The sequence below is a fragment of the Neolamprologus brichardi genome, chromosome 3, assembly GCF_056152115.1.
Source record: "Neolamprologus brichardi isolate AB-2024 chromosome 3, ASM5615211v1, whole genome shotgun sequence".
Classification (NCBI taxonomy): domain Eukaryota; kingdom Metazoa; phylum Chordata; class Actinopteri; order Cichliformes; family Cichlidae; genus Neolamprologus; species Neolamprologus brichardi.
Window position 1 is genome coordinate 44,064,580 of NC_142106.1, and position 260,484 is coordinate 44,325,063.

Here is a 260,484-nt window from a genome sequence, read left to right on the forward strand (position 1 = left end):
AGTGTCACCCAAAAAATACTACTCAAGGTCATAATGCTCAAAGACTTTATTTGACCATTTTTGCATCTACCATGTATGCCTGATAGAAGCTGGACATAACAGCATTTCCAACAAAGTTGCTGGCGAGCCCAAACTAATAGGCAAATAGCGCACATACAGTGAACTTGTGTCGATTGGTGTGGCCAAAGTTTTTTCAAGTATGTAGGCCAGTACCACAGAATACTTATAATAGACCTCAGTCTTTATATGCAGAATAACTTTATGAAACACAACTCTGTGAATGACAAAAAACAAACAAAAAACCAACAAACCCAAAAACAAACTCTGAGGACACACCTGATCAAGCTCCTGAGCTGATGTGCCAGTTCTGGTTTAGGAGGTTGAGCAGATCATCTGATAATTGAAAGGCTGGTTTTTCGATCCTTAACCCGAAGTTGCTCTCCGATGAATCCTTCAGAGTGTGAATGTTAGAGAGAAAGTACTTATTTAGAAAAAGCATTGAGGGCAGGGAAAGTGCGGTAGTTTAAATACAGCATGTTGTACACAGTGCTTTGAGCACTCAGGTAGAGTATACCAACGTCTTTGTACTCAGCTACATCACTCAACAAAGTCAGCAGGACCACATCATCCACAAAGCATAGATATCATCCTGACGCCACCAAACCTGATACCTTCTAGGCCCTGGCTGTGTCCAGAAATCCTGTCTGTGAAGGTTTTGCAAGAAATAACAGTTGGACACTGACACCCAACGGGTCTAACAGCACCAAAACATGCTCCCGAACCAACTTTCCAACTGATTTGGTTGAATTCCTTCTCCAAGGCCACAAAGTAGGCCGACTGGACAAACTACCACACACCCTCAAGTATCCTTGAGAGATTAGCAAGCTGATCCATTGTTCCATAAATACAAAATTTCAAGGCAATTCATCAAATATATTAATATTTTATTTTATTTTTTTATTTTTGTCTTTGTTCAGGTTAACTGCACACGTCTGGGAATGTGCATTAGTTCAGTATGGTCAGTTTGGTAAGAAACACTATGGGTCAATAATTATGTCTTATTGGAAGAACGAACAAATGCTATCAGAAATGCTACGCGTGGAGCGTTTGAGTGCTGTGCTTGAGCTGGAGGAAATTGAGCTCCAGCCTGAATTACAGAAAATGGAAACTAAGAAGAACAGACAGCGTCTTGTTAGCCACGGCATTAAAAGTGAGTATCTGCCTGTTGTAAGTTGAGAAAAGTGAGTTCTGGGTAAATTTACATGATGTTTAATGTACTTTACTAGAGCGTTTAATGAGCTAGCTGTCTAGCCTGTCTTCCATACTGGTGTCTGTACACAACCTTACAGTGCAATTTAGGCCCATTAACTAAAGTCTGGGTGTAAACACTCTCGTTTCATTCTGCGTGATATGACCCCATGACTATGTGATGTTGTGTTTGTGTGCCGATAACATGACGGCAGAGATAGGAGGTCCTGACTGAATCAGGCTATGTGTCACAGCATCTGTATGTCCTCATCACAGCGGAGAACGCAGCACTGACAGCCTTGCTTAGTTCGATTCTTTAAGGCAACATCACTTTAGATGTTGTGGAGTGGAGGTGGCTTGGTCTGAACTGGTGTAACATATGAGAGGTGATAGATGGGAGATAGGGGAGGAGGCGACGGTGAATCTCAGACGTGGAAGGAGAGATCTGAATGACAGAGAGGGAGGAGAAAAGGGAGGGAAAAAGAGGAGCAATAGGGAGGGTTTAGGGAAATAGATTTGAGAAAGCGTGAGGGAGGGAGTGTCTGTGTGTGTGTGTGTGTGTGTGTGTGTGTGTGTGTGTGTGTGTGTGTGTGTGAGAGAGCGAGAGACAGACAGAGCGAGAGGAGGGAGGGAGTGAGCATGTGAAGCACGCTGCCAGCACACGCTCGGTGAATGCACTGTGAACGGGAACATGCCGGAAAGCGAGTCACACATGCACACTCACATTTACACGACATGCTGGTCGTCTGTGTCACACACCCTCGCACCCGTACACCTTCACAGTATATACACATGCACACACACCCATCTCCCACATTCACTCCCTTGCACGTGTGCAATCGGGCTGAGAGAAGACTTTCACACAGACTTTCCTCTCACACGGACTGTGCAGGTGGACTCGGCAGAACCACACCACACTGCTGTCACCCACCAGTAGACACTTTTGCACGCGCACCGGCAACACAGCACCCACCGTAAGGCAGAGCTACCTGCTTGCACACACCCCCCTTCCTCTGTCACTCCCTTCTCCTCATCACCTCTCCCTCCCACCGTCTCTCTCTGTCTCCCTCTATTCATTCATCTCTCTTCCCCCCCGCTGTGAAGTGGCATGAGTTTCTGAAGGACACAGCGCTCCGCTCTGCTGTGGTGTAGTGCGCTGCTGTTAGAGTTGGAGAGCCCGATCCGACAGGAGGGATAGATAGACTCACTGCACTCCCTCCCTCTCTCTCTTTCCCTCCCTCTCTCTCTCTCTCTCCCCCTCTGTGTCGCTGTCTGTCTCTCTGTCCCCGCGCTCTCTCGTTCATGAATGTCACCTCTATCTCTGGGAAATGCTGGATTTGTCAAGTCTCCGTCTTTTTCCCTGTCTTCTCTCAGGGCGCGGGTGAACGCGACGGGGATGCCAGGGGAGCCTGAAAGATGCCGAGGAAACAAGCCGCGCTCCGTTCAGCAGAAGCCGCATCCCTTCATCAGCTTGCAGAGCTGATACCTCAGGTCGGACAGTCACTACTTCTTCCTCTACTTCTCTTGCTCTGACTGTGTTTGAGGTGGAGAATTTTTACAGGTGAAGGCAAAGAAAGGACGGGAGTCACAGGCTGTCCCAACAGTGATACTCCTGTCATTTTGGAGAGTTAATGTGTGGACCCCTTTTTTTGTCTCAGTGAACAGCATCAGGCTTCTTATTTTTGGGACTGAGCAGGTGAAGAGGACTAAATTTCATCGTTTTTTTAATGGTTCTGGTTTTATAATGCGACGAGTCCCGTTTTGAGACAAACTTCATTTGTGCTTGGAGTACTCTTAGACTGGGACAGAGGTGTCAGAGGGATAGCGGCTACACTGCACTGGAATTTGGGTGGATAACAACATGACTCGTCCTGGCAGAGGTAGAGTGACGTGTGAAAGCTTTACTTGAATCGGTCTCCCAACCACAACGCACAAATCCCAGAAGGACATATAAAGGCAAACGACCACTCATCCAAACCTCCGTGAGCAGTGGTTGTCAGACTTGGGAGGGCTTTTAAAGGATCCACCCTTCTCTTTCCTCCACCTCCAACTCTTCCTCCCTTCCTCTCCTTCTTTTTCTGCTCCCTCCCAGTTGATTCGTCCTAGGAAGCCCCCTCCTCCGCTCTGCACCCCTCCCTCAGCGGTGCTCCGTCGCCCTGGGTGAGTGGGCAGGGGGGTGGCCCACGGTACCCCCCGACACCTGGGTGCCACCGAGCCGCCAGAGGCTGGTGAGGGGGCAGCTGGGTCAGCACTGGGAAGATGGCCGCTCTTGCCAGTTCCCTCATCCGCCAGCGCAGGGAGGTCAAGGACCCCCAGGCAAACCGGCAGATCGCCAGCAAGCGAAAGCCCTGCCCGAAGAGCAACAAGTCACTTTGCCAGAAGCAAATCCTCATATTAATATCAAAAGTTCGATTATGTGGCAGTCGAGGGAGAAAAATGGAGAAAAGACCAGGTGAGTTTGTAAAGGCCTTCCTCATCCAAATCCCCTTTTGCAGTTTGGCACTTCCCCTCTGTAACTCCCACCCAATCCCCTCTTTTTCTTTGCTCTGTTTGCTGGATAACTGAATTTTAGTTGACTTGCCAGACGACAGATTAATCCTCAGCTGTAAAGCCTGTAATTTCAGAGTTCAGGACTTAATCTGAATCTGGGAAACATTCCAGCCCATCTTCCTGGTAGCTGTACCCGACATGTCCTGTGTTTATTGTAACAGGGCTCGTACAGGAAATGGACAGAGTAAATTCCAGCTAATACACTCAGCTCTGTAACACTCACCACAGGCATCAGCCAACCTGTGCTGTGACTTTAGTGATGACTTTGTCGGGGTGCATGTGGACACATTCACACTCATACACAGACACAGACACGCACACACACTCTGGTAATCTGCAAGCCTACAGTAAATGTGGCCCATGCATGCAGCGATTTACTGGGAAGTAAAAATGTCAAGAGGTCTCTCATTTGTAATTCTGACAGCCATTACTCTCCCTGTGCTTCCTTCAAAACAGGTTAAACACACTTTGGACTAACATGTCTTGTTAGCAATTTTGTTGCTGTTGTTTTTTTCACACTGAACTAAACGAAACAGTAGATTTGTTTGATTAGGGTGACCTTGCTGCACAAGTTGCTGACATAAACCTTTGGGGTCTGTTAGAAAATACTTTTCTAAATTTAGATAAAGAGAGGCAGGACTGGGTCGTGAAACACAAGTGGAGTGGACTTGATCACTGGCAGTGTTGCCAACTCCTCAATAAGGAAAATCGCTATTGGTTGTCCTAAAAGTCACTAGAAGTCGCTAAATGACGTCATCGCCTAATTTGCATAATTGGTCATGCTAATGTAATTATAACCTACGTTGTTGGAGACAGAAATGACATCGTGGAAGAGACATAAAGTGAGTAAAAAAATGCCCTACATCCATTTAGAATTTATTTAGAACTACAAATTAAATTTCTTTTAGCAATTATTGTTTTTTTAATGTCACAATTCCAACCCTGCTCCTTTATCCGGGCTTGGATCGGCAAAAGTGACCCGAAATAGGCACTCTGGTGGAGTTACTTTGTGTGTGTGTGTTTATAAGTATGTTAAACCTTGTGATCAACAAAACAACATTACAGCAAAACAAGAACTGACTGTGTTACAGTCATTCTGCTGTCATTACTATGTTTCACATTATTAATAAAACTTTAGACAATCTGAACAGTTGTGTGTGTGACTGGACGGGACAGTCGACCGACCAGTTCGGACGTTGCCTTTTCCCGTCTACTTGCCCTCCGCTGTCCTTTATTGCTACTCTGTGCAAAGTATGCATGTTCCTGTGCACCTGTGTGATATTTATTAGCGGTATGCCGAGTTCATTGTGATAATTACGTAGGGAAACCTCTGGCGTGTGAAGCAGCATCTGCCATAGAGGCAGCTGCTCTCTATATTATAATTATGGTTGTAAAATATGTCGGACAGGCCGTGGCATTGCCAGCTCCTCGGGAAAAGGCCACGTGCGCTACCGTTCCCATTGTTTAAAGCCATTTACATCCTGCTGGCTTCACTGCTTCTCACACTCCTGTGGATTTATTATCGTAATCACGGGCACGTATGGAGGCTGTGGTTTGAGACACATTACCAGCTTCTCCATTTCAAGTTATGATCTACAGAAGCCTGTGATGAGCACCGTGTGTGACAAGATATCTTCATCATGTGTGCATGTGTCATGGACCCCCCCCTGTGTGTCTGTGTGTATGCTAGCTGGTGAGTGCGAGTTTGAATCCTCATCGTGTGTGAGTTTCTCCCTCCCTCTCAGAGATTTTCCCGAGGCTACAGTTGACCCCTGGCCAGGAATAAACAACTAGAATATTCTCGAGCTGTGGCCTCTACCTCCTCCTCTTCTTCCTCCTCCTGGCATCACTTCAGACCAGCTCGCTTACAGCTTACCTTCACTTTGCTTCCAACTGCCTTCCATTGTTTCCATGGGCTTCATTTGCCTCCTTTTGGCTTATTCTGCATGCTGTGGCTTACAGTCTGTTGAATAGTCATGTATTTTCATTGGTCGCTGTTATCTGACATGAGCTTCCTCTGGCTCTGGTTACCTTTTATTGGATTCTGTTAACTCTGAGACTGTTAAATTAAAATTCAGCCCAGATTTAACTACAGACATATTACAACACGAGAGCTTTCACAGTAAAAAAAAGAAGCTAAACACACGAACTTATTATGAATAAGGTGCACATGTGCAAGTATCCCCAAGGCAGGTAGAGAAACACTGATGAACCCCAGAGCACCATGAACTCACTCAAGTCCACAACTCACCAGAAAGCAGCAGTGAATCTTTAACTCTGAGCCAACGTTGTAACATCAGACCACTTGCAATGTGATCTGTGCTTTCTTTCCTTGTTTTTTCCATTGTTCATTAAAAATCTGTCTCTGTCATCCTTACTTGTTTCCATCTGAAGTAACTGGACCGTTTTAGTTCCAGGAAGTCTAAAATGTTTGATGGGTCTTGTTGTGTGTTTAAAAATAAAGCCAATAATACTAGTCTGCTGGTTATTGAAGAGATTGCAGGGTTAAAGTGCTTCTACATTGACTTTACCTTTAAGAACCTGGAAGTTAATCTATCTTTGCTTCCTACTCTATAGCGAATGTTACACAGCTCGAGTTATTGTTGAATGTTCTGATACAACCTATTGGAGAAAAATGTGGAAAAGTTGGTAGTTTTGATACGACTTATGATGTGCTGCAGGTCTTTTCCAGGGAACCCCAAAGGAGATTACACAGCTTGGTGCAAATTTAGGTGGGGATTCAATCCTTTGACGAAGCACACAAAATGCCATATTCTACAAGTAAGCAGAAAGCATCAGTGAAATGATTTATTCAGCCTACCAGGGCTCATTTAATTATGTAATCTTGTAGTGCCATTTTGAATACATTAACCGATGGAGAACTTCAAATCTAGAGAGTTGTGTGGCATGAGTCAGCACAGATGAGCTGCTGTGTGCCAGTTTAACAATCTGCCCACCGTATTTACAGACCAGTGTGTCAGGGACTCTCCACAGACACCTCAAACGTGCAACTCAGTCTTCCCGTATGCCTGTAAGCGTGCGTGTTTACGCTATCGTGTGTCAACCGCTCTCTGCTAGTACGTCACTACATTGTGACTGGATACTTCAGGTTCCCTTTGTTGAAGACCATTTGAGGCTATTGCAGGAGAGGAGGAGGTGTACTCTGAAACAATTGTGTGTGCGTGCGCACGTATGTGTCCTCAAACATTCGCTTTGTACCTGCGCTGTAGTGACGGCCGGAGTGACGTGTGCTTGTGTGTCCTGGCCTGACCCACATACCTCTCCCCCTTACCTTCCCTCTTCTACTGTCATCCCACGTCTCTCCCCGCTATCTCACTCCTGCACCTCCACACACACACACACACACACACACACACCCTCTAACCCTCACCTAAACCATACTAATGATGCCCCAGCACTACAGCCCACTCAGCTTATAACAAGGTCATCTTGCCCCGCACAAACACACACACTTACACATACACAAACCACCCTGAGCAGAGACACAATTTCAAGTACAAACACGCAAACCCACACACACATACAGGGACAAACACAAACAAATGATGAGATTTTATGATAATTTAGGTGGAGTGTGTAGGAGAGAGATAATTTCACCCCGGCTTTGTGCTTGTGTGTGTATGCAGGGTTGATATGATCTAATGAGGATGTTAAGCCGCCTATTGGATATCAAAGCGAAACCAGTATAGCTTGTCTTGTCCTCTGACTGCCGGCTGGAGCTGCTGTGGAAACCCTCCTCTCTTCTGTTAACAGGATAGAATAACACTCGGAGTTGTTTCTGCAGCACGGGGGCCAAGTGTTCATCCAGCAACGGCAAATTGGTGTGTGTGTGTGCAGCAGAGGGAGAAAATGTGCATGCATTTGTATCAGAGACAAAAGACGAATGACAGTGTGACAGTAGTGAGCATGCACACTTCAGCCTGACTCTGTGTGTGTGTGTGAGTGTGTCCGAGGCTCATTGTTGTGTCGTGATACATCAGGGCACATCAGCTCCTCTCATTAACACACACTGATTTATCAATAACGTGCGGCAGCGTTTGGAGAGCACACATTGAACCGGGGCGATTTACTGCCTCGTAGACCGGACACTCTGGACAGGCCACACGAGGGAGGACTATATTTCTTTCTCTGCCTCTCTGTTTGTCTCTCTCTTTATCAGCATTCTCCCTCTCTCCTCCTGCTGGTTAATCCATCAGCTTTCTCTTTCTCTCTCTATCTCACCTCTCTTTTTTTCTCTCTTTTCTCCCATAGCTTTGATCACCCCGATCTTCCTCCACACACACACACACACACACACACACACACACACACACACACACACACTTATCTTTTCAAGGACATCTTGCTTTCTTATAACTGTCCGTCTCTCAGTGTCTTCCTGTGTCTAATCATCTTTTCTTTGGTCCTTTCTTTGTCAATTATTCACTGGACACCAGAGAGACTCTTGTTATTGTGAATCCATGTGATGTAACATGTGGTTCAGTTGTTAACTGATCACCAGTGGGTGTGATGCACACCCAATACCAGCTTTATCTTCTAAAATTATACCGGTGTACTAATTTTCAGCCTGACATCATGACATCACTCATTGGTGCGCCGCCACAAGGTTGCATTTACCAGTATCAGAAAACAAACTTATTATCCACAAAGACCAAAAATGTTGTTTTTACAAGGTTGTAAACTGGATTTTAATTGCAATTTTATTGGGCATTTAAGCGTGAGGGTCGCAGCCTCAAGTGGCCACAACAAGAATAACAGTTTTTGACTTATTCCTGCATTGCTGATGTTTGTTAGGTGCGTTTGCAGTCTGCGTTATTACAGATAAAGTAACTGGAAAGACAACATGTCTATTTAATTAACCCTTTAATGCACCAATTATGACAACAACAACCAGGATTTCATGCATGAAAGGGTTAAATAACAATAATTACAATGAAACACGTCATACATCTATAGTAACATTAAGCGACCAGTGGGTGGCAGGATATGGTGTGACACATCATTGCCCAATGTAATGGTTCATGTGCAAGTGCACCATCAACAGCCTTTGGATAGCTGTCCACTGTAGTGACAACTTTGTGTGAAAGGGTTAAAACCACAGTCCTTACCCAACATTAGAAAATGGCCCATGTTTATTAAAATGCAACTATAGACAGCAGTTTAAAAGATAACACTTCAATTATTGTAGCTCTTTCAAGGGTCCCAAAAACACACTCTGATATCACTTGAATCAATTGCATGTTAAAGAAAAAATGGATGCATGGATTTAATAGAGACATTGTTACCAGAAAAACCACTGATTCAGCTTGTGGTGCGAGTTCACAGGAGCCATCGTAAAGCACTTTTTGTGTACCACATTTTTATTTTCAGTTTCTCTGTTACTGACAGTTAGTTAGAGATAACCAGCCTTCAATCTGCTGTCAGCCAAACTACTACTACCACATGCTTCAGGCAGTGCATTAGCAGCTGATTGCATCCATTGTTTTATAACCGGTTCTGCCCTCCGTCTTTGCCAGTGCAGCAGATGTTGTGTATGAAATGGGGCCCAGAATAAATGATTCAGAGATGCTAACATTTGCCCTGTGTGATGATCAATGTGGGCTTTCAGTCCAGCCCCTCCCAAACAATTGATTTATGGAGACAACCGGCGTTTGTTTTTGCTGCAGAGTTTTTTTGGATCGGCATCAATCATCATTATCAAACAAAATCGAATATTTCTGGTGGAAGTGCCCGTATCTGTGTGTGTGTGTGTTGTATTTTATCTGGCATCTGTCTGAACTGTGGGTGAGCGCTGATTGGGATGCATTTGGTTTATGAAGTCTAGTAGTTCCTACCCTAGTAGGAATGAAGCGAGCTGCTTATATGGCATTTTGTTGGCACGACACGGCACAGCGAGGCACTGAGCGCGACAAAGTGTAATTAGAGCAGGGCAACGAGAGCCACGATGAGTTTCAGATCTGGAGACGTTGCTCTTCAAATGACCTCCAGTTGAGATCGTATCACACACAACTGAACTCAGTGTTTATGTGTGCATGGGAGTTCATCAATCCCAATACTCAACATCCTGCTTTGGCGTCAGACACTGTGATTTACCATCTTGAGAGCCCGAGTAACAAATAACCGGCGAGCGTCAAGCCAGCGCTACCACCATCACCACCAACCCAACATCGCCTTTCTCAATGTCACAAACCCCTACAGGAAGACTGTCCCTTTAATCAATGCTTGTAGTTTAACCCATTATATTAACATGCTGAGGGCAGCGAAGCCATCATTTGCATTTGATATGCAATCAATTTGCCGCATGGTCTCCGTGCGGAGCCGGGCGAAACGTGCGTCACATGGCGATGACAGTTTAGGGGTACAGGGAACACAGACAGACGTACGACTGCAGCAACAATCAAGCGGCACGAGACCCTTCTGTCTAACATGATGACTCACAGCAGTGCAGGGAGATCCACAACAAAGCACACAACACACACGCACGTACATGTCGTGGTCACGCGTTCGGAGTCTGATCTCTCTCTCAGCTCCACCACACAGTGTCCCTGACCGAAGTGAGGCTCTCCAAAAGAAAACTCATGAAATCAGATGCCATTTTTTATCTCCCCTTCTTACTGTGTGTGTGTGTGTTTGTGTGTATAAACCTCTCATTCTAACACATACCCACCACATCAAAAGTGCTGTCGAGTGATGTGCAAAGATAAACTGGCCTTATGGGAAAAGTCTCTGTGTGCATGCTTTTCTGCTTGCGTCTGTATCTGATTACGTGTTAATTTACTCTGATCACAGGGACGGTGGCACCCAAGGGTGGTGTAGGATTTACTGACAGGTGCTTTGGCCCGCGGCAGATCAGCACACAGCACACACGAGCAACCCTTTTCTTTATAGCTTCTTTATATAATTATTTTAAAATGTTGCTAACATGGGGTTAGACTTGTTATGTTTTCTTCTATAACTGGTTTTAAGAAATAGATCTCCAGGCTTTCGGTAGTTCTTTTAGAGTTTTTCTTTGGACAGTTCTTTTCACTTATATCAGCCCAGTCCTTGCACATGACCATTTTCAGAGGAATAACTAAAAGGACGAACCAGTGTTGTGTTGCACATAACTGACAACTTAACAAATAATTTTAAATTCTTTTTTTGGGCACTTTGTTACTAATAACCTGTCATAAAAATATAATTGTTAAATATAATAATTATAATGTTCGATTTTTCTTTAATTGAATCAACAACAAAAAAATACCACTACCAACAAGATGATTCTTAAAGAGCTCTTAGCAGATTAGCAAAACATGCTAATCTGCTAGTAGTTTAGCATGTTTTGCTAATCGGCTAATGTCCCTACAAAATTTGAGAAACTGGTTAAGTGAAGGACAAAAGAAGAAGTGGCAGGCCTAAGAACTATCTGCAGCACATGAACAGCATAGAAAGTCATGTCCTTAAGAAATAGGACAAAACATCCAGCAAAGACCTGACACGGGGCCTGAATAGCTTCATTTATTAGCATGACAATCCCAAACACGCTGCCAGTTAAAGCATACCTGAAGAGGAAAACATACCATTGATCACTGAGAGCCTGGACATCAACATTAATAAAGCAGTGTGGGATTATCTTGACAAAGAATGAAAGAAAAGAAGAGCTTTGAATACCCATTAAGAAGCCTGGAGAACTATCATTGAACACCACTTAAAAAAAATTACAAGAAAAAACCTGTCTAGAAGAGTTCAAGCTGTGTTGTTCAGGTTTTTTTTTTTTTTTTTTACCTTTTTATTATAGGTTAGCATGTTTTTCAACAAATCCCTGCACCTACCTCCCGTTTTCCTAGAAAAATATAAAGAACTGCTGTGTGGTTCAAGACTTTTGCAATCTACTGTATACCAACCAAAATGTGATCTAGTTTTCAGTCCATAAACTTCAGCTTGCACAAGTCATTCAAAGTAAATTTATAACAGAAAACCTGCCCAATGAGCTGGGTTTGGACTTTAACAGCCAGGGGCTTCTAAGACTGCTATGAATGATATTAACCTAAATTACAAGATCCAGAGCTTCTGGCATATGATCCATCCAAAGAACTCAGTGTGGCAAGTGGACTACTGCTGCTTTCATTCCAATTTTAACTAAATTCCTCATGGAAGTGTAATACTAAATCAAGTGTCCCTTTTATTGATGTCTGAGCAGGAGCGGCTATATGGCAGCGTACTGTATGATAAACAGGGCTGCTTCCAATATATTTGTATTTTGCAGTGAAGAGAAACGTATTCAGTCACAAACACAGGGAGACACAAGCACACACAGGACCAAATCCCAGGACCCCCACAGATATTTACCACTTGTCCTGTACTGTATTTACAGTGCTGTTTCCAAGTCACTGCACGAATAATGCTGCATTACGCCTCTTACGAGTGTCTATAGAGACGCAGCAGAGGCAAATGTCTTCCTTATATAATCATAATTGATTGTGTTATTGTACAGACATTGAACAGGTACAGCTTTTCAGACAACTCTCCAACGGATACGCACACAATGTGTGCACAGTAACACAAACACTACTGTACTTGTTTTGGAAAGAAATGTGGCAAATTGCATAGACAGACTTGCAGTTTACATTTGCAGTATACACACACACACACACACACACACACACACACACATACACACAGGTGATAAAAGAGCTGCAGTCTACAGTGTATCACCCTCTTTAGGCAGGTCTGTAATTTTAATACTGTGTAAATCTTAAACTGGAACCTACAGCACACACGTTTCTTATGTAAAGGATTTTCTGTTAATTTCTTTTATATGTCACACACATAATTCATATGTATATGCATGTGTGTGTGTGTGTGTGTGTGAGGCATCTTGCTGATTGCGGCATCCTGTCTACCTGTGTGTTGTTCCCCAGCGGTACACAAGCACAGGTGCATAACGTGCCCTTCACTTTAATGTGCCATCAATCTGGAAAGCTGGAGGCAAGCCAAAGTGCAACCTTCCCAAGCCACTGCACACATCACGTATGGACACACGCAGCCATACGTGTGTGTGCGGTTAATGTATGGTGGAAATGCTTGCCTTCACATGAGAGTTTGCATAGAATCGAGAGGAGAGTTTCTTCTAATCCCAGGGCTTTCCCTGTGCCATTAAATTATCCATCATGCAATTAAGATGTCATTCATCAGAGATGGCCAGAGACAGATCGAGAGCGATAGAAGGCCCTCTTCACCATTTATTAAGTCTGCACTGAGCATTAAAATCTTATAAGTCAAATGAAAAATTTAAATTTGTAGATCTTTGTGCTGATCAGCCTGCTTTGTTATTGTCCTTAAACCAAGCAGAAATATCACAAAAATGTCATCTCTCAATTTTAAGCAAAGATTAATTGGCGTTATAATCTATAACCAAAATTTTTAAGGTGTAAATTGGACATGAATGCTACACTATATGGTTGAATTTTTGTGTGTATAAGCTGCAATAATTAGCAAAACTATGTTTTAAGCATCTAAATGGTGGTCACCGAATGGTGCACCGAAGCAAAGTGATTATATCATAATTATTATTATAAGTCACAGTTCTTGAGATTTGTTCTGAAGTGGTGTAATTGAAATCAAACTGAAACTGGTGCTTTTCTAATTAGCATACGAGATGCTTGCAGCTACAATAACATCAAATGTTTGTTTGGAAAAACCCGTTTTGAAAATGTGAAATGCAAAAATCCAAATGCATGTATGCAATGTACGTTTATATGTAGTCTAATAATTTGCCTCAGCTGCTTTAGCCTACTTCCTTTCCACAAAAGAAAAGGAAATACTTGGCTTATCCTTTACATCTTACAGGGCAAAGCTAGCACAGTGGGCTACTTCTATTTCCTATTTCTCTTACTTCATCATGCAGCACATCTTCGAGCGCACAAGCTCTCTACAGGAGTGCAGGTGTGTTGCTTGAGTGGAACAGCTCGGTTATTAGCTCTTAAGTTGCATACTTAACATTAAGACAAATGCATCAGTGGCAGCTGTTGTCGCGGGCCACCTAACGAGTATTAGCGGTGTGGAAACTATTGGCGTTGCAACTGCTGTGTTTACACAGTCACAGAAAGCTGGCAGCTAACAAATTAGCAAACAACAACTCTGCTAGCTAGCAAGACAGCGGCTGGTCTAGCTGTACACTAACTGCACCTTATCCGGTCTTTAAGTCTGACGTCATTAGCCTTGTCTGGGCTCAAACTCCGCTGCAGGTCCATAAGTCAAACAATCACTGCGGCATCACTGAGAGTTGAAAACTGTCCAAATTCTTTCATCTGTGATAAAATGATCAGTGGGTCTGCTTTACCAGGTGTAACAATTACGTTTAACATCCAGGCATCCATGAAAACGGAATTTATGACATTTAACGGAGTTAGAAATTAGCAGGAAGTTAGCTTGCTACCTTCCATCTAAATACAATATAGCATGTCCTGACTGAGGGATTTTGGAAACAAATTAAAACGCACAGCTCTGTTATCACTTCCAACATAAATGAAGACAGCAGTGATGTTTGTAGGGTTACTGAAGTTTGGCTAGCTGGTATATAACAATGTGCTACGCGACCGCTAGCGACACAGCTATGTTAGCATAATATAAACACGCTAACTTTTTCCCACTTGATAGTTATGTGAGTGTTCTCGGTGGTCAGAGACAAATGTAATCTCATGGCAGGATGCTGTAAACAGACCAAACTTCAGCCAGGAGAACAACTGAGAGAATCCATCCACAATACGAGGTTAGTTATTCATATAGTGCTGCATGAGCTGTAGTTACATCGTAAGGTTTTAAAAACTGAGCTTTAAAATGATTAGCAGTAATAAAAGTTTTTAGGGGCTTTTTGAGATTAAATAGAAGAAAATACAAAACATTAAACATGTTAACAACACAAAAGCCATATTAAATGCAGACTACTTTGGGCCCGGAAGCAGGATTCGTCACGTCATCACTTAAAGACCGGATACTGACAGACGATGTGCTTTGCCTTCATAGCTAGGGGTTCCATGCCTTTTACCGTCTCAGTAAACTACGACCCATAGTGGTCAAGCAATACCAACTTAATTCTACTAATCTGAGTTTGACATACTTGCCTTGCAGCACTGCGTGGATGATCTTTCCCCAACCTCTCTCTTCCACCGCGCTTTCCACAGCCATAGCCGCAACCCTGTGGTTGTTAGTTCAAATTCATTGGTCGATGTTTAGCGTCATGTCGTTATATGTCCCAACATCCAATGGCATGTCACATTGTTTTCATGACCGTGCCCTCACCCCAGGTGCAGAGGCCTATTTCTGTTCAGGAATGTTGCAGTTCCTACTTCTACATTTATTTTTTTAAATATATAATTAGCACAGCGTGACCGTGCAATGTTTAATGTTTTTTTTTTTAGTTTTTATTCCTATTAATTATATTTTCACTTATTACCTCTGAATTATTGAAACAGACCTAGATGACATAAAATTTTCAGCAAAATTATCATTCAAATACTCCTTTAATTATTAATTGTTCTCATTAATTTTAGATCATTTTATATATTTTTCCATAGTATTACATTTGAATTTAACAGTTCACAGTTAACAATGTAACTATGCATATGTATAAAAAATATATTTAAAAAACAAGAAAATTATGTTTTATTACATTTACAGTGATTTTATGTTATTTTACATTTGACATCACAGTAAAATCACAGTCTATTTATGTAAATTTAATGATATTCTAGAAAAACAGTAAAAAAAACTGTGAAATACACAGTAAAATAGAGAAGGTCTCTCCTTCCCTTCCCCCCCAACCAGTCACTAAAGATGCCTGCCCCTTCCTGAAGCTGGTTCTGCTGTTACTTCCTGTTAAAAGGGAGTTTGCCTTTCCCACTGTCACCAAGTGCTTGCTGTTAGGGGGTTGTTTGATTGTTGGGGTTTTCTCTGTATTATTGTAGGGTCTTTACCTTGCAATATAAGCTTGATCAGTTGACTATTGTTGTGATCTGGTGCTATTTAAATAAAACTGAGTTGAATAAGCAGAAGAAAATGGATGGATTGACTTGATGTTTTATTCTGTATGACCAAAAGCAAGTGACTGGGCCCATAACTCATCAGCAAAGTATTTACTGAGGTCAGGGCCCTTTTTCCGCATTAGACTTCTATAGGACCTATTCGATAGGAAGTGTTTGTGCAGTCACATTTCAAGTCAGGTTTGACTTATTTAGGAGTTACTTAAAGAATCAGAAAGGTTTTACGCAGTCTGCTTTAGTCTGATTCCATCATTGATATGGTTAAAATGTTTATCTGTTCTAAATTTGTATACAGATATAGAAATGAAAATTATACCCAGCTCAATGAGCTGCTACTGATATGTGTGGTTATGTGTTTATGAAAGGCAGCCAGAGTACCTAGCTGTTTTTAATCCTTAAGTAGAAAGACACAGTCTTACAGGAAGTCTATTAAAATGGTTTTTACACATATAAGTAAACACAGTTTTAATTTCAATATTTTTAAACCATTTGAGTTTCATTAGACATGCTGAAGTGGTAAATGATGGGAGTGTCGGGTGCTGACATTCAGTAAGGTCACAATGCAGATTTAGACTCATGACGTTTTCTTCCATAATGACTCAGATCTCTAGAACATCAATCACGTCTTTAATAACTAATAAGTTAACCCATGTTTTCACGAAGGCATAGGTGGTGAAGCATTGAATACTTACATAACTTATAACTTATTTAACCCCTTTTTCATCACAAATTTATGTCCGTCTTCTCTTAAATGTTACCTCATCATTTCAACACACCTTATTGCAGATCTGCAATCAGTTGTAGGTTCATCGCGCATTCATACAGGCTGAGGTATTTCACATATGTAGGCTTGTATGTTTATGACTGACTAACAATCCCCTCTTTGAGGTGCCTAATGCAGAGCTGAGGAAATTCCAGTGATGTGTACCAACTAGGGATGCACCGATACCACTTTTTTTGGAAACGAGTACGAGTACGAGTACTTGCATTTCAGTACTCGCCGATACCGATACCGAGTACTTAATAAAAACATGATTTAAATTTGCAGGTAACAGCTTTAGTCCTATAATTTAACAAAAAACAAACAAACAAGGGACTAGTTTGGAATTAAGAACATTTATTTAAAATGAAAAGCATGTTGTATGCAACATATTACAGAATAAATAATTATAAAAAAACAAAATTTAATTTTAAATATGTTTGTCTGTTTCTCTGTTTAGAAGTCTCACTAGCACAGTCACAGCTGGGATGACATCAGAGGCTAGTGCCTCGTAGCTGCTCACTTTTTTAGTTAGTTCCTCAAAGGGGGCGAGGATGGCAACAGTCGTCCTGTTCTATACGTGCTGTTCCAGCGCATCTGTACGTCCTGCTGCAATCTCTTTATTGGCTGGTTGAGCTGTCCCTGAATGTCCTCGAGGCGGGAGTAGGCTAAGGCGGAATGTTTAAAATGCCCAACTATTTTCCGTCCCACTGCTATAGCATCAGCTATGCTCCTCTGTGCTAATAAGCGTGGGTAAATAAGTGTGGGTAAACTCTTTGTACTCGTTGTTGTGTTGGGATTTTAGGTGCTTGATTAAATTGCTTGTGTTAAATGCGCTACCTTTACTCTGCGAATTTCGCTGAGCACAATTTGTAGTCCGCCTTTGTTTTCACGTCTTCGTTCACTTTGAAATAGTTCCACACGGCTGATATGTCTCGCCTCGCCTTCTCCCCGCTCTGAGCTGCAGCCGGGGCCTGGGGGTGGGCACTCGGCGCCTGTGATTAACCCCTTACATGCCGCTCAAACATAGACAGGTCTCAGACCGTGGTATTGGTCCTCGGTATCGGGGGACTTTTAACGAGTACGAGTACTTTAGAAAATGTGGTATCGAGGCCGATACCCGATACCGGTATCGGTGCATCCCTAGTACCAACTCTACCCATTCACATAAGGCTATGCCAGCGTCTTATGTGCTTTCTCTTGAGTGCAAGGACGTTTCTTGGTTGATTCTAATTGAAAAAACAAAACTGAAAAAAGACCTTGTGATTAGGTTTGGAAGACCACTCAAACGAACAAGTCTCAAAAAAGTGCTCCAGCTTACTACACATAAGTTCTTGTACAACTATAATTCAAGTGAAAATGAACTTTATTTGACTTTTGTTTATTTTATTTGTATAGCTCTCTGCCACTACACCTTTCAGATGCCGGTAGGCGCTGTTGTTACTTTGCTGTGTTCGGCTAAGTTTTGTACTTCTTCTAAAAAATGCAGAGAGCGTAGCTGAGCGGTGTAACGTGTGTCTGACAGGTTTTCTTTGTGATACCTGGTTCAACAAAACCTACGATCTCAAACAAAGATAATGGCTATCATGGCAGAAAAAAAACTTTTTCGTTAAGCTACGATTTCTGCTTCCGGCTCAGTGCACAGAGCCTTACACATGTCTGACACTAGGACTGACACTTGACTCTTCTTTCACACAAAACAAACCTATCAGGAAGAAACCAGAGATAAAAGTTATTCTTGCATTATCTAAATCCCTGAATTCATGTAAATCCCTTTGTGCTTACAGTTTGTGCTTCTTTAATGCGACTGCGAGGGGCCATCTGGGTGTATCAGCCTCACAGGTTTCATGTATAATGTGTTCTGTGATCTTTTAGTGTCACTTTGGTGCTTTTTATAAAAGATTTTTTTCCATGACTCTGAACATAACCTGGTCCACAGCTTGTTATATGTTCAGCATAAGTTACCACGGCAATTCTAGTGCCAGAGTTAGATGCCCCTCCCACTGTCATGGAGGAGATCTTGGCCTAATCTGGCAGATGATTGGCTGACAGATGTAAGGAAGCTCACAGGGGCGTACAAAACTACAGAACGTTTCTCAGATGTTCTCTGGTCGCTCCTTCCTTTCACCTTACGTCAACCTTCTTTAATCTTTATGTTAGTTCATGTTTAATAAATTCTATTTTCTTAGAGTAGTTCTCTTGTGTCGGCTCCCTCTCTGTCATTTACCTCGAGCCATTTCCTGACAAATGGTGGTTCTCGTCATCTTGGGTGCAAGAGATCCGAGGCGGGAATGCTGGATGATTCTCCTGTTTGACACAAATTTGCATGAGGACATAGACAAGTGAGAAGAAGTGATTGACACAAGACAATTTCTTAAATAAAAATAAATAACCATAAACATAGAATGTGGGTTAATCCCCAGCGGTACAGTTTCATAATAGCTTGGAAAAATGTATTCTCCAGGGTCACATGCTTGCTTGTATGTGATTTGTTAGCACAGCTCCTTTTTCCAGTTGGAGAAATGATTGACCAGTTTGCTATGGAGCCAGAATTTTAAACAGGGGAAGCTACCCATCTGTATTCATTAGAAACTGCAACAGGGTAATGACCACAAAGATTGCATGTAGCAGATGGACAAAGCTGTCTGCCGGTTTATTGCATGCACCGGCAACACAGAGAAAACAATTTAATTTCAGAATATGTGTAAATAACATGAACAGCTGAAATCAGCAAACATGAACACAATGTTGGGCTGAATGAAGGAAGGGAAACACCCGACTGCACACAGGGCTGTCTCACAGAAAGCCGTGTCTCTGTCCATATATGCTACCATAAAATAAGTGTGATCCGTGCGAATTACGCTATCAGTACAGCTTCCTCAGAGTTCCTGGCAGACGCATCGACACAAACATTTGCTGTTTTTTTAAGTGTGAAATGAGGAAGCTGCTGATTTTACTATAAAACTGTGCAAATGCTGTTTTTTAAAAAACAGGAATGTGGGCTATGAAGTGAAGCATCCGCTCCCTCCTCTTGCTCTCTCTTAGACTAAAATTAAGATGGGAGATGGTGTGATTAGAGCAGACGAGGACAGACTGAAGTTTGACCTCTAGCTGAGGATATGGAGAGAGTGGATGAGGAGGAGGAGGAGGAAGGAGAGATAAAGAGAGATGTAAGTGGGATCTTACAGGTCAGAGGTCCAGCGGAGAGAGAAACGATGATAGCTGTGTTTTTAATGTGATCAGAATTCAGATGGAGGGATTTTTCTTGTGCTGTGCTTTTCTGAGTATTGCTTCGTTGAGCATGAATTGGACAGAAAGGTCTATTTTAGTTGCTGCTTGTCATGTCTGGGTGCAGTAGGTGCGATTATTCTTACAAAGGTGGAGGCTGATGGAGGGTATTGACTTTTTGTCAGCTCTCGTTGAACTAGAGACTTTTTGGAGGGCTTTAACTTTGAAGAGCTGCGAAATGAAGACATTTCTGTTTGGACCTGGAGATAAAATAAAAAAAACACCCTGACAAAGAGGGAGTGTTTGTTCACGCCAAATCTACTTGAACCTTTGAGCACACACACACACACAGGTCCTTTTTCATATACTGCTGCTTAACCTACACACTGTGCTGGCTGCTCTGCCATCAGTGGTAGAAGTAGAAAAAGAAAGTCTTAATCCAAGAAATTCAGCTTCATATGCACCATTACTCATTCCTGTGTTAATGGGCTAATAACTAAAAGCTTTAAGTTAAGACAGAATGATCCAAATCAAGGAACCTCTACAGGTTTAGTAAGCTAGTTAACACAATTTGAGAGCGGGAACATTTGGTTTTCCGGGCTGTGACGCCTGTGCGTTAGCCCCAGAAATGACAAGATCTCAGCTACAAGCTCATACAAACCATTTCTACGACCAACAAACGCAGCTAAAACAGCAAACTATTAAGAGCGCAGGTAGGCACATTTTGCGAAATGATGCAAACACAAAGCTCCAAACACCCATTCACTCGACAGCATGTAGCGCAAATGAACTGGACCAGCCACAAAGACCAAAGTCACGCTTCACGTTTGAAAAACAGTAGCATGAATTGAGCCTTCACTCCAAAAATTTGCGGTTATGTGTCATTCCCCGAATAACTCCATTTCCCACAATGACTCAGAGCTGTTTCTCATCAAAACAAAAGTTTTTGCCCAGTTTGCATCAGTTTTCTGCCCAGTTACAGAGATTTAATTGGATGACAGCGAGTGTCGTGCATTTTGCGTCACATGGAATTCTTGCCTTGCAATCGGTGATTTATGGGATTGATATAAACGCAGGGATCTTACTGTAATTCTATTGGCTCATTTAATCAAGATCATGATTGGCTCAATCATGCTAAGAGAAGCCAAAGTTACTGCCCCTCAGAATTTAAAGTCCCGGAAATTATTTTCACTGTGCAAATTACATTCATGCAAGCCACATTACGAACATGTGTGGGCAATTCTTTACAAATTCAAAAACAAGTATGTTTCAAGCAGGTAAATAGAGTAAAATAATTTCTGCTGTTCAATACCTACAACATTTCAGCTCTCACAGACTGGGCCAAATGTGCCAAACTGGGCGTTAAGGCGTCTGGGGAGGGAACTCAAAACTGGATTATAGATGGCAGACAGTTGGTGTCGTAAACCACCGCCTCTGTTCAAAGATAGTCGCTCACAGTGGACGTAAATGGCTTCTTTCACTCCTCTTTCAAACCATCTGTCTTCTCTGTCCAAAATGTGAACATTGGCATCCTCGAAAGAGTGACCTTTGACCTTCAGATGCAGATGGACAGCTGAGTCTTGTCCTGTGGAGGTGGCTCTTCTATGTTGTGCCATGCGCTTGTGAAGTGGCTGTTTGGTCTCTCCGATGTAGAGGTCTGAGCATTCCTCGCTACACTGTACAGCATACACCACATTGTTAAGTCTGTGTTTTGGCGTTTTGTCTTTCGGGTGAACCAGTTTTTGTCTGAGCGTGTTGCTGGGTCTGAAATGCACCGGGATGTCATCCTTGGAGAAAACTCTCCTGAGTTTTTCTGATACACCGGCTACATAGGGGATGACAATGTTGTTGCGTCTGTCCTTCTTATCCTCCCTCGCTGGTGTCTGATCTTCTTTTCTGTGCCTCTTTGCTGACTTTAAGAACGCCCAATTAGGATAACTGCACGTTTTGAGTGCTTCCTTTACATGTGTGTGTTCCTTCTTTTTTCCTTCAGGCTTAGAGGGAACATGTTCTGCCCGGTGGTGTAGGGTCCTAATTACTCCAAGTTTAAACTCCACTGGGTTTAAATCTGGGACTCTCCGCCATTTGACCTTAGAACTGACGAAGCTTCTCGGATGAGAGGTGAAACGTCTTCAAGCAACTTAAAGACGTCCAGACGCCTTTCTTTGCAAGCTCCTTTGACCAGCTACCTTTACAAAGTACCATCTTCTGTAATATTTACACCTGTGATGAAGTCTCACAAGCATTAGCTTTATTGTGATACCAAGATTGTTTATACAGAGTTTGTAATTGCGGACAAGTTGAGCAGGAACTTAAGAAAAAAAAAACACTTGGGGTTTAAGAGGTTTAAAGAAAAGGGGGGAAAATTTTTCAGGAGCTAAGGAGATAAGAAGGGTATAGGAGGAAAGGAGGCAGGGGGCAAAAGCCATATATCTTGGAAAGCCAGAGAGATACAAAGATAGGGAAGAGGAAGTAAGAACTAAAAGCACTCTAAAACAGCAAGGAGGAGATAGTGAGATAAGGATAAAGAAGGATAGAGATAGGCAGGTGGAAGCAAGGAGGGAGGTAAGAAGAGGAGGGGATGGAGGGATAGGAGGAGGATAAAGGATGGAGAGGAGGAGAGAAGAAGGGAGGGAAATTGTGAAGGTGTAAGAAGGAGGAAAAGGTTCGAAAACTGTGGATTGAGAGAAGAAGGCAAGGCTGGGATTAGTGGTGGTGGTTAAAGGTAAACAAATTAGGCTGGAGTCAGTACATGACTCTCTGAGGAACTTTTTATCAGATAGATTATCTGAAAAATACCCGTGTGTGTGTGTGTTTGTGTGTATTAATGAAGGTTTCAGCAGTGAGCAGGAGAGACCTACATGGATAAGAAACAGAACATGTGAGAAAGACTGGATGTAAATATGAACGTGCCGTGTGTGTGCGAGCGCTGTCGTGTAGCTGAGATTAGAGTCCGGGGGCAGGGCCCTTGCTTTAGGAGAAGATAAACAGACATAATTAAGAGGCCATCCATAAATTTGCTAATAAGCACTCCACGTAACAGACAGACGGAGTGAGCGAGGATCATGTGTCATCGTGCGTGTGTGTAACGCAGGGAGGGAGGGAGCCGTGCTCACTTTGCGAGCGTCTTTCATATTTCCTATCAGGCGTATCTGCTGGCTTAGATAACTTATCATTATGAGATATATCCTGCCTGTGACACATACACACTGTCGTCTCCACTCCATTTGCATAAAGAGGGCTTTTAGCGATGCCCTTGTACCCTCAATGACAGTATCTCTGCATTAGTCAGTGTTCACACACAGATATCCTCACGCAGAAGCATTGCGTATTAATTGCTTAACATTCTGCCGCATTTCAGTGAAAGGATGCTAACGAGCGAAGCGTAACGTTTACCATGAAACGCAGAATTATTCAGCGGGACAACAGCTTCACAGACGGCCTCTCAGTGAGGTCCAGAAAGCCCAAAGAAGCTGAGGGCAGATAAAGAAAGTGGATATTTGGTAATGAGCCTTTTTAAGTTTTTTTTTAGCAAAGAAATAACATCAGTGGACATTTGGTGCTTTGCACTGAAAATGAAAGTCAACAGAAGTGTGACCGATTTATGTGGATGATAAAGAACAACCGTCGGTGGCATTTGTGGAACTTTAGATTTCAGTTTAGAGCGACAGGTTTAATAAAATGCATACAGACAGAAGAGTCAAAGGAGCTGCAAAGAAAAGCGTCTGGACTTCTTTAAGTTGCTTGAAGACGTTTCACCTCTCATCCGAGAAGCTTCTTCAGTTCTAAGGTCAAATGGTGGAGAGTCCCAGATTTAAACCTAGTGGGAGTATCCCCCCACAGAGGGACAAAAGGGCCCCCTGATGATCCTCTAATCGCCTGAGCCAAGGTGTGAAACTGGGTGTGGGTCCCAATCAGCCAGGGTTTCGGGTGAGTTCATTGTGAAACCTGGCCCTCTACATTGCAACTTAAAGAAGTCCAGACGCTTTACTTTGCAAGCTCCTTTGACTACGATGACCTGGATGACTGAGAACCTTCACAGACATACGGACAGAAGAGTTTCTCTGAATTCTGAATGAGAGTTACGTACCATTATTCAGCAGGATATACTGGATTTAATTCACACTAGCTGAATCCTCTTCCTTCTTCTTCATGTCGAGGTAAAGTGAGCTCTCGAGCATCAGCGGCAAATATTCTAACCCCCTCCCACACACTCACCCCGTGGAGCGTGTTTTGCCATGTGTGACTTTCAGCAGAAGTCTAACTGTTAAGATTAATGTCAGTCAGGGAGCTGGGGAGTGCTTGTGTCGGAGAAGTAAACAACATGTTGAAGTGCATGTGTGTGCACGGATCACGGTTTACATTTGATCGTGTGTGAAGTTCAGGTTGCGTGCGGGGAACCACACTGGGAAACACTGACTGGGCTGCAAAAAACGAAAACAGGAGGAGCGTCGATTCTTCCTCCGCAGAGATCCGATCTGATACCGAGCTTGTGGCACGTGCACCGCTGAGCTGGAACTCTCAATGCATTTCATTCTTTTAGTTCTTTTAGTTTGAAAATCCAAAAAAATGTCTGTCTATTAAAAGCCTCAGCCTGACATGCGAGTCAAAACCCTGCTGTGGAAATTCAGCTAATGCTCACATTACTGTATATTTTATTCTGTGAATGCAATTTCCAAAAGATTGGCATTCAATTTAAGAATGTGCACACGTTATACTTACACACTTGGACACTTGGGCAACTGCTTTATTGAAGCCTGAAGTTGCAGCGCTCAGACTGTAATGTGTAATGTCAGCATGATGTACAGCCTAGAGGTTGTCCACTGACAGTGATTTTGTGGACTTCCATGTGTGTCTGAATTTATCAAATCAAACTGGCTGTAATATTGTAATCAGTCCAAAAGGAAAAGCACTACTGAGAGCTCCTGTCCAGTGTCTGGTAGAGCTGAATGATTAAACATAAGCTGATAATGCTAAATGCAGCTTGGCAAAGTCCCAGCCCTAAACGTCCCTTATGAATCCAATATATTACGTACATTCATCTATTCATTTGTCACAGTTGTTTTTATAGGGTGTAACAGCGGCTATAGGAAAAACAAAATTAGCTGATTTGTGCGGTGCCCAGCAAATAAAGATTTCTGTCTACTTGCTGTGTAGTAATAAAGCTTTATGGTGACTGAGCAGTATTTATTCAATACAGACGGTGGGATAAGAACGTAGTTAAAGGAAAATTTAAGTTTATATATGTCAATTATTATAAAACTGCACTTAACAAAGGTGTTTGCTGACGCTGCCAAACTCTGTCACTGCCCTTAACCTGCCAGGCAACCAGACTGTTTTTGCATACATGAATGTGCAGTGTTACTCACAAATTTCACAATATATTTGTATTTGTTTCTCCGAAGACATATCCACCTTTCCGTATATATTTTTTTAAATCCACATTTTTTTTTTATAAAGATTCGTCTTCATTAGAAATGTATGAAAATACATAATGACAATATTTATTAATAAGATAGAGTGAATTTTAAAAATGTTGCCAACATTATAATACACTGACAATTTAAGTCAACTAAATTAAGTTTTTCTACTTTACACAGCAAAATGGGAATATATTTTTATTTGATGATAAAAAATATAATTGTCTACATACTAACTAGTAAAAGCAAAAGATTAGAAAGAGTAGAACACCAGGGTAAAGATAATAACTTGATAAAGGGGAAAAATGAATGTGATATCAATAATATAATATTCTATCAATAATTTTTAAAATACTGTTTTTAATAGTGTTGAACAAGCTATTCATTAGCTCACTGCTAACTAATGATTAGCTAAATGTCAATTTAAAACATGACGTCTGCGCAGTAAGATTTTGTTGCAAAGTTTTATTTTACATAATGGTTACACAGTTTATTTACAACGAAATCTGAATAGCACATTGATAGCTTTGGTCAGGGGTGGGCAACTCCAGGCATCAAGGGCCGGTGTCCTGCAGGTTTTAGAGATCACCCTGGGTCAGCACACCTGAATCAAATGATTAGTTCATTTTGAGGTATGTTGAGGAGGTAATTTAGCCATTTAAGTCAGCTGTGTTGAGGCCAAGAGTTCCCCCCCATCCCTGGTTTAGGTAAAGCTCAGATCGACACTGATAGTTTTGGTAACCTCTTTACACAACTGGTTTCTCATCACGCCCATATTACTGGTGAATTTAGCTAACATGTCTGACATTAAATGGCTGCTATTTTAGCCAGTTTACATTAATGTTCTGGTTGTAGTAATATAACCGTTTTACTTAAGGAACATAATTATTAACGTGGGGCTGGATGGCACTAAGGCGTTAGCAAGCTAACCGCGCTAACGTGTTGATGCTGTGCAGCCCCACGCACGGGGCGATTCACACTAACTTGTAGGGATGCACCGATACCGATACTGGTATCGGGTATCGGGACCGATACTGTAAAATGTGGTATCGGTTAACTCGTAAAAGTTAACCGATACCACGAACCGATACTAACTTATTTCATTAATCAGAGGGTGGCATGTCATTTTTGTTGTAGTTTTTTAGATTGGCCACTAGGGGGACATCCCGCGCTAAACAGGCACAGGGTTAGACGAGTGAGACTGGCGGCTCCAGATAAAAAAAAGAGAAACTGGAGGCTGCTGTAGCTAGGCTAAACAAAATGTCAGCAGTGTGGACCGGAACAGCCAACTTTAACTCAGGTTTTGGAAAAGCGATGAAAAATGTCAAGAGAAAATCCACGGGCAGTTAAAATAACAGAGGCTCTGACTCATTTTATCGCTCTGGATGACCAGCCAATGCCGGTCGTGGAAAACATAGGATTGCACCGTCTTCTCAGCATACTCGAGCTGCGATATGAAATTCCCAACCGCCCACACATCAGGGAGATAATGGTGCCAAAACTTTCTAAAGAGGTAAAGACAAGCAGTGTGTGCGATGTCAGTCCTTGGTTTAACGGCACAGTGGACTGATGATCCACGGGCAGATGAGGAGTTCGTTCGTCAATGCCAAATACTTTCGTTATTTTGTTTGTTTGTTTATAATATGGACACTCTGCAATAATTTAAAAGTTTATTTTATTCTCAAACCTAATTTGTATTTATTTTATTCCAAACAGAAGTGTTTATTTATTATTCTGAAAGCTCGAGACAGTGCCAGTAGTTCAGTGATAATTTGTTAAATTACAATGTGGAGACTAATTTAAGAGAAGTGCTTATTTTTCACTTGAAATTTTTTTGTGGTCATTTTTATTAAGATATTATTTATTATCGGCAGAAAATAAAATAAAACCTGTCTTCCAATTCATTGCATTTGTGTGTGTGTGGTAGAAGTATCGGTTTTTGTACTCGGTATCGGCAAGTACTCAGATCCAAGTATCGGTATCGTATCGGTTTGAAAAAACTGGTATCGTTGCATCCCTACTAACGGAGATTTGCCGCGTTAATGCGGTTATGGCGTTAACGTCATTTTAATGAGATTAACGCTGACGCCACGAGTTTAAATTATTATTAGTATTAGCACTAATATGTGTTGGGTAAGTTACTTTAAAAAAGTAATTAATTACTAATTACTAATTAATCAACGTTGTATTTAAAATACTTATCTAATTACTGTGTCTGAAAAGTAACTTAATTACTCAATAAGTAATTTAACTAAATACTTCTCAAAATCCCTATAAACCTTGAGTGGACAAACAATAGAAATTAAACTCTTTAAATAATAAATACATTTTTTAAAGACAGAGACTCTACAGTACGCAGCGGTAGCATCTCTTCCACAATGTAGCCTGCAATCATTTTTTAAGCTCACCTTCAGACGCTTTCTGTGCTGCTGAAGTAAAATCAAGTTTTGCATGCTTAGCAGGAGTTGCCGCGGTGTTATCCATGGATGATGAACAAGAATCACTCAGAAGTGTTCGTCTATGCTCTGTGTCAGGCGCTTCAGTAGATTACTCGTGCTATTAACAACAGCCGATAGTTTTTTCTCCCCAGGACATAGCTTACATATTACTGTAATATTCTTGTCTGCTTGTTTCAGAAAAGTGAAGAGACGGGAATATGTCCATTTCATAAAACAGCCACTCGCTTCAGCCGAGTCCAACATCTTTAGAATACGACTGTGCAGCAAACTGGCGCGAAATGACGTGCAGCTGCACTACAACGATGTTAAAGCGGCACAGTTTACTTTTACCTTTAGAAGATAAATTAATGAAATTAAATAATGATATTCAGCGAGTTTAATTATTTTACAATGTAACGCAAGTACATTGTAAGTAACTGTAATTAAAATACCTAAAAATGAACAGTAATCAGTTACTCTACTTTTTCAGTGGAAAAGTAATTTAATTACAGTAGTAACGTGTTACACCCAACACTGGCACTAATAACAGTACTACTCATGTTAGATTCTTGTTTTTTGCTAATAACTGTAAAACCAACATGGCACATCTTTAAAATAACAAACAAAAAAACTTTCTACACCTCAGCATCTTTTACTGACAATGCAAAAAGTGTCTCAAATCACAGTTTACTAAAACTGCTTTGTAAACAAGAGAGTGGTTTCAGATGAAACATGCTTTCATATATCCATGGATTGACAGTGTTTGCCGTGATGTTTGACTTCACTGCAAAGCTTGTGTTCCTCCTTAAGCGAAAGCATTTTGCTCTCCTCCCCCATTTCCACCTTTCCCAGCCTCTCCGCTCTCAGTCCTCCTGGCTTTTGGCTTAAATGTAATTACAAAACTCTACTCCCACACCTGCAGCAATTAGACCGACAAAATGGCTGAGGATCTGCTGCCTCCCACTCCCCACGCCTTACCAACAATTAAACTACAGAGACAGAGAGAGGAAAAGCAACACGGGAAAGCTGATCATGTTATTGAAAACCTGCCTCTCGCCTCTTTACTTCTCCATAAGCCATCATTTATGCACAAATTATTCCTGTTTTTCTGTGCTGTTGCATGACAGTAATGATCGGGCTAATGATAGCAAATATGGCTTTACATGTTGTGCCACTGTACAAACTTGCTGCCGAATCCTTTGCATTTTCATCCTTTAAAAAGATATTATATTTCATTGTCAATAGTTATAATGGCCTTTTGTATTCCTGATCCTGCAGTCCTCACATACTCTGCGAATAATGTATGAATTTGACACACTTAAAAACAGATTGTCATAATTGTCATTCTGTTATTATCAGTTCTATACAGTGGCCCTGAAACACAACAAAAATAGAAAGAAATACTGTAAAAGCTTGTAAAGAAAACACAATCAGTGCACTTTCTGGTGAGACAACAATGTGACGGACCAACTGCAGAAATGACAAGCTAACAGTAAAGCTAAAAGCCAGCATGTATCTGCATTTTATATGAATAAAGCGAATAAAAAACACATTACTTTAAGCTTTTTTTTACCTCACAACATCGATGAATCCTCCACTTCTTTTAAATTCTCGGTTTATTCAGCTGTTTTTTGTCTATTCACGTTGTGTTTTATTCAACATCCAATGTGGTTCTTGTGTTTCTGCAGCATTTTATTACTGTCTGGTGTTTTCTTATGTCATAGAAAATTTGACCTCACAGGGCCACCATAGTTCTAACGTTTTTTTTTTTAAAGATACTTTCTCAGAGGCAGAATAAGTGCCTCTCTGCACTTATTATGCATAAGCAATTATCATGCATAAGCTCTGTTACTACAATAGCTGTAAATGGTAAATGGACTGATTCTTATATAGCGCTTTTCTACTCTCTCGGAGCACTCAAAGCGCTCTATACAACATGCCAGATTCACCCAATCACACACATTCTCACAAGCACTTTATCTATACTTAGTGCTATCTAATTACATTCACACACATTCATACTCCGATGGACGCATCGGAGAGCAACTTGGGGTTAGTATCTTGCCCAAGGATACTTGACATGCAGACTGGAGGAGCCAAGGATCGAACCACCAACCTTCCGATCAGTAGGTGACCTGCTCTACCTCCTGAGCTACAGCCACCCTGTAAGGGTGCTAAATTCCTAATATTTAGTCCAGCCAATGCACCTTTATTACTTCATGCATGTAGTGCTGATTTTAAATTTCTTTTGTCAAAACTAGTTGAAAGTAATGAAAACATTTTGGCAATAAGGCTTTAAAAATATCATAAAAGGTAGAATGTGCAGTGTCCATCGACTGTGTACATTAAAACCAACTTTTAATACTGTATAAGGTCGTGCTTCTGATTCTTGTCAAATGTGCGCGCTGGCCTGTGTCCAACTGCCTCAGCCAACGGTCTCAGACATTATTTAGAGCACCGCTGATGGTGACTCAGGTTGATCGTCAGACTTCAACATAGACGCAATGAAGTGTGAGCAAGCTTGAGTGGGTTTTCTGTTTTCCTCGTGCGTGTGGGATATTTAATTTCATATTCACATGTGTCAGAAGACAAGTGTTATTTTCAGCACAATATGAAAAGTGGACAGAATTTAATTTAGACTCTGGCTTAATCTTGTAGTGCACCTGAACGCCTCATTAACTCACCCGCAGAAATACAGTCTGCGTGAGTACTCGGTTACTGCTGGATAACGCAGCGGGCTCCCCTAAAGCCAATATAAGCTGCGAGCTCTGAGGTGTATCACATGGATCTGTGGCCCCGTGGGCAGCCCTGCTCTGCTGCAGCCTCGTAGAGACACACGATTGCATGAAACGAATCACTAGCGGTGAGCCAGACAGACTGATCTACCAGCAAAAAGGAGGAAGAGATGTACTGAGGGACAACTGGGAGAAGATAAGCGACAGATGAACGGGCAAACAGATGTAGGAGGACATAACCGGCTGGACATGATGGGGTTGCCCGGTTGGGTTTTAAAGGGGAGGCCTGCCTCCTTACGCACAGAGGGAATTATCCACGTCCAGTCCAATAAAGTATGGTGTATAATTACAGTGCAGTTTAGTAGCTGGAAGGAAATTGAATCCTTCAGACGAGAGCAGCGAGGGAAAGAGAGGGAGGTAGATAAGCAGGTGAACAAAGGGGAAAAGTCTAAAGAGAGGAAGCCTACTGTAGCTTCACTTTTTCTATTATCTTGGAGGAGCAAATTAGACTCCGAGGCACCGGAGCTACTGTACAAACTGTGCCTGTGTGCTCTCTCTAGTTTCCTGTGATTAGCTGTGGCCACTTTAAAAAAATAAGAAAGCTGCTGCGCTGTGAGGATATCCCCATCTAGCTGCTTTCATTTTAGCTGACAAATGAACAGCAGCCTGTGACAATTTCCCCTGCTCCACCACCCCGAGGTGTCACTCCAGGACACTTTGGGTGGCTGTTTGTTGTTGAGTCATCGCTGTTTGGCGTCACCAATCAAAGCGCGGTTGTACTGGATGGGAAACAGCTGCTTTGATGAGATCGGGAAATAATTAGGAGTAACATTTAGTGAACTGCGTGGCATTTCGGTTGATTGCAGAACTGCCAACGAGAACATAGTGGAACGAGCGTACGTGTGCATGTGCTTTGGTATGAGGGCACGAATGAATTGAGGACAGACCAGAGGAGAGAGTCTCTGCAAATCAGTTTAATTAAAGAGTACCGATGCATGAGATTAGATTGGGAGCCTATGGTGTAAAAGATATGATTACACAGTGAGAGAGACACAGAATGGGAGATGGAGGGAGAGAGAGAAAGGACAGAGTTAAAGAGAGAGAGAGTGATGGTGAGAGGTTCGGGAGCAAACACACAGCGGCACACTCCTGTGGTAGTTGTCGCCTGTGGTGATGCACAGCATGCCGGTCCCACGGTGCTCCTTAGGTTACCACAGCACCCGGGGTGTTTCCTGTCTTGACGATTTGGTACCTCCCGAGTCAGGAGGGGTGTGCGTGTGTGTGGCTGAAACTTCTCTGGCTGTGCGAACTGTCTGTCGCTGAGAGCCTAATTAGTAGTGTCGTTCAGAATCTGGTGACAAGATTCAGCACAAGTGCTGCAGGATGCACACTCACCCACACACACATGCAATGTCCTTGTTCGTGAGAGAAGTGAATCCCACGTGCACTTTCTTGGATGAAATCCTCAGACCTAAGGCGACTCTTTTAATGTCATTAAATAGAAAGCTTTAGTCAGAAGTCATGTTTCAGCTACAGTTTTCTACAGTCTTTGTTACAAATTGTTACAGTTACTGATGATTGCATAACCTGAAATTCAGGTCTGAGTAATACACTGGTGAGGTGTATGACCACTGACATGTGGAGTGAGTAACATAGTAGAGTAAAATTATGCCTTCATCACGGCACCTGTTGGTGGGTGGGATATGTTGGGGAGGAAGTGAACATTTTGTGTTTAGAGTTGATGTTTTAGAAGCAGGAAAAATGGGCAAGTGGAAGGATTTGAGGGCCAAAGTGTGATGGCTAGATGACTGGGTCAGAGCATGTCCAAAACACCAGTGACAGGGTCATGAGTGGCCACGTGTCAATGAGTTTCAAGTTTCAAGTTTTATTGTCATGTACAGATAAACAGTGTAGCCACACATATATCCGATGAAATTCTTTGGCTCGTGCTCCTTAGCTTTACATGAGCATATAGAGAGTGTGCAGTTATATTAAGAAGAAAATAACAGTAGTAACAGTAGTAGTAATACAAATTGGCACGTAATGTGGTCCGGTCCAACAGACGAGCTACTGTAGCTTAAATTGCTGCAAAAGATAAGGCTGGCTTTAATGGAAAGGTGTCAGAATACACATTGCATTGCAGTTTGCTGCCTATGGAGCTGCCTATCTTCAGTCTGGTCAGGGTGCTGATGCTGACCCCTATCCACTACCGGATGTGCCAACAATGGGCACATCTGTATCAGAACTGGACCATGGCAGCATGATGTGGATGACTGGGTAAAGTGTGCATCACTTACCTGGGGAATACCTGGCATCAGAATGCACTATGGGGATACGGCAAGCCAGCAGAGGTAGTGTGATGCTTTGGGGAATGTTCTGCTGGGAAACCTTGGTTCCATTGGTCTGATATGTTGACTTGGTCTCCAAATTAAATTAAATTAAATAAACTTATATAGCATTGATCATATAACACTGATCATATTCACAACAAAGGTTCCCTCAAGGTGCTTTGTATTATAAAGTAAAGATGCTACAATAAAACAGAGAAAATAGAAAAAATCTGCAACTTTCATATGATCCCTAATGAGCAAGCACTTGGAAACAGTGGGAAGGAAAAACTCTCTTCTGAACAGGAAGAAACCTCCAATAAAAAAGGCTCAGGGAACAGCAGCCATCTGCCTGGGGGTTTTCTGAAACAAATACATGTGTTTCTGTTGACAGTAAAACTGTTAAAACCTAGCATCTGCTTTCTTGCTACTCTTCTATGACATACATTAGCAGCTAGTTTTTCTGTTTTCTTATTATTATTGATCTTTTTACCCACTTTAGATCACGGTGCAGTGCCTTTAAAAAAGTATAACTGACAACTGAATTAGTTGACCTAATATAACAATGACTATGGATAATAAAGCATACCCTGCACTAGGCCAAGTCAGTTTGGACCTAGGCCATTAGCTGTGAACTAGCCAATTCCAGCACCAACAGTATCAAGTAAACTCATAAAGCCTCTAAAAACAGACATGATAATTTAAATAATTTGTAGAATACATTTCACATTACTATTGACATTGACCACATGATCTCTGCCACACATTACACTCAAAAATATTCATAAACACGAAGCTAGCAGTAGCTAGCTTTGTGCTAGCAGTAGCTAGCTTCATGTTTATGAGCTTTCTGTCTCGCTAGCTACTGATAGTGAAGTGGGAAATGAACTTTTTCTACATACAAGTGACAGTATCTCCACATTGTTAGTTGAATAGCTTTGCCAGGCTACAGCACCACCTGGTTGACATCACATCACAAGTCATCATTATCACATTTATTTACTTATTTATAAAAGGCGCTGACCATAACTCCTAGTTAGCTGACAGCACCTGTTGAATTGTAATATTTGTGTTCTTGAAATTTAAAAATAGTTAACTGCATGTATGTCATATGTTAAGAAAAATGTTGTTATGCATTTATTACTTTTAAATTTGACAAGTGTAGGATGCAGCGTCTCCACGAAAGACAAGATTTTATTGGCATTTAATGGCCGATATCAGCCTGATTTAGCACCACTGTTGTTCTGCTTGCAGTTAGAAATATCACAGCCAGCATGACAGATGGCTGTGAAGGATTACGGGTATAACCTGAGGGAAAAAAAGGTATTATAGTGGTATTATGGTTACATGAGTGCCGATGGCCTCATTTGGGGCCTGATAAAGGGATAAGCAAGACAGGGGGAGGAAAAGTGAGGCTGCTACACTGTGAGGCAAAGTTTGTTTCCCTTTTATGACTCCAGTCTCTTGTTAAAAGGGGTTTTTCTAGCTTGTAGGAGTAGAGAGAGAGAAAGTGAGAGGGAGTGTATGAGGGGCTGATTAGCATTGTGCCCCATGTTCCACTGCTGCGGCTTGGAGAGAGAGAGGGAGAGAGCATGAGGAAGACTGAAAGAGAGAGAAGTGCTGGCTCAGCACCGTACCAAAGGAAGAAGGAGAAGACGAGAGGAGGAGAAGGAGAGGAGAAAGGAGATGAGAGGTGTTAGTTCCATGTGTTTAAAGATGACTGAGAGGGGAAAACAGTGTGGGGCAAAAAGGAGAAGCAATTAACTGAGATAAGGTGCTCCCTCTCTCTCATTCTCCGTGCACTTCGTGGTTCTGGGCTGTCCCAGATGGAAGCTGACAGACGTGGAGACTAACCCTTGTTCGAGCCAAAGGAGAACAAAGGCAACAAAGGCCGTCTATTTCAAAACTTGAAGACGCAATTATCACAGCGAGATTGTTGCCACGATCGACATGGACAAAACAGCCAGTCACAATGCAGCGCAGCCACACCGTCTGCTAATAAGGTTAACTTCACAGGCATGTGCAGAACGATTGTGTGAGCTGGAGGCATGTCTGCAAGATTGCAGACCGCAGTTGTTAGCTTGCGCTAAAATTCATTCTGCACGTTACAGCGTTTGCGATGTAACTACCGTACAACTGGAACACCTTTACCAGACATGCTCATCATAACAGAATCACCGCAAACACATGCAAGATCTACTCTGAGCTGAAACCTCATTTAGCAGCACGTCAGACTGATATCCAATATAGTTCAGTTTATGAAATCTATATTGCCTGTATGATTCTGAGTAGTAGAAGTGAGTCCGCTCTTAGCATGTTGGGCTTTCTCTTGTTGTGAATTGTCTTCCAGATGTTGGCAAATAATCTGCAAAGAAATACAAATGTGATGATATATTTTAGTGTACTGGATTATTCTGTCTACAGATAGAGTGCTAAACCATAGGTGGTTAATGGTGATAATTAACAAATGCATAATAGGATAATAATAGAATGCAATATGTTATGTTACTGACTGTAGGCACACTTTTGTTTTACTTCAGATTCGGTTTTTCTCATTGACACTCACACTGTCTGTCACTTAATTTCCTTTCTTCTGGTTTTTAAATGCTGCCTCTCGCAATACATCGTGCCATCTATACTGTGTGTAAGACACTCTTTATCATTATATTAACAAGATGTGATGACAAAAAAGCACAAATGTCATATTTATATGTCATGTTCCTTTCGATTATGTGACTCATTATGTTTGAGATTACATGATGATGATCACTGTGCTCTAAAAAGCTTGTTCAAAAATGCTCATACTCTAGTTTTTCCTTCCCCTCAAACTAGACATCGGAGAGCCTTCAGCTCAAACGCTTTCGTGATTTGTCTTTGAGTTTATTTCATTTATTAGGGTTTGCTTGTTTCATCTTACTTTTTTATTCTTCAAAAAAATAATTAGTTTAAGCATAGTTTTATTGTTAGCTACAGTATTAATGTTGTTGTATTTTTATTATTTCATTCATTTCATTTCATTCATTCATAGCAACTTGAAATGCTCCCAAAAATAGCACTACAACATGTAAAAATATAAAGATAAGCTCTGGCGGACTTGGTTCTATGGTAGGTCTTAAAGGGTTAATATAATTGTATTTTTATTATTTCATTGTGGATTTATTAGCTTAAAAATCTAATGAGCTAATTGATGATGCAGTAACATTTTTTTAGGACAGTGGATTCATGATTATGGCTCAGTGGTTGTGGCCCCATGCCCCCCTTTAGACTCACCCCTGCTTTTCACAGAGCTGCGCTTTCTAACAATGAACAGCGACAAAGTTTGGTTTGCTTCATGTTGGCCTTTGTCGAACAGGTGGTTTGATTCAGCATTCCCACAAACTTTTTCCTAGAAAAAGTTTTAATGGGGATAAAACTAACAAGTGCTACAAGTTTCTTTCACTTACTGTTAGGCTCACGGTCTCAGTAAAGGCTCCACCTCTTTAGTCTTCGTCGGACTCTGCCCCCATGTTAAACTACGTAGAAAGTGACCGCTGAGTGTTACAGAGTCGAGGATTAAATGAAGCAATGAAACAAAAAAAATTGCATCCATACTTTTTTTTAAAATCGAGTTATTTGATGCATCGCTGGAACCCTAAGCTATAATAATCGTGTAGAGAGCCACATAATCACACCAGGTGATATTTCACCAAGTTCTCGTTACCACACAGGTTTGTACTGTAATAACTCAATCCCACATCTCCCTGACATTGTTATTAGTGGATTTATTCTCAATCTGCTACTTAAAATATTCCCCAACAAATCATTATGTCCTTCTGTTTGAATAATATTTGCATAATCCTGCACAGCCGGTCTTTTTTTATGTTTCAAGCCTTAAAATATGAGTAAAATAGCCACACATCTATGAAAGGATCATTTTAGTTTCTCTGACTGCAGTCCTTTGACATCTATTCTTCACCTTTTTTTAGTGATAGTGTCGTGATCTTCTGAAACATTGTGTAAGCTGGTCTTTACATTGAGACACTGCAGTTAATTTCTCCCTGATTTCCTGCTTTCGAGGACCAGCACATACCGAGCTGTCAAGTCTCTCATAACAATGTGAGCGCAAATTGATTTGTCCTCTTTCTCTCAGCGTCTCTGGATGAGATCCAAGTGAAGGACTGAGCAAAGAGTCCTTCTGGGTTGTTTAAATTCGTCAAGTCATCGTCGATTCACCCTTTCCCGCAGCCCATTATCCGTCTGCTCCTACGCACTCACACCGCTGCTACCTGAGGATGAAAAACCCACCTGAGTCTGTGTGTGTGCATGCGCGTGTGTCGGAAGGCAGGAAATGGTCATTAACTAATGCACGGTGGGGAAGCGTGTCCACCGTTGCTGGCCTAGCTGAGGCCGGAGGTCGCTTACGCAAAAGCACACCAATCCCTTGCAGGGCTTACTCTGTCTCATCCATCTCTGTCAGAGTCTCAGCCAAGAACACACACACAGACACAGCCACACACACGCACACACCAATGCACAGAGACACATATGTAGGTTATCCTCAAGTCCATGTGTGAACACGCGGGCTCGCATGTCAGACATCCGCACAAACACAAGCGAGTAAACATACATGGCCTGCGATCTCACACACACAGTGAGCGCACAGAAACAGATGGAGCATCCGCAAAGCATCTGGCATCACTTCCACGTGCGATATCGTTGCGCTCTCATGGGAAACGATTGTGAAGCAGAATGACAGCAGCAAGTGTCATGACCCATTTCTATTTATTTCTTAGTGTAACGGGATCTTCAGCTGTACACATTCATGAACCCAAAGATACTTGATGAACGTTCATGACGCACCATGAAGATATTGAGCTGGCTCTCAGGAACACGGAGGCCTGCGCTTACTCTGGAGCATGATAGCAATGCAGAGATCTTCGCTTAATGCCTTTATTAGCGTCATTTAAAGCTTTTTTGCTGTTTACTCTGACTTTTGTTGGGGACATATAGCAAAGAAGTGCACAAAACAAATGCAAAGAGTCCAAGGTGCTCTCATATTACGTGAACTCATCCTTGACCTTTTCTTTGTGCGTCTACTAAGGTGCCCTAGTTTATCAGCACAAAGACAGGCGACATTAAAGGAGCAAAGTACAAATTCAATTTCTATAGATTTCAGTGCTTCAGCTAAAACTACCATGACCTGGTCTCACAGCAGAAAACACAAGTATTATTAACATGTGTGCACAGAAATACTTCCGAATTCTGCCTTATTGTGCCAAAACATGTAAGATGGTAAAGTAAGAAGATATTGTGTAACAGCAAAGATGGTGGCATTTTTAAACCGTTTTTATCACACATTACTGGTGATTCTACAATTGTTTTTTTTAATAAACCGACTAACAAGGGTTGTCTTTTTTTTCCCAGATTTACAAAGTTTGACTTACAGCTACAAACTCAAATTATATGTCAGCATCAACATAATTTGCAGCTGTAGTGTACTGGCGTAGCTCAGGAGGTAGCTCAGAGAATTACTGATCGGATGGTTGGTGGTTCGATCCCTGGCATCAATTTAGGGTTAATATCCTTGGGCAAGATATTAAGCACTTAAAAGCATAGAAGATGTTGTATGAAGTGCTTTGAGTGCTCCAGGAGACTAGAGTCCAATCAGTCCATTTACCAAAACAAAGAATTTGATTGGCTGGGGCACAGTTTTGTTAACCAACCAACACAGGATGGGAAAGCACAATAGTATTAGCAAACTCTTAATATCACATGTGACATGAAGAGATGCAAATGAAAAGTGAAAGTAGGCCAAATAAAACCTTTTATTGCTGATGATTGATTAAAATGTGTGCTTTGCTTGGCATGAACCTTTCCTGTTTCTGAAGTTGGACATGCAAACATAATTCATATCAAATCAGATAATTTAGGGATGACCCCACGCTTGCCTTCGTTGTTGGGCTTCTGATGTTTCTCTGCATTTGTTAGTGTGTTATTTCCATCAGGTTTGGTATTGATGTGACTGTAAGATAAATTTCGGTATGATGTGGGAATTAATTTTTCATTGCTGTGAACAGATGATGCAGATTAATCTCACAGTGTCTACAACAAAGATTTATACAAACAAGGAAAAGATTTTGTAATGCAGAAATGCACCAATATAACTGTCATCCTCTTCCAGGCGCTCTTCGGACTCGAAGCGCCCCAGCTTTACAGTTTCATCTGTGGGAGTTATAAACTTCAGAAATTTGGCCAATTTGTGTCTTTAGGGCTGCTTCTCGCACATTTTCATGTGTGATATTTATTTCATCCGCTTGCGCGTTACTCTGAGTTATCGCATAATGTGGTTTAAGTGTCATCCAGAGAGCTCCTATAGACAGGAAATTGGCTCGGATTTGCCTCTAATGGGTCCAAAGGGAATATTCCTATTTATCTCCGTGTAGGTCAGCACTTACCAGGAAAGAGCAGAAATATAGCGTGGTGTTAAAAGGCTGAGAGATGTAAGGTGTTGTTAAAGGGAGTGAGGAGGAAGGAAGCAATAAAGTGAGGAGGACAGAAACACGTTGGGAAGGTTTTCCAGAGAAGAAATAGAGAGATGCTGGCGATGAAGAGAGAAAAAGTGTGTGGGTGGAAAGTTTGGTTCCCGGCCATTGACTCTTTTCAGTGTTACAACACCAGGGCCACTGGTGATTGATCTCTCCACTCGCCTCCCACCCTGCTCTCTCCCTCTGTGATGGCCCTCTGCTCCTTTTTCTCTTGCTGATTCACTTCTCTCGCTTTCATCCCCTCCTTCTGCAGATGTTTTCACATAGTTTATCTCTATCCGTCGCCCTCTTTTTCTCCCTTGCTGTTTACCCTGATTCCTCATCCTTCACTGTCCTTCCTTCCTCCTCTGTTGTTCCACTTTGTATCATTAATTCTATTGTTCTCTCATTACTTGTCCCTCCTCTCCTCTTCTTCCTTTTCATGTTGTACTTCCTCGTGGTGCTCTTCCCTTCCTTTCTTTCTCCTCCTCATCGTTTTCCCCCCATTGATTCTTCTTGTGCTTTCAAACTGCTCTGCCTTCTCATTTTCCTTCTCATTTTCCTTCCCAAGTCCATTGCGCACGTTTGCAGTGTTTCTCCACAATAGTCCGCCCATCAGTCATTGTCACCCTCTTCTCTCGCTCCTTTCCCACTTCTCTCCTTCCTAACTGCTTAATGTTCTCCCCCTTGTTTCCTTCCTTGTCCATTGCCTCCTTTTCTTCCTCGCCCTTGTCTTTTTGTCCTTTCTCCTTCCCCCTCAGGTGATATTGGGTCCTGGCCTGGGTGGGCACAGTCTTCCTCCTGATCGTTACTCTAATTAACATCAGTAAAGAAAGGTCCTGGGATACTGAAAACCTCTGCACTGGCTGACTCACATTGCTCTCTATCTCTGTCTTGTCTTCGATCAGGCCTCTAGCACAGGCATTTACAATAAAGACATAGTATTGGGAGACTGACTCATTTTAATCTTGCAGTTTTTATTTGATTTTATTCAAGAAATGCTGGTATACCTATAAATAGCAAAAGTCCTCAGTGTTGTGCAAGTTTCTGTAGCTCTAGTTTGGTTCATTAGTAGGTCTGGAGAAGAAAAAATGATGTTTTTCAGGAAATCCTCCAACACAACCAATCATCCAACATCTAAACTCAGCCATTCAGTAAAATCCTCAATTTTACAATATTTAAGGACAGCAACAATTTTCTTAATCCTTTAAAGCCGGTCAGAGCGGGCACGCTCCGTTTTGCGCAACTACTTTTAAATCCCGGTAGCACTGCAACCACGTGAGCTAGCACTAGGGATGGGTATCGAAAACCGGTTCTTGTTGAGAACCGGTTCCCACTGTTTCAATTCCTTGGAATCGTTTGCCATTTTTGCAAACGATTCCCTTATCGATTCCAGTCGCCCCAAATGACGTCACCACGTTGCGGAGCGTCATTTACCTGGCAGGAAACATGGCGGCTCAAACGCTAAAAAGTTTGGTTATACTTTACGAGAACGGATGACAACAGGGCAACTTGCAATACTTGCAAAGTAGATATTTCATTTAAGGAAGGAAACACTACGAATATGCAAAAGCATTTGCTCACAAAACACGCGATAACCTTAAATGAATGTCGTGTTTTTAATTCCGCTCCGGACTCGTGAATCTCAACCCAGCAGCAGCGGTAACGTTTGCACGTCCTCTCCCGTTAATACGGCAGGTAAATAATCAACTAACAGTGCATATTATGTTAGTGCGATCTGCCTTATTACAAAACCTGCCATTACTGTGCATTTAGGTGACCATGATGAGAGAGACAGACAGAGTCTGGCTCAGATGCTGGCAGTTCTTGCTGCAGTCTACCGGTAGCGTCTCCTTTCAGGCCAGGATAGACGAATGTCACCGAGCAGTGACTAAGTTTGTGGTAAAAGGCTTGCACCCATTTGCCACAGCAGATGCCCCCGATTTTCGGTAAGTGAATGTGTTTAATTGTAGGCAGGGACATTATTGGATATTCTTGTGTAATTGCTACAGAAGAATATTTATTTTATTATTTTACATTCACAACTTTTTTTTCCTGGGGACCCTGTGACACCCCATTGAAGAGCCGTAGGTTGGATCTGTTAAGATCTCACTGTTGGGTTTGTAAGGCCATGTTACTCCTAAATTTCTATCTTGTTCAAAGAGAAGATATAAAACAAAGATCTAAGCTAATTGACCTTAGTGTTCTCCTTTTTTTAAAAAAAAATAATCGATAAGAGAATCGATAAAGAATCGAATCGTTAAACAGAATCGAAAATGGAATCGGAATCGTGAAAATCTTATCAATACCCATCCCTAGCTAGCACAATAATTTTTTTGCATATGAAACCTGAGGAGTTGTACTTACATCTTATGCCATCAGCTTGCCCTATGTCCCGGTTTCCTTCCACATATAGCTTTGCAAAAACTGCATAAAAAGCACTTGCAGCAACAAAAACATAGTATTCCAGAAACACGCTTTGCCGATCCGATCAGCTGTTTGTAACACTTCCTACATTGGAATAGACGTCAGTGCGAACTATCGCATGTCCGCCATGACCTGCCCAAAACTGGAAGTGACGTCATTTTCGCGGAAATTTAGTTTTTTACCATCTGGGCCTCATGAGCCTATACTGGTGTTTTTAAAAGTTATCTTTGACTTTACGACTTTCTGTGTTGTTTCTGGGATGCTTAGGACTCATATTGCACTGCTGGAAATAGTTTATTTTGATGCATATGCTGCTTTTTTGCAAATTTGCATTATAATATTTATTTTCGTTTTTTCTGCAGTATATAGAAATTGGTGTATTTCAAAAATAAAACTATGAAGACACTTAAAATAAATTTCCTGTGGTAGGAAACTATTTTGTGCAACTTTTTTGTATTTACAGTTTTGAGGGATAAGCCTCTTAAATTTCTCTAACTAGAAATATATGTAAAAAAAACAAAAACAATTTTCAAATTTTTTGTAGTTTATTGCACTTTTTTGCAATTTATGTAATTACTATGCACTTAATGCATACATATTATTAAAATTTAGGCTGTAATGGTTGTATTGTTGTATAGCAACTTGAAATGCTCCCAAAAATGGCTCCACAGCATGTAAAAATATAATATAAGCTCTGGCGGACTTGGTTCTATGGTAGGTCTTAAAGGGTTAAAAGAGACCAGTTATGCTCATCTGAGGCTATTATTTGTTATTCTTGGACTCTAGAGCAGCTTGGCCTGGTTAATAGTTCAAACAATCCGGATTTATCTTGGACTACAGTTTGTATAAGATGATCATTCCGACATCATCTTATGTTGGAAACAGGCTGTTAGCTCTTTCTCTTTGCAGGATTTTCCAAATCAATGTTGTGTGCTTGAAATGAACATATTAGGGATATCTTCTGTCATGGAGCACCAAGAGTAGAAAAAAACCTGTCTAATGTTGAGTGTTTGCAGCAGTCATATGTCTGAGCTTTTGGGTCACATAGGTTACGTGCCCATTATGAACACCAACCCAGAACAGAACAGGATATTAGGATGTGTTAAAAGCCCATACACTACTCCACCACCAGCATTATTTCTATCTACTTAGCATTAGGCACAATTCCAGCTGTTGAACTGGACAGCACATTGCTCCTGGTGTCCATGCTGGGATACAAGCACCAAATTAGTTAAATTAAATATTGAAAACCAGAGTCAACAACGAAGGAACCAATCACAAAATACCTTAAATGACCTGCAACTGCCTACTTAAAACCCAAGCTGTTGGGGCTCATTTACACCTCATGAATATGGGACAGAACAGAAATAGCAGTGGCACTAAAACTCGATTTTCACACTTTAGCTTTAGAACCTGTAAACAGGACCTTGAGATCAGGTAATAAAACCGGAACCACCGTTTTAGTAGTTGGAGTGCTTTAATGTCCACTGCCAAGTTTTCACTTACTAATTAGAAACGATTTAGGTGCAGAACTTTTGAGCTTCTTGACTTTTGATTCGTGGGGTTATTGCCTGCTTTGCACACATGCTAATTAGCATTACCTAGCGTTTACTATCTATAGCTATATTTATTCATTCACATTTGTCGGTGGCACATTTTCATAATTTTGCCTCTGCATTGCACAGCAGTGGATTTAAGATGAATCAGTGGGACATGCAGCTGTTTGTCTTTAATCCAAAAGGGATTAAAAAACATGTTATATCTACAGCCAACATATTTTACTCATTTTTGGAGGAGGCCATCTACTGAGGATTTCTCAGTAGCAGATAATGGCCATTTAATCAACATTTTGAGTTTCAGATTCACCAAACATTGATCGCAGAATTGATCAGTCAGGATTTCTAAGACACTGACAATTGACACATGAATTTTACCCAGTGGAAGAGGCTTCCTGGCAATATAATCAATGGTGATTTCAAATGTCTACGCATGTAAAGCAATGTGATGTAGCAGTTTAGTTTGAATTCAGTTTCATTTTCTTTACAAAGCTCCAAATCATAAGAACAGTCACCTTAAAGTGCTTTATATTGTAAAGTGAAGACTCTACAATAATACAGAGAACGCACCAGCAATCAGACAACCTGTTAATGGCTCCAAAGGGACCCAGCAAGTACTTGATGACAGTGGGAAGGAAAAACTCAGTGTTAACAGGAAGACAGCTCCGGCAGAATCAGGCTTAGGGATGGGAACTGCTGGGACTGGTTAGGGGTAAGGGGAGACAAAAGACATAATAACAATTAAATGTAAAGTATCATATAAACACTTACTAAGACTTACTTTTAATGTTGTATGTTTCAGTGCTGGGTATTTGGTAGCTCTATTTCTCTTTTCACTTCCATAACATAACCTCTAAGTTCAGACGGTTTTCCTCTCTGCACCCACCTGGGCCCCCAACTTCTCTTTAACTTTTATGTTTGCCTTTCTTGTACTCCCCACATCTTTGTGCATATTTTGCAAACACACTTTGCGACAGTGCCCTCCCCCTTCCTCCTCCTTCATCTTTGCTCTTTTCTTGATTTATGCCCATCGTCTTTGTCCCACTCTTTCTCCTTTTCATCCCATTTTCTATCTTGTTCTTTATCCCCTTTCCTTATCTTCCTCTCCATATACTCTGCCTCACTCATTTTCTGAGACAGCTGCTTTTGTTTCTGTCTCGTCTCTCTCTCTCTCTCTCTCTGACTTAATCATTAGGCCATTCATTTAAGCTTTAAATCATTAAGCTTTAGAGTGCAGACTGAAAAAGTTCACCCATTGCTTTTCTAATTAATCCACAATGTCTCGCTCGCTCTGCCCTATAAATGTGTGTATTGTGTCGCTCTCTGTTCAAGTAGTTTCTAGTTCCTGGTCACCGTTTTTCTTGTTGTGTGCATTGGATCAATTTGTGCTTGTCCAGGTGTGGTTGCTTTGTCAATGTAGTGAATCATTTTTGTAATTACTGTAGAACACAGCCAGCATTCATAACCATTATATTCATATTGGAAAAATCCTGGAGGGCACAATTTATTCGCTGTCCCAGTGTTCAGTGTAACATATTTTCTCAAAATGATTCTTGCATACCAATAATTTGTTCAAAAGTACAAAAGCAAACGACTTTTTCTAAGGGTATAGAGATATTTTAGTTCATAGTAAATATTGCAACATCTAAAATGTTCTGTCCAGTGTGTCATTTGTGTTTTTAGAATCTAATATGACCCCAGAAGCAGCAGTTATTTCTCTAGTTCTTAAAAGCACACATTTTATAGGAATCAATAGGACATATAGGAAAACAATTTACATATGATGTAATTAAACCATTTCACAGAATTGCATGCTATCATGTTTTGCTCATTATGTTTTGATTTGGCAAATAAGTAGATACAAGCCACCACAGGCCACCACTCATGCTCAGCCACAATACCAACGGCTCATCTGATGTTAACGCCAGCTCACGTCAGCTGCTTGCTCAACCGACACCTACCAATACCTTCTATGCATCAGAATGTTAAATCTCATATAGGATGCACTGTTTAAGCTGCTGTAGATTGCATAAAGTTGGATCTGCAAGCTGCTTTGCAACCCACCGATATCAAGTGCATCTTTTCATGCTGTGACTGCCTGATGCCTGTTCTGTGCTGTCTTGCTGATGCTCTCCCTGCATTACATTTTCCACAGATAGGGTTAACAGACTTCTTTTGGCTGTACTGGTCCTGAGCAATGTTGGTCAAGTTACTTCAAAATAGTAATTAGTTACTAATTACTGATTACTTCTCCAGGAAAGTAATCCCGGTACTTTGCTGATGACTTATTTTCAAAAGTAATGAGCCTCTTTAGTACTTAGTTACATGATACACAACCTGAATATGTAATAAAGCAACAGACCTTTCAGCTCAATTCTATTTATTCTGCATAATCCATCATATAAAATTGAATCAAATGAAAAAGTGTTAGCACGCAGAGTGCACAGCGGACATTAATGTTTTTGTCACTTTTTACAGAATCAAACTCAAAGTAATGCCAGTACTTCCAAGCTTTCAACGCTGCATGCTCGTACTCTCTCCCGCTCTCCATATTATCCACTGTTGATCTACATGTTGTTGCCTCGGACATCAGACGCTTGTACGTCATGAGACACTCCCACAAACAAAATCATGGTTTAGTAACGCAGTGTGCCCTTCTCCCCCGTCCCTCTTCTCAGCTGTTTTTCTTTCCCTCTTTCTTTCTCCCCTTCTTTCCCCCAGTCAAGTCTGTCCCGTATTCAGCAAGTGAAAATAAAATAAACAATAAAAGGTGAATCAAATAGACCATTACGGCAAGGCTGGGATGGTCAATTTGGTAAAGTAAATCCGTTGGGCATCTTCCTTCGCAGACAATAATTCTGATGGCAAAAGAGCCAAACGGGACAGGCAAAAAAAAAAAAAAAAAAAAGTAACGCAGTGTGCTTACTTTAATTTTTTTGCAACAGTAATCCCTTACTTTACTTGTTACTTGAAAAAAGTAATCAGATTACAGTAACGCAGTACTTTTAACGCGTTACTGCCCATCTCAGGTTCTGAATAAAATGTGATTTATAGGACACAGTTTTGCAGATTGTCTGTGAGGAGAGTAGTGTGATCTTTCTGAAGCCAGCGTGAGGAGTAGGAAAACTAGGATATACACGAGGGTACGCATGGGTCTAAACTGGTCATCCACCTCTGCTCGTGTCAGAAGAGAAAACACGTTCTTACACCGTTTATAAATAGCGTGAAGTATTCCCCATAGCTTTTAGCATATTCTTCTAAAGCAGCTTCTCATGCTGTGTTTGCTCAATTTGACTGTTGACTTTTCTTGTGTCCGAAATGTAATGAGAAGACTATCTCACACACGAAAAAGTAAAATTCAAGGCTTAATTGTAGCTTCACTCTCACTCCAAAAAGTCCACGCATTACAGTTTCACATGCTAACCGTCTATCTTCATATCACGGCTTCCAAAAGACACACACTTAAGGTATAATAAGAGAACTGGCTCAATAATGAGCTAATAATGATGATAGCGGCCAGCTTTTCGAGCCAGCTGACATTCTGTTCTCCTCAGCTCTTTCTGCTGCTGTTTGTGTGGGGGCATTGATCTCTCCTCTGCAATACAGAGTCTGACACATCAGAATCAGATTTTCACACACACGTTAATTTAATCTTGCCTTCCCGAGCAGTTACTTTCCCTGCAGATTTACTGGGTACCCACTTCTTCTCCACTTCTCAGCTAGCCGCTGTGCTTTCTTGGTTTTCTTTTCTTTTTTTTCTTCTTCCTTTTAAAAGGTGTTATTTTTGTAATTTTAATTACGACCAACAGCATGTCTTAAGTGCGGGCCTGGTAAACTTTAAGCAGGATCGCACTTCATCGGTTTTGTCAGTATTGATTTTCCTAAAAGCTGAAGTTGGACCGCAGTGGGAGAGAGAGAGGAAGAGAGAGAGATTGAAGGGGAAAGAGGGAGAAACAGTTTGCTTTGAAGGCATCCCGCCCCTTTCTCGCTCTCCATCCTATGAGGGATGAGGCGTCTGGCGGTTTGGAGATGATTGATGCTCCTTGTAAATATGGCCATTACCATATAGGCTCTCCCCACCTCTATCCCCATTATTCACTGTCAGCTGGGGCCACCGTGAACCCCCTAATTTTATGCAATTTAGCAGCACTCTTAATGTGAATAGGAAAACACGGGAACTCGTGTGGTACTTTCTCATCCCGAGTCTGAATGTTTTTCAGCTTTCTGGAGGACCATTAAAAAAAATAAATAAAATAGGCTTTTATTGTGATTTGAAAAATCATACTCCACTTGTTCCTATTTCAATACAGGATGTGTTATTGCTTTTGCGGCTGCTGCCGAGCGTTTACCAATGGCTGCAATAAATGCTGGGAGATGAAATACTAGCAGTTGTAAAATCCATATGTCCATGGATTAATAGCATCAGGCTTTCAGGCTAGTGGTGAGGAAGACAATATTAGAGTCAGTGGGGAGTTACAAGCTTATTATCTGAGGAGAAGCCGAAGAGTGTTTCGGGGACCAGTGTGCAGAAGCATGACGTGTTAAGTAGCGGTGACCAAGGACTGAATTACAGTACCCACAGAGCTGTACATGATGGAAGAGGGATAGGAGGAAGTGATCCTTGCACACTGGATGGGATAAACAGAGAAACTGATTTATGGCATGAAAGAACCGAACAAACCAAGTTTGCTGATGAAGATGTGAGATGCAGGGCCGTGGCTGCAAAAGGAGTTTGGTTCACTTGTCTTGGCGAGAAATTACAGGGGTGAAATGGAACTAGATAAGATATTATGTGTGTGTCTCTTACTCCTTTACAAAGGTGCACTTAAAACAAAGGATGTGTGAGACATTGTTTTCTCCTAATGCATGATTACGGAGGCAGGAAGTCTCTCCACAAACAACTCATTTTTGTGTCTTGGCCTCGCTGTCCTATTTACAAAAACCCTGGGAAAGCCCCTGGTACTCTTGCCACTGCATGACACAATGGCAAGAGCAAGCGTGGACGGTAAAGACGACACTCTTTCACATGAACAGCATGCAGCTGTAAATTACTGTTGCACTGCTGCTCGGCCTCGAGGAGTAATTACCTGTTTTTTGTTTCCACCTGTCACGCGGCACAAAGAACAATCTGTCAGCCAGCTCACTGAGTTACAGTAGGTGCTTCAGAGGCAATGCGACTTTACAGTTGCACTTGGAGGCTATGGATAGAAACAGCCCCTACTTTTAATGCAGTTCATTTCCCCCACTAAACTTTTAGTCGCATCTTAATAAAAAGATGCAACTAAGTTAAAAATATAAAGCTTTAAATGATTGGTAGTAAGTGGAAAAGATTCCCACACTTTCTGTCAGGATTTCTAGTATTAGGTCGTGTCCAAATTCATGGGCTGCATCCTCCTGAGGCCGCATTTGTAGACCGATTACGTCACAGCGACGCGCCGAAGGCTGTCCAAATTCGTAGACTCCTCCGAATGCAGCCGACAAATGCGTCCTCCTTTTCCCCGAATTTGAAGGATGGGTCGGGTGTGTCCTTTGTGGCCTACCATATCCCAGAATTCATAGCGCGGCCCAGCCAAACTCCAGTTTTCAACAATGGGGGCCGCTACTAAGTTTTAAAATTACTCATACTAATCTTTCTGGGCTACAAAATAAACTTTTAACATATTTTCAGTGGGTGTGTAAACTTCAAATATCTGCTCGTTTTATCAAGATATTGCATATTTGCAAAAGTGCTTCGACGTTTTCGGAGACGTCTGCTACCCACCAGCTCGATAGCTCGCTGAGAGCTTTAGGGTCACTGAAGCCGCCGAGAACGGCACAACTCCTGACCCATCATTTTCAGATCACTGCAGAGTTTCGCTACTCAGGTTAAACGTAATATATTAGTCACTTAGACAACCTAAAAATGTTATTGTTGGGCTTTTTTCAGTGTTTTATTTGTTCGTGAGTAAATCGGTTTGGCTGAGATTAAAGTTATTAGATTAGATAAAATAAAACTTTATTAATCCCCCGGGTGGGTTCCTCCGTGGTTTTTACACAGCTGACTAAACGTCAAACAGAAAACTGATTAAACAGAAGTGTGAGACGGTCGAGAATTTACGCCAGTGTCCTGTTATATTTTAGATAGCAAGGAGCAGACGGCTGAGTTTATTAAACTCCACCGAGACAGCGGTGACGTTAATAAGAAGGCTAGACCGTCCAATTTCACAGCCATTTACTTCCGGCCTACCCGACCTTCTGAGGACCCGGCCCACGTAGACCGCGAAGGCCGGGTCCTCAGGAGGATGCAGCCCATGAATTTGGACACGACCTTAGTGTTCGACTAGAACTGCTACTTTTCTGTTGCTCGTACATACCACCGCTTGTCCAGGTTTAGCTTGACAGGTGAAAAAATGACTCCAGGTTATTTGTGCAAGCAACTAATTATGAACCTTTAAGTTTTATTCACTTAACAATAAAACTTAAAAGTTCATAATTTGTGCAAGACAGAAAAGATACAAAGGCATGTTATTAACAAAAGACAGGGATAATTAAATATTTTCTTCCATTCAGTTCATCTAATAGAATGAAGGTTTTATATTTCGAGCAGGGTAAATGAATCCACTGTTACATGACATAATGCAATGCAACAACGCATATCAACAAACTTCATCCTTAAATTAAAGCCTTGTGCAACATTAAGACGTAGGTTCGTCATAGATGGTTTTTGAGTGTGTCTTTTTGAATGTGATGTATAAAGCTGCGGATTTTCTCCTAGGGAAGGTTTTTCTTTTAATTGTTCCAAGAGTTAATGAACTACAATGGCCATATTTCATAAGTGATGTTGCACATCTGTGCTCCCTGGAGTTTGACTGTGCCGCTGCTGACAGAGACGGAACAGAGAACGCGTAAGAAGACGACTCAACAAACAGATGGAAGTATAATCATCAGCTCTCGCCGCAGTGCCATCAGCTTCAAGAGCTTTGGCAGTCTTTAGTGTGCCTAAAGGAAAAGAAAAGAGTTACAGTGGAAGGATAAATGAAACATCAGTATCTTTAGTGTTTCCCAGTGAACTTACTACCTGTGGGGAACACATGAAACACATTATGGTCCAATCATAGATATCTTTCTTGCTCTTTCTTCTTCACCATGTCTGCCTCGCTACATCTAACTCCTCTTCCTGCCTGCTCCTCTTCCTCTGAGTGACAGTTTGTCATTCAGCACTCTCTGCTGCCGATTAAGTGCTGTTCCCCCTCTTCTCACTGCTTCACTATTTAAAAACAGCAAAAGTAAGGATTTCCCTGCAGGCTAGGCATGCAGTTTTTTGGGATGAGGTGAGTGAAGATAGAGAAAAGCAAAGATGCAGGAAAAAAAGGAGCGCTCAAAGAAGAGAGAAGAAAAAGAGGGAAATTTAGAAAGAAATCTTTGAATTGACCTGTGTAGATGGGACTCTTATGCTGTGAGAACACTTAAGATGGGAAAGACAGTCAAGGAGAGAAAAATATTTCTACTGTGTGTGTCTGGTGTGTGTGTGATGACTGAAAGACAGACACGATCCTTGGCAGACCATCTCTGCTTCTTCAGCCAAGTCCATTCTGTTGGAGCTGTCAAAAACACACACACACACACACAAACTTTAAGAATTGCAGTGTGTAATGGCCGTGAAAATAACACTAGCTACTGCCCAGTTGTCATCTGACTCGAGGCGTCGGGCAGCTGGAGGGTTCAGGGTGACTTTGATGGTTGAAATTCTTAATAAGTGAAATTAATCCCGCTCTTTATTAAGGTCACTCCATAATTGGCGTTGAATGTCTGTGGGATTACGAGCACAAATCCTCGTCTGTATAAACACACGCACAGCCACATGCTCTCGCGCTGCAGGATATGATTCGCAAACTCTGTTATCTGTCCCGGGGATACGTTCTGATGGGACAGTGTGACTGCTGTCCGCACAAGCGCGAATTTGTTTTAGCTGTAAGAGGCTTTTCCACACTGCCAACAATAGAACTCCAAGGGAAACTCAGCAGAGTTGTCATTAAAACAAAAACAAAAACAAGTAGATGTCAGTAGGAGCTTTAAAAATGTCTCCTTCAGTTAAACCCAAGCTTGATTCAGTCTTTGCCCTCAACTCACCAGGAACCCAGTCCTGGACAAGTGGTACCACTTACCGTATGCAGGATTTGCCAAAGTGTTTGCTTGCAGTCCTACAAAACCTAAGTAGTAGCTTAACGGGGATGTTAATCTTAGGTTGAAGGCTGATTGGTTAAAAAGCTGGCCTGAACGGGAAAGGAACTGACATTGGAGTTCACCACAAAGAGGCAAAAGGGTGAAAAGACAACAATGGCTGCTGTGGATGACTTTCATTGATTTGAACACACTTCGCTCTTTATAGGTTATGACTTTTCTCTGTAACTGGAGGAAGGACAAACAATGGCTCACGCAAGAAGAGCCCACACACCACTTGTTTTCATATTTCTGTGACCTGCGTGAAACATCTGCAATCAGCTGTGTATAGGCTCTGTGAAGATGTCCTGGGGGAGAAAAAAATTCTAAAAGATAGTCTGCATTACAAAGGAAATGAATAAAGGGACTAGAAGATGCTATAAAGTGTGTGTTTTTAGAGCTTTGCAGATGACTAAAAGCATTTTCACACCTGACTGGTTTGTTTGGACAGGTGAGATAGCTACCAATTGGAACCTGGTGAGAAACAACTGGACTGAGACTATATTTCCAAATGTCTTTTTGTTTACTGTGGCGCAGTCTCAAAGCAAAAAGAAAACCACGATGTTATGTGATAGCAGATGTGTGATTTTAGCACGAGTGGAAAGCACAGGAAGAGCAGCGTGATCCGCTGTGAGTCATGAGGGTCCTGATGAGGCATCGAGGATGAAGGATTACATCAAGGAAGCTGCATTACTTAATAACTTTGTTTATAAAACATCAGTGGGAATATGATTCATATCTTTATATCTTTCCTTTGGTCTGGGTTAAATGAAGCACACTGCACCAATGAGGACATGAAAGTTGTGATGCAAGCTTGTTTTTTTTGTCCTAGCTTGATGGGAGCTCTGCTACGAGACAGGAAATGAGGGAGAAAGTTGAGGACTGACATGAAAATGTTCTCATAAACAGACAAAAAGAAACATTTTTAATAACAAAACTAAACTCTTTATAATCACAGCCCCAGGGTTATTCACTTTTCTCTTTTGACGTCAGAGGATTATTTCAGAGAACTGAAGTTACATCTTTATTAGCTGACTTGTCTGTCTCATTTACTGTGCTCATTTCTATGTTTTCTTGTTGTGGGCCTTTGTGCAGGTCCTCAGTTCACTCATTGTCTGAAACAACTTTATGTGATCTTCTCTGCTGGCTGAACTGTAGGTTGTGGGGCTGCGGTCGAAATGACCACATTAGAGACAACCACCCCATCTCGCTGATGTCACACAGATCCAAAAGTAGAAAAAACTTTCTGAAGCATGAGCTTTTGAATCATTGAGAGCACTTGTACATAGACTGACCTCATTATTTGAAACTATCTTTAATATGAGCATGCAGCGCTATAGCAGTATATTTATGACAGAAACTAGGTCCCCTTTAATAACTTTACAGCCACTTGCTGATTAATCAGCTGCTTGGCTATCAGCTGAGTGTAATCTTTAAATTCCCTCAGGCATGCAGTGCAGCCATTATAAGCGCGTGATACATTCCTCCTTCGACTCTTAACTCGATCCAAGACGAAGTGTTTCAAGAACTAAATGTGTGATTGCATAAACTGTGTCTTCGGTATCAGGGTGAATCTTTGAACTGCAAACAAATGCAGCTTCAGTGACTTCAATTTAATTTTAAAGACAAAATGCAAACCCTAATTTCTAAATATTATAAAAAATGTTTTCTGCAGCATCACTCTGGATCTGTTTCTAAGTGTGTGTGTGTGTGTGTTTGTGTGTATTTAAACTCTCGGTTTAACTAACATCCTGCCCGAGGTATGACTCATGGCAATTTCTCCTCATTTTAGCTCAAGCGATGCTCTACGTGTGTGTGAATACAGTATCTCTGCTCTGCACATGCATCAGCAGTCTCCTTGTGTCCAAGCAGCACTTCCTATGTTTCGAAACACAGCATCATCACCAAATCGCCACACGGAGGCAGAGTGACGCAAAAGGTCAGCGTCAGCCTCCCACCTCGTGCCCGTTTGTCGCCGGGCTCTGCCCTTCCCTGTAACAGATGTGTTAAGCAGCACATGGCCTGGTGTGTGGGCTGAAGCTTAATTTGGGATTAACACTCAGGATATTACAGATTACCTCGCTCTGCGTTTGACCTTCTGTGTTTAGTCAGCCAGCGTTGGATGGATGAGCTCTTATCTTTTAGTAGTTACAGCGACTCAATCTCGCCGCTGAGGCCGGAGCCTCTAATGAAAAGCTCACAAACACGTTGTGTCACGCTGTCAGCATGAAAGCAAGGATTACACATCACAAGTCTTTTGACTAATTCACAGATATAGTGGGGCTTGAACATTTAAGAAGTAATCAGCTTCGATTCATAGATTTCCTGAAAGATGTTCGAGTCACAAAGCAAACAAATAATTTCAGTCGCACACTGCATCGGTTTTGATCGCAGATGTGCTACAAGTGTCAAAATGCTCCAAGCGTTAGAGGATGTATCTAAGTCAGTTGTGTCAATATGATGCTTTCCTGTTTTTTTTTAGGAATCCATTAGTGTTGGACCAAAAAGATTGTGCCTCTTTTCTTCATTCAGCTCTTACTTCAAAACGCTTTAGTGCTCTGTAACTGTAAACAGTAGTTATGACAGGCTGAAATATCTACTGAAATATAAAAAACAGCGAGGTTTGTTTGTGTTACATCATTGTTTCCCATGTGCTTAAACACACACACACACACACACACACACACACACACACACACCCCTGCTGTCAACTGAGGACCAACTGCCAGCTGCCCCCATACTTCTCTGTCCTCATCTATATTTGATGCACCTCATTAAAAGTTGATTGTGGAAACACTTCAGCATTCCCGACATTCCTTTTGATCCACTATTTAGTCTCCCTCAGCACTTCGGACCGAAAAAGTGCCCTCAGTCATGCGTGAGTCAGTTAAAGGCAGGAAACAGAGCACTTGAGGAGAGCTGAAGACACGCCAACTTATCTGTAGTGCGACAGCTGGTCCAATACAGCTCATAGTTGAGAGTAGGCTAAACAAATGTAGGGAGATTGTTCCTTGCCGACTGTCAGTCATGTTGCAAAAAACAGTGAATTTAAATTTCCAAAGCAATAAACGTTAAAAAAAAAACCCAGATGTGGAATTTTTGGATAGATCTAGTAACTTGTCTAATCCTACCCTGCACTTTGGGAGATCAGCACCAGCCACTGCTAGCAAACAGTGCTTTCCGATATCAAACTAAAACAAATACCTTTGAGAGTTAAAGTAAATTTAACGGTAAGGTAAGTAAAGTGCACACATATCCACCGATTAATCAACAGACCAACAGCATACCAGGTGACATTTAACTTAATATGTGGGTCTGTGGGGATTAACTTGCTAGGAAGCAGTTTTGAGTGGCCACCCAAGGAGCTACAGCTTCTAGTCTACAACAAGATTAGTGTTTCGGGCTGATATACCACAAAGGCTTTAGCTCAGTGAAATTTACTACACGTCTAAAACAAAATTTTGACAAAAATACTAATAAAAAATTAATAATCCTGCTCTCATAGATATGTTTTCCTTTAGTATTCCTCAAACAGCTGACCTTGAAGTTCTAACACTTTTCTACGCGTGTTAGAAGTGGTCACCTTTTGAAGTGACGTGCTGCTGCGAGGCCTCTCGTGCACGAATGCAAAAACGCACACGGAATAAAGCATCTTGAACAGCTTGCCTCCCTCGCTTGAAAGATGCACGTTTTTACCCAACGCCGAGGTCCCATCAATCGTGTTGAAGGCCACAGTCACACACGCATATACGAGTACACACACTTCACTGTTTGACTGTGTCGCTGGGTAAATATTAAGACCTGCCTCTTAGGTAGCCGTGTGCATTAATATATGTCACCTGATGAGAGTGTATGTGTGTTCTCGGACGTTAACGTGTTTAACATTGTGTTTGCTCTGCAGAGCCTCAGCTGAAGGGCATTGTCACGCGGCTCTACTGCAGACACGGCTTCTACCTCCAGATGCTGCCGGATGGCACCATGGAAGGCACAAAGGACGAAAGCAGCTCCTTCTGTAAGTAAAGGAGGACAGACTCTTAGATATTGCTGCTGTACAAGGGTTCTATTTCATGCCTGAGTCAGTACATGCACCTCTAGGAGTTTCCCCTGCTTCCATGTCAAAGTGTGTTTAAAAGGGATCTTCCTGGTAAGACAGATTAACATCCTGAGAGCACACAGAGGCACGACAACCCTGCCATGCTTTCTGGTTTGATTTGCACCAGGATCGATCAGGCTGAAAATGCATGCACACTTGGCGAGGTGGACTAGGGGAACGGCAGCCAAATGGGATTCATTCTCATTGCATAATATATCACAGAAGATCTCTGGCACTGATTAAGCTCTTCAAAGACATGCTTTTAATTGTTTTGCTCACAATCATTCTGACCTTCAGGTTGTAAGCCTTATGTGCCTATGAATAACTCATCTGTGAGTATACACACTGCACTGTAAGTGTGCATGTTGTGCTCTCAGTTTCAGGCACAACACCCTGAATTATGTAGGTATATGTGAGAGTGCAAGTTTCCAACAAAGTTCAATGAAACATTAAAGGGTCTTTAACCTGCTGGGTCCATGTGCTGTTGGAAGAATCCGTAGCCGCTAATATTCTGGTGTATTTATCACTAGTAAGTAGATGTCATGTGATGTCTCCTAAATGTTCTATCCAGGCAGTTCAATCACCACACAGACTTGATGTCACAGTGGTCACAGCTGTTCATGGGAACAACGTGTCAATGCTGCCGCCATATCGCTCAAGGGGAGACAGGCTTTGTAATGCATGCACATCTGCAGAGGCTGACGTCTTTACACAATTAAAAATCCTCATTAATCGCTTACTTTTCAAGTAGCGTTTTTGTTTCTTTTTAGCAACAACTCTTATTCCATTGGAAGTCATTTTTATTTCCTATCCGGTCGTTAAGTCTGACGTCACTAGCCGTGTCTGGGCCTAAACTCCGCTGCAGGTCCATATATCAAACGATCACTATGGCATTACTGAGAGTTGAAAAACTGTCTAAAGTCTTTCATCTTTAATATCAGCGTTCTGCTGTACCAGGTGTAACAATTGAGTTTAACATCCAGGCATCCATGAAAACGGAATTTATGACATTTAACGGAGTTAGAAGTTAGCAGGAAGTTAGCTCGCTAGCTTCTATCTAAATACAATATAGCATGTCCTGACTGCAGGGTTTTGGAAATAAATTAAAACGTACAGCTCTGTTATCACTTTCAACATAAATGAAGACAGCAGTGACGTTTGTAGGGTTACTGAAGTTTGGCTAGCTGGTATATAATGATGTGCTACGTGACCGCTAGCGACACAGCTATGTTAGCATAATATAAACAAGCTAACTTTGCACCTATTAAAAACTTGCCAAATCTTCTCTGCCAATGCCAAACAGCTTATTCTGCTACTCCCTCTTCTTTGGTGTCGTTCTGTTGATTGGATGGATAAACGATGAAGAAACAAGACATTCTGACAATTTAACAATTTATTCCTTTCCTGTCGCATGTGGAAGAACCATGCAAAGCCACAACGGCCTGGTAGTGCTACCATAGTTAGTCGAAAAACATCCCCTCCAAAAACATAATTTTACATTATCTGAGGTAGTGCCGTGCTTCTGGTGAAGTTAGCCATTGTTTGTTTCTGTCTATCTGCTGGTCTGACTTTTCTCAGCTTCAATCATGGTTTTTAAGAGAAACTTAACACCCTTTAAGGCACAAATACTGTAACTGAATTATCCTGTTAAATTAACACGCTCGATCTATGGAAAGGATATTTCCTACCTAACTCTAATGTTATAGTTTTATTGTTAGCCATAGCTGCTAACCGCTACCCGATGATAACTTAATAGATGGCTAATGTGGCTACTGGATAGCTGCTAACAGTAAAAAGTCTAACATTAATGTCTTTGCTGGCTGGGTTAATGATTATGATAACTGTTTAATGCTTCAGTGTTGTTGAAATGGGAGATTCTCTGACCTCTCGAAATTCCTCATGAAACAACGTTCAGTGTTGTGAACACTGACTATTGTTCATGTGTTCAGCTGCTAGCGATTCAATTTCTAACTATAGTATTTCAAAACTACTTAATGGTATCAAATAACCACTCTGAAGATTTTATTGAAGACCTACAGTTCTTAACAGTCACACAAAAACCTGCTGTTCTTCTTTGGTTGCTGAGTTTGTGCTTGTGCACACACACCTAACCCTGCGAGGGGCATCGCCTAGAACATTAATGACTCAAAACAACATATCCCATGATTCCCTAGAGTCTCTGGATGGACTCCAACCTTTCCAAAGAGATCAATATTATATTACAGGAAATCCCTGATGTGGCAACACAGCAGCTTTTTCTGTCAAAACACCAGTTTGGGTGGGAAATATGAGCTTAGCACAATTTTGGATTTACACTCTACACAGGGAGGGGAGAAAATCACACCTTGACACTCAGCTGTGGTTCCCCTGTACAAGATTATATTTCAGCATTCTATTAAGACGTCAGAATACTTGTGACAGCAGGATTGTTACTGGGTTGGAATAACCTGGATCTAACCTTGAGGTGTTCGTTGTGAGGTTTTCCCCTGGCATTTGTCCTGGAGACTAGCTTATGTAACTTGGCAGGATGATATTTGCTGATGGGAAACATAGCAGCGCATAAAGTGTTTATTTAGTGAAATAAACAATGAGTGAACTATTTCAAGACAACTCTCCAGAAGACTGATTCTCCAGATTCTCACATAACAATCCCCGGGACTGTTATCCCTGAAAGCTGGTTTGGCACCGAGGTTATGAATCCTCTTGCCCAAGGAGCTTGGTTAAACACCTCCATAAAGTGATTAGATCTGCACTCACCTCTCCCTCTTATGTAACTGCACACCTACGCTGAGGCAAATGTCGGCTGAACATTCTGTCTGAAGTGATCACATAATACCGCTGGGCACATGTGAAGGCGAACAGGGCTCATGCCCAGACAGATGTAAAGACGAGCATTGTGTAACAGCACCCCTAGCGTGTAGTGGCGATAAACTTCAGTCGGCGGAGGTCAGACCGCAACTTGTTTGCAGGGGTTAATTTTATAACAACACTAATTCCATCAATGCCAGTATCTGGTGCATGGCTTCCCTGAGCTGTTACATTTTCAAAGGTGGCATATGATGAACTCCGCAAAACCCAAACTGTGCACTTACAGATTATTTATTAATTCAATCAAACAAGTCTTCTAGAGATTGACATCAGTGAAATAGAGTATCAATCAGAGACACAATCATCCACCTGGCTGCACAGAACATTGAATGAGCAGAAATTGCTGCGTGAGCATCAACTCTTATAAACTGTATGAGTGAGTGTGTGTGCATGAGAATGTGTGGAAATTCAGACCATAAAATGCAATGTGACCGACAAACAGACACCTTTTGCTTTAACTCAGTTTCACTTGCATCTAGAATTTGCCTGTTTTTTTTTTGTTTTTTTTTTGGGGGGGGACTCAGAGCCCCCTCAATATTGTAAAGAAGCAAATATTGCACATTAAGTAACACTATATAAATTAAAAAAAAACACAGAGGTAGAATAACTAGAGATTACTAAAAATACCTTAGCAGCTTTAGTGCAGAGCTAATGGTATATACATGTACAGTGTGTATAATGATTAGGGATGGGTATCGTTTAGGTTTTATCCGATACCGGTGCCAAACTGGTACTTTTGAAACGGTGCCGGTGCTTAAACGGTGCTCAAACCGGTGCTTTAAGAATGGAGAACACAAAATTGGTCCAAAAACCTCTCTTGTTCAGCTGTTTTTTTGTAAAAAGATAACAATGTTAGCCTTTTCTGCAGCTATGGGGCATATATGGCATCATTCTTGGCTGGAAGCAGTGCTTAAACAATGGAAAAAACACAGACTTTGTCCAAAAACCTCTCATGTTTAGCTGTTTTCCTCTTTTTCTTTGGGCATTTTAGCCTTTTTGGCCAGGGTGAAGGGAGTATCTGCCATCAAACAAGAAGACAACCGCATGTAGCTATGATGATGTTTCCTAGTTCACCTTACATGCGTTAATGTAATAACGTGGTTAGCCTACTCAACGTAAATTACACATGAACAACATTAAGCTACTCACGCAGAGAAGAACGGCTGCTGCTGCCATCATCATCCGTCATCATTTCTGCTACACTGGCAGGGCTAGGGGCCAGGACTCTCCTCTTCGGGTTTTTGGGGGATGTTGCTCCGGGTCCGATAACAGGCACCGCAGTAGATGCGCAGTAGATGTGCTCGGTGTGAGGTCTTGCAGCAAGCTATCATGGCACCGGATACCGGTACCCATCCCTAATAATGATTGCGTAAAATATCTGCAAACTTTTGTATGTGAACAATCGTGTTCAAACTGTCCGTTATTTCAACAATTCAGAAGCCTGAAGGCATGTGGTTAGAAACTGTCACTGAATCTGCTGCTGTAGGTCTGGATGCTTCTGCACTGCCTGCCCAGTGGCAGGTGTGTGAATAGTGTGTGGCTGGGATCAAAGATGATCTGCTGAGCCTTCCTCCTACAGTGCTGTCTGTAGAAGTCCTGGATGGCTGGCAGTTCAGACCTGGTGATACATTGGGCTGATCTGACCATCCAATGCAGAGTCACGATACAGAGAGAATACTCTTGATGTCGCGTTGATAGAATCTCCTCAAACCTCCTCAGCAGCCGCAGAAGGAAGAGTTATTGTCTCACTGCTTTTGTGACCAGCTCAGATCCTCACTGACGTTGAGCCCTGGAAACGTATTCTCTCTTCCTGTGGAGAGAGTAACCCAGCAGTATAACCTGCTTGGTTACACACTGAGCCCAAAAGCCATTCGATTCTACCAACTCTGTTCTGTCTGTCCATTGTTACTTTCTCTCTTGGTGCTGCTAAGAATGAATTAGCTGTGACACTGGGACTTTCTGTGTGCTTGGCCTTCTCAGATCCTGTTCTCACTCCCGAGGTATCAAATGCTATAGATGGTAGAAGCTGTCAGAATCACAGAGATACACAGAAGACATCCTTTAGTGTCAGTCCCATGAACCACTGGCTGTGGCAAGAGTAAGATAAATCTCAGCGTCCCGACTTGACACATACATTTTAAAAACAGCTGATATTTTTTTTGTTTAGGAAAATTCCCAGTAGCTAACTTAAAACTAGGAAAGCATATGAGGAACTAACTTTCAGAATAAAACATGAAGTAAACACAAAGGACAATCCCCCCGTAGCAGGAGGAGGAAGAGGACGGGAACAGGTCTTATTCCCAGTCTTTTTACTTTACATCTATCAACAGATACCCCTTATCCCAAACTCTACACAGGTTACAGGTGATCTATCTTAAGAAGTAAATGTATTTGGACTTTGGAAATAGACGAATCACTGCCTAACATTTAAAGAAAAGAAAATACTTATTGATCAAAAACAAACCTTAACCCAGGTTTAGGGGCAAGATTAGGGTGAATTGTTGGATGTTAAAGTATTTGTAATTTTGTAATTTTCTTATATCTGAAACAGATCAACCTTTATATGTAACAATAGCCACCTTCTACCACTCATCAGCCTCAGTTTCAGCAGTGATTATGCACCCCACTGAAGTATAACACAAAAGTGTGTAACCCCCAAAAAGGCCAAATCAGCAGCAAATGGGATAAATAATTAAGGGAGGAACAGGGAAGTTCATATCTGAGGCGCTGGCCCATGCAGCCAGCTGTGATACTCGTGGGCTGATCTCCAGGATGAACCTTTCGCCTGTGGCCTGCTGCAGTGAACGACCTCCAAGGGGCAGGAGGGAGCCCGGCCCATTGGCTCCCTCTTGTCACCGCTCTACCTGGGATACCAGGCTTTACAGCAGCTACCTTAACCTCCTGTTTCTCCTGGACCCAAATGTGTCAGGAAGGCAGGACACTGAAAGGAAAGCCAAATGGAGGGAAAGAAAAAGCTGGGAAGCGGTACAGAAGCCCTGAGGGGATGTAATAGAACAAAAAGTGACAAGAGTAGCTTTCGTATGGCCTTGGAATACTTTTATCACTTTTTTAAAGCAAGCGGCTTCAGGGATTTCTTAACTAGGTGACAGAGGAAGCTGTCACCAAAGCACACTATATTTTTGCAAGTGAGAGATTGGTGGAAACAAAGAATAAGAGGATCACAGAGGAGTGGAGAACGGGAAGACGGGCCAGAGCAAACTGAGCCAGTGAGACAAGATGGGCTGGCAGAGGAAGAGAGCGAGACGGAAGGAGGGGGGAGACGTGAGGATGACGGAGAAAAAGGCAGAGGGACAGGAGGGAGTGATGGGGAGCACGAGGAGCAGCTGGCATACAGCTGATGGCTCCTCAATCACTGTGTCTCCCCCCTTTGGTGGGAGGTCAGAGGAGCTGCCCCCCTCTGCTCCTCCTCTCCTCTCTCCTTGCCTGTTCTTGGCTCTTCCAGGCGGTTATATAATAAAGCTGGGAGAGGAAAGAGGGGAGGGAAGAGGAGCAAGTTTAAGATTTACTTATCCTTTCAATGGAAATGAAGTTGCTGTACTGTGTGTTGCTCTGACGTGTTTTAGCCACTTTAATAAAAATCAATTACGCTTCATAGTTGGTTGAACATTTGTTTACGTGCAACGCAGATTCTTGGGTTTTTAAACTTTCCGTTCATTTGAAAAGTTCCTGGAGACTCTGAATTTAGTCAAGGTGACCATTAAAAAGTTTAATTATTTCTGTAATGATTAGAATTTAAGTTGTAAAGATATGGGAAATAATTCTACATCTAGTAGGGCTGCCACAATTAGTCGAGTAGTCACGATTATGCCGACAATTTTGTCGACGACTTAATTAATAGCCCTGTTACCGTCGTTTGAAGCTCTGTAAGATCCTGAAAGATGCAGGAATAAGTAGTAGGATTTAAGAGTGTAATAACGGACTGAAACAGAAGATGGCAGCAATGCATCTACAAGGATGCCAGCTGCCGTTAAACGCCAAAGAAGAAGAAACATTCCCGGTATCATAGCTATCCCAGAATTCATAGCGCGACTCAGCCAGTTCCAGTTTCAAACAATGGCGGCAGCTGCTTATTTTTAATTTGACTCTTTCTGGGTCTCTTAAGTTATTTTCAGGTGAGAATGCAGCTGTGTAAACTTCAAATATCTGCCTGATTTATCAAAACATCACATATTTGTAAAAGTGCTCTGACATTTTTGGAGAAGTCTGTTACCCACCAGCCCGATAGCTGACCGGGAAGTCAAGGTTCACCAGAGCCGGCGAGAACACTGAACCCCATCGTTTTCAGACCCCTCCGCAGTCTTTCGCTACTCAGTTTAAACATGATATATGAGTCACTTAGATAACTTAAAAATTTTATTGTTTGGCTTTTTTCAGTGTTTTATTTGTTCCTGACCAGAGATGGGCAGTAACGCGTAACACGTTACTGTAATCTGATTACTTTTTTAAAGTAACGAGTAAAGTAAGGGATTACTATTGCAAAAACGGTAATTAGATTACCGTTACTTTCCCGTAGGAACGCTGCGTTACTGCGTTACTAAAACCGTGATTTTTTTGCGACAATGTCTCATGACAGTGACGTAAGCGAGTGCGACGTTCGTGACAACAGCTGTGTGCAGATCAACAATGGATAATATATCGAGTGCAGGAGAGAGTATGAGCGTGCAGCGTTTAAAGCGTGGAAGTACTGACCTTACTTTGAGTTTGAGTCCATAAAAAGTGACAAAAACATTAGCGTCTGTTGTGCGTGGGAAGAAAACTTCTTTTTACAGCTGAAAAAAAACCCCCTAAACAAGCACCGAGTGCGCAACGACGTAATGGGAAACTCACAGAGAAACTCGCGGATTCTTCCACTGACCGCTGCGGCACACCTGCACCAGGGTAAACCTCCGCCTACCTCACTCCTGCTTTACAGGTGAAAATAGAGCAACAGGACCGCTAGTCTTTGACTTTATTTATTTTCTGCTGTGTTTTACTTGCATCTATTTGAAAGAGTGAGTGTAAACACAAAAAATATTTTATTTTATGTGCTGGAATGTGCAGAAAATAGGTTTAAATGTTAAACTAATTTCTTCAAGTCAGAGAATGTTGCAAATAATTTAATTTTTGCTTTATGCATAAAGTTAAAAGATTAAAACTAATAAAATAAGTTTTAAAAAGAGACTTTTTCCATTTGATTACAGTTTGTATGATGGATTATGCAGAAAAAGGAGAATTGGGCTGAAAGATCTATCGCTTTATCACCTATTCAGGTTGTAAATCGTGTTTTTAAAAAGTAACTAAGTAACTAAGTAATTAATTACTTTTGAAAATAGGTAATCAGTAAAGTAACTAGATTACTTTTTGGGGGAAGTAATCAGTAATTAGTTACTGATTACTTTTTTAAGTAACTTGACCAACACTGTTCCTGACCAACTGAAAGTACCACCAAAGGAGCAAAGAATGCTGGTAACCGACATTCGTCTGTGCTGGAAATGTCAATTTGTTCAAAGATGCTAAGGACTAAATCCAAATCAAGGGGTGATGAGCAAATCGCTTTCTACGTAAACAGTGTTTAAGTTATTGATAAAATTATAACTTGAATAATGTGCCTCTTCAGGAATGTGCTTTTGAGTGGTTTGACTGTCCTGCTGCCAAAAAACTGTGGCTACATTTAAGTTACATTGTGTTTTCTATAAATGGCCTCGGTCCATTTCGAAAGTGTGTCAAAAGGTCACATGTACCTGATGTCAGTACTGGTAGAACATTTGAGACAGGTGACAGAGCAAAGGAAGATTTAAAATACCTTAGAAGAAAGAAGGGAGAGAATAAAGTCTGTGGATAGGTCATGAGGGATTGATCTTGATTTCCTTCGGGGGACGAAGAAAGCAAAAATCCCAGAAGGAGACAGATTGATGGACACAGAGAAAATGGAAGAAAAATGGACACAAGAGAAAGATAGATGAAAGCTATTGACTCTCAGCATGTACATCGGGAAGCCATGAGGAGGAACTTGATTCCCAGGCTTTTATCCACTGTAATTACCATCTCCCACAGTTGGAAGGAAATTTTACTTATCTCGCTCTGCACTCTGGAACAAGTCTGTTCTTTTTTTCTGTAACTTTCCCCCAGTGCTCGATAACGCTCCTGCGCAGAGGGCAGGGAGGCAAAAAGCTTGAAAGGCAGATGAGGGAAGCTCAGCTCTGTGTGAGAGCTGAAGCATCCAAGGAGGAAAAGATGTGAATATTGAAAGCCAAAGCTCCATCTGACAGATGAGGAGAAAGGTGGAAAGAGTAGCAGAGCGGGCTCACAAGGATGAGAAGAAGAGCATGAAGAATACCAAACAAGAAGAAGTGAGGATACGAGGCAGAGAGAAGAAGAGAGAGCGATGAAGAGCCAGACAGATGAGGCTGCAGGGTAAAATAGGACAAAGATGAATGGGAGAGCATTGGTTTCACAGGATGGGGAGAATGACAAGAGGCAACAGGGGGACTGAAAGGGAACAAATAAGGAAGAAAAATGGAGAGATGTGTAAAAAAAAACAATAAGATAAGAAAAAAGGATGTTAATTCATGACAAAGAGGGCTGGAAAGACAAAAAACACCAGGGAAAGAGAGGAGAGAGATGGATGGAAGTGAAAGGAAGACAGATAAAGGCACAGAGAAATCAGTTATGGAGAGGAAGGCCTAGAGGGAAGAGGTGGAAGTTAAATAACAGGACTGTGAAAGTAGTTGTCTTGTCATCAGAGCCATCGACCACTGGGGAAATCAGGCGTGAAGCTCAGCTGCAACTCATTTAATCTGCTCTTGAGCCATTAAAGCTCATTTCTTTCCAACACAAATGACAACGTGCGAAGAGAGGCTATTTCATTTGTTGCCAATGCAAATCCACTTTTCTGTAGCTTTATTAGTTCAAGTGTCACGTTAATGATCCCAGTGAAGTGGGCTGTCGGGAAAAGACTTCATTTCATATTCTTGCGACTATGTTGGGATTTTGATTATTTAATTAAAATGTTATTAAACAATGTTGTAAATTAAATAAGATCATGAATATCATCCAGTAGCTTTGAGTGCAGCTTAACTTTTGATCATTCCAGATAATAAGGAATTATTCACGAATACGTAAACACAAAACCTGCCTGGTAATGTTCTGTTTGGATAGAAGAACGTAAATTCAGCTGCGTGGTTATCTGCACTACCTTTTGATGTATCATCTAAATCAGCAGCGGTCCCCAACCTTTTTTGCGCCACGGACCGGTTTATGCCCGACAATATTTTCATGGACCGGCCTTTAAGGTGTCGCGGATAAATACAACAAAATAAAACTAGTACCGGTACAGAAAAAAAGAAAATTTATTCACAACACACGTGAAAAGACCAAGGAAAACCGAGTAAACGATAAAAACGATAACAAAATAACGCTGAAAACCGATAAAAACCCTGAAAACTATACATTTCACACCTGAGCCTCAACTCTTGCGGCCCGGTACAAAACGACTCACGGACCGGTACCGGTCTGAGGCCCGGGGGTTGGGGACCGCTGCGTTAGAGTTCACAGCTTGACGTTAACTCTGAGCAAAAATACACGTTATTTAAAGTCATGCTAACATATCCAGTTGTAATGTGGTAGGTTACCACTGCTAGATATCGTTACCTTTAAAACTTGTTACATTAAAGGATTACGGTCAATAATAAAATTAAAATGAATTTTCTGGTTTAAATCCACGTCAGTAGGTACGGAGGAATTCAGCGTCTAGAGCCACCGCCACTGTAAAACACAGTGGAGGCTGTGTCATGGTTGCATCTCAGCCAGTGGTGTTGGAGATCTTGTTAAAACTGACAGAATTATAAACACAGAAAAGCACTGAAATTCTTGGTCAGCAATGTTTTACCATCTGACGAGCTTCTAATTGTCAGCGGCCTGGACCTCAACTTTATCAGAGGACTGGGGATGATCTTAAGAGAGAGAAAAAAAGACAGACTTTAGGGATGATTCATCCCTAAAATAAGAGCCTTTGGGAACTGATTCGATTGTGTAACCAACCAAGAACTCCAGACTTGTCATGTAACCATTGGCTTCATCTTTCAGCTGAGGAGGTTACTACTTGGATTAAATGGTAAATGGCCTGTATTTGTATAGCACTTTACACAACCAGTCATCCACCCATTCACACACTGGTGATGGTAAGCTACATTGTAGCCACAGCCACCCTGGGGTGCACTGACAGAGGCGAGGCTGCCGGACACTGGTGCCACCGGGCCCTCTGATCACCACCAGTAGGCAACGGGTGAAGTGTCTTGCCCAAGGACACAACGACTGAGACTGTCCAAGCCGGGGCTCGAACCGGCAACCTTCCGATTACAAGACGAACTGCCAACTCTTGAGCCACGATCGCCCCATCATGGGTTCTTTTTTTGTCGAGTTTGCATGTTGCCCCTGTGCTCAGTGTGGGTTCTTAGCTGTCAATGTAAACACGAGTGGTTATGTAGCTCTGTGCTGTACCTCTCGGTTTTAACAACATAGAACCTGGATTAATATTCCAGGCTATATTCCGGTTCTCACTTGTTGTGAGTGGGGAGAACCTTCAGCTCCTCTGTGACTCCTCCTCACGACCACACTGGTATTCCACCGTGCTCGTCCTTTTGCTTGTCCTTTAATAAACACACTCTTCACCAGCCTTACAAGGCCCGTTTGAACGGCTGCTGTCTTATCATACATGAAGCGAGCAGTATTCATACAACCCGTAACATTACTTTGAGATAGGGAGTTAAAAATATGAGGTCCATGCGTCCATGTGCAAGAACGTTTCTCTCACACTCCACAGTTAGCAGTAGTGCACACCTGCGACTACCAAACACTAAACTAGTTTCCCCAAGGAGACACCACACAGTTGCGACTAGTACAATAGGTAGCGCAGCAAATGGACAAAAGCTATAGGCAGGCAGCAGTGTGTCTCTGTGATCCTCTTGCTCTACAGTGGTAACACTGTAAAGAAAATAAGCTGCAATAATCTAAAATCAGAGTAAAATTGAGTATTTTGTTTAGAAAATATTGTGTAGCCAAGATAATTGGGTTAATTGAGTTACTTATCTGCTCTTATCTCTTATAGCACTGGTAAACTGACCATTTTGCTAAGGGTAGAATGATTCTACTTAAAACCTCCTTCAGTTTAAAATGCCTGCCCTCTGGAAAATCTAGCACCATATGCAAATGCTATTCATGTGAAAACTTCTAACTGCTGAACTTTAGATGTCACCTACATCACCGAAAAGTTGCATCTGAGCGCACGTACACCAATCCGAATCGTATACTGAGCCGTGACTGGCTTCTCAACCAGTGGTGATGTCACAAAATCAATATCTATAGACACAGAGAAGGTCAAACATCTATGTATGGCACATTTGTAAGCAGCAGGGAACTTTAAATAACTGCAAATAGTAAAGACAGATGTGAGGTGAAAAGGGGAATGTTAGAAAGCAACAGATGGGTGAAAATATTGAGAATTACTTACTGCTGAAGACAAATCATTTAATCTAGTTTTATCTTGCATGCTAACAGCAAGTTAACTTATATGTTTGCTTGAATGAGCCAATAGGATTTTAGCCTAGTTATGGAACAGTCTGGGCGACTTACAGTGTTTGAGATGCATGAATGATTTGAGCTCACATTGTGTGTCATCACTGACGAAAACTTATACTGTATCTGTAATTCCCTCGATTTACTCAGTGACCATCGACATAACTCATAACTGAAGGGTATGAGTGGAACATGTGCAGGAACATTATGATCTTAATAGTGTAGGAAACTCAAATGCAAGAACATAACTCGTTCACAGTAGCTCAGCTTCTCTGTAAGCCCTGTTACCGTTTATGCATTCTTTAGTCTGTTCAACATAAGTAAGAAATAGTTTAGACGTAACCTTGGAATGAGTCAGTTTTAGATGCATCAACATCTCGTGACAGTGCTCTTATCCAACCAGCTTCACTGAGACTGGAAACTAAATAAAGCGCAGCTGTCCATAAGTTAAACTCTGTGTGACTTCTCACAGATGACTGTAATCCTCTTCTCATTCCTGTAGAGACCAACTGTGCTGCACAATGCAACACTGCAGAGCAGCAGCGCAGAGTGCAGGCCTGCAGAGGCCCTCCTTACAGCTTAACTCTGTGTCCTGCTCCTGCTTCCCAGTGCCGAGCCGCCCCTCCCTTTCCTCTTCCCATCTCTACTTTCTCCTTGTTTATTTATTGTGTAGATGATCTCAAGCCTCAAATTGACTGTGGGATTGATTTGGCAACGGCCTCCCCTTCATTTCCCTTCCCCTCTTCTTCTTTCCCCTCCCCCAAAAGACTTTTGATTAATCTAGCAGTGCCCTCTGTTCTGCTAGAAGCGACTCAAATGTAACGACGGAGAGAAAGGGGGATGAAATGGGATGCCTCCGCTATCCATGCAAACAGTTATGTTATACATGCGATGAGCAAAGCTCTTTTTGATGGAGGATAAGAGGGAAATAAAGAATCTGAAGTGTGAAAGAAGGAAAAATAAAAGAGTGAGAGAAGGAATGAAGCAAAAGCTAAAGCCTGATTGTTCTGACCTTCTACTGGTGTTCTCCAAATACAGCTTATAATGATATCAGGGACATGCACACACAAATGTCTTTGTTATTTTGTTGAGGGCAGAATATTATTTTTAATGGCTACTATCAATTTTGAGCCTGTCTTATTCCCAGGATGTCGAAGTATTAAAAGAATCAGCAAAAACAAGGCAAAGTACAAAGCAGCCGCTGGACTGCTACCAAAGGATATCTTGTGTTTCATAGAGACAGCTTTTGAAGTAACAGGAAGTAATATCTGACTTTTTATATCCATAATTCTGGGAGTGAGCAGAAATTGCAATCTCATATATTGATTTTATCACTTATAAAATATTATAAATACTTTTGTCTTTTAAATTTTTTCCCACCTGACTAGCATTAAAACATAGATCATGAATGTTACTCAAAGAACACTTAGTAATTATATACACGATAAATTGCTAGAGAAAGATACAAGCTTCATGCTAACAGCATCTTTGTTCCTGTTCTGCATGTAGAACAAAAATATTATCAGCAGTGTGAACTGACACTTCTATCACACTTTTGCTGCTTAGCTACATGACGATAACTTCCCCAAATCCAACAAAACAGGCTAACGTTAGCCAAAAACTCTTATGCTGTAGCTGTTGACATGGACTGATGGCTTTTATATTGTCACAGCTATAACCCTTCAAAATATCCTGTATTTTTATAGAACATCTAGTTATTTCTGTAGGTTGTGTGCTAGCTACAAATGCTAACTATAAACATTTTGTATCTTTATGTTTTTAAAATGTAAAATTGTCATGCAGGGACTACAGCTCATTTCTGTCTTTATTATCTTGGACAGTGTATTCCACCTGCATGTGCTGTGGTTGTTTTCTTCCTGTGTGTATAGATAACATGCAGTTATCGCCACAACAGTGCACCTAGCAATGTTAGGAAGTGAGAAGCAGGAGTAGGAGGGTGACAAGAAGGTGGGAGGCAATGTGTGTGCATGTGCCGAGCTCTATTTGTCATCCAAGCCTTGCTCATTGGTGACACCTTGTTCATTTGCGAAACCAACTCTTTGAAATGCAGGAATCGATTGAGCAAATAGAAGCAACGTGCTGAAGATGGAGAAAGGAAAAAGAGAGAGAGAGAAAAAGAGTAGGGTGGGCTGTCTTTATATTCAGTGCAGGTGGCAAAACGTTACAGTGACTGTTCTGTGGAAAGTTGGAATATAATCTAAGTTTTTAAGTTTTCCTCAACAAAAAGTTAAAAAGCATAAATGCTGCTCGAAAAAGTAGGAATGTGTTTTGTTTTCCAAGTTGCCTTACTAGAAAGAAAATCTTAACTCTTAAGAGGTCAGAGCTTAATCTTCATCAGAAATAATACTGACAAGTTGTTAGTTTTTAATCACGGCCAGCATTGACTTTCTGACACCATCTGATAACTTAACTTCCATCCATTATGTTGGCAGAACTTTTGATTTGAAATTGATTTGTCTATTAGTGGCTAATGGCTTCATGAATCTAAAACATGCTCCTTAGACTTCATTTTTCATCCGTGTAAGAAGTCTGTCACTTTGACAACTGGGCTCTGACTTTATAATGCACTCTTGCAATTTGCCAAAAGGAGACGAAATCACTCACACACACTGCATCCCAATTATGCTTTGGTTTTTATATTCTTGACCAGAGTTTAAACGAAAAGCTTAGCAGTGTTGTCTGCTTTGGCCTTTAGGACTAATGGCAGTATGGGAATTTTGCCAAAGTCAAAATCAACTTGATAGTAACAGACATTGTGTAAAGAAACGAGTAGTTGCTGGTAACTATGTGATGGTGGAATTCTTCACAAGACAACAGCAAGTAGAAGCTGATACTCTAAAACACAAAATATGAGCACCTCTCCTTAGCGTAACAACTAGAAAAGTGAGACACAAAACGCTGGTAGGTGCATGAGTCCAGTCTCTAAAACCCAGTTATTAAAATGTTCTGTACTATTTCTCCAATCTTTATACAAAGTCTGAGGTTGTGTTTGTTGTGTGCAGCAGGCAGAACTCGACTCAAAATTCAGCTTTATTGCTGGACTCCAGAAGAACAAACAAAAACTGGGATACACATGAACTAAACAGACAGGCAAGCAGGCAGAACAACAGCAGGGAATGAGGGAGAATGCGACACTGGACAGATGGAAACAGGGGACTTAAATACAAGAGGAATGACGAGGGAACAGGAAACACATGGGAAACACAGCTGAGGCAAATTAGACACAACAAGACAGCAGAAGCAAAACTAAACACACCGAACATGGAACGCAAGACTGTCAGAATAAAACAGGAAACACTAAGACGTAGACTAACTCACAACATGACATTTTTTGCTGAGAGGAAAGAACAGTCAGGGAAGATGGATTAAGGAGGCAACGGGAGGAGATAACGAAGGGGACGCAGGAACAGTTAACGGAGACAACGAGAGAGCAATGATTCGCGACAGCACGAGAGAGCGAGTGGAGAGGCATGATATGACGGAAACACGGGATAAACATGACAGGCAGGGAAGGCATGGAATTAAACATAAGGAGGAGAACATGGAAACAGAAAAAGGAAAGAAGACACAAGGACACTCACATAAACAGACACACACACAGAGTTCACAATTAGCATAATTTCTGACAGGTTTCAAAGGGAGCCTTCAGAAGTTGTTGCTTCCAGACAGTAATACCAGCCTAAACACTCTTACGGCCAAATGGGCTTTAACTGAGTGAGCAGTAATTGATGCAGACAGGAGATGTTAATATGTATACAACCTGTATCCTTTTGGTAGATTATACCAACACAACCTTTGGTTTCCTGTCGGTGGGTGATGGTAATATTACTAGCTGTTCTATTAAAATGTCATTTTTACTGTAGCGTAATTTCTTTTTCTAGCAAAACTCAGAAATGAAGCAGAGTAGTCGTATCTGACATTGTTGACTAAAAAATATTGTTGAATTTCAATAACCGAAAGACATTGCTGACATTTCTATCCACACTCAAACAAAACACATTACTGTGACATGACTTCAGACTGTCAAGGAAGAGAGACAGCTCTTTGTAAGCCATACCACCCTTGAAGGTGTTGGGTTGAAAATTGTCTCATTGTTGACCCGCATAGAAAAGAACAGAAAAAAGATGCAAAGCTGAATGTAAAAATTCAGTATATAGGCTTTTACCATTTGGTGAGCATTTGGTAACTTATGGTTATATATATATATATATATATATATATATATATATATATATATATATATATATATATATATATATATATATATATGAATGCCATCAGGTCACTACTGACCTATCCAGAGTTAGTTATTTTAGAAACCTGATAAATCAGACATATTAGAAAGTAGAAGTTGCTACATTTTGAATGAAGTCTCATATAGTTTATCTACAGAAGCATTTGGGTGTAACGTTCTCCTATCCTAGATGGGTCACCACTTATCTGGTAGATTTTACGAGCTTAAGTGTTTTTCATAGTTATATTGTTTTGTTTGATCTTTCAAAACTCATGTGTATTTTTTTTTGGCTCATTCCTGGCTCAATCCATGTGCTTCAGGGGCTTTAATCTCAGTAGCATTTGGTCATCATGACACTGTGACCACAGAGCAGCTGGCAGCCACAGGCTGCTTTGTCAGTACCGTTCAGCTTACCATGCCACATCATATAAGAAACTTTTTTAGACACTCAGATACGATCTGCATTCATACACAGAAAAGCTTGTGCATCTACAGGAACAAAAATAAGAAAGAAACAGTGACTGTTGTTCTGGTGTCCAGGCTGAAGTTAGCTCATATGCAGAGCTATGCACGTAGGAGATCCAAGGTTTCACAGGAGGACATTCAGCAAACTGCATTACAAAGTGCTGTTTAGTGTGTCGGGACGCAGAAAATGAATTCACTTTCTAATGCACACTATTCTTAAAACTCTCTGCTGAGCTACCTTCTCTCTCTCCATCTCGCTGTGGCATGAATCTAGATTTTAGGGAGAATCCAAAGGCCTGCCCCGCGACCACCACCACACTTAACCTCTTCACTAAAAGGCTATAAATGTCAAACTATGGAAAATTCTTTATCCCCTTAATGAGTTTTCAGGGGATTGCATTCCTCTCATTTTCACATCTCACATTCAAGCTATATACAGCCTTTAAAATGTGTGGCACACCTTGGGATGCAAGATTACAGAGCTTTGATTAAAACAAGCTAATGCTGATTTTTCTAATAAAATGTTCAGGGTTCACGCACACGTTCTCTGTGAAAATATCATTATGACTGTCAGAAATCTCATTCATTAAAAAAACAATTCACAGCTGCATGTTTTCCTTTTCTGAATTTACTTCATTGTAACTGCCACGTTCAATAATAGATTTGTGTATTGCAAATGAAAGTATTCCTATGGCATGTAGGGCAATGTTCTGTTTTTCTGATGTACACCTGGTGTATTCAAGAACAGATAAAAGAAAGCAAAGGAATTTGCCAGGTCTCTGTCCTAAACGAGGCACTCAAATGTATCTCGATATCAAGCATTAAACGTATCGCACTCTTACTCTCACCCCAAGAAAGGTAAACACAAAATTTCCCCTAAATCTCTGTCTCCAAATCCTTTCCGCCCTCTCTCTTTGTCTTTTTCACAAACTTGCTTTTCTCACCTGACAGATAAACTGTACAACAGGGAGTGTGAAACACACTCAAAAAAATAACTCTTTGAATGAACATAAAAAAATCATGGAAAGAATTTCCACGTAATTAAATTGCTTTATTTTAGCATTATGCAATTCTGTTATTCCAACTTAGTGTACTTGAGTTGGACTAACTTGATTAATTAATGATGAATCAACTGTTTTATTACAGTTGTGTCCAACTTATTTTAATTGATTTGATCCAACTCATGCAAATTACGTTAGTGCAACAAAACATGCTTATTCGTAATAGAAATCCATTTATTAATCCATTTATTTTAAGTTCATTTAAAGAGTTATTCTTTTGGAGTGTTCAACAAAGTCTAGAGTCTGGTTAACATAAAATGTTGATGGATTTATCATAACTTGCACTCCATCCATCCTCTTATCTTTACCAGGGTTGTAGTGAGGCTGGGACCTATCCCAGATGTGATAGGGTGGGAGTCAGAATACTGGACAGGTCACCAGTCTATCACAGAGAGACAGACAACCATTTGGCCTCATGTTCACAGATATTTTAGAAAACCCAATTAACTTAACCCTAATTACTGCGGCAGGAAACCAGAGTACCCAGAGAGAACCCACTGCAAACTTGGCCAGATTGCAGATTTGAACCCAAGACCTTCTTGCTGCAAGGCAACAGTGCTAACCACTGTGCCACCGAGCTGTCAATCTAGACTTCAAAAAAATAGGGAAACTATGATTACAAGGCTTTATATAGAATTTTAAAAACCACAATAAATAGCTGAGGCATATACGTAATGTATGTATGGTTGTCTGTCTCTTCTAACCCCAGTGATCTTCCTGTGGTTTGAACTCTTGTGTGATCTTGTGAATTTTGTGAATCCAGGCAACTAACCACTCTTACTAGATTGTATCATGTCATCTCAACAAGAATAAATTAAGTTGCTGGATTTCATGCAGATCCTACATGATTTAATTACGTTCACCACAGAAACATGAAATGATTTTGTTCACATTACAAGTTTGAATTTTGTAAATTTAACAACCACCCAATTTCATTTTTTTGAGTGCAGGAGACAGCTGGAAAGTGATTGTCTTTTTATGCCATGAGAAAGCACTGTGAGCGTTTAAGAGACAGAATGATTGCTCTAACATCACTCCTCCCTCTCTGTGTCTTGCAGTGCAGTTCAACTTGATTCCTGTGGGGCTCAGGATAGTGGCCATCCAGAGCACCAAGACAGGGCTCTACGTTGCCATGAACAGCGAGGGCTACCTCTACACTTCGGTATGGATAGCGAACACACTTTACGGTTATTTCATGTTTGTTTGCTCCGATAGAGCTAATGCAGATATTTCCCCAAAGTTTACAGGCTTATCAAGGTCATCTGTAATTGCACTCAATCGCTTTTCTTAAATTACTGAGTGACTAGTGACAGCTTAGGCCTCAGTCACACAGGAGTACAGAGTGGTTGGAGACAACTTTAGGGAAAAATCTCCATTACCAGTTTGCGAGTGGTTGCTGGCAGTCACTGGGTAAAATTGGTCTTCCAGCAACCACTTGCCAACTAGTTGGGGAATACATATTTTCTCTAGCGTCTGCAGATTGCCAGATGTGAATGTGTTGACTACTCTTTAAGGCATAATTAACACAGTTCTGCTGATCTATGTGCCAGTTACCATTATAGTGGACTGATGGCAGTGTATTACTTCAGTGAAAAATGAATCTCCCTCCATACACGCAACTTTTCTAAATAACCAGCTTTGCTCACAGTCAGCGAGGCAGAGGTGGAGACATCTGAATCTGCGCAGCGCTTGTAAAGATCTGTACATTAAACAGTTTCCTGCTCTCGGTCACAGCAGCACTTGTACGCCACCGTTTTTTGAAAAAGCACAAACGGCGCTCGCGCTGAGGTTTCGTATTGATGTGAAGATAGAAGCAGCAGAGCCGCAGATTTAGAATAACAGGTGATCAGAGTGCACTCTCTCAGGATGCAGAGAAAAGCTTTTCTTTTTTTTCCAGCTGTTTTTTTCGTCCTCTTGGCAAAATGGCAAAGTGTGTGAGATCTTGTTTGAAGTGCATCGGTGCGCTCACTTCAAAGTCCATCCAACGCTGCCTGCGCACATACTGCCAGAAATGAGGAGGGGAGGTAAAGGGTTTCTGTCAGGAGCAACAATGCAAAAACAAGCCTGGAAAGAGCGTACATACATAAATCATCCCCCTGTGCTGCCACACATACAGTACGTGAACAGCAGTTTGTCCTTAATTCTAGCAGCTTCTCACTTTGTCAACCACGAGCTGCGCTGAGCATAAGACACTTCTTACTTTACAGTCATCCTGGCCTAGAAATTACATAATATTAAGTAAAGTTAGTTAATAGGTTTGTTACCTCATGTTTGCATGTATAGATAAGTTGAATGTAGCCTCATTGATACTATCTATTGATCGCTGGACTCATTTTGAAGCTTCAACATTAGCATGTTGTCTTTTTGGTGTCAGGAGTGACAATATGTGGATGAGAACTTGTCCACAACCACAAGCAAACTTGGTAAGTGAGCCATGTCCACAGACAGTATGGGTGCAATGCACAGATGGATGCCTGCTAATTAGTAACAGACCAATAAATACTAGAAGAAAAAAAAAATAGGACCAAAAAATTATTGGATGAGCTGTAACATGCAGCAGGCGATATTCATTGCCAGATATCTCTTGTCAAACACCACAAGTATGGTGAAGAGGTCCAGTTCACTTACTTTAACTTAACAATAGTTTATTTTAGGTTTAGCACTTTAATATTTAAAAAAAACAACTACAAACATATTATATCGTTGGCTGAAACTGGACATTTTAATATGGAAATTGAATGCTTTGGAGACTACCTCAAGTGTTAGTTAGAGGAAATGGAGAGGAACTGGCACATTAGCATTTACTTAAAGCTAAACCAAGCTAGCTGTTTTGCTAGGTGACTTTGCAAGCTAATGCTACATTAATATCATTATTCATAACCAAACCTGCTGAAAAGATGCAATTATAAGTAACTGTAAGTTACTTATAATTATAAGTAACTGTAATAACATTTGTTTACAGACTACTTATAATCAGGTGGTTTGATCACTTGTAGTCAGTTGTCAAACAGACTTTGGTTGCTAGCAGTGTGGGGGACACATGAGGGGTTTGTCTAAATGAATCGGTTAATCTGATAATTGACTTCATTATTTCTTTATTAATTTAGTTTTATTATTATTTTTAGAATTTACCTGAATTAACCTGTTTGATAAACAATAACCAGCAAATGGAACAAAAAAAATAAAAGACTGGATATCAGCAGGCTAACTGAAAAATATACCTGCAAAGGAATATACCTTCCCCCCTAATGAGACCCAGAAAATGGTCCTTGCATGACTTTTCCAGGGCTTGGAACCATTCCTCGATCATAAAAAACCTCGAATACACACACACACACCTTCAAACACACAGATTCAGAGGTTATACTTACCCAAGCATCCTCCTGACAAAAAGAAAGGTGACCCATTTTCACTAAGGGAAATAACCACAGGGAAAGAGAGTGTTGAAAAAAAATGTTCAAGAAAATCCCTCTGAGATGGGAACAGACGGAGGACAAAGGAGTGTTGGAGGATTTTTAATTTTTTTGCTCTCCCTCACCTTAACTAGCTGCTCTGCTATTGTTCTGCACAAGTGAGCCCCAAAGACAGAGATGGGGAAGAAGACCCAAGGCAGGTTTTGTGCTCACCGGCCTCGGGGTCTGGAGAGAGGGAGAGTGGAGTCTTGACATCCTGTTATGCAACCATTAGTGTTTTAGGAGCCTGAATAATTTCTTGAAAGATAGGGGAATTTTAGAAAGTGGTCTCAGAGAGAGAGAGTTTAATATGAACATCTAGTGGAAACTGCTGTGCGACGTGGGAGAAGGAGAAATACTCAGATGTTGTTTAATTTATCTGCATCCTTTAAAGTTTCATTATTTTTGGAGGTAATGCCTGTTGGTGGTTGGTTTGTTTTACATTTGCCTTGGAGCTGAAGTTGGAGTTATCTGATAACTGGGTATGAAACAGTTATCAGATAACTCCAACTCGGTTAGAAGACAATAAGTTCAATGAAAAATGAGCTAATTTTATTTTAACTGGCTGTGTCTAATAGTTAATGAATAGTTAAGAAAAGGCAATATAGAAAACACAATGTAATAAGTTGATAGTAAGTAGTATAGAAGCTCTGCTTAACATAAGGCAACTGACAGCCATACAGCAATTAGACAGTAACTCTGCTATCAGTTTGCAATCACATGCTATCAGTCAGTGATAAATGTGAGATCTGTTGCTATCAGCTGCAAGCGTTGACATCTACATACACAGAAATTCACGTTAACTACTTACATTTGGAGTCCAGCCAGATCAGATCCATACAATGTTTTTAATACGTGTATTTAACCCCAAACCACAATATGCACATGTGAACCTCAACAAAGCAGTTTCTGTGCCTAACCCAACCCACTTGCTTTGGTTCCTGTATCTTATCAAACACAGAGACACGGATTAATATAAACTGAAAGGAAAACCTACAAACTGAAAACTGTAGCTAAAAACACATTAACTGAATATAAAAACAAAAAAGTTCAGAAACGACTGAGTGAGAACACGGCTGCTACATCCATCTTTTATGTACAGTTTGTGGTTACAACACCATCTGCTGTGAATTCTGCTTACACCAACTTGTATCGTCCAGAGTGAGTTTCTGGCTAAAAGCAAAAAGGATCAGGTGATGGAAGCACTACATTAATGTGAAGAATTAGTTGAAAAATAGCAACTGCACAACTAGGCAACCAAGAGGCTTTACAGAAGTGTATACAATATATTTATACTTTGGTTATATTAGTGTTGACTGAAGTATTCTCCAGCAGGATTGTAACCAAGGGGTGTAAAGTTGTTCCCGTCCTTCTCCCTTTTGTAAAATAAGAAAAGCTCACATACACGACATCACTGCAGTGGCTACTCAGCATTAATCTTTCATTGGCCTCTGTGGTAGATGTCATGTGCTCTGTAAATAATTCCAACAGTTGTTTGAAAGTCATGAAAATGAAGCATGTTCTGGGTATTTCAGAGAAATGAGAAAAGTAGTTTTCTGTTTTCTGCCTCGGTCTTCCCCCAGAACTGTAATTTATCTTTATTCATCAGTTGCATCCTTCCCATTTGTTGCTCCTTTGTTGTAATTTTCCTCAGTATTCTCCATCTGATCTGTTCTCATTTTTTAACTCAGCACTCCTCTGCTGCCGCAGCTCATTTTCCCCACGAGGATCACCGGGATTTAATATAATCACCTAATCTAATTTAATGATGACACCATTTAAATACTTCAAATATTTGTGATGACCTCAGTTTATCTTGCAAGCTGTTTAAACAGCCTCAAACAAAGATTTTGTTTAAGTCAGTGTACTTAATCATATATTTTGCATTTAATTTGTTGTTTAATCTTGCACGCCAAAAGAGAAAGGAGCCAGTGACAGAAAGGAAACAAGTAGATACAAAACGACTTAAGCTAATTTTTCTCCTTTCCACAAACAGAAAGGTCAAAGCTTCAGAGCTCTCCTTCTCTGCTCTGTAACGCAACATGGCTTGGAACCAGGATCCAGTATTAGAACCACACTTTTTTTGAAGTAGAACAAGTTGCAGCAGTCGACCGAGTTTGTTGATTTCTACGAATAACTCGTTAAGGAGCAGCATCATAAATGAACTAACCAATCAAGCGGACAGTAAATGAAAAGCTGAAGGTGTGGCGTGTGCTAGTGGAGCGCATGGCTTTGCCTTCTTGCTGTCTGATGGCAAAGTGTTGAAAATGTTCTGACTCTAGCAGACACTTAAACCAGTATTTCTCAGGTGGCTAAAATCTGTTTTGCTGCTGTTCATAGCAGCACATGGCTTCACTTTCTAAATCGCTCAATTTTCTGTCTGCTTGGGGGGAAGTTGCCTACAGACATCTATTACTGCTAACGCACTCACTGTGGAACAGACAGCACTTCAAAGAAAGCCAACTGAGTGAAGTATCCCAGCTGAGTGGACAGTTTATCCTGTGAAACGGGTATTATTTTAAAAATCAAAAAGAAATATGACTCATTTCATGGAAATCAGTCAGGGCCTCCCACCTGAGCCCCTCCAAATCTGCTTTGTTTTGTACAATAGCTGTAGAACATCTAATGAAGCCATGCAGAGTGCCAGATATCCCAGTTACAGGCCCTGAAAGTGCACAGGGGTGCACTGAAATGTGGCGCTTTTAAGTTACTTTCAGTTAAGTGGCCAGTTAAGTTCAGTTAAGTTTACTTCCTAAGCACAGGAGCTAGCCAGCAATGACTCAAATACCAATATTTGCCATTAGAAAACAGTAAACGTCTATATACAGTACATGAGGTTGATTGCTTTAGATGGCACTGTGCTGTGACACACACACACTCACACTAACACATGCACACACACACGCATCATGAATAATACATATTTTTCATTATACAATGAGCACCCAATTCCACAGCTTGTTTTGTTTAAACAGTATAGACATTCTCTGACAACCAGACACAGCATTAATGAAAGAAGCTTCAAAGGAAAAATAAATAGAAATGATTGAAGAAGTATTTCTCTCTCTTGAGTGTTGACTTACCTGCCTCAGCAAGAATAGGCGGCCTTGAGAGATATTTAAAGATCGCCAAACAACTTTGCCTCGCTTCTTGTAGCAGTTAGCGAGGCAGAAAAGGCTGGGACGTGTGCACGCTGCTGCAAAGTAATCTGTTGTAAAGAAAAATAACACGCTTGTAATACCTTAAAGCATAGGTCAGGAAGATGTTGTGCACGAGATAAACAAGGCAGTGTGGGAGCGACAGGCTAAATGATGGAGCGAATGTCCTTTTGTCCCTACATGAGCCTCTTGTTTCGGGAGGATAAAGTGAGATGATAATAGAGGTGAGAAGGAGAGAAGAGGAGTGAGTCACTGCAAAGTATTGGATTTTTTTTTGTGTGCATTTACATAAAAATATGCAGAAAGGAAATGGGCTTTTGTTTAAAAATGAGATCCTGACTTAGAAATAAGCTTAGAGATTGAATTGAAAGATGAATTAAAAGTTGATACAGGTGTAACATTTTCAGGATTTTCTTCCATGCTCGGTGGTTTTCATGAAAATCAGTATTCGAGGCGAGGGCCCCTTAAACTCCTTGAGAATAGAGCGGCCGGTGGGGCAGTTTGATTGACTGGAATGGCTGAATCTTAGCACCAGTAATAACAAACTGGGCTGACTGTTGAAAGGAAGGAAGACGAAAAAGATCGGAAGATGCTGGGGAGAGAGAAAGGGAGAAGGATGGCCTGACAGGCCCAGACTTGGACCGAACATAACGTCCCCTCTGGGAGCAACGACCACGGCCATGCTCATCTTTCTTCCCCCACCCTCCTCCTTCCTTAACCCCACCCCCCCATCTCACTTGTATAGCTTTTACTTGCCTGTCAGTCTGTCTTACTCTCCGTCTGAACATTTGTGTCTGTTGCCGTCTCTTGTGGTTTGTCCTTTTCCTGTTCCCTCCTTGCTTTTTGTCACTAGCATATCACTGTCTTGATGTGTCCCTTATCTGCAGTCCTTGCTGTGTCCTCTTTGTCCTCGTCTCTTCCTTTGTCCCATTCCACCTCATCCTGAAACCTTTCCTTTCTGCTGTCAACCCTCCCTTCTTATACTTTTATCCCCTCCAAAAAATGCTTTTTATGCTTTGCTGCAGACAAATGAGATGTATTTGTATTTATTCTAGCATACAAATGTTGATGTTGAAAATCACGCAAACATTAGATACCATCTACACACAAATGCAGCATCTTCACTCTTACAGTCACTAGACTGATACTACTGTGTAGGTTTAATTGTTGATTAATTGAATGTGCCAGAACACTGTTCCTGATAGCCCCTGCCCACTTTAACCCACGGCCCTATGAAACCTACGTTGATGCTTTATCTCAGTGATAGCTAAAGCTTGACTCCGTGATCATAACATGCACAAACAGAAACTTCGTTCCTTGAAGAGACAGATAGTCCAGCTGTATGAGGAAAGATGCCAGATGGTCTGTGTGTATCCATCTGTCTTTACACATCCCCAGCAATACACAATTCCTCTTTATCATCCTCCTGTCGCCTTCACCTCTGCAGTACCTTTATTCATCTGGCCACCATACATCTTTCTTTATTTCCCCATCTAGCACTTCTCTTACAGTCTCGTCTGACTGCCTACAAATTTTAAATCATGCATACTGAGAAAGCACTTAAGAGCAAATGAGCATGTTGCAGTTATCTGCCCTTCATCCATTCTGATACCAAGTAGTTAGCAAAGAAATGTTTGTTTTAAGTTATTAATATTAATTCTGGGACAGAGAGCAGGCCTGTGCAGGTTTGTGGAGTTCTGTGCAGTGGCTGGGCACTGCTCTTGGAGAACTGGGGCATGTGGTTCAGCTCAGCAGAGGTTAATGGCGAGGGGAAACTCCTTGTCATGGTTCTATTGTCTGAGGCGGCTGGGACCCGCTTACCTGTGGGCACCTCCTGAAAATTGCTTTCTGATAAAAATAGTGCTCAGCCGTGGACCTGGCCCACTTTATTAGTCGTATGCTCTGGAAAAGCCTCCGGGGTAGAGAGATGGCAGCGGAGAGGGATGGAGGAGTGATGTGTGAAAGGGGTGCGGGTGGTGTTTTGAGATGCAGTCACACACACAAAGCAACAAAATGAACCTGTACACCACACACCCACACTCACATTCCCTTGTGCAATTTAGCCACCCTCCACATCCCCACAAACACACATGTGCAACCAGGTATAAACAATCTGACAGAGGCAGGCAGACATAATTGGGCCGAACTCCGATACCCGGGACCGGCTCTGGCCAAGCTTTCCGCAGTTAACAGGGGAAAGTTGGACAAAGTAAAACTTTGCTCGGATGACATTGCGAATATACACCCTGAGGATAAACGAGCAGAGCCCCACTTCTGTCTTCTTTCACATGCGAAACATATTGTACTATCTGAATAAGCTGTTATTGCAGGATCACGATTACACATAAGTAAGTTAAAGGCATATTCCAGTTTCCCTTTTATCCTCTTTAGCGCACAACAGCATTGAAAACACAGAGGTTTTGAATTTCACATTTCACAGCTTAAATTTAAGCTTTAATTACTGTAGAAGAACTATATAAAAACACTTGTAGTTAAGGTTTGGGCTAATATAATGACCTTCTAAAGTAAAAAGACTATATTGAGAACCTCTGCTAGCATAGTCTAGGTGATAAAGGATAATCGATGGAAGCAGCTGCATAGACCATAAAACAGTAGGTGTTTAGCTAAGCTGTGGATCCACACTGACCTTCTTCTTGCTCAGACCTTGTAAAAGCAACATCTCGGGATTTCCTTCTTTCCTCCCGCTAATTGTTACAAATGCTAAAGGACTTAATCACATGGTATTAGTCTGAGGTTATTCTTGGTACCTTTAAAATAATACAAATACAGAAAACAAAGAATGCAGCATACAAACTGTTTGTATGTTGTCAACTGTGTTTGTATGTGAAAGTTTGTGGATTGCTGGGAGAAAGGAGTCATAGCAGCGAAAATGTTTGTCCTCTTAGCAGTCAAGCTAAGCTAAGCTAAGCTAAGCTAACTGCCTGACATGCTGAAGATTTGCATTAGTTAGACTAGTTAACCTGCTAGCCTGCTAACTAGCCACTTCTACATATGTTTTTTACACTATGAGTTGACTGTCCCTAGCTTTTTAGTTGGCTGCACTGTTATTATCACCAATTATTTTTGAGAGTAGTTACAGAAATACAGTTTATTTCTCTCATGTTGTTGTTTCTTTGTTCATTCGTTTGTGTTCTCTGCACTGTTTGTGACCTCCTCTAAGCTCTCCACTGGGAACTTCTTTTGAGATGCATTGAGGTACAGGTCACTAAATTGCCTTTAGTCACAAGACCAACCCAGGAGAGGAGGTAACGAGACGTGAATTAGAAAAAGGAGAGAGGGGTGGTGAGGAATGCCTGCAGGTAGGCATGTGGAAGAAATGAGAAAGGGATGGCACAGGAAAACAGTAAAGGAAGATTTCATATCCGCTTTATAATGCTGCAGCTACAGCCAGAGCAGGCACAATGGCCTTGCTATGATTTGACAAGAGTTACGGCCGTCCCAGTGAGCTGAGAGGGTAAATCCAAGTTCTGCATTCTGATCAGTACCAGCAACTAGTAAACACGCGCACACACAAAGGGGCTAACATGCACACAAGCAGACAGCTATATTTGTAGACACATTTTATACAGTAATTTATAGGATACCAAACATAATTTAGAAAAGGTTCAAGTAGCAAAGCCTTTTACTGTAAATTAATTCCTGTAAGAGGGCTTTCCTTTATAAATCTCATGCTGTGGCATTTTGCTGTCATGTCTCACAAAACCAGTTAATTGGGATGGATGGTCTTTGGTGATATAGAAAGTTACCACATCCATCATTGCATTGTGTTCTATAAGAGCAAGCAGCTCCTTTCCCTGTAGAGACTGGCTACGAGGCAGCGTGTGTGCGTGTGTGTGTGCGTGTGGGTGTGTGTGTGTTTTCCCCAAGATATTTAGTTCACTTTGTTTTCCTGCAGAGATGTTGTGAAGACTTCTGTGCGGGGATAACAACACCAATAACTTCTGTGTAGCTCATGAATGAAAATCACTTTGATTTTTTGAAGAAGCGTGGAAAGATTAGGTTTAATTCATATTATCAATTTAGCAGTTAAATATTGTAGTTTCTATTTGTGACCCACATATTTATCCAGGAAACATCAATAAAATATTTTGTTATTTTGTTTGTTTGTTCCACCACCTTTATAAAGTTACATTTGTATTCGTGTGAGTGTGAAATTCATTGTCTTTTACCTCTGCTTTGTTCCTACCAATAGCTGTGGGAAATGTTTGGTTAACCAGCTGCTCTATACTCTGTTTATGAGCTCTGATACATTCATCTGTATTGTATGAAATTAAGGCTACGTCCACACGTACCCGGGTATTTTTGAAAACGCAGATTTTTCTATGCGTTTGCACCTTTCGTCCACACGTAAACGGCGTTTTCGGTCACTGAAAACTGAGATTTTTAAAAACTCTGGCCAGGGTGGATAATTTTGAAAACTCAGTTTTTGCATTTACGTGTGGATGAGAAAAACGGAGAAAACGCAGCGTCTAAGGTGTGCGCCTTTTTTGACGTCACACTGTGCGCCTCGTTATTGTTTCGGTGAAATGAATTTCTACAATACTGTTACTGTTAATTGTACTCTCTGCAGTGTTTAAATGCTTACATATACACACACAGTTACTGTCCCTCCACACATACGACTCGGTTCTGCTTCTATGCCCCAGCTTTGTTTACTTTTTCCAACCGAGGCTTCTAGACTTCTGATTGTCCAACATTTCTACACGGTTAGGAATATATCGCCACCTGTTGTGTTGGCATGTTCCTAGCAGCGTTTTCCTTCATTTCTGCCTTTACGTGTGGACAGGATTATTTTTTAAAACGAAAACAGAAAATCTCCGTTTTCAAAAATACCCGTGTACGTGTGGACGTAGCATTAGTCTTTTAGGTGTGGCCGTGCTGGTTTTCAGGAGCAGGAAGTTACCATATTTAGACGAGAGGTTAAAGTTAGCAGCTAATGCAAAAACAGAAAAACAGAAAATCTCAGTTTTCAAAAATACCCGTGTACGTGTGGACGTAGCCTAAAACAGTGAGCAGAAAGAGACTACAACATACTCATTCTGAACAGCATTTAGTGTATACAAGTCAGACATCAGGTTAAAGTTAGGCAGCAAAAAACACCCAGGATCAGGCTAAGATACCCCCCGCTTATTTCTGGCAAGAGATTCGGCATCTTCTTGCTTGTGGCACCGTGTCCTGACAATTATAACTAAACATCTTCAATTTTTTTTTTGTCAAGAGAAAGATTATTTTGTCATAGCAAAACTTCCATGTTATCATATGTTTATTTGACCTCTAACAAATACGCTGGCTTTTGTTCAGCTATTTTTCTTTATTTCCCTGCCCGTGTTGCACATTCACATTTTTAAACTTGCAGAGCGTTATTGCCATTTTCATGAGTGTTGCAGGGCTTGAATGCATTAAAGACTTTCATTTCCAAACAGGGCTTTCTATTGTATTAGTCATGCACTGTTACATCAAAATATCAAGCCAGGAATGTTTGACTTGAATAAAGTAGCTACAGTCTTTCATCCATCCATCCATCCATCCATCCATCCTCTAGACACGGGGAGACTCCACATAAAAAGAACCCCATCAGATGGTGGAGTCAAACTGCAACGTAAAATTAGTGTGCAATGTTAAAGGTGCTATTGCACTTGTCGTGAGAATTACCTATTAAAGATTGAAAGCAAGTTACATCTCATTGTTTTTGGCATTCCAATCTGCAACTGTCCATTGACCACTGCAGGCATTTTTAGGGAAAAAAAAAACAAAACAAAAACTGAAAAAATTATAACAACCCACCACCACACACACATACATACACACACACACACAAACCCACTACAGGCTGAGAGGACAGACAGTTAGCAATGACCTGTTAAATACCTTTGTATTTCTCCCAGGTTGCAGCAAAGAAACCCTACGTATCTCCAACAGCTGTTTAGCAATATACACCTGTCTCCAAGAAAAGACCAAATGTCTGTGAAGGGAGGCTGGGGGTGATTAATGAATGAACACAGAGCTTTCATATGAGTACTTTATGCCACAAAACTGCATAGCTAGACTTAGGAAGTATGACACTTTAGGCTAAACGAGATATTTCACAGAATTAGCCGTGTTGTAGAAAATCATCTCAGAAAAGCTTTCTGTCAGTCTGTGCATCAGTGGAAACAGTGTCTCATATACCATGCTGTATATACCTGGTTCTAAATAGCTTCAAAGCTGCAGCTAGGGGAAAAATGTAAGCTAGCTGTCTTCAGATCTTGTTGGTAAAGTACTGCTAAACCTCATTAGGATGCCCAATATGTATGTAGCATGTAAAATCATCCTCAGCCCATACTAATACATGTCTGTGTGCCCTGTCACGCACAAACTGATGCTCCTGACAGGTGGCAAACTGGCAATTAGTCAGTTCTCTCAACAAAGTCTGCTTAGAGTATGACCTGAGAGCTGCCTGCCCACACACACAAACTCACATACACACACTCCCAGCTCCTGTCTTCTGACCTTCCTCACCCACCCATCGAATCAGAAAATGCTTATGTCTTTTTCTTTGAGTCAGCACTCTTTTTTTTCCTTTCCACCTTTCTCTCTTTCTTTCTCTCTTTCCCTTGGTCTTTTGCATTTTGACCCCCACCCCACAGCCCAAACTAAATCTCATCTGGCAGCTAAAATGTGCAGACACGTGACAAAGAAGGAATGGGGTGAAATGTGAAGCAAGGCAGGAATGATACTGAGATAAAGAGAGGATAACAGGGTGGTCGGGGGGTAGAAGCCTAATATGAAAGGAGAGATGAAAACAATATAAAAGGCAGTGTACAGGTAAAGACGGGTTATCTTTGGTTGCCTTTGGAAAATCCCCAAATGCACAGCGAGGGTCTGGCACTCAAGGTGAGAAGCAGAGGACATCCCTCCCTCCGTATCCCTCTGCTTCTTCCCCCTCCTACACCGCCTGCGCCCTCTCCAGCTGTTCTCATCACATTCGGCTTTTTTGTGTGTGCGGGGTTTTTTCTGCTTATTACGAGTCTGCTTTCTGCTTCATGTGCACTTGTTTACTCATCTTTTTGTGCAGACAAATATCATGAACATGTGTTTACATACATTCATCCTGAATATATTTTGTTCCTTTATCTATGTGAGATGCCACAAATGTCTGTCTGGATACCATGACCGTTCATGCCTGATCGAGCTCCTTATGCCGTCCCCCGTAAAAGCCAAAATATTATCGACAAAAAGACGTTGCCAAAAAAATGTTTCTACTCTCCGTAGGATGGCAACCCAGATGCTCGAGAGGGTTCAGCGAGAGGCCAAAAGGTGGAAAATAGAGAAAAGACAGAGGACAGACTTTTAGAAAAAGCAGCTGGGTTGTTATTGTCCTGTCAGATAACGAAAAATTCACTGTTCCTTAAAGAGGAATAAGCTCGTTGTATCTGAGAGCAATCTGGATCATGACTTAGATATCCAAATCTGTGGCAGCTGGTGTTCCCCGGTGTTATGTTATTTTATTTATGTTGTCAGATCTCAGTACTTTCCCATGGCTGAGAAAAGTTAACTTTAAACTCAGTGAAGCAATAGACAAGTTTTCTTAAAAATAATCACTGTGGGCTGTGGAGGGAAATGATCCTTAGTTTACTGTGTGGTCAGAAGCCTGTCAGCATCCAGTTGCTGTATTAATGGCTTGGATGAACTTGTGGCTCAGGAGGAACAGCAGGGCATCTACTAACTGGAAGGTTTGTGGTTTGATTCTCCAGTCTGCATGACAATGTGTTCTGATTCCCAATACTTTTGTGTGAGTATGTAAATGTTAGGTAGGAAGAAGTGCTTGTGTGAATAATGTTGTATAAAGTCCTTTGAGTGTTCAAGTAGGGCAGAAAAGTGCTATATAAGAATCAGTCTATTTGCAAAAACTACAGTTATTAATTTAGGAAATGGGTGCCTGGGGTGGCTGTAGCTCAGGTGGCAGAGCAGGTCAGCCACTAATCAGAAGGTCGGTGGTTCGATCAAAGGCTGCCTCCTGGCTGCATGCCAAATATCCTTGGGCAAGATACTAACCCCATGTTTGCCTACTGGTGGTGGTCAGAGGGCCCGGTGGCGCCAGTGTCCGGCAGCCTCGCCTCTGTCAGTGCGCCCCAGGGCAGCTGTGGCTACAACGTAGCTTGCCATTGCCAGTGTGTGAATGGGTAAATGACTGAATGTAGTGTAAAGCGCTTTAGGGTCCTTAGGGACTGAGTAAAGTGCTATATAAATGCAGGCCAATGTCTCAATGCCAATTGATAATTATGAATAATTCTTTAAGTTGCTGCTTTTGTGCTGTTCAATTCAATTTAATTTATACAGCGCCAACTGACAACAACAGTCGCCTCAAGGGGCTTTATATTGTAAGGTAGACCCTATAATAATAGATAGGGTCAGAAGAACCCAACATACAGAGAAAAAACCAACAATCTTATGACCCCTTATGAGCAAGCACTTTGGCGACAGTGGGAAGGAAAAACTCCCTTTTGACAGGAAGAAACCTCTGGCAGAACCAGGCTCAGAGAGGGCTGGCTATCTGCCGTGACCATAACATACAACCATCTTCAACTTCTTAATGTTTGCATTCACACGTCTTCAGTCTCATTGCAACAAGTCTATATAGTCAAGTATGCAGACTGCCTTTAAAAACATCTGTGAAAGAACAGCTCATTCCAGGACCATGATACTGTAATGGGACGCCACTGTTACAACAGGTTAGATCAGGAAACGTCTTCCCTCCTACATGAACTGTAAGTGGTTTTACTGCAGAGGGGAAGCGTTCAGGACCCACGGCAACTCTAGGAGTTGTAAGTGAAAAGACAGCTTGGATGGACAGTTATTGACCTAAAAATGAATAAATAAAATTAAAACCTGTCACTCTTTATTAATACTTTGAGTTCCCTCTATCTGTCTTAATAATTACAATAGATGCAGCCTCCTCAGCATCAGCGGACCAGCCTCCTCTGATCCAAATGCACCTGTAACAGATATTCAGAATGTTACTGAGAGGCCGTTCAGAAGCAGCTTACACAGTCTTTTGTGAATCCTGTTATTTTTTTGTAGCACACTGTCCTACAGCAATAGAGCATACTTACACAGCTACAGTGAGGATGACACATCCTTTTTTCAGAGTGAAGCATCTTTTCGCCTCTGAAAAAAAGGTCCTAACAGCCCCGCGTACAGTGGCAGTCCAAGTCAAGCAGAAAAATGCTGCTTTTAAAACTCAAGCAAACAGGCTCTTTTCTGGTACTACAGCCAGGTTTGACAAAATTGCTTTGAATGTCAGAGCTTGTTTTTCATTTAATGGCTGTGGATGTTGATGCTTTTTAGCACTCGAGCTGACTAGTTTATCCGCTAGAGAGTACAGCGCTCACTTGGAGATGGACGTTTCCTTACCTAAAAGCTGAGCAGCTGCTTAAATGCACAGTTTGAAAGAATGGCGCTGATGATAGTGCGAAAGAGCAAAGCAGCAGGGCTGTATGTTGTCCATGCATGAAATAATAAATGATAATTATGCCTATCTTTAGAGAATTGTTTCGCGAGCTCCTGTGATGCTTCCTCAGCTGTTTGTCCTCAATTAAAGTTGTTTTTCTACTCATTTGCTCAGATAATAATCGGCTTTTCTCTAAACAAGCATTTGTGAGGCTAACCTTGCTCTGTGTGCAGATTGTTATCCTCCTGACAAGAGTTGCATCTGTAGGTAAATATTCAACATGCACTTTACAGAGACACAGTCGTTGTTGTTTTATTCCTCTGTCACATATGTCCTCTGCCAAAATGCTGCACTTCCATGGCTTTATTTTGTTAATAAATATTTGAGATTTGATGTTTTATTAACCAGTCATTTTCATTCATCTTCAGAATAACCCATAAAGTAGAAATATGCACAGAACCAAGAGCCTTTCAGGTGAAAGAAAACAATTCCTGTTCAATTCAGAATATTTTACGACCCAGCTATCTTTTTAAACTTTTGTGCCCTGCAGGATATTTTTATGACACTTCTTTTTTTTTTTATTCGATTGTGAAGTGAAAAGACAAGATAGATGTGACAGAGAAACGAGGGCTGATAATTTCAGCTGACAGTCGTCTGATGGACTTAAAGTCGTGAAGCCAAATTTGGCGTGTAGACCTTTGTGATGACACGATGCACTCGTCTACATGAAACACAAAGGAGATTAAAATAACTCTGTGTCACTTTGACGCTGATGAAAATGTGCACAGTACAATGTTTTCACCAAATACGTTAATGTGCACTCATCTTATAGTAGTCACATCTACTAAATGTAATGTGAATGGAGACGAACCCACAAAGAATTATCAGCAGATTTCTGTAGAATAGCATCTGTTTACCAAAAGCTTGCATGACTGTCCCGCCCTCTTAATGAAATGATTGTGTGAATGTTGTGTTTAATGTTTTTTTTCCTGCTTGCCCCAAGTGGCTACAGACATTGGTAATCCAATTTTTAATTAAATTTTCTCTTGTGTGTGTTACGAATACTTGAATGTGATCAACTTAGCAACTGTGACTTCACACTTTAGTTTCTGGACTCTGGATTTTGAAACCTCATGATTACCATTTTGGTCACCACCATGTTAGCTGCATAATTCTGGTTAAATGCAATTCCGTTTATTTATGTTTTATATTGTAAAGTAAAGACTCTACAATGATATAGCGAAAACTCCAATAACCAAACGACCCCCTATGGGCAAGCATTTGGAGACACTGGGAAGGAAAAACTCCCTTTTAACAGGAAGAAACTTCCAGAACCTCATGGTGGGGCAGCCATCTGCTGCACATGGTTGGATGTGAGGGGAGGGACACAGGAAAAACGACACTGTGGAATAGAGCCAGAGTGTAACTAAGGGTCACCTAATCCAGCCCCAACTATCCGGTCGTTAAGTCTGACGTCACTAGCCGTGTCTGGGCCTAAACTCCGCTGCAGGTCGATATATCAAACGATCACTATGGCATTACTGAGAGTTGAAAGACTGTCTAAAGTCTTTCATCTTTAATAAAATGATCAGCGTTCTGCTCTACCAGGTGTAACAATTGAGTTTAACATCCAGGCATCCATGAAAATGGAATTTATGACATTTAACGGAGTTAGAAGTTAGCAGGAAGTTAGCTCGCTAGCTTCTATCTAAATACAATATAGCATGTCCTGACTGCGGGGTTTTGGAAACAAATTAAAACGTACAGCTCTGTTATCACTTCCAACATAAATGAAGACAGAAAACTAAATAGCAGTGACATTTGTAGGGTTACTGAAGTTTGGCTAGCTGGTATATAATGATGTGCTATGTGACCGCTAGCGACACAGCTATGTTAGCATAATATAAACAAGCTAACTTTTTTTCCACTCGATAAAAGTTAACGTGAGTGTTCTCGGTGGTCAGGAACAAATGTAATCGCATGGCAGGATGCTGTAAACGGACCAAACTTCAGCCAGGAGAACAACTGAGATAATCCATCCACAATACGAGGTTAGTCATTCATATACTGCTGCATGGGCTGGGCTGTAGTTACATCCTAAGGTTTTAAAAACTGAGCTTAAATAAATGATTACCGGTAATAAAACCCGAGAGAGGTCAACAGTGATCACTGACTGTTTTAGGAGCTTTTTGAGATTAAATAGAAGAAAATACAAAACATTAAACATGTTAACAACACAAAAGCCATATTAAACGCAGACAACTTTAGGCCTGGAAGTAGGATTCCTCACGTCATCACTTAATGACCGGATAAGATTGATGCTAGAAGTTATGCTAATGCTAATAAGCTTGGTTAGCAAGCTACACTGTTAAGATGTACAGCCTAAACTGTACATGCTAATTAGTGTAAAACAAAAGCACAAACTCCCCGGGAGACTGTAATACACATCAGACCATATTATTTATCAGATAATTCAATTCAAATGCTCCCAAAGGTGCCAACACCACAACCAAAGTTCAGTTCAGTGATTTGAATGACCAGAGATAAGGCATAGAGCAGGGGTCCCCAATCACAGTCCACGAGGGCCGGTGTCCCTGCAGGTTTTAGATGTGTCCTTGATCCATCACAGCTGATTTAAATGGATAAATTATCTTCTCAACATGTCTCCAGAGGCCTAGTAATGAACTAATCATGTGATTCAGGTGTGTGACCCAGGGTGAGATCTAAAACCTGCAGGGACACCGGCCCCCGTGGACTGGGTTTGGGGACCCCTGGCATAGAGTCAAACCTTTTTATATTTTTAGGAATATTTATTTATATACATATAACATATGTTCAGAAATTGTCCGAAGCTAAAATAAAAAAACAACAAGGAGATGGTCTGGGCAAGCTACACACATTTCACATAACTTGCTGTACAGGCGCATGAGGCGTCCTGTACTGTAGCTCTTTCCTTAACAGTCGCTGCAATGTTCAAATGAGGTCGCATTAATGTAAAAGTCACCCATATGTGAATGGCAAAGCCATCACTTTAACTGCCTAATGAAGCCGGCAATGTTACATAGTTGATGTCTTAAAAGGACTTTACTGGGTCACAGGAATTAAACACCTCAGCACCTCATCTGATTGGTTTCACTCCACCAAAGCTGTTTTTTCTGTTTGCATTTTGAAACTAAGCCAAATTTTTGCAAAACTTTGTAGAGGGATGGTTAACGAGCAATGAAAGTATCCATTACATTTTATGCAGTTTATTGTGCCATAAAAAAAAAAAAAAAAAAAAAAAAAACGGAAACTGGATATGATCTGGATCTGCTGCTGGATTTAAATGTAACAATATTTTTTTTATAGAGATACTAATTCTCATGACAAAGGTTGTAACAAAATCTAAGATATAGATAAGAAGAGCACATAATGAGTTGTGTAAGGCAGTCAAACTGTTTGCCCTTGACTCCACAGCCGTGACTTTCTCCTGTGGTTATCCAAATGAAGGCTCATTATTTTAACCCATATTCAGATTATCACAATTTTTCCTTTTAATATCTTAAATAAAACATGTAACACGTATCTCCGACCAGCAGCATCCCCGGGACACAATCCCTAAGTGTTCGTGGCTTTGATTGAGGGCAATTGATTAACCTGCAGTGTCAGCTCAGCTTACAAATTGTTTTAAGTTCTTCACGCTTGGTTGTGTTGCCCTGCCGTGTCACATGTCGTATGGAACCCTAATCCAGGTTGTTGTTTTTCTTTTTTCTGCACCAGAGCCTGTTGTCTTTTTGCAAAGGTCTCACACAAAGTCCTCATTTGCTTTTTTAATATTTATTTATTATTTAATTTTTTTTACCACACCTCCTCCCCCCCCCCATCACTCGCCCAGTGATCGGTCCATCCGTCACTATCGATGTCAGTGTGGTGTGTGTGTTTGTGTGTGTCTATATGCATGTCATCTGGCACTGGGTGGCCTCCCACTGATGTGAGAGGGATCTGTCATGTCTCTCTGTCACAACAGCAGACACGCATGAGTAGATGTACACACACACACACACACACCTAAACGCGCATGATGGACTTGTCTCTACTCAGCCTGTTCTTAGTGAATGCATGAGCAATTTTTCCTCTTTTCCTTCCATCCTAACCCCTGAGATTTACTAGACATTTATATTTTTCTGCTAAAACAACCTTCAAAGCTGCCAGTAGGTTGTGGAGTTGTAGAAGTTATTATTTGTTAGGGTTATATCCACTTGGAGGCATGAAATACAACATGATGGGACATTTCAACTAAACTCTCCTTAAAATGTGGTTTGTTAAAAAGCTGCAGAGAAAGAATCCCTGGGTGGATTTGTGGCTGTTCTCCAGCTCGAGTGGTTTTTAGCAGGCTAAACGAAGCCCTTCAGGGGGTTACGGAGTGACAAGTGGACACCGGTTAATTTTGTAGCATCGGGAGCTACAGCAGCAGCAGAAGCCCCGGCTGTGTGTTTGGAGCAGCACCTGCTGAACACAAGAGGAACTGCACTGGAGATGCTTTAATGTAGTTTGTCTCTTGGATGAGGGGAATGAGGGGTTATTGGGCTCAGGTGACAGATCGTATTCTCTGTTATTAGACTGAGGCTTGTTGGTGTCCTCGGTGAAGAGATACGATTATGGCTGCCTTTCCTCAGCTTTGATGAAGGGGAAATGATCAGTTAGAAAATCAGCCTGAAGTCCACTGAGAGCAAATCATGAAGACAGATGCTCATCTGTCCCCTGTGTGTATGCTGCTTGAATAATGTGTGTTAGTGTTTAATTTTGAAAAGTCTAAACTCTATAAAACAGCATTGCTGATCTCTCCCTGAGTGCATGCTTTTAACTACGTGCACAAAGCTTTCTTCTGCGTACAATTATATGATTTATTTGATATGTTCGATACAGTAGAAGTCATTTTAATCTTTTTTTAGTCACTAATGTAAGATGGAAAAATATCTGTTAATTAACTGTTTGATAGGGCTGTGATAGACTGGCGACCTGTTTTGTGTGTACCCAGTCTCTTGGCTTAGTACAGCAAGGATAGGGTCCAGTCAACTTGAGACCCTGAACAGGACAATGAACTGAGAAAATGAATGGAATATATTGTTAATATCTAGACCACTGGTGTCACACATACGGTGACCTTGGCCTTGATTTTGGAAAGTGTGAAATTTGCAGTGAAGTCATGAATTACTCATTAAAAAGCATTTCTAGGGATTTCTATGCATGAAATAAAAATATGCGGAAAGTTTGTATTTCCAGATATAAACAAGTTATCTGTATTTTAAGTCTGTATTTTAAATCATTTAACAGGAAATAAACCCCTCTGCTCTCTGTTTTTTAAAGGAGGGGCTGACAGGTATCACTTTGGTTAGTCTCAGATTGCCAGCTTTCTTCTTTCTTGTTTCCTTTGTTAGGTTTAAATCTTGGCTGTTTGGCAGGTGAACATTGTCAGGATGTACTTTTTTACACTTGAAGTAACTTGTAATATTCTTTAACCTGTTATTCGAGATTTTTACTGCTCTGACTGAGTTTAAATCAAAGAAGACTTATGAACTAAAATGAGTTATACAGGCCTGAATCCATCTAACTGAAAAAAGAGTCTTATATGTGCTCATGCATACAGATATTCACATTAGTGCCCCACCCCAGATAGGGTGTCTTAGTTTGAAGGCTTAGTACACTTTTGTGTAGTAATACTGTATATACCGATTGTGTGGTACTGTAGTTACACTTTGACAGCGCAGTAAGTGACTCAAATCAAGCTGTGCTCTTTAAACCTGACATTCTTCTTACGCTTTGGGAATGGACTGGCTTTTATATAAGCCAGTTTTCTAGTTGGACTACACTTACTATACACTTTAAGCACTTTATCTACCTCACATCTACAGCCAGTTTGAAATCAGTTGATCTAACATGCATGAAACCCATACAGGCACAGGTAGAACATGCCGACTCATCACACAGAGGCACCAACTAGCCAGGAGTTTCAAACCAGAAGTCTTCTTGCTTCTTGGTGACTTATCTCCGTGTTATACGTTTTATTCTTATTTGTTTTCAGTGTTACTTTAATATTTAAATTTCTGTATTATTTTTATTGTAGTCTCTGGATTTTGTTTTGTCTCTAAGTTGGGATAGCTATCATTAAGGAGCAGACTGTAGTAAGCCCAGAGTGCCTAAATTGCCGGTGTAAAATGTGGGCTGGCAGATGCAACAACAACTTGATTGTCTTAAAACCATACTTGACTTGTCCTGTGTACTGAATGGAGAGCTTTTTCTTTAACTAAGATTTTTGAAACCCATGTTTAAGATGTTAACACTTATTTTAGGAGGAATTCAAAGCACTGGCTAACCATATATTTGGTCTTACCCACGTCGAACTCTTAGTTTGTTTTCATTTTCTGTCAGCATAGACACTGAGTCAAGATGACAGATGAGGGAGCAGCCTGCCCTTTAACATCAGTCTGCACCTCAGCTTTGAGTGGACTTGGCATTTTGGTGAGGCTGAGATGTTAAGAAGACACCGGACACTCACAAGCACATTTTGCACATCTAGCAAAAACACAGTGACTGTTATAAGAAATGGTCCAAGAAATTTAAAATGTGGGGGAAAGTAGCCCTGATATCTGGTTTGCTGCTGACATGACACATGCTTAACAGAAAAGTCATAATGATCTCATACATATAACTGCACCATTACGTTACAGTGAAGGTTTACCTCAAAGAAAACTTTGAGTAAAGGTCAAAATTTGAAACAGCTAAAATATCCACAAACCACCAAAACAATCTCTTCATATACAATAAAAACGGCTATACAGTCGAACTTACGAAATTAATTCGTTCCCGAGGGTCTTTCGTAAGTCGAAAACATTCCTAAGTCGAAGCACCATCGCGCGTTTTGACTGAGGCGATGCTGAACGATAGGCTATGGGCTAATTGCTAACTAGAACAACAATACGTCGTTCAAGTGGAACAGCGAAGCGCAAGTACGGAAGCCAAGGGGTTGTCACATGATTTGGAAGCCATTGTGGGCATTGTAGGCTCAGCCAATCAGAGCCAGCGGATTCCTTACTCGGGCATTTTGCCGTAAGACGGGCAAAAATATTGCCATTCAGTGCCTTCGTAACTTGAATTTTTCGTGAAACGGGGTATTCGTAAGTCATGGTTCCTCTGGTGTGGTTATACTGTACTGTACGGTTTCAACGGACTTCAACACACTGAACATGAATATGTCATGAGCACAGGTAACATTAATGACCTCGTGGATAAGGACTGAACTTTTGTCATAGTAACCCTTCTACATTACAAGCTGTTGAAATTGACCATTGACCAGACAATAGACAAAGGTGTCTCGAGTTAAGGGAAGCTTTTTGATTTATAAATTACAGGCCACTAAAAATCCGGGTTTAAATGAAGCCTTTACTTTGCTTTTTTATAAACTGTACCTCTTTGTTATAATACTTATTTACTTTTTATGATGCATTTATGTTAACTTGTTGATGCCATGTGTGGTCTTTATCTTTTCTTATTTCGACTTGAATATGTTGAATATTTGTTAACTGTACCCAGACTTGCATAAGATGTGGCCTACTTCATATAGTGAATCATATAAGGCAACGGTCCCCAACCTTTTTCGCGCCACGGACCGGTTTATGCCCGACAATATTTTCACAGACCGGCCTTTAAGGCGTAGCGGATGAATACAACAAAATAAAACTAGTACCGGTACCGAAAAAAAGAAGATTTATTTATAACACACGTGAAAAGACCAAGGAAAACCGAGTTAACGATAAAAACGATAACAAAATAACGCTGAAAACCGATAAAAACCCTGAAAACCATACATTTCACACCTGAGCCTCAACTCTCGTGGCCCGGTACCAAACGACTCACGGACCGGTACCGGTCCGAGGCCCGGGGGTTGGGGACCGCTGATATAATGCTTATATGATTTACTCATGAAAGTGGCCACTTTCTCATTACTTTCATATATTGTTTTAGTAAGTATCCAAAACATACAAGTTTCATTTATAGGATTTTTCAAGGGATCTTATAACTGTTTTCACTCTTATATGCTTTTCATACAAGTTTCACACAAGACAGATACAAACCTCATAAGATTTATATATATCTTTTCCATATGGGTAGCAACGGTCCCCAACCCCCGGTCCGGTCCATGAGTCGTTTGGTACCAGGCCACGAGAGTAGAGCCTCGGGTGTGAAATTTATAGTTTTTTCCCGTGTTGCAGTTGTGTCTTATTTTGAAAGAAATATTTACATGTTACCATAGCGACCAGAGATTAATTAAGGGGCAGAGAGGAGGGTGTTACTCTCAATGTTGTTGGCAGATTTCAGGAGGACGCTGCTAATAAAGTTATTTATTATTATATTTACAAAATACCACAGTTTTTGTCTTGGGCGTATCATTTTATTTTGTTGTATTTATCTGCAACACCTTAAAGGCCGGTCCGTGAAAATATTGTCTTACATTAAACTGGTCCGTGGTGCTTAAAAGGTTTGGGGACCACTGAGCTATAGTGATGCCATGAGAATAAAGGCATGTTAATTGTACGTATGTGTGTTATCGTCAGGTAAAATATGTTTTACCTGATATAAAATGCACCACCAATCCAAGTGCTCCTTTTAAAACAGTTTAAAAATGACATTTGTTAGAAAGCTGTAGGGAGCACTGCGTCAACACACTGGTCGCTCAAAATGATTTAGAACTTTTTGGAAGTGGAAAGAGCGTCAGAGAGGCAATGAGTGAGGACTGCTTTGATGCACCTGAAGTCATCATATATCTTCAAATGTAGATGTGCCTTCACATGATGGCACTCTGGAGCAGTTCAAGTCATTTTCCATCAAACGTTCTCCCCTGAGGAAATGAGGACTTCACAGTAGGACCCTGTGCTGAAAACATGGTCCTGGTTGGAAACTGTGATGTGGGCCAGTTCCACTTCATTCAAAAAATGTAATAAATGGGGTGTCCCGAGAAAATGAAAAAGCAAAGCAGAAGAGTGTCTATGTGAAAATTATACCAGGAAATTACATTGACAGGAGTGCAAGAACGCTGGGTATTAGAATGCAGTCAGTTTATACATCTGTGTTCACAACCCTGCAATAAAGTCTTTAAAGATCCTGCACAGAAAAAATGTCAAAACAGCAGAGCTGATGAAACATCCACTGAAAATTATAACAAGTTAAAATAAGCCAGGGTTATCTTTAAAATCCTTCAAGCACACAATTTAATGCAATGTGATTAGTTTGTGTTACTTCTCCTAATCATGGGACCTTTTGTAGCCTGCAAAATAACAGAGCCAGCTCTATCACAGTCAGAAAAGGTGCTGCATCTTACCACACTTGCTTACTTTTGAGGATCTCCTAAGTTTGCTTATCTGTTTCAGGTTCAGTTTAATTCACATAATTAATCAATTAATGGTCTTGAGCATGCATGTCTGATGATGGTGGTAATGAGCTGCTGATCAGCTTTAAAGTTACCTTACAATCCTTTAAAGTTCCTACACACACACACACAGCACAGAGAAGATGAGACACATCACACTGCAGCGAAAACGCAGTTAATGATAGCAATCTGATTACACCTTCAGAGACACTGCAGACCTTTGGATTTCACTCTGTGCTAATAGAGCTAAGGTAATGGGTGGGCAAGGGAATGAATGGCTGTCTAAGTGAATGGATGTGTAATTAAAGAATGGGCGATACAGTCGATGTAATTAGCTTGTTTATGTGTGGTACAATGGATATGGGCAGCCGTGAGGATCTGGCCCTGGAATGGCAGACGGAGAGAGGGAGTCGAGATAGGAGACGGCGAGGAGGGGCGAGAGTGGGAAGGAGAGAAAGAGAGGGAGCAAACTCCTTATTCAGGCCTTTTCTGCTCACCCGTCACATCAAGGCTCGAAATCAATCCTGCAAATTGGTTTGTTCCTCGACAAGGTTACCAAATGACGGAGGGATGGAGAGAATGAAGTGGAGAAGGAGACACGGAATATGAGATAGAGAAGGAATATGTGAGAGCTGTAACCAGAGATTGTTGGGAGGACGATGAAGGGGAGGAGGGTGGGGATGTCCCGCTGTTGACGTATTGCCTAATGTGAGGGCTCTGTGTGTGTCTGTGTGTGTGTGAGCTGAAGGCCAACAGCGAGGTCATTAAACTATGAAGGAGGTGAAGGATCCAGTTGATTGTTGTTTGTTACAGGTAAACCGTAGAGTTATGACCTGCTGGCTCACAAAACACTTTGTCCGTGTGGCAAAGAGGCATGTACATGTTGGAACTGAGTTTGTCTGTGTGTGTGTCTGTGTGTCTGTGTGCATGCCACAGATGTTCCTGTAAACCTGTCACAATGAAATGTGGAACCCATTTCTTCCCATTCCCAGCTGAGCCAGTGGAATCGGAGAGTAAATATATAAATAATAGAACAGATAAAAAATGATGCAATCTGCAAATGTGTTATTCTTCTCCATTGACCTGACCTGTCTTTGTGTGTGTGTGTGTGTGTGTGTTGCTTACAGGAACACTTTACACCTGAGTGTAAGTTTAAGGAGTGTGTGTTTGAGAACTACTACGTCACCTACTCGTCCATCCTGTACAGACAGACCCAGTCAGGGCGGGCTTGGTACATCGGCATCAACCGGGACGGCCAAGTCATGAAGGGGAACCGCGTCAAGAAGACGAAGGGAGCTGCTCACTTCCTGCCCAAGCTTATTGAAGGTAAGCTTGTACGGTATGTACATGTAAAGCCTGTTGCTCTCTATCATAAAACAATAAAAATTTCAATTTCAACAAGGGGGCAAAGAAAAAGATCCAAAATAAAAAGACAAAAGGTCATACAGAAAGAAAACCAAGGATAACACAACAAATAGCAACTGTAACAAAGGAAGCAAGGAATTTCATCAGTCCAGAAAACGTTTTACTTTCCTTAACCTCCATGCAGGATATGAAAACAATAAAGATACAAGATAAGTTATAGAGATTAAAAGTTACATTAAAATGATCAACGTGATCACGTCACGTTGATCATTTTTCAAACCCCCATGAATAAAGTAACACTCATAATCTACTCACAGTGTTGGGGAGGTTACTTTTAAAATGTATTCCATTACAGATTACAGAATACATGCCCCAAAATGTATTCTGGAACGTATTCCGTTACGTTACTCAATGAGAGTAACGTATTCTGAATACTTTGGATTACTTAATATATTATCATGCTGTTTACAACTACATGAATGTACTATTGCTGTGATTTATTACTGTTACTGAAGGTCCGCGGCTCCGAACCGTAGTAAAGGGACCTCTGGCTGATACGGTGGGTTCTGTGTCGGCTCGTAGCCGAAAACTAGCTTTACTTTGTTGTCTGGGTCAAGTTTGCTTGCCAGAGACACAGAGAGGCGTTGAAAGACTGCTCCAACAGAACTTATTGTTTCGGAGGAAAACACGAACACGGTGTACAGTCGAGTCTTAATAGCTTACTTACAACTGGGCTCGTCAGGCACTCTTCTTGGCTGCAGTGATTATATTTACATGCTTCCAGCTCCCGTTTTTGCTCGATGACAGCTCGTACTTTTCCTTTTTCTCCCTCCTCGCGCTCACAGACACATAACGGGTATGGCAGTCCATTCTCCCTGCAGCACGGACTACACTGCCTATGATGCTACATTCTTTAGAGCTATACCTGTAGCATTCTGCCTATTAGCTTAGCACAACAACAACAAAAAGGCCTCTCTCACCCAGGAAACACGCAGAGAGAGCGCGTCACCCTGTAACCATGGCAACCGTAACGCTGCCACCTGGAGCAACAGAACGTAACTGTCAAACAAAACCCAAACAGGCCTGACCCGCCACAATATGAAACAGGGAAGTACCGCAGTGTAATCCATTTATTTCAACAAAGTAACTGTATTCTAAATACCACCTTTTTAAACGGTAACTGTAACGGAATACAGTTACTCATATTTTGTATTTTAAATACGTAACGGCGGTACATGTATTCCGTTACTCCCCAACACTGTCTACTCATGACCTCAATCCATTGTTGAAAAGTTTGAACACATCAGCACGTCAGGAAATTACTATATCATGATAATCTGAGTCACAAATGTGAATCATGTCTTTTCTGTAAATGAATTTTAGTGCAGAACGTTAGATGCATGTACTGAGATCATATCATCACTTATTAGAGAACATGCCGCTGAAACTTGTTATCATCCCTTTCTTCTCTTTTATGTTTTATGAGTAGAATTTATAACAACAACAATAAAAACATACAACGTTTTTCAAAAGCCACTTAATAGTGCATGATATTTCCTCGTTGTGGTCAGCTGAGATTGTTTTGAATGCGCTATGCTGTAGAAATAAACTTTTGACCTAAAACAGTGCAACCTACAAGGAAAAACACCAGCAGAAGTGGCAAAAATGAATAATAGAGGATCTATTGCTCCTTTTCTATTATGTTATAATGTCCACTCCCTAAGCCTGGATCTGGTTTCTTCCTATTAGAAGGGAGGTTTTCCTTCCCACTGTCGCCAAATGTTTGATGTTAAGCTAAGAGAACCAGGCTCAGGGAGGGGCGGGGCCATCTGCCATTACCAGTTGGGGTGAGAGAAGGAAGACAAGATAAAAGACATGCTGTGGAAGAGAGCCAGAGACTGATATAATGATATAATATACTGTATGCATTTATGTGTCCAATCTTTCTAATTTCTTTCTCCCTCCCCAGTGGCAATGTACAGGGAGCCCTCTCTACATGACGTTGGTGAACAGAGTCCGCCCAGAAAAACGCCCAAGACCTCCAGTGATTCGCCTGTGCTCCAGAACGGCAAGAAAGATCCTCAATCCAAAACCAAAACCTCCTCCTCCTAGCGCTCAGAGACACAGGAGAGAGGAGGGGTAGACAACACGTGGACAATGGGCACCAGCGGACACCTGAACAAGTTTGTTAGGGCTACCCTCCCCCCCACATGCTGCCTGTAATACTGATCCCATAATGCACTGGTGACAAACTGGGTAAAAATCAGAAGCAAGTCCAGGCAGAGTGGAGTTGGCCAGTGGGAGGCCCCTTTTACCTTTACAGAAGCCCATTCACACCAGCCCTCCATGTTCTTATTTAATGACCTTTATGATTAGCAGAGCCTGGGATCTAAAAGCAATAACTCCACAAAGAGGTGAAAAGTGGCCTAACATTGTACAGCATGTCACCACAGCGTGTTCAACCAGCTGGAAGGGAAAACCCCCCCCACACCCTCTAGACATCATCACTGAGATCCTTCCAGTCAACCAAATATCCAAACAAAGTCTTCCTGGGTTTAACACAAAGAGTGCACTGGGTAAATCTGTCCCTCTGCTGCACATGCTCCACAATTGGGTTATGTTTTTATTCCCCTATGGGGTTTAATGCTAAGGTTAGCTTGACACAGAGTCATGCTAATGTGAGGCTGTCACACAGACCCTTTGGTTCTAAAGCCATCTGCTCACTCCACATCTTCAGCGTGTGCGTCAGCAACTTTGTGAGATAGCCTGAATATGTGTCAGTCCTATATGCGTGTGTGCGTGTGTGTGTTCCCTTCTTCCATTCACCTTTGCTACGATTTTATTAGTTCGTGACATGGACTCAATTTTCCACTCTGCGGCACAAGAAAGCCCCTCCCTCCTCTGCGGCTCCGTTAATGGAGTCTGGGACTGATCAGAATCTTTCGACCCTTAAACGAGGGGTCAAAAGCTCCCCCGGCACATTGCGTAACCGCATAACCCAAACTCATTTATACACATGCATGTTTGTGGTGTGTGCAGCACGCGCACACACTTTAGAGCCCAGGTGTCCATGAGCATCGGCCGCTGAAAACCATCTCACACCTTAACGCACTTAGCAAAGTGACACGCACGCTCGTGACTGCGCCCACTAACATGCCGACACAGTGGTGAGTGTGTGTGCAGGTTCTGGGAGATGATGAGGATATCATCGGCGAAATGGGTTGGTAATGGAGCCTGGCTGTGCGGTTTGTGATTGTGCTGCAATAGCTGTTTTCACTGTGGCCGGCCATGCATTGCACAAACCCTCAAGGGCCACACAGTATCTGTGCAAATCATCTTTTGTTTCACTGCACACACACAAATACACACACACACGCACACATATATAGAAATGCCATAGAAATGTATTTTTTCATCGTACTCTGCCATCCTGTTCAGGGGATCTGACTCGAGATTTTGACCTAATTCTGTGTGAAATAGTCAATATTCACACATACACTGATATTCCAGTGAAAGGCTAAAACTAAGAGAACAACCTTTCATTGGATATATCACAATCAGTAATCCTTTTAATCGGATTTAATGTCAAGTGGCTGTCTTGAAACTAAAGATAAATGTGAAAATAATATATGACAGTTGGCTACGCAGCGCTGTGAGTAAAGTAGTCTGAAAGTGTCTGCATTTTCTGTTTCACTAATTTGTCATACACTAAGAGTTATCTTGCATCCGTATGCATAGCATTGTTCAAATAAACCGTGTTTATTCCTTAAAGATAAAGATAAAGTTAGAAGACATTATGGAAAGCAGCTCTGGTGAAAAAAGCTCAGTTCCCCCTGAGCAATGTGGCAGCGACACTCAAAAAAGAAACAAAAATGCCCAAAATACTGACTTTAAGTAATTTGATTTAATGTAAGTTTCCATCATTATTTTTTTTAATCACGTAAGTACAATGTAAAAGGTTCACTTTAATGGTCAAATGAAATTTAGTTGATTGATATACCTTCAGTTTATACCAAGGCGATCCTTATTTGAATAAAAACCTTTGATTTTAGATTAAAGATTTAAAAATTTTATTTTTTTTTAAACTTGTAGTTTTCAGGTTTAAGTTTGGGAGTTTCAAAAGTTACATTTTCAGAGACTTTATTTGCATGTATTCCCAGATATCAGTTTGGGAAGCAGATCGTACTTTGAAAGAGTACAATTAAATGAACTATGCCACCAAATTGCATTATGGGAAATGTAGTAACTAGTGTTGTGTTTTGCTGGAACCAAAGTCAGGATTTCTTCAGCTTCTTCTGCACTGATTTTTCATATAAAGCTCCCATACTTCATACATAAATTAGTGTAGGGTACTCAGTTAAATTACTGTAACATTAACTAAAGAAACTAATGCCTGGGAATCATTTGTTTCTGTAATTTTTAACATTTTTAGAAATGAACTCAGCAGTTTTTTGAGGGTTTGGTTTTATAGTAAATCTCTCCCAGAGAGTTTGATTTTGATGCAAAGAGGAATTCAAGCCTTCTTTACTTGTCACGTCCTTGCAGTTATTATTTAGAGCTTATATACTGTGAAGTTGTATGAGCATAGATGATGGTACAAGAATGATGGCTCTGAAAAAAGGAAACTTAAGCGTCTCACATCTTTTTGCCAGTGTTTATCTGTTAGCCCCTCCTGGTAAAGAAAATCACTAGCATATTTAATATTTCACTCCTTTCTTTCCGGAGACCTTGTTTGGTGCATTTCCATTTGTTGTTTCCATTGAACACAAAAAGCAATCATTTTTCATATCAAACTTGCTACAATATGCCAGGCAGGGTAATTGTTTCTGCCTTATGTTTATGTACTGTGGGAAGCGAGGGAGTCCTTTGTGTTCGGGAGGTAAAGGCGAGGCGAGATTGATGATCAGGGCAGAGAGAGAGAGAGAAACAAAGGAAATGAGCGAGAGAAGAAGAGAAAATTTTAGGGAGGATAATTATGATGATGAGCACAACAAAAAGAGATTTAAAAGGGAATTATGCTAATGTGGACACTCTTGCCTGAAGACACACATTTACTAGCGCTTCTCCTTATGCGCGTAATCCTCTGCCCCCATGCAACCTGTGGTTGTAAATAATAATAGCTGATAACCCAATCAGGATGGAGGCGAGGGTGCTGAGCAATGTAATCTTCTACCTGAGAATTGAAGCAAATTGTACCTCTGCTTTCCCGAAGGAAGAAAGAAAGGAAGGAAAGAGTAATCCAGTGAATACTTAAAGGAAAGGAAGTGGTCTGAGAGAGAGGAAATAAATAAGAGGGGATGAAGGATATAAAAGAAGGTTATTCAATACATATATGATTTAAAATAATATATATTTTTTCATTTATTGTACTTAAGCTACTGTTAAAACCTCACTTTCACACTGAAGACCTTAATTAAACTGTTAAATAGACATTCAGGTTGATGTGTTTGACCAGATACCCTCCCTGGATCACACGATCCAGAACACAGTGTTTGACTATTATTTGCAGAGTAATTAGTGTTTAATTAAAAGAGGCTCCCTCCTCCCAGAACTGAAGCAAGTCTGTCTGAGACTGGATTCTCTTAGATGGAGAGAGGAGTAACTCAACAAACAGAGCTTTTGTAACATCTATATTATGTATTTTAAGGGCTGGGAAATCTGTGTTCCAATATATTTTTTATGTATGTCTCATGACTGTTGTTTTTGGGTTTTAAAAGGAGGTTAAGGGCTAAAGTTTTAGTTTAAATAATCCTTGTGGAAGAGTTTAAGGAGCACAGATTTCGCACAGATTATTTTTATCATATAGATAAACAAACGTTTGAAAGTGTGTTCAGACAAAGCACCACCTCACCAGGGCATTGGTGTTACAATGATAAATGACAAAGTTTGGCTGTGTCCCAATTCAGGGTCTGCACACTTGAAGTACGCGCACTACGTGTACTACGTACGGTGCATACTATAAGTACGAGAAGTGCGGAAGTGAGAGGCCTGTGCAATGGGACCTGCATCGCGCTTTTCAGGTTGCCTAGCAATCATGATACTAACCAAAAGAAACGTCTCATACAGCATTGTGTGACATAAATGAAGGAGAAAAAATGTTTTGTTGGTCATTCATTTTTGTCATGACATCACTTTGATTAGTTGAGTATCTGAGGCTATATATACATATATATATATATATATATATATATATATATATATGTATGTAGAGGCTTTAAAACCAAGTTAACGCTGATGAAGTACAAACATCACTAGTGTCACATAACTTTGCCGACATGTGGCCAACAGCAATGTTTTAATGTTCTTTGTTATTAAACATTCGCACATGAATAAGTGACGTCATATTCAGTACTTACTTTTGACAGTTCACTCTTCGGCCGCTCCCTTCTGCCGTATTTTGCGGCAAAATTATCCACACCCACCGCCGCGCTATGAATTGTGGGATATATGGGGCCATCAAGCATGCACCGGACTACGCTTGATATTTGGGGAAATCGACGGCGCATTTGGAGTATGCATTTGAAGTACACTTCGAATTGGGACAGCCGTCATCGCGTGGCGGTGACGTAATCTCACTTAAAATGCGTACTTCAAGCGTGCAGACCCTGAATTGGGACACAGCCTTGGCTTGTGTGTGCAAAGTTAAGCCGGTGTAGGAGTGCTCTCTAATGGCCAGCAGGGGGCGACTTATCTGGTTGCACGAAAAAGTCAGATTCTATAAAAGCCTTTGGGACAATGACCCAAAACCTCACTCCATGACGGTCTCGTTTGCTAGTTTCAAGATTTAATCCCATGTAGAGAAAAAAAATGCTAAAGCTCAAATCAGTGGATAAGAAAAATGAAATAATCTTTTCTCAAGCATTTTACAAAACTAACTATAAAGCACTATTCTACAAACGAGAAAAAGCATATACCTGTTAAGAGCAAGCCAGTGCATCTCTTTATGTTTATGTGAGAGCTCAGCCATTAGCTCATCTTGCCAGGAACTATGCGGTCCCCCTTTTTCCTCTATTCTAGAATACTGTTGATATTGCTACATTCATAAAGGTAATTATAAAAGTGGCTTTTTTTTTTTAGCCCACAGCTGTTTTCATTTGCTAAACCAGTCATCATCTCATCAAAAAGGTGCCCCGTGTCCTGTCTGAACACACCTCTGAGGGTAAAGTGACTGTGATGAAGTCTTGATCCACATTTTTAGGTTTGTGGTCTTTTGACAGAAAACCTTCGATACAAAGCTAAAAGAAAGTAAGAAGCAATGAAAGTGGAGATGTGTCAATATGGGAAATGTGGGGTCCTGCTAGTTTGGATCTTGTCTCGTGAGAGTGAGAATATCTTTTTTAGTCCATTTGTAATCCTTACCTGACTCTGAAATACAGAAAATCACTGGAGGGGCCCTTTAACTTTCAAAATAAAAGCTCCATGAGAGCAAATGAGGAAAAAAATATTAAATTTTTATGGAGTAAGTGTAGGGCTGTGAACACTTTGTGTCATGCCTCATGTCATGTCATACAGCGACTTTAAAGCCAAGCTTTTGTTAAACCAGTCCATCTTTGTCACTTCACTGACCCCACGTCAGTCAACACTGACATCTAGTGAATGATGGATTCATAGCTAACTAAACTTCTGTGTGTTTTGCATGTGTGTGTGTCGATTCAGCAATTAAATGCAATCCATTAGAAATGATCCATCAGCCACTTAAAGCTGCATCAGTCATCTGAGTGTCCCACTGTAAAATATGTAGACACGTTTGATTTTTATCCGACTGTTATTTAAATTCTAGGTGCAACCTGATTACTGATGTTAGTGCCCATATTTTTTAAGTAATAACTCAGATTTCCAGTTAATAATATCATCGTCATTATTGTGATTTTATAAGCTCAACTGAGAAGTAATCAGATTAATCCTGGAAGGTTTTATCTGTTATTTAGTCTATTTCAAGCTATGTTGGAGATCTTAAAGAGGATGTTGCTTTGTTTGCAGTCTTATTGATTTCACTTTTGCGGTGGCAGAAAAGTAAAATTACTAAATCATTTATAGCGGGTGGAAGGTTTGTGCGGCCACACGTGTGTGTGCACCGGTTTGTGTGTGTGTGTGTGTTTTATGCTGTGTTCCTACACTCCTTCTTTTCCCTCTGTCTCTGTCCTGCAAGTCTTTTGTGAAGCCTGAAATCAGCCCGTTCGTTCTCAGCCTTCAGGCTTCACTTCAAACGACTCTGCGTAAATTACAGGATGTAAAGTTTGCCATTTCTCTCGGCGGCCGTCTCTCTGAGCACATGTTTGATTAGTGGACACCCCACTCCCCTCCCGTGGCTGAATTTACTGCTTTTAACTGGCTGATGAATGTCTCCGGATTCAGCTCTAAGCGTTAAATATCGGCCCTTTGGTGAGCTCGGCGTCACTGCTTCTTTATATATGAAAGGGATGGGAGAGGTGTGCCAGCTCGCGCCTAGATATCGAAGGGAGCTAAATGATGTCTATCTGATGCAGCTGCACCCTTCACACACACACACACACACACAGACATTCACATACGCACACACCTCTCTCCCCAGGGACTCCCTTCCCTCCCATTTCTCCCGAGTCAGGGCCCTCCCTGCTTACTGAGCGAATTACAACTGCAGTGAGAGTGAGAGGGTCATCTGGGGTTGTGAAGGACTCAGAGAGAAAGAGAGAGGCATGTGTCACATACTGTAGAGTGGCTACCTCGCGCCTCAAAGCCTCTCTTTGAAGTTCTATTTCCTTTCGGCGAGCCTTTTTTGCATACAGCTAATATGACTTCCCTTTGACCTGGAGGTAGTATGTGTGTGTGTGTGTGTGTGTGTGTGTGTGCAGATATCCCACCTGCCAATTCTGGTAATCGTATGTAATGTTTGTGTAGCTGTTACTGAATATTTCTGTGTGTCCTTTATGTGTATCCAAGCAGAGAGAGAATAAAGTACAGAGAGTGAGAGAGAATAAATCAAGAGGCCAAATCAATAAGCATGAGTCCTTGGGCAGAAAGCAATAAACTCTTATTAACAAGGTGCAGCCACATTATCTGGGAGGGTGTGAAAAAAAGGGAAGAAATATTGATATAGAGAAAACAACTGTGTGTTTTATTAGAGCTTTTATTTTTCTAACACTTTGCCCTCTTGTGTGTGTGTGTGTGTGTGTGTGTGTGTGTGTGTGTGTGTGTGTGTGTGTGTGTGAGCTAGCCGAGCTGTTTAAGCGTGCGTGCGTGCGTGCATTACTTCGAGGTGGAGTCCCCTCACCACATCTGCAATGCAGCAGAAAACACAAAAAAAAGAGAAAGGGAGGAAGAGAGAGACTCACGTGCTCTGACAAAAGAGTGACGCCTTCCTCGAGTGTTTTTTTTTTAATGGAAAAAAAAAAGCTTTTAAATTTGAGAGCTGGAGTATTCAATGTCACACCCTGAGAAGCATTAATAAAACTTCAGCTATAAAAGTTTTGCATATTTGTTGTTGCTTTTTTTTCTTTTTTTTAAAGGCACACCCCACGATCTCTGAACACATCTGCATTGCACACACACACACACACACACACACACACACGCACACACACACACACATCCCCCTGCATAGCCAGCGCAGATGTGGCTAAATCGGGTGACCTTTACAAGCAGATCATGGAAGGACTTCACCTCTTACAAGCTAATGCACCACCCACGCTTTAGTGGTGACTTTACTCTGTAGTGTTTCTTTACCTGTTTTCTAAAGTGTCATTTGTCAATCTAAGTACTTTGGGTGACTCTCAGTGGAATTACTGTGATTTATAAAGATATGATGTGAGGTCACATGTGATCCATGTAACTCCTGGTTAGTCACATTCATGTGTGTTTGCTGATTTGATGTGGTTTTGTTGCTGTTTAAATACATATCTGTGTCTTTTACTCTCATGTTGTGGAACTAAAAAGCTAGATCTGTAAAGAATGAGAATTGTGGGGTTTCAAACCCTCTCCTTCCGATCCCCCAGAATCCACCTATCTGTCACGTACCGCCTGACTGACCAACCTCTGACCTTCACTGTCATCTGTCCTTCAAACATGCACACGGACACATATCACGTGTGTGTGTGTGTGCTTGTGTCTGTGTGTTATTCTCTGATCAATCCGTCACTCTTTTTTTTTCCGTTCTGTTGGTTTTTATGGACGATCCAACTTATTGTGAGTCTTCCAGAAAGAATTTTAAGGAAATCATCTTAACATTATTTTAATGTTAGACATATTCTTGTCTTCCAAATGCAAAAAGAGTGCTTCAGTCTTCCAGCTATCAAAGCCACAATGACACTATTTTTGTATTCAAAACGGGGCAAAAAATATATCTATATATCTCTCTATATAAATATATACACGCAAATGTGGTTGGGGTGCAGTAACTCCCCCTGTTGCTGGCAAGGTGGAACAACACAACATTGAAACACCATCCAAACCCATGGATCGCTTGGAGGAAGGAGCTAAAAAGGACTACAGAGAGCCCTGGGAGTTCGGAGACTCAGACTTGTGGGCTGAGATGGAGGATCACAGACGGGCTTGACTACAAGCATGCATGCGCCAATCATTTACTGGACACCTTCAAAGAAACAGTCCTTCCCCAATATTTACTCTTTGACACCCTTTAACCCCTTGACCCTCCCCCTCTTCAACACTTCTACTATCCCAAACTCTTCTCTTTGCATTTGCTATATGATCTGTATTTATTTCTATAATAACTTACCCAAAGTCAAAGGAGACATATTATTGGATATAATTGAATAAAACAAACTAATATATTTGTATGATTGTAACACTGGTCTCTGGAGTTTTTTTCTCTTTTTAATCAGGTCTTCTGTGTCACTACATCTGCTTATTAGCTCTATGTTTGATTTATTAAAAAAAACATCTAAATATCTACATACATATACATTCAATACATGCAAACCAACTCAATTTATTGTCCATTTAATGAGCAAGAAGATACTTTTGGATGTGCCCTTATTTGTCAAAGTGAGGCTGCAGCGGATGGCTCCACTACAGTTTACAATATGATATAGTAACAAAATATGTCCTACAGCAACACCTTTTACTTCTTATTTACTCACAGTATGGAAGATGGATGTAAATGCCCCCTGGTTATGTAATCCGCATGTTAAAACCTCAATATTAGCCATTTTTGGGAGCTAAATGTTACCATATTTGATGGAAGAGTAGAGTGTGGATTTATCAGCTTGGTTAGCAAGCTCTCTTCATAAACACTCACAGTCACAGCCAGTCGAAGTAATAGACTAATAAAACACAAGAAGAACTCGGAAAGCAGAAACCTCTGCCAAGGCAATACTTACTTTTATGGGAGCAGCATTTTATTTATGTAAATTTATTTTGTTGCTTTTAAAAATACTTTAAAATTTGTAGTGCTGTAAAAATCAGATAAAAGGAGCATGACAAACTGTTACTTTGATTCCACAGACATTCTGTAGGAGTAGTAATGGATAACATGAATAACTTGCACTCATTAAATATTATTCTAAAATATATTTCTAACTAACTGGGCACTCTTTCTTTTGACAATACTTTCTTTAAAGATATAAAGCATTTTGGATTCAACTTGAAAGAAAGCCAGATTTAAAACGCACAAGTGAGATCAAATGTGATATGATATTTTGAATCTTTATACAGCATATGTTGATAATACACACTACAGTTATTAAGACGCTAGCTATGCTAGGTTATAAGGCTTTTTGTCTGTTTTTGACCAATAAATCATTGCTTTGGAAGACCTTAGTGGATGTAAGCCAAATTTTAATGGACTGTTAACATGACCCTACTCTAGACCCCTAAAAAGTTTCATCATAATTTATTCAACACTTTTCAGGCTATGGTATTTACAAACAGAATAATGAGACACATCAAATGCTACCAAAAAACATGACCACCTTGGCAGAGGTAACTAGAATTTCGAGCACAGAAAGTAAGTAGCAAAAAGATCTGCATTGGCTTCATTTTTCTTCTTCAAAGGTTGCTGCTTAGCTTCAACATGCCAAGAAAATCACATCGTGTACTTTGTTTGCACTGTAAAAAATTTCCAATGGTTTTACAGTGCACTTTTAGTTGACCTCGGTTGGCAGTTGGCAGACTTTTATTTTGAAACTCTAAGAACATGCAAAAATTGAAAGGATAAAACAAGATAAAAAGAAAATGATTAAATTGATGCTTTTTAATATACATACAGCTTAACAAAAAGGAGTGAAGTTGACACTTTCAGTGAATAAACTATAATGACTTCCCCAAACATTTAGAATAAAGTTACACAACACAGGTTAACACATAATCTCTTTTTACTCATATTTGTAGATAAACAATCAATGTAATTTAGCTTAACTACTTCAGAATTAAATAATCATCTCTCATGTAGTTTGAGTTGCTGCCAAAAGAAGCTTTATGCACCCTCCCCTGACCGGTGACGTGATATGTGACTTGACACTGGGCGCTAGCTGTTAATAGTTAGCTTCTATGGTAATTAAATTGGCAGCAGGCCAAATGGCAGTGACAGTGTGTCATAAATTATGGTGGCGTGGATGGTCGACGAATGTATGCAAGAGCAGTTTGGCATGAAGAGATGAGAGGAGGGACATAAAGACGGGGATGTAGATGTTTTACTGCAGGGGCAAATCAGAAAATACAGCAGTGTCTGGAGTGTTTCATCAACTTGACTTTATACTGAGAGAATAACAGCTGCTAATGTCTGGTCTGTTGGTGCTGCGTGTGTCCTGTAGAACCAAAACATACATCAGAACTGAATGCACAAAAAGTTCAAATACAGTTTAAATAGGATCATTTAACCCCTCAGATGGACAAAGAGGTTAAGCAATTAAAAGTTAAAAATGAAGTGATCGCAGCATGTGGGTGTAGGCCAGAGGAAGCTGGGGAAGAAGACTCAGCTGGAGGTAATGTCTCAGTGACATATTACAAAAATAGGATTTTAGGTCAAAGGGTCATGAGATTAGAAAAAGAAAAGAGAAAGTCATTAAATAGATCAAATGAGCTGATAGTGAAAACTCTTGAGAACAAGAAGTGGTTTTAGATTGTACTGAAATTGAAATCCCATTTTATTCTTATTAAGATGGCAGCTGCCAGCGTGTTTTTGCATTCAAGAGTTTTGGAGCTGAGGACTTACTGAAACAGCTTTCAAATCCAAATGTTTTCCAATTAATGTCTGATATACTCCAGGATTTTAGCATCTCAACAGTTTTGGGTCTAATATTTTAATTTCATAAAGCACTACATGTTTTTTTTAGGTGACAGGTCTGGTCAGCAGGCAGCTCAGTTTAGCACCTATTTCATCTTTATATAATAAGACATGCAGAATGCGGTTTGACATTGTGTTTCATTGTGTCACCTTTGGACTGGATGTTGCTCTAAAACCTGTAAATATTGTTTAATATGAACGTTACAGGTACAAACGTTATCCATGCCATTTGGACTGATAATAACCTGATTGTTCCCTTTCCAAAAAAAATTTCAGATTATTTGAGGCCCATGCAATTTTGGACCTTGTTTATGTATGTTTTTTGTTGCTTTGCATTATAGAGTTTTATCTTATAATGTGGCTACAGAACTGGCTTCATTGTTTTCTGAAGCAGAAAGCCAAAACAGCTGAACTGTCATTCTGTCAACTATCATTTCATAGCTTTTCTGTTTTCCTCCCACAATTCTCAGAATCTCTTTTAGCTTTACAGTTACATAAACAGCAATCTAACTTTTTTGGGAGGGTTTTGGAAGAGGAAATATACCAGAAAAAATTATACAAATTTTTTGCATATAAAACCTCACAAGAGTTTCTGCCAGTTTGATGCATGCGTGTATCCCCAACCCCTTCCCCAAAGCCCCCACCCCTTCCTGGAGGTAATTGGAGTACACAGCAGCTGGCATGGCTGCCTGACTGACAGACAACAACAGTACAAACTGAGTACTGACCAAGTCAAAGTTTAGCTGTAGACTTCCAGTGAGCTGAACTGGTAAAGAAAGCTAAGCAGGGAAGAAGTTTTCTTCACTCATTCAAGATCTATTTTCGGGGAGGACAAGAGTTTGGTTTTGGGCCTCATCATGAAAAGCCTGGATCTGTTCCTGCTGGCGTGTTGCTTATACAGCCTGAGCACTTTGGGAGGTAAGTACAGGCTGACACAGTATACTCATGTAACAAAGCGTTAGTTGTCATGCAAGACCAACATGTGTAGTATCTAATATAGAATAAGATCATAGAATGGAAAGTACCAGAAAAGAACAAATTCATAATAGAAAACTTTACAGAAATACTTGAGAATATGATTTCTCTGTGACACAATGTCAGTTCCTATTGGAATACTGTACAAGAAAAATGTTTTATTAGTACGTTTCGATATAGGCTAGACATTAATACAGGCCCATGCAGGGCTCTAGACTAACTTTTTGACATGGGCGCACCGGTACGCCTAACTTTAAAAATTTAGGCGTACCGGCACAAAAGTTAGGCGCACACTTTTCAACCGCATCGCTTATCACTGCCGTTTTACATGTGCACTTTCTTTGGGGGGGAAGTCCAGATAATATTCATTTCTAAATTATTAACTAACAAACTTGTGCTTAAAGTGCTTTGTCAATATTGTAGAAAATGTTAAACTTAATCATCATCTTGGCCTCCTCTGACGACCTGTTGGCTGCTGTCTGTTGCTGAAAGGCAGTGGGGAGAGAGGACACTTGGGCAGTGCATTTATTGCAGCATATAATGTGTTTCCTAGATACACTGTGCTTTTTCAGCATTCAAAGATTGATGGCACTGTGTCAGAGCACTGGCTATGAATTTCAGACGGATCAGGCCTTAACTTAACAAAAAAGTTATCAATAGTTCTTTTCATCTTTTCTTATTACCCACAGCTACATCCACTTCTCTCAGGCCTAGGCTGCTCACTAGGGCTGGGTATCATCACTGATTTCTATAATCCATTCGATTCTGGTTCTCAAATCTCCTGATTTGATTCAATTTAGCCTCAGACAGTCAGAAATATTATAATTCTGATCATTTATCAGTACTGATACATGTGAGACTTCATCAGAATTGTGAAAATCACAGCAGATGCCTTTGTGTGAAAGTAACTGAGAATAAAACACAGAAAAACATGAAGGAGATTTTCCTGGTCTGGCTTTTTATAGCAGATAACCTTAAAAATATTCTGTAATTTTGCATAATTTTAAGAAGTTTACATTTCTTCAGTATTGAACAGCAGAAATTAGGCTTTCTTGTCCAAGGTCATTTAAGTGAAAAAAGAAAAAGACAGCGCTGTGAACAACGGTGGACTGGTGGGTAATAAGCGAATGAATAATGCAGAAAACAGAGATTTGAGACGGGAAACTGTTCCTGAAGTACACACAGAGAGAGAGCTGTGCATGAAGTGTGATTTTTATCGTGGTGGAAGCAAAACAACAAAAGTCAGAGGGAATTCATGACGACATTGATCAAATGTGAAGCGTAGTTTGCTGCTTCTTTTGCTGCTGACTCTGCGAATTTTGGTTGGAGAGAGACAAAACCTGCAGCTCAGAATCAGTGCAAAAAAGACGTAAACACAGAGCGGACCTGACGCATCAGAATCGCTAATCTCCGACAGCCGAGAAAGACAAAGCTGATTCTGATGGATCTGTGTTTACGTCTTTGTGTGGAATCCGTTAATGAATTGATGTCGCTTTATTCAAGCTACTCACCTCTCTCTTCCACCTGCACTTTCAACTGGACCACGGCCGATCAGAGAGGTCCCGCCCCTTACTATCTCTGATTGGTTTAGTCCACGATAAGGGCATAACGTGTGTCTGTTGTTGACCACACGGAGAGTTGCAGAGATTTTTTTTTTTTGTTACCCGAACAGTTGGTCGCACAGGTGCGACCAAATATTTATTTTTAGTCGCACCACTGAAAAATTTGGTCGACAAATTGGCACTACAAATTGGTCGCACTCTAGAGCCCTGGGCCCATGTGTTTTCTTCTGCTCATGTTTCTTTAGCTTATCAATCTGGTTTGAGTGTTTAATGTCTTTTCCCATGGGCTAATTTAGAAAATGGCAGAAATCACAGTGAGTCATTTATCAAGAGAGACATGTAGCATATCGTGTTGGTGTAACTGTGTAAAGAGCACAGAAAGAGCACAGAAACATGGTCATTAAACATAAAAATTAGAACCTTCAGTGGCTCTGTGAGGCTGTACCTCTTTGATCTGTTAACATTAGCATGCTAGCATTTGAAAAGCAGACAATATAAAAGATGGATGTGGCTATTGTGATGTCGTTCACTGGTTTCTGAAGTCCCAATTTGAAGCCTTGAGCTAAACATTACTTCCCTCTTGGTTGCAATAAATGTTAGAAGATGTAAGAGTTTATTTCCAGATTGACAACAGGAGGAGGTTAGTTTTTGGTTGATTGGTGAGGGAGGAAAACTGTGAGAAGTGTTGTGGAGCAGGATGTAATGGAATGTACTCGAATAGCAACAAACGTTTGCAAACCTCTTTGGGCCACAACAAGTCGTGAATGACAGCATTGGCTCATCGGGTAAGTCTGACTGCCTTTAGTCACAGGGTTACCTTTGGTGGGTCGCATGCAGGTACTGTTGCAGGTATGTTGTAGCTTTTGGGCCACATTACACTTCCTGTAGCCTATGTTAGGTCCCTTCAAGAACTTTGGCTCATATGAGTTTACCATTACTGTACAGTAATCAAGCTGTGTGTTCTGGAAGTAGCCCTAATTAGGCCAAGATGTGTCTGCTTTTGAGACAAGTGACAAACTTACTTCATTAGCAGACAGGAGCTAAAGTTGATGAGTTTAGAGGATCGAGGTGCGGCATCCACACGAGCTCCAGAGTGAGAAACGTGGCATGCAGGGACAGTTAAGCACAGGGATTATATCACGTAGGGAGCCATGACAGATTTATGATATGTACCTCTCATTCAAATTGCATCTCATGGCATCAACAAACTAATAAAACTCACTAATGAATTTATGCCGAAGACATTTTTGAACGATAACAAGAAATGATGAAATAGCGAAACAAAATACCTGTAACACAATGGCAGATTTCATCTTTAAGGACTTGTGTCCACAGCAGTTGTAAACTAAAGAAAATACGATCAGAGACACGACAGTCGCAGAGAATCACAGCCAGTTAAGTTGAACACATTTCTTCAGAGAAATCAATAACTTCATTTTTTCATACAACTTATTTGGTAAGTTGCCCGGTGGTTACTGGACAGAGCGCTCAAACCACTCTGAGAAGGATGTAGTGTATACTGAACTTTATTGCAGTCAGTTTCAATTTTAAACCATGTTTATCACTGCTGAGCCACTACTCACTCGGTGAGCTTATGAGAAAAAAGCTACATAACTGGGTCTTTTCAAGCAGATACTCGCATATTCTCTCCATAAAAGAAAAATATAGTACCTTTTTTATTTTTATTTTAACTGGTTATACAACCATCCAGTATTTTAGTTTTAGCTAATGCTTTAGTCAGTCTTGTTATTTACCAAGTCATCTCAGCTGGGTAGTGAGATAAAAAATGCTAAATTCTGGCCTTCGATAGTCACCTCCCGTTCCATCAGCAGCCATGCTTCCTTGTGCCTAGCTAATGGGGTGCCTTGCTGGGTGATCGTCATCATTTATTCCTGTCAGGTCAGATCCTGCTGGGGCCACAGCAATGCCAGACGTGATGAATGCTGCGTCACAAGAGCTGCTGATTATAAATGCTTCTAACCTTCCAACACCAAGGAGGAAAATGTTGCAAGTAAATCAGGGATTACGCATGAAAATGCAATGGAATGCAAGTGTTTGAGTAGGTTTGCGATTATGCAGACGTGAAGCGAAACATTTAGGATTGATATAAAAACAGGACCTTAGAACCTCAGGAACTTATTTGAAATATATGTCTTTTACTTATTTTAATTAGAGAAAATAATGTGGGAATGCATTCCTACTACTACTACACATGGTAAGCCCAACACGTTCTCACTCCCAAAGCGTAACATTTTACGCTAGGTGACAAATCGTCAACATATTACGTTTTTGGCTACCCACCACGTTCCTGAATGACGACCTCGGAAAAATGAGGAAATATGAGAACCGTATGGACTCAACCTACACATGTTCGCTCTTTTTCTTCAAATCGCTTAGAAACACGCTATTTAACATAATTAAAGTCTTGGTTAAGGTCAGGAAAAAGGTTATGGTTAGGGCTAGGGATAAGGTTAGGTTTAGGGCTGGAATACAGGGCTGGAACGTCTATTACCGCGGGAGCGTCATTGCACTGGATTTCGCCCATAACCCGCCGCGTACCATAAGAACGCCTTCCTCAGAAACGCAGCGGGACGTGACAAAACGTCGGCATGTTACGCCTCGGGAGTGAGAACGGGCTCATAAGCCAATCCATCTGTCAATCCTGAATTCCACTTAAAGCAGCTTATGCACATCCAATAGCAGTACAGCCTTGAAGGTGTGTGTGTGTGTGTGTGGGGTGGGGTGGGGGGGTGGGGGGGTTAATGGGTCAGTGAAGTCAACAGCATAGCCTAATTTGCAAAAAGCAGAAAGACATAGACCTGACCTTTCACCCCTTGGCTGGACCTAGGAAATTTGTCTGTAAAAGCAGCTAACAGAATTTTTGGTATTAAACAATCAGGAACTTTACATTGAATCATTATAGTAATCATCAGTAATCAATCAATTTTTTATCAAACAATTGACTTCGGTATTGAGACAGTCGTCGATTGATTATATTTTGATGCACAGCACAGCTTGCTCGGCGACACAGTGTCACCAGTGTGTATCTAGTGAGTGAACTCCTTTATTAATTCAGTGCATCAATGCAGTCAGCAGCTGCTGAGGCTTTTGGAGGGACATATCTAGCTAAATTTGAGTGAATGACTAGCAATTATTAAAGGACTTCAGTTTGAAGCCTGCCATCACAACTGACCTCTGTCAATGTGTGTTACAGGTGCAACTGAATCAGAGAATACTCTGATGAAGAGTCTCTTTTCCAAATACAACCTTAAGGTCCGACCAGCTCGTACGCCTGAAGAGAGGGTGGTGGTTCGCGTGGGCATGATCCTCACATCCTTCGGCGGACTGGTGAGGCCCAAAACCCCAACACAAAAGTACACACAGTAATCAGCAGGTCACTGCAGATTTAAAAAAAATCAAAATTCTAGCATAGTAGAATAAATTTAAACAAGGGCTGATTCTAATGGATTATAAGCCAGGTCTCCATCGACCCCTTTCGAGAACCCAGGACTGAATGTAACCCAGCATGATGTAACAAAAGTTTCGACCAGTTTAATGCTGATTCCCATCACCAAAATGTTTGCCATTAGCTGACAATTCACAAGAACAATCGCCTTAAGGTGCTTTATGTTGTAAGGTAAAGACCCTACAGCATTTGGGAGAAAACCTCAACAAAGTATGACTGCCTATGAACATCTGCTTTGTGACAGTGGTGAGAAAAATCTCCCTTTTAACAGGAAGAAACCACTCCCAACCACCTGTCTTATAAGTAAGACTGCAGTCTGAACAAAATGAAGAGAGCAAAGCACTCCATTGGCTAATAAATTATGAGGTCATGAAGATACATCTATCCATCCATTCACTTCCGCTTATCCTTTTCAGGGTCGCGGGGGGCGCTGGAGCCTATCCCAGCTGTCATAGGGCGAGAGGCAGGGTACACCCTGGACAGGTCGCCAGTCTGTCGCAGGGCCAACACACAGGGACAGACAACCATTCGCACTCACATTCACTCGCACATTCACACCTAGTGGCAGTTTGGATTATCCAATTAACCTATCCCCACAAGTTGCATGTCTTTGGACGGTGGGAGGAACCCGGAGTACCCGGAGGAAACCCACGCAAACACGGGGAGAACATGCAAACTCCACACAGAAAGACCTGATGGTGGAATTGAACTCAAGACCTTCTTGCTGTGCTGTAACAGTGCTAACCACCGTGCCACAATGCTGCACTCCGTTGGCTAATATGTTATGAGGTCATGAAGATACAATGGAGCTTAATTATTTAAGGAACTATATATGAGAAGGATTTTACTTCTAATCTGGATTTAGCAGAAATCCAGTGAAGAGAAGTTAATACTACTAGACGCTGTTACTGCTCTTTATGCGGTTTTCTGAATCGACTGACGGCTTTTCAGAGAGCTTGTAGAACAGCCTAATCATAAAGAACTGAAACTGTCTAGCCTAGAAGCTACATTCCTTTAATATCTTTTCCAAGATCTGAAAAGATGAATCTCTCATAATCAGAAACATCAAAGTCTGTGACCATGCTACAGTAGAGAGACGATGGTTTTTCTGTGGCTTTGCCTCTGAAATGTAAATGTAAAGCTTATCTTCCATATTCTCCACCATGAATGAATCCCAGTGCCATCTGAATTTAAATTCACAACCAGATGGTAAAAATGAGTACTACTGCTGAGGTGTAGTGAAGTGAAGTACTGTATTTTTATTCATTCATGCTGGGAAATAGTGTTTAATGGCATGCACTGACTGGGCTGCTGCCTGTGTGACTGCATTAAAGGATAAGCCGTACACACACACACTCACACACGGTCACTTTATGAGCTTCTTATTTTCCCCTTTACTCTCTTCTCCTCGGCAATCGAAAACCAACACACATAGTGCATCCACACACCCACACTCCTTACACCTCCACTCAAGGTCACGCTCTCTCTTCCTCTCTCGTCACGTGGACCATCTTAAGTTGTGGAGTTGACCTGTCTTGAAAACTAACCCACTTGGATTCTTAGTTTGACAAGTAACTAGTCCAGCTGGGTAACTGCAGAGTTATTATTAACACCGGGCCTGAGGGGTATTGATATGCAGGCAATGACATGTGTGAGGTAGCAAGATGTGTTTGCATGAGGAAGACATCCAACGTTTGCTGCCCCCACTCGTGCTTTCTGCTTTGGTCCCAGCTGTCCCAGTTGGGGTTTTAAATAGAAGGCTGAGGAGCAGAGAAGCTTAGCCAGAATTCATAACTTGACCTTCACATCATGGGCACAACAGTCCCACAATGCAATATGTCACATTTTGTACATGGAAAAATGCCAGTCATGCAGCAAATCCCCTCATGTCTCTGCCTCTTAGTCCTTTTTGTAAAAGAGTTGTTTAGAAACTACATGTGTCCCCTGCTTGTTAAGCTAAACTAATATCCCAGTGGTTCCAAAAATTCCCAAAACATTAAAAATTCCTCTGCAATAATGTTAACTAGTCCAATAAAAGAAAATTCCAATAAAGTCTTGCAAAAAAAAAAAAATAATAATCTGAGTAATATTGTGATTTAGTTAATAAGTCATTTAGACACCTTTGTAACAATAAGAGGTCGGGCCTAAACACAAACATAAACTACTCATTCAACCAATAGATTCAACTCCAAACCCTTCTTTCAATAAAGTGGTATTGCTTATCGCTGCACCATCATGTCCCCTGGCCTCAGGGCTGGACTGGGACAAAAAATCGGCCCGGGCATTTTGACTAGAGACGGGCCAACCAGGTATTACAGGAAAAGCCATAAAGCCTTTGAATGAAAACAGACGCTGTTGTGAGAGTGATGTACACCCTCTTGTTGGTATAGGTATGATTTCTATATATTTTACATCAGATAAAAACTTTGGTTGTAAGATTCAGATAATTATTTAATAACAGCCAGATATTTTAAATGAGAATAAGAAAGAAAAGTATTTCTTTGTGCCCCCCTCTCCCTGTTAATGCCCTACCTGCCCCCCCTGGCAACACTTTGCTAGATCCGCCCCTGCACAGTTACCAGCTGTCAGCTACACAGAAAAGGATCCTGGTGTTATTTGTCTCTCAGAAACAGTTCAGAACTTCCCTTCAACTCATTCATGTCACCTAAAAGCTAAACCTGTTTCTCCATCACCTGTTCAGCTCTGATGATTCAGTAAGGACATCTCCTGGTTTCATCTTCATGTTTCCCTCTCACCAAACCGACATCATGACCAGCAGCTTTACAGCTGTGGCTCCAGCAAACATCAGCTGATACTAGAAATTAATATTAAATAAATTCTAACAACAGCTCATCAAGCTTAAACGTGCTGCTGTTGTTTAGCGCGACATCTGCTGGTTTCTTCTTTCTGACGCAAAGTGGGCGATAAACAAACAAGAGAGAAATGCCGATCAGCTGATCATTGATCAGTTTCATGATTGAAGTAGCTGTGCAGCATAAACACACAGAATAACTCCAGCTTTGTGTCTTTTTCCATTGTAGCTGAAGTCCGGGACAAACTGTGTTCCTTCTCAGCTCAATACGAAACGCATAATGTTTTCTCTGAATGAGGGACGATTCCATTTTTTAAGGAGCGGTTGGCAACTCTACTAACTAACCTTATGAATAAAATAAAGTTCACTATCAGTAACATCAAAGAACCCACCTAGCTGTATAGAAACTCCGTCATGCTAGCTAGTAGTACGAGTTAGTGTAACTGACTGTAAAAAGTCAGCACAACAAAAATAAACTCCACCTAAACTTGGTTTATATCTGACCCAGATAGACTGCAGGTCATAACTTCTTACCTGAAATTCAGTCCACCTGACACTCGGACCGGCGGCCGCCTCGGGTCTCTCCTCCTCCTGTCTCTCCTCCTCCTGTCTCTCCTTCCCTCATCCACCTGTTGCCTCTGTGGAAGCTCCGCCACAGCCACCACCAAACAACTGAGTTATTTTTACACATCAGCCAGCATCTGGTCAATCCACCACCTCTCATTGTTCATGCCGTTACAAAAACAAAACAAACGGAAAAAAACCCATCGGCCCATAAAAACGAAAAATCACCATCGGGCATACCGGCCAGTCCAGCTATGCCTGGCCTGTTGGAACAAATGGTTTTAACTATATAAAGGCGCTTACTACAAAGTTCACCACTGAGTGCATGTCATGGCTGTCTGATCACAGCGATGTAACAAACACATTTCCAGAGGCAAAAAATGACACAGGTATTAACATTAACAGTATGAACTACCAAAACTGAACTTTTAACCTGGTTTTAACTTTGAACTGTATGTATTATTTAGATATCTTTTAGACATCAGAACAGCAGAAAGCTGAGAGCCTCAGTTCACACTGTACTTGCTGTCCTTCCATCACAAGTTTAAGGCTGAAAGACGAACAAATAAAAAATTTAGAATCACATTGAGGTTTGATTAACCTCAGTAGAAAGTATCCGGACTGTGGGGGGAAGGCCATGCAGTATGCACACTCCACACAGAAAGCCCTCAGCCCCAGCATAGTCTAAACCAGGGGTGGGGAAGTCCAGGCCTCAAGGGCTGGTGTCCTGCAGGTTTTAGATCTCACCCTGGGTCAACACACCTAACTCAAATGATTAGTTCATTACCAGGCCTCTGGAGAACTTCAAGACATATTGAGGAGGTCATTTTTCCATTTAAATAATAATAATAATGGATCAAGGACGTATCTAAAAACTGCAGGACCCTTGAGGTCTGGAGATCCCCCACCCCTGGTCTAAACCAAAAACATTCTTATTATGAGGCAACAGTGGTAACCAAGTCTTGCAATTAAAGGCTTGCAACAACCTAAAAAACTAACTTTTCATAAACCGATGATTGACTAACCGGATTTAGTCCATTAAACTGATGGATGGTGTTTGGAAGTAGCACTTTTCTACTTTTGCTGAGCACTCAAAGTGCTTTCTTATTATAAGCCCCATTCACAAACCTATTTCTACACCTAAGAGCTGTTTTAAAACCTGCCTTTCACATTTCATTGAATGCTTTGCAGGCAAATTAGGATTCAGTATCTTAACCACTGATACATTGATATGCACCTTAGAGAAACTGAGGATTGAACCACTGACCTTCTGATTAGTAGACAACCTGCTCTGCCTCCTGTACCACAGCTGCCCTGAATACCATTTTTCAAACTCTCACCACCACAAAACCTGTAATGCCATTAGGGTGTTCTTTGTGCATAACTCTGTATCTGTATCCCTACAAAATGAAAAACGATCTGAAGCAAACAGTTATGAAGTACATACTGAAATACATATTTTCGCATTTTTATTACAGAATATGAAAAATGAAGAAATGAGCACCACTGTTGTCATGAATCTGGTGAGTCTATTTGCATGCCTGCTTGTCATACTTGCAAATTGAAGTAAATCTTAAGCCGAATAGAATGAATTATCCAACAGCTTTCTGAGTGTACTCTAACTGAAAAACTCTTTCACATCACACTGAGTAGCTCATCCGTGACTCCTACTCCAGTGGCAGTATGTTTATTAACACGGGGCCTCGTCTTTCGAGTACAGCTCAGTGCCAATGCACACTGTGCACATAATCAGTAGAACAGTTGGAGTAGTCATAATAGCAGGCAAAATGAAAAAATATGCAAATTGTGTTTTGTTATGCAAGGACAAATGCACAGGGAAGCCATCCCTGTGGAATCTAATTACAGAAGTGGAGAAATGAAAGATAAAGTGATACAATGACAAATTGGTTGCATTTGTTAAAGCAAAGTTTCTGCTGGCTGTCATTTTCTGCTTTAATCCCAACTCTTTTCATGGACTTGTGGATAATAACATCCCTACATATTAAAAAAAAAAAACCTTTTATAAAAATGTTCAAATAGGAATGGACAGATTATCGGTTGTCATGGAAACCGAAGGAGCACAATGGGATTCAGGTGCTACGCATCCCCTCTGGGAAGGTTTGGCTTCCTGACATCGTCCTCATCAATAAGTAAGTATCAGCATTGCAACTCGCATTAGCATTAGCGTTAGCGTTAAGATTAACAAAGACTTGAAAGAAGAACGTTTTGATCTCTTTGTTCCATTTTTGTATTTGTATGCAGTGTTTGCAACCTTTTGTACTTACTAATTTACCCCTACCTGAGTAAAATAAACAAGTATTGCGATATAGTAAATATTTTCATATCAAATCCGTATCCATCGTACTATATTGTTTTGAAATTGGACAAATTGCATACCCCTGTAGCTTGTAGCTGCAGGCCACTGGAGACTAGGTGATGGGCCAGGTAAATTATAGTAGTGCTCATGTGTATTGGAAAAACTATATAACACAGCATTAAATGAAAGATTTAGATACTCAGAACAGCAAGTTTAGTCTTTTCTCCATATTGGCTCACGCAGACACGCTCCCATTAACACCACTGTAAATATCCCCACTGCTCCATTCATCAACACTTTATAGGCAATTAAGCAGCATGGCTCCCTAATAACTGAGCTGATAGCACCGCTCAGCTACTTCAGCTTGTGAGGCGTTCATTTGGAACCGCACGGATACACACAAATATGCACGTCCGCACAAATGCAAATTTGCGTGTGCTTCTCTAGGGTTGTTCAATGCCGGCCATTTTAGCAGCAGCACTTTCACAGGGACAGATTTTTAGGAGGGCCCGGGGTAAAGACACAAGCTTCTCATTGTTCAATTATCAGAGACATAAAACTCAAACACTGTACACTGACAGAAGCCTAAATCTGTGTCTAATTGACTTGATGTCTTTGTTGTGCATTGTGTTATGAGCCCGACAGCTTAGTATAGGAGCAACATTAGCGCTGCACTTACAGTCAAAGTGCCCCATAAAAAGTGTGCAAAGAATCTCCATTTAATGCCAATTACAATGTTTAGATGTGGGGTCTTTAAGTGTGGGAGTGGAGCTAAATGTTCATGTTCTACACAGCCGTGGCTTTGCCTTGTCTGTCTCTTTCTAAGCTTTGTCAGAGGAACTGAGATGATAACAAAGCAAAGACTACAACTGAGATGCAAACTTTGATTGCTGCTATTTCGCAACTTTAGAACTTAAGTCAGCAGCTTAGAGAGTTGTTATTGCTTCAGTACCCTAATAATGGCTTGGTGGTGCAGCTGCAGAACAGAGACACCTCACTGTTTGTCACGTTTTAGTTTATGCTGGCTGGATTTCCTCACCAAGCCCTCTCAGCTATCTTTGTAAAAGCAAAGTCACAATAAACCATCCATCTCCAGCACAAAATAGATTACTTCCCATAGTATGGAGGGGTGGGGGGGGGGGGGGGGGGGGTGTCTCTGACCTTTACAGAAAAGTGAAACCAAAAAGTCATTTCTTGTTACAGTTTTACTCAATTGTTCTGTCACATTTTTGAAGTTTTCTTAAAAACACATTTTCCAAAGCAGATCATACATGGAGCAAAACACTGTATAAATACAGACCTCTGATAGAGAAAAGAGAAAGTTTTTACAGAACTTTGTGGAGTATGTTCTTAGTGCATCTATAGAAATTAAGACAGTAAATAGCAGACAGATGTTACCAGCCTAATGCAATTGAGGAACTGTCACCGTGTCTCTAAAAAGTAGTTTTGGCAGTTTGCAGGTCTGGAGCATTCAGCTGTGTGTTAACACAATGCCAAGGAGGTAAAACATCAGCAATGATCTTAGAGAAGCAATTGTTACAACACATATAAAATGGCCTGTATTTGTGTAGCGCTTTACTAGTCCCTAAGGACCCCAAAGCGCTTTACACATCCAGTCATCCACCCATTCACACACTGGTGATGGCAAGCTACATTGTAGCCACAGCCACCCTGGGGCACACTGACAGAGGCTGCCAAACACTGGTGCCACCGGGCCCTCTGACCACCACCAGTAGGCAACGGGTGAAGTGTCTCGCCCAAGGACACAACAAACGAGCCAAGCCGGGGCTTGAACCGGCAACCTTCTGATTACAAGGCGAACTCCCAACTCTTGAGCCACGATCGCCCAACAAGTGAAACTAATGACAAATGCAGGGACGTTTCGTCTAAGAAGAGTCTTATTTAACTGTTAGACAACAGAACAAATGCAATTTATTTGATACAATACAATTTGGGCTATGTTTCAAGATATGTTATGGAATTCTGTGATATGTCACCATCCATAACATAACTACAGATTACCTCAACATATAACATGACACCTTGTGATATAGTTTGATTTATTAACCAAAACTGGCTAATTTGTATTTCATGTTTTGTTTTCAGTAATGATGGACAGTTTGATGTGGCCCTGCACGTCCATGTTCAGGTTTACAGTAATGGCAGGGTAACCTGGACTCCCCCTGCTCTGTACTGCAGTTCCTGTGGAGTCAAGGTAATTTACACAGATCTACTATGTATTTATCTTCCATCCAGTTTCGTCTAAGCTTGCACGTTGTTTCCGACTCGTTTAAATGCCAGTTTTTTGTGTCTAGGTAACATATTTCCCATTCGACTGGCAGAACTGCACCATGCAGTTTCGCTCTTACACATATGACTCAACAGAAATTGACCTGCAGTATGCCCTGAATTCAAAAGGCAAGGAGATTCGGGAGATCCAGCTGGACGAGTCTTTCAGTGGTGAGCACTCATGACGTGATATACATATTCTTAAGTACAAGTACTTCAGATGTATTTTCATGTTACTGTATATTCAAAACATCGCATTTTTGCATAACCCCTTCTTGTGGTTTGCAAATGTGTTGCTAGTGTAATACGATTACTAGCTGCGCTAAAATTAATAGAAATCTAAGCTGTGGATGTTTCTCTAGAGAGTGGTGAGTGGTACGTAAGACACAAGCCAAGCAGGAAGAACATATTTGATGACGAATATGAGGAAATGACTTTTTACCTGATCATCGAGAGGAAGCCTCTGTACTACATCATCAACATCATCATCCCTTGCATCCTGATTACTATCATCGCCATCTTCAACTTCTATCTGCCTCCCGATGCAGGTAAACACTTTACAGAAATTGCTTTCAGATCACTTGATGACTGTGAATTAAAGCTCTCTTTATGTGACCACCAGGATCGTAAACAAGCTCCACCTTGATGTAAAACTGCTAATACCATTTCCCAATTGAGTTTGTGTGGTCGGTTTAAAATGGGCAATCAGGCATTTAGCTAATTATAAAGGGATCCAATTTCAGATTAGATAGGTGCTTCCTGGAACACAGTTGAATTGATAACCTTTAAAATGAAGGAGGTAAAAACAGCTTAGAGCAATCGGCTTGACTCTGTCCTTTCCCTTATACGCTTACCTTTATGTTTGGACAAGCCTGCTCATTGGGTACATTGATTGATTAGGACACAAATATGCAAAATACAACCTGAGATATTAAAGTTTGACTTAGCACAAAACCCACAGATGTGCAAATATGCATGAATCTCAATAAGGTACACAGATCGGAACATAACATAACATACTGCATTTCTGCATAGCTGTATTAATATTCATTGACATTATACTGTCTTTATGCATTGATGTAGGCATGTATTTTAGTATATAAATATATTAAACATTGATAAAGTTATTATTTTCTTGAACAATGATGTAGGCCTATTTTTAGGAGTTTATAATAGCTATAAAAAGTCATTTTAACACTCTGTAATATTTTTATTTACATTTTTTGGAATGTGTGGGAGAAAAGGTATTGCAGAAAATGTCTGATTAGGATAACTGCTAAACGTATCATAGTTTACTGACCAGTGTATGCCATCTGCTTTGTTCACTGAAAAAAGCAACCAGGCAAGTGACCTTTAAAAACAACCACTTAGAGTCTTATTGGGATGATCAAGCAAAAGCTCCTTTTTGCTGCTCCCGTATTCATAAGTGGTCGCCACCAGAGATGTATCTGCATATTTGATTGGCGGAACTTTCTGCTGAATCGCCTTCCTGATGCAACCCTCACAGGGATTTGTGTCTCCTACTAGTCTTGAACCAGGGTCATATGAAATGACTGATTTGAACATGCAGTAAAGGGACACATAAACAGCACAGAGAATTGTAGGGTCTGTTTTTTTAATCTCCTCCAGTTTTACATGAATTTTCTAGTGATGCAGAAAGAGATGCTTTGCTTGTCAGTGAGAGGCCACAAGCTGCTCTCTTAACCTACCAGCTCTAACCCTTCTGGGCCCTGTACTATGAAGCAAGCTCAGCATACCCAGGATGCCTTTCTGTTATCTGGATTCATTTACCCCAACACTGACAATCAGGATAAGCCATCACACGGAGTTGGTTAGCAACTTGCTAAATTAACCCTTGGTCTTGGTGTTAATTGTTTGCAACTAACAGAAAGAAATCCATGCATCCATCCACTCACTTCCGCTTGTCCTTTTCAGGGTCGCGAGGGGCGCTGGAGCCTATCCTAGCTGTCATAGGGTGAGAGGCGGGGTACACGCTGGACAGGTCGCCAGTCTGTCGCAGGGCTAACACACAGAGACGGAAATAAATTAAATTTAATTAAAAATTGTCTCTAAGAAACCAAGAGACATTAGATGCTACTGGAAAACTTAAATCTTCCTATTGCATGTGCACAGAGGTCTGAGGGATCTACCAGGACTGGTAACGCAATTCTCTTGGAGAACTAAGTTGATCTCTAATTTGGCAGGAGATAGGTTCGCAGCATCAATTATCATGTGATGCACCCAGGTAAGACGTGAATCACTTTTGCAGTAGATAAAACTGAGGGTTAACCCCGAAGTTACCTTGGTGATGAAATCTGGCTTCGTAGTACAGGCCTGTGGTCATTTACAAACACAGTTCGTACACAGTTTGTACGTGACCATGGAATGAACTAAAGAGCCAATGCTGTGTCACCCAATCAGCCTCGCTTAGAATGGGAGATGAATTTTTCATTAGCATCATTGCTAGTAAATTACATTCACCAGATGCTCCTCGAATCTCAGTGAGTTGAAAATGGAACAAACCTTGGCCCGGTAAAGCTTAATGAGTCGTAACACAGGAACAAGAAATGCGCTGTGTTTCTGACTTTCCTAAATAATTGTGGTTTTTTTTTCTTTGCAAGGTGAGAAGATGGGTTTGTCAATCAATGTGCTGCTCACCCTCACCGTGTTCCTGCTGCTGCTGGCTGATAAGATCCCCGAGACCTCGCTGGGTGTTCCCATCATCGTCAACTACATCATGTTTACCATGGTCCTGGTCACATTCTCTGTCATCCTCAGCGTGGTTGTCCTCAACCTCCACCATCGCTCTCCCAACACCCACATGATGCCAATGTGGGTCCGCAAGGTGAGCGTACATTTCAGGGTCACACAAGCTTAATTTTTGCCTGCTTGGCAAATCATCATACAAGACTTCTGAAAGGAAATAATATCTGTGTTTCTTAAGAAATAGTTTTTGTCTTTCTAGCATGTGTTGTTACAGTGTCTTGCATATATACTGTAGGTAGTTCATTTGTGCCAGAACAGCCCAGAAGCACAAGCAATCTTTCTTTCTGTTGTCAGAATATTAATTTGCATTGTTAAAATACGTTAAGGCAAGTCATTAAGTGGCCAGCATGTCTGTGAGGAGAGCTGGAAAGGACAGGGGGAAATTGGGAGGCTATGTGATGAATGAAAAAAACTTCTAAACATTGAATTATCTGTCAGCAAGGAAGTAGAGCAAGCGGTAGGTTAGGACCATCAACTCTAATTAGTGTGGCAGATGACCCAAGAGACCATCTATCTATCTATGCAACTCCAAGATGAGTTGCATTTCCAACTTCAACAAGACTTCAATATGTTATATGTTTTGTTTAAATTACAGTTAAAAAACACCAGATAATTGCAACAAGACATTGCACAAATGCTAAAGAGACTTTAATGTAATGTCCACATTTTTAGATCCACATTTTTCCTTATGTATTAGAAATTGGTTGAATGTAGTGAATCATATATACAACCAAGCTACACCTACCAACTTCCTTCAAGCATGTCTACTCCTGATAGTCACAGGCCTAGCGATGATCTTTTGATGACACTTTTATTACAAATCTTAGAAAGTAGATTCAGTCCATTTGCAGGTTGCGTCCAGATCAACAGAACTTTCTGTGAATTCACTTTATTTTGTCCTCAGTCAGATGGTCATGGAATATATGTCACGACTGGGCAGCAGCCGTGTGATGTGTGGAAGGAGGACTCAAATGCAGCACTTATTCAGATGTGAGGGTGATTTATTAAGAATACCGAACATAAAGGGGGGATGGCAAAACAGAACTAAGGATGAACTAAACTGGGCGAAACTGAACCAAAGAGTAACAAACCTGAACATGAAGGAAGGACAGCATGCAGGGGATTCACAGAGTAATGCAGAGGCAAACACACACTATAAATACACAGAGGGACACTGGGGCTGTATCCCAATTCAGGGTCTGCAGCCTTAAAGGCCGCATTTTAAGGCCGATTACGTCACAGTGACGCGACGAAGGCTGTCCCAATTCGAAGGCTGCTCGAAATGCGGCCCTCAAATGCGTCCTTCATTTCCCTGAATTTCAAGGACGTGGCGGTGTAGACTTCGTGGCCCAACATATCCCAGAATGCATAGCGCGGCGGTGGGTGTGGATAATTTTGCCGAAAAAAAAAAAGGCGGATGAGGGGCACCCGAAGAGTAACTTAGTAAACTAAGTACTGAATATTATGTCACTTATTTATGTGCAAATCTTTACTAACGAAGAACATTAAAACATTACTGTTGGCCACATGTCGGCAAAGTTATGTGACATAAGTGACGTTTGTACTAACTTGGTTTTAAAGCCTTTACTTTAAAATATACGCCGTTCAATAGCTGAGCTTAATCTTACAGAGAATGATCAAAGCTCATGTAGAAACAAACAAATGAACAAAAGATTTTCTCCTTTATTTCTGTCAAACAAAGCTGTATGAAACGTTTCCAGCTGTTAGTATCATGGTTGCTAGGCAACCTGGGCAGCGTAACGGAGGCTAGACCGTCCCATTTCACAATCCTCGCACCTCCGGCCTTAGCGGTCTTTGAGTACGCGGCCCTTGTGGATCGTTGAGGCTGCGTACTTTAAGGCTGCAGACCCTGAATTGGGATACAGCCTGGGAAATCACACACACAGGTGGGAGACACAGCTGGACCTGATTAACCTGACGAGACAGGGGAACACTAACACCAGGGACCAACAGAGGGAGCACAAACCCAGAAACCCAGTATCTAAAATCCCAAAACACAAACCATCCCAATACAGCCCACAAATAATAATGAAAATAATAACAATAAATACACCAAACACAAAATCACTAAGTCACGGACTCAGGATCATGACAATATAAAAGGCAGAATCTCCAGACTGATCAACAGCTTCCTCACACAAGCTGTTATAATGTTGAACTCCTGATTAGGATATGTACAGTAAATGCACTACAACAGCGGTCCCCAACCTTTTTTGCGCCACGGACCGGTTTATGCCCGACAATATTTTCACGGACCGGCCTTTCAGGTGTCGCGGATACAACAAAATAAAACTAATACCGGTACCGAAAAAAAGAAGATTTATTCATAACACACGTGAAAAGACCCAGGAAAACCGAGTTAACGATAAAAACGATAACAAAATAACGCTGAAAACCGATAAAAACCCTGAAAACCATACATTTCACACCTGAGCCTCAACTCTCGCGGCCCGGTACCAAACGACTCACGGACCGGTACCGGTCCGAGACCCGGGGGTTGGGAACCGCTGCACTACAAGTCAAAGGTTTGGACACATCTTCTCAGTTAATGGTTTTTCTTTATTTTTAACACTTTCTACATTGTAGATACAAACTGAATACATGAAAGGCCTTGTCTCAGTGAGCTTGATGATGAAGCTGAAATGGTTTTCAGGGTTCATTTGTGGAATTTGTTGCCTTCTTAATGTGGTTGGGACCATCAGTTGTGTTGTGCAGAAGTCAGGCTGGTACACAGCCCCATTTGACAACTGTTAGAATTCATTTTATGGCAAGAGCCAATCAGCTAAGTAAAGAGAAATGACAGTCCATCATTACTTTAAGAACTGAAGGAAAATTGCTAAAACTGTGAAGTGCTACAAATAGATACTAAGAAACAACTACTAAGGAAAAGCAATAAGCAGAAGAGATTTGTTTGGGACAAGAAACACAAGGAATAGACATTAGACCAGTGGCAATCTGTGCTTTGGTCTGATGAGTCCAGATCTGAGATCACTGGTTCCACCAACCATGTCTTTGTGTGATGCAGAAAAGGTGAACGGATGGTCTCTACATTTATGGTTCCCACCTTAAAGCATGGAGGAGAAGGTGTGATGGTGTGGAGGTGCTTTCCTGGTGACACTGTTGGGTATTTATTCAAAACTTAAGGCATACTGAACCAGCATGGCTACCACAGCATCCTGCAGCGACATGCCATCCCATCCGGTTTGCGTTTAGTTGGACCATCATTTATTTTTCAACAGGACAATGACCCCAAACACACCTCCAGGCTGTGTGAGGGCTATTTGACCAAGAAGGAGAGCAATAGAGTGACACCTGACTTAAACCCAATGGAGAGGGTTTGGGATGAGATGGACCCCAGAGTGTAGGCAAAAGGACCAACAAGTGCTCAGCATCTCTGGGAACTCCTTCAAGATTGAAAAACATTTCATGTGACGACCTCATGAAGCTCATTGAGAGAATGCCAAGAGTGTGCAAAGCAAAGGGTGGCTACATGGTCAGGCTGAGTTCAGACACTAGATTGTACATGAAAAGACCAATCATGAGATGTGGCTTACAGAAAAAGTACTACCTCTACTCCATAGTACCTTTACTTCCCCTTTAGTAAATTAATTGGGGAAAAAATGTTTACTAATTTGATACAAAGAAACTTATGAGTAACCTGAGGAATTTTACCAGCAGTTGTTAGCATCTTGAAAATGGTCACTGTCTTGTATATTCAAATAGCTAATGGGTCATCATGTTAAAGACTGTGCACCTGAAATACATGAATTAAACTTTGGCATTAATTTGGCTATAAAAGCTGTGTTAGCGTGGGCCGAGGCAGACTACTCAATTAGGTCCACATAGTTCTCGACACTTTAAACGTCATGTTATACCATTAACCTCCATCAGTTGCTGTTGCCCCCAGTGTACATTGTGTGAAGCTAATTACAGGCGTAAGCAGCAGCTCTGTGCTTTGGTCCAAGTTCTGTCATGGTTTCAGGGTACATTCACCACAGAAAGACTCCCACACACTGGGCAGTTTTCCGTGGCTTAATTGAATTGCTTGGTGCTGGATTGATGAGGAAAAGGAGGAGCATAGATTCTGTTTCACTCCTACTCGTGGGTAATTAAAGAAACAATGAAATGTGAAAGGAAGACATTTTTGGAGACAAAACATTAGAAAGAAACTAATGATTAATTTATTGTTTCTTTGTTTCAAAAGCCTAATTTAAAGCTGGTCAATCAGCCACTAAAAGAACAAATATTTAAGTTTAAGGAAAAAAACTTCCTGTAATGGCCACTAGCCCTAAAGTGAGTGTGTCTCAGAAAAAGTGACCAAATTTATGTAGTAGGCTGTCTAGAGCCTGTTAAATGGTGTTTGTTTCCATATCTGATTTCAATATTAATCCCTATTAATGACTAGTATGAAATGTACTGGGGTAATGTTTTTATGGCCTAAAGTTATGTTTCCCCTTCAGTGTTTGCTTGTATTCAGACACAAACAGTGTTGGGTAAGTTACTTTAAATTAGTAACTTAGTTACATTACTAGTTACTTCTATCAAAAGTAACTCAGTTACTTCAAGTTACTTGTTACTTTCAAAGTAACTAGTTACTAGGGAAAGTAACTTTGGTACTCAGAATTCTCTTGTTAATGTGTTGCTTATTAGCAAGATTGCCAGTCTTCCAGCTTGCTTACATGCCACAAGTGCGTTGTGCCACCTACCAATAGAAAGGAAAAAATAATGTGTATATTTCCACGAGAGAAATCCCACGCCTGGACCGTCGTTGACCGCCGTCATGATTCTAGCCTACGTCACAGCGTCATGTGCGCCTTTTACATCCAACACAAAAACTGCAGTCGTGGTGCTTTGATTGTACTCAGAACTCGGAAATTCTGCCTTCTGAATAGGAAGATGTAGGTAACAGCAGACTGCAGATGAGCTGCATACAGGGCTGGACTGGGACAAAAAATTGGCCCGGGCATTTTGACTAGAGACTGGCCCACCATTATAGGAAAAATCATAAAGCCTTTGAATGAAAACAAACGCTGTTGTGACAGTGATGTACACAGTTTTCATGGTATATATGTATCAATCTATCAATCGTTTGTAGTAAGATTCAGATAGTTGTTTTTTAAAAGCTAGACATTTTAAATGAGAATAAGAAAGAAAAGTATTTCTTTGTGCCCCTCTTTCCCTGTTAATGCCCCTACCTGGCCCCCCTGGAAACACTTTGCTAAACGCGCCCCTGCACAGTTACCAGCTGTCAGCTACATAAAAAAAGGATCCTGGTGTTATTTGTCTCTCAGAAACAGTTCATAACTTCCCTTTAACTCATTCATGTCACCTAAAAGGTAAACCTGTTTCTCCATCACCTGTTCAGCTCTGATGATTCAGTAAGGACATCTCCTGGTTTCATCTTCATGTTTCCCTCTCACCAGATAACCAAACCGACATCATGACCAGCAGCTTTTACGGCCGTGGCTCCAACAAACATCAGCTGATACTAGAAAGTAATATTAAATAAATTCTAACAACAGCTGACCAGCTTAAACGTGCTGCTGTTTTTTAACGCGACCTCCACTTTCTTCTTTCTTGCACAAAGTGGGCGATAAACAAACAAGAGAGAAAAGCCGATGAGCTGATCATTGATCAGTTTCATGATTGAAGTAGAAACAGGAGAGGGAGGGGGAGAGGATGAGAGAAGAAGAGGCAGCTGTGCAGCAAAGACACAGAATAACTCCAGCTTTGTGTCTTTTCCATTGTAGCTGAAGTCCGGGACAAACTGTGATCCTCTTCACCTCAATACTAAACGCAAAATGTTTTCTCTGAATGAGGGATGATTCTGCTTTTTACTGGACGGTTGGCAACTCTAATAACTAACCTTATGAACAAAATAAAGTTCAACATCAGTAACATAGCACCCACCCAGCTGTATAGAAACTCTGTCATGCTAGCTAGTACGCAGTACGAAAAAGTCAGCATAACAAAAATAAACTTCACCTAAACTTGGTTTCTATCTGACCCAGATAGACTGCAGGTCATAACTTCTTACCTGAAGTTCAGTTCACCTGGTACTCGGACCGGCGGCCGCCTCGGGTCTCTTCCTCCTGGGCCCCCTTTCCTTCATCCACCTGCTGGCCTCCACCACTTGCTAATGTTACTGAATCTGTGGAAGCTCCGCGATAGCCACCACACGAAGTAACGAATAACGACCCTATCTAAATCCCAGTAACGACTAACGCGTTCCTGATTTTGGCATATTAACTAGTTACCGTGCTCGTTACCACAATAATAACGTAGTTACTGTAACGCGTTACTTAATAACGCGTTAGTCCCAACACTGAACACAAAGCAGCTGGCTCTTCAGATTTCTGCTACGTATGCTTTTTGTTTAATCCCATTATTGCTTGCTAAAATTTGTTGCACATTTAATATCACAGTTAATTACTGATGCACCTGGTGACACTGCTAACAGTGACACTCCAAATATGGTCATATCCTATTTCAGCATTTCAGCCCGTCTCTAGGTAGACATTAACTGTGCTGCTCTTTATTCCATCCCCATCTTGGTGGCTGAATTCAGTGTTTCATTTTCTTTCTCCAGACAGTCACTACAGATGACTAGGACACCTCCTCCTTCTGTTCCTTCACTGATGCTTTAGATGCTCTCGAGTGCAGAGCTTACGTCTCTCTGTGGTGTCTGCCCGAGCACCACACACTCAACAGCAGTACTATCAGAGTTTTAGCAGCCATTGCTGACAAATACGGTCTTTGTAGATGAAGTCCTGCTCTCTGAGGTGCTGCTTCCTCTCTTATTTCCACTGCTCATTGTCAGCCAAGCTGTGGGGAATCAGACAGATGTCACACAGTATCAGTAAGGAAGAAAGTTGAGAGACAATTGGGGATTTTCTGACATTTCTCTGCATGATCTATGATAATTACTAACAATATTTTGAATGTCTAATTGATAGTGCCATCGTATTATTTCTATGGAAAATGTTCATAAATGTCCCAGTCAGTCCGTCTGTGTTTCTTTCGGCATTTCTGACTTGAAATCTCACACATTCCACTTCCACTCTGGCCTGAACAAACTCCTGAGAGAAAGATTTTCCTATAAATGCTCCATTTTCTTCACCAACGACTCTGTCTGTGACCATCTACTCTTTACTGCTGCTGTGGGATTGAACAAAAATAGTAAAGTTTCTTAAATTAAATTTAAATTTTATTTAAATTACATTAAAAAAGGACCCTCCATCATGTCTCAGAGCTCTCAGTCAAGTCTATCAGGCTCCTGTGAGTGACTCACTGATGTGCTGCCTCGGACTGAGAGCTAGGAAACATGGCCGAAACAGCAGGTGAAACTGACGCATACTGGAAGTTGTATAAAGGCGTGGACGTTTGGTTGGTTGTAAATGAACTCAAAAATCACTATTAAATTCGCTATTGAGTTTTTGCCAGTTTATGTTCCTCGCCAGGGGGCTATTATTGACATCCATCTGTCAATACTGGCGAGCCAGGAGTTCTTTCACAAAAAGAATATGAAAGCACTTCAAAGAGCAGATAGAGCAGCCATTTACAGCATTTATGATATTGATCAAGGCTAAAGTTCAACCCCGACGTGCTGTTTTATCATTGACTCCCTTGATATTGATATCAAAGGAGCTCCAAGTCCGACAGCTCCTGACTCAACGCACTTAATTTTTATCATGTCCTATCAAACAGTTTTTTCTGTTTTAATTACACTCCCTTGTGCCCAGGACAGCCTGAATCCTTTACTGAAGTGCTCCACCGAAGCACACAGACTTATGTACTGTGTTCGAAGAAAACCTCAAAAGGAGACTTTGAAGAACTGGAAAGCATTACCAATTTAGTTTCTCCACCCACATCATTCAGCAGCAACTGCTTTCAAAGGTTATCTTACTGGAAAATTCAATATTTAGAACTATTTGTCATCCCTAATAGGCAAATACAGGGCAAGCGCACTCCAGCTGTCCCCTTAATCACGAAACAAGATTTCAAACAAATGGACTTTTAATGCCAGCAAAGATGATGGATCCATGAGGTGTGAGTGCTAACAAGCTATTGACTGAAAATACACAGCAAATAACCTTCTGTGGTCTTTTTTCAGCAAAAGAAATGCACATCTACACATTCATAAATGAAAGTGCTATGAAATGTGTTTTTTAACATCTCGAAACTGCTAAATTCTGAAGATGAGCATAGAGTTTGCTCAGACAGGCCACAAAGTAAAGCCTAGCAACAATTCCAGCAAATGAACCAATCTCAGAGCCAGTCCACAGCATCTGAAGGCTAGGCTGATCTTATATAGGGCGCACTATTTAATCTAGGGAGGGCAGGGATCACCAGATATGCCACAATTAACACAATACTTCATTCATGATTCAGTATTAATGTGACTTTTGCAACATTTTGTGATTTGCTGTGTATTGAAATAACATATATTGCAAGTTATCAACTTCTTGTCCAACTTATGCCCTTAAATTTAAACGAATCAATCAGCCAATCAGAAAAAAGTTATCTTACTTGAAAATGAGATTTTTAAGCATACCAACCAAAAACCTGCCAGAAATGTTGCATGTTGGCAATTGCATGCAGTCTTTTTCTGATTATACAGCAATTCACTGTGATAAATTGTAGAAAATCACATACATGTTAATGTCTACATAGTCAGAAAATTCAAATTTAAGTAACTTCCCGCTCCATAGGAATAGGAAATCCCAGGATCACATTTGCAAGCTGCTTTGCCACCGCCTCCAACCCAGCTCCTGCTTCTACATTTATCACTTTATACTTTGCATGTATGTGTGGAAGAGCAGGAAAACCCTAGAACAGAGCCATGCTGACAAATATGGTAAATGGTAAATGGACTGATCCTTATATAGTGCTTTTCTACTCTCCCGGAGTACTCAAAGCGCTGTATACAACATGCCTATATATAAATGACTGCGCATGGAAACATGGTGTTTCGGCAACCCTGATGAAGGCCACAAGCTGAAAGCGTTAGTCTGCAAATAAAGCTGTTCCCTTGTGTTTTAAATGTTGCTGGAGTCTTCACCTCACCAGATCATTGTCCCCCTCCACGCAGTCTTGGAAGTAGGTGAGGTTGTTCCCAAAACCTGAGGATCTCTCCACATGGAAACAGTCTTCTGGCCGAACTGTCTTTAATGGGAATTGTAAAAGTATCTCTGTTCTTCTTTGCCTTTACTCTCCACCTAGATCTTCATCCACATGCTCCCTCCTTACCTGGGCATGCTGCGGCCAAAGGTGGAGACCCCCCTGTCTCTGGAGACCCTACCCCGCCGGGAAAAAAAAGTCACTGCAATTAGCATAGCTTCTGACGAATACTTCATCCGGAAACCTGACTCTTCCATTTTATTTCCCAAACCCAACAGGTAAAGCCAGGCGTATACGTGCACATGCTTGCTCTCGTGGTTGTGAGTGTGCCTGGATTTGGTTTAGCCTGCATGTTTGAAGAAAAAGCAAATGAACCCAGAAGCAGCATGTGTGAAGTGGAGCGGGTGAACAGTTGTTGATTCAGGCAAAACCCGGACAGATGGATATGAAGAGCTTCCATTCATCATTAGTAGGATGAGAAGCAATCGACTGCTCTTATCTCTGTTATGTCGAATGGGATTCTTGAAGTGAATCACATACTGGTATATAAGTTTAATTCCATTATACATACATGTCATTAGATGCGTTTTCCAAATATTACTTTAGAAACAATACTTGTGCAGTAAAATACATTAAGAATAAACAAATTTGATTTGATGTCATGTCGAAATGGATTCAAATATATATCACTTTAGTGTCTACACAACCTTGCACTCATAGAAGTTCAGGTTTCCTCCTTAGCGCTTACCACCTCAACTTAGGACAAATTAAAATTCTGTTATATTTTAGGTGCTTTTTTCACTTTGAATTAAATTCAACAGTGTTTAAAAGCACAGAGCCTCTTGAACAGACAGACACCATATTTAAAGATAGCAAATGCTACCATAACAATAGCAGCAATTGCAGCACAAGAAGTAATTCCTCTCCTCTTCTGTCACCTATACGCGCACACATTTATTAGGTTACTTTGTGCTGCATGATATATTCTCTCAGTGAGGCCAACGAAATCTATCCAATGTTTTCTGGCTCACAATAAGGAAAAAGAAGAAGAAGAAGAAGAAAGAATCCCTGTTCATTAGATATAAGGACTTTTCTACACTACCTGAGAACATTTATTCAGAATATGAGAACCCTCTCCACATTCTCACATATTTAGAGTCATGTGAAAACGAATGTCCACATCAATATAGAACCTTTCAATTCTAAGGTTCTATATATCAGGACATAATTATAAATGGTTCTAGAAAGATTTAAATACAAGCTCAGATGACAAAAATACAACATATTACACAGTGTCCTTATTTATTTAACAAAATCAAAACCAAAATATGTGTAAAGGAAAGTTATGGATGCACTTTAGCCCACTCATTTTTTTACAAAAATACTTCAATTTTTTGTGGCAGTTTTCCTGATGAGAGAATTGAAAAGACAACGTATATAAACACATGTGAAACGCCTGTATCATCCCATAATCCAATACAAGGTTTAACTAACTAAAACAAGAATTGGGTCCAAAAACTATTTTCAGGTTTCTCTATTCCACACAGGGTCAGAAGTCTGCATACAGACTCAAATTAAACACTTAAATTGTTTATTAAACAGAGATGGAGGTTCCACGTTGTCTTTTAACTTAACAAGGCTCGACTAAAATTTGCAGCTGTTCATTTGGACAAGCCGAGCCAGATAGGTTTTATGGTCCAATGAGACAAACACTGAGCTATTTGGTACAATGACAGGAGGCATGTTTAGAATAAAGGTGAGGATTTAAAGGTAACACTGTACCAGCTGTGAGGCATGGCGGTGGTAGCATCATGCTCTGGGGCTGGTTTGCTGCCAGTGTTACTGGTTGATTCCACATTAAATGCATTAATTAAGGCTCAAGTTCATATAGTAGGTTATGTCTGAAGCCCTGGTTTCCCCAGCCTCCATCTGTCATTGCATCTTAATAAACTTTTATCACATCACATCTGTTCCTTCTCCTCCTGCATCTCCATTTTTATCTACACTGAGAGATCCAGGCAGTTTGTGTGTGTTTGTATTTAAATGCACTTTACTTCATCCACTATACTTTATGTACTTTTGCTATGCCAAAATATTTTACTAAATGCACTAAAATATCTTCTTTGAAGTCTCATATTGTCACATATTGTATCGATGCCCTTTCTACTGAAGCTTAAACTGTCAAATCATCATTTATGGAGCTGTTGCAAAGAAGGAACAGATTGGCTGTTTAAGATCTCCTTCTGTGAGGTCTTTCTGACCTTTGTTTTATTCAGTGACAGATGTCTTGAGTGTCAGTAATGACTACCGCCAAGGTCTTTAAAGTACTCTGAGATGTTACAATATATACATATATATATATATATATATATATATATATATATATATATATATATATATATATATAGCTTTAAAACCCAAACACCTCCACTGAAACGCAGTTTGCAGGTTTACATCAAAAGTTCCACAGTTCCGATGATGTTGAGTAAAGAGCTGGATGCAGGCCAGTGTTGCCTCACAATTTGGCAACAAATTGAATTACAGTAACCCCAGTCTCGATCCTTTGTGCATGAAAATTTTTTGACCTTCCTTAAGTAGTTACATAAGATGGGGACCTGTATGTCTTCCCAATCAGCCATACGACACTGTCAACTAACGTGCATTCCTGCTGCTCTCACAATACACCATGAAGTTTGCTTCACAGTGTGTAGCTGTCCCCCAATCTGTTCTCCTGGGAGAAATTAGATATGTCTAGAGGAAAAGAATCTTTGCTAAAACAATAATGACCCACCCAAATGGACTCTGACACATTAGAGTCACTGTCTAGGTGAATGAACAGTGAGGGGGGAGGGGCTCTGTTAGAGGAATTTGATGAGACAGCAGTATCTCTCTTGGGTAAACGCGTACATTCGCGCGCCTCTCTTAATTGGGTTTAGTGCATGTCTTGGCACCAGACGCAGCCAGTTTTAGTTGAATTAGTCTCCTGAATACTCATTTACTTCTCGCTGATGAAGTGCTGCTTTGAGCCGTACGGGAGGGAAAAGGGAGGAGGGGGTTAAGAGGCCACACTGTGTCTCCCCCTCCCTTTTTCCTTTCTCTCTCAACCTGATAGGACTTCATCCTTCTTAGGTCACAGATTCTTCACCTGCCACACTCGCAGGATGAGCAGCGGTGGCAGCGCTGTGTTGCAAACCTCTAATTTCATGCAAAGAATACCAAGCAGCTGTCTCCTCTGTCCTGCCTGAGAGGTTACCACTTTTAACGTTGTGCTACACTGCCCTCTGGTGGAGAGCTGCCTATCCTGTCAATCTTTTTTTTTTTTTTTTTGAAATGTTTTTTAAAGGAGGTGTTTAATATTTGAGGTGTTTCATAAGAAAAGCAGCTGCTCTGCAAAGAAGTGCTGCCTTTGTAGAGGTCATTGACGTCAGGTGAAAATCCATAAACTTTTAGGCTGGAACTTAAGCAATGCTACTTCTCAGAAAAACACTTCAGCTGTGATGTGCTTGCATGCTGTATGACTTCGTAAGTTCATAGAAGTATAGGAGGTCTTAGTGTGTCTTTCTGCTGAAGGCAACAAGGACATAATTAATGTGCCATTGTTGAAGGACATGCTGCATGATTCTGTGCAAGAATTATTACCGAAAAATTATAGAATGAGTTATGTAATGGAAATTATCAACTGTGTGAAGCAAGACTATATCAGTGTTCAACAAGAAGTCAGAATTCAATAATAGAATAATAGAATTCAAGATAACAAGTTGAATTCATAAGAAACGGTCTGATCTCACAGAAGGTTGTGAAATAGCCACGAAAAAGTAAAATGTTTTTATGTTTATGACAATGAATTGTTAAGTTATGGGTTTTTTTCATGGTATTGAGCACAAATTTGAAAGTAATGCATTCCAGGAGCGCACATTTTTGGGGGTAGAAAAAGAAGGAAAGTGTAAGACTTTGTGTTGCTAGTGCGAGAGTGTGCCGACTAACTTAGAAACACGGTCTTTCTCTTGCTTTTAAATCCAGACACATAAGAGTGGACTGATGGAAATAATGCCACAATGCCCATTTTAGTACAATTAACATTTTTGATACTAGACTGACATACTTGCTGTGGTTTGACCAGATGTTAAAGCTGGCTAACATTTATAATTATAGTGGTAGTAGTAACAGGGCATTCACACGTGTACGTTACTTCTTGGCTGGATGGTGGGCAGTGTTGCCAACTCCTCAGTAAGGAAAATCGCTATTGGTTGTCCTAAAAGTCGCTAGAAGTCGCTAAATGACGTCATCACCTAATTTGCATAATTGGTCATGCTAATGTAATTGTAACCTATGCTGCTGGAGAGAGAAATAACATCGTGGACGAGACATAAAGTGAGCAAAAAACGTCCTAAATGCATTTAGAATTTATTTAGAACTACAAATTAAATTTCTTTTAGCAATTATTGTTTTTTGTAATGTCTTTCACGTCTTTTTTAGCGACTTTTTTTTTTTAGAAAAAAAGTCGCTAGGGGGTCTGAAAACTCGCTAAATATAGCGACAAAGTCGCTAAATTGGAAACACTGATGGTGGGAGCTCTTGATTTACTACCAGATTATCATAGCAACAGTAACTCATCAATGACAAGGCAGGCTTCAGTTAGCAGTTAGCATGATCTAATCTAACTATATATTACAAATTTTGGTCATATTTAACGACTTGTTTGATCATATTGTTATGGTGCTGATGACGAATTAACTTCTAATAACAGGCTTGTCTGAGTTTATTGGGGAGAGTCATAAAATTTCATGCATTATTTATTCAAAACAATTTTAAATACCCTTTAACAATAAATTACTCACATCCTAAATACATGTATTTAAATATGTAAACTACATATGTATTAATTTGTATAAATATAAAATAGTCAATGTTTGGTAATTGTAAACAACTGTAAAAAAGCATTTTGGATATTTTGTTTTAACTAGTCTGAAAGCAGACATGATAAAAATAAAATAAAATAAAATAAAATAATAATTGCAAATTATAAAGTGCCTTCGAAGATTGTCTGTTTGCGATGTAACTAAGTGACGTAACACATTTTTTACTTTCTATGTTTTGAAAATAAAGAAATGAAAAATAACTTGACCTCTAAAGTTAGAACTGTCATGTTAATACAGTATTTATAACTGACAGCAGAGTCACACAGGTACACACAACACATTTCTACTAGCTTCTCCCAATAACTCCTGGCACCCAGCAGCAGCTGACAGTTGGTAACTAAGGGCAACAACTAAACACAGAGACATGCACACGCACACACAGAGCAGCTTGGTCAGCATGTGAAGGGCAGCGCCTTGTACAAACTCGCAGAGGGGGACCCGGGGAGCTCCTCTGACCTTCTCATTATTCCTCTGTGGTTGACAGTAGAGTGCAAAGGAGACGCGCAGCCCAGCTCATAAAAGCTGAGCTATTTTACAGCTTTTAATTAGCGTGGGCTGACACCTGCTCACACATCGCTACATTCTGCACGCTCGTGTGCATTTGTTGTCTTTGGGTGTTGACACTCTTTGTCTGTCTTTTTCCTGAATCCGTCCAGACATATATATTTACCATCACAATATTTTGTTTATTATTGATACTTTTCTGTAACATTATTATAATTGTGCTGTCATGAAGGTACCAGCCGGATGGCATATGCACAGACCTGAGGAAGTTCATTGATGGCCCCAGTACCTACCTTGCACTACCTGATGAGCTCAAGTCAGCCATGGAGGCCATCACATACATAGCCGAGGCTCTGCAGGCTGAAAAAGACTATGAGGCGGTAAGTTTGAATGTTTGAGCACGTTTAACCTTCTAAGATCCACAAGGTCACATCTGGAGTGAAGGGCAGGGTTTGATCATTTCGAGCATTCAACAGATAAAGCTTAATCACTGCATATCTAAGTTGTCTTTAGTGATGACCCCTAACCCTAAACCTTAAACATAAACCAAGCAAAAGTATTTTTGTAATGCATATCACTTAGAATGACAGTTTTCTTTGTCTCCTAATTGTCAAGATTTGAGATGACATTTTTGAGGAGCACAAACATATTATCACAGGGTTAGGGTTAGAGCTATCATTTACTTAAACCTTAGACCATTAATATGTTTATTCCATTTTTTCTTCCTCTCTACTGTTTATCTGAACAACATGGCTTTATTTCTGACGTTTGTACTGTTGTCTTTTTGTCTCTTGTGTCTGTCTGTCTTTTGCCATTTTCCCACTATTTTCCTTTCCTCATATTCATTTTCTTTCTATCGTACCGTTCTTTCTCTTTTTAATCTCTTGTCTTTCGCTGGCCTCTTTTAGCTGAAAGAAGATTGGCAATATGTGGCAATGGTTGTGGACCGGATGTTCCTGTGGATTTTCGTCGTTTTCACCACTGTGGGCACGCTGGCCATCTTCGCCGATGCTAGCTTCAACCATACCCCTACGGACCCCTTCAAGCCCTTCTGAAGCACAGGGGTGTCTGATTTTCATGAACCATGTTGCTGGAAGTTGCGAATCCCTTGCTGTACATGTAGAGGAAGACAATTGTAACTGTTAAAATAAGTACAGTTTCCAATGCATTGCCTCATCACAAAACACACAATGCATATGTCCCAGTCTTTTTAAATTATAGCTGTACTAGTACTTAAAGGGCCAGTAACTGACAAACCATATGGATTTTATGGTGTTCTTTTTAGATTTGTAGAATTTTAAACTTTTACTGTGTTTGTTACATTTGGGAGAAAAGCTTTCAAAACCCCAAATTCATATAGCCTACTTTGCAAGCCTACGATTAGGGTTATAAGTTAGGACTAAATAAGGTCTATGGTCTAGATAACCCCAACCCTAGCTCCATTCAATCAAGGCAATTACAATATGCAATTTTTGTGTTTATATAATTGCTTTCCAAGTTTTCTCATTAGTAAGACAATAATCTGACACACAGAAATCAAAAGCAGTCGAAAAAAAACCCCAAACAGTTTTGGCTTCAACCAAAATAAATGGCTAGGTTTCCACTGTAAGGACTTGGATACCAGAAAGTTAACAGGGTTACACTCTGTTGCAGACATGGACACACCCATCATCCTATGGTGAAATTTAGTTAATTTGGGCTTTAGCAGACTCAAAGACGCGACTATAAAGGGGCGATAATTTTTATCGATGCTGACTCTAAACCTGACTCAACCAGAATTTGTAAAAGAAAACAAAGAAAATAACAATTCTGATGTACATCACATGAAAAACTACTTACATTTCACAAGTCTCCAAAATATTTAGTCAGGGTAGGTTTACCTCAGAAGATGAATCTAGCCCAAACCCTTCTCCTAATTCCAGGTGTGTTGCCAGTGACAGTTTGTATGTTAAAATTTTAAAATAATTAAAATAACAAAAAATAATAAATGCATTGATGAAATTGCATGAATTGTAACTACTAAGCCCATGTTAGCATACCTTACATGCGCATAAATGCTACAATATAAACTACCAGCGTTTTTTTATTTTGTTATTAGCTGTAGTAGGGTTTGAAATGTGGCTCCAGGACTGGGTGTTCATATGTGGTGTTAACACATAAACACCAAGACAAACCAGGCCCTATAATGAGCGTGCTGCAAGCCTATGTCAGAATGTGCTGGAGAGTGGCACATGCTTTGCGGTATATTTCTGCAGACACAGTAATCCTCTGCATTTCAGGCATTGGTGTATGTAACGGAGCAGCACACCAACCCCATTCATCTGCTGCATGAACAGCCAATGGAATTCCCAATAATAGAGAAGACCCGTGCCTCTCGGTGCCTCGTTTTATCTGGACACACGCATGCTGCATGTCCCTTTTACCACACCTGTCCTCTTGGTCTTGTGCTTTCATTTTGCTTTTGGCTTTTAAATAGAGATCTGAGGGGAGAATATCAAAGGCTCCATCTGTTCTCAGAATGCTATCACCTGCCCACCCTGCTATTAATATCCCCACATGTTGGCACTGGTCACCGGACACTACTGCATGGGCTTCCCTGTTATTTCTCTGTGTAAATACACTCTCTCACTGAGATCTATTAGAGCAAGTATTTGGGGGCTGAAATTCTGCCAGTCCACGGCAGCCCACCTTGGCGACAGCACTGATAGCCCCTCAGTATTATAGACCACCTTATGTGATGTTATCGCTACACTAGTGGTTGAATTGCACTTGTTCCCTTTCCCGTCTAACACGTAACCTTCTATGAAAGAGTAGCTTTGAGAAGCCAGGCTGCACAAAAACAAACACAGAGGTCATTCTGAATGATGTATTCACGCTGAGAATGGCAGCTCACAGGAGGTCAAGTCAGAGGCATTTTCCCCTCACTTAAGTCTCAATCTGATGTTGATTTATAGTTTTATGTTTTCACACTGGAAAGGCTCACCAGCATGAGGGAGAGAGGATGGAATGACCCAACCGAGAGGAGAGAAATTTAAAGGCAGAGACGGAGAGTAGGGGATGGAGGAAAGATGAACTTTATGAGGCTTGAAATATAGACATCAGCTTCATAAAAAGCAACACGAAGGATCAGAGATAGAGCAGAATCCGGAGTTCACTCGGGGGCCTTTGCTTCATCGATCATTACGCTTGTAGTTCTCACAGCCCTCTATGGCAAAAAAACATCCATCTCCATTTTTATATTTTCATCCACATCTTTTCTTGCCTCGAGCTCACATCAAACTCAGAATCAGCAATGCTGAGGTGCTTTTTACTAAGACCTCTCCATCAGTGTTGGCATCACCTCCCTGCTCCTGCCAAGAAGTTTGGTAATTCTAGATTTCATCACGCCACAGTATCTGTGAAGCAGAGCTTTTCATTTTCAGCTCCTTAAATCACAGTGTGACTAAAGCCATCGTTTTTATGGGAATTTGTAGCTAAAGAACAGACGAACCCCATCACTTGTGCTGTTTAGAAGGATTCTCAAAAGAAGTTTATTTCATAATTTAATCAATTTAGGTTTCTTTTACCAGAACATCAACATTGTTTTAAACAGTAAAAAATTAGATTTCACTATTTCAATGAACATAAATAAGCATAGCATTAACTGATGGAGGTCACAAAGTCAAATCCAGTCTACAATTCCTGCAGATCAGCTGATGCTGTTCTACGCACCCAACTTTGCAAATCTCATATATTGTAGGGATTCAACTTTAGCCTGTCTATGGTTGCTGTGCCACTGCAAGCTGCTTTGCAACCCCGCTCCACTCCTGCTCTTCCTCTTCATGTTGTAGCTGACTTAATCGGTGTCAAATCTGTGAATGCCTGCTTTTGTCTGTATCTCTGTGCCACTTCCTTCCTTCTGTGTGGAGATGACCTTTCTAAATGTGATGGGTTTGTACGCCATGTCACGCAAAAAAAGTTGATGCACATGGAAATAACAATCGTCTTTGACAGGCACGGTCTTGAAATATTGTTTTGGTTTAAAAGCATTTTTTATTTTTAAATTGCATAATCGATTTTGCTACTTTTGATTTGTAGAAAAATCTGACAATAAATTCAGTGTTTGTGGTGGTTCGTCGCTGTCTTTCTCTTTATATTCAGGATTACTCAAAAAATGGTGGAGCTGCGTAAAAGATGGGCTTGGAAGGATTCTATATCAATGCAAGGACACAGAGACAATATTAAGCTGAAATTAAAAACACTGACAAAATGATCAGGATCCTTCTGGATCCTGGGGCTCAGTTCCTGCATGATATGGATGAAGTTTTGAGTCTTGGTGGATATAAACTGCTCTTATTGGTGTCAGACCACTAGGGGGCAGCAGCTGGGAAGTCAAAATTCCACACATAGTGACTTTAAATCACTGGATTTTTCCCCGCAGGATACTTTTGCACACCTGTTTAAAGGACATAAAATAAAACTTTGATGACAAGCTATTCCTGTAAAACTGAGCTTAATATTTTTTTTATTGTCAACCTTTTCAGTAAAACTGCTTAATATTTGAAAACCAATTTAACTCAGGGATATAATGGCCAGATGATACCACACACAACACAGTGCAATGGGTATGACTGCAACAATCCCCAAGGAGGGAGGCTGAAAATGAATATTTAAAGCCTTGAAGGAGGTAGAGAAGGTTTGATTTACCAGGGAAGACGAATAGCTGAAGGGATCAAGCAGGCATTAAAAGTTAAGAGAGCCAGAGAAGCCACCTACAGCACGACCCACGTCAGCTTTACAGCACCACCAATCATCCTTCGCCTACCGACAACCCCCCAATCAACTTCCCAAAAATATCTCCATTGTCATAACCCACAGCACATAGCCATACCACCCCCTCCACTTCCTCTTACTCCCACACACAATCCCTGCAGTGCTAACCTCAGATTGGTGAGCACCAACAGGTGCCTGCCCCTCAGAGTTCCCAGTACAAGCGCACCCCCCCCCCCCCAGCACATCCATCCAATCAGGTCATGGTTTCACCCAGAGAGTCATGGCCACAAAAGAGACGAAAGGACAGGAGACAGGGTCGTTAGCTGAAGAGCGCGCGCCGTTCGGGGTGTTAACTAGCTGTAACCCAGCTGGAGCAGCGCACTGATTTTCCTGAGCTTTTAGGGGGTGACCATTCATCTTGTATCCAGGTGAAGGTGGGACGTGACTGGCTGTGGCCGCTAGAAGAGCCTTTGGTTGGCTAACAAAGAGTCCAGAAGATGACATGATTGCCATTATTGGACAAATGAAGATGTACCTGAGCACTAGCATGAGGATGAATACCTTTCTCTTCGTGTGTGGCTGCTTTTGCCTTACTTTCACTGGTAAGGACGTTTTTAGGAATGCCAGTGTGTGCCATTAGTTTTCATGGTTTGAGGACGTTTAAAAATAGATTTTAAGATGAATCATGCTAAGCTGATTAAATGTCGCATAATCTGGCCACATAAATCTGGCTAATGAGCATCCCTGGAACTAATAGCAGCATGATTACTAATAAGTATTTTCAGAAGAGAGACATGATGTTTCTCTTCCATCTAAATCAAAACCTACATAGTGAAATGTTCATTATACTAAAAAAACGAAGGAACAACGTAAAAAAATGGCTTTAACTTTTAACTTCAACTAAAAACAAACAGCCATGGTTGCTGGTGACCTGCGTTGCAGTGTTCCTATTTGTCTATGTGTCCTAACTGCTACTTATTTCCTGGTGGGATCGAAGGGAGTCTGTTTTCATGTGGAGGAATCGAGGCATAATTTGAATCAGACAGCTCCAGTCAGATCAGATAACACACAACTATCTCACATCCACAACTTCACCCTGTCACTCCAGTTAAATTGCTATTGATTCCATCTCCTGTTTTTTTTCTTGATGTTCTTTTTTTAATTCCCCCGTTTTTGAGTGGGAAAGGCTACGTGTTAAAATCATGATTAAAATTGATTTAACCAGGTTCAGCTCAAGGTCAGTTTCATTTATATAGTGCCAATTCACAGCAGCAGTTCCCTCAAGGCGCTTCCTATAGTAAGGTAAAGACCCTACAATAACCTTGACCTCCTGACACCATAATGTGAGTGAAAAGCAAAAGAAATAAATGAATGACAAAAAAAAGCTGCACAGGTGATGATTGTGGCCATTTCTTGACCTTTTGTCATACAGTCAGTGAGAATTTACAGGTATGTTTCACCAGCGATAAAACTGCAGTCCCAAGGGAACAAAGCCTGTATTTTATGTCCTTCCACAGATGTTGTCCACTTGTAAACAAGAGTGGCCTCCTTCTTCTCCTCTGGAACACATAATGAATCACATTAACACATCATTGTTCGTTAATCAGAATCTAATTTTGTCCCCGATGGAGCTGGTATCTCAGTCATCCCTTTGATCCTACTCCCTTACTACATATCAATTACATTAGCTCAGTCACCTTTGCTACCCATCGTACACCACCAGCACCTGCCCTGCCTCTCCTGCGTGTCCCGTCTGTCCTCTGTCTTTGCCACATGCTGTTTAATCGCATATTCGGAAAGAAGGAGTCCCTAATGCTGAGCTTTCTGTCATACATGACTTCTAAGACATTGTCTTTTTAAAATATTATAACTTGACAGAGATTAAATGACAATAATAATAATAATATCTAAGTACAATTCAACTGATGCAGTTAATTTACAGTACTGTGCAAAAGTTTTGAGCCACCCCTAATTTCTTTATATCTTTGCTTTCAAGAACCAAACCTTCTCATAACTTTTTAAAAAGTGGTCTTAACTAAAAGCTCTCAGGGTATTCTGAGTCCTATGAAAACTTTCTTTTTTACATATCTTCTCCTTTCTAGTGGAAAGTTTAACATGGCTTTATCTGTTCTTATTTTGGTTTGGTTTATTTTTTCCTTCAGAACAATTCTTTTGGCATTTATGAAACTGATGTTGATTAATGTTTCTTCATTTTTATCATAATTGTCTCCTCATGGACACAAACTAAGAACAAAACAGCTGTGGGTTGAGCGAAATTTCTTTTATGTGTGTTAATCTGACACATGCATTCATGTCTTGGTTTGAGCTCCAGCATAGGCTGATTCCCTGTTTTCAAATATCCTTTCTTTTCAACAGATGTTGGATACAGTATAACAGTAAATCAGTAAATAAATTAAGTTGATTACAAATTTTAATTTATGCCACAGTTCATTAAGTATACAGTATTTGTAAAACTTGTGTAATGTGTTTGTATAATTATAGATTTCATTACTAATTTAGGTGCCAGGGCACAAGTATACAAGAAGTACACATCATGACTTGCATATACAAATCAAGATCCTACATCTTCAGCTTAGATTTGCGTTGACAGTTTTAGACACTTTCTGCAAACTTTACCTGGAGATCCGTGACGGCATTGAAATGTTTGAACAAATCAATGTATTTCTTTTAGTTAGTTAGTTTTAAGCTGTGCCATAGCTGTTCTATCCTACACATTATTGAAAAGAACAACACAAGTAGAAGGATGGATTTCCTAACAACCATAGTTAAAAATATGATTGTCATGGTCCTGGGTCTCTGACCCAGCGTTTGTGCTGCCTACCTGTGCAGTCTATCATGTCTTGTTATTCAATTCAATTCAATTCAATTTTATTTATATAGCGCCAAATCACAACAAAAGTCGCCTCAAGGCGCTTCATTGTTATGTATGTTCAGTTCTGTCCCTCGTTCTCTTGCCGTCACTCTGTGTCTCCATGTCTTGTCTTGCTCCCTCGTTCCCCAGTTCCCTGTAGTTAGTCAGTCTGAATCTCAGTGTGTGTTTCTCATGCTTCCTGTTTTATTTTGACAGTGTGCTTCATCCTCATGAAGTAAAACTGATGGTTCATAGTTTGCTTCACTTGCCTGTTAGATTATTATCCAGCTGTGTTTCCCAGGTGTTTCCACTCTGCCTTGATTCCCTGTGTTTATCCCGTCTGCATTTCCTTGTGTGTTTTGTTGTGCTCTCCATCATTCCCTGGCTGTGTGTTCTGCCTGTGTGTTAGTTTGACTCCTAGCATATTCCCAGTTTAAGTTTGTATTCTGTAATAAAGCAATAAAGTGTTTTGGGGCCTATCCTGTCTTATCTCACACTGCCGTTATGTCTTTTGACCCTTTATAATCATAAACTTTAGATCTATCACTTTTATTTGTGATATGAAAAAGTTTTTTTAGATAAAAAACCTTTTTCATATCACCATTGTCAAATTTTAGAAAAATACAAGTTTTTAAATTTTACTAATTTCAAATTATTTACATCTGCCTGTCTAATATACAAAGTTATACATGGTCTGGCGCCTCCACCAATGAGTGATTTTATTAAACAAAAGTCTAGCAGTGATGCCGGGTCTCGACTGACTCGAGCCACTGTTAGAGGTGATTGTGAATTGACATTCAGGCGGACCACCTTTTCACAGAATGCTCTGTCATATCAGGGAGTGAGCTTCTGGAATAGTCTTCCACTGTCAGTGAGGGAAAGTACAAGTCTACCCATCTTTAAGAGTCACTTAAAAGGGCGGCTGAGGGACACACAAACATGTAATCATGTTTAATAATCATGCTTTATATTGGATGGGAAAAAGAGTTAGTGTATTACAAAAAGGGAAACAACTGTTAGTGCAATGGGTGAACGCAATATCATGACGGTCAGGGCATGTACAATACTGGGGTTTGTGCAATATAATTGTTGCGTTGCTCTGTGTCCACTCTCCTTGTCATTGTTTGTTCTAGTATAATGTGATCACTGTTTTTGTCCTTGTCACATGACCTGTAAATAGTGTCTCTGTATGTTTTGACTAACTTGTGTTTAACACCAACCTGCCAGAGGGTCTGCAGATGGAAATTAGCCCAAGGCTATAATCTGGCATATTTACATTTGTTAAAATGTTCATTAATATGTATTGCCCCTCTTTCTAAAAATAAATAAATTAAAAAAAAAAAAATTGCTCTTGTAAATCGACCATATCTCACAAATGCAATATTCATATTCAGAATAATTGTAAATTCTAACTAATAATAATAAATAGCCTGCTGATACGTGTTTGAGTATGAACAACATAACAGAGCAGTGGTCTGTCCACAATATAGATTAGATGATATTTTTAGCGTAGCTAATCTCAGTGGGAACTGAACCTCAAACCACTGCAGGCCTGACTCAGTGATTCTGAAGAGCAAACATGCTGTGGTTTGGTGTCGGTGACTCAAATCCACAAATCAACATGTGACTTGCTTGTGTTGAACTTTATCTCACTCACATACACTAAGACTTGTTCAAGCCTTTTTTTTAGTCAATTAAACTTTACTTCTATAGCACCTTTGAACATGCCAAAAGTATGCAAGTGACTGACAATCTAACAAAAGGAAAACGTTTAAGTGGTAATAGATCTAAGGTCAATCTTTTACTTTCATTTGTAATAAAATAGGCTATACAACATTTACATGCATTTATAGACATTATACTAACTCCCAGCTCTGCTGTTTTGTAAGATTCACAGTTGAAACTAGTGGACGAGAGACAAAGCTGCTGGCTCACAGAGATCACTTAAACACACACTGACATCATTATTTGAGACTTGTCCAGGTTTGATATGAGCATCTATCACTGTAGTTATGTGACAGAACAGAATGATAAATTTAGAACGTAGATGAAAAAGTCCGCTCATCTTCTTCTAATGTAAAGTAAAGAGCTCAGATTTCTGCATCTTCTGCTTGCTAATACTAGAGTAAAACACAAACCTGGAAGACGCAAAAACGAAATGAGGCATTTCTAATTTTCTACAACTATGTAACTGTAGTAACCTGCACAGTTACTACAGTTACATAGTTAAATATGAAACAACAGGCCTGATGACGGACTCTTTAAGGGCATTGGTGAGATAATTGCCATCTATGCCACTGCAGAATTTTTATTTGTGACTCCAGTGTCATTTCTTTTTTTGTGATTTCATGTATAAAGTGCAAAATTTCACATTGAAAGATCTACTTGTTTTATATGATCTCTAAGGCCTCGTTGTCTCTCTTATTTTACTTTCATCACTTCTTCCCTTCACCAGATTTTCATCCTTCCTTTTTCTTTGTTGCGTTTTTGTTCTTAATATCACTGCTGTTCCTTTTTTATCATTTTCTCTTCATTATACTGTGTGTCTGCATTCATGCCTTCATGCAGGAGCCTCTGAAACAGAGAGAAGGCTTCATCAGAAGCTATTTGAAAACTACAACATGAAAGTGAGACCGGCTCGTTACTGGGAGGATAAGGTGACGGTGCGGGTGGGGATGACCCTCTCTCAGCTTGTCAGCTTGGTAAATGAACAACGTAAACAATGCACAAATATGCCCTCAGACATGCAAACAAAATATTCTACATCCTACCAGTTAAGGATTCCTGATAGGGCTGGCTTTATATGTACCAGTTTAAACTGAAGTTTTAGCTATTTCAAAATCCAAAAAATATTACAGCACAATAAATGAAATGGCAAATCCCTTTCTCAACCTGCAACAAGACTATCCAAACTTACTTGGCCCTACGTGATCTCTCAAATGAAGAAATCACTTAAATGGAAACTCTGACAAAGTGAAGTAAGCTAAAAGATCTCAAACAGCAGCACAACATGCCAGGATCTAATGAAACCATTGACATACAAAGTCATTGACATCAAAGCCATTTCTAACTGGTTGGCCTAACAAAATTACTCCAAGACCATACTGACAACTCATCAAAGAGATCACAAAAGAACCCAGAACAGTATCTAAAGACCTGCAGGCCTTACTTAGTTAAGTTCAGTGTTCATGTTTCAACAATAGGAAAGTGAATGAGCAAAAATGGCATCCAGGGAGAGTTCTGAGGCGACAACCACTGCTGACCAAAAACAACAACAACACCACAGGCTCATCTCACTTTGTCCTTTAAACATATTTATGACTTTTGGGAAAATGTTTTCTGTAGACTGACAAGACAAAAATGGAACTTTCTGGAAGGTCTGAGTCTAGTTACATCTGTTGTAAGATTAACAGAATTCATGAAAAGAATCGTACCAATAGTCAAACATGGTAATGGTAAAGTGATGGTGCAGGGCTGCTTCAGGGCTTGGATGACTTGCTGTAATTGGTGGAACAATGTCCAATGCTAAAGCATATTTGAGGATAATGATCCAGAATACATCCAAGTCAAACTCTGACTGGCTCAAAGAAAGCAGTCTGAACTTATTTCCAATTGAGATGCTTTTGAAAGACTTTAAACTTGCCATGCATCGTTTGAAAACCCTCTACTGTGGCCAAATCAAAACAATTCTGCAAAGAAGGGTGGTTTAAATTTCTACACAGTGATGCGAAAGACTCTTTGCCAGTTACCACAAATGCTTGATTGCAGTTCATGCTGCTGAGGAAGGCATAACCAGTAATTAGATTTAAGGGGCAATTCGTTTTCTTTACATAGCACCAGGTAAAACTGTAATTTGTATTTTTTTTTTATCTAATATTAAAATTATTTTAATGATTGGAAATATGTAACTGTGAAAAAATATGCTAAAGAAAGGAAGGAAACAAATACTTCATAGCATTGCATGCTTCTACACCATGTCTAAAATACATTCTCACCCTATCTTTTACCTAAGATGTAATTTGATTGGTGAGTTTGAATAGAACCAGGATCACACTCATGTGTCTCGATTAGTTTCAATAGAGGAGGTCTGAAAGTAATGGCACTGTCATACACAACAAGATATGGTGGCATCACTAATGTACGTACGTCCACCCCTCTCCCTATTATTATCCCACTGCAGAATGAGAAGAACGGCGAGATGACGACTAACGTATTCATGAATCTGGTACGAGCATGAAAACATTCATCTTCATTACTGAGCCTTGCTCTGACTCCTCTCTCCTGTGCTCCTTCCCTCTGCCCTCAAACGGACTTGTCACTTTTCATAACTACAAATTATTTCATGTTTTATCTCTCTTTTTCTCTGACTCACTGTCTCAGTTCGCTCCCTCGCCCTCGCTGATTAGATTTCAGGATGGCTGCTCTGTTTGTGACAGTATGTGTGCTTGATTGTGAATGTTTATGTCAGTGGGATTAAATGACTTGCCAAAGGCTGGAGAATCAAAGATGGGAATGACAGGGACATCACTTGTTGGCTGTTTACTCTTTTTCTTTTTCGTGATTCACGTTGCCTTTCTCCTTTTGTTCATCCCTGCAGGAATGGAGAGACTACAGGCTGTCCTGGAACCCAGCTGAATATGACGACATTAATGTTCTGAGAATTCCTCCCAACAAGGTGTGGCGACCTGACATCTACCTCATAAACAAGTGAGTGTCCTGACTGCGCTCACACTTACAACATCTTGCATGACTAACAGAGTGCCTGCCCTAAAGATGAGGTTGGTCCACCACATTTGGCTGAGTTAGACCATCTCCAAACCACATGTCACATCAGGTCTCACTACCATTTTGTAAACTTTCCTTTTGACTTTTGATACTCTTTACATTTTCATCTTTCCACCTGCCACTCTCTCATTCACACACACGTATTCTGTTTGCTACTACTGACTTTCATTCCTTTTCTCTCCAGAGCATACCTCCACCTGTCCAGGCTCCACAGAGTCCACAGAGACCCCTGCCTGCTTTCCTTTGGCTTTGCCACCTCTCTTTTTTATATTATTAGCCTCCAGTACTCTGTGCACTTTATTCATCTTCCTGACTGTCCCACTGTTTCTTCACTAACCTTTGAGTGTTTTCTTGCACTTCCTCTTTCCACCACCAAGTCTCTTTGTCCTGTGTCGTCTGCCCAGAAGATACCCCAAACACCAGTAACTTTTCCCCACCACCCAGAGCTTGTCTCAACTCACTTCTACTTGTTCTTGGTGTCCAAAGTCATTCTACAGACTACCATCTGATGCTGCCTAACTACATTGTCTCCATGAAAACCTTTGAGGGTTAGACTTTTCAAAGAGCCACAGGTTAGAGTGTGAATAATTATTGGTACACCTCAGCGCTTCAGTGTATATGCCAAAAGAAAAACCAGCTATGGAGAACATACGGGTCTTCTATGTTTTCAGTGTAAAATATGTACTAATCTGGACATTTTGTAAGTAATTTTTTCAAGAACTTTTCACATTTGTTTCACCCAACTTAGAATATCTCAAGTACCGAGTAGTACTGCCAATTCATGTTTCTTCCTGGATGATTTATAATAAGTTCAATGATCCCCTGACTTCCTGTCAAGATAAACTTTTTAATTTGTCTCTTTGGATTATAATCAAACCAATCATAGTATTAGTTTGGACACGCCACATAGTGTCAGATTGATCAACACCAACACTGGTATTGGATTGATGCTGTGATAGGATACTTTGTCTCAATAAATGTCACGTTTCTCTTCCTTCAGTAATGACGGCCAGTTTGATGTGGCTCTGTACGTCAACGTCTTGGTTTACAGTGACGGCACTGTTAAATGGCTTCCACCCGCCATCTACCGCAGTTCCTGCTCTATAGAGGTACAGTCTAAGCTCGTTTCTATTGAAACTGTACCAGTGCATAGACGGTTCCTCCTTGGAGCTTTTTTGAGAGTCATCTTCAAAATGATATGTTGACTTTCATTTAACAATCTATAGGTGGCGTACTTCCCATTTGACTGGCAAAACTGCAGCATGATTTTCCGCTCGTACACCTATGATTCCTCTGAGGTTGACCTGCAATACTTTCTGGATGATGACGGCAAAGAGATCCAAGAGATTGTAATAGATGAGAACGCTTTCACTGGTTGGTGCACGTAGTGACGCTTTTCAGTATTTGTCCTGTTTACGTGTTCGTAATTCGTATACGTACATTTTTTTAAGCTATTTAGTGGCTTCATTTTTTATTTACCAGACTGTGTCTGATTTAGAATAAATCATCTTAACACTTAACTTCTTCTCCTTGCGCCTCACCTTGGACAGAGAATGGTGAATGGGCCATTTGTCACAAACCAACAAGAAAGAACGTTAAGGAGGACCTGTATGAGGACATCACCTTCTATCTCATCATAGAGAGGAAGCCTCTTTTCTACATCATCAACATCATTGTGCCCTGTATCCTCACCAGCGTGTTGGCTATATTTGTCTTCTACCTGCCTCCTGGAGCAGGTCAGCACATGTGACATGTTGTGACATTATGACTACACATCATTGCCAAGCCTAATCTCATGACAACAAGCATGTGTCTAATTTGAGCTGCTTTGTAAGTCTGGGCGACCTTGTATTGATCTACAATACATTGAAGGTGAATGATGGATCATTGTTACTCACTGTCTTTTTGCAGACACATCATAATAATGCTTCACTGCCAATGAAAAAACAAACAAAAAAGCAGAACATATTCAACGGAAAGCTTCAGGGTTTTTACAAGTGTATAACAAACCTAGCAGGCTGCTCGGCCTAAGATACCACTGACTAAAAAATAGCAGTTTGATATAGTACCTCAGTGTATAACCAGATTAGAGCCAATTGCTAAACCCTGAAATTGATGGAAATCAGCCTGAGTCTAATAAATATCAGCAAGTCTCTTGATAGCAAGTTCCTTAATGTCTTGAATTCTGCTCTTGTTAGTATAACACTGTCTACAGAAAAAATGTTTTCTACCTTACTGTCATAATTAATTTGTCAACTTGTCCCTTTTCTTTGCAGGAGAGAAAATGACTCTTTCCATTTCCGTCCTCATTGCTCTGACTGTCTTCATGTTGCTGCTGGCTGACAAGGTCCCAGAGACTTCCCTCGGCATCCCAATTATTGTCAACTACGTCATGTTCACTATGATCTTGGTGACCTTCTCTGTCATCCTAAGTGTGGTAGTCCTCAACCTGCATCACCGAACACCCAGCACACACATCATGCCAAGCTGGGTCCGAAAGGTATTTAATAATCATCTAAAATGTTTATGTAAGAATTTGAAATCACAGATCACATATAATTTTTTTATGAATATAGTTAAACTTTGAGGATATCATAAAGGTTACTTTATATGTAATTTAACTGTCCTGTAATGTCAGTTTCTCAGGTGCAGCAATGTGTTTTGTGTTCCTGACCCAGGGCATGTTTAGTTACGGTTTTGTCTTACAGGTCATGGTTCAATGAGAATATATTTTTACAAAAAAACTTTTTTTTTAAAGTACGTTGGAAAGACCTACATATAAAATATAATAGTTTTTCATGACACTGATTATTAAAAAAAACCTCTTTAACATTATTATTTTTTTATGGGATAATAATAACTGTCACCGTATCTGTCTCCCATCTGACAGCACTCGTTATGAAATGGGAGAAAATATTGAGTCTCCAGAGACGTTGTAGTACACACTATACTGTAGATCAGGGGTGTCAAACTCAAATACACAGTGGGCCAAAATTCAAAACAGGAACAAAGTCACAGGCTAACGTTAATATTTATTGAAATATATTTATTCCTCCAGATATAAGAATGAATCTTTTCTTATAGACTCAAACACGTTTTGCTGAAAAACTGAATATGGAACAAGCAAAGGTTAATACTAAACAATATATATATTAGCTGTATAATACCAGTAGGCCAGCTCTAATAGTAATTTGGTATGGCTTCGCGAGCCAAATGTAATTAGGCTGTGGGCCAAATTTGGCCAGAGTTTGACACCTATGCTGTAGATCATTTCACACTAGAATGGATCAATTTGACAGCCAACATAACAGGAGGGTTAAGAAGACTTTGTCTTTATTTTTCTCTAACTGTAAGCTCACATTTACACTGCTGGGCCATCTGTGACTGCCCTAGCCCCGCCCAACCCAAATTTTAGCCAATCAGAATATTTCATTTGTGTTTTTAGCAAATTGTTCTTTCAAGTCTTACAAACAGGCAACAAAGAACAACTTTTCACATTTTTCCTCCAGAAGTAGTTCTTTTGTCTTTCTCCCAAAAAATACTGGGTTGATTTTCCTAAATTTTCCTTAAACATTTTCCTTAAACATTAGAGCGTTAATATTATCAAAAAATGCAGAGGGGTGTATAGTGTTAATTTATTATTATACACATGAAATGTGATTGATAATTAATGAATAAAGGTTCATTATGTTTAACTGCATTACCAGAATAGCAGAACAGCAGAACAGCAGCTGAGAATTTACTAAACCACGTTCCACAGATTCATTAAGAAGGGTTTTGTGCACATTATAATTCTATAATTTGAAAGTATGTAAGCATATGATAAAAATACAAAGGTTAGTATGAATTCTGGTTGGATAGGACATAAAAATGCACCACTTACAGAAGGCAAAAATGTATACAAGTGAATGAGTGTTGACATTCAAAGTTAACAATCTAATAGCAATAGAAGTTTTGCTGACTCTTGCTGACTATTATTAGGCACTTTGCAAAAGTGTGTTAAATGAAGTCGTTGTTGATTGTAGTTTGTCTGAATTCATTGTTTGAAAAGTGACATTACATGTAAAGCCACAGAGTAAAACAGATACCTTCTATAAAGTTGTAATTTATGCTTGGGTTAAGTCGGGTCAGCTTCAAACAAAAGTACAAACCTCTGTGAAAACCACTGAATTCCTCCATTTAATTTTTCAGGTGTTCATACATTTCCTGCCTAAATACATTGGCATGATGAGGCCAAAACCAGAGGAACCCTTTTTGGAAGAGGAATCTGCTGATGACACACCTATTCAAAGCTACAATGGGCGACAGCCGGGAGGAGAGTATTTCATTCGCAAGCTCAACCCTGATCTTGTCTTACCTTGGCGAGGCAGGTATGACAAAGAAAAAAAGCAATCTATTAGAGGTGTGACTGTGTCTAAATGAAATTGTATGAGTATCCAAAAATATCTACTTCATTTTCTTCGTATTAATAATTCACAAAAGCTTTGTTCATCTATTTGTGACCTTCCTTGACAATCGCTGAGCCAATCTACTTCAAACGTCTTTGGTTTATTGCCAGGAAACAGCAGTTGGCTTGTTGTCATTTTGATTAGCTCTTCTCAGATCTCAGATTTTGTGCAGAAATCATGTGGATACTGCCTGCTCTGGTGTTTGTGGAAGAAGCTTAACTCTAACCCACATATATATAAACGCACAGGTATGGCTGTAAGCAGGGGCGGATCTAGAGAAATTTTCTTAGGGTGGCATGAGGGTGGCAAAGAAATCAAATGGGGTGGCAAAATTGAAGCCCTTTTTTTCTTACACATATGCAGGTGGTTATATATGGTTGACTTTTGTTTTTTAAATTGCGCAACATGGTATATTTTTCCACTGATAGGGAAGAGTTTTTTTCCCCTTTCTTTACTGTTTTCGCACGGTCCTTAGAAAACGCTTAAAACACACACACACACACACACACACACAAAAACGTGACGACAGTATTTAGAAAAAAGTGTAGATTCTATATATTATCATAACTCTGGATTTACTGGCCTTTAATTGAAATTAAAAAACTTTGAAGTCTGAACTTTCAATGTGGGCTGAAATAGAGACTCAGCTTGGCTGCAGCTTGTTGCTATGTCAGCTTACACCAGTCATGTGATTTGGAGGTGCAGCGTGTCCGACCACGGAGGGTTAATAACACTCACCTTCCTTCCATTTCCAGAGTGTAACATCCAACCACCTGTGTAAAAAGTGAAATTCCCATAGTGTTGTTCAGAATGTGCTCTGGCACAATCATAAGCATGGTTACTACTGAAAACAAGAAAAAAGCCGGTCCTGCTATGGGCTGAATCATTTGCTAATGGTGGAGGGGGGGGAACACTATGCAATATATTCAGTTTTAGCATTTATATTCACTGTTGACTATAACTACGCTCAAAATGTTAATGCTATCTTATTTTAATAAACAACACTGTCATGTGCAAAACTGGGGTGGCAAGGGATCATCTTAGGGTGGCACTTGCCACCTCATGCCACCCTTCTGGATCCGCCCCTGGCTGTAAGGCTCTCTCTGAATCAAAATGTATTGACATTGATCCTCAACCTCAACCCCGACTCCATTCTGACAGCAACCAAAACGTACTTTTGGGAAGAATATGAACATATTTTGATGGGTGCCAGTTAGAATTAATATTTTCTGTTTCCCTGGAAACCAACATTTAAGTGAATCGTTTTTAATATAAGTTAAAAAAAAAGACATACTGCACCAGAATAGGGTTAGGGTTGAATGCCACAGGTTGAGCACCAATGATGGCTTTGACCTTTAAGGATGAAAGGCTAAGAAGTTTTAGTTTTAACTCCCAAACCTATTAAAACAAAAAACATCACAACTATAAAGGTGAAACCTTTCCCCAACCCTAAGCTAAATTCTAACTTTAACTATTAAAACAAGTCTTAACCAGCGAGTAGGTCTGTGAATGGTTGTGAAAAAAATGAGCGGGCAGTTTTTTTTCAAGGCATTAAATAACTAAGAAATAGAAATAAGTGGAGTTTGTGTTATGCACATCAGCAAAGTTGGTAAGACAGTCTCCACACAAAGTTTTCCACTAGCAGAAAACTTTTACAAATATTCATTTTTCTTCAGGCAAAATTGTAACATGTTTGATGGAATTAAATGTATTGGTTTATATCATCAAATAAAGAGAGACTGCCAAAAAGTTCTAGCGCCTGTCACGAATATTAAGAACCACAGAGCGGAAGTATTGACCCTGAGGCTAATTCATCCTGATTCAGCCTCTTTCTAAGCTGAGATGTGCAGATCCTGATGGGGAAAGCTATTTCTATTAACATTAATAAAAGCCAGTGTGGGCATGAATCTCCTTTGTAGAGTGTGCCAAAGTGTGAATGTTGGATCTGGTGCCAGATCAGCTATTATAGTAAAGTACACTGTGTGCTGGAGTTGGCAGAATTATAGCCATCATTGCAGAAGCTCAGAGGATCTGTCAAGGCTGCAACAGTAAACACATCTCCTTGAGCCTTCTGATATCATATCTCATAAGATTGTGTTAAAGGTGTTTTTAAGAAGACACCTTAAACTATTTTGAATTGTCGTACTAATTCAGAATGTATTGGATGCTTCAAAGGCATGCCTGAAATGCAGAATATATATTCAAATCTCCACAAGTTGGATTATAACAGTATAACATTGTAACATTAATTAGTGCTGTCAGTGTTAATCTCGTTAAAATGACATTAACGCCATAACCGCATTATGCAGCAAATCTCCGTTAGCGAGTTAGTGCAGATCGCCCTGTGCATGGAGCTGCACAGCATTAACGCGTTAACAAGCTAACTGCGCTAACGCGTTGACGCCGTACAGTCCCAGGCACTCGCTAGCAGTGATTTGCCGCTTTAATACGGTTACGGCGTTAATGTCATTTTAACAGCAATAAACATTATATGATACAGAATCAAAATACTAATTTGTTTTTTTTAATTGATGCTGCAGGGATGATATAGGGTATTATTGTAGTATTGTAGGGTTAAACTTACAACATAAAGCACCTTGAGGCAACTGTTGTTGTGATTTGGCGCTATACAAATGAGCTGAGATTGAGATTCCACTAATCTGGTCCACTTCTGTAGTCCTGACTGAAACATTATAATACCTATTACCACTGATGAACTGCGGAAAGTGCAATGATAATCACAGTCAGATGATGAATTTGAGCACGTTTTGGTAATTATTTTATGTTTTCTGAAATGCATCAACTATTCAATCCAGATGATCAGCTTACTGTTTTAATAAAAGGACTAGAATGTGCGTGTGCATGTTAAAGCCGTGTCATAATGCAGTTTTAGGATTGTTCATGTTTTGCTTCATACTGTCATTGGTAGTAGTTAAGAATGGGTGAGATAAGCTACTCAAGATAAGCAGAAAGAGTGTAGTTGCTTAGAAACATGATGTCTTTATGTTACCTGCTTCATTCTGGCTAATCAGCTGGTACCTTGCCTCATGGGTCTTGCCTCATAACCAGCTTCACAGTCCCCTGAATGAGATCTTGTACTGGACAGCTCTCATCCTGTTCCAAAAGCATCACATTCACCCCCAGCTAAGCCCCACACCCACATCCACAGTCGCCAGCCACTAAGCCTCTGTTTAGGTTTGGCATTAGGGGGTAATCCCACAGAAAGGAGCTCGAGGGACAGTGAAGAATAGATGAGTGGAAGGGAAAGCTGGTGCTGAGTGATAGAGGCATAGGAGGCTTTTGTCGTGTTAGATGTGGGAGAGATGGTGGCTGTGCTATCATAGAAATACAGACATGATTCATCTATATGTCTGTTGCCTCATCCGGTTCTGTGAAAAATGAGGCAACACGCTGTAACTTTTACTTATCAGTTGACTATCAGACTTGTTGCTTATTGAATAAGAATGTTGTGGATGTTTGGTGATATGAGACTTTATACTATTCCAAACTCTGTGTGCTTGTTATAAGTGCATACATGTCCAAAAGTTGATTCTGTTCATCTGGACGTAGCGCTTTGTGGGAGAAACGTTTCGTCACTCATCCAAGTGACTTCTTCAGTCTCAGCTAACTGCAGGTTTCCCCAAATCTTATAAACAGTACATTTGCATAATGACTGAAACCAGCCCACTGAAGGAACAATGGGCTGGGAGGTCAGTTCCTTAATCATAATTATGCAAATTCTCATGACCACTGATCAACAACTACTGATCAAAACCCACTGATCAAAGACCACTGATCAATGGCCATGAGTACCATTCACAGACAGTATACATATGCATACATATATGCATACATGTTCTATTCCCACATCTTGATGCAAGCATGCAGTTTGGGCGAATTTCTTTTATTTTGTTTTTTATGTTTTTTCCCCTCTAATAAGAGTTTAACTCAATATAGATATATTTACATGATGTAAACTACTTACCACACACACACACACACACACACACACAAACGGATGCATACACCAGCACCAGCCTCCCTATGGGAGTTGATTCATTTTTACTGTCCTATGTTGTCATGCTGTCTTTCTGTAACACTTCCTGCTTCCTTACTGACGCCGTCCTCATTCTGGTGCTAGTTATCGACTCTCACACTGAACAACTATAAACCATACACATAGACTGCAGATATGTAGTGATGGTGCCAGTGTGACAGGTGCACTGTGGTGCCCAGCCAGCCTGTTACATGATATGCATCCATGATTCATATAATGAAGAATGAAAACAATGTGAATCTAGTGGGTGCAAAGAAAAGTTTGAGTACAGCGTAACTGTTCTCAAAAGAAAGGTATGAACTCTTCCATCCACAAATTCAATAAGTGGGATAAAAGGCATGGATACATCACACTCAAATAGAAATCCTTTATTTAATACAAAGGATGTGCAAAATACAGGTGACAATCTTAATTTTATAGACATAGATAGATATAGACATAAATCCCTCAAATTTGTCATTTCATAATCTAGTCTTTTGGTTTAATTATGAAGTTTAGTTTGTTACGAAGCAAGTGAGTTACAGAGCAGAAGAAAGAAGAAAGATCCTGCCTGGGTCTCAGTATAATTTGGTGGTTTGACCCTTATGCCGAATGGCTGTAAAAGCGGTTTGACTCTTCCCTGGTCCATTCCCTGCATGTTATTCCGTCTGTCTGTTCGACCGTCCTATCACAAAAATAAAAGAGGCCTAATATAAATATAAAGATTGTGTCCGCCCGTGTGTTTCACTTTATGGAACAGCTGTGTGAGACGAAGAATGAAGAAGTCAAATGTTACTGCATCACGTAAACCTTAACCCCTCTGCTTGGAGTTTGCTGCTGTCACTCAGTGTTTAGAGGAGCTGCAGGAAGCCTGCCTGGGTCAAGGACACACAAAGACACATTCTGTATGTTATAAAGAGACAAGACAGATATCTCTGTGTCTAAACAAAGTCATGCTTTGTTTTAGCAGAGATTAACCACGCTGCACAGTGACTCGTGACATACGCAGCATAAATCTCAGGTTTTGAAACATTTGTGAGGTCGTTACTACAGTTTTTAACTTCTCACAGAGGACACGTGTCTAAGTGTTTTTGTGACAAGCTCGAGCAGCAAGATATCCTCCAGGTTAGAAGGGGCTTTCTTTGCAAAACACATTGTTCTTTGTCTTATATTATACAGTAAGAGGGGTTTTGAGTTGAATGTCATATTGTAATTGCTATAATAAATATTAAACCATGCATGGGGTTAGGTTAATTAGGGATTCTAAATTGGGACACCAGTCAAAAGCACACAGCTCCACCTAGGACATGCTGGGCTGACTGGTTGTGTGTTTATTCCATTAATTTTATATTGAAAATGGTCCAGATTAGTTAAATCATCATCATCATCCTCATCAACAACAACACAATTAATGCTTACTTAAAATTAATCAAAATTCAGTGTTAAAGAAGCTTTTAAGTAATAATGTAATAAAACAACAATATTTTTATAAGATGTTAAATACATAATAAATGATACTTTGAGACGAAATACGTTTTAAGACTATTATGTAGCTACTGTTATGATTGTTGAGATCTACACAGAGCCCAGTCGGTAGTCTGTGTATGTTAAATATGTTGGGAGGATGAGGGTTAATGCTTTGTGCTATAATTACCAAATGTTTTCACATTAACATGCTAAACTAAGACAGTGTGAAGGGTCAAAAAAAGCTCTAGCTGCTACACATTAGCGTGTTAGCATTGTCAGTGTGCGCATGTTAGCATAAACTAGCAAACACGAAGGCAGCTACTAGCATGACTGCAGACTCTTGGTATTGCTTTTTTAAGCATAACATTTAGCATATAAAAGCTAGTTAAAGATCTTGAAATGGACATGTGTTTCCTTGAGAAATAAAATGACTACTGTCTCATCTTTCAATAGTAAAGTCTTCTAAAGGAGAAGTTCCTGTGGGGGTTATGAGAAAAGGTCCACAAAGTTGCAGTGACTTTACTTTTATTCATTTTTGTTTTTGCATCTTCTTTGCTGACGTTCTCCCTCTCTGTTTCAGGTGTGAGAGCACAGTGCAGCTCCAGAGAGTCCCCAACACTGACAGTTTCTGTCTGATCCTCCCTCCCAATCTGAAGTCAGCCATCGCTGCTGTGACATACATGGCCGAGCAGCTGAAGAAGCAGGACACGGATGACTCGGTGAGTGTCAAGCAGCTTGTTATTCACTCTGCCTACAGTTCCTGAGTACAGATTGTTCCAGACATGCCCTAGCGATGTTCATGTGTCATTACCTACTTACGGTACATTGCTGACTCAGTTTTGTGTCTGCGTGTGTGCGTTCTCTGCAGCTGACAGGAGACTGGCAGTTCATCGCCCTGGTGGTGGACCGTCTCTTCTTGTGGTTGTTTGTCATCATCACCACCCTGGGAACTCTGGCTATGTTCCTGGATGCTAGTTTCAATTACACACCTGACAACCCCTTCCCATAGTGGATTCCATATGCACAGCAGCCGGAGTTTGATTCATTGTTGCCACTTTACTTCTATTTCTTGTTGGTGCTTTCCGAGATCCCCAGATCTGACTTTCCATAATATCTATTCCATAGGTGTGTGGTCAGCCTCTGAAATGCTTTGTAATTAACTTAACAAGTAGAAGCATGCCTGTGATTTCATGCCACAGAAATCGTGTAAAACAGTGATTTCTCTAAATGATCCAAATAACTCTACATAACAATGTGTGATCATTTTTTTCCATTTTTTTTAGTCTAACACTTGAAATACTTGTTTGTTTGTTTTTTTGTAACACTCATGTTTAATGTAATTTGAAATACAGTAGTTAGCTTTTGACTCTGTTGCCCTTTGACATGTAACTGTGGTCAGATTCTGGGACTGTAATGTTGAACTTTTGGCAGTAGAGGGCAGTGACGTAATGTTCAAAGATAGAGTCACTGCTGAGGAAAGAAAGGTATTTTTAAAGAGACGTGTTTTTGCTTATGCTTTTGCATGTATAATTTAAGAATATTTAATTTTTAACTACAACTAAATATTAAGATATATATGTGCTCTGTACTTATGAATGGTGTAAACTATGCTTTTAACACAGTGCAATTTTCCTAAAACCCAAATAAGTACATTTGACTCTGTAGTGTTTAAATTATTTATCTAGCATTAATTATCATTTCTGTATATTTTATTTACCTTAACTAGAAATGTATGACTAGTTTATATTGGTGAAGAGAAAGAGTATCACTTTAATGCTTTTAATATTCTAAAGGTTCATAAGATTAGATAAAAAAGGCAAACATATTTATAGAAAATACAGAATACTCAGTTTATTATATTCTCTGTGGAAGGAAGGGAGGAAGAGTTAGATACAAAGAGTTTAACTATTTTATCATATTTCTTTAGCCCTAATCCGAATCACTGGGGTCCATACACCCCAAACCCTACAGGTATATTTTTGTAATATCTTGCACGTGTTTTTTTTTTCTATCATTCCGATTTTTATGACTTTGTCAGTGCCGTGAAATTGTTGTTTTCTATTCCTGCTTTGCTTAGTGCTTTTTACAAATACAAATGTTTTGAGGTGCCAGGGGACCCCAGTTGAAAGCACCCAATTCCACCTCTGCAGTTTTAATAAACTGAAGTATTTGTTTACTTAATATTTGTCATGGTCTCTAAATTAACACAAAGTGTCCAGGGGACTAGGTGCATGCTGATAGTCATTAAAAAAAAAAAAAAAAAAGACTTCATCACCCGGATGGGGAAGTTCCCAGACTGGAAGTTATCAGAACATTGGAGACAATGCTGGATCTACTGTACCTGTGAGAGCTGCAGCATGCCTCGGTCATACTGCTACATGACATGTTTACTCTGAGCAGCAACGACCTTTCTAGGAGTTAGGAAACCTCCACCTGCTGACTGACAAGTACTCAGTTGGAAGATCTAGTTAACAAAAGAGTTTCCTTTGCCCCTGATTCACAGACAGGAAGGTTGAAACTATTTGCTCCTTTTTTCATTGCTAGCATAGCATGCGGAAAATACTACAACTGCCCATTCCGTCTGGCTAGCTTTAGTCTAATTAGGTTGTTTCTTGTCCCTTTACAGCCACAGAAAATAAAAACTGTTCATAATATTTACAGACAAATGATGTGGTTCTGTTGGCTTTGTCAAGTCATGACTTCTAGTTTGCACTGGGGCAGTGGATGAGGGTTAGGAGTTTGGTTATCTGGGACTCAGAGTAGAGTAGAGCCACTTCTACTCCACATAGAAAGGAGCCAGTTGAGGTGGTATGACCATCTGCACAGGATGCCTCCTGGGTGAGATGTTTTGGCCATGTCCCAGGAGGAGGTGAGACAGCTCCAGGACAGACCCAGGACCAAGATTACACATGTGCGCTGCCTGGTGTTTATTTTGCTAATTTCTGTGATTATTTCAGTTATTTTATATTGGGGTCAAAATGACCTCGACTCGTTCATCATATAAATCACAAACATATTTAAAATGACAGAAAACCACAGAAGTGGTAACATTGCCTGATAAAAAGCTGCAAGTTGCATTAAATATATTTTCATTTTGCATAATGGGCAAAACTAATGACATTAGTTGCATTATCAATGATGCTTTATCAAATTTTGCTTTTGTTATTATTTTGCTTCTGACAGACATGGACCCCACACACACATACATATATATGACAGATGGATGAGGGTTAAACCAACAACTAATGATTACTGTTGAGATAATGTCAGTTAAGCAGTTTTCTAATGCATGTGTCCTTAGAGACGTCCTACTAATTCAGTTTTGGACAGATTAAAGCACAGATTGTTTGATAGTCAAGTTTTAGTTACTTTCAAGTTGAACTACTGTTATCATATTCAATAAGAATGCGCCTTTTAAAGCTAAGATTCATCTCCACAGTCAACAAGACATATTCTGTAAGGGAATAAAGTGAAGTGTAGAGGCTATAAACATGACTTGAGTATAGAGTTAGTTCCACTTTAACAGGAGAGTTTGCTCAGTCCACAGTCCCAACTCAGCATAGCTTTTTTTGTTGTTGTACTGGTGCCAATATGACCTCAACTAAAAATATGTTAGAGTCGGTTTTAAATTCATGGTCGTGCTGACTAAGATTTGGCAGTTGAGAAGGTTTTAGCCTGTTGGATTCAGTTTTAGTATCAGAATGCCCTTCAGTTAACTTCTCCTGAAATTTGTTGCAGTATATTTGTTCTATAAAATGAAGGCAAAACCACTGGAAACACAGCTTACAGTTTTCATATAGCAGTGTGTACTTAAATCAGCACATTCTGGATCTTGCGAGTACAGTTTAAAGACAAACTAATCTAGCTTTCTAATCATTCAATTGTCATTCATTGTCAAGAACTTTTCAAAACGTTAGTGCACACATTACACAGTTAACAGTGACCACATATGTGTTCTACCTAAAATGCACAGGAGAGATGTAAAACTGAAAAAAGGATGCGCCTCTTCTTCAAATCCTCCTGCTGATAAGGCTCTCTACATTCTGCAGATAACTGTCTGAAAATGTTTCTGTTAAGAACACAGCACTCGCCAAAGCTCCTAAGAAAACAGTGTCTCTTTCATGTCGTGCTACCTACAAGGGAAGACAAAAAAGAAGTCCACAAGACCAAGAACACAATCTATTTGTCCTGTCCTGCTGTTGCACAAAAGCCGAGACTTCTTGTATAAAGAAACTGAAGGTGGAGAAGAGAGGGGACATGGAGAGACAGGCGCCATCCCCTCATTTATGCACTGAGAGCCTTTCAGGGAAAAGCTGTGGGCCCACTGTGTTTTATTGCTAATGCCTCAGTGACTTCCAAGGGCACTTAGAGTTTAATCATGGGATTTGCACTCCACTTGCTCACTTCAGACCCAAGCAAGGCCTCAGTAACAGGAGGGAGGGCCCCTGAGAGAATGTTGTTAGTGCCCCTCGTTGGTCTGATTTAGCTGTTTTCTTCTTCACCTCCCATTGAGCTTTGAGCAACGGCTAAACCGGCAAGACGAATGTGTGTTTACGCTTTTAAAAAAAGAAAGTAGTAAAAGAGAAAGAAGGAGATAGAGAAGAGGGGTGGAAAGAGCAATGTTCTTCTTTTTTATTTTTTTGTTCTTTGCAGTCCAAGACCTTGGGCAGCCAAGAGGACATCGTATAAATCAGGTTACCAGTAGCAACAGCACTGCTAGTGCTGAGCCCTTAACCGTCTTCCCGCTCATCTTCCTCTTCCACGTATCACCCAGCGCTCACCTTTTCAGATGTTTGTCTTACACCCCTAAAAACCTCCTGCCTCATCCTCCTCATCATCAGCTTCTACTGTATAGGAGAGAGAAAGAGAGATCCTCTATGTGTTCATTCCTCCCCAGCAACAGTGAAGCATTTGGTGGTCTTAACAGCAGAGCCCTGAGGCCAGGATACAGTAGAGAAGAAAAGAGTTATGGTGAGAGAAGAGGTGGTTTAAAGTGGGCAGAAAGGGCGAGAACGTGACAAAATGTAAAGTTCAGAGGAAGGCCGAGTAAGGGGGGTAACAGAGCTGTGAGAGCAATCTGAAAAGCCTCATTACATCTTAAATAGGTAATCCAACCAGTAGGTGAGCACATTCCCATTAACCTGGCAGTGGGAATAACTTCCTCCAGGCTTATGGGTTATTACTTCCTTTCCCTTTACTGTAGGGCTATTGTTTATCCCCAGCTTGAAGTCTTACACACTGCAGTGCTGACCCTGACATCTGACCTGGACAATACGTGCTATTGTCTCTTGGTTTCTGTCCATTCACGAAAGGAAGTGGCTAAAACTGGTATGTTAAGTGGACCCAAGAGAAGAAATATATTATGATATCTTATTAAGAACCCCCATGAAAAGTTTTTTGAAATTCAATAAATGTACATTTGTGACATTATTTGAGTCCAAAGTTTGGATTGGCCATTGTTGGAAGTAATTAAAAGGCCAGTTTTTAATGTTTTTTATATGTATGATTTTTTTCATTACTTATTATACTTGTATTAGTAATTATCTTTAACATGTAAGGCTACAAAAGTCCTGAGAAGTCCTCCAAACATGAAGTGCATGCTCTTCTGCTAACTTTTCTGATTAGATATTCTTCTGTTTCGATGAATTTTCCTTTTTTGTATGAAACTGCCACTTGTGGACTTTCTTCTTTTTATATTCTTAACCTACTGGTTATTCCTCCTTTTTTTTTAGCTTCTTTTCAATCCTGACCTCATTAGCGTGGTGTTGAACACATTCATTTAACAAGTAAAAGGTCACTGGTTTGATTCCAGCAGGAAACACAAATCCCTTTGGGGCTGTGTCAGTGAGGACATCTGGGGCAATCATGTACCCTGCTGTGATAAGCTTCTATCTCACTGTAAGTAGGAAAGAAGTTAATTTGGAAGTCAAAGCTGTCGATGGAGAATCGCGTGAACAAGATTAAAAATCAAAGTGAAGTCATGTAAATTTAAGGAAAATACTTAATTTTCAGCTTTTGTGGTGATATGAGTCGTGATTAAACGTTTGGGTGAGTCACATGTCAACACAGACTGCAGTGAATTTAAGTTTAGGATTTGCAGTTCTTGCCCTTTTTAGATAAGATAAGATAAGATAAGATAACATAAGATAAGATAAGATAAAACACTAGAATAGGATAAGATAATAAGAATAAGATACTATATATAATAGAATAAAATACAAAGTTGTCAAAAAAAAAGAGAATTGCACTTAGTGTTATTGCACAAGTGTGGATCTATGTGTTTGGTCAGCTGTGAAGTCCTTGTTGTAAGGAAAGACCTGATAAATACAGCGAGGTGGGAAATGCTCATCAATAAAGAAACTTAATTTTCTCTAGACTAAGGTCACACATTTCTCAATGTGTCCTTTTTTCAGACACAGTAGCCGCTATGAAGCTTTAATTGTTTTGTTGAGTGAGAGCAAGGTTCCTCTTTGGGTATGTTTCGGTACTTCTTGCATGCTCTGCATACTTCTGTAAAGAATTCACTAAAAACATTGTTTTAAATAAAGCAAGGCCAAGACACCTGCAGGTACAACTGCTACACAATAACTCTTACAGTTAAACTTACTGTAGGTTTGAGTCATATCATCAAATTGTGTCTCCAACATACAGCACATTCAGCAGCCTGTCACATATTTATTCCTGTTTTGATCTTCAATAACTTTCACGGATCTTTAGAAAATGTTCAACAGTGGGATTTTTTTTATGTTATTTGACGCTTCAATATGTCATTTCAGTCTCATACGTTACCACAGAAAAACTTTTGAGAAGTTAGGTTTAAACAAAACAAAACAAATTCAAAACTAACGTTGACTTCAGACTACTCATCCTGAGTGATGGCAGCTGAACAGCGCAGGAATTCACAGAGACCAATTGTCGGGGGGAAAGACGACCTGTGGCTTTGCTGGAAGCGGTGGGGGCATTTCCCAGCAGAGCACAGAAAACTGCGACTCCATGCATCAGCGGGCATGATAATTACACACCCACTTCCATCATCACCAGCAACTTAGATGCCCATCCCCAACTAAAGACCCCCGCCACACACTTCTGCACGGACACGGACACTACCTGCGACTTTTGCATCATTTCCTGACTAATAAGAACAGACACTTTAGAAGTTCTGTAACTCGAGCAAAGTGAAACCAACACCGGATCCTGTTAGAGGTTCATTAAGAGCATGGCCAACTCCGGGATCCAGCTGCTGGGATTTTTCCTGTCATTAATAGGTATTGTCGGTCTGATCATCGGGACTATCCTGCCGCAATGGAAGATGTCCGCGTACATCGGAGACAACATCATCACAGCTGTAGCCATGTACCAGGGACTCTGGATGTCGTGCGCTTTCCAAAGTACCGGGCAGCTCCAGTGTAAAATCTACGACTCCATCCTGCAGCTCGACAGTAAGTGGCGCATTTTTACCCCCTTGGTTTAAAAAACGTCAGTTCTGTTAACACAAGTACACGATGCAAAGCAAAAAAAGTAAAACCTGAAAGTTATGACTGAGAAAACTCTTTGTTATCTCATTTCAAGCGATCTTACAGCGATGATTTGGATAATGTGCTGTCAGGCTTTAAACAGTCTCCTATTCATAAACCCCACCTGGAGACACACCTGCTCTTTCCGATGCTCAGTTGAACACACTGTCACCACTGAACAGGTTTAGCTCCTGCAGGTACAACCTGCTCATCACAAATCATTATTAAGTAGTCCTTGTTTATTGTCTTGTCTAGTCACCATTTTATATGGAAAGTTTAAAAAAGAGGAAAATGACTTTAACTTTTAAAAGGAAACAAACTTCTCCAACACACTGGAACATTCTAGGAAAACCTTTTTTAACCACATGCCATTTGGTCCAGGAATGAACCTGAGCCCCGCGTCACCACAGAGATCCTTTAGGACACATGTGGTCAAACTCATGGCTGGAGGGCCAAATCCAGCCCGCTTCTAATTTTAAGCAAATCTTCCAGCTGGTTTAGGTCACAAAACAATAAATTTAAAGGTTTTTCACACTGAAAGGCATGCGCTATGATACATGATCCAATTTCCATTTTATTTTTGAATATAGTTGTCATATCAAGTTTTTGTATTCACATGTTGACTTTAATGTTGAATAAATGGATGTGACTCCAATTGTATATAAGAAGGATGTTAATTATTGATATAATGAGGGGATTTTTTAAGTTTTAATTTATTTATTACAGTAATGAATTACATTTTTAATTCCCAGTGTGTCTCTTTGTGAAACTGAGTCCGACACCCCAGCTGTAGAATATCACGTATGGTGCAAACAGTGCAGGAGTGGCTGCTGCCGAAATAATCTCTTTCATACCTCAACTGTAGCTTCACAAGATACAGAAAAAAATGATTTAAATACTCGATATCTTCAAACTCACAGGAAGAGCAGTGACCTCTGTTTGTAAGCTGGCTACAAAAAGAAAAAACAAGCAAAAAACTGACAGACAGTGCTACTTCTTTACTGATGATGATGAAAAATGCAAACTTTTTCACATCTGCTGTTATAGTTAGTACAGGACACATTCTTAAATGAAGGATAACGCACTGTGGATATAAAAGCTGCGCGTGATGGGTGTGTGTTGGCCCACTTCAGTGGTTTGTTGTAATGCTGTCATGCTGTATTAGCTGAAATGATGATAGCCTCAGGCTGTCCTCTGTATCTGTCTCTGAATCTGTTTTTGAGGTCGCACCCCCCCCCCCTCAAAACAAACAAACAAACAAACAAACAAACAAACAAACAACAACAACAACAACAAAGAAAGAAAGAGAAAGAAAAATGGTTTGTCTAATTATACCAACACTGAGAAAAGTGGCCTGAATTGGTTTACTAAAGCGTAAAGCGCTATACAAATGCAGGCCATTTACCATTTTTACCATTTACTATGTAATTAAAATGTTATTTCTAAGACACCTTTCAGGAAAAACACCCTACACAATAAAATACCAGAGGATAAATTCTCTGATTCTTATATAGCACTTTTCTACTGTCCTGGAGCACTCAGTGCTTAATACAATTATGTGTGCATAGAAAACATATGTGCATCTTATGTGAACACTATGACAGAGAACAACTTGGGGTTAGCGGCCTTCACTGGCATGCAGGCTCGGAGAGTCAGGGATCAAACCATGAACCTTCCAATCAGCAGAGCACCTGCTCTACCTCCCTCCTGAGCTACAGCCACCCACCGCAACCTATAAGATAAAAACACAGCTAACCAAATGCATAATGGCCTTATACAAAATCTATTATTGTACATGGTGTATATAAAGTATACAACTTTATTTATTATGAGATAATTTAGCTGTTATTTTTTTTTGAGAACAAGAAAAGCTACAGTGTCCTACAAGCGTCCCATTGTAGAGTGTAATCACACGACCAAACATTATTAGCATATGTGAAACAGCAGACACTCCAAGCCAGGATACAGTGTATCCTTCTCTGCTCTCATTTTACTGTATAATGACCCTGTTGCTTGGCATTTCCCACTGTTTTATATTCTGTTTCTGCATCCTCCTCTCCCCGGCCTCTCTGCACCCATCACTCCCTCACTGCAAAAGGTTTTGTTTGTTTGGGCAGAGCAGGGATGGCCTAGACTGGCACAGACTGGTTCCACTGTAGGTGGACAGGGGGGAGAGACAAAAGGGGTCTCACCCCGTGATAGGTTTATAGTGTGTGTGTGTGTGTGTGTGTGGGGGGGGGGGGGGGGGGGGGGGGGGGGGGCACTGACAGATGAGAATCATGACAGCAATGTTTCCACGGGCCTCCTCAAAGACAAGACATTCGAGGGCGTAAGATGTGTTCCTTCATACTGTTTATGTGTGCTCGTGTGTATCCCATGGTTTCCCTTCCAGGAAAAGCTCACATTAAAATGTCTTCACAGGCTAATGCAAATGTAATTCACAACCTGGACAGCCACATAAAGCCTCGTTGATATGTTGGAGGCTGTTTGTTAGTCTTTATTATTTTCTGTTTTGTGACTCCTCATTTCCACTTTAACAACAGGGTTATTATAAATGGTCTCATTTTAGTTTAGTTTTTCTTTTTTAGACATTACTGTATGAAACAAAACAAATTATTTTCTTAAAATGCACACCCACATTCCACAACACAAAAGGTCATTTATTCTCAGGCTCCCAGCAACACACTGTTCCTTTACATTTCCTCTGCTTCATCGTTTTCTGTTGCCTTTCTTTCTCTTCCTCTGCTCCAGGTTCGCTCCAGGCCACTCGTGCCCTGATGATAGTTGGCATCATTGTTTCCATTGCAGGTCTGGGTGTAGCCTGCATGGGAATGAAGTGCACCACCTGTGGAGGAAGTGACAGACTACGCAAGGCCCGCATTGCCATGACAGGAGGCATCATCTTGTTAGTGGGAGGTGAGGGAGCTTACCAAAGAACCTAATTTGGCAAAGACCAGTGAATAGAATAGAATAGAATAGAATTCAACTTTATTGTCGTTGCACATGTCACAAGTACAAGGCAACAAAATGCAGTTTGCATCCATCCAGAAGTGCTATATATATATATATATATATATATTTTTTTTTTTATATGACTGATTGGTGTAAGATTTAAACTGTCAAAATGTTATATCATCCAAAGGTTTTCACATAGGGTCATGTATGGTAATACAATGATGTTGTGCGGGCTAATTTAGCTTAGAAAAATATCTTGTTACATTATAAGATTACCTCCAATAAAAAGTAATCTGTCATGCTACAGCATTACCTGCTGAGAAAAATAAATCTTCAGAGTACTTTGGCATTACCAATAATGCAGACGACTTGCTAATTTTACTCAGAAACCTTTATCTTAAAAGCATGCTGTTGTGTTTTCTGAGCTTTAGCACATGTGTCAGTTATTAAAGCTATTTACAGAACCTTGTGAAACACGTCTGATCAGGAAAAAGTGTACTTTTTACAACGTTTAAATATGACGGTACTTTGTTACTTTAAGCAAAAATGCTAATAACCGCAAATCTACCATGCTGATGTTGGGTAGAGTCTTTACCATATTAACTATCTTGGTTTAGCCAGTTAGCATGCTAATATTTGTGAAGAGCATGCTAATATTCGTGAAGACAGTTGTTGGATATTTGGTGAATATGTGATGAATTAGCTTTGAATTAGCTTTCCAGATAACGTACTGCAGCTTTGCTAGCTACCATATGAGACGGCTAATTGTAAAATAGGCCGTTTAAACCCAAACGTTTGTTTTTGCACCAAGAAATGAATGACACTGTTATAGTTAATGTTAAGGGAAAAATTACATTTTAACATTTACCTTTCCATCCATGTCCTGGTTGACGTGAAGCATTACAAATAGTAGATATGTTACAATAACTCAAAACAACACTCAACACGAGCTTGCTGGAAGAACATGCTAATATTGTTGTCTTCCTTTCCAAATATATTTAAAAGGGATGATTGTCACTGATTTGTGTTTGTCAGTATTTCATCACTATATTGTATAAAACATACACATTCAGTGTAATAGCTTCCTGTGATCCAATAAATAATGCAATCCATTTATGTAATTCCATCAAAGCACAATTGCCTAGTTGTCCTGCACATCATACAGTAGGTGGGAGGAGGTTTGATCCCCACTCCAAAAAGCTTTCTACCCACTCATCTTCTCTGGCTCTCCAGAGGTCATTAGAATGAATAAATCCTGGCACTGAATCTAAGATCAGAGCTCTAACTGGCTCCGAAGAGAACAGAAACACTAAAAGCTAATTGTTCTGGAGTCAATAGCTAGCCGCCTGGTGACTGTATAAAGGGAATAAAAGCCTGGCTGGGCTTTCTCTGGCTTTGACGATGTGTTGATCGACTTTTGATCTTGCAGGGCTGTGTGCCATCGTAGCGTGCTCCTGGTTTGCTCACAATGTCATCAGGGCTTTCTATAATCCCTACACTCCAGTCAACACCAAGTAAGCAATCTAAAAGCACCCATATCTTTCCTTTTTTATGTTTTACTGTTATTATGATTTAAATGCATTTATGTATTATTATGCATAAAAATTATGTTTTTCCTTTAGTACTGTAGCTAAAACTGTTGTGAGAGAACACTGCATTTTGTTCTTTCACAGCAGTGATAAGCTAGTTATGTGACATAAAAATCTGGATGTCATCTGATCAGCTCAAACTAAATCTGTGTTTATGCTACTGGGTGAATGAGGCTTATAGAGCTCTGGGGACAGTCCATGTCTATTATCCCTTAAAAAAAAACCTTAAAAATGCCAATCTTGTGATTTAATGCTATTTTCATACTATATGTTCTTTCTCTTACTCTCTTTGTCTTGATGCACTACTTGCTTTTAAAACATAACAACTGCATAAATGACACCAGTGCAGGTTACTTCATTAACACATCAGTTTTGCCTTTGCGCGTAATATTGAAGCTGAGGATTGGGGTTGCCTTGTCTTTCCAGGTTTGAGTTTGGTGCGGCCATCTTCATCGCGTGGGGCGGTTCTCTCCTAGATGTCTTAGGTGGGGCCATGTTGGCTGCTTCTTGTCCAAGGAAGAAGCAAGTGTCCAAGTACCCAGCCATCGGCAGTTCCCGCTCAGGCCCTCCAAGCAGCACTAAGGAATATGTCTGAGATTCCCCAACCACGTAGCCAGGAACTTTAAAAGAAGCTGAGGAGAATGATCCTCTTCAGCATCAGCGAGGCGCAAAACCGAAGATGTATGGATGATTGTGAATCACATGGAGGCAGGAAGTACTGAAAAAGGACTTTCTTTACTTTGTGTTCAGGCCTTTGATGACCCTTTGATTATTAAGCAGCACCCTCAATTGTTTAATGACGGATGTCTCTCACCCAATCCATACATTCCTCCATTGTTTACAAGTAGTCTTCACAAATACATTATAATTGGATGTCCTGACTTAATAGACAAACCCTCTTGGGCTAGCTCTTGAATTGCAGCCTAAATGGTGGGTTATAGCCAATACTTGCGCCCTCATGTTAGAACCAGCATTTATTAGCATTTGCCATGTAATTGAAAGTAATCAATTACAGTTTGGTGAGTAGTCTGCAAGTCAACACGCTGTCCAACACAGGAACACGGTGACAATACAGCATTTTATATCAACTGTTAGTACCAAAATAGATGTCACAATGAGCAGGGTGTGATTTCACACACTGCGATGACACAGGCCATTTGCTACAGGACTCCCCACAGCTTTTCATACCAGCATGTTACAAAGCCTGTTCAGATATAAAATATCTGATGTTGTAGTCATCGTGCCATTATCGCTCTATTGGCCTTTCTATCAGCCACTGAGGTTAAACTGCAACTATTTATTTTGTATACTGTAGGTCTTTACTCGTGTAGATTTGCACGATTGTTAGTTCACCGTAGCTTCTTGTAGCTTTCACAATTTAGTGTTTTTTAAATGTTCTGAACAGTTGGTTCTATGTTTGTGAATGCCATAGGTTTATATACTTTTAGCAGATAACAGCACCATGGAAAATATATGAAAGAATATTTTTAACATCAGTACTTAAATAATAAAGATATTGCAACATTGTTAACTGTGTCGTGGTCCATCAAACTGGTTTTATGGTTGTTTTCTCCAGTGCAGTAGCACAGTAACATTTCTACTGACAGTCTTTTCATAGATTTTGCACTTTCTGTTTCATTTGAACTCGTAAAAGTAACCTTTAGGGGACATTTCATGAATGTTTTTGAAGCCATTCATGATATTCATCAAAGCTTATGTTGTGTAAAACCTTTAGAGAAACTTCATGGAAGACTGGATAATGGTTCTTTGAAGTGTGTTTGCAGCTTTTTAAAAAATCTGCTGATCTGATTCTCAGAACCTTTAGAGAACCCTGAAGGGACATTTTCCAAAGCTTCTCTGAATGTGGTCATTTTCAACTTTTAAAGAACCTTAAAGGAAGATTTTATAAAACACATTTATGTGGAACCTTTAAATAACCTTCAGGGAGCAGTTTATTAGTAATGAACTAGCCGATACTAAACATTAGTAACTTTATCAGAGTTCTTAATGCTTTAAGTATGTTGTTTAGAGTCTTAATTTACCCCTACAGACACCTAATTGATGAAAACATTTAGAGTGATGTTATGCGAGTTACTGTATGCTTCCTTTGAGCTATTCTCCTATGAACTCTGACATCTACAAGGTATTGTCACCCAAAGAACTGTTGCTCACTCTTTATTGGCCATTCTCTATAAACCATAGAGATGGTTGTGTTAAAATGCCAGCAGATCAGCAGTTTCTGAAATATTCAGACCAGCCTGTCTGGCACCAACAACCAACCCACATTCAAAGTCACTTAAATCACCTTTCTTCTCCGTTTTGATGCTCGGTTTGAACTTCAGCAGGTCATCTTGATCACGTCTACGTGCTGTTGAGCAGGTGTACCTAATAAAGTGGCTGCAAGTTTATCTGCGTGATAAAAAGAGTTCGGAGTCAGCTGAACCACAGAAACACAGTGATTCCACAAAGATTCATGTTTTATTTCCCAGGATGCTTTATGAAAAGTTATTTCCATGCAAAGATCAAAACAACTATCTTTGAGTCAGAGAGCAAGCTGTGAGGTGCAGTGCTCCCATGACGCCAACAAATTAAGTAACGAGCCAGCAAAAAACAGGAACATGACATCAACAACCTTTTATAGGCAACACCATCTGAACCCGAGAGAGCCACTGCCAGCTTAAAAAAAATCCAAAGATTGTCTCTGCAGCGAGGGTGCTCGTTTCTGTGACCTCACACTGTAATTATAAAGTCTGACACAATAGTACACCTAAACCTGAAAGACATTACCACACCACGTGGGTGTAGTTCACAAAGCAGATTAGTGCTTTTTATAAATAAACAGAAATACAATTAAGTTTGACCTTTACACGTCGGCATGCCAATCAGAGTCAATTTCTTTAAGCATCAATCTGATGTAGCATCAGGAATCATTTGGCAATTTCATCAAAGTCATTTACTGTACACATTTTTGTTTTTATTGTCCTCACAGTCATGTAGCCAAACTGGAAAAGCCTGCATTAGGAAACACACAGAAAGCTCTATGAAGCCGTTGTTGTTTACTGCCGAGTCAGCAGCTCAAAACCACCAATGAGCTCAGGGAAACGCTGACTCTACCAGATCTGAAGAGCAAAACGGTGGTTTGGTTTATCAAAGTCTACTACGTAGCCCTTAAATAACAGGATGCCAGTCACAGGTTTTGATGCTTCATGCATAGAATTCTGCAACATGTCACTGCACATAACAGGCATTCCCACAAAGTGCACCATTTGGAAACATAATAAAAATCTCACTGAAGCGTTACCTGCTCAGAAACAAGTAAAAAAACAAAACCAAACAGATGCCGTAACATCACAACAAAGTGTCTCATTTTTTTAAATAATAAATTATTAGCATTAGTTTTTCTCCTTTTGTTTTTTTGTTTTTTAAAGCAACTAGCGAGCTTTCATCCACTGGATAATAGTACACCACTTGGATCAGTGAGAGAGTAGAGAATGATAGTCATTGCACAACCAAAGCTTAACAATTCACCTGTCCGATACACATTAACAGGCTTGTGTTCCAACACAAGCAGCCCACGGGTAATCAGTAACCCTCACCAGTAAACAGGCAGGCGAGAGGATGCTTGTCATCTAACCGTTTGCTCAGTGCAACTTTAAAAATGTAGCCCTTGAGAAGAAGCTCCGAAAAAATATAGACACTTCCTTCAAATCTTTCTTAAATCCTGATAGTCCACTACCTACCGAGGTATAGTGTAGAGAGCGATGCAATACGAATTCATTCACAGTCTGACCAAAGTTAAGTTAAATAAGCGCTATATACACAGTCAGGGCTTCAACAGGCGATAAATGAGCCGTTTTTTAGCCTTGAAGAAGCTTCAGTAGGACACTTGACAGGAGCAAGGACAAGATCGCTGTCAGAGGGTGTGGGGGTGGGTTTGGCGACCCGGGGGTTTTCTTTTTTGGCACTTCTTGGTGAAGCTTAGGAGATGGGTGACAGGGATACAGGGCACTGCCCGTTGTTGTTCATGATGTCATCCAAGTCTTCATCATCCAGGTCCACTGAGGTGGAAAAAGCAAACAAGCAGTTATTATAATAATCACATATTAGCTACAATTCAGTTCAGTTTTATTTTTATAGAGCCAACTCACAACAACAGTCGCCTCAAGGCACTTTATATTGTAAGGCAGATCCTAGAATAATACATACAGAGAAAAAAAACAACAAAAATATGACCCCCTATGAACAAGCACTTTGGCGAGAGTGGGAAGGAAAAACTCCCTTTTAACAGGAAGAAACCTCTGGCAGAACCAGGCTCAGAGAGGGGCGGGGCCATCTGCTGTGACCGGTTGCGGTGAGAGGAACAAAGCAGGAGATTAGCTACTTAGGCAAAATGAAATTTAAAGGAGTTAGAAGGCTAAGTTCAAATCAAACATTGCTTTTTTTAAATAATTTGACAAAAACATTGACCACCCTTGTATCTATATGTTAAAAATGAAGCCACTGTGGGTAGCCAGTTAGCTTAGCATAGCATTACCACTGGAAATTGGGGTAAACAGCTAGCTTGCCTCTAAAAACAAACGTTCCTAAAAGCTGTTTGACACAGGGTTACATGCTAGCCATTTCCACTAAGCTATGTTTTCTGCTTTTTATCTTAGCCAGGCTAAGCTACAGTCACGCTGTATTAAAGACGTAAGAGTGATGTCACTTTCTTTATCTAACTAGTTACTTATCTGTAACACCTAATTTTCCATTTTCAGAATGCCACAATCAGTGTATCGCTGCACGCCTACTTGTGGGTTATTTTTTTTCTATAGTTGCTTGATTTTGTTTCAGTGGAGTTTGATTTGTCTTTACTTAATTCTTTAATTGTAACCTTGCTTATGTCTGCCCATTGACTTGTTCTGCATTATCTATGAGACATCTTTATTTGTATACATCACTGCTGACTGAAACACACATACAAATATAATAGCAACATTTTATCCACCTTATTAATATTTATGACTAATCCAATACAGTTCAACAGCCAATGAGGAGCTCTGACATATCTACTGCTACTGTTATGTTTTATTACATATGTGCATAGAACAAATGCATGCTGCCTGCTATACTGTCATTGTGTAATTGTAAACTGTGTAGGTGGGGTCATCACTTCATACTTCTATATGGAGCCTCACCTTTCTTGGACCGACCGATCTGGCCTAGTTTGGGTGCCCTCTGTCCGAGCCTCTGAGGGTTGGCCCCGCCACCGTGGCCGTTGACCTGGGGGTGTCCCGGGTTGAACTGCCCCGCCGGGCCGGGCTGCCTGGGCGGCCCGCTGGGCGGGATGAGCTCGGGGATACCTGAAGCACCGTACATCTCTGGGAGGCGTCCTTTAGTGTCTGACCGCTAGATGTCCGCACAGCCCAAGCTTTGTGTCGTGATGGAAAGCTTCGCACTTCCGCAATGGTATTAACCGATGAATGTATGGGCAACAGACGACTAAATACTGGAAATTACAGAAGGGAAGTCCGCCAAACCTGTCAATCAAAGTAAACACGTTTGTCAAAAAACGCGAGTGAGAGAGCGAAAAGCTCTGCCAGTTGTCTCCCAACACTTCTCGGCTGTTTACACTACAATAAGCCGTGTACTCGTACGTGTTTTCAGTTGTATTACTACTATCAGGTGTAGCTCCCTTCCTGCCCACTACACTACACGGCGACACAAAGCGTGTCTTCGGTCGATCTACTCGCTATAGTCAGAATAAGAAAAGCTTTTCCACCCGTCTCTAAACAACAGTAACTCAGCGGTTTCTCTACAATACGCTTAAAATATGACTAAATATAAAAATACGGCCTCACCTTCGTCTCTTTGAGGCCGCAGTAAAGAGCTGAATTCGGTAAAAGCCGCTTCTGAGAACCGTGTTGTTGTTTATCAGCGCTGTTTCTCTCTCTCCCTTGTTGGCACGGCGTTGAGGAAGCGTCGATTTAAAGGGGCCTCTCAGCGTTTTCTCGGCCTTGGGGATTTCCTCGTATTGTGTCTTGACTCATAGCGTCTTGCGGACGTCACCGTGCGGTTGACAGCGCTGAACTTCAGATTATACAGTGGAGGTGTGCCAAAGTTCCGAGGGCTCAATGCGTAATTACGCACCTCTTGTAATGAGAGAGTGACTCCAGAGCCAACCAATGACGGACGGTATTCAATAACACCCCTCCCCCCTCCCTCCACCCACCCCATACACACCACATAGAACGCTTCATGTCGGGTACTTCACGTCAACCCCCTCTTCCAGAGACTTTCATTTCATTTCATATGGGAACATGGAACATGAAAGTGTTTACAGGAAGTTGTTATTTACCACAAAAGTACACAACTTTTTGTCTGCTTTGACACTGTTCTTTTTTCAGGTTACTGCAGCATGCTGTGGCCTTGAGTCAGTGCCCCTGGCAATGTCTGAGTTCACCTTCACTTATCTAAGCAACCTGACTTAACCGCAGCCACTTACCTCTGCCACTTATTGACTAAACGAAACAGGCAAAAACAAATCTTTAACTTCTTAAACAACACTGTCAGTGATTACAAATTCACTGCCCTGCATTTGGATCAAACTCAAGTGGTCTTTTTTTTTTTAACAGTACAATGGAAATTCAAGAGAGTCCAAACACACCAAAAATGTTATGCTAATTTTGACAATACATCTTTGACTCAGTGGGAACTTTATAAGTTCAGTGAAGAAAAGGCAGACTAGGCTTGAGTATGATACCATTTCCATTTTCTTTAATTAAGCTCATATCAGTCATCAACTAAAAATCATTGGTTTCCAACCAGGGGAATTATTTCCAAGTAAACACTTTGGTGTAGATGCAGCACAAATACTTTGTTTTAATAATCAGTCTTGAGCAGTTAGGTTATTACAGATGAAAGAATCCTGTCCCAAAGACTAAAACTAGGTTTGGAAACATATATTAATTAACTGAAAAATAAACACCCAACTTTAGAAAAATATAAAAACAACAACAAAAAAAAAAGTCATTAAGCACTTGCAAAACTGACTAAAACAAAATGTAAATGTTTAGTTTCAGATTGAGTCGATGGATAAAGTTCTGTTTTATTTTGCTTGAGACGTTTGCATGACTGTGAGTCACCTTACTTTGTAAAATGTATTGAAATACTGGTTCTGATTTGGTCAAATTTTACTGATGGACAGCAAATACACAACCCCAATCCCAAAGATGTTTGGATGCAGTGTAAACTGTCAATAAAAACATAATGTGTAATTTGTAAATCCCATAAACCCATATTTTATTCACATGTTTGAACTGAGAAAATGTACCATTTTATGGAAAACTGAATTCATTTTAAATTTGATGACAGAAACGCATCTCAAAAAAGTTTGTGCTGGTTCATGTTTATCATTGTGTAGCATCCCTTCTCCTACTTAGGCAGTCCATAACAATCTAGGAACTGAGGAGGCCAGCTGCAGGACTTTTGGCAGAGGAACGTTGCCCCATTCTTCTTAACAGTCTTGCGTCTGCACTGCAGGCAGATCAGTTCAACACCTGGAATCTTTCACTATGAAGCCATATTGTTGGAGTAGATGCAGTATGCAGTTCAGCATCTGGCTGTGAAGATATGTTGCTCTAAAACATGCAAATACTTTTCAGCATTGATGATGCCTTTTTAGATGTGCCTGCCTAAAAGGGCATAGCCTGCATTTATGAATGACACGGTGAACTGCATTCATAGATAGAGATTTCTAGAAGTGTTCTTGGGTCCATGCAGTGATTTCCATGAGAGAATCATGCCTATTTTCAATGCTGTGGTGCTCGACAGCCAGAGTATTACAGACATCTAATGTTGAATGTCTTCTTTGGTCTTCTTCCTTGCGCACAGAGGTTTCTCCAGATTTTCAGAATCTTTATATATTATATAGATGATATTATATACTGTATTTAAATAATGTATGTTTTTTCATTCAAATACATTAAGTTAAATTCTTTCTAAACAGACAATTTTTGTTTTATGGCAGATTCGAGAATCTTAATCTCTGCTTTCTGTATTTTGTTGTTAATAAGATATGTGCTTATAAATCATTGCATTCTGTTTTTATTTACTTATATGCAATAACCCAACTTGTTTGGAGTTGGAGTTTACATTCCCATGAATAGTAGGGTTAGTTTGTTTTCTCTATTTGTTATTGCAAACCAGTTAACAGGGGTTTGTTTGTTTGTTGCATTTACTGCTAACAGTTCATGTCATTAATGTATCACCCATATTTGTGTAAAGCCAGAAGTCAAGACTGTTACATAAATACGGTAAAAAACAGCTTATGTTTATGTACTGCTCAGAAATGTCAGTAATAGTGCAGTGGTTGTTAAACACCCATACTAATCTTTAATCTGACCAAATAGCCTCCTGTGGTGTAAACTAACAATTCTGTGGTTTTAAATGCATTAAAGCTCATGTATGGTGAGGATTAACCCCAGTGCAGAAAAGAAAACAATACTCCGGGTCACTTGCATTCAGCTCACAGTTTTTGAGTGGGTGTTATCTCCATGTTTATCACATTTTACAGGTGAGCCCATGCACAGTTGAGAGATTATCCAAGTAAAAAATTCTTAGACATGCCAAGACTGATCTGAAATACAAACTGTAGACCCCACATGGATACACACCGTCTGGGCAGCTATATAACTGTCGGCATAAGCGATCAGCAGACTCAGAGTTCCTCGTCGTCCCAACGAACACTTTGAACACTTCGGAGTAAGAAGAAACACCTTTGGCATCATGTCCAGGATCACCGCGGTAACGGTCTTGCTCGTCATTCTCATCAACAGCTTGTGCAGCAGCGCAGGTGCGCAACGATTATTCTTTTTCACTTTTTCTGCAGAGATGTAGATGTCACAGTTTTGCTCTGCAACATGGCTGTAAACAGGTGACTCTGTTAAACTGTAGACTGTGACACTGGTGTTATACAGAGTTGATGGGTCAGGTATCGCTGCTCCAGACTGATGTCTTATTTGTTATCTTCTTCCACTGCAGCTCCTTCCCATGGAGTATCTCTGTATATTCGCAAGTGCAGATGCACAGGTGAGTGACCAGTGACCACTTTCATCTTCTTTGTGTAAAAAAAATGCAAAACAAACAAAAACAAATTTAAAGACACAAAACAAATATCTTAGTTCGTTGTGTTGCTATGGGCGTATGTGATGGGGTTTCCAATTGAACATTTAGGGAATTTTAATCAAAATTTTAATAAAATCATTACTTTTTTATGTGCAGACAGTTTCAGTGACCAGCTGTCTTCTCTTGCAGAGATTTCCACAGGCAGGTTGAAGTGTCCCAAACCACTCGTGCCCACAAACTACAACGAGCAGCGAGATGTGTTTAAATGCGCCTGCAAAAAAATACAAGAAGAGAGTAAGTGAAACACAATCCCGTCAAGAGAGATGTTTCTCTTTCCTGTGATAGTATTCAGTAAATATACTGAACTTGTCATCATTTTTTTTCTTTTTTTGTCTTGTAGAGCGTTCAGATCTTCTGTGGTTCTGCCGTGTGATCAACAAATACAACCATGCTCCACTGCTCTGAGATAAACAAGTCCAGACACTGACTAACCAAACTTAATATCCTATTACGTATGACATTAATCTTGTTATCTAGATGGTTGTGATTTTTTCTGAAATTGTAAATAAAGACAGTTATTTTTTTTATTACATAGAGTCTCGTGTCCTTTTGTGTTTCCACATGTTTAACTGAAAAAGTCTGAGATTTTGAAAACAAATAAAAAGAACATTTTTAATATCCTATTATTCATTTTTTGACATTTTTTTTAAATATTTTGAAAGTTTAAAAACATGAAAGAGAAACAATTATTGTTATATATGATCTGGTCTCACTCTGAAATGTGTTCATAGATTTCACAGAGACAATGACATAAATACACTGATTAATAGTGAATCATTTCTATGGAGGATTACTTGTTTCCCAGCTGCCTGGCCTCCAATCTTCATGTTGAACTATAGTAAAAGAAGTTCAGCACAAACGTGAGAGTGGTTTCTATGTCATCCACAGTTAAACAAGAGATTAAACTGACATTTTTCCTAAATATCATCAAAGTGTGTGTTGCTTTAATGGCAGGAATACTTGTGAAATAAATGACTCATTTCTTCAATGCTGTTATGAAATCCTCACCACACAGGCAGGAATGTCCACTGATATATAAACTGATGATACCGTTCATCATCTTTTTTTTTAAAGGTTTGTTTTTTTATGCCTTCAACTAAAAACAACAATGAAACAACGAAATCGAGACACAGAATCACTTTTCACATGTTAGCCTCACACTTCCTGTTCTTGTCTTATTGTCAGTTACTGTTAATAATCAGGTCCTACATTTCTGAGCAGACATAATATATTTTCAGACTGCAGTATTTTTAATGCTACTGATTTCTGTTAGCTGTGGCCCCTGAAGAAGTAGACAAAAGTTTTGTTCGATAGAGGCATCGATTCACAACTTTATCTGCCAAGACAAAGAGAGATTCAGATATCAGCACATCAGCCCTGCATATGTGGACAATAGGACCTGCCTTTGCAAATCATTTTGTGTAACTTTCAAACTTAAATAGTCATTTTTTCCTTGATTTGAAAGCACTAATGAAAACAAATGACATTAGCCCATTGTGCCAACACAGGCACACTCTCTGTCACTGAATAGTGAAGTAAAACCTGTGGGTTATAAGTCCTTTTAGAGTTGAACTCCAAATCCTGCAGGTCAGCAGTGATAGCTGTCATGGGAACACAGAGGCTTGTTTTTCCAAACAATACGATCTATCTGATTTCAGATTTATAGCAGAACTCTGCAGGCAAAGCTCCATTTTGTCTCTAATGTTCATCAAAGGCTTGTAGAAGCAAGTCCACTCGGTGGTAGCCATCTTGGCAACAATTTCATGCAGTTTTTTCCAGCTAAACAAAAAAGAAGGGGTCATATCCAGAGCATTAAAACATTAAAACTCCATATATGGAGTGTCCACATCTAACTATCAAATAAACCAATAAACAGTCCAGTGCAACAACATGTCTGGCTCATTATCATTTTGATTGTACTTCCAAATGATTCTTTGGGTCTAGTGGGTCTTACACTAAACTCTCCTACACACATCTGTTCAGGATCCATTGAATCTCTCTCTGATGAAGCCTGGTTTTAAATTTACACCTCAGTGATGCCACAGTGCAAAAATTGTTGCCAGCACTCAGTTTTCCAACGATTTGGATAAGTTCTAAGATTTTACAGATGAATCCATGCAGAGCTGAGATAGCATCTGAACAAATAAAACAAAAACATTAACAAACAAGAAAACATCCCCCTTAAACATGTCAGGACTGATCTGTAAGTTCAAACTCCTCACACCGTGTCAGCGTGGACTCGCTGCGGGGGTATAAAACTCAGATCCTCGTCTTCTGCAGAAAAATCTGAACACGTCAGAGGGAACAGACGAACCTTCGCCAACATGTCCAGGATCACAGGGATGACGCTGCTGCTTATCATTCTGGTCAGCAGCCTGTGTGACAGCACAGGTACATACGAGGATCATTAGTTTTGAACTTTTTATGCATGGCTGTATAACTCTGTTTTACTCACCAACGGGACGATAACTAACTGACTTATTTTAAATGTAAACTATTGTGCACCACTTTGTCTGCCCGTGAGTTTGAGAGGAAATGTTATACGGGGTTGATGGATAATGTTTTACGTTCGTATAAATGATTTCTCACTTGTTTGCTTTTCTTTTTCACTGAGGGCAGAGTCTGTTGCTCAGTCTGGTGTAACCAAACAGGATATTCTCAGATGCAGATGCACAAGTAAGTTACCAGCAGTTTTGGCCTGTATGGCCTGTATTTGTATAGCGCTTTTACAAAACCCATTACAGTTTTGTTTGGTAATGTCATTGTTGCAGTTGTAACTGCAACAAAACACACAAACACCAACATTGCAGTCCTCAGGGCTGCTATGATGCTACATTGAAGTGTGTCCTATCTTGAAAAGTTCGACTGCAAATCTGTGCCGTTGTAAATGTTACCATGATGCCACATAGAGTTGGTTAACAGGCAATGACTGGCATGAAATGGTTTCAGTGACCACCTCTATTCTCTCTTGCAGAGTCTTCCAGGGGCAAGCTTAGGTGTCCCCAACCACTCCAACCCACAGACAGCAAAGAGAAACAGGCTCTGAAAAAATGCCTCTGCAGCTCAGGAAAACAAGGCAGTAAGAAAAATGCAGTCATGTTTGTTTGAGGTTCATGTTTACTGTAATAATGTTCAGTAAAGACATTTAAGTTGGTGTTGTTTAATTTTTGTCTTTTGTAGAGCGTCCAGAGCTTCTGCGATTCTGCCACAGAAGTGTGTTTGGGGCGGTTGCTACACCGTTCTGATATAAATCAGTGGAATCATAAACGAACTGGATATGAAATCCCATTTTGTATGATATTAATCTTTTTCTATGTTTGTGAATTTTCTACTGCTGTAAATAAAAAACTGATCTTCATCAGAGTTTTGTGTTCATATTGTTGTATGTATTATTATATTATTTTTTGGTTCCATCATATATTTACAAAAAATGAGATCAGTTTCAGTTCTTCCATTCAAAATTACATTAAAGTTAAAGGAAAAGGGAAGGATTTTCCCTGATGTCATTAAAGCACGCATAGCTTTGAAGCCATGTGATGGTTATGAAACTGTGGTTATGTCTCATCGCCACTGTTACATAGAATTATACCTTTTTGTCTCAACACTGCATTCTTTTTCATTTTTCTAATTATTCAGTTCAGTTACATTTTATTTCTATAGCGCCACAAAGTTGTCTCAAGGAGCTTTATACTTTTTTTTAACAGGATATAGAGTTATTCCAGCCTGTCCCCCTTTTCAGTTCTCATCTTGTTTCTTCTTGTCAGTTCATACTGTTAATAGTCAGGTCGTATATTTTTAAAGAGACGACTATGCAAAAGGTTTGAGGCTCCTCTCATTTCTTTACATTTTTCAAGGAAAAGAGGAAATAGTCATAGTGAGTTGAATATATGTTCAAACATAGGTGGGGACACAATATATACTTGTATACAATATACAAGTCAAATGAAATGAGTCAAAACCAGATGACAATTCTAATGAGCTTGAAAGTCAGAATTTGGTGTGGCCGGTTTTATCCTTCAACACAGATTGAACTTTGTTGGGCAGCTTTCTTGTAATTTCTTTAAGTAGTCTTCAGGAATAGTTCTCAGGCTTCTTGAAGGACATCCAAAGCTCTTCTTTGGATGTTTGCTGCCTTTTGTTCCATTCTCTGTTAAGATGATCCCACATTGAGGTCCAAGCTCTGGAGAGGCCAATTCATGACTGATACTCTTCCATTGTGTGTTTCTTTCTGTCCAGGTAGGCTTTGACTGGATTAGATCATAATCATGTTGCAAATTGTCAATCAGTTTCTTTCCAGATGGCCCCAAAAGGTTGATTCTGTTCATCTGGATCTAGCATCCAATGAACTGTTTATGGGGTTGGGGAAACCTGCAGTCAGCTGAGACTGAAGAAGTCTATTGGATGATTTAAGAAACGTTTCTCCCACTGAAAACGCTACGTCCAGATGAACAGAATCAACCTTTTGGGATTTACTTACTTAGATGATTGAGCATGCATCAAGACTTTCTAGATGCTCATGCATGCTAGATTAACCCTGGAGAACCAATGGGGTCAGATCCGACCCCATTGGTTTACTAGGGAAACCATGGGGTCAAATTTGACCCCATGGGTTCTCCAGGGTTAAAGACTGACAGTACATTTCAATGTTTATAATTCTGTCAATTTTAAATAGCACCAACACCACTGTCTAAAATGCAGCTCCAAACCATGACAGAGCCGCCACCGTGTTTTACAGATGGCTGTAAAACCATGTTGTGCCTCTCCTCCCCTTTTCTGTTCATGCTAAAAATTTTGTTGCATTTGTTCAACTACATCGGACAGTTTTTGCTGTGACATTTAGATAGTAGAGTCAATTTCACCCCATGAAATTGAGGATTTTACTGGAATTTTGCTTTCTAAGTTTAAACTAAGAAAATAGGTGTTTCCCAAAATGACAAAGTCTAGCTTTGCTTTATTTCACAACTATTGCGTTTTGGTTGTGAAATGAGAACATTACTCCGTGGGCCTGTGAAATATTAAGTACAGTATTACAACAGATCACCACAGTATAAAACACAATATGAGACTGAGTTATTTTTAGTACTTTCTATGTTCTATGAAAATATTAATGTCCTTCTCACCATTCCCCTCTCTTCTTTTCTATCTATTTCTTGTCAGTTGTGCTGTCAATAATCTCCATTTTCTTATATTTTTCATACCCACCTATTCACTGCCTACGAGGAATGTCACCTCTTTTAATCTCTTTCATGATCATTCGTCTCAGCTTTAGCCCTGATGCAAGAGAAGAACAGGTTCTTTGTGATAAGGGTAAGCGTCAGTGAATGGGCCTTTCCTGTTATCTGTTTTGCACACTTCAACAACAATGAGAAATCAGATATCATAGTGGAGTCATTGTTTGTGGTGAAATGGTTTATCAAGAAGAATTACTGGAAACCCTGTTCGGATGGTGAAATTCCAAACTACAAATTTTCTAAATTAGAGGTGTGTGAGTTATGCAATCGTTTTATTTTACACAGCTTCCTACAAATGTTCATGTCTAAACTACTTTTTACACTTTAACCAACCTCTCACTGGACTCAGCACACTGCAGGTCAGCAAAGCAAACTGTCATGAGAACAAAAAGGCCTGTTTGTCTCGTTTCACCCATATTTACACCAAAACATTACAGTCAGGTGGTGACTTATGAGCAGCATTCAGATTTGTAAGTAAAATAGGGAAGAGTAAAAGAAAGAAAAAGAGTAGAGCAGAAAACTTGGCTTACAACGGTTTGGATAAGGTGAGTCATCTATTCTATCATGTCTGGTTGAACATTTCCAGACTCTCTGGAACAGCGATGTGAATTATTCCTCAGACGGAAGGCTGCCTGTAACCCGGTCTGCTCTAGTGGAATATTTTATCTCCTCAGAGACTGAAATGTGGCTGAAGAGATAAAGCTAAATAACAGCTTATGTTAGAAGACAGCAGTGTTTAATACTTTAAAGAGTGAGGTACAGCTTGCTCCTGAGGTCACAAACAAAAAGTTTGCTAGTTTGTACATCTGTACCTGTTTTTTTGTTTGTTTGGTTTTCTTGCTGCTGTGTAGAGATGTTAATCTGTGTGGGTTATGCTGGGGCAGAAATAAACAAAGTAAAAATAACTCATTGCTACAATAACTGCAAAAATGTTCACAGGTGTTTATTTTCCTAATTCCTAAGCTATTGATAATATAATTTCATTTTTGAATGAGGGAATGTCTCATTTCTGATGTGAACTCCCAACTCGGGGAGTTTTATACTTTGTGGATCAGGCAGGGGTCGGGGTGGAAATCCTGGTGACCCTGAGCCTGGTTTCTGGTTAAATCTGGCTTTAGGAGTATGAAATATGACTTCTGGTAGAAGAGGTGGTGAGCAGGAGTAGGGAGACTTGTATTTGTCCAGTTTGGTACCTGCAGATTGGGTTTTCCCCCCCACTGGATTAGAGAATTGCTTCTGTGTGCCTTGGACCTGGAACCTGGAACAGGTCCTGACTGTCATTTGTGCTCATGTGCCACATCATGTTTGTACTCAACCTTCTTGGAGTCCCTGGGCAATATGTTTGAAGGTACGCATGATGGGGACACTATTGTTTAGCTGGAATGCTTCAGTGCTCACATGGAAAATGACGGTGTGATTGGGAGGGAAGACCTGAGTGATCTGAATTCACGTGGTGTTTTCTTGTTGCACTTCTGTGCTAACCACTGTGTGTCAATTAAAAACACTGTATTTGAGCATAAGACTGTCCATATGTGCACTTGGCACCAGGATGCCCTAAGACACAGTTAGAGTGGACAAGGACAGCTGCCCACCTCAAATTAGAGAGTATAATTTGGTGGTAGAAAGAATGCTTCAATGATCTCTTCAATCCCACTTACACACCTTCTGCAGTGGTCCAGGATGAATTGAACCTCATGTTCAGAAGGAGCAATGCAGTCCAACCACCCTTTGGACTGCTCCTCACCCTAGGGTGAGGAGCTTGGTCATATGGGAGGGGTTTAGAGTAGAACCAGTACTCCTTCACACTGAAAGGAGCCAATTGAGGTAATTAGTGCATCTGATCAGGGTGACTCCTTGATGCCTCCTTGGTGAGGTGTTTCCTACCATGTGCTACCAGGAGAAGGATAGAGGGGAGATTCAGGATAGAATCTCTCCACGACGGTGGCAAGATTAAATCTCTTGGTTGGCATGGGAATGCTTCTTCAGTGTCCCCACAGATGATCTTGGGAGAGGAAATATCAGGGTATCTCTGCTCTGACCCAAACTTGAATAAGCAACAGAAAACGGATAGATGGACTAAACTTCAACATGTAATGAGCATCGCCAAGGAATGTATTTGCAATTATAATATAGTTCTCTTCTTATCTTTTATCTTCTAATGTTAATCCACTTTTCTTTTCAATAGTTCAACAATGTTGCGACAGGTGGTACAGGTTCAGCCACAGAGCACGGTTCAAGAGGAAGGGCAATGGAGCACTGGTCTGTGTGAGTGCTACAAAGACATGGGTGACTGTAAGTATATGAAATTATTACATTGTCTTTGCTGATCCCCAGTGATTGACTGATAGTTGGATTGAACTCTTATTACCTGTCAGTGATTTAATATAGTGTATTTATGTAATCTATGCAGGCTGTTTTGCCCTGTGCTGCCTCCCAGTCTTTACCTGTAAAGTGACCAGTGCAGTGGGAGCTTGCCCATGCCTACCTCTGCTGGACTGTATAGGCTGTGTACCACCAGCCTCTCTTGCCATGAGGGCATCTGTCAGGCAGCGATATGGCATAAAGGTACTAGAAAACAGCATAACTGTTGCCCTTTTTAGAAAAAAACAAAAACAAACCCATAAAATTGTTTCCTGATGAAATTCTGAGATGTACCACACTCAAATTCACATGAGATTTTAAAATAAAACCTGTGAGGTCTAAGCATCTCTAATCCCACTACCCACATAGCAAGCAGGTCTGACCCAGATCTGGCATCAAGCTGGCACTTCTGACTGATCAGTGTTATGGCAGGGTGTTATGTCAACCAGATGTGGGCCAGGTCTGGCAATGATGGCACTATTTATGTTCCTATTTTCCTATTTTAGTTAGAAGACCCAAATGCCATGTTGCAATACTATACTGCTATGGTAGCCAACGTTTCAAATGCAGGGTTGACAGGTTTGTGAGTGTACACTTAGTGACGGTTTACTCACCTTTGCTAGTTGGTGGCTGTAGCTCAGGCGGTAGAGCAGGTTGCCTACTGATTGGAAAGTTAATGGTTCAATCCCTGGCTCCTCCAGTCTGCATGTCAAGAGTGTGAATGTAGTTAGAAAGCACTCAGTTTAGAGAAAGCGGGTGAATGTTGTATGGAGCACTTTAAGTAATCCAGGAGAGTAGAAAAGCTCTGCATAAGAGTCAGTCCACTCACTGTCTGAATAGAGTTTCATTGTGTTACTTTTGCACTATTATGTTCCGGCACATGTTGTTATTAGATGGCTTGATTAAAGTAAACATTAGGCTGACATATGGGGCCAGAGCTGAAACTGTTCTGGGCCAGCACAGTATGTCTGCAACTGGCCCGTGGCTGCACACAACTTACACATGGCCCACATACCGCAAAGAATGACGGCCCTTTGGTGGCCCAGATCAGGTTTGCAAGAGGTAATTCACACATGGGCCAGCACAGGACCACCAGTGTGTCTGCAACTGGCCTTGTGCTGGCCCATGTGTGGGCCACCTCTGGCAAACCAGGTCTGGGCCGCCAAAGGGCCGTCATTCTTTGCGGTATGTGGGCCATGTGTAAGCACATTGTGTGGGCCAGATCCGGCCCATATTAATTTTGCTATGTTGGTAGGGGCAGCTGGCTTCTCTGAGCCTCACCAAACATTAATAATAGAATTAATAATAAAATTAAACATTAATGACAAACAAAAATCTCAGTATATGTATATTTGAAACAACTAAACCTCCAGTAACACTTACATAACACTTACATAATACAACCTAAAAAAAATATGCACAAATAGATATTTTAGTTCATGTCTTCCAGTCAGTCTCAAATTTCGAACTTCATAGCCTAAGGCGCTGGAGGAATTGCGCCTTAGACTATAAAGTTCCAAGGTTGGTCTTTGTAGCAGTTTTGTAATTATTTAATTCAAGTTCTTATTTATTCCAGTGTTTGGGCTTAAATCCTATCCAAATCTATTTTTAATGGACAATAGAGTGGTGGCAAATGTTTTTTCTTTCTTTTTTTGAGGTAGAAATGACTGTCTTTGGCTGACAAGATGAAGTGCTAAGCTAAAGTTATAACTCAGTGCTAGCAAGCTTTGGTTTCATAGAGACAGTAACTATTTACTGCTAAGATACAGATAAAATACTAGATACTCACATTTTAGTGAGTCCAGAGCTCCAGAGGTTGCTGCTTAGTAAACACAAATGGTTAGTTAATGAAAAGTAACATTTTGCTAATGCTAATAAGACTAACAATCACATAGAAAGGCTACATGTCTACTTATCCTGGACACTACAAGGTTTTTAAATTCCCCTGAAAAGACTGACACCATGTCTTCCAAAATATATTTTCCCATGTGCTTCACTGATGATAATATTAGAAACTACTATCTAAAGCTGGGGAGCTGCTTCACACGAGTTTTAGCGAGGTTTGTGATTAAATGCTAGCTAGCTTATCATTTTTTCAACCCAAAAAACCACAATTTTATTTTTAGTTTTTGATATTCACAGTATTATTTGATGTCTGCTGTCAGCAAAAAAATGTCTCAAAGTTAAGGGATCACTGCTATACACAAGCATCTGTTATTAACTTTGTTAAGACTGTATTAATAAAACTTAGCTGTTCTGCAAAACAGGTGCCACTTCTGTACCATGTAGTCATATGTGGGTCTGTATTGTTGTATAAGTGGGTTTCAATGTTTCCCTCACTTCTTCTGTTGGCCGTATTTAACAGGATATAGGCATATTGTCTGAATAAATCTTATATGTAACTGCCAGTGAACAAAACTGACCATGGTCTGTTAAAATTCAGTGTTGGCACCAACACTGATGTGATTAAAGCTTTTGTCACAGTTTTCTCAGTGAATAAATGATAGAGCCGTTTACCACAGGGCTCTTCCATGTTCAGTTTGGAAGACAAGTTAAACTTTACTCTAACTGTTAGCAATTATAAAGTCTTTCATTCAAATGAAGGAATCTATCCCTGTAGCTGTAGTTGATGTCATGATAAACAGAATGTGACTGATTGCTTCCCGATGCAGCGCATTGTGCCCCCAGCTCAATTACAGAGAGCTGCTGGGCCTTTGAATAATTCTGACTGTAGCTGAGGAGATTGAGGTATATAAGTGATGAATCACAATAACAGCACACAGGAGAAATAGATCCAACGTCACGACGTGCTATCGTAATGACACCAGTTATTACTTGAGCAACGCAAACAACATTGTTAGTCTGTGCGGTAACATTAGATATTTGTTAATTATTAAATAAATAAGCGTGCATAACTGCTATGAATAACCAAATGAATAAACAACTAAGTACTGAATTGCTCCGGCACCCACCTACTGCCTCACTGCTGTGTTTGTCCACACTGAGCACTCATCCACCTGGATATGTGAACACAGACTCCTGATAGACATCAGGTCGCCGTCACTGATCAGTGCTCAGCTAATATGAAACAGCTGTTTCCCATGCAAACAACAAATGTTCAGTTTGATGTGGGATAAGGCCAGCCTGTCCTTTCTGGGACAGTGAAGAAAAGGAGAGATATGGTGGGAGTGGTTGAAGGCCAGCAAGGCAGATGCTGGAGCGCTGCCATCGGAGAGAAGGAGGTGGTTGGTAATGTTGGCTTTAATGGAGGTGGAGTGGGCTGTCAGTGGCTGTCAATACCGCAGAGCATGAGCTCGGAGGGTGCCAAAAATTCTTATGAAAACAAGTCCCGGCATGTAGGCTGTTTGTGAAACAAGGCAACTATTCTCTCATAAGAGAAAAGAGATAAGGCCTTAACGGTACATACCATGAAAACAAAACTTCCTTACATACTCTGACGTTCAGGGCTATCTTTCTGTAAAAATTAAATATATTTATCCCACTATGTTTCTTCAGTTACCCCCAGTTTCACTGTTCATAGACATTCATGGTTCCCAGAGAATCACTGGAGTAGACACTGGTGATTACCAAGGCCAGCAGGATTTCTTGTAGTGCTGCTATGAGATTCGCATTTTAGATGAACTGTCTAATAAATGGACTCGCATGGAATTTGGTACAACATGTTCTCATTATTTTTTGGGCTTGAAAGTGAAATATCTTAATTTTTATCTGATGTATTGCCAGGGACTTGTCAAAATACCCGCAAAAGTCTTTCAACTGCGGAAACACATCAAACGTGGCCGAGCTGTTGAATTCTCCAGTTTTTCTTTCACTTGTCTTTTATCATTAGCATGACGATGATGTCGGTAACGGTTTATGGCTGGCATGAGCATGAGCTGGCAAGTCTTCTAACCAACCATATTTCTTAGTGTTAAAAAGGTTTAGTCTGCTTTGCTGACTAGAAACAAAGAGTTGAAGGGAAGACAAATGCTCTTTTGGAGTTTTTCTGTAGGAGTACAGTGTACTTTCCTCCTTTTGTCAGTTCTGTACAAAAGGTTTGCATTGGACTTCAAGAACTCTGGCCCTAATCTATGAGCACATGCAACTAATAGATCACTTGATGATCTACAAAGCAAACTTGTTTAGCTGTATCCATAAACCACAGCGGTGCACAGACTAATGTATCTGTTAATCAAAACAGAAGAACAGGACTTCATTTACCAAAACTTCCCCGACCCACACAAAACTTCCAATTAGGCCTAATATAGTCTGTCTGTTGGTAAAGGTCATATTACATCATAATCAAGCCAAAATGAAGTTAGAAGTTTAACTTACACAAGGCTAGACCTGCTGTTTAGTGAGGAGTGATAGTAGGGAAAGAAAACCGACAGAAACTGGCCTCAAAGTTGCTGTGCTGACTCAGTATCACGAAGGGAAAAATCACATGCCGTAGCTGTGCATGGAATGAACATCGGCTGTTTTGCTGTTTCTCAGACTTTATTGATTTATCAAATCTCACCCACCAGCATTTTCATCCTGACATTACTGACACGTCCTTTCTCTGTTGCTATGAGCAAAGACTTGGCTGCAAGAAAGCCGGTGTCCTCAGAGAAAGGATTCTCACTGAAACACAAGAACACTTAGTACTCATGCACTGACAAAGATACTGCCTGCTTTTATCCACACTACATGCATTTTTGAAATCTGGCCTTCTTTGTCAAAAAGAAATGTTGCAAAACTATAGTGTAAATATTTGACTCTATTTGTAGTCTAACTTTAAGTAATCGTGCTGGTTTACTGCAGTACCAATCTGCTGCATGCCGTTTCTTTCACACCTAAATGCAAATGTTCACCTTTTGTTTGAGCCTCCCACTTGCGTTCAGGCTTCTCTTCGTGTGTCTCACAGGGGAGTGTGTGGAGCGACTGCCTGTATGGATGCTGCTGCTATCCGCTATCTTGGCTCCAGATCTCCAGAGAGCTGAAAAGAAGAGCAGCATCCCACGCCTCTTCTTCTTCTTCTTCTTCAGCCAGATACACCCATCTAACATCCCTGCAGGGGGCGCACTTGGTCTAGACACATCTAAAACTGACTTTCTCCCCACAGTGTGTCCTCCAGAGTACAGGAGTTGATTTAATCACATTTCCTCTGCTCTGGAGTCACTCCCAGTTACCTCAGAGAATTCAGCAGGCACACAATGAGTCCTGCGGAGAGGAAAGTTCAGTTTGTCCCAAGATGAAGTGAAAGAGCTGAGATAAAAAGGCATTTCAATATCAGAGCCGGGGGCTTTGTGTTCCTTTGAGTAACTACTTAGATTGTGAGATTATATTCTTTGACTGGTGGAAACTAATAGAGCTCAACTCTACAAACAATTTCTTTTCAGTAACCTTAGAAGATATAGTTTCCCTTATGATGATAAGTGTATATAAGAAAGGGTTCTTCTCTTTCCTAATGGTAAGGTAGATTTGGGGTTCATTTAGCTGGCAGTACTTCTGTGCACATAGCGAGTACTATTTATGCACATTGCTGTATTAATGTAGCATTTTTAGTGAAGTGAAACTTGTTATTGTTCTATCCTTTAATACATGCAAGACACTACAACATACTGATGGTGTAAGCCTTATAAATACATATATGGATATGTAAACACTGGACATTGTTATCATAACGTCACCATTTGGTTTCATGACTCATTCGAGGTGAGAAGTTCACAATGTGCATCTTTGTTTCTTTACACCTTTTTAAGTGACAGACACTTGTGAATCACAAGGAAGCCACACGCTAATGCATGCTTCAGTTTATTAGCTATTCTACTCTAAATCGGGCCATAATTTTACAAAATGAACACCATACTGCAATGTTATATCGCAATGTTATGTACAATGACATGGATTTTATTGCTTGAGAAAATGTCTTTATAAAATGTTATTATGGGTTTCATGCAAAGAGAAGAGAGCTTTTATCTACAGTCCTAATTTAATGCTATTTTTGACACCATCTTCATATTAAGTGCTCACAACACAAACTACACAGAACGTTATTTATGAGCAAAAATGCATGTGTTTTTGGTTAATAATGATTATATGGTAATGCTGTTTATACTGAATGTACATATCAAGATTTTGAGATGAAACCATTCATCCATCCATATTTGTGTCTTCTTATCCAGTTCAGTTTGGTTTAGTGAGTGGGCTGTTGGGGAAGAATTGAAGAATGTCAAATATTTCCATTTTGCTTCTGTAAACTCTTTGATTATTCACTGTAAATATTCAGTTTCACCGCTAATATTCCATTTCCTGTGCATATCTATTTAGCTGATCTCTGTGTCGCTGCTAAATATTTTGTGTTGGATTGTTTCAGTGACTCGTAATAAATGCTAAATGTTGTAAAGCTGATTTTAAAACAATAGTGTGATGTGAATCCAAGGAAATGGCCAAGTCAACAACTTGTCAGTGAATTTGATGAAGAACACTTGCAGTATTCAAAATATGGGCACGGAGCCACATGCCACTGCTCCGCAGTACTCCTTTGTTCTACTCTATATCCCTTTAAAGGTTTAAACAAGTCCTTTTTATCAGCATTTTACGCGTAAGCATCAACTTTGAGTTGGATTTTACCCACATGCTAAATCAGCATAATTTGAGAAGCTGCTGATTTAGCAACTCTCGTTCATGCATTTTGACCTTTAAGTTTTTCTGTATGTTTTGTGGTGGGGCGTGGTCTGCGGTGCCGTGCAGGGAGGGCGGACGCACCTGCACGGCATCCTTAATCACATGGTTAAAAACACAGGGACTCAGGGGCTGGTGTGTGTTGTGGTGTGACAAATATTGAATAAAATGGCTCAAACCTATGATCCCTGGACTCGCCGTGTATCATTCACACCACATGTTTCTATTTAGGTACACCAGTTCCATTTAAGAGGAACATTCCAACCTAACCTTTACCCTAAATGGGTTACTGGGCGATTAGATGTTAATGTTAAGTTCTAACTATTTCTGATGAGGAGGAGGAGGGTATGAATTAGTGTACTTCTCTGATTTACTCACATTGCCACTGCCATGTGTGAACACATAGCATTAAGGTTTTGAGGGCACCTTTGCCATGAGGTGAAGCATCCACCAAAGATGGCCAGATGGTCATTACATCCCCGGGCCTCTGTCATGACCTCTATAACCAACCTGTGAGCCTCTGGCATCTGCAGCTGTTTTAAGGTTCAGTATAAATACACGATCAGAACATAAACTGAGTGCAACTGAGTGAGGTAAACAATAACTGTGTTTACTTTTAAAAGGTGTAAAAGATCAAAAGGAGGCGTTTGCACATATCTAACAGCTAAAATCTCATTGATGTGTACCGACTGCTTTGTTTTTTGGTGCCTTAGGTGTCAGGTAATGCCTTTCATGCATTACCTGTAAGATAGCAGGAAAAGTTTGGGAGTATCTGCGTTTGTCAGTGATACAGTATTGAGGCGCAGGTTCATATGACATTTATTATTACTGAGGCTTTTTTAAAATAAATAAATGGCACCGTAACTGCGTCAGTACTTAGCAAACCATCACAAAAGTCACAGCTGCTTTCACGGTTTATCTGATTTGGGATCAGCTTCGACGTGTTCAGTCTGTTTTTACTTTCTCAGATTCCGTCTGAGAAATCTCGTGGTTGTTTCAGAGGGTCGTACTCCCCTCTGCACTCTACTTTTGTTCCAGGCGTTTTTGTTTAGATTGACTTGGACTATGATTAATGACCACAGCCAAGCAATCAGCTGTGTTATAGAGCTGTTATAGCTTTGAACATGAACTATTTGATAACATTTGTTTCTTCTGTATATTTAACTCCCTTGATCCTTGCCCCTAGCTCGTGTCTGCACAGGGAACGGTATGCAATAACTGCATGTACCACTTCTTTCTGCGGGCCTTGTACATGGTGCCAGATAGCAAGAGGGAGCCAAATGAGGAAGAATACCATCACTTTTGTCAACATGTCCCAATATGAATCATTAACAGAGACGTCACTACCATCATTCATGCTATTTGAAAAAAGCAAGGGCCATTTAGATGGATTTCTAATTCTGCTTCAAGCATGACACTTCTTAGAAAAGGATTAAAGATCAGCACATGACAGCCATAAATCATCAACATGGAGTTCAGTTGTTATATACACCTATACAGCCTATGGAGGCATGCTGGTAAACTGATGATGACTATTTATGTGCACACATTTGCAGTTGTTGTTGGTTTTTTTTTAATGTATTTTTGCTTTGCTTTGTATTTGCTTGATTCTTAGAATTTATTGCATTCTTTAAAAGTATATGGATGGCCCTTCAGCTTGTGGTCTCTGCTCAATGTCTTGTTATAACTGAATAGCGATTCCAAAATGAAAGTTGGACCAAAATCTGGGATGTTACTTTGACATCAGTTGCAGGTGCAGGTCCGACACCTGGATTCTTATTAGACCTTCTAGCAAGAGAAATCCTTGTATTCAAGGATTACTTTTTATGCCTATTTATCAGTGAGAAAATAAAAAATAAAAAATAAATAAACAAAAAAATGTAAAAGTGTCTAAAGAAAAAAATGAAAAGAACAAACATGCACAAACTCAGTGGCTCAAACACAGTACTTTAAAGATTTTGATGCTTCACTTCATGTTTAAGTGTTAGCATTCCTGAGTTTATGATCTTAACAAAGCTTGGATAACTGCAAAAGTCTAGTGTGTTAGGTTCACCATGCAACAAATAAAATGGAATTTAGATGAGCAAAACAATAATACTTTAGTGTTATTTTATGTGGAGGAGACATTTTTTCATAGCCATGTAGTAACCAGAGCACCTTAATTACCTAGGAGATAAAAGCCACTGACATCAGGACCAGGAAGCTCCTGACCATGCACGGAGGGTTTCACCACAAGTCCAGCACTCTGAGCCTGTATGCTAAGCCTCCAGCTGCTTCTCTGTCTGCAAAACCGCCCATGAAAGCATTTCTGTCTCCATCTGCTGGATGTGCTGCAGCGTGCTGCGGATGCCAGATGTTGTTCGTCCCATCGCACCCTCTGCATGATTCTACGTATATTCAGACAGATGCCTTGCACCTTTTCTCCCTTGAGACATTTTGTGTCTCTACTTAGGGACACGTGACAGCTGACTATATCCACAGGCCACATCCTGCTTTTAATCCTGCTCAATCCTTCCAGTATTTTAGGTCTCTGGGGTTTTTTTTATGATATTGAAATATCCAAAACACATTACTGGATGTCTTTGTCTGGATATCTCATCTCAAAAATCTGTTCTGGCTTGCTCAGTATACACAAGCTGATGCATATTTGGTTCTACTTTTGGATGTGAAAGTAAAATTTTATCAGTTTTCCTAATCCAGGAATATCATCCTATCTTTTCCATGGTATGAGATATGTAGTGCTGCCCAAACCTGTTAGGATGTCATTTGTGAGAAGACGAGCGTGCACACGGAATACATGGATTAACATGAATGAAAGTGGTCTAAGGAGTTTGCAAAGAAAAGAGTCTGGACTTCCTTAAGTTGCTTGAAGACGTTTCACCTCTCATCTGAGAAGCTTTTTCCGTTTTAAGGTCAAATGGCAGAGAGTCCCAGATTTAAACCCCGTGGGAGTTTCCCCCCAAAGAGGGACAAAAGGACCCCCTGATGATCTTCTACCTAATCGCTTGAGCCAAGGTGTGAAAACGGGTGTGGGTCACAATCAGCCAGGGTTTCGGGTGAGCTCATTGTGAAACCTGGCCCCACCCTATCATGTGATTTCTTGAGGTCAGATGGCCCAGGATGTGAGTGGGCGTTAAGGTGTCTGGGGAGGGAACTCAAAACTGGATTATAGATGGCAGACAGTTGGTGTCGTAAACCACCGCCTCTGTTCAAAGATGGTCGCTCACAGTGGACATAGATGGCTTCTTTCACTCCTCTTTCAAACCATCTGTCCTCTCTGTCCAAAATGTGAACATTGGCATCCTCGAAAGAGTGACCTTTGTCCTTTAGATGCAGATGGACAGCTGAATCTTGTCCCGTGGAGGTGGCTCTTCTATGTTGTGCCATACGCTTGTGAAGTGGCTGTTTGGTCTCTCCAATGCAGAGGTCTGGGCATTCCTCACTGCACTGTACAGCATACACCACATTGTTAAGTCTGTGTATTGGAGAGGTTCACCTGACTTCTTTATGAACGACTTAAAGAAGTCCAGACGCTTTTCTTTCCAAGCTCCTTAGACTTAGACTTGACCTGGATGACTGAGAACCTTCACAGACATGAAGGAAAGTGATCGTGCCTCAGAGATAAACAGCATGTGTTTGCGTGCTAATTTATCAGCTAACACTGGAAAACTTAGTTAGCAAGCTGCATCTGCGCTAATTACAGTTAAAAAAATGGCTCACCAAACCTGAGGCACAAACCAGTTGTAGCACACAGTGTACTATGTTATTTACAATAATACTGCCACATAAATCCCAACACCACAAACGGTGAACCTGCCCGCTTGATGACAAGAAATGACATGAACCAAGGTCGGGAAATACAGGTTGATATATTTCCAAACATTCGTCTCCACAAACTTATTAGAAAGGACCTGTATTCACAACCGCAAGTTTCAAACGCTTTTCACACCTGACGTTAACTTTACTAATTTCAGTGGGAAAGACATTGCTTGGAGAATGCATAGGTTTGTTTTCGCAGATTGAGCTAACCAGAGACCGAATCCCAGCGCCTCGTTAGTTCTTCCTGCCGTACACATGACGAACCACATGTGATCACATTGGAGCAGTGCTTGCAGGTTAATACTACGCTTTGGTGTAAGTAGAATTTACATGCTTGGTAATGGGATTTATCTGCTGCTTTATGCAAAGCTTTTTCTGTTGTGGACTTCGGAGGTTGATTCTACTGCTGAAGCCTGATCTGCACATAAACGGAGCTTGGAGCTTGTTCTCTCCTCAGATGAATGGATTTGTGTTCTTTTCAATTCTTCAGAGCTGCATACTGCACGTCTGTACGTCTGTGGGCCACCTATACCTCCAACTGACTCCTGCTCTTTGGCCCAGGTTTATGTAACTCCACAGAGACAGAGGATAGGTGGGGCAGGCTGTGTTTCACTGATATGACTGCTGAACACTGAATCAGGCTGTTATTGTAACTACTTTATTATTTTCCCTCCGCTGTGTGACCTTGCTGCTTCCTTCTTCCCTCGTTCCCTGAAACACCCATCTCACACTCAGTCACACTCTTGTGTTCTACAACTTTGCTGCCTTTGCAAACATTAAAGAAACATTATTCTGCCCCTTAAACATGGGTCTCTTCTACTTTAATGTTCCTCACAGCTTCATTCAAACAGTCCTGTTCCTCTCCCTGTGAAAATGATCCAGAGTACTTGCAGACATTTTTGATTGTAAATGTGCGTAACTCTGTCACATTGGCTGTCTAATCAATCAGCTTGGGATGAGCTCGAGGGGCCTTAAAGTATTTATGCTCTTGCTTCACCTGAGCAGTGTCCATACTACCAAAATATACAATCTCAGCCAGCTTTTCTATCAAACTGTTGTTATCATCATCAATAATATAATCTGAATCTATTTTTGGTCATTTTTTTAGGCCCTATATATCTCGAACACCTTGAAATGTCAATATTGACATAGATTAGCAGTTAAGGCTGAAGAAGTAGGGCAGGTTGTCGGTAAATTTCAAGGTCAGTATTTCAATACCTGCGTCCCATCTTTCAGTTGCACATAAACTGCATGTATGAAACAGAACAATGTGTGTGTGACTTAAAGAATAAAGTGTTTTGTCAGTGTTTTGATTGGTCAGTAAGTCCAGAATGCACTAACTATATGCAGTGTTGGGGAGTAACGGAATACATGTACCGCCGTTACGTATTTAAAATACAAATTATGAGTAACTGTATTCTGTTACAGTTACCGTTTAAAAAGGTGGTATTTAGAATACAGTTACTTTGTTGAAATAAATGGATTACACGGCAGTATTTTCCTGTTTCATATTGTCGCGGGTCAGGACTGTTTGGGTTTTGTTTGACAGCTACGTTCTGTTGTTCCAGGCGGCAGCATTATGGTTGTCATGGTTACAGGGTGACGCTCTCTCTCTGTGATTGTGTGTTTCCTGGGTGAGAAAGCGTGTCACTACCCGATCTGTAGCAGAAACCCGATCGGTACCACGCATGTGCGAACGGTGTCTACTTCCGGTCAAAGCCTTTTACGATAGTTACGGGTCAGAGTATCTGTTAAGATGTTAAGAATAATAAGTATATCTTAAAATGTAATGCAATAATGAAGCATTTCAATATAATGTAGACAAAAACGAAAAATAAAAAGATAGTTACGGATCACGATTCCCCGATCCTTACTGCGCATGTGCAAAGTCGGACTGTACAAATCGGGTCTACCCGATCTGTACTGCGCATGTGCAGATTTTTTCTTCTTTTTCTGTTTCATTTAATGGCAGTTTACTCCCAAGTGTACGAAGATACAGCCACCTGCTGACCGAGCAAATGAACCGTACTTTTCGGAATTATAAATCCATGGAGGCGCACATCTAATTCACAAACGGTTGGGTACAAGATGTGGCCGTTTTTAGAGTAGAATAGAATAGAATAGAATAGAATAGAATTAAACTTCATTGTCATTGCACATGTCACAGGTACAGGGCAACGAAATGCAGTTTGCATCCATCCAGAAGTGCTTTAGCCATGATATAGATATATTACAATATATATTAGCAATAATATAGATATGTAAGTATATTACAGAAATGAGTCTATTATGGTATGTAATATGTACACGTATAAAGTATGTTATTGTGGCACACCCAAAATGCATGGCCACTTTTGTGTTAATCACTTAATTTAATTTATTTAATTTGTTTATCAGTTATTTTCTGTGGCTATTAATATTCAAAATGACTTTGGTAACATGACCAATTTAACCTGTATATTATTTTGTCACATGACCTGTACAGAAGGTACAAAAAAATAGAGCAACACCTCAGGTGGAACTATTATTTTAAGGCAGGTGCAACCCAGTTGCTTTAGGGGATGGACTTCCGCCCACTATTCCGATGCAATCTGAGAGGCAAACCGAGTGCACTGTCTTCATTGCTCCTGAACTTTACCTGTATTTGCAGGTTAGTACCTGGTAAAAAATACTACCACTGTTTGTTACATAGCAATGTTTTATCTCCATGCTAAGTTGTAAAGAAGTAAGACAGTACCTGTAACACCTATGGGCACAGCCGCACGTTTGACCCGCATCAGTCTGAGACAGCGGGGTCAGGCTACGCAGGCCGCTAGCAGAAACGTCGCGGTAATGTTTTGTTATTGTGGGTCGTAGCGCCCAGAGCATTGTCTTGTAGGAAGGTCATTCATATAGATTTCTTTTCTTTTCATTATGAAGGTTGGTACTCCCGCACACTTTACTATTTCATATGACGTTTATGATACAAAGATGTTTTATTGTTAAAGTGTCATTGAGGTTTGAAAAGTATAAAGCTGTTTAATATGTGAGTGTTAATGACATGTGAAATAGAAAGAAGTTGCCCATGTTATGCAAAAGTGAGTTTCATCTTCAGTGTGCTGTAAATGATGTGTGTTTATTTTTGCTCAATTTCAGTATTCAGAACCGGTACAGTTGTCCACTTTAATTTCAACCAGATAAAAGTGTGGTTTGCTTTAAATACAGTTGTATATTGCTGTAAATTCACTGTAGATCACAGTGGCTTTCAATTGCTTAAGCAAGGGCATGTATGTACTTTTGTTTGACTTTCACTGAGCGATCACATGAAGCACATGTAAAATAGTGGAAAGTGTAGAGTGTGAATCCATTTATTTTTCTACTTGTGACTTTGGAAAATGGAAAGATATGGACACTGGGACTGAAAGAGTCATGCACACATATATATTGTTAATGTTGTTCATGTTTATTGAAACTTGAATAAGAGTTGCAATCTGAGATGCAAACCGAGTGCACTGTCTTCATTGCTCCTGAACTTTACCTGTATTTGCAGGGATTTCTTCTTTGTTATTGTGGCACCATTCCTGGGGCCCGTAACATTATGCATATGCTATAACTATAAGTATGTACAGGCTGTAGTGAGTACAGGCTATGTACAGGCTATGAACAGGATATAAATATGAAAAAAAACTATACAGAATATGAAATAAAGAACTATACAGAAATATGAGATATACAGCTATACAGAAATGGGAACTATGCAAGTTGTAAACAGTTGTAGAATTAAAAAATATCGTATGAACACACAGAACTATACAGTAGTGCAGTTAAGAGGCTATATAAAGTGCTAGTGGTTGTGAGTGGTGGTTCAGTCCATGTTATTATTGTGTGTTTGAGGGTACAGTTGTCCATTGTGTGTGTGTGTAGGTGGTTGTGGGTGTGTGTATGTCCACTCCATGTTTTAACGTGGGTCAGATGTCAGGAGTCTGACAGCTGTGGGGAAGAAGCTGTTCCAGTACCTGGTGGTCTTAGTCCGGAGGCTCCTGTAGCGCCTCCCAGAGGACAGGAGGGTGAAGAGTCTATGTGATGGGTGACTGGGGTCTTTGATGATTTTCCCAGCCCTTTTCAGACACATCTTCCTGCAGATGTCCTTTATGGCAGGAAGTGGTGCTCCGGCGATGCGCTGGGCAGTTTTCACGACCCTCTGCAACACCTTCCGGTCCGAGGCAGAGCAGTTCCCGTACCAGACTGTTATACAGTTGGTCAGGATGCTCTCGATGGTGCAGTGATAGAAGTTCACCAGGATGTCTGAGGACAGGTGGTTGTTCCTCAGAGTCCTCAAGAAGAAGAGGCGCTGGTGAGCCTTCTTGACCAGCTTGGAGCAGTTGGTCGTCCAGATGAGATCCTCGGAGATGTGGACTCCCAGGAACTTGAAGCTGCTCACACGCTCCACGGCCGTCCCCTTAATGTAGATGGGTGGATGTGGGTCAGCATTCCTCCTGTAGTCCACGATGAGCTCCTTGGTCTTCTCAGTGTTAAGCAGCAGGTTGTTTGTGTCGCACCACTCAGCCAGACGATCTACCTCCTCCCTGTAGGCGGCCTCATCGTTGTCACTGATGAGGCCAATCACCATGGTGTCATCTGCAAACTTAATGATGGTGTTAGAACCATCGGCAGGTCTGCAGTCGTGGGTGAAGAGGGAGTAGAGGAAAGGGCTCATCACACAGCCTTGTGGTACACCGGTGTTTATTGTAATTGTAGATGAGCAGTGGTTACTGGCCAAGGACAGGTTGAATATGTCTGTGAGCACTCCTGCAAGCTCCCCAGAACACGCTCTGAGAACACGCCCGGGGATGCCATCAGGGCCTGCAGCCTTGTGGACATTGATCCTGCTCAGCACAGCTCCTACATCAGTGGGGGAGAGAGTCAGAGGTTGGTGGTCTGGCGTCACGTCTGCTTTGGTTGTGGTTGTGGGGTTCCCTCGCTCAAAACGAGCATAAAAGTTTTTGAGCTCGTTGAGGAAGGAGACATCAGAGGATGCGGGGGAGGGTTTGGTGGTCCTGTAGTCTGTAATGGTCTGGAGTCCTTGCCACATGCGTCGGGGGTTGGAGTTGGAGAAGTGTTCTTCTACCTTCTTTTTGTAATGGTGTTTGGCTTTTTTGATACCCTTCTTTAAGCCTCCACGTTGTGAGTACGTTGACCATATGACCAAGATACAGCCAGAGGTTGCACATAACATTGACTTCTCCTCAGCAGTTGCCCCAAAAATTGCTCTAAATGAAAACATAAACACACCATCTGCAGTGAAAGGCAAATTCCACTTGCTACTCTGGAGGAGTTGTCACCGATAAGCTACTCCATAAACAGAACATAGTTCTGCTGCATCACACATTAGGATATTTGTTCTAATTTTCTATGACCTCAGCACATTGAAAAAAACCTAAAAGCCTATAAAGAGCAATATAAATTTCTTTAGAACTTACCGGAATGAAAATGTCGGGAGCACACCACCAAAAAATGATGGCAGAGAACTCGATATCAGCTCGTCCCACCGCTGCTATCCAAGCCTGACGTCTTCGTTTGGTAACATCAGATACATGAGATCCCTCACGTTGCTTCCAGGAGGGGAAACAATAAAAAGAGAGCCCATTTTCCCGATCGTGCGATCTAAAATTGCAACCGACAACACAGCAAGTACAAGCCATAGCTGATGTTTCCGTGTGCTTTCGCTCCTGTAGCCCTTTGTTTGGCCTACTAACATGAGGCTCGACCAAAAATTGTGGCCACGCCCCCTCCCGTGACATCATGCTCCAAAGCCCTTATAGGCATTTGGAGCTTTGGGTAAATTGTGTGTTTCTTCTTCTTCTTCTTCTGTCAGGTTTAACTGCAGCTTGCATCCAAAAATTATGTGTTTGACCTGACCTGTTTGTTTAAAAGGTACAACAACAGGAAAAGACATATTGCACAGTATATCTTGGCTTGCGTAGGATTTGGATCTCAACTCAAACTTCTGGAAGAAACAGGTAAGCTTTATTATAATCGAAAACATTTCACTTAAAAATGACAGCAATAATACAGATTGAGGGTTTTTTTATGTTTTTTTTTTTAAAAGCATATTCACACAAGATATTCTGTCCAAACAAATAGCTAATTGAAGTGTGAATGTGTGAAGAATTCCAGCCAGAGATTATAGAAGGGGCAGACAGTGATGACTGTTGGAAAAGTAAAGTCTGATGTAATAATAATAATGGATTGGATTTATATAGCGCTTTTCAAGGCACCCAAAGCGCTTTACAATGCCACTATTCATTCACTCTCACATTCACACACTGGTGGAGGCAAGCTACGGTTGTAGCCACAGCTGCCCTGGGGCAGACTGACAGAAGCGAGGCTGCCATATTGCACCATCAGCCCCTCTGGCCAACACCAGTAGGTGGTAGGGTAAAGTGTCTTGCCCAAGGACAGGACAGAGAGCCCGGGGAACGAACCGGCGACCTTCCGGTTACAGATACGCTTCCCAACCCCCTGAGCCACGGTCGCCCCGTGTACTATATATTTGTATAGCCCCTTAATGACCCCTTTATTAAACTTTTTAAAATTCAAATTAAAAAATTGCATTCATGCTTACTGGAAAGATCCCAACAGTCCCAAACTCAGGGACTCTGGTCTGTAACATGATGAGTGGCTTCAGAGCCTGTTACTGACACGTGTCTGTCTGTTTATATTTATTGGTCTCTGCATCCATGTGAAAGTCAGAAAGCTGAACAATAGGTTAGAAATTTAAAAGTATCTTATCGGAGTGATGGGATGAAAAGACTGTCTAAAGTAAAAAAGGATTGCTTCAGACTTAGTATGATAATATAACCTGTACTGGCTCATGATGACCCAGTAGAGGTTGCCACATTGCCAAGTAAGCCAAAGTAAAGAATTCTACAGGTTCAATCTGGGTCTCCTGCAGGGTTGTTTATTCACCGAGGAAACCTGGACTCATCAAAAATGACAAACTACTGGTAAAATATTAAAGTAGCAAACAGAAAAAGAAACGGCTACCTGCTGTTGCTAACAAACAGCAGACCAGATCACATTCTAATACAAAGCTAGTAGCAAAGATCATTGGACCTTGAAAGATGTTAAAGCTCAGTGCATCTTGAGCCTAAATCAAACAGGCAAAGTTTGATTTTCATAATGTTATAAAACCAATGATGAGCAATTGGACTTGTAGCACTTATCCTTTGAACATATATGTATATTCTTTGCCCTAAAAATCTTTACTGTGACAAGTGAGGCTTGTAGCTCTTTAGAAGTCTTTTTGGGTTTTTTTTCTGACCTCTTGCATGTACTCTTGGAGTCATTATGGTAGCCTGGCCACTCCTGTGAAAGTTCGCCACTGTTACAGGTTTCCTCCATTTGTGAATAATGGCTCTTACTGTGGTTCACTGAGGTCCCACAGCCTTATAAATGGCTTTGTAAGCCTTTCCAGAATAATGGATTTCAATGACTTAAATTCGCAGACAATTTCTATTCAAACAAAACACTATATAGCGAAAAGTATTCACACTTTGCACGAATCATTAAATTCAGGTGTTCTGATGACTTCCATGGTCACAGGTGTATTAAACCAAGCACCTAGACATGCAGACTGCTTCTACAAGCATTTGTGGAAGAATCTTAGGAGCTTAGTGAATTCCTTTGGGAAACCGTGATACGAAATTTCCTTGCTACTAAATATTCCACAGTGAGCTGTTAGTGGTATTTTAACAAAGTGGAAGTGATAAGGAACAACAGCAGCTGGGAGGCTGGTGGCAGGCCATGTAAAATCAGACTGGGGTCAACGGATGCTGAGGCGCATATAGCACAGAGTTCATCAAATGTTTTTATTGACTATGTGTTACTTGGTAAACTGAGTTGATAATCGGCCCGAGTTAGTTTCCGAACATTTGCTTATTGAGTATGGGATTAAAACAAAAACCAGTCTGAAACGTAAGTATTTCAGTGACTCAGTAACTCTTAAACTTTTAATGTATTAGCGTTCACTGAGGTTACAAGTCTGATTCTTTGTTTCTGTCTATTATTTCTTCCAGAAAATGTCCGGTCTTTCCATCCCTCTGATTCTGACAGTGCTCTGCTTCCTGCTTCTCAGGCCCCCTCCATGTAGCAGCAGCAACATTCTGGTAGTCCCCATCGGTGGTAGCCACTGGATAAACATGAAAATGATCCTTGAACAGTTACACTCTAGGGGCCACAACATCACAGTTCTGCGTTCTGCAAAGAGCTGGTACATCCCTAATAACTCTTCCATTTATACTTCTATTAATATAAGCACGCTTGCGGATGAGTCAGACATTAACTACTACAACAAAATGTTACAGGATGTTATGGAATGTCGCACTTATCCTACATTTATACGCACGTTCTGCCAACAGCACTTGATCACGTCCATGTTCGATCAGGGTCACAAGATCTTAGCCAGGTCAGTTGCTACAATAATAGAAGACACAGTATTTATTCAGAAGCTACAGGATACCAAGTTTGATTTAATGTTAACTGACCCTGGTCTGACAATAGGGATGCTTCTTGCAACTTACCTCGAGCTGCCTATAGTTTTTAATGTGCGCTGGATCAATACTCTCCTCACTCCCTCTCCTATCTCATATGTCCCTGTGTCAGGTAGTGAGCTCCATGATCAGATGGACTTTCTGGAAAGAATCAAAAATATGCTGCATTATCTTTATAATGTCATTGAACAGCACTTGATCATAAATCCTGCCTACTCAGACCTGCTCCAACAACACTTCCCTCCAGGTACTGATTTGCTGTCTTTACAGCGTAGAGCTGATATCTGGCTGTTCAGGGCAGATTTTGTCTTTGAGTTCCCTCGGCCCACAATGCCAAATGTAGTATATATAGGGGGCTTCCACTGCAAAAAGGCCCAACCCCTTCCTGCTGAGCTGGAAGCATTCATGCAAAGCTCCGGAGAACACGGAGTAGTTGTCATGTCTCTGGGGACACTGATATCAGTCTTACCTCGGAAGGTCACAGAGGCCATCGCTGCTGCTTTTGCTGAGCTCCCTCAGAAGGTGATTTGGCGTTTTGTGGGTGAAAAACCTTCATCTCTCGGACACAACACCCTGCTGTTGGAGTGGCTACCTCAGAACGACCTCCTGGGACACCCCAAGACTCGTGCCTTTGTGTCCCATGGAGGCACCAATGGCATGTATGAAGCCATCTACCACAGTGTTCCTGTTGTGGGCCTCCCACTCCTCTTTGACCAGTTTGACAACTTACTCCGGCTGAAGGTGCGTGGTGCAGCTCGGGTTGTAGAGGCCTACTCACTGACCAAAGAAGGCTTCCTGGGTGCTCTCAAGGATGTTCTTGAGAATCCCTCTTTCCACACTAACATGCAGCATCTATCCCAGCTACACCGTGACAAGCCAGTGACTCCAATGGAGACTGCCATCTTTTGGATTGAATATGTCATCAGGAACAAAGGAGCACCTCACCTACAGTCAGCAGGTTTTCATCTGCCTTGGTATTCCTACTTCTGTCTGGATGTGGCTGCTTTAACCATAGCCATAACTGGAATTTTCATCTGGGCTTTGGTCTTTGTCTGTAGGCTCCTCTGCTGCCGGAGGTCAAAGAGAAAAATGAAACCAGAGTAAATGAGCCAAACATGATGCAGTCTTTGCAAAGTTTAGTTTAGCAGAGTCAATGTCACATGATTAGTCTTTACAATAATTTCTCCCTTAATTTTTCCTCCAAAGAAGATGTAAATCATTGCAATTAGAACTGCATTTGCTAGAGATTTAGGAAAAGTTACCCCAAAAGAGATTTGTCATTCAGGGGGAATACTTTTACTTCATATAGGCATCATATAATACAACATGGGTTTTGATATGATATCAAAGGTCAGGAAATTTGTTTTCGATCCAATATTTGTTTGTTGTAATAATGCTTCTTGGTTGATTGGCAGAGATGGTGCACCCCATAAGCTCAACTCTGCTGCTAAACCTACAAATGCATTAAGGGGAAATAAACAGCCTTTTTCAACACATACAATATATTGACAGGAAGCAATGGAATAATTGACTAAACACAAATTTCTTTACTTTTTGTGCTAACTTTATTACAATTAGCTACAAATGTGCTTTAACTGTGCAGGAGCAGAACTGTACCGGTGAGTTAACAGCATATCAATGCATCACACACCAGGAAACGCTGTGTGGTAAAGTCCTGAAAATGGAGCATGTAATGATCACCGTAACACAGACGGTATATTTTATCTGAGCTAAATGTTTAAATCACCGTCAATTTCAGTCTTTTATGTGGGAAATAGATTCAGAGTTTGCCGACATTACAGAGGTCCGTTGGTTGAGCTGGGGAAAAGTTCTCAATAGAGTTTTTGAGCTCAGCAAGGAAATCTTGCTGAGGAGAATCTTGAGGGAAAAAGAAAAACCAAAATCATATAAAGTGGCATTTGAAAAAGTTTTTATTCTTTGCAAAATGGCTAAACACACCAGTATGTCCAGAGTACATAATTCAATTTTATTTATACAGCGCCAAATCACAACAACAGTCGCCTCAAGGCATTTTATATTGTAAGGTAGGACCCTACAATAATACATAAAGATAAAAAAAACGAACAATCATATGACCCCCTATGAGCAAGAATTTGTAATGTAATCCGTTACTTAATGAGAGTAATGTATTCTGAATACTTTGGATTACTCTAATATATTATCATGCTTTTTACAACTAATGAATGTCCTATTGCTGTGTGATTTATTACTATTACTGAAGGCTACTCGCCGTACCAATTGCAACTAGATTTTTAAAACTAAATATAAAATGAGTAACAGTAGGTGGACATTAGGTAAGGCTGCACTTTTTGCAGGGATCTTGTATAGAAAACTATTCCGCGCGTATATAAAACAGGTCCACGGCTCCGAACTGTAGTAAAGGGCTAATACGTCAGGTTCTGTGTTGGGCTCGTAGCCAAAAACTAGCTTTACTTTGTTGTCTGGGTCAACTTTGTTAGCGAGAAACAGAGAGAGGCGTTGAAAGGCTGCTCCAATGGAGCTTATTGTTTCGGAAGAAAACAGGAACACGGTGTTCACTCGAGTCTTAATAGCTTACTTACAACTGGGCTCGTCAGGCACTCTTCTTGGCTGCAGTGGTTATTATTATATTTACATGCTTCCAGCTCCCGTTTTTGCTCGATGACAAGTTGTACTTTTCCACTCACCTTTTCTCCCTCCCTCACTACAGACACATAACGGGTATGGCAGTCCATTCTCCCTGCAGCACGGACTACACTGCCCATGAGGCTACATTCTTTAGGGCTATACCTGTAACACTCTGCCTATTGCCTTCATATTAAATCATTTTAAAAAATATTTCTTCACATCATTATGAGACACGAGATTGAGACATGGACATTTGAGCATCTGAATGTGTGTTTTATTTGGGTTTCCACCGGTGTGGAATTATCAAAAATGGAGAGGGCATAGCCTAACATATGAAACAGGAAAAGACCGCTGTGTAATCCCTTTATTTCAACAAAGTAACTGTATTCTGAATACCACCCTTTTAAACGGTAACTGTAACGGAATACAGTTACTCATATCTTGTATTTTAAATACGTAATGGCGGTACATGTATTCTGTTACTCCCCAACACTGAATATATCCATTTCAATATAATTTCATTTTAGAGTGTAGTCACTTTACCTTTGCAAATATATGTCCTTTAGCATATGTAAGTAGCTTAATTTAAATTTTTGGGGTGTTTTGTGACGGGAATCAGCCTCACCTTAAATTTTGAAGCAAAAAAATAAGTTTGCTTGTCTGTGGGGCCAACAGCCCATTTTCCCCATAAAACACTGTGGCAGGGTGTGGCTTGTGGCTCAGCTGCAGGGGAGGGGTGGAGCAGTGGGCTCAGGGTGGTGTCAGGGGAGCCTGAGACACACCTGAGCTCCATCCGCTGATTATGTTTTACCTATAAAGAATGTACCGGGACCTGAGTTGGTGTTTTGTGTGTGGCTGGCAGTTGAAAAGCTGCGGCCGAGGGTTGGAAGAAAGAACAACCAAATAAAAAGTTTTGAAACATGTGAACTGTGTGGGCGGGCCGGTCATTTTTGTCACAAACACATATTCAGACCAAACTAATCTGTTAATTAACTGTTTATATACAGTTTTTCCAAGCTGGTCTTACAATCCTACACCTGTTTACAATATTCTTTCTAGCACTCGTGCATTCAAATGCCTTTGGAAGTTTACATATGCAAAAGATTTGCCAACCTAAATTCTGACATAGTGTAAAGAGGTTTTCTTTTAATAATTTATGCTGTAGTGAAATTCGTGCAAAAATATGTTGCGGTGAATAGTAAACAGTAGCTGTCAGTACATGCCAGGCGTCTGAGTAAATGGTGTCATGGGGGTTGAAATGAGCCATATCATGACGCAAAACAATTGAAGGAAGGAAAAGTTCTGAACCAGCGAGCGCCTCGAGGAGCTTTGTTCACATGTTTTGGGTTTGAGGTCAACTTTGAAAAGGTGCAGTGAATGTAGAAAGAGTCCCACGAGAAACATAGCCATGCATGTTTTCATTTGCTGACCTTCCGTATTGAAGTAATCACCCTAACAACAAATGTGTTTATGCAAACAGCAGCCTCGGTCTTCAATTAATACCAGCAGAATGTTTTGTTGTATTGCCAATACACAGATGAGGATAGAATTATTAGCCCTCCCTATGAAAATTCATTGTTGTGTTTTACAAGTATATTTCAAGTGCTGTTAAACAGAGCAAAGAATTTTTAACACAACTTTTCCAAACATCCAAGTTTTATTATGGATGCTTATATTATTTTACTTTGCACACAGAACCCCCCCACCCCCCCCAAAAAAGTTCAAACATAAGTACTCCAATGCTAATAGTAAGTTGTGCATCCTTTTTGTTAGTTAACCGCCTGTAGTCAGTTGTTGCTTTCAACAAGTCTCACACTCACCTCCTGAGCACGCCTGGCTCATTGTTCTTTGTCGAGAGTCTCAAGATTGTATTTCAAAATCTTCAGTCTTCAGTTCTAGATGCAATGAAGCATCGCCACAACATAATACTCCCTGTACTTTGCATTGTATTCCTCTCCCTTCTTTCTCCAAACATAAACAGTGTCTCTATCCGCTCTTTAAGTGATGATGTGATAAATCCTGCTTCCGGGCCCAAATTACTCCACTTTTAATGAGGCGTTTGTGTTTTTTACATGTTTTAATGCTTTGCATCTTGTTCTATTTAATCTCAACAAGCCCATAAAAACAGTCAGTGATCACTGCCTCTCTTGGTTTTTATTACCACTATTCATTTCAAAGCTCAGTTTTTAAAACCTTACGATATAACTACAGTCCATGGATCATCTCAGTTGTTCTCCCGACTGAAGTTCGGTCCATTTACAGCATCCCGCCATGCAATTGCATTTGTCCAGAACCTTTGGGGACCCTCACATGAACTTTTATTGAGTGGAAAAAAGTTAGCGTTCATCCTGCAGCTTCACTGTTTATATTATGCTAACATAGCTGTGTTGCTAGTGATCACATAGCACATTATTATATACCAGCTAGTCAAACTTCAGTAACCCTACAAATGTCACGGCTGTTTACTTTCCTGTCTTCATTTATGTCGGAAATGATAGCAGGCACGGCTAACGACATTAGACTTAAAGACCGGATGGACAAACACCTCCACACACTTCCACTATGCTTAAACTTCCTTTGGGCTGTTCTTAGTATAGTTCAGTCTGGTTTGAAGGTGTTGGGGTCATGTGTTTCAAGTTTTCTTCAACCTTGCAGTCAATTCCTGTGCACATTTCTAGTGAGTGTTTTCTTTGAGACTACACTTCCCAACTTGGCTGAGTCAGTCACTCATACTTTGTCAGTTGTTCTGTCTTTAAACATCTCTCACCAGTTCTTTCCAGAGTCTTTGAAATATTTCTCTTCTTGCCTCTGCCAGGCTTGTTCGGTATTCTGTGATTTTCTTACTTTCTTGAAGATATTTTTTAGTACACTACTCTTGGGAACACTTGTGATAACTTTGTATACCCATCTCCTGCTAGTAGTAGTCTACACTGATTTATTTTCCTTTGGACATGATGCTTTATAAAGTGAGAGCTTAAACCCTCCCTAAACATTTTCTATCACATGTAAATGTGAAGCTTGTACTAAAGTCAGTTTCAACTTGATTTTACAAGCTTTGGGGATTACAAAGTTAAAACACATAATTGCACAGCAGTGGTTTGTGCTGTGGCTCAGTAAAAAGTTCAGTTTTTCATTGAGCTAATACTACTGACCCTGTTGAAATATGATGTTTAAAATCCACTGCTCTGTTAAAAAATCTTTGACAAAAACTTTAAATGCCGTAGCGAAGCTAATAGGTTTATCCACATCTGTATATACAGCATATAGCGTGTTTATGGAAACACACAAAAAAATGTTAGCCAACTTAATAGAAACCATGAGCTAAAAAGTAGGTAAGTATACTACTAAATTAAACATGTTGAATATCCAGAGCATTTTTCTCTACCTGCCCTTATATAGACTGTCTCATAAGTCTGTATTTAGAACATTCTATTGATATATCTAACTTCTCACAACGAACAAATAAAGATGAAGAATGTGATACAGCTTCTCAGATAAGGCCTGTTTTCCCATCACAGCCATGTGACCTTCTGCAGGTTGTGTTGCCTCCAGCTGCTTCTCTGTCTGCAAAACCACCCATGAAAGCATTTCTGTCTCCATCTGCTGGATGTGCTGCAGCGTGCTGCGGATGCCAGATGTTGTTCGTCCCATCGCACCCTCTGCATGATTCTACGTATATTCAGACAGATGCCTTGCACCTTTTCTCCCTTGAGACATTTTGTGTCTCTACTTAGGGACACGTGACAGCTGACTATATCAAATCTGCTATCTACAGCATCTGCTCATTGTGCCAGGTGGGCAGAGATCAACAATACAGGCATGAGGACGCATCCTGCTTTTAATCCTGCTCAATCCTTCCAGTATTTTAGGCCTCTGGTTTTTTTTTTATGACATTGAAATATCCAAAACACATTACCGGATGTCTTTGTCTGGATATCTCATCTCAAAAATCCGTTCGGGCTAGCATTCTCAAGCTGATGCATATTTGGTTCTACTTTTATCAGCTTTCCTAATCCAGGAATATCATCCTATCTTTTCCATGGTATGAGATATGTAGTGCTGCCCAAACATGTTAGGAGGTCATTTGTGAGAAGACAAGCGTGCACGTGGAATACATAGATTAAAATGAATGAAAGTAATTGTGCCTCAAAGATAAACAGCATGCATGTGTGAGTGTGTCTGTGTGTGTAAACTTCACTGAGTTTTTACCATGTAATGGTCTGTTTCTGAAGCCTTGGGTCATTGCACTGGCATGCATTTAGAAACACATATCATCGACCTAAACATTGTTTCGAGCTCCAAGCACCCTTCATAGTATATTCTCTAATGGAAGTGGCCTCTCCCAGCAGGACAATGCCCCTTCGATAGGACAGAATCTCTCAGGAAAGGAACATGACAAACAGACCATATTTCCAGGGTCCTAATACTATAATCTAAATGACACGTGGATTTAAACACTGAGACATCACCCACTGGTTTTTGTACTGCAAATTTTAAAGTCACAACTTTAGCATTTTGAACTGTGCTATTTTCTTGGCATCAGAACTAACCATAATTCAACAGGAAAGTACTGTAGGGAGCTAGATATGAAGTGGCCTTCCTAAATCAGTTGCATTTTATTGTTGAAGTAGTAAACTGAGTCAGCCCAGCTATCGCCAGGTCATGCTAACATCAAGGTCAAGCTAGCTAGTTTTGAGATTTCCCATTGTAGACAGCAATCAGGTGTTATTGTAACGTTTTTCTACATGTGGGTCACAAATAAAAGTTTTAATTTGTATTGTACATGTTGGTATTTAATATCATACTTCTGCAATAGTGTATTTGGCAGCATATTGTTAGTTTAGCACCAAAAGAATCACACGTCACTTCAGTCATATCTCTGCGGATGTTTGTGGGATGGTGGGGTTTGCATGTGTTTGTTGGCAGGAATCGCCTGTGCATCCATAACTTAAACCCAAAATGTTCCTGCTACCATGATACTGAGGGTGCATAGGTGTTTTTAAGTCAGTTACAATACGGAGCAGCAGGTACTACGGAGAGAATTCATTCTGCTCTCATTAAGTGTGGCAATGAACGTTATGTGGAAATGCCCTGATATCAGCTCATTGTGCCAGTGGTATTCGGTGTTGACCAAATTTTATGCACGTGGCTAGAAATGGTAAGCATGCTAAGCATTATCTTATCGGTTATAAACTGTTGTGTGCATTTGTTGGCAGTGCTGCTTAACCTTCTACAATTAAAGCTTAAAGTCCCTCTAGTTTTTCGCAGACTTAAATTCTGAACATAATCAGACAGTTTGTTCGCAGTGAAAATAAGTTTGCTTTTCTTTTGAAGCAAACATCAACGAACTATCGCACAAAACCTGTGAAACTGTGAAAGTGCAACGTAACTTTGCTCTAGTGTGCAAACTTTATATTACGAGAGCAACACTGAAATTGTGTTGTGATAGCAACAAATCAGAGCGTGCTGAGTAGAAATTTACTACTATTTATTTCCCTCTAACATTATTTTGCTTCTTCTTTTCATGGTGATTACTTAAGCCTTGGACACAAACTCAGCAGATATAATGATGACATGCATGTGATATGGTAATAAATTGTTTATTAGATTAATAAAATAAACACTTTTGCAACCTAATCTGTAAGAATGTAAAACTCTGTGCCACATTGATCTAGTGTCAACTGGATAATATGACCCTACAAGGCTCTATAATGTAAACTGATCTGAAAACTAAGCTGCTAGCAAACAGAAAAAAAAGGCTTTTTGACATTTTCTGAGACCTTGCAGCTTGTTGGTCCTTGTGGTTCTTGCAGTTGTTCACAACGTCTGTGCTGGCCCAAATGAAATAATCCTACCTATTAAAGTGATGTGTATGTACATCACGGTGGAGACAGCCACAGCTAAAATAAGAAATTTTCAAAGCTATGGTAATGAAAAATAGTTAATTGCATATGTTTGTTCCTCGTCAGTCCACATAGTGTCTTTGGTAATCAAAGAAAAAATTTGGTACCAAAATGTTTAATGTGATATTTCCATAATACAGAGACTGTATTCTATTCTCACATAAATACCATTCAATCTCACTTTAAGGAACTGATCTTTTTTTCTTGATCTTTCAGCCAATATAGAAATAATTGCAATTAAGTACTAAGAAAGGCAGTTTCTGAGAGCTCATACATTGGACAAAAGACACAAACTGCTTAAAAGCTGCTTAATGATAACAAGTTAGTGCACTGTAAACCTCTGGGTTCCAGGATATAATTGGCCATTTTTGACTACTTTTTTTCTTTATATTTCACCATTAAAAACTGTTTACTTGCCTTACAGTATTCAGGAAAATGCATCACGTAAATTATTTATCATAACTCTTGTTTTACTTGGTAAGTCAACACAATTAAAAAAAAAACAACTGGTCTATAGTTTCATTATATAGAGTTTCATCACACAGTTTCATCATACGGTGCCATGATCCGTTCTGATCATGGTAAAAACAAACATTGATTAAAGCCCCTACTGCTATTATCATGGTTAATAGCACTAAACCATAAGTGTTGTTGCCATTGCACATTGCACTTTTTTGATGATAAAATTTAGGTTGTTTTCTCAGGGCTTATATTATTTTTTGTGTGTATGTGATGTGTTTGTTTGTTTGTGTTTTTTATATTTCTGTATGGACATACTGCAAATCAGTTTCCCGTTAGAGACAATAAAGTTACCATTGAGCATTCATTCAGGGATTGTGCAAATGTACTGTTTATAAGGTTTGTTGCAGGTTTCCCTAACTCTCTGTGTGATTTGAAGTGCAAAGTTTTTTGTCAGTGTTTTGACTGGTCAGTAAGTTCAGATTGCACTAATTAAATGGCAACCCAATTCCATTAGGACAGTTAAAAAAATGTCTTACTACTGACCTAACTCCTGTCTCCTGAGTGACTAGATTTTTGTACAAAAAGTTAATTTTGCTCAGTAGACTTTGAGAATCAGAATAGAAATCTGTTGAATTGGGCTCTCACATGGATAAGACTGTCACTAAACCTTCCTCTAGAAAATGATTAATAATGTTGAGCAAATCAGGAGAGAAGGTGAGGGTTAATTTTGTACTAAACCAAACAAAATTCCATCTGATAACCAGCAGACACCTGGATGAAGGACAAGAAAAACGATAATATGTGACATATTTAAAGCACAACCGCAGAACTCCGAGTTACCTCTCGTCTACATATTGACTTGACCTGGCCTGTTTGTTTAAAAGGTACAACAACTTTTTGGAAGTCAAACTTTTGGAAGAAATAGGTAAGCTCTATTATAATTTAACAATATTCACTTAAATATGTTAGCCATAATACAACTTTATTTGTGTATTATTTTAGTGCTTTACATGTCACTGTCAGTGGGGATTTTATACAGTGTAATGCACAAAGGTGAACGCAACTATTTGAAATATGTTTAAAGATTAGAGGGCGGATGTGTGAAGAATTCCAGCCACAGATTATAGACTGTTGGAAAAGTGAAGTCTGAGATACTATATATTTGTATAGCCCCCTAATAGCGCCTTTAATAAACTGTTTAATATTAATGTCTTAATGTCTTATATGATTGAATACTCATTTTGCTATATGAACATTAGTGTCAGGAATAACTAGGAATAGGATTTGAAAAGATTTCATGATGCTGCTGTGTGGTAGGCAATGGACTCAAAATTCAGAGCTCTGGAGGCGAGGCGTAACACAGGAAGGCAGCTTTTTGGCTGTACTCTAACAAGCCTCAGTTGTACAAAATGCTAAACTAAACTATGACTCAGATTATAAAGGAACACAGAATACACGGGCAAGAGAGCACACAGCGATGAGGGAAAGGATGACGACGAAGAACACAGCGAAACAGAGGACTTAAATACACATGAGGTAATTAGGGAGGTGAAAGACAGCTGGAGAAAACAAGGCACAACAGAAAAGAATCTAACTGACAAGACATGAGATGAAGACTGTTAACAGAAAACTAACACTGAGACATATAAACTTGGCAAAGATAAGAGAAGAATCAACAGAAACATGACCAGCTACAGAAACTGGGCACACAGGGAACAGACAGATACGACTGGAGAACACCCCGGCATGATACAGAGAACAAACGATTAAAATCACTATCAGAAAATTGTAAGACTTCAAACATAAATCATTACAAAAACTAAAGACAAGCAAGAATACAAAACTAAAGATATTCCTAACTCAGAATAAGGAGTTGTCCCTCAAAATCCTTATTCAAATATCCAGGACCATGACGTAAGAATTTAGCAATTCTAATTATCGATTCTCTTATCGATTTTCACTGGGTTCTCATTGGCTCTGCTTTGAGAGTCACCACCATCGCTAAGAAGACATTTCCTTCATACAAATTAATTGCATGCTGTGTGGTCAAATGTTTGTGAATGTTGGTACTTAACACCCTCCCACCCCTCCCCACCCTTGTTAGATTGCGTTCATGTTACTCCGTAAAATGACCTGAAACACACTGTCTCATAACGACCGTTTAATAACATAATTCTGTAGGCTACAGCCCTACACATCAACACAAATCACTGCCCTAATTAGGACACAAATATGAACTTTCTTTTAGTATTTAGATATGAACACAAAGCTCAAAACACAAAGCAACAATAAAACACAGCATAAAGACACAACGATCACCACGGTGATTCTACTCTAGAAACACGAATGGGTAGAAACAGAGGCTGCAGCAAAATTTAAGCTGTGGCTTCTGGGCTGGGGTTTGCATTTCCTCTGGGTTCTTTGCTAGCCTAGCATTAGCATACCGTCTGTGCATGTTAGCTGAACTTGTGTTACGCAGCATAACGCAGCAGTTTCTCTCCTGCATGCAGTTTCCACTTTACCATCACACTTTCATCCTTTTGAGCAATAAAAACAAAAGTAATATCCACGCTGCAGACTCTGTCACTACTTTCCTCCTAAGGACACAAACTGAAATCTGACTGTAGCAAAAATACAAGGGGGACCAATATGTCGGATCAGCAGACAGGCAGGCTTACAGTTCCAAGGAACTGGACTACTGCAAACCTGGTCTTGATTCCCATCCCTTGATGTAACACATCTCAAACTACTTGCAGGAACTTTTTCTGTACCGCTGTAATCTAATGCATTACTGAGCTAATCACAGGTAACTAATAATGTGTTACTTGTTTTACACAGAGTAAGCTCCTCAATTATCTGCATGAAAAAAAATCAAAGGTGCCTTTACGCTGCACACTTGTGTAGCAAAAAGCTCACATGAGCCCCTTCTGACGAAGTTGGAAAATGGAAGAACTTCTGAGGAGAAAATTGCATTGATCTATCTTTTTTTTATTTTTTCACATACAATATTTTCTTTTCCCTTGGACAGATCCCAACAGTCCCAAACTCAGAGACTCTGATCTGTAACATGATGAGTAGCTTCAGAGCCTGTCACTGACATGTATGTCTGTTTATTGTTTCTTCAGCCATGAGAAAGTCAGAAAGCTGAGTAATAGGCAAAATATGACTAAGTATCTTATGTGAGTGCAGGGATGAACAGAATATTTATCTTAAGTATAAAAATCCTGAGAGTAAAAGAACTGCTTCAGAATTGCTATAATAATATGACCTCTACTGGCTTATGATGACTCTGCCAAAGTAAAGGATTCTAAAGCTTCCACCTGGGTCTCCTGCAGAGTTATTTTTAAACTGAGGACCCTGGATGCAACAAAAATGGCATAATACTGGTAAACTGCCAAAGTAGCAAACCATTTCTACCAAACTGTTTTAATTCAGCCACATTGGATGGCTTTTGAGCATGAACAGTCTATTGAAGGACAAGTTTCAATTATTGGCCCTAGTTAGTTTCTGAACATATGCTTATTTAGCATATTGCTAAAAAACAACAACAGAAAACCCATTTTGAATCTTAGATGCTTCACCAGTGACTTGGCTAAGTCATGAACCTTAACTGGGACCTGGATAGACTCTTGGAATAATTATATAATTATATTATACTGCACGATAGGTAAACTGAGCGGATAATCGGCTTCTAGTTACTTTACGAACATTTGCTTATTGAATGTGGGGTTCAAACAAAACCCATTTTGAATCTTAGGTCCTTCACCAGTGACTCAGTGAACGCTAACAGGTTATAAGTTACTGAGGTCACAAGTCTGATTCTTTGTTTCTATTATTTCTTCCAGGAAATGTCCGGTCTTTCCATCCCTCTGTTTGTGACAGTGCTCTGCTTCCTGCTTCTCAACCCCCCTCCATGTAGCAGCAGCAACATTCTGGTAGTCCCTGTTGATGGTAGCCACTGGATAAACATGACAATTATCCTTGAACAGTTACACTCTAGGGGCCACAACATCACAGTTCTGCATTCTGCAAAGAGCTGGTACATCCCTAATAACTCTTCCATTTATACTTCTATTAATATAAGCACGCTTGCGGATGAGTCAGACATTAACTACTACAACAAAATGTTACAGGATGTTATGGAATGTCGCACTTATCCTACATTTATACGCACGTTCTGCCAACAGTACTTGATCACGTCCATGTTAGATCAGGGTCACAAGATCTTAGCCAGATCAGTTGCTACAATAATAGAAGACACAGTATTTATTCAGAAGCTACAGGAGCTATACAAAAATTGGTGTATCTCAAAAATGAAACTATGAAGACACTCAAAATCAATTTCCTGTGGTTGGAAACTATTTTGTGCAACTTTTTTGTATTAACAGTTTTGAGCAATCAACCTCTTAAATTTCTCTAACTAGAAATATATGTGAAAAAAACAAAAACGATTTTTTTGTAGTTTATTGCACTTTTTTTTTGCAATTTATGTAGTTTCTATGGACTTAATGCATACATATTAATAAAATTTGGGCTATAACAGTTGTATTGATGTATAGCAACTTGAAATGCTCCCAAAAATGGCACTGCAGCATGTAAAAGTATAAAGATAAGCTCTGGCGGACTTGGTTCTATGGTAGGTCTTAAAGGGTTAAACAATAAAGGGAGGAAAGGAGCTTTTGGCTTGTTGGCATTACTTTCACAGACTGACCTGATTCTTTCAAGGGTTAGCCATGTTTAATATGACCAACCAGCACTGAGTACAATGAAAGCAAACGAGATAAACTCTTTCCAAGCTTTAAGCTTTTATGAAAAGGAGCTATTTGACATAGTTGTGCTTTTTGCATAGTTTTAGGCTGAGGTTTAGAGGACTGCAAACTGCAGTGTACGTGAGAGCGTTACATGTGGCAGCAGTTGGTGTGAAATTCATACTCTCTCTTTGAGTCACATCTCAGACAAATGCAGACACAGGCAGGGTTTCGGATTCAGTATGAGTTACACTATCATAACGCTATCATCATGTTGACAAACGTAAGTAACTTATATTAACAGTCAAAATACTACACTTATATTATACGTAATCAGATTGTAGTACAGTACTTGTAGTATTGTTTTTTTCAGTGAGACAACTGTATCAATGTCTGTTTAGTTGTTTCTTTGAGATTCTAAATTTGGAAATACCCTCAGACCAAGTCAGGAAGAGGCACTGCTCGTTAGACAAGAACATGTTCCAACATATGCTGTTAAACTGTTCTGCAACACTTTATGAAAGATAAAAAGATACATTGTATAAAGTATAATTTCTTTATGCTCCCTGAATAAAGTCTATTTCAATAAAATGATTTGTTTCCCTGTAAAATTAAGACTGGAGTCATTTTGTCTTTAGCGTGTGTAACTAGCTTAATTTATAATTTCGTGTTGTTCAGTCATGTGAATCAGCCTCACTTCAAATGTTACATTATAAAACAGCCTATTTTTCCCATAACAGACATACCCAGTCCAAGGTATTCTGTTACAACTAGCTAGTCCTGCTCACAATCGTGAATAAACTTTATAAAATTTATGCAAATACAATCCGTCTTTTATAATCCCTCAGACTTAAAAGAAGTGTTTTTTTTTTTTAAACTTTGTATTGGGGTCCTATAAACCCAGTGATTCAGACTGTCAGTGATTAATGTAGGCAAAGTCCCGTGGCAGTTGTAAACAAACTGGTTCTTATATAGTTATTTTGTACTCTACTTCACCACTTAAAACAAATTATACAACGCGCGTCATTCATCCATTCAAACACATTCATACAATGACTAAGTGATCTATCTGACATTCACATGCTGATCACCACATCAGGAGCAACCTGGTATAAGCATCTTGCCCAGAGATACTCTGTTAGTCGGAAGATCAGTGGCTTCTCTTCTCCGGCCCTGATGTCCAAGTATTCTCAGGCAAGCTACTGAGCAAACAATCTCCCCTGATGCATGCAGTGGTGTGTAAGTGTATACATGATAAAAAATACCTGAAAACCAAAGATTAAAACACAATATTAATATGTGTGTGTGTGTGTTCTACTTCTTCCTATCTTGGTGGGGAACAAAATCTGAAATTTACGATACTGGTGGGGACCAACAGCCCTTGTGGGGACCAAAATCCAGGTCCTCACGGGGTTGAAGGCATTTTTCACACTCAGAATGTGGTTTTAGTATCAGGGTTACAATTGGGTTATGGTTAGGTTTAGGGTTAGGGTTAAGCATTCATTTTGCGATGGTTAGGGTTAGGATAAGCAGCTAGGGAAAGCATTATGTCAATGAGATGTCCCCACGAGGATAGCAACACCAGACTGTGTGTGTGTGTATGTGTGTGTGTGTGTGTGTGTGTGAATAGGTGAATGTGACAAGTTGTATCAAAAAGCGCTTTGAGTGCTCTGATTGGCAGAAAAACACAGCCTTCCAGGGCTTATAGAGCAGTGGTCCCCAACCCCCGGGCCTCGGACCGGTACCGGTCCGTGAGTCCTTTGATACAGGGCCGCGAGAGTTGAGGCTCAGGTGTGAATTTTATGGTTTTCAGGGTTTTTATCGGTTTTCAGCGTTATTTTGTTATCGTTTTTATCATTTACTCGGTTTTCCTTGGTCTTTTCACGTGTGTTATGAATAAATTTCCTTTTTTTCGGTACCGGTACTAGTTTTATTTTGTTGTATTTGTCCGCGACACCTTAAAGGCCGGTCCGTGAAAATATTGTCGGGCATAAACCGGTCCATGGCGCAAAAAAGGTTGGGGACCGCTGTTATAGAGGACTATTTAGAGTGACTGCTTCTGACTTACAGTCTGTACAGTACACAACTCCCATCTGTCTTTATGGCCAGTCATGTACAAAGAAATATAGAGATCTTTATTTGGAGCTCTGGAGAACCTATGTACTTTCTAATTTATAAATAACAAACTTGTGTTATCTGATGAATCAAAGTTTTGTGACATTTAAAAGAAACAGAAGTGAGTGATTAGGCTCCCCTCCCTCTGAACCCATGTGGTAAAAATACCAAGTAATACCTATTGTTTCAATACGCCTATTCTTCAGTCAAACAATTTCAATTGTGTACTCTTTTTTTTTTTTGGTCTGCACTGTATGAAAAAAGTTCCCCGGAGCCAAAGTGTAAAACATTTACTGACTACAAATTATTAATTAAATCAGTTGGGTGAGAAGCTTTTTCTTCTTTTACCTTGCAGTAAATTTTACCACAGTATTGTGCTCGGTTTGGTAGGTTTGTCTATCTGCACCGTTTTTGCTGTAGTTTCAACCTTCTCTCTCTAATCTACACAGAATACACAAACCTACGCACACTTACTGTTTTGGCTATCTTTGTGAGAACATTTCTCTTCACTCTAACTTTCTGTTCCCATTTCTATTCCAGCCTTATAGTAATTCCAGTCTTAGACATCACATCAAGTCTTAACACTTAATTAACCCTTTAAAAGGGAGTCCAAAAATGATAGATATCGTCTCTAGTTTAAAATGTTCTGGCCCTCACAATAGCAGAAGTAAGCCCATACACACACAGTTATATTTTCATGTCTTTAGAGGACATTATGTTGGCTTTCATTCATTTCCTGAAGACTTAAATAAACACTAACCACAACCAGAATTTCCTTAACTGATCAGTTATAAATGATCTAAAATCACCCTAAACTTTATCTAAAACCACAACACGTGGTGCTTTGATAAGAGAAGAGTTTAACTCTTTTAAGGCATGAAAAAGAACTGTAGCTAATGAATACAATTCCACACGACATACCTAATAGCTCGTTCAGTGTTGTTTAACAGCATGTTTAGAGGTATCACAGCATATGGGTCAACATGATTGACGGATTGTAGCTGGAGACCAGCTACAATGTAACGAATTCTTTGGGAATTCCCATCAGCGGACACATCGATCCCTGCACTCACGGTGCCTGTCCATGCCTAATCTTTGTGGCTGCTGTAGAAGCAAGAAAGACAGAGGCTCAGAAAAAGAGGGAGCTTGTTTTTGTTCTGGGACAGAAAGGCGTTCTCCTGCCTCAGGATGTTGCCTTTAAAGCTGAAGAAGTGGGTTTCCTGTGGAGGAAACGATCACAGAATAGACAAGGCTGGGTCGAGGCAACGTGTTCCCAACATTGCTTGAGCACAGGTCACCCGGCTGCAGACTGGGCTGCACAGTATTTGTGGAATAAAGTCAGTCTCAAAGCTCTGAGGGGTGAGTACAAAGGATTTAAGCTTTTTTATGGGTTCATTCCTCATGCACTTAAAAACTCATGGCATCTGTTTTGCAGGTTTTCATTTCCACCAATCGATCCAGGATGCTCTGAAGCCTGGTTGAGTGACAGCATGGAAAATGAGGGTGAATTTTTCCACAGCAGAGTGGCTTTATGAATCTTGCAGAGTGGACACGTGTGATTAGGAAGAATGCACCTGAGACCAGAGTCTTCCTTTCTTCCTCTCTGCCTTGAGTGAATGGATGGGCTTTCCTACATTAACTCACCGTTCTGTGAGTGTGAATCAACGTCTGATTGAGATCACCTCAAGTCTCCCATGTGACGTGTTTTACCCGCAGAGAAATGTCCAACGATACCTGCAACCTCCCCTTGGACACGGACATATTTGGCCTGACCTGTATTTATGGCCTCATCTTCACTCTGGGTCTCCCCAGCAACCTCCTGTCTCTTTGGGGATTGTACCACCTGGGGCGCTCAGGTGGCGGAGGCTGTCAGCTGGTCTACATCCTCAACCTGCTGCTGTCAGACCTCCTCCAACTGCTCACACTGCCCTTATGGATTCTTTACCTCCAGGGTCCACACCAGTGGCCCTATGGCCAGCTAACCTGTGAGCTAGTTGGCTACGTGTTTTACGTGAACGTCTATGCAAGTGTCATGTTCCTGTGTCTGATAGCTACAGACCGCTGCCTGGCTATTGTTTACCCATTCAGCAGCCGCAGGGTGCGAACAGTCCGAGTCGCAGCAGTGTCAGGTGTAGCGGTGTGGATCCTAACCTTCCTGTTCTGTCTGAGTGGGCTGCTGCCATCTGTGTTCAACTCTGACAGACTGCTGTGCTTGGAGCAGTACCCCGTCAGCCCCCGATATGCTCAATTTAAGATCGCCACTGTGGTTCTAGGCTTCTTGTTGCCATGTGCCATCCTGGGGTGAGTTAATGTCAACATTTACATGTGCACATATGTTTCTGACTTAATGTTTTCTAGATAAATTGGATATTTCCCTGTTCTTTTAGAATTAAACTTGAAGTCCCATATAAATCATATACATAACAAAATTTCAAGAGGTGTTTCAATCTTGAGTAAAGTAAAACACATTCTGGACCACAAATCACTCCACATTCTCTATTGTTCCCTGATTGCACCATATATGGGCGACCGGGGCTCAGGGGGTTGGGAAGCGTATCTGTAACCGGAAGGTCGCCGGTTCGATCCCCGGGCTCTCTGTCCTGGTCGTTGTGTCCTTGGGCAAGACACTTTACCCTACTGGTGTTGGCCAGAGGGGCCGATGGCGCGATATGGCAGCCTCGCTTCTGTCAGTCTGCCCCAGGGCAGCTGTGGCTACAACTGTAGCCTCCACCAGTGTGTGAATGTGAGAGTGAATGAATAGTGGAATTGTAAAGCGCTTTGGGTGCCTTGAAAAGCGCTATATAAATCCAATCCATTATTATTATTATTATTTGAATTACTGTGCAGAGGTGTGAGGCAATACTTACAAATGTTCGCTATCATCAATCTTTCTATTACAAAAAAGGGCCATAAGGATAATCCATAAAAGTGGTTACAGAGATCATACAAATCCACTATTCTTAAAATCAAAAATTCTAAAATTCACAGATCTGGTTCATTTTCTCACTGCACAAATTATATATAAAGCAATAAATAACCTGCTTCCTGACAATATTCTAAAAATGTTTTCTAAAAGGGAACGGGGATACAATTTGAGGGGGGAATTAAATTTAAAATATCCTTGTATCCGTACAACATTAAAAAGTTTTTGCATCTCTGTGTGTGGAGTGAAGCTGTGGAACAGACTAAGTAAAGATATAAAGCAATGTCCGAGCATGGCACAGTTTAAAAAGCGGTTTAAGGAGATGGTTTTTACAGGGTACAGGGAGGAGGTAGAGATTTGATAGGGTGTTCTTGTCCAATATTTTCATGTGTGTACGGGTGCACGGGTATGTTGGTATGGGTATATATATATATCTGTAGGTTGTGTATCCTTTGAGGTGTTAATGGGGTTATTGAAAATGTGTATATGTGCGTATGTGTATATACGTATGTATGGATAGATAGAAACATATATGTATATATATTTTAAAAAAATGAATAATTAAAAAAAAATACACGTGACATATAATGTAATTGCAAGGAGGTATTTCTGTAGTATATTGATTACTAGATAGTGGAAAAGGGGTGGGATTAAATAAGCTCATGCTTCTTGCTGCTCCTTTTTGAACATGAAAGTTATTTGTAGTTGTGGTTGCTCGTTTTCCTTTTGTTTTGCTTTGTTCATTTGTCTCTTTTAATTCTATGTTGTTGTACTTTTTCAACATGTTCAAAATAAAGATTCAATCAATCAATCAATCAAACGTTTTGTATATTAGATTAAAGGCTGGTTTCTGATCTCCAAATCTGTTTCCTCCCTCAGCTACACCTCAGCCCACATTGGGGTGACACTCAGGCAATCTCCATCCCTCTCCGCCCATGAACGGCACAAAATCGTAGGAATTCTGGTCGTGATTACTGTCAACTTCATTGTTGTCTTTGGACCCTACCACCTGGTAGGCGGATACAGGTTTGTATCCTTGCTGCTGACTGATGATCCATGTGAACTGGAGCATTCGCTTTTTCTCATCTATCGCCTGTGCTATGGTTTGACCAGTCTGAACACTTTGCTGGATCCCCTCTTCTACATCTTCCTCTGCCCTGATGCTCGGCTAGAGCTGCAAAGGTCCCTGCCCTGTTTGGGAAGAGGGCAAAACCCAAGCAAAAGCATGACTCTTAGTACCAGGGCTCACCCAGACACCAAGAGGGTGAGTGAAAATAGGCAGAGTAACCTTCTAGCAATATAGTTTGGACTTGACCACAATCAAAGCAATTGCACCACCCAGTGGGAAGACATATGTTGAGTTTATGCCTCGCAGTGTTTCCACCTTTTCATCTAAAGAATTATTTGGGCATTCACAGTTCCTCATCTAGATACTGCTTAAAGGTAGGAGAGGAAAAAAGATATTTTTGTGCAAACGGTGACTTCTGCTTACATGTAACTCAGCTGAAATATGGAAATTCAGTTTCATATTTGTCAAAACCGCACATCCATAACTACTGTGAGTTCATGTTTTCTACTGCTCAGTTTACGATCATTAAAAACTGCATTTAATCACACGTGTGCTGTCAGTAATTTTAAAAATAGAAAAGGTGTGAATCACTATGGAAACACAAGATTGTGGTTATATAACGGTAAGCAACTAGTCATACGAAGGTGCCAGGATGCTTTTCTTTTCTTTTATTCATTTTCTAAAATGTCATTTTACTGCTAAAAGGTATTGACAGCATATGAATGAGCACTAAAGTAAACGTGCAATACACTTTTTCTCATAAACAGCGTGAGCAATTTCATCATAAAAGGAAACCAAATGTTTTGCATCTGAAAAAAAATGCTGGTGTAGGCGCTTACAGCTGCTGATAACATCTGGTGAGAAACACATTACACATTTCTTAAGCAGTCTAAGGCTCGGTTATTTACAAAGCAAAAAAACGTGTATTACTTTAAACTAAATTTACATTTTCATCAAACACCCTTAAAACAAGAGAAGTACCTTAGAAAGGGGAAGTTTTTGCAAATTTAGTGACATACTGCACATGACTGTATAGTAATGCTAACTAAACTGTTTTTTCTTGCTAGAGTACAGACATTACATCACATATAATTCGCTAAATATAAGGAATACAAATGAGTCTAGGACTTTGTACTGAAAAGCTAAAATTAAATGATAAAGCTTTCTCTATTTTTATGCAATATATCTCTATGTCAAGCACAAGGAAGCACTGATATATATTTTTACTGAAACAGGGACGAATGGATATTTTGTAACAAGTGTTGTATTGACATTGCAATACTTATTTCACACCCATCCCTACACATGATTTCACTAAGAATATGCAAAAGTTTTAGATTAAAAGTCTGCAGCAGATTAGACCAATTACTGGATGTCTTTAATCTGAAAAGATACAATTAAGAAGCAAAGAAAGTTTGTAAAAGGACATGGAGTGAACCTTGCTCTTCTTTGCTCTTTCTGTTATGAAAAAGAAAGGTCATTTCTAAAATTTAATTATTTTGAAGACAAATGTCTGCTGTCATTGTCTAAATACATAAAGACGCATATGAAAACAACAGAAACCTCCTAATATCCATCAGGTCACAAGTGCTCCATCCAGTGTCAGGATTAAGGTTGGATTGTAGTTTATCCACATGTTCCAAACATGAACTCCCAATGATGTTAATTTATACTAAAACATACTCTTAATCCTAGATGGGGCACTAATAACTTGATTGATGGATGGAGAATACAATGCTATAGTAAAACAGATAAGCTTTTTGTGAAAAAGTATTGCCTGAATGATATGTGTTAGACAACAGGGAACGTTTTTATGTGCAGTTGAGGTAAATAAAACCTTCTTTGCACTTCCTAAAGAAGAGATGGTATGTTTTACTTCTAAACTGAAGTACTCATACTTTCTTCCTGAGTTGCAAGGGAATGCTTCTTTCTCGTCATTATTTCAGAGTTGCCGATAGAGCTCCGAGCTGTGCTGCGGCGCCGGGCGAACTCTGCAAGATCCTCAGCCAGAACAGACTCCATCACTGCACCGAGAGAATGTCGGATCTTATTGCACAGGTCGGGGCAGCTGAACACATACAGAACAGGATTGAGGACGCTGTTGAGGAAGCCGATCGTCGCTGCAACTGGGAGGCCCTGTCTTATAAAACCCTGAACAGATTGAGAGTTTGGAGCCATCACTTCCATGACGATGAATATGTGGTAGGGTGCCCAGCAGAGTACAAAGCTCACCACCACAGACACTACAAGCCGAACAAAACGAAAAGGGCGACGGTTACATCTGTTTGTTATTATGGAGTGTACAACAGCATAGCTCACGATGATGATGACCAAAGGGATTAAGAAGGCAAAAAACAGCTTCATTATTGCCAGTCCTTCTTTCCGCTGTTTAATTATAGCTTTATTATTTGTCTGATTCTTTGGTTCAGGCAGGAATCGTCCATAATCATAGTAACAGAGATTCTGGCCATTTTTTAAAGGGATGACGTCACGAAACAGGAAGAAGGGGATAGTGCAGATCAGAGCCATGGCCCAGATTACCCCACATATCTTCTTAACTAGTTGGATGTTTCTGTGGTTTTGGGCCCAGACAGGTTTCAGCACCACCAAGCAGCGGTCCAGAGAAATGGCCGCCAGTAGGAAGCCACTGACGAACATGTTGAGAAAAAAGATGGAGGAATGGATGCGGCAGAAAGTTGTCCCCAGTGTCCAGGTTTTGCCCCGGGCCAGGTACAGGGTGAAGAAGGGCAGGGAAGAAGTGGCTAGCAGGTCAGAGACTGCGAGGTTCAGGATCCAGATGCTAATGATGGAGCGACGGACATGGAAGCCCACCACTGCAATGATGAGGAGGTTTTCCACGATTCCAATTGTAGCGAAAATGCCATGGAGGGTAATGGTAAAAACATTCAAAGAATGGGACCCTACAGGGTGGCTGGATACATTATGGTTGCTATTTTCAGTCATCTTGGATGAACGATTTCTTGTCGTCGTGTCGGGTGGTTGCAGTTCAGATGATGTGCTTCACACCTGAAAGAGATGATAACATGAAGAACAAAGTCATTTCTGATTTTTTTTTTTTAAGAAAAATTTTTGTTGTTATTGTTTAAATGTGGTTACTTTACGAGGAATGGCTCAGCACAAATCTGATTTGTCTGTTCTTGTTCAGTACTAGTAAATAGCTACTGGTCTATTTAGTATAGCTACAGTAAATGGAGTGATTCGTATATTTCTACGCTATATTCAACATGCCACATTCACACAAACACGGTTTCTATGCTTTAAAGTGCTTTCTAACTACCATTCACACTCCGATGGATGCATCAGAGATATCCTGCCACAAGGATATTTTGCATGCAAACTAGGGTGAGCCACCAACCACCAACCTTCAATAAGTTCTTTAATACGTTTTCTGTTATGTGCACACAGTTAGGGAGTTAGGGATGATTCCACAGGTACATTTCAAGTGGCTTATGGAACAAACTAATACAACACATTGCCCAGAAATTGGTCAATATTGGGTTTGTTACTTGTTACATTTCTTAATGCTGTAATGCTGGACAGTACTTGATTATCCCCACAGAGAAACTAAATTATTACTTAAACTCTGCTGCCAATTACCAGTTAACAGTATAAATCTTTTGCCACACGCAAGTAGAAGTCATCATTCTTTTACTGTTTAATTATTAACACGAAGTGGACAACACTGAAAACTGGTTCAAAAAGACTTCAAAGTGATCGCCACAGTGATTATACTGTAGAACCACACAGGAAGACACCTTGGCTGCAAGACTGACTGCACACTTAGGTTTAACATCAGTCTGGGTTCTTCACATTGTGTTAGCATGCTATTTGTGGAGATGCTCGCAAAGAGTTGATGTCATGTTAATCATTTGTAGTTACTTCTGTCCTAAACGCACTTTGCACTTGACCAATTTACCTTGTTGTTTTGGGCCATTGGAGTATTCCTATCTCCACTTCTCAGAAGTTGTGTACACCTCCACCATTGTCCCTCTCCATACATATGAAGTACAATCAGTTGATTGTAGCACAAATGCGCCGAAAGAAAAGGACACGTTTTTCAACCCAGTATCATGTAATAGACACCCCTGTGTCCATTTCACGTTTGCCTCTCACTAGCGACTTCGTGGCTTTAAAAGTCTCCTCCTGCTGGTAATGCAGCTTCTACATGTGTGCCCATTTTACACTACGAAGGAGAAAAGCATGATGAACACAGTGGACTGGAGTGCCTATTTCACACTTTGCTGTAAGACTGAGTTGCATTTTTTGTTTGTTTGTTTGTCTCCGCCCAGCACGCAGATAACTGAAGAACCTTTGGAAGAATTTCAGTGTAAGGACATTTAACTACACATTTAATCCCTGGCATATGTTAATATAAGATTTAAAAAATGCAATAGTTTTTCCCAGTTCAGGTTTTCTTTAGTTTTGTTTTGCCATCCCTGCCTTGTGTTCTGTTGTTTACAATAAACCTCACTTGCATCTTAGTAAGTGCCTGCATTTGAGTCCACTTTCCCACACATCGCACGACTGCTGCCGCAGCCTTGACATACAGTGGGGCAAAAAAGTATTTAGTCAGCCACCGATTGTGCAAGTTCCCCCACTTAAAATGATGACAGAGGTCAGTAATTTGCACCAGAGGTACACTTCAACTGTGAGAGACAGAATGTGAAAAAAAAATCCATGAATTCACATGGTAGGATTTGTAAAGAATTTATTCGTAAATCAGGGTGGAAAATAAGTATTTGGTCACCTCAAACAAGGAAAATCCCTGGCTCTCACAGACCTGTAACGTCTTCTGTAAGAAGCTTTTCTGTCCCCCACTCGTTACCTGTATGAATGGCACCTGTTTGACCTCATCATCTGTATAAAAGACACCTGTCCACAGCCTCAACCAGTCAGACTCCAAACTCCGCCATGGCCAAGACCAAAGAGCTTTCGAAGGACACCAGGAAAAGAATTGTAGACCTGCACCAGACTGGGAAGAGTGAATCTACAATAGGCAAGCAGCTTGGTGTGAAAAAATCAACTGTGGGAGCAATCATCAGAAAATGGAAGACATACAAGACCACTGATAATCTCCCTCGATCTGGGGCTCCACGCAAGATCTCATCCCGTGGGGTCAAAATGATCATGAGAACGGTGAGCAAAGATCCCAGAACCACACGGGGGGACCTGGTGAATGACCTGCAGAGAGCTGGGACCAAAGTAACAAAGGTCACCATCAGTAACACACTACAACGGCAGGGAATCAAATCCCGCAGTGCCAGACGTGTTCCGCTGCTGAAGCCAGTGCATGTCCAGGCCCGTCTGAAGTTTGCCAGAGAGCACATGGATGATACAGCAGAGGATTGGGAGAATGTCATGTGGTCAGATGAAACCAAAGTAGAACTTTTTGGTATAAACTCAACTCGTTGTGTTTGGAGGAAGAAGAATACTGAGTTGCATCCCAAGAACACCATACCTACTGTGAAGCATGGGGGTGGAAACATCATGCTATGGGGCTGTTTTTCTGCCAAGGGGACAGGACGACTGATCCGTGTTAAGGACAGAATGAATGGGGCCAAGTATCGTGAGATTTTGAGCCAAAACCTCCTTCCATCAGTGAGAACTTTGAAGATGAAACGAGGCTGGGTCTTCCAACATGACAATGATCCAAAACACACCGCCCGGGCAACAAAGGAGTGGCTCCGTAAGAAGCATTTGAAAGTCCTGTAGTGGCCTAGCCAGTCTCCAGACCTCAACCCCATAGAAAATCTGTGGCGGGAGTTGAAAGTCCGTGTTGCTCGGCGACAGCCCCAAAACATCACTGCTCTTGAGAAGATCTGCATGGAGGAATGGGCCAAAATACCAGCTACTGTGTGTGCAAACCTGGTAAAGACGTATAGTAAACGTTTGACCTCTGTTATTGCCAACAAAGGTTATGTTACAAAGTATTGAGTTGTATTTTTGTTATTGACCAAATACTTATTTTCCACCCTGATTTACGAATAAATTATTTACAAATCCTACCATGTGAATTCATGGATTTTTTTTTCACATTCTGTCTCTCACAGTTGAAGTGTACCTCTGGTGCAAATTACTGACCTCTGTCATCATTTTAAGTGGGGGAACTTGCACAATCGGTGGCTGACTAAATACTTTTTTGCCCCACTGTACTTAACTACTTTAGTGTAGTGTGACTGGCTTTGGGGAGTTTAATAAGCTGAAAAGCTATAAATAAATAATACATTTATTTAAAAAGCCAAAAATGTATGCCTTCCATCATATTTTCCAAAGCTGTCCAGCGGACCAGATTGGGTCTCTCTGCTGTGCCGATTCTGGCCCCTGGGCCTTATGTTTGACATCCCTGATCTAGGCTTAGCAGCATGATTTGACTTATGGTTGGCCTAATAGTGAGTAAATGGTTCAATAGACAGAATGAAGGGCAATTGAAATCATTTCACAATTACCCCCCCCCCCCCCCCCCCTCCCCCCAAAAATAAATAAGAAGTAGAATATATGTCAACGTAGATTGCTGTCAGCTTCATCACATCACAGTGGGTAATTAGGAGACTACAGGTTGTTGTGTCTCAGAATATTCGTTTCTGGTAGTACGACACCAAACAAGTTAAACTTTCTAAAGTACCTTGTTCCTCGTTTAGTTTTTTCAACAACTGTTACACCCTTAAGTCAGTTTCCTGTGTCAATCACAGACAGTGTTTAAAACGAAACAACAACAACAAAAAAGTGTACACAAGACTGGAATCTAAGGGGTTGTAACTGTGTGTTTGCATGGGCGCTTTCAGCTTAAGGTGAAGGTGAAGAGAGTAAGCTCGAACTGCAGGGCCCTGCACTACGAGGCGAGTTGAGCATACTCAGGCCATCTGTCCGTCAGACCGCTGACAGTCAAGATTAGCAGTCATACAAAGCTGGTTACAAACTTGCTAAAGTAAACCAGGGTTTTCCCCTGCATGTTCACAGGAAGTAGGCATGGTTTGGGTATCATCTGACCGGTTCACTGGTCACATGACTCTCTATGAGTGCCACCTACTCGAGAGACTCTATCAGATGCTGATAAAATGGTTATCAACATAAAAGAAGAAGACAAAAAATTGAACTTTTCTAACGAAAAAAAACTGTATATAAAACCTAGAAACTTTAAACTTATGCATTAAAGCTTACTCCCATGCACCATGGTCAAGGAGCTGCTGCAGTCTGTCTGCAGATCAAGTGAAGTTATTCCCCTGACTGAACAGGTAGTCTAAGATTGTGCTCTATGTTCTAGTCTTTGCAGTTCCAGTACTGTAAAAGAGACCTATCAGCAGATTAGAATCAAGCGTGCAACATTTGCACACTTTCTGCATCACCAACTGAATGTGTGTAATTCCTGTAAGAATGTAATGCATAGTTTGCGCTTCGGTCAGTGGTTTTAGTACGTTCGCTTTAACAACTTGCACCTATGAAACGCGCTGACCCTGCAGAGAATCGGTAATGCACTTTAATAATGCTGAACAAAAAAATGTGGCGTTTTTAAACTAAACTTTGTAACATCAGCTGCTCCCTGTTCTTCTCTGAGCTGCAAACTCGGTGCAGTTTAAGGGTTTGAGAGTGAAAATTAAACTGCAGTGTCTGTATAGAATAATGTTTAGAATAATAACACTGCTGTAAAGTTCTTTTTCTGACCACAGAAAGCAAACAAACAAAAAAAGATTAAAGAACCAGGAATGGCGACGCTATTTTCTGAAGTATTGATTTCATACCTGTTGATATCTAATCTGCTTCACGGCACAAGTTACCATGGTGATATGTTCCTTTAAGAAGTGAATCACTTCTGTCGTTCAGCAAACCCAGTGTTTATCCTGAAGTTAGCTGGATAATTCTGGTTCGTAATCCAGGCATCAGGAAGCAGAGAAATCCGAGGAAAACTGAGAGTACATTAGGGGAGAATCACAGATGCTATGACAAAGGACCAAGAGGAGTTTCTAATGGGCAAGTGGAGACTAGTAGGGAACGAGGTACAACAACAGGGACAAACAAAAACAATGAAGGCATTTAGTCCCTATCAGAGTCCAGAAGATAAAGCAGACAACAGTTCAAACGCACCATATTTGGTCTATAATGCACTATTACATTTGATACCCACCTGCGATAAAGCCTGTCTGACTGGAGAACACAGTGATGTAAGGAGGGAAAACGAGATAAACGCACTCAGTCGCAAAAGAGTGAAATTACAGGCTAAAAATGCAGAATCCACATCATTAGAGTTTACAGGGCACAGCTACTCTCACTCATACAGAAGACTGTTTACACACTGTGGCAGTCTTCATACATTTATGTAAACTCACAAGACGCAACAGTGCATATGTCAACGTGGAGAAAAAAAGAGCTCCACTTATGAGGGCAGGAAAATGTCTGCACAAAAACTCTGGATTTAAAGTATGAATTAGGCCAAACACTTGTAACCAGGGCATCTGGTGATATAAACTATAATTCAATTCAATTCAATTCAATTCAATTCAATTCAATTCAATTCAAGTGAGTTTAATTCAACACCAGTCACCTCAAAGCACTTTATATTTTGAGGCAGATACTCTACAATAATATCATAAAAACAAGAAAAGAAGAAATGTCAGCAGTTGCATACAGATACATTACACGCACATATACATTTGTGTGGGAAACTTCCAGGCTTGCCATAAAGTCCTGTTTTAAAAAACCACATTGGTATAAAATTGTAAACAGTCATGTTAATTATGGTTCTGTCAACAGCGTTTCTGTTTTTCTTTGCCAAACTGGCTGCTCTTATTGCTGCCTTTACTTTTCTTTCAATTTGTTTGTCATTCTGGTCAGCCCGTCTGTGTGAGTTTTCACAGTTAGTGGTCATCAACACTACTGCCCCCCCCCCCACACACACACACACACACACACAAAAACAAAAAGAAGAAGTAGAACAACGCTTTTATTCTGAACCTCCAGCATGCGTTTTTAGAGTGACACTGCAGAACAAAACAGCATTATTTGAAAGATGAATCGTTTTGTTGGCAGTATCTCTGCATCTCTTTGTCTTTCACACACTCTTGTTCCCCACATCCTCTATACACAACTTCAACTGCAGATGTATAACGTGACCTAATAATGTAGCACACGCATATACAATGAATTAAACATGACAGTAATTAACTCAACGGCTAACATTATTACATCACAATAAAGACAGCTATAACACCTAAAAGCACTAAATTAGGAAGAAGGAGGACTGGCATGAACAATTTGGATTATATATATTTTGTCATTCATTGATTTATTTGGTTACTGCATTGCTGCTGAAGGAAACTGTGCCAAAATCTTCTAAAACTTCTATCAAAAGTAGTTTTACAGCTTTTATTAAAGTAAGTCTTTATCTGAAAGATATATTACAAACCACATCATTCATGCTCATATTAAACTGGCAAGATATTACCCATTTCCAGCACATTTCATGATTCCAGTGAAAATGGAAACTGGACAATGGATTCACAAAATGCAACGACAAAATTCTTACCGGTTCGTTTTGTTTCTGTTTTATCTGCAGCAGGTCTGAAGTGGTTTCTGTCGTGCTGTGTTACTAGATGACACTTTGACAGCACCAGCCTCATGGATGTATAAGTACTGAGAAGTAGGAAGTCACAAACCTCAGAATCAACCCTAAAGTCTTCACAAGATTGAAGAAAACTTTAGCCAAGTGTCAAACCAGACACCCGTTTCTAAAGAGGCCCAAGTTGTTCAGAGAAATAAAGTCACCAGTCTGTAACTAAATGAAGATAAGTCATTTTTAGATTGATACACTGCCAGTATAGTCCATATAGACTACCACAGTATCATTTGAGTTACAGGAAAAAGGCCAGACGCTATCACTGACATCTACAAGCATTCACACAGCATTGCTTTCATTTTTGCAGACATTACAGCTGTTGAAGATTTAAATAACTGGTACAATATCACACAGAATCTGCTTTTAATGCATTTCCTGTGTGATATATATCCTGTTCACCCTGTAATCTCACGTATTTTTATCTGCTAAAATGTTCAAAAAGTCACTGGTCACTGTTTTAAAATATATAAATACCAACTGGCCACTATATCAAGTACATTTTGTTAGCACAGAGTTGAGAAGATAACATCACACAGTTGGTGCAGAATTGTCGGCTGCCTATCTGTGATTCAAATTTCGCGTTACACCACTATTCAAAGGTGCTCTATTAGACTGAAATCTGGTGACTCCATTTGAGTACAGTCACTGTCATGTTCAAGAAACCAGTTTGAGACGATTCAAGCTTTTTGGCCTGGTGCATTATTGTAGCCATCAGAAGATGGTACACTGTAGTCATGAAGGAACGGACATGATCAGCAACAATACTCAGGTAGACTGTGGTGTTTAAACGGTGCTCAGTTGGTACTAAGGGACACAGAACGTGCCATGCAAAAATCCCCCACGCCGTTACACCACCACCAGCTTGAGTTTCACTACAAGGCAGGATGGATCCATGCTTTCATGTCATTTATCACAAATTCTCACCCTACCAACCAAATGTCTCAGCAGAACTTCAGACTCATCGGACCGAGTGACATTTTTTGTCCAGATTTGATGAGCCCGTGTTAATCGTAGACTTAGATCTTGGGGATAAAAACATTGGAGAAAATGAGAGAATTTCAGGAAGCAGAGAACGTCCTGTTTGGTTAACACTGAGTCTCATGCATGCTGTTAAATTTGGATCCTTTCTCTCACCCATATATTGTGTTTTGTCCTCAGTGCCTTCTCTCTGTCTCTCTCTAGCTCTGAACTTGAACATCTCACTTGCACAACCAACCTGTCCTTATTACTGTGTGCTGTTTTTTACTGCTCACCTGCTCTCTCCTTAACCAGACGAGGCCTTTGACAGAAGGGAGTTCGTTTTCCCCACTGTCACCAAGTACAAAGTACCTCAAAGTACCTTGCTGGATTTCTCTTTATAACACTGGAATGTCCTAATCTAATAATGTTAATATCACTATAGCGAAGGTTTTACTTGGAATACATTGTACCAAGAAAGTGTTTCTTTTTCTGTGAATCCAGCCCTCCTCTATAAGCGCACTGGGTCTACACTGACACCTGCTGGCCAATGATAGTGTCGCCCCTTCAAGAAAGCCCCTCAAAGTTGCTCAATTGCATGATAACTGATCGGGAACATAATACAAATTTCCTAATTATAGATTTTATCACAGGGAGTTTTCTCAATTACAAAGCAAACATGTTTTTAATATGGTAAAGAATGAAGTGCTGAGTTATAACTTCTGCTTTTTGTCTTTCTATATTTGGTGGGTGATAAGGAGAGAGCACAGGGCATGGTCTACGTTTCTTGACATGAAAATTATACAGTGACAAGACAGAAAAAAAATAGTGACAGCACGTCGCTGACAAGTCATTTACAACTACGATTGTTTTCCCCCACTCTGCAGTGAAGTGTGAATCTCTAGAGCTGTTGTTGTACTTTCCTCTGCATGCTTGCTTCAACAAATAACATCTTGGCAAACCTTTTCTGAGGTCAGTCATTTGTCACACAAGTTTCTCTGGAGCTTGTTCAAAAAACAAAATAAATAGATTTGAATTCATTTAAGACTTTACAGCTTCATCTCTGTATTCAAATGATTGATATGCTTCCTGTTTGTGAGAGACTATAATTTAGAGGTGTTGAGTAAACATAGCAGTTATTAGGTTAGTGTGGGAAACGATGACAGCTACAAGCACACACTCACTGCATTTTAAACAGTAACAGGGTGTGTGTTGCAGTCTTCTCCAGAACCACTTATCCAAACAACATGAGTGAATGATTGAAGCCTTCTGTGATGATCAGGTTGGGTTGAGGATTAAATATTAGAAAGAGGCTTTTAACTGCATCAGTGTCCTCACAAAGAGCCAAACTACTCTATGTGTGTGTGTTTGTGCAATCCTCCCCACCCGGGGAGTGGACAGGGCATAGTCACCCACAGATGTGACTTTAGACAAAATATAAGAGCTGCTCATCCAAACAACCTGGGACTGCTTTTATTGAGGTCTTCTGCAATACATCAAATCTGAATCAGATAAGAGTTTACAACTGATCAGACAGACAGATTCTTCACACCACTTACATGGACTGATTGACAGTCTGACTCGCCTGGTTTCATGTGATCTTTCCAGCTAAGCAGTGTCAGATCTGGTTAGTACTTAGATGAGACACCAGCTGGGGGAACCAGTAAGCCTAGCTTATAGCCATACCACCCTGAGCACACCCAACTGAGCAACACATTTACTGAAGTAGTTCTGAACAGCGCTAAATCTTAAAATATGAAATACTAGATTATGACATCAACCAAGATTCATCTGTCAAATCATAAAACACCCGAGAAAGCTCTCTGATTAGACAAAACTGCTTTGTTTACTATGTTTGCATTATCTGTCAGTATAACACACTTGATGACCTGACATTTACCCAAAATAGCACATCTGCGCTTATCTCCATATACATTTACATTTACATATCTAATGCCCTAATGCAAATGCATGATCACCTTCCCTTTTTTGAAAGCAGACTGCTTCCTCTTGTCTGATCTGTGCAACCAAGGAAAAAGACCAGTGAAATCCCCCCAAAGCTCCAGACCTGCTCTGACCTCTTTTTGTTCTGTGCTCACACTGACAGCAACAGTTTTACTACTGCTGTGTGTGGGTGTAATAACAGTCTGTTGCTCCCTTATTGTCACTCACTAGAATAAATACAGTTTTCTTTAAAATAAGTAATCTGAGTCAGTCATCAAATAAATAAAATATGCAATAATAATAAATAATCCTCTTTTGTTCTTTAAAACAGCGGCTCCCAACCTTTTTTAAAGGGCACTGGTCCGTGGCTGGGGGTTGGGGACCGCTGCTTTAAAACAATATAAATTAGATGACTTACATCTCAGGGGGACTTAGAAATGAAAACAAATATAATGCTGATATTCCACATCTGTAAAATACAAATAAAATGTATTTAGGAATGTTTGAAATGTTGTGCACTTTCTCTAAACCTCTAACTAATCTTGAGAGTTAGATATTTTTTGCTTTGAATCACCGTTTCACTTTGTGAACCACTTTAAAGTTTGAGAACCACAATACAAACAAAGTGACTCATCAAGAAATCTTAGATCATGTGTGGGGGGGAAAACATCAGCGGTGAGCATAATACAGTTCTTTGCTGCCCTCTTCAGGTCAAATGCAGAGCAGTCATCAAAGGAAGAAGAAGCATCAAATGCATGCACACGGGGATGCAAAGTCAAAGCACACAAAGGTCACTGCAGTGGGCTTTGTGTGCTTCTATAGCTGTGAAAAACCATCTGCACCATAAAGACAGCAACGCAGTTCAAGCAGAAGCAGGTGTTTGATGGAGACGCTAATAAAAGTGCAGTTTGGATTCAGGATGGGTCATATGATTGTTGGGTTTTTCTCTGTATCTATGAAGCGCCTTGAGGCGACTTTTGTTGTGATTTGGCGCTATATAAATAAAATTGAATTGAATTGAATTGAATTGAATTAAGTATGTACACACACTCTAAAAAGTAATTCATCAGGCCTTTTACCACCACTTGATTAAATCCATGGCTGCAACATAAAAATTCCAATTTATTGATTAAGATAGACCTTCTAAGTTGCAAACTTTATTTTTTTGGGTTGTGTTGAATTAATAATGTTGGTAATTACATTAAATTAATTTTATATGTAATTTGAAATTAAATCCCAATGTTAGTGGGTTCAAAATAAAATTCAAGTTGTAATTACTTAAAGAAATTGAATAGATAACTTATTTTTTTTCCACTGTAACTTCTGATTTCGAATTCCCTCCTCTACCGACTTAACTAGCCCGGGCAAATTCACACATGTTGCGTTGCATGGTGCAAGCTTTTGTAAAAGAGGTAAGTAACATTTCATTTAAAAATAACAGTTCTACCAAAGCAAAGCATTTGTGCTAGTCAGCTGTAGTGGATTTGTGTATGATGTGATGCTCATACAGATAAGGAAATACTTTGCACTACCACATGTAGCTAATGCTAGCCATTCTAAACTTTAGCACAGGAGAGGATAAGACTTATAAAGTTTCATTTGACAAAAGTCTTCAGCTAGAGAGTGCAACTGTGGCTAGGAAAAGCGTGGTTAAGGTTTTGCTACACAGTGCAATCTAATTTTGATCATAGGCTGATTTTGTTTTTCTTTTTACCAAAATTAGAAGCCTTTAAACTGTGAATAGTTTTGTCAGAGGGATAACCTAGGGGCTTCTTTTTTCCGTCTGGCTCACCTATTTTATGTCTTTATAAAACTTGCATGACCTATACGTAATATTACATTGTAAATGATTTTGGTTAGTATTGTCATACAGCTTAAAGTAAGTATTTATCTTGATCTTAAGAGCTGTAGCTATCTTTGTTTTGTTTTTTTTTTAGAAATCAGATTGTGTGAAATATTGTTAATGTCATTCCAATAGCATTATTCTGGCATAGGCTATGTGAATCTACTTAACATTAAAACTTTATGTAAGCAGTTAGTATAGTGTGATAATCTAGGGTCATTAGTGTTTTATTAAGTTGGGACACATTTTTTACAAAATGGGCTGGGAGTGAACAATGTGTAAATTCGAAACCTCTGCAAAAACAGGGTTGCTAAAACATTAGAGATTACACCACGGTTATGGTGGGGAAGTCTCCCTTGTCTTCACCAAGATTGTTTTTGTTCCCTCAAAACTTGGGGTAGCCTTAGATCACATCTATCCTCTTTAAATAATGTATTAGAGCATTCATTAATGCAGTATAGCTAATAGTCTGCAAGGTTTAATTCTTCTGTTTGAGTGGTCTACAGATAAAGGAGGAGTTCAAGAGAATAACCACTGTAAGCCTTGAATGGCTACACTTGACCATTGCACCCCAAAACTGATGGATGTCATTTTATCAAGGGGAGGAGCTAAAGGAGTGAGAATCAGGCAGATCAAGGACATGCTTCTTGAGGTGGGACAACTATTTAGACTTTGGGTAGCTTTGAAATGCACTTTGTTGGCAGTCACCCATGTATTTTATACTCATACTTTATTTTTTCTTAAATAGGACAACACAATTGAAACACGCAGAGAAGTAGCCACCTGCTGCCTTATCACTTTCCTTGGAGAGAAGGAAGAGGACCTTTTCATGGAGTTTGGTGTAAGTAATTCAGCATTGTGTGTGCATGTGTGCGTGTGTGTGTGTGTGTGCGTGTGTGTGTGTGTGTGTTCCATTGATCATCTGAATTCATTAAGATTCAGTAAATATAAAAGTCTAATCTATAATTCACTAACCTATTTTTTAAAATTTGCTTTACAAGGACACCGAGGAACTTAAGGCCAACCTTGAAAGGCAGGTGATGAAAACTGCCATCATCAGTGACCGGTACACCCCTGGATCTAACCATAAGACTGCAACTATTGTGGTGGAGGAAACAAAAAATCATGGAGGGCCAGAATTTCCCAAAGTGCTGTGTTTTGCTCATGGGCATAATATGTGCCCTCAATCTGAGCTAATGCAAGGATCTGAAATATACCTTTTTTATAAAGTTGTTCAGAAGCTGTTCCTTGACCTTGATGGAACCATCATTATGTTAAAGATGTTGACTCTGTTTCAAAAATTGTTAACTGTTTTTAATCCTGTATGTGTAACATTGATCTTAAAGGTGTTTGCTGCATTGTGTAAGAGAAAGATACAAGATCTTGTAAAGTTTGGTAGGCATTGAAAGTTAACATTTACTGAACACTTGCATGAAAGTATTACTGTAACAAAATGTTTTCTAAGTAGATTTTTTTACCAATTGAACACATTTGTTTCTGTGGTGTTAAATACATAAAGGCATATTCTATAACTTGGCTGTGATGGTATAAATCTAAATTTCTGGTTTATTTTCACATTTTAAATACAAAGTGTTGAAATGCCTACAGTTAAAAAATAAAAAAGTTATTTGATAAAAAAAAATGTTGAATGAATTCCTTTCTTAAAAGCTATTACAATTAAAAAAAATAAGAGAAAGCTAAAATGATGATAATAATGATGAAAATGAGCAACTTAATATTTTAAATAATGAACTTTAAAAAATTGTTTTTGTAATTGCTGTAATTAATTAAATAACACTTAAAAATCATTTTAAATAATGTAGAAAAAGTAATTGGAGGAACATAATTTTTATGAGTAAACAACTTAAAAATATGTTTTTAAGCTACCAAATATTACGTAAATGGTAATTAAAATCACCTTTGATTATGGAGGAAAAGTTAATTCCCCTAACTCAATATAGTTTGTTGGTTCAATCTAATTTCAACATAAGTTATCGTAACTCAAAAAGAGTAATGGAAACTGTTGCGTTAATTTTTTGTTGTTGAGCTTAAACAATAGTTTTTAGAGTGCAACGCTTATGTATATATGCATGTATTTGTATTTCTCATTAAGAAAAAGGTCAGCTCAGAGTTTTTGACTTCCTTCTGTGGATGAGCACTGACACCCACACCTCTGTTACGTGTACACCTTTTCTGCTGAGGCTGTAACTTCTCTCTGTGGCTCCTTTGTTCAAACTGCACTCGTGCTGGAAGAGGTTGAACAGTGAAGTGAGAGTAAAGGATGCTCAGGTTTTACGTGCTCCTGGTTCCCCTCTTTAGAGCCTGTAAGTCCTTCACGCTCACTTTTTATTCATTTATGCTGTACATGGGTTGCAATTGCCTTAAATCTCACAATCTTGTGTTTGTGGAACTGTGAATTGGTATTTCAGCAGTCTCTAACTTATCTTGATTTGTGTTCCAGATGGTGCGCTCCTCTACGCTAACCTTGGAGATAATGTGACTTTGCATTGCTCCTTTGCCACCACGGCCAAATATCTCTCCTGGTACAAGCAAGTCATAGGAGAGTCACCTCGAGTCATATCCTCTTTCTACAAACATTTCCTCGACTCCAACATCCTCCACCCCGGGTTTAAAAACAATCAACGCATTTCAGTTGATAGTGGAGAAGATTTCTATCGTCTGAACATTTTTAATGTTCAGGATTCTGACTCGGCCATGTACTACTGTGGACAGACCAGCATCTCAGTCACTAAATTTGACAACGGAACGTTTTTGGTCCTGAGAGGTAATGTGGAAAGTTTTTAAGATTTGGGAATATTAACAATATAAAAACAAATCTGCACTTCCTATTTTAACAATTGTTTTTAATACTTTTTCAGAGTCCAGTCACAGGACTTTCCTAAAGCAGCCAGAATCAAACTCTGTGCAACAAGGAGACTCGGTGACACTGAACTGCACGCTGCTCAAAGGATCCAGTGCCGAAGAAGACAACGTTTACTGGTTCAAAAAGGATACAGTAGATTCTCACTTGGGAATCATGTACATCCACACAAATAGCAGCAGCCAGTGTGCGAAGAGGTCTGAGTTCAGCTGCTCTGCACAGAGATGCGTTTACAGCTTCACAAAGAAGAACGTGAGCCGGTCTGATGTCGGGACGTACTACTGTGCTGTGGCTTCATGTGGCGAGGTGCTTGTTGGGAAAGGCACGAGACTGGATGTCGTAGGTGAGGAGCATATGTGTTAAAACTGAAACCAATTATGGTTTCTTTCACCCTCTTATTTTCCTCTTTTGCTTACTCTACGTTGCTTTGTATGTCTTTGCAGTGAAACAGGACGAAGCTGTCCCTGTCTTGGTTAAGACTGTGGTTGCAGCTCTGGTTGTCTCAGTTATTTTCAATGTAATCTTCTGTGGTACCCTCTGCAAAATAGTCCAGAGAAAAAAGTGTCCCTCTAAAGGTAACTATTGCCTATCATAAAAGCATTCTGATGACTATAAAACATGTCAGCGGTTAAATTTCTCTTTCCTTTCTATTTCTTTCATAAGGGTCACTTCAACAGCCTAATACTCCAGAATACACTGCGAACTATGAGGTTAGTAAATGAGAAAAAGTACAGTACAGTAAGTCTTGAAACGCCTCTGATTTCTTATATTTAGCTTCAAAGCAGCTAGACTTTGTGGTCATTTGTTAAATGGTCTTGAGCAATAGTTCTTCAGGCTTTCTCAAGAGATTTTCTTTGGACTTGAACGGCTTTTTCAGTCATTTTCAGTCCAGTGCCTGACCACTGTGGGGAATAATTATCAAGGGATGAACCAGTGCTGTATCGACACATAACACGCAACTTAACAATGAACAGTGTTGGGAAGGTTCCTTTTAAAATGTATTCCACTACAGATTACAGGATACATGCCCCAAAATGTATTTTGTAACGTATTCCGTTACGTTACTCAATAAGGTAACGTATTCTGAATACTTTGGATTACTTAACATATTATCATGCTTTTTACAACTACATGAATGTACTATTGCTGTGTGATTTATTACTATTACTGAAGAATACTCGCCATACCAATAACAACTAGATTTTTAAATCTTAATATAAAATGAGTAACAGTAGGTTTTTGATACAGGCGACACGGGTGGTTGCCCGGGGCGGCATCATGATGGGAGGGGGGGGCAACATCACGGGCATCGGCAAAAAAAGAAAAAATTGCTCGTACTCATGCTGCCCCGACGTCATGCCAGCGCAAATTGGGAATGGCAGAGGCACCGATCGTTTTTCTATCGCCCATTTGCTGGGAGTAAAGGCGCCCTCCGTTTGCAAGGTGCGCCTGCTGATTGCGGCACTGGGAGGAGAGGGCGGGCCGGCGGGGGATTCTCTGGCTGGCTGCATCTAATAACCAACTCGCAAAAAAAACCCAAAATAAAAACAAACCAACACACACGAAAACACCAGACATTATAATACAGACTTATAATTTGCACCAATGTTTTTTCGAAATTCTATAAGTGAAAAGTGAGCGCGAGAGCCCTCGGTGTGCCTGCTCGCTGCTGAAATCAAAGTAAACTTTATTGTCATCTCCGCTACATACAGTCCAGTATATAGAGAGACGAGACGACGAGGCTCCAGTTACAGCAGTGCAAGTAAACAAACAATAAACTAGGGGTAAAGGGAACTTTAATTTACAGTTTGATGATTTAAAGTCTCACACATAACCCGTCGAAAGGGAAGGGGGGCTGGCTGCTTCCAAATAGAGCACATTTCATTCATAATGATGTAAATCCAAGCCCATTATGTATTCATGATTTGAATCCTGGGTTGTGTGAAATCTCAGAAATAAACCCTAGACAAAGTGAATCTGTGAACTAAGGTGTAGGTGTGTTAGATTATGTTGTGGTAATCCTCGAGTTGGGGGATGGGTGTTCATACTGGAGTGCAAAATTAAAACCAAGATGGACAAGAAAAGTTCAAAGCCATCAGGTGCTCATTTTAGAAAAAAGAGAAAAGAAGAGGAGGAGAAACGAGAATACTTCATAAATCCCTAAGGAAATAATGTGGGTTACAGTTGCTCCAAAAAGAAATGGTAAAAACAGTAACAGTAACAGACTAAACTCCAAACAATACATTAAGTTACAGATTTTAATGTTAATTAGTCATTGTCAATTGTTGATTTGTCCTGTTCTCATTGTATGACGAATTATGGTGGCTGTTTGGTAGCCGTTTGCATACAATGCATACTCTCTCTCTTCATATGTGTGGGTCAAGTTTGAGACAGAGAGAGGCGTTCAAAGGCTGCACCAACGGAACTTGTTGTTTCGGAGGAAAACACGAACACAGCGTACAGTCGAGTCTTAATAGCTTACTTACAACTGGGCTCGTCAGGCTCTCTTCTGCGTGTTTTGTTTTGGTTTCCACCAATGTGGAATTACCAAAAATAGAGCATAGCCTAACATATGAAACAGGAAAAGACCTCCGTATAATCTATTTATTTCAACAAAGTAACTGCATTCTGAATACCACCTTTTTAAACGGTAAATGTAACGGAATACAGTTACTCATATCTTGTATTTTAAATACGTAACGCCGGTACATGTATTCCGTTACTCCCCAAAACTGACAATGAACTAATATTAAATTGTATCTTTAGGCACAGCACATAATTTCTTCCTATTTCTTTAGCCGAAGCGTCCAAAAATGCCAAAGATACACAGTGTGACAGACATAAAATAGCAACTTTGCACCAACAAGACAAAAGGATCTGTGAGCCAAATGCTTGGTATATCTCAACACAGTGTGTCTATAAATATTTGCACGCATGAGTAGGAAATGAGAATCGTGTTCTTAAGAAATAAGAAAATCACCAGCAAAGACCTGACACAGCTTCTGAGAGATGCATCCGGTCTTTCAGTTGATCCATCAGGTGAGAAAAACCTGAAGTATACCACTGGCAGCAGGTTTTATGGAGTGAAAAATCTAAATGAGAAAATGTCAGTTCACATCATCGTTAGTATGTATGGAGGAGGTCAGGATAGAGACATGACAGTGAGTGTCTACAGCCATCTATCAACCACAGAGGAGACTCTGTCATGGTTTGGGGCTGCATTTAGCCAATGATGTTGCACATTTTGTCAAAAGTGATTGAATAAAGGGAAAATAAGTAGATTGAGATTTTAATCCATTTAATTTTTAATAATAATGATCCCAAACATGCTGCCAGTCCAGTAAAAGCCTATATGTATAGTCATGAACTGGCCTCCCCAGAGGCCCGATCATCCTGACAGAGAGCAGAACAAAAACCAGCCAATGTTCAAAGAAGAGCTTTGTGTTCTTCAGTTCTGGAGAACTATTCCCAAAGACTACTAAATAAATTACAAAAAAAGACTAAGAGTTAAGGCTGTGTTGAACAGGGTTAGAGTGTTCATACAAAAATGTTCAAACTTGTTGGAACTGTACAAAGCCTGCCGTTTTCTTTTAAACTGTATTTCCACATATTTCACATTTTTCTAGTAAAATATAAAAAATGAGGGGTGGATGAAGACTTTTGCATTCCACTGTATATGGACAAATTCTATCATATGGCTTTTGTATTTCCCACAGACTGAAGACTGTGCTGTTGTGCAGTATGCAACTGTGAATTTCAAGAAAAAGACTGAGACAAGTAGAAGACAAAGAAAGGACACAGTCAATGACCCAATCTACTCTGCAATTAGAACGTCTCACGTGGAGTGATTTTGTTCAGTCAAGTCAAAATTATGGCCACTGTCTCGCCTACATCTGTGATGTTGGTTAATATTAACTTCTCAAAGAAGGTTGTTCGATTAGTTTTGGTTGTTTATTTTAAAAAAAGAGGATTAGGCTCCAAGTTGAATAAATTTCAGGATGTACTGAGGGTTGGGTGGGTGGATTGCAAAAATGTTTCCAATGCAATGCACCTAAATGAGTTATTTGATCAACAGTGCAACAGTGCAGACATTAGAGGCAGGACTGTTTGTGGCTGAGTGACCTAAATTCACTTTTTCATAACACAGTGGAAAACCTCCCCCCCCAAAACAAAACCGCTCAGTTTCACCACACAATGCATCTGCTCCCCAAAGTGGTGAACGAGTAGCCAACTCAGTGTTCCTGGCCTATTTTAAAGAGGAAAAAAGTTATTACAGGAAACACATTTTGATGTACACTCTTTCATGTCTTTGGAACAAAACTACTTTCAGACAGTATTCATTTGTGCACACTGAGTGAAATCACAGGGGAAACTTAACTCTTAACTCTACTGAAACTCAGCATATACGTTATAATCTATGAGCCTACATTTGGTGACCCAACTAAATTTCACTTCTTAAACCTTTCCTGTGGGTTTGAGTTGTTTGTGAGTGAAATTTAAGCTGTGCATTAAATTTTTACCAGAGGTTGGACAAGTAAAATAAAAGTTTGAAATAACTCAAAACATGTTTTATATTTTAGATTCTTTAAAATAGCCACCCTTTGCTTTGATTACTGCTTTGCACACACTTGGTATTCTCTCTATGAGCTTCACAAGGTCATCACCTGAAATGTTTTTCCAACAGTCTTGAAGGAGTTCCCAGAGATGCTGAGCACTTGTTGGCTATTTTGCCTTCACTCTCACATCTCATCCCAAACCATCTCAACAGGGTTTAGGTCATGTGACTGTGGAGACCAGGCCATCTGACGCAGCACTGACTCCTTCTTGGTCAAATAGCCCTCACTCAGCCTGGAGGTATGTTTGGGATCACTGTCATGTTGAAAAATAAATGATGGTCTAACTAAACACAAACTAGATGAAATGTCATATCGCTGCAGGATGCTGTGGTAGCCATGCTGCTTCAGTGTGTCCAAACTTTTGACTTGTAGTGTATATATGAACTTTATTTTTCTAAACTAAGAGAAACAGTCTTGATGTTGAAAAAAACATCAAAAACTAGATTCCAGGGTCTAGAGGTTTTGTTTGAGGGTTTTGTGGTGCTTGTCTTGTGTCTTTGTTTTTATTCTCAATGTATCTGTTCCTTTACTTTGTGAGGCTTTGCTCCACATTGCATATGTGTGTCAGGGAAATATTAAGTTATGTTTTAACTTTCCGTTATTATTCAGCTAAGGGAGCAGAGTTAATGGCAGGTAAGCAAAAAGAGAAAAAGTGCTTTATATTGGAAGGTAAAGACCCTAAATGAATACAGAGACAACCCCAACAATCAGACAACTCCCTATGAACAAGCGCTTTGGCAGCAGTAGGAAGGAAAAACTCCCTTTTAACAGGAAGAAACCTCTTGCAGAACCAGGCTAAAAGAGTGGCAGACATCTGTCACGTTGGGGTGTGGAGAGGAAGATATTCATAGTGTGGAAGAAAACCAGATATTAATAATAGCTAAGTGTACTTATGTATTACCCCTATTAGAAAAATGTGACAAATGTCCTCCAAATGCAGGGATGTAAAACTCATTTTACATCGTGGGCCACATACAGCCCATTTTTGACATTAAGCAACCCAAACATGAAAACTACATGTTAAATGTGTGCTTTCTATGTGTTTGTTTTATTAAAGAATAAATCTGTCTTTTAATTGTTTCTGTTTTAGTTAATTACTTAGTATGCAGTATGAAAAGAGATGGGAATCGAGAACCGGTTCTTGTAGAGAACTGGTTCCCAGTAGTCCAATTCCCCAGAATCCTTAGTCTGCCTGCATATCGATCCTGCTTATTGGTTCTTACACTCTCAGATAATTTTACACAGTAACATGAAAGCAACTTATCGAGTAGCATAAAGAACATCTTTGTCCTGCGTGTAATTAAGTAACGTAATGCATTACTTTTTAAGTTTTGAGTAATGACCCCAGCAATGATCAAAACAAAGAGCGGGAATGCCTCCAGCATCCACAAACATTCGACCACTGAATTTAATGTTACTGATATGGATAAAGCTGTTAAATTAGTAAAAATGTTTTGACATTTTAAATCTCTGTACGCCTTCACATTTTCTGAAGCTATCCAGTGGCACAGATTGGAGTTTCCACTAGGCTGATTCCTGCCCCCGGGCCTTATGTTTGACACTCCTGCCTAAACGCAACACATGCAGGCCTTTATAAAGTGACTGTTACAAAAACAGAAAAAATACACACTCGCTGAATATGATCTCTGGGCGAGAATCACGTACGGATGTGGGTTTCCGTCATGTGCCACAGGAAACAGCTATTTTTGTGTGAATCACTTTCAATTTTAGACCATCTGAGTGATTAAATTATGTTTTTTTTGCACTTCCTCTTTTACTTTTACTTTTTTTAAGTAACACTCTACACATAAAGGGTTAGAAAAATAATGACAAAATTATCACAATTATCAGAGGATTATTAGGGGATCACATTTCTTCTCACTATGACTTTTTATCATTTTATAAGCATATTTGTGTGGTTATTTTGTTAGTTGTTGTCACTCATGTCGTGTTTATTGTGGGTTTTTTGTCTGAGTTTTGTAGTTACCCTGATTATGTTCCACATTTCCCTTCCGATACCTCCTGTGATTGGCACTCGGTATGTTGGAGTGTCCTGTTTACCCTGTGCTACCAGTTGCAAAGCCCTAAAGACATGTTTCAGTGGAATCCTGTATGTAGTTGCTGGCAGTCACTGGGACCTTATTTTCTAAAGCACAGAGACCCAAATTTACAGACTGTCAGTGACCTCATGATTGCCAAGAAGTATATGGTGCTGCACTTTAACCTACCTATGGTCACAAGCAGAAACAGTTGCTCTTTGTGTGCACAGTAGATGCTGACTTGGTTGCAAACACTTGCCAAGTAGTTTCTTAATCAGAAGAGAAAGAGGGAAAAGTGTGCCACAACCTAAAAACTGAGAATGTTCACCTTCAAATCAAAAGGTTTGCCTTTCTACTGAAACCAACATGGTTCATAGGGTGAAACTTTCACTTTAAAGGTGAACATTCTACTTGTCTGGTTTCAGCTTGGTGGTAAGCTAGTGAGTCCTTTCAGACGTGTTGGTGTCTTGCATAAAACCTCTGCCGACCGTTGCTGAAGCCTTAAGACTTTATTTTAAATCCTTTCTTGAGTTTGTTTTCCTCTTTGAATTTTGGAGGAGTTTTCTCAGCTAGTCTGTCTGAGAGATTTGCGTTTAGGCCCCAACCCTTCTTACCATGACAACAGGGACTCAGTTCCTGCATAGTGTGGAAAGACTTTCTTGGCTGGCAACAAGACTTCAGCCAGCATTACCACAAACATTGGTGTCCAACAGGGTTGCCTCCTGAGCCCCATCCTCTGTACCCTGTTCACCCACGACTGTGTCGCCTCCAACAAAGATAACATCATACTGAAGTTTGCAGATGACACTGCAGTGATCGGTTGCATCACGGGACGGGACAAGGTGGCCTACAGGAGAGAGGTGGCCGGTCTGGGGTCATGGTGTGAGGACAGCAACCTTAACCTCCACACTGATAAGACAAAGGAGATGATAGTGGACACGAGGAAGAAGAGGAGGCCTCACCAGCCGCTGTTTATCCGGGAGCGTGAAGTGGAAAGGGTGAGCAGCTTTTGATACCTGGGCATCCACATCAGTGAGGACCTCACCTGGACACTGAACACCACGCAGATGTCTTGACCAGCTGCGTGGTGTCTTGACCAACACGTCTGAAAGAAACCAGGCAAGTAAATTTCACCTTCAAAGTGAAAGTATCACCCTATGAACCATGTTGGTTTCAGTAGAAAGGCAAACCTTTTGATTTGAAGGTGAACATCAGCTGTATTTCCTTAGCTGGTTGAGGAAATTTGATATGTCGGCCAAGATCCTCTGCAGCTTCTACAGCTGCACTGTGGAGAGCACATTGACCAGCTGCATCACTGCATGGTACAGCAGCACTACTGCTATGGACCGCAAACGCCTGCAGGGAGTGATAACAACTGCAGAGAAGATTATCAGGACTCCACTGCCCTCTCTGCAGAGCAGAGGAGA

The 260,484-nt window shown here is 40.4% G+C and overlaps 10 protein-coding genes across 10 annotated transcripts; 8 read left to right on the top strand and 2 right to left on the bottom strand.

The window, feature by feature from the left end:
- The first annotated feature begins 2,338 nt into the window (after positions 1-2,338).
- On the top strand, positions 2,339-106,417 carry fgf11a (fibroblast growth factor 11a). The gene is made up of 5 exons (XM_006807189.3): positions 2,339-3,700; positions 55,334-55,444; positions 74,806-74,909; positions 100,339-100,537; positions 102,546-106,417. Exons 1-5 carry the CDS (start codon positions 3,508-3,510, stop codon positions 102,686-102,688), a joined length of 750 nt encoding a protein of 249 aa, XP_006807252.1. The 5' UTR covers positions 2,339-3,507; the 3' UTR covers positions 102,689-106,417.
- Positions 106,418-114,481: 8,064 nt separating this feature from the next.
- On the top strand, positions 114,482-146,631 carry chrnb1 (cholinergic receptor, nicotinic, beta 1 (muscle)). The gene is made up of 11 exons (XM_006807188.3): positions 114,482-114,713; positions 119,547-119,680; positions 124,653-124,697; positions 125,215-125,324; positions 127,598-127,706; positions 127,807-127,951; positions 128,143-128,328; positions 130,402-130,625; positions 139,790-139,965; positions 145,343-145,490; positions 146,019-146,631. Exons 1-11 carry the CDS (start codon positions 114,653-114,655, stop codon positions 146,163-146,165), a joined length of 1,485 nt encoding a protein of 494 aa, XP_006807251.2. The 5' UTR covers positions 114,482-114,652; the 3' UTR covers positions 146,166-146,631.
- Positions 146,632-150,246: 3,615 nt separating this feature from the next.
- On the top strand, positions 150,247-168,566 carry chrnb1l (cholinergic receptor, nicotinic, beta 1 (muscle) like). Its single transcript, XM_087839380.1, has 11 exons — positions 150,247-150,464; positions 155,303-155,436; positions 156,915-156,959; positions 157,332-157,441; positions 158,520-158,628; positions 158,746-158,893; positions 159,070-159,255; positions 159,796-160,019; positions 161,711-161,889; positions 168,051-168,189; positions 168,339-168,566. The coding sequence occupies exons 1-11, from the start codon at positions 150,365-150,367 to the stop codon at positions 168,477-168,479; spliced, it is 1,515 nt and encodes a 504-aa protein (XP_087695506.1). The 5' UTR covers positions 150,247-150,364; the 3' UTR covers positions 168,480-168,566.
- Positions 168,567-174,460: 5,894 nt separating this feature from the next.
- Positions 174,461-181,043, top strand: cldn7a (claudin 7a). Its single transcript, XM_006807186.3, has 4 exons — positions 174,461-174,909; positions 177,736-177,900; positions 179,369-179,453; positions 179,955-181,043. Exons 1-4 carry the CDS (start codon positions 174,687-174,689, stop codon positions 180,121-180,123), a joined length of 642 nt encoding a protein of 213 aa, XP_006807249.1. The 5' UTR covers positions 174,461-174,686; the 3' UTR covers positions 180,124-181,043.
- Positions 181,044-181,987: 944 nt separating this feature from the next.
- Positions 181,988-185,645, bottom strand: LOC148104343 (uncharacterized). The gene is made up of 3 exons (XM_087837712.1): positions 185,369-185,645; positions 184,706-185,047; positions 181,988-183,586 (listed from the first exon to the last, which is right to left on the bottom strand). The coding sequence occupies exons 2-3, from the start codon at positions 184,884-184,886 to the stop codon at positions 183,507-183,509; spliced, it is 261 nt and encodes an 86-aa protein (XP_087693838.1). The 5' UTR covers positions 184,887-185,047; positions 185,369-185,645; the 3' UTR covers positions 181,988-183,506.
- Positions 185,646-194,369: 8,724 nt separating this feature from the next.
- On the top strand, positions 194,370-201,359 carry LOC118455588 (placenta-specific gene 8 protein-like). The gene is made up of 4 exons (XM_035915037.2): positions 194,370-194,469; positions 196,110-196,216; positions 196,335-196,489; positions 201,192-201,359. Exons 2-4 carry the CDS (start codon positions 196,117-196,119, stop codon positions 201,357-201,359), a joined length of 423 nt encoding a protein of 140 aa, XP_035770930.1. The 5' UTR covers positions 194,370-194,469; positions 196,110-196,116.
- An 11,310-nt stretch (positions 201,360-212,669) lies between these two features.
- Positions 212,670-217,403, top strand: ugt5g1 (UDP glucuronosyltransferase 5 family, polypeptide G1). The gene is made up of 2 exons (XM_006807185.3): positions 212,670-212,769; positions 214,828-217,403. The coding sequence occupies exon 2, from the start codon at positions 214,831-214,833 to the stop codon at positions 216,403-216,405; it is 1,575 nt and encodes a 524-aa protein (XP_006807248.2). The 5' UTR covers positions 212,670-212,769; positions 214,828-214,830; the 3' UTR covers positions 216,406-217,403.
- A 14,999-nt stretch (positions 217,404-232,402) lies between these two features.
- LOC118455585 (G protein-coupled receptor 4) lies at positions 232,403-235,654 on the top strand. Its single transcript, XM_035915026.2, has 3 exons — positions 232,403-232,516; positions 232,593-233,458; positions 234,960-235,654. Exons 2-3 carry the CDS (start codon positions 232,878-232,880, stop codon positions 235,381-235,383), a joined length of 1,005 nt encoding a protein of 334 aa, XP_035770919.1. The 5' UTR covers positions 232,403-232,516; positions 232,593-232,877; the 3' UTR covers positions 235,384-235,654.
- Positions 235,655-236,895: 1,241 nt separating this feature from the next.
- Positions 236,896-238,124, bottom strand: LOC102778200 (prostaglandin D2 receptor 2-like). Its single transcript, XM_006807200.3, has one exon. It carries the CDS (start codon positions 238,111-238,113, stop codon positions 237,028-237,030), a length of 1,086 nt encoding a protein of 361 aa, XP_006807263.1. The 5' UTR covers positions 238,114-238,124; the 3' UTR covers positions 236,896-237,027.
- A 13,678-nt stretch (positions 238,125-251,802) lies between these two features.
- On the top strand, positions 251,803-256,295 carry LOC118455586 (uncharacterized). The gene is made up of 6 exons (XM_087838346.1): positions 251,803-251,845; positions 251,983-252,306; positions 252,383-252,745; positions 252,846-252,977; positions 253,066-253,112; positions 256,119-256,295. Exons 1-6 carry the CDS (start codon positions 251,803-251,805, stop codon positions 256,248-256,250), a joined length of 1,041 nt encoding a protein of 346 aa, XP_087694472.1. The 3' UTR covers positions 256,251-256,295.
- The last annotated feature ends 4,189 nt before the right edge of the window (positions 256,296-260,484 follow it).

Excerpts from the sequence above, each read along its gene's own strand:
- LOC118455588 (XM_035915037.2), top strand. The coding sequence starts at position 196,117 with ATGTTGCGACAGGTGGTACAGGTTCAGCCACAGAGCACGGTTCAAGAG. Across the intron at positions 196,217-196,334 it reads CTACAAAGACATGGGTGACT|GCTGTTTTGCCCTGTGCTGC; the intron begins GTAAGTATATGA and ends TAATCTATGCAG. Across the intron at positions 196,490-201,191 it reads GGCAGCGATATGGCATAAAG|GGGAGTGTGTGGAGCGACTG; the intron begins GTACTAGAAAAC and ends TGTGTCTCACAG.
- LOC118455585 (XM_035915026.2), top strand. The coding sequence starts at position 232,878 with ATGTCCAACGATACCTGCAACCTCCCCTTGGACACGGACATATTTGGC. Across the intron at positions 233,459-234,959 it reads TTGCCATGTGCCATCCTGGG|CTACACCTCAGCCCACATTG; the intron begins GTGAGTTAATGT and ends TTCCTCCCTCAG.
- LOC102778200 (XM_006807200.3), bottom strand. The coding sequence starts at position 238,113 with ATGACTGAAAATAGCAACCATAATGTATCCAGCCACCCTGTAGGGTCC.
- fgf11a (XM_006807189.3), top strand. The coding sequence starts at position 3,508 with ATGGCCGCTCTTGCCAGTTCCCTCATCCGCCAGCGCAGGGAGGTCAAG. Across the intron at positions 74,910-100,338 it reads AGGGCTACCTCTACACTTCG|GAACACTTTACACCTGAGTG; the intron begins GTATGGATAGCG and ends TGTTGCTTACAG. Across the intron at positions 100,538-102,545 it reads CCTGCCCAAGCTTATTGAAG|TGGCAATGTACAGGGAGCCC; the intron begins GTAAGCTTGTAC and ends CTCCCTCCCCAG.
- ugt5g1 (XM_006807185.3), top strand. The coding sequence starts at position 214,831 with ATGTCCGGTCTTTCCATCCCTCTGATTCTGACAGTGCTCTGCTTCCTG.
- chrnb1 (XM_006807188.3), top strand. The coding sequence starts at position 114,653 with ATGAAAAGCCTGGATCTGTTCCTGCTGGCGTGTTGCTTATACAGCCTG. Across the intron at positions 119,681-124,652 it reads TCACATCCTTCGGCGGACTG|AATATGAAAAATGAAGAAAT; the intron begins GTGAGGCCCAAA and ends TTTTTATTACAG. Across the intron at positions 139,966-145,342 it reads TTATTTCCCAAACCCAACAG|GTACCAGCCGGATGGCATAT; the intron begins GTAAAGCCAGGC and ends GCTGTCATGAAG.
- chrnb1l (XM_087839380.1), top strand. The coding sequence starts at position 150,365 with ATGATTGCCATTATTGGACAAATGAAGATGTACCTGAGCACTAGCATG. Across the intron at positions 156,960-157,331 it reads CTAACGTATTCATGAATCTG|GAATGGAGAGACTACAGGCT; the intron begins GTACGAGCATGA and ends TCATCCCTGCAG. Across the intron at positions 161,890-168,050 it reads GTCTTACCTTGGCGAGGCAG|GTGTGAGAGCACAGTGCAGC; the intron begins GTATGACAAAGA and ends TCTCTGTTTCAG.
- LOC148104343 (XM_087837712.1), bottom strand. The coding sequence starts at position 184,886 with ATGTACGGTGCTTCAGGTATCCCCGAGCTCATCCCGCCCAGCGGGCCG. Across the intron at positions 183,587-184,705 it reads GATCGGTCGGTCCAAGAAAG|TGGACCTGGATGATGAAGAC; the intron begins GTGAGGCTCCAT and ends TTTCCACCTCAG.
- cldn7a (XM_006807186.3), top strand. The coding sequence starts at position 174,687 with ATGGCCAACTCCGGGATCCAGCTGCTGGGATTTTTCCTGTCATTAATA. Across the intron at positions 177,901-179,368 it reads CATCATCTTGTTAGTGGGAG|GGCTGTGTGCCATCGTAGCG; the intron begins GTGAGGGAGCTT and ends TTGATCTTGCAG. Across the intron at positions 179,454-179,954 it reads TACACTCCAGTCAACACCAA|GTTTGAGTTTGGTGCGGCCA; the intron begins GTAAGCAATCTA and ends TTGTCTTTCCAG.
- LOC118455586 (XM_087838346.1), top strand. The coding sequence starts at position 251,803 with ATGCTCAGGTTTTACGTGCTCCTGGTTCCCCTCTTTAGAGCCT. Across the intron at positions 251,846-251,982 it reads GGTTCCCCTCTTTAGAGCCT|ATGGTGCGCTCCTCTACGCT; the intron begins GTAAGTCCTTCA and ends TTTGTGTTCCAG. Across the intron at positions 252,978-253,065 it reads AAAAAAGTGTCCCTCTAAAG|GGTCACTTCAACAGCCTAAT; the intron begins GTAACTATTGCC and ends TTCTTTCATAAG.